The sequence below is a fragment of the Apodemus sylvaticus genome, chromosome 14 (assembly GCF_947179515.1).
Source record: "Apodemus sylvaticus chromosome 14, mApoSyl1.1, whole genome shotgun sequence".
NCBI classification, from domain to species: Eukaryota; Metazoa; Chordata; class Mammalia; order Rodentia; family Muridae; genus Apodemus; species Apodemus sylvaticus.
The window spans coordinates 56,788,537-57,076,894 of NC_067485.1; the positions used below are offsets into that span (position 1 = coordinate 56,788,537).

At 46.6% G+C, this 288,358-nt stretch overlaps 1 protein-coding gene across 8 annotated transcripts; it reads right to left on the bottom strand.

Annotated features, from left to right (window-relative positions):
- Positions 1-26,004: 26,004 nt before the first annotated feature.
- On the bottom strand, positions 26,005-210,630 carry Svil (supervillin). Of its 8 annotated transcripts, none has more exons than XM_052157226.1 (37): positions 210,541-210,630; positions 100,597-100,654; positions 98,129-98,220; positions 91,935-91,992; positions 91,665-91,816; positions 89,079-89,688; positions 84,108-84,191; positions 81,304-82,173; positions 80,094-80,128; positions 79,468-79,529; positions 78,689-78,828; positions 75,620-75,863; positions 73,899-74,478; positions 72,925-73,147; positions 66,966-67,089; positions 63,523-63,570; positions 57,370-57,517; positions 53,492-53,581; positions 53,320-53,406; positions 51,276-51,453; positions 49,541-49,713; positions 47,819-47,974; positions 46,170-46,306; positions 45,401-45,548; positions 45,139-45,284; positions 43,030-43,205; positions 42,411-42,555; positions 41,740-42,016; positions 37,774-37,925; positions 35,599-35,704; positions 34,570-34,777; positions 33,008-33,141; positions 30,611-30,766; positions 29,349-29,492; positions 28,334-28,458; positions 27,072-27,227; positions 26,005-26,982 (listed from the first exon to the last, which is right to left on the bottom strand). In XM_052157226.1, the coding sequence occupies exons 4-37, from the start codon at positions 91,940-91,942 to the stop codon at positions 26,896-26,898; spliced, it is 6,309 nt and encodes a 2,102-aa protein (XP_052013186.1). In that variant the 5' UTR covers positions 91,943-91,992; positions 98,129-98,220; positions 100,597-100,654; positions 210,541-210,630; the 3' UTR covers positions 26,005-26,895. The 8 variants fall into 8 exon arrangements, with proteins under 8 accessions (XP_052013186.1, XP_052013187.1, XP_052013184.1 ...); XM_052157227.1 differs by lacking the exon at positions 210,541-210,630 and adding an exon at positions 142,509-142,580; XM_052157224.1 differs by lacking the exon at positions 210,541-210,630 and adding an exon at positions 109,284-109,323 and having other exon boundaries at positions 84,108-84,188.
- Positions 210,631-288,358: the final 77,728 nt, after the last annotated feature.

Here is a 288,358-nt window from a genome sequence, read left to right on the forward strand (position 1 = left end):
TCCCTGCCACAGTCAGGTTTAATTGTCTGTGACTGTCACATCCCCCATGCTAGCAGCCTCTGGAAGACCTGGAAGCCCCCTCCCCCCACTAAGAATCTTAGCCTCATCCCCCCCACCCCCAGCGCTTTTCAGTGCAGCAAATGCCTCCTGCTCCTGAAGGCTGGCACAGAACTAACTGCCCAAAGAGGCCAGACTAAGGCTGCTTCACCCTATGTAGTCAATATGCCATTTCATTGTGAACTGCCAAGGGGCAGCCTGACAGAAGAAAGGTGGGAGCTTCCTGAGGCTCCACACTATCAACCTTGGCAGGTTGTGGCCTGTCTTCGATGGACTATCAGGGAAAGGCCCACTTGCCAGCCTGCACTGGCTTCTTCCTGTGGCTCTCGGTGGGCATTGCCAGCACGACCCATCAGCTGTTAGCAGGTGGCTCTCCGGGTTGAGAGCAAGTGGGGCTCCGGCCAAAGGGTGTTCTGGTCAACGTGGTCCAGTGTGCTGAGGCCTGACTGTCTGAAACCGGTATCTTTCTTCAGCTGGTGGTGGGCTGGCTCCCTGACTGAGCCTGAAGCCCCCTCTGCTGGTAGCCTGCCTCCACTGTATCCTAAAGAGGTCCCACTCAGCACCTGCACCAGGGAAGGTAGTGTCACTTCCAGTTACTTTTCCTCAGTGCTCTAAGATGACGGGATGGAAATTCAGAAACAGATAACTTACCAATTCACCCTTTCCCATGCTCGCAGATTGTTTCTAGGTAACCCAGGCTGACCTGCCTCTTTAGCTCCAGGATTGTAGGCCTGGCCTGCTTACATGGAATTTAAATCATCTTAGACTTAGATGTCTGAGTTTGGGAGATGCTGTCGGGGTGGGGTGGGGGTGGGTGGGGTGGGGTGGGTGGGGGCTGTTCTACAGTTCAGAAGCCCGTTAGCGTGGCACATCCGCCTGCCTGTGTCTTGCTCAGTTCAGCCCCCTCTGCGGATTTGAGTTAGCGCCCTTCATTCTTATCGTTTTGAGATCCAGCCGGAGTTTAGGGCACAGCTAGTTTAGATCAACGGCTCAGTGCTTCTGGGGGGAAGTCGGAACAACTCAGCAGAGCCATTTGCCACCACTGAACATAAGATCTGTCCTTCGACCTCTTGGAAGACAAAATGCGGTAGATCTCACAGCCCCTGGGGAAAGACAGCGATTTCTTTCTAACTCTGTACAACCTTGTTCCTTATGCGAGGCTACCTGCTTCTGTGTGACTTGCTCACAGCCCACCAGAGTTTCTGAGGTGGAGTCGGGGAGCACACCCTCCTCCACGCAGGTGCAGCGGGTATTCTCACAGGCAGGCGGTGGGGTGGGTGGGTGGGTGGGGGGCATGCGACCAGAGCCACACTATGAGGGACAAGAATAGCCAGTGACTTGCACACTGCAGCTTGTCTCTAGAACCAGGTTTCCTGGGGCGTGGGAGTGTGAAAGCTCCGAGCCTTTCTCCACTTGGCTAGGCGAGAACAACAGCCTGTGTGGTAATTAGCTATCTTTGCCTCGGGGGCGGGGGTCTTCTAAGTCAAGGACCAATTTAGACCCTAGCCTGGGGTCCCTTCATGTAGGGACCCTGTACTCTCAATCCCAACTGGTGTTTTGCCCCCAACACAACTCCTTCGAGATCAGGCCTGACCATTGTGCCAGCTTTTTGAAGGCCAGGTGTCAGAAGGGCTGGTGGGAGGCCAGGAGAGGGCCCACCTTCCTGTCAGGGGACCCTGTTAATTCCGTTGAGCCATATGGGTGTAGGGAATTGAACCCTGGTCCTCTGAGGAGAAACCAATGCTCTTTAATACTAGGCCTTCTCCCCAGTCCTTCTGTCCCACGCCTTAAGCTCATCTTCTTGTCTGTAAGGAGTGTAGAACTCCTAAGTGGGTTGGAAGGTGGGGACTGTGAAGAGAGGCTGCCGATAGAAGCTTATCTGAGCTGTCACACTGTGCCGCAGCACCCCCTGTGCTACCAGTCGCCTGCCTCTGACAGATGTGTGGATAAAGAGGATGGGAAGTCTGATCCTTGATCCTCCAAGAAGCTCAGTGGTGGTGGCCTCAGGGCCACAACTGTTTCCGCCCTGAGGAGGACCTGGCCTCAGTGCTCAGTCAGGGAGGCATGAGTTGGGTGGCCCAGCTCACTGTCAAGCTGCTGGCCCTTGGGACAACGTCTGCAATGAGTTTGAGAATGTTGAAATGCTGTAGGAAGGAATGCAGCTCCCCCTGCATCTCAACTTACACTGTGGTTCTGGGCATGCAGGTGAGGCTCAGTCAGCTCCTGCATACTGAGCACGGATCACTAAGTGGAGCCGAAGGTCGCGTGGTCTGAAACCCTCAGCACCAGAATCTAGTTCTTGGAAAGCAGTAGGAGCTGAGAAGAATCGCAGTGGTTCGCACGAAGCTCAGGACCTAGTGCACAAGGCAGGCTGGATCAAGCCAGTCTCAAGACTCAGAGTGCCAGCGAGTGGTCTACCTTCATGCCGACACGAGCCCTCCCAAACAGCTGGGCAGTGAGTCAGAACCAGTGCCCGGGCCCGCCCTTCCTGGTGGCAGCAAGGCTCATAGCCAAGATGGTAGAGGGGTGAAGCTGTGGGAGAGGGTGTCCCCATTGGAGCCCACTTTTGTAGTAGGGCCATGTCCCTAATGAGAAAGTTGCTTAATTCTAAGAAGTTGCCGAGGATCCTCAAGGGTCCAGGCTCGGCTGTATTCTACATCCCCTGAACCATGTTCACGATCATCTCTTTGTCTCTCTGTACTCAAGACGAAGCCATTGCAGTCTCATTCTCTCTCTCCATCCCCCTTCCCCTCTCCATCCCCCTTCCCCTCCCCTGCTCCCTTCCCCTCCCCCTCCCCATCATATCCCCTCTCCTGCCCCCTCTCCCTCTCTGTCCCCTCCCCTCCCCCTCCCAGCTCTGAAAATCTCATTAGTGTGTGTGTGTGTGTGTGTGTGTATGTGTGTGTGTGTGTGTGTGTATGTGTGTGTATTGTGCTCATGTGCTCACCCACACCACAAGGGCACACACACATACCTGTAGCTTATGTTGGAGGTCATAAGACATTCAAGGTGGGAGGATTCCGTCCGGACAGTCCTTCTACCTCTTCTTGGCCCTATGGCTAGCCACTCTTGGCCTGGCTTGGCATTGGTGAACAAAGCCACTCACAGCCTCACATCCCTTTCCGCATGGAATAAATTAAATTGGACCAGAGAGGAGCTCTTATCGACCTTGTTTCTCAAAGTGCCTCTCACAATCATTCTGGGCCTGGGGCAAGGGGATTCCTCCCCGTGGGATACCAGAAGCTTTGTTGGCACAATTCCCCGAGTGAGCAGTCACAACCAACAGACTCCTGGTAGTACGAGGCTGGTGGGCAAACCAGGCTGCAATAAGAAGGGAACATACTGCGTGTTCCTGTAAGAGAGCAGCTGTCAGTTCGCTTTCTGCCCATGAATGATGACTAGCTCATCAAATCCACAGTGAGTAACGGCTTTGCCTAGGGACAGCCACTCTCTGCTAAAGTGCTGTGGCTCTAGCTACTCTGGCTATATTGTTATAAAGAGCATCTAATTTATAGAGGAAAGAAGCAGATGCCTTTATCGGTAATATGTCACCACAATCTAGGAGGAGATAGACAGTAGGTACTCATGTAATATCTAGCTGCAAAAGTTAGTTACCATGCCTGGAATGAGGTGTTGCTTCTGGGCCCAAATTTGGAATTAGTTGTTCAATATGATGATTAAATTCTAGATCTGGTCCTAGCTAACCAAGTGCTACCAATCCCATGAAACTTTAGAGATGGAAGGGAAAACTGGATGCATGCGGGGTTTGGGGTAAATTTCAAATGAGCTACTTTCCCTGTCTCCCTAGAGATGCACAAATCCCCGGTCTTTCTTGCATCCACAGCCCAGGCTGTCTCAGCCTTGTTACCGGGACAGTAGATTCTTGGTGAGAGACTCTCTCATTTTGAACTTCCACAGATCCACAGCAATGCTCTGCCCTGCAGATCTTCCACTGGTACCTCTCTGCCTGCCCAGCTTGGGAAGGCACACAGAGCATTGACTCTGGGACTTTGGAGACAAGAAACTATGGTGAAGTTTGGGGGAACTATTGAAGACATAATGCTGCAGTATAGAGCTGAAGGCACCAGAATTGTGTAAGTACTGGTGACAGCTTGAATAGGAGCAGGACCCTGATAGACTTTGTCATCCACAGCTGTTGTTAAGTTTGCCAAACCTGCTTCCCCTTTAAGTTGCTGAGGATTAGTCTATGTATTTTAATGCTAAGTCCTGACCCGCAAGACCTGTAGTCTGCACATTTATCCAAGCAACCCTGCTCCAAGTCTTTTCTGATTGACAAAAGATGCTGACAGCTGGGTGGAAGAGACACAGGTGGAGTTTAGGATTCCCAGGCACGGGAGCAGGGAAGAACCAATCACGAAGAGACGAAGGTGAAGGAAGAAGAAGAAGCTGTCATAGGTTATGTAAACTATGAAAACATGGCCCCGAGGGCTGCCCAGTCGGAGTTAAGAGCAGATGAAGCAGGGTAAATCATAAGTCAGGGTTGTGGATAGGGAAGTAGATTCTAACAGCATAGAGGGCACACATCTGCCCAGCTCTTGTGCTGACCAAGGTTGATCACAATTATAAGGATGTGCATGTGTTTTATTGGGGAAACTAAATTGTCAAAGATGGGGGTAGAAACCCTGGATTGGGATTAAAAATGTCTACATCATTCAGTAGATGTAACTGAAATCTGTCCACTTGTCTCTTGGGTCATTTCAAAAACACTGTCTTCGTGTCTCGGTTGGCTTCTCAGAAGGGCAATGGCCTTCACTCTGTGGCCCCTTGCCCAATGGAAGGGCCAAGCTGGATCTGGTAGCACACGCGTGTGATCTCAGTCACTTAGGAATCTGGGGCAGGAAGATTGCCAGTCTGTTTACCAGATACTACCTGCGGAGATCTGAGATTTGTGGAGCTCTGGCCTGGCCCAAATGGCGAAAGAGTTGTGCTTCCGGAAGGGGAGGAGGGTTGGATCTTCTGTGGTGACCACTGCTCTGCCGCAGCAGAGACCATACCCAAGCAGGTAGGAGGGTCAGAGCTAGGCCAACTGCCAGGTCTCTTCCACAGCCACAGCAGCTGCTGCTCCGTAGTTGGTGAAGTGACCTCAGTAGGCTCACATACCTTCCAGCAAGTTTTGAGAGAGAACTCTTTCCCAAAAGTGTTACAGCTCTTACATGACAGACTCTCTCAGACGATTTTTGATGAAATAACGCTCTTGCTTTATTCCTTCTATACAGAATCTTATACACATTTTAGGATGGGTTGGGGTCTAAAAGCAGATGCTTTCTATTGGCTTGGTCTGAGATGTTAGGGGTCTGCATGTGGAGGGCCCCTCCACCCACTCCACCTTACCAATAGGTCAGACATTTAAGGCCTTCTGGGTTACAGAATTAGTTCGAGGCCAGCCTGGGCAACTTAGTGAGACCCTTTTGGTATTAGTCATGGTTCTTTAGAACAGAGCCAGTAGAACAAATATACATGGCAAAGGGAACTTGTGGTATTGGCTACATGAAATGGGCTAAGCAGTCCAACAATGGCTATCTGCATTTTAGAGAGAAGAGCCCAGTAGCTGCTGAGCCCATGAGACCACATGGTTCAGTGGTTCCAATCTGGCACTGAAGACCATGGGGACTTATAGGGAGACATCTTAGAATACCATAGTCCAGTGTCAGCAAATGATGGTAGCAGGAGCAGTAACAGCAGAGTAGACGTATTCACCAGCAAGAAGCAAAGATGGGCAGGCAAAGCAGCACAGCTTTTCTCCAAGACCTTTCATATCCGGCCCCACTGGAAGGGAAGGCCTTTCTCCCTCACTTAATTCTTCCCAGAAATCCCCTCCCAGCCCCACCCAGAAGCAAGTCTCAGTCCATCCAGGATCCAATCAAGTTGACAAACAAGACTGACCACCACACTTATCTTAAAATACAAAGAAAAAAATCATTTTAAAGGGTCTGGACACATACTTCCAGTGGAGTACTTGAAGAATATAGAAGGCTCCAGGCTCAGTCTATACTCCTGCAATTAGCTAATTAGTTAAAGATCCAGGAGAGAAGAGGCTACCATTCATGGTGCTAAGTGTCTCAGGAAGTTGACACTAGTTCATGATGACTGTGAGAGACACTTTTGTGAAACTTTGTCAGTTTGCAGAGGCTTCTGCAAAATAACCAACTCTGGCAATTCACATGATAATGGTACAAGGTTCTTGTCGGGACATTCATGAAATGTAATGAGACACAACAATGAAATATCGCTGTGGGGTATGTTAGACATCTATGACTCCATGAGAAAGCCATGTAGAAATCAAAGTGAATCAACTGATTTAGAAGGAGACCTGCAATCCAGACAGTCAGATATCTAGCTGTAAATGCCAAGCTGTTATTACTTTTGTAAAGTGGGCCTGAGCTCAAGGTTTGAGGTTACTAGCTCAAGATGATGGTTAGAATTCAGGACACATATACATACATGTACACACACACACACACACACACACACACACACTTTGGGACCACTTGCCATAGCATCAACTATGATAATCTTCATATAATGAACAGCAAGTTTCACCTTTTCCCTTTTCTCCTTTATACCTTTTGAAAAAGTGTAACAAGTTTGCACATATTAGTTTTGGTATCAGAAAACAACAACAAAAAAAAAACAAAATAAAAAAAGGCAATGCCATTATTTAAGGATTTACCTAGTAAAGTTAACAGAATTCTTTTAAAAATAATTAATGTCTTTATTTGTGGGGAGAAGGGTTGTGTAAGTGCCTGTGTATATAAAGCCCGAGATCTCTACCATATGGGGCCAAGGATTGAACTCAAGTCATTAGACTCGGTAACAGGTGTCTCTTCTTGCTGAGACATCTTACTGGCCCCAGGATTCTTAAAAAAGACTACAAAAATCCATCCCACATATTCTGCTGTATCATACTCTACGTGTGTATGGTGGGGTGTGGGTGGTGAGCGGTAGTTGGGATACTTGGGTTTGCTTTGGGGTGATGGCAGCCTGGTTCATAATGAGTCACATGACAGAAGAAGACTTAAGCTGGGCTATAAAAGGAAAGGAGGTGCTAGAGTCCCCCAAATCCCCTCAGGTCATGTTCCTAGTGATTAGAAGACCCACCATTAGACCCTACCCCTATGTTGTCCACTACCTCCCAATGGTGCTGACTCCTAAGCCCTGACCATGCAGACCTCAAAGGATACTGTCATGTTTAGTATCCGGAAGAGAGAACCTTTATTGGAGAATTGCTTCCATCGGGATGACCTATAGGAATGTCTGTAAGGAATTTTTTAATTATTAATTGATCTAAAAGGCCCAGCTCACTGTGGGTGGTACCATCCTTGGACAAGTGGGCCTGGGCGTGTAGATCTGTGGCTCTACGGGAAAGGCAGCTGACAGAGAGCCTGGAAGCAAGGCCGTAGGCAGTGTTATTCCATGGTGGCGCTTCAGCTCCCCACTCCAGGCTTTTGCTCTGACTTTCCTCAACAGTTGAGTGTAACCTGTAGGCCAAATAAACCCTTTCATCTCCAAGTCGCTTTTTATGGTTTTTATCACAATGTTTTATTCTCAGTGTGATGGCTTGGATGTGCTTGGCCCAGGGAGTGGTACTATTAGGAGTAGGTGTGTCACTGTGGGCGTGGGTTTTAATGCCCTCGTTCTAGCTGCCTGGCAGCCACTCTTCTGCTAGCTGCCTTAAGAATGAGAGGTCGAACTCTCAGCTCCTCCAGCCTTGAGCTTGCCTGGACGCTGCCATGTTCTTGCCTTGATGATAATGGACTGAACCTGTAAGCCAGCCCCAATTAAATGTTGTCTTTATAAGAATTGCCTTGGTCATGGTTTCTGTTCACAGCAATAAAACCCTAACTAAGACACTCAGCAACCTAGGACTCTCACTCAAACCATAGCATTCCAGGAGAGCCAATCTTATACTTCAGATGGAAGCCATGGCAGGAAGATGTGTGTCTAAGTATGACATGCCTTCTAGCTATGACTTTCCAGTGTGCATATGCATATACTTATGCTTATACATTATCTGTCCACGTGTGAGAGTGGTACAGAGCCATGGTCTATCTGTGTATATATGTACCAATGCATGCCAGTTATGGCATGTCTGAGTGTATGTGGGGTATATGTATATGTGTGTGTGTGTGTGTAGTGTGTGTATACTGATATATACCAGTGCATGCCAGTCATAGTCTGTCTCTGAGTGTGTCTCTGAGTGTGTCTCTGAGAGAGAGAGAGAGAGAGAGAGAGAGAGAGAGAGAGAGAGAGAGAGAGAGTGTGTGTGTGTGTGTGTGGGTGTGGGTGTGGGTGTGGGTGTGGGTGTGTGTGAATTTCAGCCATGGTCTATCTATGTGTATATACCTGTACATACCAGTCATGGTTTGCACATGGATATACCATTTATGCCAACCATTGTCTCGCCTGTGTTATTGATATCCAGACTGTTCAAGGCCCTGCCATGCCTTGCAGCAGTCTGGCCACCTCAGAATAGGACATCTGTTACTACTATTGTTTTGTTTTGTTCCCTGTCTCTTAAACAGCTATGCCCCATCTTCATGGTGCTGATTCCCCAGTTCATTAGGATCCTGACGATAGTTTCTGGCCTCTGCAATGCATTGTGTCTTCCTGGTAGTTTCTGGGCTCTGCAACGCATTGTGTCTTCCTCTCATAAATCCTCACTGGGGGTGAGACTGGCGTTAGAGTCAGAGAGTTCTTGTTGCATGATATATGATTGAATCTGAAGTGTTCCCCACATGTATGTTTTGAATGTTCAATCCTCTATGGATATATCTGGGGACTCTACAGCATTTTGGATGTGTGGGCTCTAAATGGGTTACTAGGAGTGGTCTTTGAAGGTCATAACACCCCACCCTGTCCTGTCACATCTTATCTGGTTCTAATCTGCTGTGATCAGTTCTCTGTCTGCCAACAACAGAGAACTGTGATGTCAACAACCCTGTACGCTTCTTCCACTGTGACCTTTACCACCCCTCCCCTGCCATGATGAATGAAATCACTGAACCTGTAAGTCAAGAGAAACCTTTCCTCCCCTAGCTGCTTCTGTCATTGTAAGAAGAAAAGTAGTTGACACAGACTTGAGTACCTAATGGTAAAGTACGTGGGTTCTTTGAGCCTCCAGAGGATCGTAAGGAGGCTGTGATCCTATGGTAACCACCCCCCACCCTGTTCTTCCAATGCACTCATGGAGCATGAAATCGTCTAAACAGGGCCGGCTCTCAGCCTTTGGACCGGCTTCCCTCCCAGCTTATAGCATCTCCAGGTGCCCTGGCCTGGCTCCTCACATCTGCAGGCGCCGTCTGCAGGCTCACTTTCCTCTGTGTTTTCTTCACCTAATGATACTCCAGCCCCCAGACAGTTTACACTACTGGGTATTTCCAACCCGTGGTCTTTACCAAGCCTGTGATATGAAAAGTCTCAAAATATCAAAAGAGGAATCAAGGCCACAGCATTTTAACTCACCCATTTATTCATTCATGAAATCAATATTTGCTAGGAGAGTTCTACTACGTGGGCGCTGTGTTGGCTGCTGGGGGGGGGGGAATAGGAGCAGAGAAACCACTCAAGCAATCTCATTCATAACGCATCTTTGCAAAATGGGACGCACAGTCCCGGGAAGGAAAGGAATAGGTTAAAGGTTGTTATAAAGGAACGGTCTAGACTGAGCTATCAGAAAAGGCTTTTAGTGACATGACTCTAGAGCCAAGAGCGAGTGCCAAGAATCCTGGCAGATAAAGGCTGATCATCTAGACGGAGGAGCAGCAAGGCCCACTTGGGGGCTTCCAGAGTGAGCAGGACTGAAAGGAGCCAGCATGGCAGCACAGAGAACAAAGGCCACTCCTACAACACCCAAAGGGACCCTGTCTCCCAGGTGCTTTGAAACACACAAATCACAGGATAACAGAGGAAGTCGACTCCCAGGAGAGTCTCTGAAGACAGAAATTGAAGAAGATCTCAGAAGGTGGAAAGATCTCCCATGTTCACGGATTGGCAGGATTAATATAGTAAAAATGGCCATCTTGCCTAAAGCAATCTACAAATTCAATGCAATCCCCATTAAAATTCCAAATCAGTTCTTCATAGAGTTAGAAAGAGAAATTTGCAAATTCATTTGGAATAACAAAAAACCCAGGATAGTGAAAACTATTCTCAACAATAAAAGAACTTCTGGGGGAATCACCATCCCTGACCTCAAGCTGTATTACAGAGCAATAGTGATAAAAATGGTATGGTGTTGGTACAGAGACAGGCAGGTAGGTCAATGGAATAGAACTGGGGACCCAAAAATGAACCCACACACCTATAATCCTTGGTCACTGACAAAGGAGTTAAAACCATCCAGTGAAAAAAAGACAGCATTTTCAATAAATGGTGCTGGTTCAACTGGCAGCTAGCATGTCGAAGAATGCAAATCAACCCATTCTTACCTCCTTGTACAAAACTCAAGTCCAAGTGGATCAAGGACCTCCCCATAAAACCAGATACACTGAAACTTATGGAGGAGAAAGTGGGGAAGAGTCTTGAACACATGGGCACAGGGGAAATTTTCCTGAACAGAACACCAATGGCTTACGCTCTTAGATCAAGAATTGACAAATGGGACCTCATAAAATTGCAAAGCAGTTTTGACAAGCAGCAAGAGAGACACAGTCGCCCCGGCATAGGTAGACCAAGAAGCAGGAAAGGCCCTATTTAAATACAGCTTCAGGGCTAGGGATGCAGCGAGGTTGGAAACATGCTTCCATGGAGTGTGGGACGGCCTGGGTGCAGTACAGGACTGTGCGAAGCTGAGCCAGGCCAAATGCCTGTAACCCCAGTACTCTGGAAAAAGATACAGGAGGATCAGAAGCACAACATTATCTTACAGTACAAAGAGAGATTGAGGCTAGCCTTGGCTATGTGAGAACCCCGTCTCAAAGGTAAACACTTTTAAAAAGACACATTGAAAACTATAGTATCAACATACTCTTTAGAAACCCCATATAATAATACAGCATATAAATAGCTTAGGGTTGTTTAATAAACTGGTTATATTGATGAATCAGGGATTCCATTCTTAAATGGAATAGATAGGTTCACTTGTTCCCAGAGTTTTGAGGTTAGCCTGGGCAACACAGTGAGAACGTCTCTCAAAAATAAACAGAACAAGGCTTCAGAAAAGAGATGTTTAGTGGCACCTGACTTGCTAGGTCTCCCCGAGAGTCCTCATCAGCTGAGAGAAGCTCCTGACTCATTGAGTCTCTGAGGTACTGCATCACCTGGCTGTGGGCTACTGATGAGCCTGAGGTCCTACCTCAGAAGAAGAAGGCCTGGGTGACTTCAGGGAGGTTCTACAGGACCTGTCCCTGTCGCCTTCTGTGCCTGGCCCTCCCATGAGTCAGAATGCAATCTTCCTAGACTGGGGATGTTCCTTTGATCTCAGAGGCAGGGCTCTAATTTATTGTGATCCCTCTTGTGTTCTTGCTGTGCTGGGGATGGAGCCCCGGAGCCTCTGCTCTTGGTGGCCAGTAGTCCCTCCTACTGAGCCACAAGCACCCCTGCCCTCTACTCCTTCCTGAGGTCTCCATCCTGCCCTCAGCAGCATCCACCTCAGTGTCTGTAGTTGAAGAGACTCATGAGACTCATCAGGAGAGGGACCCAAATGATCTTATTGGAACAACTCTGTCCCCTGTATTCAAATCCACAAATGCTTCCGTCATCTGCTCAGACACCACGGTCCCTGCCCTCAGTTCTCCACCCTGCACTCCAATCCCTCCAGGGAACTGATTTCAGGTTGCAACATTAGCTTTTCTAAACACTAGCTGCTGAAGCTGACCGGCGGCCTCTCAGCTCCTCTCAGTCCCCCACTGCCTTTCTCAGACTTTGTAGGCGGTTTGACAGGTGTTTATACATCTTAGGAAATAATGTGCATGTGACACTTTGTGATCGCCCTTTAAAACCGTGTATTTCAGAGGCACGTTTCCATGTATGGCCACGGGCAGCGTGCCTGCCTAGTCCAACGGCTCTGCCGTGGTCTGGCGTGGGAACAGCTCCGGATCTGCTTGGTCATTACTGGGCTGCAGCGTTTGGGTGGCATCCAGCACCTGGGTATCATAAATATCTCCACTGCCTCCTCTCGGTGGCTTTTACGTTCAGCAGCAGCTGCTTTGCTGCTGCGCTGTTTCCAGGAGACAGAGATGGTCTGTCTCTCCACGCCAAGGGTAGGGACAGGATGCGCTTGGGGATTTGGTTTCCCTCTCACTTCCCACAGGGGTGCTGAGCTCAGTAAGGAGTTTTATAATGAAAACAGCCACTGGTGGAGGAAACTCCTCTTTAAGGCAGGTACGGGGGAAGCAGCACTTCATCTCACTGGTTCACTCAGCAGAGCTGTCCTGGGCCAGAGGGGTCACAGGGCCTCTCTCCTCAGGGGAGTCCTCTGCAGGCTGGCAGGCCTGGAGGTGTTCAGGTGCCTTTGTGTTATTGCAACCCCAGGAGCCCACAGCTGGGCTTTCCTGAACTTGGCGTGTCTGGGACAGCCTGTCTGCTGCACTTGCATGACTCTACATTCTCATGCAGGTTTTGGGGCCCTAGATGGAAAATTCAAAGTAGGAGACGGGGTTATCCTCTGATTCATATCCAACAAAGAGAAAGGGGAGGCAGGAAGGATGTGGAAGGCCGCCTAGGCACTTTAAGTATTTTTGTGGAAGGGAACTGCAGATGGGACCCCACTAAAGAAGCTTTGAGGCCCAGCATCAAATGTCTCTATGGTGACAAGAGCTGGCAGTGTGACAGTCGGAAAGAAGAAAGGACAGAGCTGGGCTGGCTTTTTTGCAAACTCCCGCTGCTGAGAGCTGTTTGGGCAGGTCCGCCTGCGCCCGCCCCGGCAGCTGCAGCTCCTGAATGGGTCCTCTGTCATCACCTGCTCAGTCCCAGAGTAGAAGAACACAGCCTGGCTCTCACTTCCCCAACCAGCCAGATGCTCATCTCCAGTTCCCACCCTGCTGGAGAAGTGACCCTGCAGAGGAGACTGGGAGATGAGACGCCAGAGCCGACAAAGCATTTCATGTGGCACCTGGTTTGACCACCTGGCTTCAGATGGGTGCGAACCAGCGTTCCCATTTCATAGATGAGGCCGCTGAGGTCAGAGGAGCCAAAACGCAGCTCGATGGTGAGCTAAAGGCCGCATGCTTCATAAGCTGCCTGCAGGGTTTTCTCAGACAAATAACCTGGGAGAACTCTGCAAGACAACCACCCATTATCAACTAACAGCGTCATTTTTCCTTCTGGGAAAACAGTGCGCTCTCATTTTACACAAGACTAACAGGGCCATAGAAGGAATAAAGATGAAGGAAAATGAAGACATCTGCTATCTCCCCCTGGAAAGAACATAGAGTCAATGCTGGTTTATTAAGATAATCTTCTTATGCACGTGCTTTTTACATAATTATGATCATTTGCATAACATTTTTGTAGCCTGCTTTTCCCACCAAACCCGGCATACATTGCTTCTAGTCATTAAGAGAGCGTGATTACATATAATCACATATATTTTTGTTGATATCATACCTAACTTAGAAAAATTCATCTTTGGGCTGGAGAGGTGGCTCAGTAAAGGGCCAGTAACACAGGCATCAGAACCCTGGCTTCCTAGCACCCCCTAGCACAAAAGCTGGACTCAGTAGCACACACCAACAACCCCAGCAATGGAGAAGCCAGAGGCAGAAGGGTGACTGGACCTCATGGGCAGACCAGACCAGTCAAATCAATGGCCTCCAGTGAGAAAGTCAACCCCTGTTGTGGGTTGGCCTGATGCTGTTTGGATTCTGATGCTAATTCTGCTTCCTCAAGAGGGGTTGAGCAGTCTATCTGCACTCAGGTGATCTCATGTGAACCGGCTCCCCATTTTATCTGGTCAATAAAAGCTAGAGCCTGTGATTGGGCGGTGGAGGGGATAGAAGGGGTGAGAGATCTTTGAGAGTGGGGGCAGGGAGAGAGAGGACAGAAGAAGAGGAGGAAGAAGCAAAGATGTGGCAGAACCACGTGGCCAGGAGACACTGCATGTAGCAAAGGGTCTCACAACTGGGGAGTATGTGTGTATGGTGCTAGATACTGCCGAGCTAGACAGGCAGCTTATAAATATAATAACTGGATTGTGTGTGATTTTACAGGGCTTATTGAGGTTGGAAATTACTGCAACAAACCTCCATACACAAAATAGGAAGTGACCCATTGCTGACCTCTGGCTTTCACACATATGCACACACATGCAACACGTGCACGCATCCACATACACACACACATTTCTAAGCTAGCCAATACAAGTTATTTTGTTATAGTAAATAATGTTGGGGAGGAAAACTTTCTATGTATGTTTTGACTATTGTGCAGATCCTTTGAGGCATGAATGTCTAGGTAAATGGTGTGAGCGTCTCCAAGTTCATGCTAAATATTTCCCAACTGCTCTTTTTTTTTTTCTTCTGCCAATTGAAACAAACTTTATTGCATTTACTTATTTATTTGGGACAGCTTGCAGAAGTCAGTTCAATCCATCTACGATGTAGGTCTCAGGGATAGAACTTGGGTCATTAGGCTTGGCTGCAACCACCGTTATCTGTTGAGCCATCTTGTTTGCCCAGAACTGTCAGTGTTAAAGACTCAGTCATAATGTTTTAGCGAGTCAGTTTTATTCTGCTTAGTACATTTTTTTCAGCTATATCTGTCCTTTAACTGAGCCACATTGAACTTTCAGTAACGGAAGACTTCTTTGCTGGTGTTTTTGCTTATTTTTTCATTCTTGATCAGTGATATTCTTGTCAATGGCCAAGAAGAGTGGCTGAAGCTTCCTTTCTCCGTTATATGCTCTTATTTATATTTTATATCTCCATAGGGTCTACCAGAAGTTTATTTTCAACCAAAACATAACATTTTGTTCTTTCTTTCTTTCTTTCTTTCTCTCTCTCTCTTTCTTTCTCTCTTCTTTCTTTCTTTCTTTCTTTCTTTCTTTCTTTCTTTCTTTCTTTCTTTCTTTCTTTCTTTCTTTCTTTCTTTCTCTTGGATATTTTCATTATTTACATTTCAAATGTTTTCCCCTTTCCCAGTTCCCCTCCAGAAAACCCCCTATCCCATATCCCCTCCCCCTGCTTCTATGAGGGTGCTCCCCTACCCACTCACCCACTCCTGCCTTCCCACCTGGCATTCCCCTACACTGGGGCATCAAGCCTTCACAGGTCCCAGGGTCTCTCCTCTCATTGATGCTCGACAAGACCATCCTCTGCGACATATGCAGCTGGAGCCATGGGTCCCTCCATGTGTACTCTTTGGTTGGTGGCTTAGTCCCTGGGAGCTCTGGGGGTACTGGTTGGTTGATATTGTTGTTCTTCCTATGGGATTACAAACTCTTTCAGCCCCTTCAATTCTCTCTCTAACTCCTCCATTGGGGACCCCACACTCAGTGCAATGACTGGCTGCAAGCATCCGTTCCTGTTTTTGTCAAACTCTGGCAGAACCTCTCAGGAGACAGCATCTTTTGATGTACTTTTTGGCATCCACAATAGTGTCTGGGTTTAGTATCTGAATATGGGATGGATCATCAGGTAGAACAGTCTCTGGATGTCCTTTCCTTCAGTCTCTGCTCCACACTTTGTATTTCCTCCCTTGAGTATTTTGTTCTCCCTTCTAAGAGGGACTGAAGTATCTATGCTTTGGTCTTCCTTCTTGAGCTTCATGTGGTCTGTGAATTGTATCTTGGGTATTCCAAGTTTTGGGGCTAATATCCACTAATCAGCGAGTGCATACCATGTGTGTTCTTTTGTGATTGGGTTACCTCACTCAGGGTGATAATTTCTAGTTCCATCCATTTGCTAAGAATTTCATGAAGCCATTGTTTTAATAGCTGAGCAGTACTCCATTGTTTAAATGTACCACATTTTCTGTATCCATTCCTCTGTTCAGGGGCATGTGGGTTTTTTTCCAACTTCTGGCTATTATAAACAAGGCTGCTATGAACATAGTGGAGCATATGTCCTTGTTATATGTTGAAGCATATTTTGGGTATATGCCCAGGAATGGTATAACTAGGTCCTCAGGTAGTACTATGTCCAATTTTCTGACTGATTTCCAGAGTGGTTGTACCAGCTTGCAATCTCACCAGGAATGGAGGAGTGTTCCTCTTTCTCCACATCCTCACCAGCATCTGCTGTCACCTGAGTTTTTGATCTTAGCCATTCTGACTGTTGTGAGGTGGAATCTTAAGAGAGTTTTGATTTGCATATCCCGGATGACTAAGGATACTGAACATTTCTTTAGGTACTTCTTGGCCATTCAATATTCCTCAGTTGAAAATTCTTTGCTTTGCTCAGTACCCCATTTTTAATGGGGTTATTTGATTCTCTGGAGTCTAACTTCTTGAATTTTTTGTATATATTGGATATCAGCCCTCTAACCAATAATGTAAGGTTGGTAAAGATCTTTTCCCAATCTGTTAGCTGCTGTTTTGTCCTATTGACAGTGTCCTTTGCCTTACAGAAGCTTTGCAATTTTATGAGGTCCCATTTGTCGATTCTTGATCTTAGAGCATAAGCCATTGGTGTTCTGTTCAGGAAAATTTCTCCTGTGCCCATGTGTTCAAGGCTCTTCCCCACTTTCTCCTCCATAAGTTTCAGTGTATCTGGTTTTATGGGGAGGTCCTTGATCCACTTGGACTTGAGTTTTGTACAAGGAGGTAAGAATGGGTTGATTTGCATTCTTCGACATGCTAACTGCCAGTTGAACCAGCACCATGTATTGAAAATGCTGTCTTTTTTTCACTGGATGGTTTTAACTCCTTTGTCAGTGACCAAGTGATTATAGGTGTGTGGGTTCATTTTTGGGTCCCCAGTTCTACTACATTGATCTTCCTGCCTGTCTCTGTACCAACACCATACCATTTTTATCACTATTGCTCTGTAATACAGCTTGAGGTCAGGGATGGTGATTCCCCCAGAAGTTCTTTTATTGTTGAGAATAGTTTTCACTATCCTGGGTTTTTTGTTATTCCAAATGAATTTGCAAATTGCTCTTTCTAACTCTATGAAGAATTGATTTGGAATTTTAATGGGGATTGCATTGAATTTGTAGATTGCTTTAGGCAAGATGGCCGTTTTTACTATATTAATCCTGACAATCTGTGAACATGGGAGATCTTTCCACCTTCTGAGATCTTCTTCAATTTCTGTCTTCAGAGACTCTCCTGGGAGTCGACTTCCTCTGTTATCCTGTGATTTGTGTGTTTCAAAGCACCTGGAAGACAGGGTCTCTTTGGGTGTTATAGGAGTGGCTTTAGAGCCAGCACCCCAGGTCTGCTGTGGGTACAGGTTTAAACTGTAAGGAACCTGTGCCACTGGCCGGGTGAGGGTTCCTGTATCCCTGGATGCCAGGGGAGGGCGTCCCCAGTTACTCCGGGTGTTGGGGCAGATGTGGACTCTTCACCTGTGGTCCTGGGTGTGTTAGTGTACCTGGGAGTCGAGCTTCCTCTGGGTATTATGGGACTGGGTGTGAAGCCAGCGCCCACGGTCTTCTCAGGGCACAGGTTCAGACTGGAAGGATCCCAACTGGTCTTAAAGAAATGGGAATTTTTTTATACAGCTACCAATAGTGACTTCCCTTGGAACTCTCTCTAGTATGATTGACAATTGTCAAAGATTTAAGCACACTTAATAGAATGATCAAATTACCATCTTTGTCTTCAGTCATGATTTTCAGTATGTTTCCCAGTCCTGGTCATTCATGACTCGGTTTCCTGTCCTCCAGGGGTGCCAAACACCTGCAAGCACACCCCATTTATCTCCCAGCACTCCCTGGCCAATGCTATGATTACCTTCACTTTGCAAATGAAAAATCTGAGACACAAGTTCTGGGGATCCGGGACATTAAAGAGGCTGAGCCTGTCCCTGGGGTGCCTTACCTTGCTCCTGGCTACTACCAGTAAACAGGACCAATGGGATTGGGTGGGAAACCCATTAGGAATTTCTCACTCCGCTGGAATAATTTCCCGGTGGGATGATCAAGCTGAGGCTGAAGCTGGAACTCAACAGCCAGAACTTTCTACTCCATGAACACACCCACCTCTGCACACACCTGTGGTGGAGCAAACTCTCTGCAGAGATCAGAAGAACACCATTCTTTGGATAGCTTTCTAACTATGTGGCCATGTCTGACCTCCAGTTTGCTAGCGATTAGGCCTGTACTCTAAAGTTATTTATGTACCCCAGGGTACTGGTTTGAATGAGAATGCCCCTTATTGGCTTATGCATTTGACCATTTGGTTCCTCCTTGGTGACACTATTTCTGGGAGGTTGAGGAGGTGTGGCCTGGACGGAGGAAGCATGTCACCAGGGGGGCTTGGAGAGTCAGAAGGCCTCTGCCATTTCCAGTTCATTCTCTCCGCTCCATGCTCCTGGTGAGCTCTCAGCTTACTGCTCCAGACACCATCTCTGCCTCCTGCCACGTCTTACCACAGTGGTGGTGGTGAACCCTTATTCCTCTGTAAGCCCAAATCAACCCTTCCTTCTATAAGTTGCCTTGGTCTGCAAGCAAATCTGCAGATAGGTTTCACGCGCTATATGGTTCTGTGGCCTTGTCCGATGTTAATCAATGAGTGTAATTTTATAACTTCATTACAATGTTTCTTTTTTCCATTCTCTTTCCCTATATTTATCTGTGTATGTATGTATTCCCTCACCTGGCCTCTTCTGAACTAACATTTACATGCCTACAATTCCATCCTTAGCAATGTAATATCTAAGTTAAATGATCAACAGGCAATTAGCTGCTCACAACCCTGAGGGAAGAACCAGTCTGGGGCCCGAGCCAACCAGCAGCCTCTAGGTGCGATGCTTTCTGGACCTAGAGCAGTTCCTGTCCAGGCCAAGACCTGCAGAGATAGACAACAGCTGGGTACTAGGGCTCAGTCATTCCTGCCGATGCCTTTAGTATGTGACCAGTGCTCTCAGGCACCAAGTGGGAAGAGGCCGGCCTCCTCAGCAGGTCTCCCTTCACTCTAGGCCAGATTCCTGCCTTCTGCAGCATCTTGATGCCTCCTTTAGCTCCCTGGGTCCTCCTAGTACATGCCCCTCTTGGATGTTCTGCAGGCCCAGCCTGTGGTGCTGCTTCCCAGATAATCACAAATGGCACAGTTCTGTCTGTAAAGAGATTTGCCTTTAACTTTTTGAGTATTTTACTTTGCCAGCATCTTAAAGGTAATAGTCTGTACCAGTTTGGCATACACTTCTACCATAGCATTTGTGCCAACCAACCAAGATTCCAGAGCTGATGGATGATGGTGAGCAACACTTCCCTTTTCGCTGTTGAACCCATGCACAGGTATAATGCCCCCTCCTGGGGTGTGCTAGCCCAATGTGACACTTAGGGTCATATTTGGTGACTGTACTTCAGAGCGAATGGAAGGGAGTCACCTCAAACTCTAAGGTGATATGTAAAGTGCTCGTATTTCAGGTTTGGGGGTCACTGGGTATGCTGAGGTAGGTGGCTATTAGGGTAAAAGATTTATTAAAAGAGTATTTATGTCATGGATAGACAGACAAACTGCAGCAGAATGGGGCTCCTTATAACTTTCACAGGGAGGGAGATGGGAAGGAGATCAAAAGTTTCTTTATTTTGGTCTGTGAGTTCTCGGTTAAAGAATATTGGGTGATGGATCAATATCACTCCTGTTCAGCCATTAAGGGCGTCTCTGGGGCAGGAAGACGAGAATCTAGAGATTATGGTAGTTCAACCAGAATGGAGGACTTGTGCAAAATGGCAGGGCTCTGGCCTCACTACCAGGGCAGAAGGAGCCAGAGTGAGGACCACAGGAAGTGGGAGGAGCAGCCCAAGCAGGAGAGAGGAAGGGTCTGTGGGCGGAGAGGAAGCTCAGGCTTCCAGGCCTCTGCCGGTGGCCCCACTTCCCGGAAGCTGCTGCTCTTCCATCTGATCCCCAGGTAAGGCTGGGAGCTTGCGATGAGCAGCAAAGATCAGGAACAACAGCTGTCTGGGAAGGCGGCCTGTTCCGCAGAAATGCGCTAATAGCCGTGACAGAATCAACACTATCTGATTCTGATGAGTAATTTGCTTTGTTACTCCCAAATGAGGATAATTAAATACTTGATAAATAGTATTTGGGGACTTCATGCATAAAGCTTTTTGACATTAACTAACTGAGACTATCACCTTCATCTTATAGATGTATAGTCACCAAAGGGATGACATTTTAGTGTGTGTGTGTGTGTGTGTGTGTGTGTGTGTTTAAATAATGCAGATACTCTGAGAGCCCGATGAGGCAGATCTCCCCTCTCTGTGGGCAGTCAGACCCTTAATCAAGTGAGCTTGGAACAAGGCTTCTGCCAGAGCTTTGTGCCTATGATTTTGGAGGTTTTTCCAGTCCAGCAAGGACAGATAGAAGGGGAGGTTGCAAGATGTTTTTGCCATTGGCAAATCCTTAGTGAGATTCAAGTTCCCCGTGCTAGAAACAAATCAACTAGAGGCATTGATGACAAGGGTCTTAAGAAGGCCTTACCCCACCTATTGCCTGGCATTTCCTTTGGAAGTGGTGACTCTGGTTTGTGCTGGAGTCTGGGCTATTGCCGACCAGCCACAGCGCCACCTGCTGGCTCCGCAGCGATTAGCGCCGTGGACCCCAGGCTGAAACAGTGGTTTTCTCTTGCCTCTTCAGTGTTTCTTTTTCCTTTGCTGGTGCCAGCTGGGACTCCTCGCTTCTCCAGACATACAGCTGATAGGTTATTATTGCTTTTTTAAGAATATAAATCTGTTATATGCCTCTTTCCACAAACACGTCATCTGATTCTTGTCCCCCCTGGATTAAAATTAGAACTATTGAAATCTAATTCTTGACTGGTCCATGGACACAAGAGGTCTACACTGGAATAAGCAGATTAATTTCTATCTCAAGCACTCTGGGGAGCTCTCTTCCTGGGGTGGTGGCAGGGGCATGTCTGTTTGCACAAGCAGGCACTCAGAGCCAGGTCTTATTTGGAGTGGTTAAGGAAAGGAAGAGAAGGTGGACCTCTCAGGGTGGGCACGACCCTTTCCTGGGCCGACAAAATACCAGCGAAAACAAGCTCAGGAAGATTTACTTTGGCTCACGGTTTTAGGGGTCCACAGTCACTTGGCGTTAGTGCTTGTGGCCTCATGGGTAGTGAGGAGAAATGTCACGATCGGAAAGCAGGGCTGAGGAAACCCACTCACTCCACAGCAGGCAGGAAGCAGGCACCGGAGAGGAGGGAGGGACAGGAACAGCCATCTTTCAAAGGTTTGCTCTGGTGACCCAATTTCTGCACCAGACCCCACCTCCTAATTCCCCATTCAGTGTGAACTCCATGGATTAACCGATTGATCTCAGTCTCTTGGTGATGAATCGCGCTGCCAGCTAAGAACAGCCTCGGTATATGAGCCTCTCTGGGGGACACTTCATGCTCAAGCTGTAACAGCTCCAGGGTGAAGTATCATATCAGTATCTTACCAGCATTGCTTCCTCCATCAACAAAAATGGAGGTGTGCCCAGTTCTCTCAAACGATAGAAGTGAGTTCTAAACTACTTCCCTGCTGACAATTTCCAGCCAAGTCCAACTCAGCTTCTCATTTCGTCCCCCTGTCCGCTGAGAAGTTTGGATACTCTTTACATACGACCACTGGGAGTTTAAAGGAAGGCCGAACCCTTCTGCACTGGATGCTAAGGCTGAGGAGGGCTCAGTCTTCCCTTGCTCTACCAGCTTCCAGGGAAGATTCATTCTGCAGTCAGTTGCCTGAGGCTGCTGCAGCTCTGCACAAGGATCCCCCTACTTCCTGCCACCTCACACATGGCCTGGTCATCCTCTAGGCAGAAGCAAGCTGTGGCAATGTGTCAGTGAAGTGTACAGTCCTGAAGGGTGGTGGTGGTGGTAGACATCTGTTGAGAAGCACACAAAATGGGAGATCACCAGCTGAGTTCCTGCCCAGACAACTTTTGCACATTGCCCACGGACTGGCCCAGTCCTGAACCTGAGTCCTTGGGAAAGTTGAACATCTGGGGATACTGGGCCATCAGTGGGCACTCCACCTTCTTCTGTGACCCAAGTCACTAAATGGTCCAGTGTAAGTGGGCAAAGAATTTCCAAAATTGTGCCCTTCTTGCTGTATTCAACAGCTACTGTGTGCCAGCACAATATGTGGTCTTTCATCGTTATGTAGTATAGGGGCTGGGTCTTACCAACCTAGATAACAAAAATGGATTTACTAATTCCTTGAATTTAGTAGTAGACAGTTTATGATAGTTTCCAGATCATACAAGTCAGTTCTAACCCCGTGTTGCAGGAAATATTAAAAAAAGAACTGCAAGTTCCCACACTACCCCAGGCCATGGCGGGCCACACGGCTCCAGCGGGGTGCTCTCATCTTGGCAGACCCTCTGGCCTGGACCTCCTGAGTCGTCTCCACCCAACTCGCTAAGTTCCCTTGGTGGGTCGTTGCCACGCCAGCCCATGCAATGACCGCCCGCCCACCTTGTGGTTAGTTGTCAGAATTCCCAGTAACCTGGTAAAATCAAAACTCTAGAAGCTTATAATTAGTCAGTCAGATTTATATATCAGTAAGTACTCAGTTCACAAGATGCCCACACAATAATTTCAGAGCCCACTGATGATACAAGCTGCCCACCTAGATTAGACAAGTTATCTCAATTATTCTATCCCTATGTGATATTATAGTTGCCTGTGGCTGTTTAAAGCCTCGCAGAATTTGAATAGTCTTGTTCTTGTTGGTCCTCCATTTTTCTCCTCCTCTCCCGGGTTGCTCCCTGTCTCTGCAACTCTTAACTCCACCTCCCTTTTCCCTGTCCAATCACAGGCTTCTTGTATTAATATTTAAATTAATTGGAAAGGAAAATCCTGCTACAACCCCCAGCTACTTCCAGAAGCCTATGGCATAGAATGTCCAGAACATTTTACACAACTCTGATGGGACGGTGAGAGAATATCAAGGCTGGGATGTGTTGGACACTACTTTCTGTGAGTTGATATTGCATTCATTCAGGGTTCCCCAAATCACAGTCTTACCGTATGTCAGGCTGGCCTGGAACTCATGATCCTTCTGCCTCTGCCTCCTGTGTGCTGACACCACAAGCCTGTACTACAAAATCTGGCCTTGGAGATTTTTTTTAAATCCTAGCAGTGTGGCAGAGAGGCTCAAGAGAGTGCCTGCTCATTAGATGTGAGGACACTGTCCGTCTGTCCCCAAGGATGAGGCTTGGGAGAGCAGTGGCTGCTCCCCAGTCTAACAAGCACAGCAGATCTGTAACGTGCTTATAGGAACAGACTTCCCCCACTTCTCCCAATGACTTCCGATCTTATCCTTGGGCATATCTATGGCAGGAGGTGTGACTCACCCTGATAGCCTGTCTATGATGGAGCAAAACCAAGCACGTGTGTGGAGCTGGGGATTTACTTTTTGAAAGCATGAAGGTAGCATGGGGAGATGCCAGTCAGTGAGGTGCTTAAGGCAACAGCACAATGACCTGAGTTTAGATCCCCAGCGCCTATGTAAAAAGAAGTGTTTAGCAGCACATGCCTGTGATCCCAAAACTGGGGAGGAGAAGAGGATCCCCAGAGTTTGCTAGACTGCCAGTCTAGCCTCTTCGGTGAACTCCCAAGCTGAGGGAACCTGTCTCAAAAGTAAGGTGGAGAGTGAGTGAGGAAGGTACCTGATGTCTGCCTTTGACCTCCACGTATGTGCATGCACACACAGACACACATACATAAACATAATATACATATACGATATATACATGTACACATACATACACATATACACATACAAATATACATATACATTATATATATACACATACATACACATATACACATGCATATACACATATACATGCATACATATGCATATACACACATATATATTAAACATACATATTATACACACATATATATTATATATACACATATACATATACACATATACATATATACACATATACATGCACATACACACACACATATATGTGTGTGTATATATATATACATATATATATACACATGTATGTGTATATATATACACACATACATGCACACATATAGGTATCCATATTTTACATCAACAGATCCAACCACCCACCAGTGGAACAGGTGCTGACTTGTTGAACTCAGCATGTACAAGCTTGTTAGGGGAGTTATTCCCTAGACAACCCAGTACTAGGACTGTTTACACAGCTCTTTCTTGGCCTTAGGTATTCTAAGTCATCTTGAGATAAAATCCATGAAGCTATGAGAGGATTTTGAAAATTTTGACACAGAAGGCTCTGACCCTGATAGCAGGAAAGAGATAGTGAGCTGGGGTCCCGAGCTGTGCTCATTCAGAGGCCAACATCAGGATGATGGCTCGTGACTGGTGGATGACGTTTAGTACAGGTGCTGGTACAAGAGTTTAGAACACTTTGGGACAACTTGGCTTTGAGGGATGTGCTGATGACCGAGACCTGGAATTACATTCACTCTAGTCACTGCTGTTACTCTCTGTGACAGTCAAGTCCAGGTGTCAACTTGACCAGACGAAGAGTACTAACCTGGCTGAGTCTGCTTTGTGTCCATGAAGAACTTCCAGAGGAGAAAGTGTATTAGCCTGAGAACTGAAGGGGATGCTCTGGGGAGGGACTGTTGAAATAGACAGAGGAAATCCCACCCCCCTCAAGGAGCTGCTCTTGTGCTATGTAGACACCAGAACTCCAGATTCTGGGCTCTAGGACATACAGGTAATCCTTAGGGTCTCAGGCCTTAGCCTTGAGCTGAGAGGGACACACACTTGTTTGCCAAGTTTTGAAGGCTTAGACACAAACAGCTAAGTACTCGTTTTCCAGGGACTCCAGGTTGCACATGGCCTGTTGGGGAATTCTCAGTCTTTGCTGTCACATGGGTCTAGTCCATTATTTCCCATCCATGTGTGAATCATCCCGGTACCCGCTACAGAGATATTTGGTTCTCTCTGGAGAGCCTCAATTGGAGCCCCATGTCTGAGGTATCCTGTTGACTTCCTGAGCTGGCTGCAGATGCTGGCAGACCCGTCTCTCTGTGACCCTCTCCAGGTTGCTCTAATGGCTGCAAACATCTCCCTGTTGCTGCTATTTGGAAGACACACTTTGAGCCCTTCCCTTTCCATCGTCTCTGGGGGGCATGACCCCATTCTTTTACTTCACCTGTATGCTATCCCATTCCAGCTCCTGTCACAACAGCATCAGCACCAGAAGGTCCTCGGCATCGAACAACTTTCAAAGCCCATCTCCTCCATCCCTGCCCAAAGATCTGTCATGCTGGGGACATAGGTTTTGTCTCCTTTCTTAAGAAAGGACAGCAGGAAAGTTTGGGGTCTGGACAGCATCACACAATTATAAGGCTGTGTGTTCAGGAGCAGCTGACAGGCTCCAGGCTTGGCACGGGAGAGGACTAGGAAGTTAACAGACAAGCTAAACTAGACTAAGCAGTTGGTGATGGGCCGGGTTGTAACAGCTCACAGCGCATCTGGAGCACAGATTCAACTCATGGTTTTGTCTTTTTTTCAGTTTCTAGCAGTGCTGGGCATTGAACCCAAGCCTCACACATGGTAAGTGAGCACTTCCCACCGAGCCCTTTACCCTAACCCCATAGTTTAGATCTTAACACCTTACACATCTATTCATACATGGAGAAAAGGCACTGAGATCTTAAAATGAGTATAGACGCAGCTGTGCTGTTGAGAACATGTGCAGTGTTTAGAGCAAATTTATGGGTCAAATGTCTGCTTAGTCCATTTAGTCTCACACCCTGCCCTGCACTGAAATCCAGAGCCCCAGCAGTTGGTACCCAGCACAGCACACTGGTACTTGACTGACAGCTACAGACGAACAGCTTTGGAATTCAATGTGAACTGATCAATGAATTGTGATTACTGTAAATTTTATTTTGGGATCCTGTGTCACAAAATGACACGTGTAATGTTTACAATGGGTATGAGAAACTGAGATGTTTTTTATTTCTACTGAGAATAAAACTGTTGATAGTGTTCCAAACTGGCATCAAAACAGCAGAGCAAACTTTTCTGTATATAAACTGTACATAAAACAAGGCACTATACATTTCTGGGGGGAGACATTAAGGTAGAAAGGTTGATTCAAATAGATTCTTCAGAGTTCACACCAGGAGTACAAGGTCTTTGTTCGCTTTAGCACCGGAAGCGGAACTCAGCACAAGCCAGACCTAAGGCTGAAGGAGGCACTTCCGAGCACAGGGCAGACTGGTGGAAGGCTTAACTCAACAGAAGCGACATGGCCCTCTACCTATATTACAATGGTAATATTGTTTTGACACCAAAGAAAACAGTTGCAAGTGAATGAATACGTATTGCTTTGTTAAATACATAGTTGATTTATATGTGTTTATATAAATATATATATATATATATATTTAGAATTCACAAACTATCAAAATAACACTTTATAAAGAGAATCGCTTTAAAAAAGGCAACGCTGAGCCGGGACAGGAGGTTGAGGCTGCAGCGGCCGCTGAGGCAGCACTTGGCTGAGGGGAACGGAAGAGACGCTCTTCAGTTCACCTGAACTGTGGAAAAGAACAACCGAAGTGTTCTCCTGTACATTTATAGAATGCTCGACTTCAGGACAAGCTGTAGAGTTAATAAGACCAGGTTTTGAAAAACTCTCATTCAAAAATACTTTCTTCTTTGACAGAAAAAAAAATACTAGTCCAAATATATATCTGCATCCGTGTTCTGGTGTGGTGGCAGCGAGCTCTGCGCAGCTCCGTCACCTCACCCTCAGAACAGGCCCTTCGCCTTCTTCAGGTTGACCTGCTTCCAGGTGGGCAGTGCGTTGAATTCATCTCTCGTCATGTCGAGTGCAAACTAGAAGAGATGGGAGAGACGCCCGGTGAGTGGCTGAGAGAAAGGAGGCTCTCCCAGGGCCGTCACCATCCCACACAAGGGTCACTCACCTCGAAGTCTTCATCTGTGAGATAAATCTCAAGCTTTAGAGGGTCTACCCCCTCTGGGAGTGGCCTGGCGAGCAGATCTGCCAGTGGATAGATGGTTTTACAGAGCTTGGCTAAGACATCTTCCACCAGGGTGATCTGGTTGGAAACTTCGGTGTCCTGAGGTGGAGCACAGAACATTTGAGCAGACAAGTGCTACAAGCACAGGCAGAGTCCCAGCTCCGCTCCATCTACGGCCTGGGGAGGTCTGAGGCGTCACTCCACTGTGTAGTGGGGGCCCTGGATGTCCAGGAATTATCTCCTACCCTTCATAGCTTTTCCCCATGTACTAAGTTTCAAATCAAGCCTGTTTCTGAACTGCTTCCAGAAGTGAAGGAATGAATGAATGAATGAATGTTTAGGGACTCAGATTACCCATGAATGAACAGCAGAGAAAGATTAGTGGACCTGAAATCAAATCACTAAATGCTTACACATAGTGGAATTTGTCTGAACATATTTTAAAGTAATTACGTTCAGAAGAAATCATGCCCTCTCCTCTTGCCCTACGATCCATTTCTTAATCCACAATGAGACACAAAGAAGGTAAGGGTGAGGGTGTAGCTGAGTGGGGGAGTGTGTGGCTAGAATGCATAAGGCCCTGGGTTACACACACACACACACACACACACACACACACACACACACACACACAGAGACAAACAGTCGCAGACACACAGACACAGACACACAGTCACACACAGTCAGACAGACAGACACACGCACACACAGCAGGGGGAGAGACAGTCTGGGAAACCCATCTTCATCTCTTAGACTTGGGTCTGGGAAGCACTGCCTCCCTTGGGCAGTTGGACGGCGCTTGAATGAGTTCAAGATCAAGTTATGGAGATGAGCGTCAGGGAGACGTGGGCATGGTACCCAGCCCACACGCCTGCACCTGTAAATCTCCCCTCGCTTGCCGACTCAGAGCTTCGGGGCAAGTGTTTTATGCCTCGGCTTCTATACTGGTAAAATAAGAGTAAGATGAACATTAATGTCCCGTCCTGGTAATTAAGTGAGGAATCAGATGTGCTGTAGCCTTGCCAGGTCGGTGTGCAGTGAGCCTTAATTACAGCCAGCTCTCCATTATGCACTATCCCCGCATCTCCTGCCACGCCCGCCCAAGGAGCTGCAGTAGAGGCAGAGCTACCAGGGCAACCTCTGCCTTGCGCTCTGACTGAAAGAGGCAGCGGCAATGCCCGTAGTCCTTGGAGCCCCAAGCTCACCATTTCTGTGATTTCGGCAATGTCTTCTCTGTGTTCCCAGCTGGGAAACATGTTGGTGAACGTCAGGGGTTCTAGCCCGGCATGGATAAGGTAAGACTTGGGGGGCGGCCTTTTGAGATTTTTTCCTGTGGAGACACAATGCACTCGTCAGTGGGCCCAAGGAGTCTGTCCTGCTTTTTCTTAGGCTCCTCCCATCTTCTTCCAGAACTCTTGACTTGCATGTTTACAATGTCCATCACTAGTTATTCATAACAACACAGGGGTGTTGCTTATCTGAAAGGTGACTACTCCCCACCTCCTGAAACCCTGCAGGGACAGAATCTCAGGGCACAGAAGGCTCTCTGTAAATTCCCACTGGGTATGTCTGCTTCCCTTTCATTTGCCTGGAGATTTTCCCTGGAGGACAAGCCCCGAGAGCAGGCAACAGGCAATAGAAGCATCTTGCAGGTGCCGTGGGCATTTGGTGCGATGTAAGGTTGTTCACAAAGAACTTTCCATGGCAAGAGTCAACTGCGCACACTCCAGTGCATTAGGAGAGCCAGTAAACTATCAACGTGCAGACAAGGCATTAGTTACAGGTATCCACGTTCTGTCAAAGGCCAGATCCCATGTGGACGCTGGGTGTGAAACTATGTTGCAGTTGTTGTTATCATTGGATAGAATACCCAAAGGAAGGCTGGCATCGGCTTTTAGCCAGTTTGGGCATGGGTATCTTCTTTAATGCTGGCACTGCCTGAAGAGAGAACTGTGCCATGGAGGTCACTTAGCCAGTTACGTCCATATTCAGAGTGGTGACAGTGCAGGTGGCCCCACAATACACCTGTGGGCAGCCCTGTCATTTGAAAGAGATTATGGACTCTCCATTGTTCTAGTAGTAGAGAATGTACTGATCTTAAGATTGACAAGCCTCCATCAGTTTAAGGGAGAGTGCTGGAGCCCTCTCAAGGCTGCAGGCATCTCAGAAGGGACACGGCTAGGCCTGTGGCGGCTCCCCACCCCTCTCTCCTGCCCTTACCTCGGCAGTACTGCAGGACTGTCTCCATGGCACTCTTCCGGTCTGAAGCCCAGCGAATGCGGGCAGAGCCGGTTATCTTGTTTTCGGTGGGCCACCAGCCTTGCCAGAGGTACACCTCGTGATGGTTGTCAACAAGGAAGAGAGCTGTGGGGTTAAGAGCAGAGTGGGGCCATGAGGGTCTCCTTCACTGCCCAGCAGAAGCCCTGATGCTCTGCTAGCGACGACGCCCGTAGCCCTCTAGCCAAGGCTCAGACTGATGGATCTGTGGTCCCTGCACACTCATTCCCGAGTTTAAGCTCTGAAGATCCCTAGCAGTGTGAGGAAGTGACCCAAGAAAGGCCTCATGGCTTCCCTCCCTTTCCCAGTACATTCACAGATTGCTGGTGACCTTTTCAAATGTTCAGCGCTCTGCTGTTAGCCACCTCTGGTCTCCAGAGAGCTCACATCTGGCTGGTCCTCACCCCCACGATGCTCTGAGCAGTGATGGTTCTTTTGCAGGGATGTGAACTTTGAACAGAATCCTCCTGGCTCTTCCTCCTAGTTTTTAAGGCTCTGCCTGACTCTTGCTTTGTGTGGCCAATGCTCTCCAACTTGCTATGTCAGTGGCCCCAAGGTCCTTCTTGATGTGCATTTTGAGATTGCTTTAAAAGCCAGTGGTTGTTAACGAGTCTAGGAATGCAAGGGCAGGGAGAGTCACCTTCTCTTTTAGATACTCGAGGTTGCTGCCCATAGTGTGCCCATAGTATGATACATGAATTTGCCAAGATCTGAGCTAGTGGTAGGGCAACTACTGTAACATAAGGCTCCAGGCTCTGGACAGCTATGAGCTCAAGGGCTTGATTGGCAGGAAGGTGGGAGGGTCTACAGAGCTCATTTCCTTTGCATAGGTTTGAATATTAAGGTATGTCTTGGTGGGAACATGTCTGATCTTGGAATTGGGAGACCAAGTCTGCAACCTTAGCCCTACTGAGAGCTTCCCCATGTCCCTTTCCTTAGCCACGTGCTTTTCCAGGATCCTTTATAGCTGGAGTGGCCACATGACATCTTCTGGCCAATGGGATAATGCAGAAACATTTACTGGCGCTATGGGGATGTTAGAAACTCCCCCTTTCCTGTTTTCTCAGAGTTTCCTGTTTTCTTTTGCAATGGGTGGATAAAAAGATGCTCTGAGCAAGTCTGCTAGTAGTTATACTTGGCAGATAGAAATTGCTTACAAGAAACAACGGCTTCCCGGAAGCGACCACGCCCCCAGCAGTGCTTACCTGGCTGAGGCGCACTGTACAGATCCTCCTGCAGGAAAGGCATGGAGCTGACGGCAGAGGGCGCTCGCGCAGGGTACACGAACTCGGTGGCAGAGAAGTCTCCAGAGGAGCTGCTGAGGATGAACAGGCGGGGCGCGAAGTTAAAACTTCCAGGATCTTCCAAAGAAAAGAGAACAAAGCTAAGAACACCATATGGACTGACTTCCACATGGACTGAAGTAAAACATGAAACAACTCAAAGAACTGGAGGGAAATCAGCAGGATTTGATTTAGAAATTCTCTTTCTGGGAAGTCTGTTTTAGTTATTTTTTGCAGTGTTGGGTATCAGACACAGGCTTCCGGCATGCTAGGCAAACAGAGACTAAACTCTCTCTCTCTCTCTCTCTCTCTCTCTCTCTCTCTCTCTCTCTCTCTCTCTCTCTCTGTGTGTGTGTGTGTGTGTATAGATATGTGCACACCAGACAGACACAGGCAGACACACACACACACACACACACACACACACAGAGAGAGAGAGAGAGAGAGAGAGAGAGAGAGAATAAAACATAAAAGATCACCCCAGCACTACTAAATAGAAACAGTGCTTTCCCCTGGATACTGTGCTCAGATAATGAGAGTTGGGAAATGTTCTCTTTTGATAATTTCTGCTAAGGAAGAAAGTTGGCTCAATGTTCTGGGGGACACTGGTTGACAGAGGAGTCTCACTTCTAGAAATTCACCTCAATTATGGACAAATAATTAACTCTGAGAGTATGCCAACCACACTATTGTACAATAGACAGAACACTGGCCATTGTTCCCAGCTGTGGAGGAAGGATAGGTAGAGTGGAATATATTACAACGTCCTATGGTCATTAACCTCTCGGTGGCAGCAAGGGGGCACCAAGGCCATATAGGGAGAGGGTGGCTTACAGGACAGTCACCCTGACTGCCTTATTGTTGAGTTATGGGTGGAAAGCACGGGAACACGTGGGTTCTGGTTGTCTCTGCGACATGTGAGTGGTCAGAGATGACTAACAGAAGAAAGTTTGTTTTGCGACATTTGTGGTTATAATAACGTATATTTAAGGGAAGACACAGCCCTGCACTTCACTTTAGAGGATGAGGACAGCTATCCTGAAGTCAACGTATGAAACAAAGGAGTTTGGTGTTTAGAACTGGGTTCCACGCCTAAGATAGCTCCATCTTACAAAATTCAGAAAGGCTTCCGGTTTCTGGACAGGGCTCCCCACTTTGCCCTCACATACCCCACCAGCTAGTCTGACCTCGGGTGCACCCCATGTCACTTCCTTTTGGCCTCCTTATCCCTTGGTCTCTATGACGTCCACTATCTAGTTCTGCGCCTTGTAGGCTCTGTCTTTGCCTACCGCCTTGAAAATAGCAACAAATACTTATAAATTAGCTCCCAGGCCATGGACATAAAGTCCCCAAATCACGTCTACACCGTACACACACGTCTTACTCTGTCCTTTGCAAGGACTGTGTCCCGTTTTCTCACAGGGATCTATGAGTCTTGAAAGGTTGAGGTCTGAATGAAGGGGGTCCCACAATTCCTTCTTCTGCCTGCCGCCTTTCCGCAGACAGCCACGCCATTCCACAATGGCCTCTCCTGTGCAGCTTTGCGTTCCAGGTTCCAAGTCCTCAAGCTGAGGGTAACTGTCCCATTCTCATGTCTCGTAAAACATCTCGCAGTAGGCACTGAGCATCAGCCACTGCCTTCGCAGTCTCCCCATCCAGCCCTGAGTGCTGAGAACTGAGTGTCTCTATACGGCTCAGGGCTTGCTGCTCAAACCCTCCTGATCTGCTGGGGACAAACTGTCTCCCTGGGGTTCCCATTGCTGTCCTTTACTGTGGATAATGGCCAAACCCAACAGCTTGTCATGTTGCTGCTTAGCTCAGACTTCCGTCCTTTTTTTGTCAAGTCATACCAGCCTAAAGGCACTATGCAAACCCGCAGCTGCGTCTTCCCACAGCGCTGTGCGTGTGACTGTCCTGCTGGGAATGATCCTCTCTTTTCTATGCTCACACTCTTTTATGACACAGCATTTTTATTCACAAGAAAATAAGTCATATACAGAGTGTGGCTTAGCTTCCTTTTTGGAAGACATCCTCTGGGAGATCTCCCCTTGGCTTTATTCACTGTGTGCTATATGCAGCAGATACTCAGTAAATCTTTACAGATGTGTACAGGAGGCAGGGTGTATATGTGAATGCATGCATGAGGAGCTGGAGCTAACCAGTTAGACTAGAGATAAAGTCCCAGGAATCAACTAGGGTCTTCATGCTTGCACGGCAAGCCCTTTGCTGGCAAAACCATGCCCAGCCCTCAAGAAATGTCTCATGAGCAAATACGTGAGTGGGAAGAGGGTGGACACTGAGGACTGTGGCGTTAGTTACCTTGAAGCATGCAGTCGTAGGCCTTGCGGTCCCTCCTCCCCAGAGCATCCCAGAATCCCAGGGGCTCGGATCCTTCGTCACACTCATGTATTGTCACATTGCTGCTGCTGTGTAAGCCTGCTTCCAGGGGACACCTGCGTGGGGAGACATGGCGGAGGTTTATAGAAGCCTGGAGAGTGTCTGCAGGACAGTTATTCCAGACCAAAGCCACAGATGACTTCACTCTCTAACTGAAGAAAACAGTTCTCATTGATGAACAACCACAACAACAACAAAAGATATTCTGTAAAAGTTCTCCCAGCCTTTGTGCTGGAGGAAGAGAGGCCAGTTTGCTCCAGGGAAGAATGCAGAGCTATATGTGTCATGAAGACAATGCTCACTTTCATATCTAATGCAGTGCATTTCTCCGTGTTGTTCTCTGCTGTGAACATAAACTGCGTGAGGAGAAAGGCAGATGAGTTTGCTCACTGCTGACTCCATGATCCCTTCTTTGGCACCAAGTAGTTGTTCGTTCAGTAAGTGTTTACCAAATGAATAAGTGAATGAATTCATCATTAGTTTGCTTTTTTTTCCTTAATGGCCCAAGTAAAAAGCCCTTTGGGTCATGGATGCTATTGGATCCCTCAAGTGACATCTTTTAAGCTCTGCCCACCTCCACTGTCCACAGAAGGAGGCTCTGTGAGTCCAGTTTCATCTGCCTGCCTGCTGGAAGGTCACTTGTCATCCATTTCAATGCCCACAGAATGGGCTGACCCAAGGGCACTCTGCTGGTATGTGACAGGACGCTCCCTTTTTAGGAAGGAACCCAGCTGTTCTCAAGGAATTGAGGCTGCCTGGGCTGCAGGTAAGAGCAGAGACACAGTGGCAGGTCCCCCTCTGGCTGTGCTGCTCTTCCTAAGGACCCTGCCCATCAGAAAGGCCTCAGGGGAAAGTCCCAGCAGTGTGGTCCCCAGGACTGCTGGCCAGGGGTGTGAGAACTCACTGTTGTCTGCCGACCTGCAGCTGGGCTCCCTGCTTTCTAAAGATGTTGTAGCCCCCAGTTTCTACTTTAGCTTTGTCCTTTCTGCCACTCCAGGATTGCACACACTGAGACTCCTGTAAGACCCCTGCACGGGCCTCTGTAGCACCACAGGCTGCAGGCAGTATGCTCAGAAGCACTCACAGAAAGAAGCCAGAGTGTGACTATGCCGGCTGGGGACATCTGCCTCATTGGTGCTGTCTTCCCCGCTCCCCCCAACCCCCCATGAAATTTTACTATAGAGCCCAGGCTGGCCCTAAACTCTTGAGCTAGCCTGTCCCTTTTCCCTCAGCCTTCTAGGAAGCTGGGGCTGCAAGGATCCACCACAGTGCCCGGCTCAATGATGCCTTTTACAGAGGCAGCCATGTTCTCAGAAAGCCTGCAGATGGGAGGCTTCTGTGGAGCTGCAAATCCTCTGGACTTAGGTCTGCCCTGGCGGTAGTTCCAGAGGTCCCTGGAGTCACTGTAAACATATGGGGAGCCCTGCACTGCCTCTGCCTGCCTCCATCCCTCTGGGACCCCCTTGGAGCAGAGCAACACCCACTCTTCCTTGATCTTGTTTGCCGCAGTCCTTCCAACCTCCTTCGTATGGCCTTGGGCTTTGCATCCGTGCCACAGGTAAATGAGAGCCTTGTTTACGTTCAGAACGACCATGGAAGTCCTGGACCTCAGGCTGCTGCAGTGACAGGCTACTTCCAGCAAGTTCCCTTCCATGGGTACCTCTCCTCGCACACAGTACAGTCTCCATTCACCTGCAGGGACAGCATCCGCACAGAGCTCATTAGGAGCAAGCACCCGAGGCGTGGCCCGTTGGGCTCCCCGTATGCTGTCAGAGGGACTGCAGGACCAGAGGCCCAGCACGGACTGCAGTGTGTGGTCCGGAGTTATAATCAGGTTGCCAAAAGTACACAGGGCAGGAAAAAACCAAATCTTTCCGAGATTTACATTACATAACTAAAACTCTAAAGAGAAAAATGCTAAGGATTTAGTGATAGGGTGGTTGCCAGTGAACAGATTATGATGGAAAATCCACTGTTTTTTTTTTTTTTAATTTCCATGAACAGTGTAGACAGTTATTGCAAATTCATTTCAAGGCTTCCCACACAAAAGGGCAGATCAGGAAAGAAGCAGTCCGCAGGGTGGGAGTCTCCACGATGCTGTAACAGGCCAGCATCAGACAGCTTTCAGTGGGAAAGACACAGCTATCTGAGGTCAGACTTTAAGGTTTTCAACTACATATAAATGTAATTATATAATGTATTTTAGTTTTATATCTATATCTATATCTATATCTATATATATATCTATAGATATAGATATAGATATATATGGGAGTGCACACATGAGTGCAGTGCTTGTGGGTGCCAGAAGGGGGCGTCAGATCCCCCTTGGAACTGGAATTAACATGTGGTTGTGAACTGCCTGATTACTGTGTGTTCTCTATAAGCCCAGCGTGCATTCTTAACCGCCTGAGCCATCTCTGCAGCCCCTAGACTTACTGTAAAGCCCTCCTTCCAAAATACCTCCAGGGAGAAGAGACAAACACGGGCTTGTAGCACGAGACGTCACTTACTTTGCACGTTTTCTTCTTCCTCTTCCCTCCGTCCTGAGTGCACCACCATACCCCCCTGGAAACACTGAAGGAAGCAGGGTGGCTCCTTCCCCTGCAGGACCTGGACCTTCAAATTTAAACACGGACAACCTGGTCAGACGAAGGGGCTGTCAAAGGCATGAGAATAACACACACCTGTTTCAGGGACTCTGGGCACCAGCATCGGGGCACACAGAATATCCCCACTGCCTCCTGAAGCTAAGCAGGACCCAAAGTGTGACGCATGGGGTTTCTTTCAAAGTATTTTCAAGGCTGTATTTTCCCATGATAGGAAGGTAGGATGTTATGCTCTGATACCTCATGCACCTTCTTTCGCCGATCACTGTTTTTTTGTCATGAAGAATGTTCATTCTTCAGAGACACTAACTTTGGCCTTTTCATGGTATTTTATGTATGGCTACGATGTGACAGATTTAACATGTTTAACAAGGTCCACTGCTCAGAAGAGTTGCCGACTTAGTGAGTCTGGAGGGATGCCCTTGCTGTAGCTAGCATCTGTGGTAGGTTAGGTCTTAAATGCCTCTCAGGACCATCCCCTCAAGGCTCAGCTTCCCCAGGCTGTGTGCTAGGAGACTGTGATATCCCAGAGGTGGGTGGGGCCTTGTGGGGAGTCCTTAGGTTACTCAGAGCACATCTTTGAAGGGGGTTATGAGATCCTTGCCTCTTCCTGTCCATCTCTTTTGCTTTCTAGAAATGGGCCAAGCAGTTTCACTCTTGTGAAGCATTTCTGCCATGAATTACTGCCTCCCTACAAGCCTAAAACCAACATGGTCAACCAACTATCCCAGAGAACCAAAAGAAACATTTCTCCTTTTAAGTAGATCACCTAAAAGGTGATGTATATCACAGTGTATATCACAGGGGTGTATATCACAGTGACAGGAACCAACCCCGTATCCTCGCGTGGAGTGACGGGGCTCTCCCTGACTGCTCTGTTTTTCCCTCCTCAGGTGCCAGTGCCCCACTTGCTCTCACTTTGGCAGACTCCATCCCGTACAGAAGGAATGGCATCCAAAAATGTGTAAGCATTTTCCACCATAAGCTACATTACCGAGCCTAGGTCTGCCTCGCATGGGCAAGCATCACGTCGTAGCAGGGCTGGGCGCGTACCGTTTACCGGCAGCAGCATTATGTGTCTACACTGGTTTTCCATGTGTTGGATTGAAATAAGGAATGCTCAGAGTAGAATGATTAACCCCAAACTCCAGGTGTGCTCTGAATCCAGGGTTAAAACATGTCCACTTATGGCTTCTATAAAAAACCGGCAGCTGCAATCGCCCACCGTTTGGAATAAGCTGAAATGCCACTGATGCTAAGGTCTACTTCTAAAATATGATCTGTAGCACAAAACATTCGTTCGGTCTTAAAATTATTTTGAGGGCACATAATCAGTTCTGGGAACGTCAGAAAGCTGAATGAGCGTGGCTCTATTTCTAGAAAGCGGTGCTCTGCTCTCCTCCCCCACATCCCTGCCAACGAATGATTCATCCAGGATGGTAAAAATACCCGCCCATAGTGTCACGTGTCCCAAGAGCTCCAGAGCCGGCTCTCAATCAGCGGCACTCATGGATGGAACATAGGGCACAGATCATCCAAATATTAAAAATCACTCTGGGGGCCATGCCGGGGATGCAGCCTAACAGGACCGTGCTGCCCAGCACGCACAATGCCCTGAACGTGATCCCAGTGCCCATGCCAGCAGCCCCCATAAAACAGCTTATCAAGTCTTTATGCTCCAAGGTTGGACGGAGCCTGAGAGTTGGGCTGTCTCTCTCCTGATCACTGGGAACAGTTGTAAATAAGTAAAGGAAGTGTGATTTTTCACCTATAGAAACAGAAGGTACAAAGGGGGCGGAGGGAAAGGAGGGCGTGACAGGGGAGCAGAAACTTGATTGGTTGCCATGGTCCTCAGGCCCAAACTGTCCTCCAGCATGGCTGCTCCCAGCCAAGAGATGTTGGGCTGCTTTGGGTCTGCTTCCTATGAAAAGGGAGGGAGGCATCTCTCTGTTCAGTGAGAAACCCCTGGTTTGGGGCTAGGAGCGCCTGCAGGCTCATTTCTTCTTAGAGGAGACCTCAGAGGGGTAGGGAGACGTGGAGGAGCAGGGTCTGGGTCTGCAGTGGCTCCCCAGAGCTTACCTGGGCCCCCCTCTCTTCGTCAAGTTCCACTGTCATGAGAGCAGACGTTCCCTTCTCGCTCACAGTCGAGTGCCTGCCTTGCCAGAAGAAATAGACACACTTCTCTTTGCCAGCCACTCTCACCGGATGCTCTCCCTTCTGTCGGCTTCCCACTGCAGACACAACAGCAGAAGGTGAGGAGAGCTGGAACACCAGAGGGGCAGCAGATAAATGACACTGCGCCTCGTCCCCAGAATCTGTGATGGAACCAAAGTGAGGTGCCATCTTTGTCTTAGCTGACGGATGGCTCCTCTGGGAAACCCAAGATAAAATGCACATCATCTCGGGCAGAGGCCCGTTCCCCGTGTGTGTGACCAAGAGCAGGACCAGGCTCGCACGCACTCACTTTCCAACATTCCGCCTCTCTTGTCAGCTGAGGACGAGAGGACGCCAGCCACAGCTGGTGGAGCTTCAAGAGCAAAGGAAGCGAATGATGGAGCCTGACTTCCCCACCTCTTCAGGTCCCAGCCGTGAGGTGTGAGTGTGTTGTACCACCTCATGTTCTCTGCCCTGATGTGCTGTGCACCCATGGGCTCTGAGTAGAGCCTAAAATACACTGCACTTCCTAAAGCAGACATCTTGACTAACGTCCTCGACAGTTTTCCTCAGTACAGCCAGACTTAGTTCTACACAGGAGAACTTATTATTTTCAATGTATTTGTTTCTAACTTTAGTAATGTAAAGGTTTATTAGTAAGTATACCAGACTTTAGTCATTACAACTCAGATCCCTAAATTAGAGTGTTGATAGCTCACACCATCAAAAAACTATCAAGAATAAATCTTTTCTGGGCTATGGAGATAGCTCAGTTGAAGGATCCAAGTTCCACCCCTAGAACCCATGCTAAGTGGGAGAAGAAGCCCTGTATGGTCGTGTGCCATGTTGGGGAGATGGAGACAAGTGGATACTGGGAGCTTGCCTGCCAACCACTCAGCGCATGCGTGAGCCCCAGGCCAGTGAGGGACCCGTGCGGTGGGGGGTGGGGGGGGTGTGGAAACAAAGGTGGCCAATGTGAGGCTACCCTCTAGCCTCCAGTGTTGCTACTAGGGCTTCTGTTTAGCAGTCACAGACAAGAGAAATGAGGGCTGCTCCTGATCAAGTCTTGTGCCAGAATGCAACCTCCTGACCATCTCCAAAGCACCCTGCCTCTGCCTGTAGGGGCTACACCCACAGAGTTTATGACCCCCATGACCCTCCCGGGCACAGATCATGCTGCACTCTGCAAACAGTCACTGGGCAGGACACTGACCTAAGCAGGCTAGTGAAGCTGTCATGTTGCTGTTGCTGGTAGACTATTGATAAGATGCCTCCATGCTCGGAGGAAGACATGCGGTATGGGGAGGGATTGCTCGCCAGCATCATTGTTTCCTGGGGTGGGCGGAGCTCTGGTCTGTGAAGGCTGTGGACACCTCAGATCTTTGGCAGTTTTAACTCACCTCATTCCCTCCCCGCCTCACGAGTACATTTGTCTCATTACTTAGAAGCTAGAATCCCCTTGTCTCCTACTAAGTTTGCAGCTTCCTTCTACATGATGGACATGTTTGTCCCTTCCTCTTGGGAATCGTCTTTATTTTGGGCAATTACAAGTCATTTCAAACTACTCAGTGATTTTGCTGTGTCTGGTGAAAATTTCCAGGGGGGCTTTCCCAGAAACTACAATAAAGACAGGCGCTGGGCACCATGCTAACACGTTAAACCCCTCCCCAAAGCAGCATGCAGAGGGCCAATCAAATGTTCTCTGGGCCAGACACTGCCTTTGTAAGAAGGACCCAAACTGAAGCTCTTTTGAATAAAACTTCCATTTTGAATATAGATCAAATAAAAGTTTAAGTTCCCAAGACCTCCCTTGGTAACTTCATCCCGGTCAGCAAATAAGACACAAATGCTAGGCAAGTCTTCCTGCTACAGCTGAACACCCCAACCAAAGGGAACAAGCTAAATGTACCACAAAGACATGTTCCTAAGGAAGTCCCCTATCACTAAATCTTGATTGGTGGGAAAATGTAACTCTAACTTGGCACAGATGTTTGTGGTTTTCAAGTTTAAAAGCTTAGGTGGGGGAGTATCAAGGTTCAGCTTCTCAGTTTATTCTGTGGCCCAGATCTGTTAGTAGCAGTTCGATTACAATACATTTTTGTCATCTGCATTGGCTTGGTATGCAGAGCCTATAACACCTTCCCCATTTTCTGAGAGAAGCCTCAGAGGCTGAGCAGCCTTACCCAGAATGCCTAACTGGTAAGCAAGGCTCTGAGCTTCCTCCTCCAGCTGTAGATTCAGACACCTGTGGCCTCATTCGCTGAGGTGGCCTCGTTAGGGGAGAGACAGATCTGATGGCTCTTAGGAAGGAAGGAAGGAAGGGACAAGAACCTCCCCTACCACTCACTGACTGGAAGCCCGGAAGGAGAAGCCATTCCCTGGAGACCCGTTTCTGCTGCTGCTTGTTTGGGAGGTCCCAGACATTTAGAGTGCATTAGATCAAACCCCGAGCCAGCCAGCCCTGCTGCTCCCTTCTTCCCATATCAAGGTCAGATCCAACCCCCTCTGCAGGGCGAGGCATGGTGGGGGCTTGTCACAGTTGGCTCTAAAGAGCAAAGGAGCCTGCAGCCTGCTGCTCTGCCCTCTGCTAGCCCGGTGGCTGTCCTGGTCCTCATCTGAGAAGTCGGGACAATGCCAGCCGCTGTGAGGGGCTTGCCCAGACCCCAGCGTCTTGCCTGAGCATCGAGAGATTAGTTGCAGAGTACTTCATCAACACCTGTAACAACCTCAATACCCAGGAAGCCGAGACAGGAAGACTGAGCCAGCCTGGGCTACATATTGAGATCCTGTCTCAAAACCTAATCAAGCCAAGCCAACCCCCAAACCTCATAAATAAAGCAATTTAAAAATTGGTCCACTTAATATGATCCATGAAAAAGAGTTAGTACTCCTATCTTCAGGGGGAGGAGGGGGAGGAGGAGAGAGGAGGAGGAAGAAGGGGGAGGAGGAGGAGGAGAGGAAGAGAAGGAGGAAGAGGAGAGAGGAGAAAGAGATGGAGGATGAGAAGGAGAAGCAGAAAGAGGAGGAGAAAGAGGAGGAGGAGAAAGAGAGGGGGAGGGAGGAGGAGGAAGAGAAAGGGGGAGGAGGAGAGAGAAGGAGGAGGAGGAGGACGAGGAGGAGGAGGACGAGGAGGAGAGAGAATCTGTATGCCAAGAGGCCAGAAGTAGAGTGCAGTGTCCTCTCCACCTTACTGTCAGAGACAGGGTCTCACTGAACCCAGAGCTCACTGACTGTCCAGTGAGTGCCCACTCACAGAGTGCAGGGAGCTCTGGGGACCTGCCGTGCCACCTCTCCCGTGGGGTGGGTACAGCCACCATGTCCACTCAGCTTTAATGAGGATACTGGGGATTGAAACTCAGATCCTCATCCACGCACGGCAGGAACTCGACCCACTGAGTTATCTCCCCAGCCCCAAGACTTTATCCTTATTGAAGATAAAATGCAGAACCTTCAACATGCAAAGGTGAAGTCTCTACCACTGAGCTGCACCCTAGCACCTCTACTTCTTAAAAACAAATATTTAGCTGTCCATTTGGCGCTACGCTGATGCACTGCTGAGCGACTCGCATATGCCCCACTCAATGACGTCTACACAGTGCACAGGCCACAAGTCAGTACCATGTGGAAGCAAATCCTGACTTTCCCGGAAAGCTCTTGAGGGTATCACAAGAGTGTGGAGCAGACACGCACAGTTGGTTTTGTTTTTAATTGGATGTGAGTATTAGCATGCCAGCCATCCAGGCTGCCAGGAATCCCACGGTGCGTCTCTCCTGGGGTCCTTACCTGCACATGACTAGTTTGCCTCTTGGCTCCTGAGGCAATGCAGAGGACCCCGCCCCAGGCGCGGCCTGCCCAGCCTTCTGAAGGGACAGAACACGCATGCCCACTGACCTGCTGTGCTCGCCATGTACTTCCACTTGACCACATAGGCGTCCCCCTCGTGGAACTGCCCGATGCTCTGCCTGGGGAGCCTGCTGTAGTCAAATTCCAGAATATGCCACACATCCACAGAGACGGTGGCAATCTCAATCTGCCTTCTGTCGTCTCCTTCCACCAGGCCATAGCCACGGCCAACGTTCACCCCATCTAAGATGGTGCTGGTTGTCATCTGGGGTGCCGCCACCATCCGTGTCACATCATAGGGCTTGACGTCAGCCCTCGGGTCATCCTACAAGGGAACAGAGATGTTCAGGTTCCCCGAGCTGCAGACAGACAGGTCTGGCTACACCCCGTGCTGTTTGAAGTGCTTTCTTTTCTCTTTGTTGTGGTGCTGGAGGTAGAACCCAGGGCCTGGCTGCCAGCAGGCCATCGTTGTCCCCAGCCCCGTCACAGCTGCTAATGAGACAGTGCAGACGTATAGCTTTCGTGGCATCTTGCGCTATCTTACTGCACTTAGAAGGCTATGCTGGGTTAGCATCTGTGGACCCCGAATAGCCACACAGTGAAACCAAGAATGGAATCCGGACAGCCTTTTGCCTCACCGCTAGTGTACCTCAGAAGCTTTTGGCCACCAGGGCCATTTTTGCTGCTCTTCATCTTGGACCTGCTCTCAGGGACTGTACCTTCTGCTGGACGACTTCCCCAGAATTCTTCTCTGTGGGTCTTTTCAGTTCTGTCCAGTCGAGAAATTTCTCCTTGAAGAGAATAGTCTCATTGTGCTCCGTAACTCTTCCAAATATTGCCCAGTCAGGCCGCCCTTGTCCTTTCCTGCAGTGTGGGAGCGGGTAGGAAAAGGGCCTAGAGTCAGCCATGGCTGCTGCTGGAGCGCCCACGAGGTGCCCACAGCCATCGCCAAGCCTCACGAGTGTACTCTGTGACTTTCCTCTGCGGACTTGCCTAGGGGACGAGAGACGCATGGTGACCACAGTGTCTAGTGCTCAGGGCAGGAAGACACCTTCGGAAACCTGGGAAATACTGACTTACCACAACAGATGTGAGATGTAGGGGTGGCAGGGGTCGGGTGAATGAGTGAGTGGGGTTGAGGGATGTTCCTAAGACTACAGCCTCCAGTCTCACGAGTTAGGTGACAGCTACAGGAGGGTTCTGTTCTGTGACCTTCCTAGGCCACAGCATGTAAGCCTTCCCTAAATCTGTGGCCTCTGTGTGAGAAGCCATGTTGGATGTCTTGGGAAGAGCAGGCATGCACAAGACCCAAGCTGGAGGAGTAGGCAGCAGGGGTACCTGGGAATGAGTGGATTGCACTCTCCGGGGTCCAGGGGGTTGATGTCACAGTTGTCATAGTCAAAGGTTCCGTTCCATAAGTGCTTAGCCAGCTGGAATGCTATTTTCCGTTGTGCCAACGTGACTTCCTTCCCATGCCACACATAAACTTCACTACCAAAGTCAAACACCAGGACCTGGAAACGGCACAAAAGGATGCGTGAACTTCAAGGGCGGACTCCGGGGCTCCAGCTCTGCTGCTGATGTCACGCTTATGAATGTTCAATCCACCCAAAGCCTTAAATCAAGGGTTAGGTAAGGATTTCCTTTCTTCCTTCCTTCCGCTCTACCTAGTTTCTCCCTCCTACACTCACTCTCATATACATTCATTCATTCATTCATTCATCATTCATTCATTCTACACTCACAGCTTATCACATACATAGCAGGTTAAGAGCAGGTTAACACCGTCCCTCCTGTGTGCAGTTCTAAGACCCTTCGGGGCAGACGGCATACCATTCTTACCTTGGGGCTCAGTGCTGAGTGTCTGTAGAATGGGTGTATGAATGGAATGCTGTTTTCTGCCTTATCTCCAGCACTCTGAAGTCTGCTTTAACTCCCAACTAGGTTCCATTTTATCTCTGCTTAAAATTATTTCCTTTTCTATGACTTTTGTTCCCATTTAAATGCTCATATCCATTGTACCCTCAGTATAGCTTTAGATGATACTTTCCTCAGTTTATTATTAAAATATATTATTATATATTTGAATGTAACTATACCGTGTACACAGGATGCTCTGGGATAGACAGGTGGCTGTAGCAGCACGGTGACTGACACTACCATCACCATATTCTGCTGCTCACTCCTGCTTGCTATTGTCTTAGAGGCAGGAGCAGCTACAATCTCTACATTTGGTAGGGGTCACAGCAGCGACAGTTGACCGACTGTAGCCACATGCTGAGTAACAGTTACCTGGACACGCTCTGCTCCCCAACACCTGCTGCCCTCTGCCCCTCCTCCGCGTGCTTTCCCTCCCCAGGCCTAACCTCTGAAGTTTCTATTTTCTTTTCTGATTTTATTTCCTTGGGGCAGGGATTCCACATAGAGATGAGATCACAGAATATTTTTCTCTCCATGTCTGATTTATTTCACTTAGCTGGTAAGCTCTAGGGTTAACATCCCTGGTATTTACTAAAAGTTTTAAAATTAGATTAGTGTTGTGTATGTGTGTGAAATGTAAACGAACAAGCTCGCTAGTCAAAAGACAGAATTGCTAGAAGAGAAAATATGGGGCTGGAGAGGTGGCTCAGTGGTAAACGGCATATACTGCTCTTTCGGAGGACCCAGGTTTGATTCCCAGAACCTACGTGGTGGCTACGTGGTGGCTACGTGGTGGCTACGTGGTGGCTACGTGGTCTGTAATTCCAATGCCAGAGGATCTGATGCCTCTTCTGACCTCTGTGGGCATTATATGCATATAGTATAGAGATATGTACACAAGGAACATACCCATACATATAAAAATAAGAAAAGAAAATCTTGTGACTTTTAGAAAGAAGATCATGAATTTATTTGTGTGTGTTCATGTGCACACACAAGGAAGTTCGAGAATGATTCAAGGGGGTTGGTTCTCTCTGTCTACCATGTGGGACCTGGGACCTGAACCCAGGTCTCCACGGTTGGCGGTACACTGAGCCATTGTGCTGTCCCTGAGTTCTTTCTAATGTGCTTCTACCCAGGAGAGTGTAAGGGCTCTGTATGGCTTCCTTTTTCCTTTAGCAATTATTACACTTAATGACAGCGGAAATACATGGCTACTGGGACGAGTGAAAAAAAAAAATACTTGACCAGTCTTTAGATTATTTGAATTATAAGTAGCTTCATATACTCACATTAATTATTCCTGAAACTTCAGGACTAACTAAAATTTCCTTTGATCTTATATAACTCAAGATGCAGAGATAATAGTTATATTTTGTGTAAAATATAAAATCCTTCAATAATCTATGCCACTTTTGAAAAATATTCTGAACTTCGTTTGTATGGTATAGATAGCGGTAATGGTTTGAAATAGTAACTAGGCATCCTTTAGCACTCTCTGAAGTTTTAGATCCTTGAAGCTGGTACCTCTTTGGACTGCAGAAGGGAACACTTGGGAATCTTCCCCCAGTAGTCGTCATCGGGAACGAGTTTGTCATCTGTCAGGCGGTAGACACAGTTCGTCTCTATGATGGCTGTCTCATACAGCTCATCTTCCTTTGGGTCTCCGGCAGCTTTGGAGTAAGACAGGACATTAGAAAGTAGTTGACTTAAGAGGATCAGTTAAGGGATGGGGCTTGGGACACAGGATGTCCAAACCTTTTCACTGTGAATTATGGTAAATTCTTACATTGGTAACTGGTCTGGCCACCCAAGAGCTTCCAGAAGTCTTTGGCTGCATGAGTATGCGTGTTAATTCCTTCTTCAATGGTCTGGATGTATGTAGCTCTACAACCAAGCTCCCTCTTTGTCTGAATTAACGTTGCAAGTTCAGATGCCTAGAAAAGAACAGGACACAATGACCTGGGAAGAAAAACCAGTGTGGTTTGCATATGCTGCCATCAGAGAAAACTCAACGTATAGGAAAGGTGTGAGACATAGGGCGGCAAACATTGGTTGTCTCAGCCAAGAAAATGTAATTATGGGAGCAGATGTATCAAGTCTTTGGAACGATAACCCTGAGTGTGAAATTCAACAGAGAACTTATGGACTTTGGACACTATACCTTGTCTGGGGCTGAGTATGTGTGTTAATTCCTTCTTCAATGGTCTGGATGTATGCAGTTCTACAACCAAGCTCAGTGTGTCGGATACAACAGATAACTCACAGGCTTTGAACACTTTTGAATCCTGAGGTTTCCCCCATGGGATTCCCACACTGGCTCTTCACCCAGGAGCCAGCTTAGACGCAGGGCTCTCACACTGGAGATGCACATCGCAGACCTTCCCTTCAGCACTTCACGAAAGCTTCTTCAGAGATATTGGCAAAGGAAATGCTACCTGACCCTTTCTGCTTGAATGAAACACGCAGTATCTGAGAGACGCTCGGCATGGACCAGAGCACCTTGCTGTCGTGTAAAGGACACAGCAGTAGAGACATCTTGTCGTTCAGACACTGACCTTTGCTTTCTCGATGACGTTGGAGAACTCTCCCACCCACAGGAAGCAGTACTGAGGAGAGAGCAGAAGGAAGCAGTCTCCACTGTTGAGGGATGAGGCTCGGGGCTCCACCAACCTTGTCTGCACGTGTCTTCTTCCTGTGGACAAGCCCCAAAGTCCTTTTAGCACCACGCAGACTTCCATGATGAACACATCCCAGCTACACACCTCCCATTCTAAAGACTGACTACCATTAGAAGTTCCCAGGACCAGCCACATGTGGACGTTAAGATGGGTCACAATGCACAGTCATCATACGTGCCCTAAGATCTTTGAGCTTCTTCAAAATGGCTTCAAAGCCTTGGATTTTAGCATGTTTATGGATGTATCGAGGGTCTCCTGTCTTGGAAGAGAGGCAAGGACACCCTGACCCCTCTGTCACATTCATGCTACCTTCTCTTCACATAGCCTATGTCCTGTGCTCACACCTAGCCATGCCTTAGAGTAAGGCATGCCTCCTCACAGCATCTCCTTCCACAGACACTAACTCCATAGCAACTGGATGCGACCAGCTTGGAGGGAAGTACTGCCTGGTACCACTCGCTTCTAAGTGATTTGCCGAGGTGGAGCATTCCGTGATTGCATACCTAGTCTGATTTCTGCATCAGAGCTCCTCACTTGTCTTTTGTGAGCGTTGTGTACATAAGTGTGTGCAAGTGTGCGTACCCACACATGGGTATGTGGTGATCAGAGGAGTTCAGTGGTTTTCTTCCCTAGGGACTGAGGCTGAAGGTTGCTATTGTGCCTAGACTGGTTGGCAAGCCAGCTCCGGGGATCGGTCTGTCTCTGCCCTGCAATGCTGGGGTCACAGGCACAGTCGCTAGTGTCTGGTTTTTATGTGGGCATCAGGGATTCAAGTATGGGTTCTCATGCGGATAGAAGTAGTTATACTCACTCAGTTGTCTGTTCCCCCACCCTTCACTAGTCTTTTAAATACACCAAAAAGGAAATGGGTTTGTAGAAAACACCCTAGAATCCTTGGCAGAGGCAGATGCTACCCCATCTATCCTTGACTTGGTGGCCCAAGGGTGATGATGATCTTGGGGATCCAGAGGTGACTCGGTCACCTCTAGGAGTGGAGCTGCCCTTCCTCCTTACAGCCCTGACTTCCTGCTGCTCCTTCAAAAAGGGCAGGGGAGTGGAACCTGGGGATGGGCAAGGCTCACTCCTGCCTTCCCATGATTCCTTCCCCAGGGATGTCTTTCCTTAGTCTGTCTGATATGGGTGATGCCTTATCCCAGTGGGAAGGACTGAGAAGGGTGTGCAGCCCCATGCTGGAGGCTGAGGGCATATCTGGCAAAGTGCACAGCAGAGCTGGGGTGTGGGCTACTGCACCAGAGGAAGCAGGATCAAAAGCTGAGATTCTGAAAGGGTAAAAGACCAAGGCCAACTTTAGGTCTCCTACTCAGCAACTCCCTTGTCCTCATTCATATTCTCAGAAATCCAGTGGGAAGAATATTCCCACCCGATGGAGTCTGTGTTGTCCCAGTGTAGCACCTAGATGGGGGACTCAGAGAGACTGCCTGCCCCGCCCCCCCATAGGCAAAAATGGATGCAGCCAGGAGTCTATTGCCCTACATTGAACAGCCTGAAACCACTCTGAAGAATACCTTTAATCTGCAACAGCATGAGCTTCTTGTAGGGCACGGCACTGTTGTTGGAGTTCTGTTCCATCAGGTTGACGCTCCTCAGGTTGATGCTGCTGAAGTTCTCCCTGCTGGCCAGGCCTGCCAGAGTCACTTCTGAGAAGTTGGAGTTGGATGACACTGTGAAGGGAGGTCGGGAGGATGCGTAGTTGAAAGTCAGTGTTTTTAATCATAGATGACTGCTAACCGACCGGACTCAAGCCTGAGGAGCCGCACTGTTCAATGCTCAATCACTGTGTGCGGAATTAAAAGCAGTACAGGATGCATCAACCGCCACTGATGAGTCTCACAGAACTTGTCAGGCTGTGGGAGGCAGCTCTCCTGGACGGTATTTAGTGAGACAGTCCTGTTGCATTGGACTGTAGGGGTTTTCAGAGAGAGTGTACATTATTGGCTAGGGTTGAGGTGTTAGAAATGTCTCATTTGCATGATGAGGGATCCCAGGTACTTAAACCTGTAATTTGGCCATTAAGGCCAAATTGACTACCTCAGGAAGGACAGAGGTGGGGGTTACACAGGCTACATGCACCAAGGCATGCAGGCCTGGGCAGGGCGGGTGATGAGAGTTTTGAGGTTTTGGATACATCTCAACCTCACTCTTGCTTGAGGCCAGCTCCCCACGTTGTACTCATGTGCTCCACAAGATTCTAGTACTGAAACAGAACACTGATGCTGTTCGGTCCTTTAGATGGCTTCTGTCTTATGGGAAGCGTTTCTCAGCCAACTAGTTAGACTGCAAAGACAATTATTTCCTCTAAATTTCCCCCTTTTTCCTTCTTTCTACTACATGGAGAAAGGTTAGATAGGTTAAGGTGGAAGGACATGGAATCTCCTCTCCTCTCCTCCTTTCTTTTGTCCTCTCCTTACCTCCTTCCTTCCTTCCTTCCTTCCTTCCTTCCTTCCTTCCTTCCTTCCTTCCTTCCTTCCTTCCTTCCTTCCTTCCTTCCCCCTTAGTTTTGGAGATAGGGTCTTACTATGTAGTCCAGACTACCCTGTAACTCGAGGTTCTACCATGTTCAAACACCAAGTACTGGGATAGCAGTCATGAGCCGCCCACTAAATACTCTCAAAACAAAAACCTTTGGCAAATTGATTTATAAATGCTAAGAGGAAAATAAAGACTACAGCAAAAATACTTAAATATCAAGATTATGGATGCTATTACCACCATGGAAATCACTATTTGACATAGTGGAACTGACACTCTGGGCCAGATAAAGCTGAGATGTGTATCTCAGGGTCAGGGTACAGTCAGAGACCAACCTCACTCTCCAGTCCAGTTCATTCCAAGTGCTCCCACCTGAACCCACCTAACCTATCTCCATGAAGTCCCAGGACTTCTCCCAGAACAATCTGAAAGCATGGTTTAAAATGCTGGTGAGGATACACATCTCCTGGTGAGAACATGCATCTACTTGGGTACCCACAGGAGATCTCCTCAAGCACTCTTAGATTCAGTGGAGAATTGCTGTGCTTGGGTTTGCCAGAGCTGAAAACAGGAGGAATTACAAAATCCAGAGACATTTTCATCTCGAGACCCAACTCAGCAAAATGGCATAATTTAAGCAGCAATTTAGTGGGAAATCTTTAAATTCGAGGCAGGCATACATGTGTTTGTGTGTCTCACTTTGTTAAGGAGTGCTCTCCGAACACCTTGGGGGGACAGGCTGTAGCCCCCACACTCACTCTTTTCCACTTTCATCCGCTTGGACTCCATGAAGGCAATGTTTAGCCTTTGCTCCGTGTATTCCTGAAGGAGGTCGTCTCTTGCTGCCAGCAGTTTGAGCGGGTTCTTGGAAGCCTGGACCCGGCGCTTGGGCCTGACTGAGCGCTTATGCTCTGCCACGGAAGATGTCAACCTGCGGGCAAAGCAGATGTGGCCCAGGATGTCACCTTACCTTCTGGTCTTGGACCCAGGGCAATAGAGTCCACTATTTTTACTTCCCAATCTTGTGTGGGTTAGAGAGCCTGGGACACTTTGCATGCGCATGTGTGAACACACACACAGACACACATATACACACATACACACACACACACACACACACACACACACACACACACACGCACACACACACAGGCACACACACCTGCTGCTGCTACCACCAATCATTTCTCGGACTCAGCAGACGGCAATTGCACTTCCATTGAATCTTTTTGCTCCAGACTAAATTTTTTCACACATAGCTTTTCTGTTCACAGTTCTTATTAAGGCAGCCTAACAGGTACTACCAGGAAAGTATATACTGTGACGAATATACTGGAATAAAATAGGCCTTCAGAATCATCTCTGGTCTCTGAGACTGCCTCACCCAAGTCTGGGTCGACCAGCCTGTGGAAGTAGTGTAGGAGTGTCATGACCTCCCAACAGACCCCTGTGGGGATAAAGAATTGCCACGGTCTCTGTGCCCTGAAGCATCCTTTGTGTACCACCAGTATGCATGTGAGCACAAACATGCTTTAGTTTATGTTATTCCATTACACAATTACACATAAGAGCTTCAGCAATGCCGGCTGGATGTGGAGAGAGTGAACTGAACATCCAAAGCAGGACATCGCAGCAGGAGGAGCTGAGGGGACCCTCCCGTGAGTGAACATTCTCCTGGAAGAGACAGGGGCTCTGACAGTTGCACAGGGAAGAGTGTGCCTGTCCATCTGGGGTTGGATGTGGTACTTCTTTCCCCATGATTGTAGTTTGACCAAGAGAGAAGCCAGCATACGGGAAGACAGCCTTAAGAGGGGCTGTGCTGCAGCTGTCTCTCTACACTCAAGGCACACCTGAGTGTAAACGAACTTGTCTCCCAAGTTTGTTTCTTTGTTTTTGTTGATCTCGGTTCAACACATGTATCTTTCTGGAATCCTAACACATAATCACTTTCTATAATGTTTTCCTGGGTACCTTTAGGTGCCTTTGAGAAAGCAAATACTCTAGGCAGAAGTTTCTGGTGACCGGACTATGTGTGTATGTGTGTGTGTGTGGGGGGGGGGCACATGAAGGGAGTCATTCTCAAACTCACTTGGGAGCATAAGGGTCAAAAATGACATGGGCATATCAATTTTATACACTAAGCAAAGAGCTATGGCTCCTGATTTCCTAACTCATTGTGGTACTCTGAGCGCATAGAAATCAAATATCCAGTTTTGTGGTGTCCAGTGGGAGAACTGTGGAAAACGCTAGTAATATTATAAAATACCACAAAGCAATGCTTGGGTGACGTGAGAGGCAGTCACACCCCTCAAGACTGCACACACATCCAGGGCACACGCAGCAGACGTGCAGGTATAGCAGGTTGACCCTGAGGCACCATGCATCTTGCTCTAGAGCAAATACTCTAGGCAGAAGTTTCTGGTGACCGGACTATGTGTGTATGTGTGTGTGTGTGTGGGGGGGGCACATGAAGGGAGTCATTCTCAAACTCACTTGGGAGCATAAGGGTCAAAAATGACATCGAAGTCCTCCTCCAGCTCCACAGGACTTCTGGGTATGTTGTGATCCACGCTGCGGTAGAATTTGGCAAAGGTTTCGTCATCATCCAACTTCATCACCTCCTTGACAGATTTGCCAGTGACCGTGAGAACCGTTTCCTGCATCCCAGCAACTATCAATAATGGAACGGATACACCATGAGCTTTTGATAAACAGTTGCTGTGACCTTTCCCCGAAATGCTTTATGTCCTCTCTCTAAGTTCCTGGAGTGGGTAAAGCACAGCAATGAAATCAGCCCTTCTCCTGCCTACCCTGTGCTCCAGCTCCCAGCTCCCTCCACATCTCACAGAGGGATTATCCTACAAGTGCAGTGATGGTCACGACAGGAAACAAGATGACTTTGCCCTCACGAGCACATGAGCAGTTGTGAACCTGACCGTTTCTACTAGAGGGAGCTAACCTTAGCCTTGTTCCCTATTAGAGTTCCGCAAACGTTTTCTGGAAAGAACTAGGAAGCATTTGGGAATTCTCTGAGGAGAGCACATAGCTTCTGATACAATCTGCCAACCCTACTGTCATGGTGCAAAAGTGGCTATGGACAGACAGCAGGTCAATGAAAGGACATAGCTGTGTTCCAATAAAACTTTATTTCCCAGAGCAGGTAGAACGCTGTAGTGGTCATGGCCGTTGTCGGGTGACCACAGACTAGATCTCTGTTACTCCATTGTATTGGCTAGTTCTATGTCAGCTTGCTACAGGTTAGAGTCATTTGGGAAAAGAGAGTATCAATTGAGAAAATGTCCCCAGGGGATTGGTCTGTGGGCAAACCTGTGTATCATTTTCTTGAGTAGCAATTGATGTGGAAGGCTCGAGCCCATTGTGGGTGGCGCAAACCCCGGGCAGGTAGCCCTTGGCGCTGTGAGAAATCAGGCTGAAGCCACCAGGAGCGTGAGAGCAAGCGCGGTGCTTCTCTATGACCTTGCATTTGTTCCTGCCTCAGCTTCCAGCCCTACCTGCCCTGACTTTCCTGGATGATGAGCTACAAGTTGTAAGACAAATCAATCAGTTGATCAATAAATCCCTTTCCTTTCCAAGTCCTTGCTTTTGGTCCTGGTATTTATCAAAGCCAATAGAAAGTCTAACAAAGACAACTGTGTAACAGATTTCATCGTTAATATATCTTACCCAGCCAGATTAACTATTATATTATGACCTTATAGCTCTGGTTTTCAGTTTGTTTAATTTTCAGCCTGTAGGGACTCCTAGTACCTGGTACTCAATGAATAGATACATTTTATCAAGAGAGAAAAGGCTATTTTTGCATATTGCCTTTTGTGTCACCAACTATTATAATAAAGAGTTTATTGCATCATTTTTTTAAACCAGAGTTTTATTTTAGAAATTATTTGGGATAATTAGAAAACATACCTTTTGCCTTAGCAAAAAGGATGTGTAAAGTTCAAAGCCCATCCAAGAGTAAGCCGATTTTCTATTTGAACACTAATTGCTTTATAGTGAAAAGACAAAATTGCTGAGTCATACTTGGATTGGCATCCCAAGGGTTTGGAGTCCGTAACACATACACTGCTGGGTATCTCAAATATAGGATAGTATTAAGTGGAACTTAACAGAACTCTGGTTAGTACTGACTACAAGTTCATTTTTTGAAGAATAACAAGATTTTAAGCATGTGTGTGTGTATAAATTGCTGAAAAGTAGATAATTAAGGAGATAACTTGGCTGAAGCGAGAATGCAATCAGAAGTGGGTTTGGAGAGCCAGCTATTGTGGTATGTGCTGGTGCTTCAGGGTTATCTTTGGGTTTGAAATAAGTTCAAGGCTAGCCTGGTCTAAGTGATACCTTGTTTCAAGGAAAAAAAAAAAGAAAGAATCAATAGCAATAACAAAAACGATTGTCAAATAAAACAAAACTCTAAAAGTTAAGAAGTTGAAAGCTAGGATTTAGATTCTAAGAGAGCAGAGACCAGGCATGGGGCAGGAAGTCAGGCTGAAGCACCCCTCTGGCTTCTGTCACATACCTTTGTTGTTCAGTCGCCTTAGGAAGGTTTCCAGCCTGTCCAGCTTGAGGTCCGATTCCAGCTGCATGTCTGGTCTGGCTTCAATATCTAAACATGTAGAAGCCATCTGTGAGTCAGCCCCCATGAGCCTCCCTGTTCAGATGCTCATGTCACTGAGGACAGGGACACATACCTTCCGTGGGTTTGGAAACCGGGGTAGTGCCTCTTGATTTACTGCAGAGAGGGGATGAGATGGGAGTTATGGCTGTGGGTGATGCCAGACCTGCAGAAGACACAAGGGGACAGTTTAGCATGCATGCTCAAGATTGAGGAAGTTCACAGAGCCCAGTGAACCCGTGCTTGTCCTTACAGCAATAGTATATGCCCAGTATGCCCAGGCCGGCCACCAGGCACAGCCAATCCTAGGATTTTCCTCTCCCTATGTCGCATGCCGCTGGTAAGCTGACACTCCAAGATAAACAGTAAAGATAAGGGAAATCATATCCGCAGCCTAGAAATGGAGCGAGCGTGTACATGGCTTCTAGAATATGCTGGAAAGAGGAGGGAGTTCCCAAGGCCTTCTGGAGTGGTGGGGGCCACAGGGGAAAAGCAATGTGCACCATCCCCCACAGAGGATGTTCGGAGTAAGCTTTCTTGTCCGAGGCAGCAAAGCCCCAGGCACCAGGGCTCTCTCCAGTCTGTGAGGAGGCAGTGGCAGGGTGAACTTAGGAGCACTGACTGTGTGAAGAGTAACCCAGAGGTCTGAGTGTCAGGCAAACACATCAGAGCCATCTGAGATGGTGGGAGGTGAGCTCGCCCAGCTCAGGTATGCTGAAAATAACCACGTGTTCCCCAAGACAGGGTGAAGGGTTTACTCAAGCAGAGGCTGAAGGACGGATGAAAAAGGCAAAGGGGACTTTCAGCTCAGAGGGCACTCAGAACTGTGTGACGTATGAAAACATCAGATAGGAAGTTTAGAGATACTCACCCCTACCCGAGTAGAGGACACTGGGGAGGGAAGTAAGTGCAGTGTTTGTAAAGAATGAATGAGCTACTGCTGCTCTCTGCACCTTCTGCAGTGTGGGTGCCTGTGTGTGCCTGTGTGTGCCTGTGTGTGTGTGCCTGTGTGTGTGCCTGTGTGTATATACCTGTGTGTGTGTATACCTGTGTGTGTGTATACCTGTGTGTGTATACCTATGTGTGTATACCTGTGTGTGCCTGTGTGTACCTGTGTGTGTGCCTATATGTGTGTCTGTGTGTGTGCCTGTGTGTGTATACCTGTGTGTGCCTGTGTGTCTGTGTGTGCCTGTGTGTGTGCCTATATGTGTGTCTGTGTATGCCTGTGTGTGTGCCTGTGTGTGACTTGTGTGTGTCTGTGTGCCTGTATGTATGTGTGCCTATGTGTGTGCCTGTGTGTACCTGTGTGTGTGTGCCTGTGTGTGTGACTTGTGTGTGTCTGTGTGTGCCTGTATGTGTGTGTGCCTATGTGTGTGTGCCTGTGTGTACCTGTGTGTGTGTGCCTGTGTGTACCTGTGTGTGTGTGCCTGTGTGTATATGTGTGTGCCTGTGTGTGGGTGCACATTTAAGAGGACATAGCCCTGTAAGTGCTGTCCTACAACAGCAGAGAACATGTGTTACTCTCATCTACAGAGAGAGCAGTTCTGCTCCTTCCTCCTAACGGCTAGAGATGCAAATGAAGCATTCAAATTCAGGAAAAAGGCACGACTGGAAGTGGCCCCATACTCAAGTTCTGAGCAACAGGCTGGAAAGACTTCTCAGTGTTCATTTGCATACACACTTGCAAATTCATGTGCATACTTTCTAAAACTCATTTCTGTTACCAGGTCAGCAAAAAGCTCATGTCGATGAGAAAGTAAAATTTCTTGAAATGTAGTAATATAAGTAAAATCGGGTGTCACAAAATAGGACAGACAGCAACTCATTACCTACTAAAGAGTGCCTGAGTTACCAGAGCAGTCCATTGGCTCTAAAGGCAGTAACTAGACTCAGGCAGCTCAACAGGCCTTCTTCTCGGACTCGAGGCAAATCCCACTGCTATAGTGCCCCCTGCTGTCAGTCAGGCCACAATGCACAAAAGGGTTTCTGGACCTCAGGGCCTTGCCTTCTCAGCAGGAGATTTTTCAGTGAACTCTAAAAGCAACAGACAGGGCCTCCTCTCTGGGAACATTCTTTCATTCTTGGCAGTCCTAAGGTTTTCCTCCCATCTCAAGCACTAGTGAGATCTTGTGATGTGGTAATTGTTACACAGAGTAATAGAATATAAAAAGCAGAGAAAGACTAGAGAAAATCAGGAGAGCTCAGGGCTTCCTGGGGAGAAACAGTGAAACCCTGCAACTGTCTGAATGGGCCTCTGGGGCTGTGAGATTAGATTCCTGTGGATGGCTGGTGGGGTAGGGTCTGGGACTGTTGTACCTGTGGTCCACAAAAACCAGATGCTATGTAACTGCAAATCAAAAAGAACTAATAGTTCAAAAAATAGTTCAAAAATAGTTCCAAAAATAGTTCAAAAATGTATCAGATTAAAAGCAAAGAAATTATTACCCCCCAAGAAGACCCATGACTTAGGAACCCTGGGAAAATACACAGCTTGTGCAGGGAAATAGGAGCAGAGCACTCACTGTGAGGTGGACTACTCTGTATCCAAGCCCGCAGTGTGGGCCAGGGCGTACAGGGTACACGGGAGGAGCCCAGTCAGGACTCTTCAGATGAGACGGCGGCAAAATAAAATAAAACAAAAGCCGAGCAAACCACCGTTAGGACACGAGTCGGAGCCAAGCTGCAGACATGAGCTCTGGGTCACTTTTGGATCCAGTGTCTTTAATGGATTTGAGCCCAGACTCCTGCCTCTTGTTAATAAGTGGTTGGTGGGTGGTGGGGTGGAGGGTGGGTGGTGAAGGGTGAGAGGTGTGGGAAGAGGGCTGGGCTCCAGATCACACCTGGCTGAACAGTCGCATAATCCCCCTGAAGAAAAGCCAGGTCCCACTTCATCCTGTGAGGACAAATGGCCTTTAGCTATCCTTCAAGTTTGACAGCTTTGTCACAAAGGCTTCTTCTAGTAAGATTCAAGAAAATTACCCTTCAAGGTTTGCCCTCGCTCCGTCCAGCAAACACCTCTCAAATGCCATGAAAGAGGTTCTGTTCAGAATGGAAGGCCTGAGGTGCACAACTGCTAAACTGATGGTGTAGCTGGCAGAACCCAAAGACTAAGTGATGTGAAGACATTACCAGGAACTAGGAAATCTGCTTTTAGGTAAGAGTTTGAGAAATGAGGGTACACGCATATGGATGATGGGGGGGGGGACCCTAACATTTAACCCCGAATTCAAGCCCTAAACTTCCTCAAACTCCCTGGAGACCACTGATCCAGGTGACGCAGCACTCCTTCCTGCATCTTTGTTTGGGTTTAGCTGCAGAGCATGCCTGGGGTCTGTGGTGCACCAGGTGACCTGCAGGGCATCCCTGTCTCTTCTCTGGAATTCAGAACATCTTTCAGACATTTGTCACATGCCTGCAAATTGCCCTCTGTGAGCCACAGCTTACAAAGCTAGAGTCAAGGGGCTGAGAGCTGACTTGCAAAGGACAAGAGGCACTCCTGATTGCTCAAGCCTTTCCTTGGTGGTGGTGGTGGGGTGGGAAGATGGTCTAGATGTATGTACTTCAGACCCTAAGATGATGGAAACAATTTAAAGGAACTGTGGGAAGTGATTGGTTAAAATTCCTTTTTGGGGGCAGGAGCAGAACTGCAATCGCTTCTCAATCCCACAATTGCACTCGATTTTCAAATAGATGATTCTGAAATAGTGACAGATTGGGTCAGGCTTCCTACCCTGAAGTACTGAAGGGGCAGTGCTATGTTGTCTGCAGCAGAGATACCCTACACAACCATCAAAACCTCATTCACTCAACATCAGTGCAGTGTGAGATGTAAAGACGGGGCTCTCCCCCCTTCCTGCTGAGTTTCCATGCACCATTCTCCCTCCATGACAGGTGTGCCCCGCTGTGTGGGCACACAGACGCGCGGGCGCAGATGCGTGCACACACAGGCCTGACCTTTCTTCACCATTCTTCCTGCCACGGTGAACTGTGTGGAGTCGTTGGCAGCACCTCTGCCCTTCGTCTTCCACGCTTCCTCCCGCACAGTGATGAGGTGCTTCCTCTCCTCAATTGTCATCTGGCTCTCTCGACTTTCTGTGACTCTCTGTGTACAAAATGCACAGAAGGGGAAAAAGGAGAAAGGCGGAGGGGTAAGTTTCAGCCTGGCAGCATTTGCCCAGCGACAAAACAGGTTAAGAGACAAAGCTGCCGTGTTTTACCTGTGTTCTGATCCTGGGAGAGTTTACTCACGTGTGCTCACGAAGAGCACGGTTAGCAGAACATTCAAAAGCCTCGCTCCTCAAGGGTATGGGTTTGATGAGGTAGGAGAGCTGGCTAGGAGGAATGTGAATTACACGATTCCCCAGGCCTGGGTGGGCCTTCCGGTTCTGCAGTGATGTCACCTGGGAAGTTAGGCAGTTAAGGGAGCCCAGGAGGAGGCTTTAGATCATAACAGATCGGACACCCAGGATCTCTTTGTGGTAGACACAACCCACACTGAGAACAAGGGTTCTCAGCATTTGAGTCTCTATTGTGGGTGACTTCAGTGACAAACGCCAGTGTCCTCATCATCTAACCCATGAATCTTCCCTGCACAGGATTTTACAGCACACCTTCATGGCCACAGGGGTTCTGATATCATTAGTAGTTCAGACCAAGACTCTTGTCCCAGACTTTGAAAGCTAAATGCAATGCATGATCCTGGTGTGGGCCCAGGGGTGGGCCTAATAAGAATATTACGGGGGTCGGGGGGCGGGAAACTGACAATTCAAACACAGGTGTGGTTTGGTAAACCCGAGGCTTATGTCAAGTCTCTTGTCTTGATCATCACTGTATCATGGGCGTGAAGGAAAACGCATTTGACTTTAGGCAGTACTCACTGCACGAACACCATGCTCACGGTTTAGGAAGGAAAGATAAAATTAGACACACACAGTCACACACATTCATATACACAGCCACACACATAGATACATACACACACAAACACACACATTAACAGTACACATATACACACAGCCATACACACAAACACAATCACACACATTAACAGTCACACATATACATACTCAGTCAAACGCGTAAGGACAATCACAGGGACACAGACACAGACTCATAGTCACACATGACTTGGGAGAGGGGGACTAGAGAGAGGGAGAAGGAAGTGGTAGGAAGAGTTCAAAGCAGAAATTGGTGTTTCAGGGGAAGGTATAGGAGGGCGCCCTGCCTAGGATGGAACCTACTAGTTCCCTCCCCTACAAGTTTTAGCAGTTGCCAAAGTGAATGGTACTAACAGTTTGAAAAGCCATTTAAAACCTTTCACTCAGGATTCACACCACGACCCTAATTCCAAAGAACACTTTAGCTATGTAAATTTACTAAGTAAACTATGAGGTCATCGTGACAGTAAAATACAATGAAGTTTGAGAGAATACAGCTGCTTGAAAATGAAGAATCTAAAGTAAGGTTTAATTAAAACCAACAGAGCAGTTGGCTAAAAAGATATTTTTCAAAACCATCCAGAATGCCATTAAAATTGGCTCTTTTCTCTATGGTGAGCTCATAGCCTCTCCAAAGTGCAAGGTGTAGTAAAGTCATGTGGCTAGTGCCTGAGGAAAAAAGGCTTTCCTCCAGTCCACAGCATAGCTCTCCTGGAAACACCCAAAACGTTTTCACGGAAGATGAAAGATCTGAGCCCTGGGATGAAGCGACTCCTTCCAGAAGGATTTTTTTTTTTTACTTCCTTTTAAGTGCAAGTATTAAACATATAAGATATTCTTTCTCTGGAAATTTTTAGATAGCTTGGCTATTTGGCATGATTGTCCTGGGGAACCCCAAGTTCATACCCCTTGGCCTTATAAGGCCATAGCAGGAGTAACAGGTAAGCAGTGTGTATTTCCTGAAAATCCAGGAAGAGACACCCTAACGAGTGTAACTCCTCAAAGCATGAAAAAAAAAATCTGTATTGGTCTCTTAAGTTTTACAGTTTGAAACTGAATTATTGTTTGGCTTTTCCTGCACTAGGTTTTTTTCTTGTTTGATAAGTTCTGTCCTGTGGCTTGCAGGTGGGTGCTTGGTAGCCTAGACTAGTGAGAGCAGAGGCGGAATACTGGCAGTACGTCTACTTCATCTATAAGTTACTCTTGCAAATGCAGATACCGTCAATACGGTGGAGAGAAGCAGAGGGAGTGGGAAAGAGGATGGGGCATGAAGGAGAGAGGGAAGAGGCTGGGAAGAAAGGAAGATGAACAGACACGCCGTTGTCAAGACAACCAGTGGAGCATTTCCAGGATGCTGCAGATGGGCTTGACTTTCTCCTAATCTACAGAGAAATCACAACAAATCTCCACTTCTCACCCACACGGATGAGCTACGGCAGGGGAGTGCAGCTCAGGTCTCATTAGGATTAGCAGCAAATTAAAAAGCAAAATTCCTCCACTGTTAGCCATGTTCGCAGGAAGAACTCTTGTGATCTAGCTTTTAAGTTTTTATCTTCTATTGAGCACATGATTGCAGAGATGATAGGAGCATAGGCTAAGAATCTCTAGAGATAAGGCCAAATGCAATGGTAAAGAAGTCAGCATTGCCTTGCCCTGAACGAACAAAGACTCTGATCTATGTCTGCATCAGCGCCTCGGGACCTGAAACTGGAGGCAGTGGTGTAGAAGTCCTGTGCTCAGGATTTTAAGTGATTTCAGGCTGGTCCTGTCACCAGCTGCTGGGATTTGATGGATGTTGGGTAGAACGACACCTCACTCCGCACAGCCGTGGAGTAGACGAGGAAGCAGAGGCTGCACCCTGCCTCACAGAGCCTGTGCGCTGTTCAGACATGCTGTTTTCTTCTCTGTACTCTTGAATTTTGAAACTCCAAGACACCACCACTACTGGGGCAAAGTAGTTAAACATGTTAACATGTATATCTGGGTAAAGGGTTAAAGGTGATGATACATGGTTTAAAATGTTCTAAAATTTGAGGTCAGGATATATAAATTGCTTTTGATAAATGCTGTTTTTTAAACTTAGTGGAAGATATCCAATGTTCATGGATAGATGTTCAACTCAGTTCTCACCAATTTGATATTCTCTATACCCTATGTAGTCCTAATGAAAGTTCCACAAGGTTCTTTTATAAACAGATAAGCTTATCTTGAACTTGAATGTATATGGAGAAGCAGAAACCTTCGACAGCCCACAGGATCTGAAGCAGGATGAAGGTGGAGCTCTTGGCTGGAAGATTCATGAAGGTAGAGGCCTCAGGACAGTACAGCATTGACTACATGATCAGAACAGATTAGAAAGTCTAGCGCCAGACCCGGATACCTACATCTGACTTAACCCCAATGAGTATATAGGAATAATGTAATACTACAGAGAAAAGAGTATTTTTAAGAATTCATATGCTGGAATATTTGCATACTTACTTACATATAAAACAAAAAACGAACCTAGATTAGATCACATGTAATTCACAAAAACTAATACCAAGTGGCTCATAGTCTTATCTGTGAAGTGTAAAACTATAAAACTCCTAAGAGGTAACTGGAGAAATTCTAGTCATGAACTAATCACATACGCACATGCACACACACACGTATACATACATGTACACCACCCTACTAAGATCAAACCTATGGCCTCATGCATGTTGTTTTTCCCAGCCTGGGTATTACCATCTTTTAGGTAGAATACCAAAAGCATGACTCATGAGAGGGTTAGTTACCAAACAGAACTTCACTGAGATTAATAAAATGCTCTGTGAAGGATTCTATCAGAAGAATGAAAAGACAAATCTCAGGATGGAAGGAAATATTTGCAGACCTTATTTAACTGAGGACTGTTACCCAAGATTCACAAAGGACTTTAAAACTCAAAGACTGGAAAATGGATGCACAAAGCATCTGCGTAGATACAAAGAATACACATGGATAGAAAATAACTGCATGACAATACGGTCAACAGTGACACGCTGGGAGAGTCTCACACGTTAATATGTGACCCTATGATATATTTTTTGTTATGGCCAAAATATAAAAAATACTGACATTAAAAACCTTTGCGCTTTCAAAGACTTTGAGCAGCATGACACACCTCACTGGATACTGGAGAAATATGAACCTGATGCAGCCACTGAGAAAGACATCTGGAAGCTTCTTATGAAACTAAGCATGCTCTTATCGTGGACTTTACCGTGGACTTTCTCAATCGTATCCTTTAGCATCTGGATGTTGAAACTCGTGTCTTACCAAAAATAACCGCACGTGGGCTTTTGCTTATAGCTGCCTTACCCTCAATTGCCCAAACTTGAAAACAACCAGGATGCCATTGAGAAGGCGACTGGCTGAATCAGCTGCGTCCATTCAGACACGTGAATTTTGCCCAGCAGTGACAAGAGAGTACAAGAAGGCCCAGGGCCAAGCGAATACTGCCTGTTTCCAGCTCCACAGAGATTAAGACCAAAATCAGGAAGGTCAAGAATGAGGATCAAGGAAGGACAAAGCATATGAGGAGAGGGCCACCATCCTGTGTGCCCACGTAATGGCTGATAACGTGGGTCAGAGCTGAGGGAGGTTTCACCAACAGCAACCTGGGCAGGAACGCACGGTACTCAGCTGGAACCCTGGGCATGCTCTCGCTTCCTGGGCTGCTGCCCCAGGCCTGAAAAGTCAGAGGTAGAAAACGTGGACCTGTTCCCCACACTCAGTTTCCTGACTTCGAGGCAGAATTCATAGTACTGAATCCACCTAAAAATATGGGGTGACGGACAGGGTGTGGGGTGAGCTACCTTGAAAATTAAGAAAACGTCAAAAACATTCTCCACCACCCAGAGATACACACAACCTCCGCCATTCTCTCCACACACACAATGAAACGCCACTAAGGAGCTGCTTATCCCGCCAAATGAAGCCTTCTCTATCACTCAGAAACTGCAATGCGGCCTAACCCAGAGGCTTTTCCTCACCTGATTAACAGATACAAAAGACAGGTGTTTATGGGCAGCAGGCACAGCAGGAGAATAAGCAGAAGCAAAAACAGGTTCCTATAGGGCAGAGCAAGACAATTAGAGGGAAAACTGGAGGGCAGGCCAGGGTGTCAGAGTGGGCAAGTGGGTGGGACAGGAGACACACAAGACGAGTTTCCTAACAGTTAACTTTGTCATGGCAATTTTGGTTCTAAGAGCATCCTTCCTCTGAGAGTCATTGCTGAAGGACATACCTCCCACCCAGCCCCGCCGTGCACCTGAGCCGGGGTGGTGCAGTAACTGGATAAGTGAATGGTAGATTACTGGAACTTATATATAAATGTATATGGATATTTAGTTAAAGGGATGCGACCTGGGCCTCTCACCAACAGCTTAAATACGTTAACATAAACGATCACTTTCCTTGTGGCATTTTCGTTATATTATTACACAGGATCAGCTTCCACCCTCAAAGACATCTGTATGTTGCCCAGGGATACAGAAAACAAATGGGGAAGGCGTGGGAACCCATTGGTGCCATGAAATTAGAAGACATGTTAGCGGCCATAGGACAGTTATGCTTGGCCAGCAGAGGGCCTCGGCCCCTCTGAGGGACTGTGAGGCACCATTCCTTCAAAGCTGTTTGTTTTTTTTTTTTGTTTTTTTGTTTTTTTTCTTCCAGATAAGGTGTCCAGAGAACTTTACCAGGAACCAGAGACAATTATAGCCACTATGACACTGTTCAGATGATCTACACTTGCCTGAGATGGTCCCGTGCTATTAAAAATAAAATAAAATATGCTATGTAGGACTACAAACTGAGTACACTCAGGAAAGTGTAGGCCTCCTTCTATATATGGCAAGTTTATCATATATATGTATATATATAATATGTGTGTATACATATATGTGCATTTATACACACATATATACATGCATACACACATATATACACACAAGATTCCACTAAGAGTCCCAAGCTTTCTTTTTCAGAGGCATGGCTCTGAGGATTCTCTGCAGTGTTTGCAAGGTAGACCCCTCCCTCTTTCTTTGCACCTCTGTCTCCAGGCTGTGTGTCTAAGCTTTGCACCCACCAGTGGAATCCCCTGTGTTCTGTTACAGAAGGACACCTGCATGAGAGCCAGGCTTACCCAAAGCAGATTAGAAATGGCATTATCATCTGTAAGTCCTCCTTCTTCCTACAGGTTAAAACAAATAGGAACATTGTAGAGGATGGGAAGCACAGTCTGCTGTGCTGAGCCCTCTGTGCCTGGGTTCAGGCAGGCAGAAGCATGCACCTGTGCACACCCCAGAGCCGTGAACAGCAAGCAACCAACCGCTCCTCAGGGGCAGGAGGAGTGACAACCCGTGAGCAGACACCACCCCGAAGCACAACACTCCTCAGCCGTGACAGACGATTCCAGCACGAATGTGGCAAGGGTCCCTTCCTTGATTTTTGAGGTCTTTTTGGTGATATCTGAGATCCAAGCCTTAACTGACCTCATTAGTGCAACAGCGGAAAGGGCAGCCTGTTCCCACCAGGACTCACACACAGACACAGACCTGAACTCAGCCAATTCTACAGTGGGATTTTATTCCCTGGAAAAAGTCCCAGACACTGGATGACTGTCTTCGAACGAACCTAGGTCATCTTATTCTATGTCGCAATGTGGACTAGGCCCAAGCAGAGCTGAGTTTTAGTTATAATTTGCTTGGGAGAAAGAAGACACCTGGCTGGAAGACCTTCCTTTGTTTTCCTTCTCTTGATGGACATGAAAACAAATCCTGCTCAAGTACACATGTCCCTCTGAGAGTGGACCTGGTCTGTGTCACTGCTTAGTGGCTTTTGGATCCTACTGCTAAGCGCATGTGTCACATGCAGAAGCCCGGTGTCTGCCTGCTCACCCGGACCTACGCCACCTCAAATCCAGGAGGCAGGAATGGGGGCTGTGAGGGCGAGAAGAGGGGAAGGAGGGAGCTCAGTCATTCCCACGGACGTGAGGCCAGCGGGGGGAGAATCAGTGCTCTTAACAGTCACTTTGTTAATCTTGATTTTGAGGGATATCTTAAAAAGCAAACAACATCCCCTGGGGACAAAGGCTGAAAATAACACGGAAAAGTCTTACTTTCTTCAAAGCTACTCCTGAGCCCAAATAAGACTACAGTATCACACAGGGCTCCAGATGAGACGTGGGTAGAAACATCGTGGTTTCTTTGGGGACAATCCCTTTGACAGGAAATAGCTGCAGATTTCCAAGGCATTTATTTATTTAATTTGTTGTTGTTGCTTTGACACAGGGATCATTCTGTAGCCTTGGCTGACCTGAAGCTTACTAGGCGGCCTAGGGAGGAAAGAACACACAGGACATCTCCTGTCCCAGGCTCCTGAGAGCTGGAATTAGGGGTGTGTGCTCATCCCATCCCCTAATGGTTCTTATGTTTTTTACAAAAATTACAATCACTTCATTTTCTGGTGTACAGGTGTTCGCTTGCATGCATGCCTGTGGACCTAGTACATGCCTGATTTCCACAAAAGCCAGAAGACGGTGTCAGATTCCCTAGAACTGGGGTTACAGACTGTTGTGATCCTCCACGTGTGTGCTGGGAATTGACTCTGAATTCTCTGGAAGAACAGCCATTGCTCTTAACCACTGAGCAGTCTCTCCAGCCTGCTAGTGTCTTTTACTAGGGTCTTACTAGATCCTCAAAGTTTTAAATTATCAGTATGGTATTAGTAGAAATAGGAATTAGGTTTTTTTTTTGGTGTGGTGCATGCGTGCATATGCAGATATACATGTGTGTGCACATACAGAGGCCATAGGTCAGTGTTGGGTCTCTTTTGGGAGTGCTGGATGGTCAGGTGTGTGTCACCATGCTGAGGTATGTTCTTTTCTTAAGGTGGCTGCTGGAACATTTAAGTTCCCCACGTGGCTTTCAGAACGTGCTTTATAGCCGGTGTTGCACAAACTTTCATGGGACGGATGAACATGGCTTACTTGTCTATGTTCCACAGCTGTGACCTGTGTCTGTGTACCAAATACCACGAGCTAGAAAATGTTTGGCAGCCATAGATGCATGCCATTTGAAAGCCTCAGAACTGGGGTGTGAGTGACCCTAAGTCCATCTTCTTTGTGTTTGGCTGCATGACTGACCTCCTGTGGTACCTGCCCTCCTGTTCTTCTGATGGCCACCCACGAGAAAGCCTCATTGGCACCAGGCTCCTGTCTGCATGCATGTGTCGCCAATGTCTTCCCTTCTCCAGGGCGGCATCCAGACAGACACTTGGAATAACTTTTCAAGCAAGCCGAAGTGTCATCTCAAGAAACACCAGATCTAAGGCACCTGGCCTCCCTCCTATAGGTGTAATGAAGTCGTGTGTGCTTAAGCAGACCCCCAGTCCTTGGGAAGAAATGAACCTGCATGCTGTCAGAGGCATCTGAAAACCACTTGACCTTAACAGAACTCAGATTTCCCTATGTGAGGGACAAGAGCCTAAAATAGATCGGCTTATTTTAACTTCAAAGAGCTTATTGTCTAGGCCAAAGTGAACTAGGCCACCGAAGAGTCTAGGAACAGTGAGTTCACCTGGCTGCAGAAGCAGGAGCTGGGCGAGCCCTGGGAGGTGCAGGCCAGGCCTAGAGCCCTGCTCCTTCCAGAACTGGGTTTTCCATCCTAAGAGTGAATGCAGGGGAGCCCAAGTCTCCTGCCTATAAGAGCCTTAGCCAAGTGTCCAGGCACTTCAGACCCATCATCTACCCACAGCCCTCTGGAAACTCATGGACCCTCACTCTCCTAAACAGACCTGTGGGAATCCATCTCAGTTTGAGCTTTGTTTCTGTTTTGACCTGACTGTGGGGATCTGGATCTTTCAAAACAGCTGCATTGGGAAGTGACATCATGTATAGGTGACAGCTCTGCTACTTAGTTGTATGGTCTCTGTCTGAAGACTTTAGAAGATTCCAGAAGTTGGGTAATTGGGTGTGGCTCAAGTGTATCATTGTGTCTCAGCCAGCAAGCATATCTGCATCCAGAGCACCAGTGGGCAAGGACATCATGGCTGAAGCGTGGAGTACCCGGCCAAGGCTGACGATCACTACATTTGTGAGTCAACAATTCATTGATACACCCACATATGAAATGGTCACACATGTGACGTAATTTAATTGATATTCATATCTAGGTACTCAATAAAAGCTATACCTCATCATCATGAAACAGGGTTATGCTTAGGCAGAAAGTCCCTATGGACCGAAATTTAAGTCCATGTTTGCTATGCCACTTATAAACTGTGGTGGTTAGCTGTCTCATTTGAAAGACTTTGATCACGTTCTAACTCCAGACTTTACTTAAGATTTAACAGTGAACACATTTGGAAACTGAGGCACTTGTTTGTTGAGGCAACTGCATAGTGCTGGCATCCATCTCTGCCTCCAGCCTTGACCCAGTGGTTAGTTGGCTTTAGCAGCATAGTGACAAACCATGTCTCCTAAGGGCCAGGAAGCGCCAGTGCTCTGAAGCAGGGGTGGTAAAGCCACACGTGTGCATTGTGAGTCCTGAGACACACAGCGAGGCATTTGTGAGGTGGACACAGTACCTTTTTCTTCAGGGACTGCTCCACTTCCGGTGTGTGCAGGCCGCCCGTGGCTTTGCCGTATTCCTGCTTCCGGATCAGCCTGTTCTTCCAGTCTTCCTCGCCGCTCTTCTTCAACAGCGCCAGCCTGGAAGGAGGACACGCCAACCGAGAAGTCAGCACGACGCCCTCAGAACTTACAAGAGCCTCCTTTCCATGCCGGTCACAAGGATTTTTTTAGTTGTGTGGAAAGAAAAGCTGGAACTGACTTGTCAGATAAAAAAGCACCATTCTTTGTGTCCTGGAGCAATGGGAAAGAGAAAAGTTAACTATCCTCTTTGAAATGCCTTCTAAAGCCCCTTCTGGCCACTTGGGGGAAATAACATTTAAAGAGAGAAGTGGCAGTTAGAAAACACTGCTGAACAGAACTGCCTTTAAAACAGGAAGAATAGGAAAGAGTAAAGGGGGTCTGGGGGTGGGGGGGAGGTGATTTCCAAACATAGTAACTTTACTCCTGTGTGGAAATGTCACAATGAAACAATGCTTTGTGCAATAAGTGTACTAATAAAACCAGAAAGATATGGCATCTCAGTATCTACTTCAAGTAAAGTCAAATGATAACTTATAACTGTTCTCTTCTGATCTCAGCCCCCCTGTCTTTCCCTCTAGATTACCTTTGTCTTTACCTCGTATCCTAACACAAAACTACTTTCTAAAGACACTCTTTGAAAAATTATTAGTTCAAGTTTCTCCAAGGGGAAAAAATACACTAAAAAAAGAATCTCATTAAGGGAAGAGTATTACCAACACACTTTAGGCTAGGCACAGCTGGATTTTGTCTAAAGCGGCTTGCACATTTGGTTCTGTCTGAGAAGCCATCTTGCAGAACAATAGGCTATTTTAGACAGCGTGCTGTCACCAAGGAAAACATCTCAGCCATTTAAGTTCAACAGAGTGGGATTGACAAATGGACAGGGCCTAGGAGACTCACTGAGGCTGGTGTTCAAACAACGTAAAGGCTGGTGGGGGTGGGGGAGGCGTAAAGAATCGAGGTGATGAGACTCCACTCCCTTGTGCTTTCTGACAGGTCGTGCCCGTGACCCAGCGACTGCCAAGCAGCCAAGCAGCTGTAGTCTGGGTTTGGATACGAAATTGAACACGAAATGCCCCCGTAGGTTCACGTGTTTGAACACTTGGCCCCAGGCTGGAACTGCTAAGCCAGAAGCTCCTGTTGCCATAGATGGCGCTTCCCTCTGCTGTGTGTCTCCCCACAGCAGGCCCAGTCTGCCCAGTCTGCCCAGTCCCTTCTTGTCAGGAACCAGTCCCACCAAGGCTGGTTAGTTAACCAAGGTGGTTAGTTTAGCTGTCCGCCCTTTCCACTCAGGCACCTTGTCCTCCTTGCCTTGTTTGTCACGCGTGACTGAACACGGCCTCTTCACGTCCAGGTCACGCATGACAAACAAGGCATTCTCATCATCTGGATAGGAAAGCAGATGCAGACTGGTCCAGGCCCTGCTGCGCGCTGGTGGGAGAGGAGGTGTGATGCCACTCTTGCCTCTCCAAGTCCCAGTCCTTTCCTCCCATGAGAAACTGAGCTGGGCACACGCACAGTGCCCACCTCTGTCAGGAAAAGCAGAGCCTCCCAACTTCCTTGTAGTGGTCTCCCAGCCCTTGAAGGATGGCTTCCACAGAACGAGTCCATTCTAAAGCCCTGAAAATGTTACTGCTCAATATGAAGGTTCCTTCAGTATTAGAAACTTCCAAAGGCACCAGAATAAGCAAAATGATATGGGAGAAATGGCTCCCGTTGAGCCACGTGGTACAAGCCCCAGCCCTCCCTTACAGAGTACACATGACGAGGGACTTCATAACAGCACACGGCGACTGAGTGTATTATCCCGTCCCTTCTGATGTCCTGTTTGGTGTTCAGCAAGCTGTGGAGGGCTGCATATCTTTTGAAGGGCAATCTCACAGCCCTTCATCACCCCTGCAGAGGGCGAGGGTCTGGGTCAACACGTGACAGAACTTGCCACTGTGCAGCGCCAACAATTGCCAGCAGATTTTTAACATCTGCCAAGTGTAAGGGCTATTTGTGGGCCGTGACGTAGAGAGCTGGGGCATCTGCTCAGGCTGAGACTCCACACCCAGTGAGTAGCATAGCATCAGCCTGCTAACACACCGGCCTGGCCCAGGGCCAGTGGGACACGTGCTTACCAGGCTGCCTTGTGCCCTTTGCCACAGCCCCTGATCTTCGGCAGGAATTCTGGCTTGAGAGCTTGCTGGAGGAGGACAAGTTTTTCCAGGCTCATAACAGTCAGGGCTGGGTCAGAGAAGGGGCAGGCAGACCACGTGCCTGTAACTATCAGCTAAGGTGTTTGTGTTTCCCCTTTAGACAGTTCAGAGAAACAGAAGCACCCGTGGATTTAGGCTGAGCAGCACTGGGAAGCGACTGCATGGATTCTGGTCTTGCTAATGAGAAAGTCAGAAGAGTTAATATTGATAATGAGCTTTCTGTCTGCTTTTATTGTTATCTGGTGCTGAAGGCTGAACCTGGGACCTTGTCCATCTAAGCATCAGCTCCATGCTGAGCTCTGACTCTAGCCTCTAGTTACGTTTTCTTTTTCTCCTTTCTCTTTTCTTCTGATGTTATGCTGTGTGTGTGTGTGTGTGTGTGTGTGTGTGTACATGTACCCTGAGATCTGCCTGTCTTGTTTCACTTGCCAACACTGGGGTCACAGATGTCTGTCCTGTGCCAGCTTCTACGTTCATGCCAGGGATTCCAACCCAGTTCCTTAGGCTTGGGCGGCAAGGGCGTCATTCCGAGCAATCTACCGGACCACTTGCTTTGTATCTATTTGAATTTCTCTGGTGCTGAAGCCTGAGGCTGGAGCCTAGTAAATGCTGAGCACGCACTCCGCACTGAGCCAGGCCCCAGCCCTTCCTGCCTATTAAGCGGAAGAGAACCGCAAGCTTCTTCTCATACGCACGTTAGCTGTCATCATGATGCTATCCTGAGCAGAACTTCAGGGATGAAGAGATACTTCAAAAGGATTAATAACTTTTTCTTGAGAAAGAGTTTATACTCTGGACTCTGGATCAGTACTGAAAGAGCCTCTCTGGTTTGCTGTTCTCTGCACAGATGTTCTCCCTGGAGTCAATCCTTGAGAGTTGGTGGGGCCACTAGGGGTCAGCCTCCCTCAGAGGATGAATCAGTCAATCCCCTGGTGGATTCAGGATTTAATGTCATTTTTTGGAGGTAGTAGACATTTCTAGAGGTGGGGCTTATTGAAGAAAGCAATCACTGGAAATTCTCTTGTCTCTAGTCATACCCTGTTGGCTCTCTGATTCCTGGGTTCCCAGAAGCATCGGAGCTAGCCAACTGGGAACTGAAGACTTGAGACAGCTAACATAAATCTCTTCTCCTTCAAACCAGTCTTCCTAGGTAGCTGTCAATGGGAGGAAAGGTATGACTGAGCTGACCTGACCTTCCTCCATGTTCTAAATTGTCAGGAGACCCTCTACCTGAGATGGCATTCCCAAGAACATGGAGTCAAAGTACATTCTTTTGCTTTTCAAATTACTCAATCCCAGATACTCCTTGTAGCACCAGAACTCAAAGGCTGAATCAGGGACAGGTAAATGTGGGACCTCTGTCTGTTCCTACACCAATCTGAGGATCACTGGTAGCTGAAATCTTCTAGCTCAAAGTCAGAGCAGGAGTTTGCTGGGGAAACATGGAGACAGGCTGTATCAGGTGCAGAGGAGCAATGAAAGGGCATGTACACAGCGAGCCCAGTTAACCCCTAAGGCAGATCTCCGCCTCTCTCCTTCCTCTCCATAAGGGGTGGATTCTCCAATATTTACAGGAGCCATCTCAGTCTTCAGAGCCTTCAGGTGAAAGGGTGGATCTTCTTGCCTTTTGGTCATCTTCTCCCCAGTGTGGAAAGGGGCAGATGAGTCAGAGTCAGTGGAGATGGGATCGTGACTAGAAAGGCCCAAGAGATGTCACAGGCTTCCATCTCTAACTTACAGAACTTTAACGCTTTTTCAAAAACATTCCTAAAAGGGGGCCCTGTGTTCTCAAATCTTTTAGACAGTGATAAAATGGCGGCTTTGTAAATCCACTAGAAAAAAGAATCCCAACTTTCATTCTGGTTGAAGGTTCAAACTAGATGCTGTAGATGTTGTAGTAGTTTTTCTCATTGCTGTAACAAAATTATCCAGCAGAAGCAACTTAAAGGAGTTTTAAGAGTTGCTGTGGTCACAGTGTCTCTTCACAGCAACACTTACTAAGACACCTCCTTTGGCAAATGGAGGCCATCAGAATTGCTGGACCTACTATGATTTGAAAGACCTAGGAGTTTATATGTCACCCCAGGAAAGAAGGGCAAAGCCCAAATAAGTGTTTGACTAACACCGCTCTCCTCACTAGGTCAAGCTTTACCTTTAATGATGAGAAGGATTAGAGCCTCCACTCAGGGAACCTTCTCTCTGGTGAATGGTGAAGATAGATACTTAGGTATTTTCAGTTATGTACACATAAAAGTACCATCAAGGCACAGGGAGAGTCATGGGTGACCTATTTCCTACCAACACTTTATGATAGTCAGCATAATGGCTGAACAAAGAGACTGTGACCTTTTTTTTTAAAAAAAAGCCCATTAACAATGAAATGGAGTAGCTGAATATTTTGCAGGCACTCCTGTCAGGATTCTGAGTGGACATGGGTCAGGAATCTCTCTGAGAGGTTTTGGCTACAGATAAGCAACAGGTGCACACTGCCTATATCCCTGTATCTGGCCTCCCTTCCAGGTCGTTCACAGAAGCCTTGAGTCACCTTCTACCTTCCCCACAAAGCCTGGTTAAAAAGCTGTGCTTCACAGCCAGTCCAGCTTTAAACAGATAAGTTTTCCCTCAGGGTCTAATTCACAGAGAGCTACAGATCCACTCGAGTTTACTGAAAACAAGCAACTGAATCAAGAAATCCTGCAGCTACCGTCTAATGAAATTTTCACCTGGAGCTGCAGTTGGGTGGTAAAATGCTTACCTAGCAGGTATAGAACTTAGGTGAACTCACCAGCATTGGAGGGAGGGAGGAAGGGAGGGAGGAGGAAGGGAGGGGGAAATAGGGAGGAGGGAAGGGGAGAAGAAAAAGGGAGGGAAGGGGGGGAGAGAGAGGCAGGAGAGGGAGGGGGAGTGAGGAATTTAGAAAATAATTAAGAGAGGAAGGGGGAGGGAGGAAGGAAAGAAAGGAGGAAGGATGGAAGGAAGGAAAATGGAAGGAAGGGAGGGAGGAAGGGAGGGAGAAAAGGAAGGAGGGGGGGAAAGAAGGAATGGGGGAAGGGAAAAAGAAATTTTCTAAATGTTCAAAACAATCACTCATCTTTGGTTGGTACGACGGCCCAGCGTGCCAAGACCAACAACCTGAGTTCCAGCCCAGGAACCACATACTGGAGGAAAAGGAGTGATTTCTGCAAGTAGTCCATTGACCTCTACACACATTTTATGGCACATGTATTATAAGTACACATGCACACACATTCACACACACACTCACACACACATGCAAATAAATAAATGTAACAAAAATTTAGAAAAAGACAATTCATCTTATTTCCTAGAACACGCAGCAAACAGGTTCTAATCTAAGACACAGATACTCTGTGTGAACTTAACTCTCTTCATCCTATATTTATTTTACCCAGAATATCAGAAGGTGATTGCACCTGCAGTTTGAATCACATGTTTCTGCAGCAGAAAGAGCCTAGATTGCAGCTCCCAGAAAACTAGACAGAGACCAGAGACAAACAAGGTGTCCCTCTTCCTCCTTCCTCCGAGTCTGGATTGGACATCTCAACTTTGCTAACTGAGGTGTAGCTCCTGTTCCTATGCCTCGGCCTCCCAGGGTTATTTTAGCATGACAGCAGAGCAGGGCAAGTTGGTTTCCCTTTACAATGTGTCTGCCAATCCCCAGAGGGCTTACCTTTCTTTGATTGACATGGTTTTGCTGGGTGAATCCAGGATACTGTCGCCCACTGGCACTTTGACCTCTCCAGAAGCAAACATGGCGCAAGGGTTCTTGAAGAGCTTCTCGGCTAGCTGCTCGGAGGACTCCTGCTGCTTCCGGGCCCCTGGGGTTGACATCTGAACAGGGGCTTTCCTGGCAGCCGCCTCCTCCATCTGCTCAGAAGCAGCTTCTCCAAACTCTGAGAATGAGAGCCAGTCAGCATCAGTCCGCAGGCAAACAGCTTTCCAGCTGCATACCCTGAGGTGCGGTGCGGCATCAGAGTCAGGCTGTGGGTCCAAGGTGGGTTACCCAGGCCACTGCAGCACAAGCCACTGCGAGAAGCTAGCCTGAGTCGGCTGTGCAGCCTTACTTCTCTTAAACAGCACATCTTCGTTTCACTTGATCTTAGCCAAAAGGCCGAGAAGCGACACATCTTCATTTCTAGTGAGCTGAACTCAACCCAAGCCTGTCTCAACTGACATACGATAAATGTGTGTTAATGGAAGCAGGTCAGAGTCTAATGCAGACTGTACATGAACTGTATGATCAGAATGCATGATGAGTCTGGAGACCACGTGGGTTCAAGTCCTTATTCTCTGTGCTTACTGGGTGCGGGACTTTTAGGCCATCAGCTTTAGTAAAAGGGGTCAACACCGCTCGGGAACTAAGAGGGCCATTGTGTGAGTTAATGTCACCAGTCACCCGAAACCCTTATCAAGGGGAATTAAGAATTGCAGACACTTTTGCTGTCATATACTCTGATCAGTTCACTGACTGAGTTAGATTCGAGGGGAAGAGAGGTCTGGAGAAAGGGCTATGATTCACTGACCTTCTGATCAGTTCTACTGATAACCTGTCTCTAGATGTAGTTAGCCAGAAACAACACAAACGCAAAGTCTGTCAGGCCGCAGAGCCCTTAGAAAGCCTGGGAGTTAGGTGCAGGGCCTTACCTTTGAGTGAGAACTTCCTCATGACATTCTCCACATCTGTGTTCTCTTCCGAGGCCTGCTTCTCCTTCAGGTCCAGATTCTCTTGCAAACTGCTTTTAGCAGTGGAAAATTCCTTCGGCTCATCACCAAGGTGTGCCGCAGAAGGATTAGCTAGCTCTAAGCTTCCCCTCCTCAGGATGGTGTGCCTGGGCTCCTTCTGTCCATCACCCTCCCTGACTCGGCCAAGGACGCGGTAGGAGGGCCCTGCTTCCTCCTCGAAGGCTCCTGGTGTTTGAATGCCACTGTCTTCTGCAGCCACAGGCAGAGCATTCTTGCTTTCTGTCTCTCCAGACTCCCTCGGCATTCCTTTGCTCCCACTGTGCTCGGCCAGAGGCCGCCAAGCTTGTGGTTTCAGAATGCTTTTGACGGGAGAGTCTGAGGTTTCCACAGGAGAAGGAGACTTATAGTCAGTGGCACTTGTGCTGTTGTCAACAGATGACTTCCGAAGGTCCCCTGCATACGTGGGGGCAACCGCAGAGGCCACGGTAGAAACAGAGGTGTTCACGGTGGGGGAGAAGGAGATGAGCTTCCCACTCTGCACCTGGGGGGGACACAGTTTAGAGGCATCGTCACCTGAGGGACTGGCACAGGCGGGGATAATGCACCTGCAGTTTAGCCTCCTGTCACGTCTTACTGGAAAACCAGCCTGCACGGTTAAAGAGCACACAGAACACACCACACACGAACCTTCTGAGAGGCAGCTTGCTTTTATAGTCAACCACAGTGGACTCATCCCAAGCAAGTTATGAACAACAGAGGAAACAGCAAACGTGGGTCTGGTTCTGCCTTAGGGATGGGAAGATGAAGCCACTTAGAGGCTCACCTGTGGACCCCGTCCTGTGCCACAAATCCAAGAGCAATACTGCACAGGTGTGTTCAAAGACAATACACACACACACCATGCACACACACAAACACACACACACACATACACACAGTACATACCACACACACATATACACCTATACACACCACATAGCACACACCATACACACATACACTACACATACCACACACACACACACACACACACACACCACATACAGCACATACACACACAGGTATACACATAGACCCCCAAACACACATATACACACATACACATACAACAAACAGCACACAGCACACTCACACACTATACACACATACACCATACACACACACACACAAGTATACACACACCCCTAAACACACATACACATACACCACACATCACACACACACCACTCACACCACATACACACACACACACACACACACCCCGCTTACAGCATACACACACATAGGTATACACACAGACCCCAACACACATACACACATATACACATACAAAAACAGCACACAGCACACTCACACACCACACACACATACACCACACACACACAAGTATACACACACCCCTAAACACACATACACATACAACACACATATACATACACCACACACCACACACACACCACTCACACCACACACACACACACACCGCTTACAGCATACACACACATAGGTATACACACAGACCCCAACACACATACACACATATACACATACAACAAACAGCACACAGCACAGTCACACACCACACACACATACACCACACAGTACACACAGCATACACACGTGCACGCACATGCGTATACACACACACACACACACACACCAGTTAGATCTAACACACTCACCTGCTCCACCTCTCCCAGCGTGACCGGCTGAGTCTGATACCTTGCGTTCATTCTCCTCTGCCGCACGCCTAGCCTGTTTCGGGTGGAAACGGCTTTGGAGACTGGCTGGGACAGTCTGTTAAACAAGGCCAGCTTCTCTGCTAAGCTCAGAGTGGAGGAGTCAGGTTCGCCTGGTTCGGCAGACTCTCTGGCCTCGTTTGCCTGGTCCCTGGCTAAAGCCTTCTGGTGAGCGGATGCCTGCAACCTAGAAGCAAGGGAGGAGAAGTCAACCATACGAAGAGAAACCCACGAAGGCCTACCACCAAGTTATAGATTAACTTTCTGAAAAATGCCGCCTATCTTGTAAAGGGCTCATTTTCCCTAGTGGATGTGGGCGAGAAGCAGGCAGCTGTTTAGTTATTAAACAAGACAGTGAGTCGCAGAGTCAGCATAGGACACCAGCACCACCAGAGAGGCAGACGTTTAGCTCTGAATCCTATCTGTAAGGCAATCTCCTGTTGGAGGAGCTGGGACCAGCCTGATCTACCTTCCTGGATGGTTCCTATCACAGGGACTGAAGGCCAAGGCAGAAAGCCATTACCAGCCTCAGCCATCTCTCCAGATGCCGCTAGCTCGCTCAGGAGGTGGTCCTTGGTTTTGAATAGTTAGGAACAATATGCTCTCCTGACAGTGACAAAGTCTGCAAAGCAGCTTTTTCTCTGTCAAAGTGAAGTTTAAACACACTTCTGTCCCGGGTTTCTGCCAATTTCCAAAGTTACTTAGATGTACTGTAACTTGAAAGATGAAGAAATCTCAGGTGATTAAACATCTTCCAACCCCAGTGGGGACTGCAGGGGGTGGGAACCATGGACACATAGCTCTGGGTGAGCATGTGCATAGCACCAGAAAATAATAATAATAATAATAATAATAATAATAATAATAATAATAATAATAATAAATAAAACAGCTTCCACTGTGAGGGAGAGGAGGAGGCTCCAGCCCAGGAGGGCAGCATGATTCTCAAAAGGTCTCCAAGCCAACACTGTCTCTGCCCTGGGCAACCCTGTTGTAGGAAGGATACTCTGCCTTTGTTCTTACTAATGACTGATCCACAGGCAGCCCCAGACAGGCGGTTTCTGTGTCCAGACTCCATGAGGACAGCGACCGAGCCTGGACACTCAAGGATCCGAGCCTTCCAGGGAGGACAAAAAAAAAAAATCTCTCTCAAGACAGACCCACCTGTGGATCAGGCTGGTTTACTCTAGCTCTGTCATGTTTTAGCTCTTGTGTTTTGGCTTATCACAGTTAAGACAAAGTAGGTAAATTTATATAGTTTATGAACATAAATTTTAAAACACTGAATCCTCTAATTTCTACAACCAATCCTAAAATCTAAAGGCATTGTCTCCTCTCTCCAAATTAGCAAACAGAAGTACTTGGTTTTGCTCTAGATTTGTGTGTATACGTATTTTTTTTTTAAGAAAATAGATCTTGCCAACTTTTCAATTTCATGATAATGCTCCATTTTAAAATTTGTCTTTGCCTGTTAGTATTTTAGTCTTTGAGGAATGACCATTTTTTATGTTAAAAGACGATATATACATGAGTTAGTACAATCTTAGTGCCAACACAGGGAGCAGGCAGAGGGACTCTATCTTTCTCACACAGTCATGAAATTAATGGTACCTTGCACTATGACAGGACAAAGCATCACACATCTCAGGAACACTCACTGCACTGACTTGTGTGTCAGACAAAAGAAAGGCATTCATGGGTTCCGGATGCACCTGCTGCCCAGCACCGTGGTGCTGGGTGCTACATGCAGCTATGTGTGTCCAGTACCTGGCAGGCTGCACAGTGCTTCTAGCTACAGTGGGGCTAGGAAGTCTCGCCGTTACAGGGTGGGCGACCCCAGAACACGAAGCAGGGATAGGTTCACTTTAAAAGCAATGGCCAAAGGAGGAGCATTCATGAGGAGAGAGAAGAAAAGAAGCATTAAAGAAGGCATAGCTGCAAAATCCAGAAAGGCAAAAGTCAAATATTTTACCAAAAAAATATTTGCTAAACACTTTGAGGAGAAATGAATTGCAAAAGAACGTTGGAAAGCGACACAGACGGAGAGGCACAGGACGCCCAGAGTAAACGGACCAGCAGAGGAGTGAACTGGAAAAAGATCTGGCTTAGAACAGCCTCGTTCTAAGAAATCATTTAAAAAGCAAGTATCAACCACAGCCGGCCAAGGAGAGTCCAGCCACGGGTCAGAGTGTCTGCTACAGTGTCTACCAGCCAATCCGAGACATTATTTTGTAAACAAATGGCTATGCACATGGTCCTGGGTAAATATACCCATGTACTTCTCTACAAACACATCAAGAAAGCGAGACTAAGACCGGGACTAAGGCTGGGACGTAGCTCAGTGGTAAAGCATCATCCAGCACTCACAGGGTTGAGGAACGCCATAAAGGCTGATGACCTCACAACAGACAGGGTCTTAGGGATGTCACCCCTCCACAGAAATGATTAAAACCCCAGTACACTTTCAGTTGACTTGACTGGCGCTGTTAGCTTTGAATGACCCAGTCAATGCAATCTCAGCATCTACCAGCACACTGCCGCAAGGGAGGCCTCCTGTTGTCTGGAAAGTGTCCAACTGCCAATACATTTTTGGACACTTTGGCAACGGTTTAAAAACAAAATGAATGCTTATCTCTTAGAGGTATGCACTAAAATATTTAAGGATGAAGCAGCCAGGGTGTGGCTGAAGATAATGCATATGGAGAAAGACAGCCAAGGAGCAGACAGCCACTGAAGCTGAGACTCATTATTGTTCATTTACTTTCCTGTTTTATAGTTTCATTGTGAAAGATAAAACACAGGGATAAAAACACTTCAGAGATAAGTCTAGGGCCTATAACGGGTACATCCTATTCCTGATTAGATGGCAGAGAAACCAAAGCAAACCAAAAGTATGAACCATATGCCTCTCTACGGCTTCTAGGTAAACTGCCTCATTCTTATAGAGAATCCTTGAATCTCCCTTTAAAGAGGAGGGCACAGGCCAGGCTAAGAACTCCCCCAGAGACGCACGTGGCTGCAATGGCCACTTCCTCCGTGGTGATGGGCTGTGTGTGTGAACGGTCCTGCAGGCGACGCAGCCTCTGTTCCACGGCTGCATTTCTCGAGTGTCTCTTCGGGACGCTGTGTTCATCAAAGGATTTCTCCATTTCCTGCCGTTAGAAAACATTGTGGGACTACGTGAATTCAAAGGAAAAACCGGGGTAACAAAGTGTCTGCTGCTTTCCTGGAGGATTTATAGGAGGGGACACCAGTGAGAGGCCATCAGAATGGCCTTCAGGCTGGCTTGGCTGGGTGGCCAAACCCAGTCACAACAGACCCTGAAGCACGGTTTGAGAATGCCAATCGATGTTCTGTGGTAAAAGCTTGCTTGGTCCCGGCTTGATACTGGAGGAGTGTACGAGGTGGGGCAAGGTTATTGGCCCCAAGAAGGATTCCAGAACATGTCTCTTCCCCTCGTGTTCACTCCTGTTACCAGTGGTGAGCAGCTTCCTGCGCTACCGGCACCTGTCACGGAGTGCTGCCTCATGCTAGGCCTGAAGCAAGCAAGCCGACTGCTCACACAACAGAACCTCGAAGTAGTGTGCCAGGATAAACTTTTTCATTTTTTAAAAAAGGTGATAACCTCGGGTATTCTGTTACTGTAAAGGGACACTGCCTACCTCAGCTTGGGAAGAGAGCATTGGGCAGTGTAGGTGAGGAAACCCTGAAGCCCAAGTGTGTGAGGTGCCAGAGCCAGGGCCATCTTTCCCAGTAGGAGTCATGGTTTCTAAACCATTGGCACGCCTTACCCTGAAAAGCAGCCTCTTCGCAGCAACGCTCAGCTTGGCCCGTTCATCCACCTTTCCTTCATCTGTAAGAGCCGTGAAATAAAAACTGAACTCCATTCGAAAGCACACACGTCATCTCTGAAATGCTTTTCAAAACTGACCTGGCCATCCCTTGAATCCAAGAGGAAAGGAACTGACATCACAACTGGGATGTCTCCCCTGCTAGGAGCCCATGCCTTCTCTTCAGTGAGTAGTACTAATTCCCACTGCAATTCAAACCAAACCGCGTCCAGACCGTGATGTTTATTGAGTTGTCTGTCTGAGAGAATTTCAGAACGGGTCCTAGGAGCAGACTGCCTTGCTGAGGAACGGCGCATGGTGGTCACCAGTAAAACATACTTTTTTTTTTTTTTTTAGTCTAAACGGGACTCCATGCTGTTCACTGAACAAGCTTCTTAATTTCAATCAAAGCTAAGGGAAACCTTATCTGAGCATTTCAGTTAGGGTTCACAGCAAGGCAATTCTAAAGAAAGCAAGAAACTGATGGGCTCTAGGTATCCTATCCCACAAAGCCCCCCATCTTAGGTCCAGATGAAATCTAATCTGAACAAAATGCAAAAGAATAAAAACGAAAAGGAGATACTCGCCCTCGACCATTGGCATGTCTGAACCAGAAGGGTACCTAGGAAAGACAGGGGCAGAAAATGACAGTGATTAGTGGTGGACATACACGCTACACACGAAACATCAGGCAAGTGAACCATCTTAATGATGTAAAGACACACCGGTGCGAGCTCTGGCTGGCATTACCAAACAACACTTAGCTGACACTGTGTGGCGCGTGTACACACAACCCCAGCCTGGTGCACGCCTTGTGGACAAAAGGTAGTACTGACAAGAGGTTATTACACGGGGACTGTGGGCATACTGCTGGAGAACATTATAATTTCTATACATTTGCATAAGATGATGTCATACAAAAATGGAAATCTAAGAAATAAGCTGTTTCTAAGATGAGCCCAAAATTCCTTATGCTCAGTGGAGGATGCTTGATTTAGACACCAGTTCAGGGGAAGCATAAAGGTCTAAAAGCACTGACTGACTGAAAAGCGTTTCTTCTCACCTCATCTGTGGATGGCTTAAAACCACAAGGGATACTAGATAGGAAAGCAACATTCTTTGGGAATACATTTCATTAGTAAAAGATGTTACCCTTGTAGCTGAGATGGGATAATTGTGGAATCCTGTGCAAACACCATCACGCCCTCCAGGGTAGTGAGAACCCTTGTGTTTGAACTGCTAGAAGTACGCACACACATGCCTACCTATCAGACTCCTTTCGCTCTGCTGAGGTTATAGGTTGAGTTCTAAATCGCTCAGAAGTTTTTCTACTGTCACCAGGAGAAAGATAGCGTCTTGGTTTCCGAGACCCTCTCTCCCGTTCCATGGGCAAGCCAATTCCTTCAGCTGACCTCTCAACCCGGGATTGGCTTTTAGGACCACAGGGCATCGAGTGCAATACAGGGAAAGGGCGGGGTGGGAGAAGAGAAGGGAGGAGAGGGGAGAGAGAGGAGGGGGAAAGATTTATGCATCTCAGTGAGTCAAGACAGAGTGCTAGGTTCTCCATGCTGCTACCATGCACCATCTGCATGTGGAACATTCTAGAGACCCACTCACTCCTCCAGACCCCCATTAGTAGGCAGAAGCAGAATGGTAGTGCGAGAGCCATTTCCTGTACACTCTGCCCTGCACACACTTGTGAGCTAAGCTTACAGGACACACCACAGGTGGATATGTGAATCGTCTGCCAAGGGCGTGCAAGTGACATATCAAAAGGATGCTGGGAACATCACCTACAGTTCAGGTTTCTTGCTGGCTCTGACCGACTCCATAAATACATTTCGGAGCTGGGCGACGGAGACTCTGGTGTCCAGCATGCCGGCTTCGGCACCAGGCCCTTCTGCCCCGGAACTCTGCAGCTCCAGCTCCTGCTTTGGGGCTGCATCCTTGTGTCTGAGGGCCTGGAGCTGAGGGGGACCTGTGTAATCCGACAGTGAGCGGGCCAGAACCTTGCGCTTCTTTGGAGATGCCTCCTTGGCTTGACTGGCCAGTGTGGCATCTTGGGACACAGGACCACTCTGAACATACAGAAGCACTTCACTCCGGCCAGTTTTCTGAGTGGGCGGGTGCTGAACTTGCCACGCCCTCGCAGGTTCTACGTCGACAGAGTGAATGATGGCCTTATCTAAATCTTTATTACCAGAGGGGTCTTTGTGGCCTCTCACAAGCTTGTCATCTTCGGAGGTCAAAAGTGATTTGGGGCTCCTCTCCAGAGGTTCAGGAGAGAGCACATCTTCGGCTTTTGACTCACCAATATGGAGTGCTGGAGCATCCCTTGACCCACCTTCTAGAATCTTCAAGGTGGTAGATTTTATAACTTTTGGGGTGGCTGACCCCACCCAGCTGTATTCAGATGTGCTTTCTGGGGTGTCCATGGTCACCACCTTGATGGCGTGAACAGGTTCAGTTGGCAGGACACCACTCCGGCTTGGCCGTAATGAACTCACTGCTTTGCTGGTGACCCTATCAAAGGCGGAACTTTCTGACTGGATAGGCAGGAAATGTGCTGGTGCTGGCTGCTGTCTCCTCTGAGTTAAGGACTCTGAGGTGAGTTCAGGGCTGCTTCGAGCACTCTCCTCTTTCACCAATTTTTCTCTAACTTTAACTCTTAAGAAAGGAAATGGGATTTATGTTGTGAGTTGTAGTAATCACCGGAGGAAAGGGAGCATGCACTGACCACGGGTGGCATTGGAACCAATGCGGAGAGCACATGTGAAAACACACTCAGGCACAGAACACAGACACCGAGTACTTGCCAGTTAAATGGAACATAATCTCCAAATTTGCATCCATATTCTAGTGTGGTCCAAAAGTTCCATCCCCTAGGAACCTGAGAGTCACATGCTATCCTGAGGGAGAAAGGGCTTATCCCAGTGAAACACCTAGCAACCCCCGGAAGCTTCGTTCATGCGTACCACCGTGAGCATTAGGGCAAAAGACTCCGTGCACACGTTGAGACTCAGGTGTAGGCTGTGGGGTGACTGGTTGCTCCAAAGAATCTTACACTCTTGGAGTAGATGCCCCTATGCCACTGGCCACCGGATATGTAGGTATTTGAGGTCATTTATGCTTTCGGCTGACATCACCTCTCATGAAGCACCGAGCACACAGTGTTTTAGTTGACTACCTAATCTGATCCCATGACGGGACCTGCTTGGATGTCTTTACTCAAAGCCACACCACCGTGGGAGTGTTAGGAAGAAGCATTTGTTAAGAGAATCGTGAGCCCTTATTTCCCCTATACTCCACCCCCTCCCAGTTGTTCCTGCACCCTAATGAAAAAGCAACCTAAGGAGGGACTCTTAGTTGTTGTTTCTAATTTTTAAATATTTGAGGACAAAACTGGAAAGGATGTCAAAAGCTGCAGACCCTTCCTGTCTTCACAGAAGCCTGGAAGCACCGCTGGGGGCCCTACCTGCCCTCCCAGCTCAGGGTGTCATCTTTAGAGGGAACAGTGGCTGTAGGGGCCTGGCATGCGTGAGGCCTTGTATTTGGTCTCCACCATATGGAAAGGACCAGTGCCACAAGGTAACGAGGCTTTTGCAGAGCATATGACTTCCTACATAGCGAAGAAGACAGTCAACACTACTGGCACCCGCGAGTGACTCTTTGAAATGCCACTCTGTGCAGTGCGAAAGGAAAAACCATCTGACCTGAGGTGGTTGCTGACCAGGTACAACTCAAAAAGTACACAGAGCTCTTGGAACAGGTCAAGAGATTTCCCCAGGAAAATGTAAAACTTTCATTTCACTTAGATGAGTGAGCAAAAGTGACTGTTTATAATGTACACACTTTAAATTGTCTTGCTTGGGCCTCCTTTGACCTATTAAATTCATAAAACACATCCTGCATTCACATAGAGCATCGTCAGGAGACTGCCTTGAGGATACACCAAAGACACACATAAATGTAGTTAGTATGAGTGTTTGGGGAAAAAAGCACTCTGGGCTGTAGCTTTCTGAGACTAGGCAGCACTAGAGGGCGCTGTCTGAAGACAGCGCTTCAGTTAAGTGCCCTCCCCAACACAAGGAATGTGTGGTCCTTATCTGAGGGGATCTCAAGAGAAAGTCAGTGTCAGAAACTCAATACATGGGACCTTTGTCTGGCCAGTGACTTGTTTATTCTTAATTCGTCCTCCTTTTTCCATCAAGAAATGATTGGAGTTTTTGTCTGCCATTAGGACACGTGCCCTACTTTTAACTATTGGAACTTAGCTACTGGTTTAGAAACACTAAAGCTGGTGCCAAAAAGGGATCTGGGCAGGGTAGGGCGGTTCCAGAGGGGGTGTTCATTACTGCCCCCTGCTGGCAGTTCTGTAGCAAGTCTGGGACAATGTGAGCAAGAGAGGAAGTGTGTTAAGTTAAAGACAAAGGAACCAGGAAGGAAAAGGCAATCCAGGAACACGATTAAGCAGCTTATTTTGAACACATGACTTTCAGAGGTGTTGCAAAGAGGCGCATGACTGTTAGTTAAGTGTGGTCGGGCAGGGGAGGCTATGGGAAGAGAGGAGCGTCAGCCACACACGTCCAGCCTGGGTGTACCTGGAGGGCCAGTTGATAAGTGACGGTGTATCGCCTTCGGAATCCCTCTGCAGAAACCACTCATGCATGGGCTTTCCTGTGCTACTGTGCACAAGAAACAAGCGTTTAGCACATTTCTATAAAAATGGAGATGCCCATGCCCTCAACTGTTTACTATAAGCAAACCCCAGAGGTTGCTTTTAGGAAAGAGATGCTCAAGTTGGCATTTGGGAAGACAGTAAGTACACGGTGCATTTAGAGTTTGAATTTACTGATTGGAAGGTTTTGGTCATTTGGCTCAGTACAAAAAAACAAGTAGTGAAAATAAATGAATCGAAAGCCACTAGTCACTGAGATAAGAGTGGCTGTAATCACACTCTGTTTACACTTACAGGAAGGTGGAATTAAAATAGAAGGAAACTTAATTTTAAGTTTCATCCAGACACATGAGTAAACACACAAATGTAAAAAGTGTCCATGCAAAAAAGAAAAAAATATATACATCAAAGGAAGGAAGTAAATAAAAGGAAACTTGGCCAGAGTGAATCTTTGTCTGTTACACAGTGCCCTTTTATCTTTTTGCATCAGTTACAAATGTCAATTTGTAACCTGGGTCACTCAGACAAAAGTCCAACTCGCAGAAAGCACAGCATCAAAAACTCTGAGAGGCGACATGGGCAACGGGAGAAAAGGCCTTCACCCTAGTCAGGAACAAGCCTCGCATCTGTGAAGACATCTGCCTCTTAACTCAGACAACGTGCAAAATGGAATGTCTCACAATCATTAGAATCCAGGCTGAGCTACTTTTGATAAAATTTATAGGCAAGGAAAAACCTGGGGCTGGAGAGATGGCTCAGTGGGTAAGAGCACCGACTGCTCTTCCAAAGGTCATGAGTTCAAATCCCAGCACCCACATGGTGGCTCACAACCATCCATAAAGAGATCTGATGCCCTCTTCTGGGGCATCTGAAGACAGCTACAGTGTACTTACATATAATAAATAAATCTTTAAAAAAAAAAAAACCTGTTAAGGTAAAGTAGCTACGGGAGGAATAACCATCTGCTTCCCACACTCTACCCTGGTGTCCTACCCTAGGGCTTGGTAGCTGCTGCCCAGAGCTAGTGGGAGTCAAGGCAGGATGGATGCCAGGCACTACAGTTTGCTGCAAGACATCTCCACAGGGCGTGGACAGATGAGCAGCAACCATGAGGACCTGAGGGTCTGGAGACTGTTTCGGGACTCAAAGCTCCCCTGAGGGAACAGATGAGCAGACAGTGGGGGGAGGTGCCCATGCGCAGTCTGTGCTCTCCCTTCCTAGACCAGTATACGCTGTCCTTTCATCTCCGAATAAGGCAACCAACAGGGCAGATACAAGCTCACACTCAGGCTGCCTGTGTGTGTGTGTGTGTGTGTGTGTGTGTGTATTTGTCTCTCTCTCTCTGTGTCTGTGTGTCTGTGTGTCTGTCTGTCTGTCTCTCTCTCTCTCTCTTTCTCTCTCTCTCTCTCTCTCTCTGTGTGTGTGTGTGTGTGTGTACCTGCAAATGTGTGATCAGGTCTATGATTACTGAGCTCCTGGAAGATACAGAACACAAAGCTGGATTAGTTCTGAGAAGTAACAAAGACCAGTCAGGCTACCAAACTCTGGCTCTGAGGAAGGTAAGAGAGATATGTCCATAAGCCCAGGACTGCAGAGGCAAAGATAGGTAGATTTATACAAGTTCTGCAGGCCAGCCTGGTCTACACAGGGAGTATCAGACCAGCCAGGGCTACATAGTGTTATTGTATCTCAGGGAAGGGGCTATGATTTATTTGTGCGCAGGTGTACAAGACAAGCGCTGATTGGGCCATAACCCACAAAAGTCAGCTCTTCTAAGGTCAAGTCTCAGCTCTGTTCTCCATGATGTCTCTACTGTCCGGTTCAAGCACTGCGGGAGCCGCCATCTTGGAAATGCAGAACTGGAGAGGTGTTGGAGTGCACTGAGAAAGAGCTAACGAACAAGGCTTTTCTAGAGCTAGTCTTCCCAGAACAGGGTGTTAAGTTGAATTTCATTCTCCTCCTTTTAGTCACATGACACACTGAGAATGAGGCGACAGGTGATGTTCAGGCACACAGCAGCTGGGGACCCCAGGGAGAGAGCTTCTGCATTTCCACACATAGAATAAGATTATTTCTCAATAAGGAAATAAAAGTTGCATAAAGCATTGAATGAGAGTTTGGGATTCGGAACCTTGGTAGGAGCAGGGGTTCATATTTTTTAAAGGTTGAATAATCCACTAGATTAGCGACACACTGATAATAATACAGTGTTACTGGTTAAAAAGTATTGGCCTTTTGCTTCCACACTCACCCTTGCTGAATTCACAAGTAACAGCTGAGCTCAGAAACAGTCTGCTCCAGATGATGAAAGGAATGGCTGGCCTGACCTACAGCTCCCTATTTCTTATCTTATCTCCCTATTTCTAAAATGTGCATCAATCTCTATTCCTCATCCACCATGTCATTTACAAACCTTCTCCAAAACAAATGTATCACATGGGCAAATATTGCCCTAAAGCTGTTATTTCACTAGTAATATTTCAGGCTATTCCTGCACGAGGAAGCGATATCAAAGTTGTCACATGAAAACAGAGATTAGATTCTTCATTTTCTTAGTGGATGTACTCTTTCTAAGTAAACATCTGTTGAGTTCTTTGCTCTCTGTACAAAACATCTGGGGGTTGGGGTAGCTGGCAAGTCTGCTCAACAGGTAAAGGCGCTTGCTGTCAAACTTGCTGACCTGAGTCTGATCACCAGGTCCGAGACACGGAAGGAGAGAACAGATTCCTACAAGTTGTCCTTTGACCATCACAAGCACAAGGACATCACGTGTACCATGTGTGCATACATAAAATAAATAAATAAAATGTAATAAGAAAACCCAAGTGAGGATGCTTCAATCCCACTTGAGAGAGAGAAGATGAAAGCAATCACCAGGGGCAGAGGGAGGGAGGAACATGGGTGGGAAAGGGGGGCGGGAAGGGAAAAGGGGAACATGATCAGGTATTGGGGGAACAGAAGTGAAGCCCTGAGGGCCAGCAGAATGAAGGGAAACAGGTAAACTTGGGAAGTAAGAGATGGGGGGACCCTCTAGAATGCACCAGAGACCTGGGAGATAAGAGACTCTCGGGACTCAAAAGGAGGAACCTTAGATGAAATTCCCAACCATAGGGAAGGGGAACTTGTAGCGCCTACTTCCAGTAGCAGGACATCAAATGAGGGATGGGGTTGTCATCCCACAGTCAAAAACTCCAACCTAGACTTGTTCCTGTCCAAAAGAACTGCAGCGAAAGAAGAGACTGAAGGAAAGGAGGTCCAGTGACTGGCCTAAATTAGGAATCCATCTCAAGGGGAGGCTCCAAGGCCTGACACTATTACTGATGCTATGGCGTGCTTCCAGACAGGGGCCTAGCATGGCTGCCCTCTGAGAGGCCCAAGAAGCAGCTGACTGAGACAAATGCAGATATACCCAAATTGCAGAATAGACTGAAGTTGGGGACCTCTGTGGTTGAATTAGAGAAAGGCTGAAAGAAGCTGAGGAAGAGGGTGACCCCATAGGAAAACCTGCAGTATCAATTAACCTGAACCCCTGAGATCTCTTAGACACTGGGCCACCAACCAAGCAGCGTATAGGAGCTGACACAAGGCCTCCTGTCACATACACAGCAGGGGACTGCCTGGTCTGGCCTCAGTGAGAGATGACACACCTAACCTTTGAGAGATCTGAGGCCCAGGAAGTGAGGAGGCATGTCAAGGTGGGGTGGGGACATCTTCTTGGAGACAGGGGAGGAGGAATAGGATGAGGAACTGTCAGAGGGCAGACTGGGAGGCGGATAAAGACTGGATTGTAAAAGAAATGAAAGAAAATTAAAAAATAGTAAAATAAAAATATGTACAAGGTTTCCTTTTATAGAAATAGCTAAATTACAGGTCACACTTTTACGATGAAATGTGTGCTTCTAGGAAAAACAATGCTCGACAAAATATGTGGGAATGGCTCTGTGTTTCTCAGTGTCTAGTCCTTCAAGTCCTAACAGCGAACAAAGGTCCTCAAAACACTTCCTTGGGATTTATAGAATCTAATTATTTCAGAGACTAGCGTCTACGCATCTGAGCCTGGATGACCCAGTACATGATGACAGGCAGCCGTGGGGCTTATAAAACTTCAGCACCTAAAATGCTTGCCCCAGCTTCATCATGGCCATGTAAGATGGAGTAGATGCTTACCATCATGTCCCAGGGAAACCAATACAAAGATGCTCCCAATATATACTTAAAATAAATACAATAAGTGTGTGTTCACATATGTGTGTATACATATGTGCATATATCTGTGTATCACATACAATTATTCCCCCAGAATAAATCTACTTGACTTTAGGTTTTCAGTCCTTCTCACTTTATCCATAACACTGTTGCTTTTTTTGAATTGAAAGGGTTTAGGAGTCTACCCAGACATCTAGCCTGACCCTTTAAGCCTGGTATTTAAGTAAACAGTGCTTTAATATGGATAGCAATTATTTTCAATTTAAATATAGAAACAAACATGCATCCTCTTCTGTCATCTGACTTCTGGGCTTGTGTTTGGCTGGTCCTTTTTTCCAGGGCTTCCTCTCAGTTGTGGCTCTCCTTACTGTAGACATATTTATGCAGCAAGGCCTCACTAAAATGTTTTTATCACTTAGACTCTGCCCCATTAACAGAGAGTGCCCCCCCCATCTCGTGTTGAATTAGAAACACAACAAGAGTCCGGCATGAGGGGTTCTGTGTCAATGTCCCCATGCTCAGTTGAAAAGAAGGCACGGACAGAGCAGGGGAAGGCAGAGGAAGTAGGGACCGCTTCTAGCTCTTACAGAATCTGTCTGGATACTACAGAGACCACAAAGCATCTCTGCAGTGAGGAGACCTAGGGACATCTGTGATCACCAAGGAAGAACAAAGGTTCAATGCTTACCTGGCTCGGGCCTCTGTGGGCATTGGTGGGTCACCGGGGTGGCTTGGGGAGGCTGGCTGTTGCAGCGGTGAGCTGGGTATCTGCTTTGGAGACCTGGGCACTTCAGAGAAAGAGGTTCTTCGCTCAGAAAAGGAGGCAGAGGACCCGTCTTCTCCTAGTGGGGGACCTTGGACTCTTCTCTGGTTCTCCACATTAAGCAGCAGCTCCTGGTCAGACATGTTGCTTCCCAACGGGGTACAGTCCTGGGACAGCACCAAGCTGGTCCTGGGCCCTGACTCTGTCCTGGAGTGCCTGGAACTGGCATCCACGCTCTGTTCTTCTTGCTTGTCACTTTTTCCTCGCCTCTCAGGCACATCTGGGTCCTTCCGAGACTTGGCATATCGAGACGAGTATTCAGAGTCGGCCTCGGGGTCCAGGGTCAGCCCATACTTTTCTGCCAGCTGCCGCCTCCTCTCTGCTTTGTATCTTGCGATCCTTTCCGCTTTGGACTCCAGATTGTGGGTGTCCACGGAGCCCAAACTATGGATGCTCGAGGTTTCGGTGCAGTATTTAGAAGGAGTTTGCTTTTCTAGGGAGGACTCAGGAGTGTCTTCCTCTTCATTGGATCGCCCTGCAAGAAGACCACAAGATAAAACATAGTAGGTCAAGTACAGTCGTGTGCACAAATGCAGAGTCTGCCACACTGCTGAGCAGTCCAGCCTGAAGGCCCCATTCAGGAGGCTGCATCTGCCCCCCACACACTCCCAGGGCCCTCTGCACAGCTTCCGCTTTATTTTCATGTTTTGTTTTTGAGTCTACTATTTCACACGAGGCCAAAGGGCAAGTTCAGATTCTTCTAGAAAGACAGCAGGCGACGGGAACTTGTGTGATTTAAAGAGCTGGGCTGTGGTTTCACGGTGTTCAACATGGTAATTATTCTTATAGATGTGGCCTTGCCCAGGTTCCCACACACACACATGCACACACATCAAAAATGTTTAATTATCTGAAAACATTCGAGACCCTTAAGTCACTTGCTAGGCTGTGAAATCAATTTCTACACTGCTCTAAGAAATACTGGCTTGTTCTACGTTTGGAGATTTCTTCATCTGTTTCTTTTAAGTCCACTTGAATGAAATATGCCTATGTTTATAAGTTTCCAAAGACTTCTTTTGGATCATAACAAGATTAACCAGAATTTACTTTTGAGGTTGGGATGAGACGGAAAGAGGAACCCATCCTTTCCTCGTCTCTTGACTTGCTTAACTCCTAGTGTCAATAATTCTTTCTTGGTTGTGCATCCCTTTAGCACCAGTACATGGCCAAAGCAAGAGGACAGTGAGTTTAAGCCAGCCTGGGCTACATGCCTGAGGTCTAAAAAACAAGCCTTAATTTGTTCACTATATCTGATGGTTAAGTTATATGTTGCATGGATGAAGACCTTATGAACACACAGGGGTTTGCTTCTGGTAGTTTCATCTATTCTTGTCTCTTCGTGTGGTTCTTTTTTTTTTTTAAGATTTATTTATTTATTATATGTAAGTACACTGTCACTGCCCTCAGACACACCAGAAGAGGGCGTCAGATCTCATTATGGATGGTTGTGAGCCACCATGTGGTTGCTGGGGTTTGAACTCAGGACCTTCAGAAGAGCAGTCAGTGCTCTTAACCACTGAGCCATCTCTCCAGCCCCTTCGTGTAGTTCTTTATCAAAAGTCATAAATGCCAGCAAACTGTAGCATCATGCTGTGAGATGGTGAACTCCCTCTGAAGAGGAAACTGGTGAGCAATTGTTAAAGGGAGCACCTCAGAGCCTGAGCCTGGGACAGAGCTGGGGAGCTCAGCCCTGAGCGAGTCCACTGTCGCCTCTGAGGTCAGGTCAGGTAACAAGTGTCCATGACTAGGCATGCCCAAGGAAAAGCCAAGTCACACAGAGCACGTTGAAAATGAATATGCAATACATCTACACACATGACAATAGAAGGCCTCTGTTGCACGAATCCTGAGAGCAATGACTGCAGTGACACACAGTCAGCTTGCAAACAATCGTTGACAGCAGATTCTGTGGTGCAGGATGAGAGTGTGGAGAGATGGACACCATGCCTGCCTCTGGTAGGTCCCTGTCTAGAAAGGTCTGAAGGCCCGAATACTTAAGAACTGTATATACCCACAATGCCCTATTGTTGGATGGGGTGGTTAATATTCCTCATCGACGTGACTAGATTTAGAGTCATTTCCAGAGAGGTTTAACTGAGAAGAAAAAATTTACTCTGGTGTAAGTGGGACCTCCAAAGGGGCTGGAATCCCAGACTGAATAAAAGAGTGGGAAAGAAGAAAGCCAGGGAGCAGCAACAGCATCTTTCCTGACCCCCGACTGTGGGTGCACGTGACCAGCTTCCTCTCCCTCCCCACCCCAACATCATGCCTTCAGTGTCATGATGGACTGTGTCCCCCAAACTGTGAGCCAAGATCAGCGTTTCCTTCCGTTAGCTGCTTTGGTTGGTATTTCTAACTGGATATCAGTTGTCCCCTTCTCCAGAACTGCAGGATCATAAACGTAATGTTCTGACCTGACAAGGGCCCTGCCTGGCACGGTCAGACACTCACCAGTGTGAGGGCTCGAAGGGTCCGTGGCCCGCATGTATCTGGGTGTGTCTTCTTCCAGCAGCCGATGAGTCACTAGCCCTGTGCAGCTCTGCAGCAGGATGGGCTGGGGGTCATTTTCTATTCCTTCTAAGCGCCTAGCAATTCTTTCTTTTCTGCACAGTAGAGCAAAGGAAAGCACAGTGAGAGTGAAAAACCTAGGCCAAGAGACAGACTCCACGCTGCCACAATGAACGTCTCTACCCACCAGTGGCGCGCCACAAAATACTTTACCTTTTCATTTCCAAAAAGTCTTTCCTCTTTGGTTCAAAGATTTTTCTTAATTCTGCAACTACAACAGAGCAGAAAAGAAAAGAAAAACAAAACGTTGTGGTGGTTAGTGGTTAGGTGTGCATTGCACTGGCTCCAGCCACGCACCAGACAGGACTCAAATGCTGGTTCTCAGATCCCTCGTTTGTTTTCAGGTAGGAAGGGAGACACTAAACAGGTCATGTGTGCACGCAGCACCCACCCCACCCTGCTAAGGAGTAAACGCAGACAGGCCGAAACTGCAAGGCTTACTTTTATTTGCAAGACCTCTTTAGTAAGCTGGTTTTTATGTTTGTTTTTCTTGTGAGAAATCCCAGCATCTATTTTAAATTTTTGTTATGTTTACTGATGTATGGAAGTTTTTTTAACTTGAAAAGCATTTGCAAAGTATATGCTGTGAACCCCCTAGGGCCATCTGCAAGCTCCTGGCTTGCACACACAGCCACTCACTCCTACGTCAGCCTGTCATTTCATCTGTAAGCATCGGTCCCACTCACTCCTACGTCAGCCTGTCATTTCATCTGTAAGCATCGGTCGGTACATAACTGCTTTCCTTTAACTACAGTGGAAAGCAAATCCCAAGCCTCAGCAAAGGCTTCCCTGGAAGGAAGTGGTAACATCTGCTTCTACACTATAATCTAGGAGGATGATGTGATTCTTCTAGAACCACTAAGAACCAAGAAAAGAGCTCTGCGTGGCTGAGGGTTCTAGCAGGACACTGACGACGGGGCAGACCAACATGACAAGAAAGAGCTTCTTTGCAGGGATGGCCAAAGTTGGCAGAGGATGGCTTATAACCTCTTCCTGTCTTTGCTACATCAATTCTCAAAATCACCTGGAGGCATGGAGTTAGCAGAAAAAGGAGGGGCTACCCAGTCACAAGGCAGAGCTATCAGGACAAGGGAGGAGCTATGGGAAGATGGAAGAGTTATCCGGACGGGGAGAGGCTAATATGCAAGGAGAGAAATGATAGTTTAGGGTTAACATTTTGATAGGCTGACTCATAGGAGAAATATAATCAAGGGGCAATTAAGACATGGCATATAACTAATTAGTAATTGTTATTGCTCTGCTATAGCAATTAGCATAGCCTCCTGCATGTTGGTCAAAGTCTCTGTCACTGAGCTAATAAAAGTGAGCTAGCCCAAAGTGAGCACTTAAATTTCCATCGCTGCTTTTAAAGTGGACATTCTAACAAGTCAAAACTGCATAGGGATAATGTGCGTCTCACAATGGCCTTTATGCTTAGAGACTGAAGTGTGCCTAGTGTGTATTTTTAAGTGGCATCTGCCTTAAGACGTTTGCTGATGGGGATAGAGATATAGCTCAGCAATTAAGAGCACTGGGGGCCCTGTAGAGGACTCGGGCTCTCTTCCCAGCACCCACACGGAGGCTCACAGCCTTCAGTGACTCCACTTCCTGGAGCTCTGATCCTCTCTTCTGACTTCTGCAGGTATGGTGCCCATACATACATGCAGAAAAATCACTCATGTCACACATGAAAAAGAAAATTAGGCACCCACATAGTATACATACATACATGTAGGTAAAAATAATCCTAACCTAACCCTAAGTCTTTAAATTCTTTAAATGGTTTTTGTGTGATATCAGAAGTCTCGAAGGCCCCCTCCGAGACATGCTAACAGTATCCTGTTTCAGCTTAGCTCTCTTTCGCTTCCTGGGAACTTTAATTGTACTCTCAGACCGCTTAATAAGCTGCAGCATACCTACTTATCCTAAGATTCTTCACTTTGAATTCCTTACAAACACACTATCAAAATGTTTCCCAAAGTTAGAGTCAATATCCAAAACACAATTGACAGAATGCTGTGCTATAGCTGAAGCTCCTGAATTGTAGGGGTTGCATGTAGTAGTCGTCAACATATAGTGCAGATGTTAGTGACCATAGGTGGAGAAGGAAATCTATTTTTTTCAAAACATTGAGATTTTGATGAAACTAAGCTATCCATTTTCCAGCTGCTGCCATGGCTTTCTTGAGCAATTCTGAGTGGTCCTTCTGCCTCCCCGAGTCTTCTGCCATTTCTGGCAAAGCTTTGTGGTTGAGTTTTCAGGTAAGGCCTTCAAGGAAACCGGAGAGTGGGGCTCTCACATTCATGTGTCTATATGTTAAACATTCATTGTAAGAATATTAACACCAGTATTCAGGGTAATTTTGTCTGTCAAGTGTTTTTCTTGGGAAATATGGTTAGCTCTTCAACCGCTTCTGAGAGACTAAGGAATTCTGGTAAAGACAGTATTGGCCTTGGCCTTCCAACTCAAGTAGTCTTCCTTGGAAAGAAGCAAACATCGGTGGTAGGGTACTGCCAAACCTCATTCCTTCCTGTCACATGACAGCTGGAAAGAACAGGCCTGACCTGCTAGAGGTGCTCTCAACATTGGTTTGACTTCCAGTCAATACAAAGACAGGCAGCTGAGGAGTGAACCCCAAGAAATCTCAGGAAAGAATGATGCCCCAAGGGTATGAGGTTCCTTTCAGAAGGAAAACACTTTAGTACTGACTGTGGTTGGTAAACGCGTCAGGAGTCAATGAAGCATATTCTTTATATGAGTGAGCTGTGTGGTGGCCTGCACTACATTTTAATAACAGTGTTAGAGACAACAATGTACTTCTATTTAACTCTAAAATGAGAAATTTAATATTACAATAAGCCAAAAACTTATTTTATTTTAAAAATATATTACATTTGTGTGAGTGTGTGTGGGGGTGTGTATATGTGTATGTATGTGTGTGTTTGCAGGTTCGTGTGTGCCATGGCATCTGTGTAAGGGTTCAGAGGAGAGTTTTGGGGGTCAGTTCTCTCTTCCCACCTTGTAGGTTCTGGGTTGCCAGGTTTGGTGGCAGCGGCCTAGCATCTCAATGGCCCTTTTATAGTAAAGACTTTTATTCCCTTGTCTTGTTGATACATGTCACAGTGAGTCCAAGAGAGAAAGAAAAATGACCATCTTAGCGTTCAGCTTCACAGAAACAGAAACCTCTCACTAGTGAATGAGGTCATGTGACCCTTTGTCACTGAAAGGAAATGACTCTGAGACACAAGCTATTCAGCACTTGCTTGTCTGGGGCCCAGGACAACCCAGCAGCAAGTGGCACAGAAACAAAGCCCATTTGTCAACATTATACTGCAAAGAGAAGAGCTGACAGACAGGATGTTGACAGACCCTCTGAGAGTAGTCCTTCCCCACACACCTGCCCCAAATCAAGGACATCAAAACTAAGTTGTGAAGAAGCCTGGGGCTGAGGTGAGGCTTGGGAACATTTTGGGGTGCTGTATAGAGAGCTAAAGCCTGGTGAATTTTGAACCACGAATCTGATCAGCACATACAAATACCATGTCGACCTGGAGAAACTACTTATTTTTCATAACCAACTGTATTAAATTTTGGTACTGGCCAATATGCCTCTGCTTTTTTATTTTGTTGAAATTACAGTATGAATTTTTAGGAACCAGCAGCACATCCATCTTTTGACCTCATTTGCTCCCTGAGGTAGTCATCCTGAGGAACTGGGCGGAGAAGACAGAAGAGGGAGGGAAGACCCTAGCAATATAGACCTGTTCCAGACAGTTCTTGTCAGCCTCGATGGAACCAAACTCTTCCCCTTTACACTTAGTTTCGATCATAATCCTAGAAGTTAAACACAGCTTTGTCTTGGATGCAAGTGGGTGTCTGTGTCCTCTACGATGACTCCTAACAGCTTTTCATCACATGCCCAACAATACAGACATCTGGGCGCAAATCCACTAGAGCATGGTCCTGCCCACCCCCACCCCCGCAACACAGCTTAGCACCCAGGGCGAGCAGACCATTTCCCCATGACAGACAGCCTGCTTTCTACAGTGTCAGACTCTGGAACTCAGCTGGGTTCTCAAAAATGTAGCCTGTTTATGCTCCATATTCCATGGCTCTCTCGGTGAGGCACACTGACCATCCCTTGTGGTGCCTAACCTATAAATTAAATGTGATCATACATACACAACAGCAAAGGACATGGCACACAGTGTGAGCACTGTCCCAGTTTCAGACACCCCCTGAAATCTTGGGGCACATTCACTCCATACTGGGGAGTGCTATGCTTGTGGTCTTTCGTCCAATGACATCTACAGCCTTTAATTCTGTACTCTGCTCCTCTGCGCAGCGCGTGACAAAGCCTGCATTTCACCTGACAGCTGTATATGTACAGAAACCCTGAAGCATGCCCGTGCCTAGGTTTGCCTCAACGTCCAATCCCTGGAGCCTTTCAAGGGCTCATCCTCAGGAGGTTGTCTGGGCAGATCATCTGTTTAGCTCCCTGGGGTACATTCCAGGTTGTCGGTGCATGCCTTTGAAACTGGATTTGGTTTCTATTAAAAGAAAATGTCTTCTGATCTAATTTTTCTTCAACTTTTCCCCCTTTGAGCAGAAACAAACCAAACAAACAAAAGACAAACAAACAAAACCCTGTCCTTCCCTCACCCAGCCTTCTCTAAAGGAAGGGCTCCCCCCACTGCTCTGTCGAGATGCTGGCATTTTGGATCCTAGTGATCATTCCTCACGCGACTGTTACTGTTGGGGAAAATAATGACCAGGCAATGTTTACATCCTGCTGGAGGCAGAAGCGAAGGGAGCCGGTTTTGGACACACGCAGGCAGCCTGCTTAGTGTGCTCCTGTCGCTGGTGGAACAAACATCTCAAAAAAGGTGACTGTTGAGGCTGCTCAGAAGGCTTAGTGGGGACCCACATGGTGACAGGAAAGAAACAATTCCCATACACGGAGTCGCTCTCTGGAATGTACTCACAGATGTATGCAAACATATACTCTATAATGTATGCAAACAAATAATAATAAAATATCTTATATAATTCAAAAGACGACGGAGGTACTGTGTCCACCAGCTCTGTGTTGCATTACAGGAAAGCCAGACTTGTGATGTGTTCAGTCACAGTACTTGGGAGGCAAAGGCAGGTGGATCTTTGGGGGTTAATGTGCAGCCAGGGCTACATGGTAAGACCCTGTTTCAAGTGTGTGTGTGTGTGTGTGTGTGTGTGAGAGAGAGAGAGAGACAGAGAGACAGAGAGAGAGAGAGAGAGAGTGAGGGAGGGAGAGAGAGAGAGAGAGGAAGGGGGAGGGAGGGAGGGAGAGAGAGAGGAAGGGAGGGAGAGAGAGAGAGAGAGAGAGAGAGAGAGAGAGAGAGAGAGAGAGAGAGAGACTATGAACTATTGAGCATAAATCCTCTATATGGGGAGGAAGCAGAGAAAAAAAAAGAAGCAGCCCTGGTTGGGGGAGGGGCGCAAAGGAAGACAAACTTAGAAGAACAGTTAGCTTCAGAGAAAGGTAATTTGAATATTTCTTTAAAAATTATCTTAATTCTATTTCACATTTTTCATTAATTTTTTTCATATCATACAATCTGATCATGGTTCCCCTCCTCCAACCTTTCCCACACCCCCTTCCCTACCCACCCAACCTTTATGTTCTTCCTCTTTCTTTTTTAAGCCTGTGACTGTTTTGCCTGTATGCACGTATGTGCACTACAGTGATGCTGAGTGCCCCGCAGAGGTCAGAAGAGGGCGCTAGATCCCCAGGAACGGGAGTTAAAGCCGGTGTGAGCCACCACATGGGTTCTGGGGTCCAGTCCCAGGCCCTCTGCCAGGACAGGTGCTCTCAACCCCTGCCCAGACATCTCTCTAGATCCTTGAAAGATTTTATTTCGTGAGGCACAGTTTGATGTTTCCCCTCCTGGCCCTCCTCACAAACCCTGGGATTTATAGGCTTGAGCCACCACACCTGGTTTCTGTGTCGCTGGGGTGAAGCCAGGTATCTGCACACCAGACAAGCCTTCTACCAACTGACCTACATCCCCAGCCCCCAACTGACCTACATCCCCAGCCCCCTTAGGATGGTCAAAGACGAAGAGAGACTATGGCCTCTGGGCTCTCTCCTCTTCATTCAGCCTCCTGCAGCAGCTGGAAGGACGAATAACAGACGGGGGTGGGGGGTGGGGGTGGGGGGGGGCGGGGGGATTTGCAAAATTCAGGAAAGGCCCCTAAACTGAATCTAGTGCTTGGAGGGGGAACAAAGAGACATGGAGGTGACCACAGACAAAAGCGCCAGGGAGGAGCGTGCTCAGGCCCTGCCGAGACACCTGAGAAGCTCTTACCTTTAGGGAGCGCGGCTAAGCGCTTGGCATCAAGGCCTCTCCTGTGGTTGGCAGGTTCTTCTTTATCGTCAAAGGAAAACTCTTTCTGAAAGCTGAAAGATATCCCATTAATGCCGTATGAAATTCAGATGGAGACTGAATACTGAGCAAAAGAAAGCACTAAGCAGAAAATCCGGGCAGCCATCACAGGTAAGCGTGTGTTTCATACTGGTAACTTCCCCCCATTTATTTACATTTCTTTTAATATGATAATTTGTGTATACGTGTTCGACTATGTAATTACACTGCATGAGCAGCAGCTTGGTGTGTGTGGTAGAGAAAACACCACTGAACCTGTGAACTGTCTTCCTTTATTCAGACAGGCAACACCCTCTTGATGCCAGAAGAGCCGGAAATGTTAGGCTAAACCACCTAGCCTTCAGTCTCTGCCTCAGAAGACCAGCAACTTGTGGAGGCAGGCTGGGTGCTTGTTCTGGTGTTAAATCATATTGGTATTATGCGTGCCTTCAAGCCACCACACATCGGAGTGGGCCAATGGGGAAGAACTACCCAGCAAGCCCTGTCAAGCATGCAAGAGGGCGAAATAGAGGATGGAGGAGTGGGCTGTGTCCCGTCACATATGCTGACCCAAACCCTAGCTACAAACCCCACTCTCTCCTTAGGACTCCATGTACACACAATTTGGAGGTTATCTAAATGCATGGTGACTGGCCTGACCGATTTGCAGTTGTTGCTGTGCTGTGAATATTGCCACTAGGACTGGATTCTTGCTAATCACCAAAAGGTAAAATTAGAAGGTAAAAACCCTCTGCCTTGTGATTTGGGCTTTCTCCGCTGCTGCATGTCTTGTGTGCACAGAGACCCTAAGCCAACGATACCTTTTACACTTGGTGCCCTGCCAGGTAGGTTACTATGGTCAGGTCACATGAAATAACAGCCCAGGTTTCTGAAGTTTGGTGTCCCATTCAGCCAAGGTCACCAAATTGTTTGGCTTCCAATTTATACTATCCTTATCCTAGAATAAGTAATCCCTCCCTCTCTCCTTGTCCTTATCTTTCTTTTCCTTACTTATTAGCTTCATTGTCGTTTAGATAATCCGCTAGGGAAAGGTTACGGAATGAGCCCAAGGTGCCATTAATGACGGGCCAGAGACATGAGCCAAATAACACATCTGTACTTTTGTTAACTGCTATCTAATTCACTTTATACTTAGATGTGCATAGAATATACCAGAGATTTCCTGCACGGTATGTTTATAAGATCCACTCTCCAATTTCAAATGCAGTCAGATAACTCGTTATACCAATGTGAAGGAACCAAGTCCTTTGTAGTGAAATGCCAGAGTCACAATACTTTAGGGACAAGAGCATCTGAGGGGCAAGGAGGCTGGCACAGGAAGCTGGCAAGAGGACTCCTCCTCGCACAGTGATGTACAGGTGGAGGCCCATCCCCAAGTGCACTGGGGATGACCCTGTACCTAGGACTGTCTGACTGTGTGGGGGCAGTGGCCTGCAGCAGAGGGCCCTATGCAGCTGACTGGTATGTCACAGTCTTTCACGTTTGCATTGTCTTCTATTAGCAATGTGTGACAGTAGGTAAATTAGATTAACACCCACAATGCCTGAAGCGAAGAAAACTGCAGGCTCAGTTGAAAGAGAGGTGGTTAGACTGGAGAAGAACTCACAAGGACAGGTGAGTAAAACAGACAGTCAGAGAAGGAAGGAAGGAAGAAGGGTGTGGGGAGGAAATGACAGGAGGGGCAAGACTAAGCTCTCCCCCCCAAAAAAAGGCTCCCTAGGGGCAGATTCCAAATCTTAGAGGAAGATGAGAGGGAACCAGAGCAGTAGCAACTGCTAAGATGGCAATCAGTTACAAATGTCACAAGCACACGTTCTGTTTCTCAAGGGTTCCCAGAAACAGTGTGGAGTATTGAAGAATCGATATTGCCTGAGAATACTGTTCAGTCTCTCTCTCTCTCTCTCTCTCTCTCTCTCTCTCTCTCTCTCTCTCTCATACACACACACACACACATATGCACATACTTGGGAACTGAACCTGGTACTTTGCACAGGTTCCTAGGAACTGTACCATTGAGTCATGCTGCCAGTTCATATCAGTTCATGTGTGTGTATGTGTGTGTGTATACACATATGCATGCATACATGTATGCATATGTATATATACATATATGTATATATATACACACATATATATACACATATATATATATATATATATACACATATATATTTCCTTCAGGAAAAACATACTGCCAAGCAAACTCAATGGAATAGAAAGCTAAGAGCCTGAGGACTGCATATATGGCTCATTGGGAAGCATTTGCCTAGCATGTGTGAAGCCCTGAGTTCTATTCCAGGCTGAAAAAGGGAAGAAGGCATTTAAGGGATCACCATAAAAACCACCACACATTTCCAAAATGGACAAGCCTTTGAACACAGCCACATTACCTTGTGGCTTTTCTTTGATGTGGGAATCCCAGGAATCCTAAGTTCTTCTTGTTGAAATCTAAGGGGAAAAAAATAACATAATGTTAAAATAGTCACGCAGTGGCTTAGGACGTTCCAATGGGGAAAAAAAACAGACATTTTTAACCAAATAACAAAACTGACAACTTCTAGGAAACTCCATGCAGAAATCTTGCACACCAAGCTGTCTCTTTTCAAGGGGCCCAGACACAGCTCATGGGTTAAACAAATATCTGACATCCTTCAAAGCGATTTCAATTGTTATGGCAAAAAGAATAACTTGAAGCAATTAAATACCAAATAACCACTATATACCGGGGGGGGGGGGCGTAATTAAACAAGTTGGGTCAAGACAACAAGAGATGATGCTGTAGTCTGCCTGGTGGGTTTGTGATTCCTGTAGAGAAGGGGGGGGGGTAGGAGCAGTACTGAAGAGCAAGGGGTACCTCGGCTGTGACTCTTCTGTTTTGTTAAAACCTAGACAACACATGTGCATGGTGTGCGGGTGTGCTTGTGCCAAGGCACTAGTGTGGAGGTCGGAGGGCATCCTGCAGGAGCCAGTTCCCTCCTTCTACCATATGTGTCCTTGGAATTGAACTTGAGTCACTGAACTGAGCCATACCACTGGGCAGACTCATTTAATTTGAAGATAGGATATATGATGTAAAGACAGCTGGTAACAATTCCATACAGGAAAGTCACACACCCAGGGTGAATGTGTTAATGAAAACCAGGCAGAGACAGGATTTATAACAGGTCTCACGGCCAGCAATCCGCTTTGCAGCTTTAGGCACAGTGACCAAACACAAGCAGACTCGAGACAGAAACTCCTTCCCCCAAGGAAGTGCTTTTATGATTTACTAGTTAGAATCAGAGCCCAAGGGGGTGGGGGGGCGTACAGGCTATAGCAGATGCTAACATTTCTTTATCCATCAAGTCCTAAAAACTGGAAGTTATGGCCAGCAGGGGGGCATTGGAAATGAAGTATATAAAGTCAATTAGACATCCAGGCTTATATTCCAAGCCCACAAGCATCCTGTCAGAACAATCTGAAGAAAGACAATTATGATCAAAGGGTGATCAAATGTTATAAAAGGAAGTGCTTGAATTTGTTCTGGTCCCAACAGAGTACTTGTGCTGTGAAATATTCTGGGTATATAATGACCGGGTCTCACATAGGCATTTGAATACCCAGGCCCCTCACTTTTGTTCTGTCACGCACTAACTACAAGCACTCCAGCAAGCGGATGGGAAATGGTGGTCTTTCTCTGGGCTGGGAAGGAAGCCACAGAAGAGGCAATGTTCTCTCCAAACTGTCTCATACCACACGAAGAGTTAAGAAAAAGAGGCTCACCCACCACTGTCTGCGGATATAAGTTCATAAATAAGACAGGTACTTTCAGACAATATTTTAGGTACAACTTGGCATATTTGGAATTTGATCCAAATTTTGGAATTTAATTATCAACATTTGTCATATAAAAGCTTTCGTGGCTTAGCAATAGAAGGATAACAAGAGATTTCCAGCAATCACATGCTGTAGTCAGGAACTGTGACAGTTAAAGCATCCTTTCAGACAGCTGCAGGACTAGACAGATGCTGGAGAATACTGGATTCCACAGCAAAGATATTAGAAAATGGATGCAGAAATGAAATGTAGGTTCCATATCCCCCACCTCCCCGTCTTACCTTGTTTCTCAGAAAATCTGCAGGCTCCCAGGCAGCTGGAAAGCCCTGGGCTTCTGAGCATGGCTGCACACAGAAGGCTGGGTACTACCAGCCTGATCTGACAGCTAATTCCCAACCAGCAATGGCTTTGAGTCCCTCTAAGCAAAACTGGGTTGCAAATTTCCAGAGTGCGGGGCTAGTGTGAGCGACCAGGCGTGCTCTTGGCTTTGAGCTCAGGGTGAACACCAAGCAAAAGACTACAACAAATCCAGCGCTTCATCAGAGTACAAGCAGAAATTAGACGGGCGACGCTGCTGCAGGCGGCACTCCGGTGAGGGGCATTGAGGAGTATGCCACGGCCGGGCCACAGGGTATCAGAGAATGCTTTGCCCAGGAAGACAAGGCTGAGACCTAACAATCATGCCAATGTCGAGAAGAGTTCTCCCACTTTCCCGAAAAACAAACAGCCCCAGAGGAGCGAACCCCACAGAGGCGATGGGTTGCGGCGAGGTGCCTAAGTGTTCCCAGGCTTTCCCACGCCTGGCTTTGGCTGAGCTAAATAAAATCTTTCACTTAACCGGGAGCCAAAAATCCATACTTAAGAGTTAAGATTTACAAGCAACATATGAGTAAAACTGTGGAGAAGAAAAGGCAGATATTACCAGGAGAGTCAAACATTTTAATTTGAAACAGAAGCCATTGTGCTTTAGCAATCAGCTGCTGCCTGCCCTGCTTCCAGAAGCAGCTTGCGACTGGTGGGCTCAATTCTGGATAATGAGTTTGGAGGAAGAATGGACAATAATTAGAATTGGGTTATTTCCTCCCTACAAAGGGACATTAGAGAAACTTACAGGGAGTAGCCTGCCTTCAGAAGATAATTGGTAAAGATGGCGCCATGACATCAATGGAAGGCAGGTCAAGGCCATCATTGTCCGTCCTTACCCTATGTAGTAGAAGGGACCCTGAGTTTGTCTGCCTTTGAATCTTTGTTCCTGAACATTTATTTGTATCTATGTGGCACACAGTAGGTCAGCAGTAAATATCTGCAGAATGACCATATGAAACAACAATAGAATACTACTCAGCAATTAAAAACAATGAATTCATGAAGTTCTTAGGCAAATGGTTGGAACTGGAAAATATCATCCTAACCCAATCACAAAAGAACACACATGGAATGCAGTCACTTATAAGTGGATATTAGCCTAGAAGCTCTGAATACCCAAGACATAATTTGCATATCAAATATTCCCAAGAAGAAGGAAGGAGAGGACCCTGGTCCTGGAAAGGCTTGATGCAGCATTGTAGGGGATTGCCAGGACAGAGAAGAAGGAGGTGTTTGATTGGAGACCAGGCAGAGGGAAGAGGGCTTATGGGACTTACAGGGAGGGAGGAACCGGGAAAGGGAAAATCATTTAAAATGTAAACAAAGAATATAGAAAATAAAATAAAAAGAAAGAAAGATACTTAAGAACCTACCATCAAACCTGATCAGCTTAGATACAAATACACTCCTGCTGAAAATAAAGAACCCAGCAGTGGATGGACGAATGGAGGGAAGGACGGACAGACGAGTGTCCTACTCTTTGATATTAAAATGTACTCTACACTCTAATGCATAGGAGCACTTGGATGACAATTGGTGGCACTCTTTGGGGAGGTTATAGAATGCTTAAGGAAGGAGGTGTGACTGGCAGAGTCCACCGAGATGTGAGGAGCCTCAGATACACAAGCCACTGTGCTTGCCTGACAAGATGAACTGTATGTCCTTAAGCTGTGATCCAATATAAATCCCCCCTCCTTTAAGTTGCTTCTGTCAGGTATGTTACCCCAGTGACATGAGGAACTAAGACAGTATGTGCTACCATAGAATACCCATGGTCAGGGACCTTGTGATGATTTCTCTACATGTTCAGTTACCTCTTGTGAGCCCAAGAAGAAATGTAGAAGACAAGACTATTAAAAACAAAAGCTTAGAAAATAAAGCCCGTGGGGGAACCGTGTAAGGCTGTGGATACAGCTGACTCTGGCCAGGGGATGGGAGGCACATGAACTCTGCAGAGGGTAGGAAATGATACCTCGGAACAAAACTGGAAGAATTACTAGAATTGTTGGCTTCACCTATTAGCCCCTATACAAAGCAGACAGATTCCTGGAAGGAAGGAAGGAAGGAAGGAAGGAAGGAAGGAAGGAAGGAAGGAAGGAAGGAAGGAAGGAGGGAGAGAGGGAAGGAGGGAGGGAGGGAAGAGGGGAGAGGAAAGGAAGAAGGGAGGGAAGGAGGGAGGGAGGAAGAAGGAAGGAAGGAAGTTCTTTAAGAACCAATGGGTATAGAATTTAATCTACTACTAAGTATTCTATCTGTAGGGAACCAAATGAGATCAAAGAAACCTCCATTTCCTGTCACTAGAAGCATCCACAAGTGACTGGGGACATGGGAGATGGGAGATGGCAAGGACACTTGCTGTGACATATGACAAAGGGCAGCTCAGCACACTACTGTAGCTCTGACTATAGCAGCCCCTGTAATTCGAGAAACAGCTGTCCTTGAGGAGGTCTCTCTTGTGGAGAAGGAAATGGAACAAGCCCAAGCAGGAAGGAGAGTAGCGACTACCTGCTTGTGGATGCCACTCTGTGATGAGGTGAAGCTGTGCATCTGTCATGCCCTCACTTCTGTCCTTGGTGTTTGCCTCCTGGACCTACCGTGCCCTCCTAAAGCCTTCCAGGGAGGCTCTATGCTATGATAGGCAGGCCTAGGACCCCATCTATAGACAAGAGCGCTCGGATGGATAGAGAGTGTGGGGACATTTCCTGGGAAGTCACCACAGTGAGTGAAGACATGGGCAGACCAAAGAGACTTCCCTCTTTATTACGTGCTTAATCTGAGGTAGAAAGGCCTAACTTGGGGGAGTCCCACCAGTGGGAGCCCGCATAGGCTCCCTCATTTCCCTGCTATCACAGTTGAGTTCTTCATGCATTCCAAATTCTAGTCCAACTTCCTCACTGTGTGCTTCCGGAAGTGCTCTGTGGATTCTGTTCCGTAGTAATATTTCACACAAGCTGCAAATAAAATTTTACCTTCCATCATGACGTAAGGTAATTTAAAGCAGGTTGTGCGTGCAGGGATGAAAGGGCAGAAATATTTTCAACAATAAGATATATTACCACTCACAGCTACCTCTTTATCAGATGTGTTGAAAGAAAACCATGACAAACTTCTGATATAGCAGAATACCTTTTTTGAGGCAAAAGCTTACTGAAATCTTCTTAAAGAGTTATTAGTGTCTTTGAAATAAAACTTCAAACAAAAAGTGTTAACAGTTGTCATGAAAATGAATTATATAGATTCCAAGTTGAATTAGGGTCTCTTATTAATGATTGGTGGGAAGAAAAGTTCAGGCCCTTCAGCAAACAGACAAGGGATTTCCAGAGTAAGAGAAGAGGAGCCTCAGGAGGTTCATGTTTAAAAGGTGCCTGGGGATGAGGGTGCAGCTCACCCTGCCCGGAGTGTACAAGGCCCCAGGAGGCATGACTGCCAGTGTCACGGCATGAACAGATGGGTTAAGACATTAAATGAATACTGAAACATGCACACAAAGGCGCATTATCCAGCCTTCGAAAGGAATGGTATTCTGACACAAGCTACATGGGTGAATCCATACTGCATGGTTCCATATATCGTAAGTTCCTACAAGAGTCAAATGCAGAGTCAGAGAAGAAAGAGGCCCAGGAAGAGGAGGTGATAGCTCAGGTGTGTCCAGAGGGTCCAGGGAGCAGTGCTACGAACAAATGTAACTTGTGTGGAGCACGAATGTATAAGGGATCTGAAATAGCACTTGGCCAATAAAGTCCCAGCATTTACTGGGCAGAATATAAAACACTGTAAGTGAGACATGCAGGGGCTTCACTGAGGAAGAACTCTCATGCAGCAAGAGTGCTGACACCATCTCGGTCACCAAGAGAGGTAGAAAAGGTTTCTCCCCACCCCCACCCCTCAACACGCACTGCTTGATGGTTTTTACGTGACCTGATGCAAGGAAACTCCAAACTACCAAGGAGGGTTTTTATGAGTCAGATGGTGAGCATCCTTGACAGGCCGCAGATGTCCCAGAACTAGAGGAGAGTGAGTGGCAGGAGCTTTGACTATCCTTGGGACCCTTAAAAGGCATCTTAACAACACTGGCCTAAGGTTAGATTGTACAGAAAATTGGAACACCCCGTCCTTGTTGTGTTGAAATGGCTAGACATGTTTATACAAACAAGAATGGCCAATGGCCCGCCAAGTCACATACTTATTAAGCATGAAAGCCTTCCCAGCCCAGTGGGATTCCAGGAGGGTCCCAAATGGAGACATGAGTTTAAAAGCCATGAGCTGCTCACAGGACATGGGGTTAGCTGGGAACGCTTCCTGGAGAAGGTGCTGCTGGTGAGCAAGCTCCCCTCCGAGGGAGGTGATAGCAGCAGGTGCCCGAAGTGGAGCTGAGAGTGTGGGCCGCTCCAGCTGGAAGGAGGGCCGAGCAAAGGTGTGAATGGATCTTGTCAGACCACTGGAAGGTGGGAAGGGAGACCGTGGGCAGTCTCTGAAAACACCAGAGGCAGCTCTGAACTTCAGCAGTAGAAAAAAACAACAAAGTCATCATCGGTTGACACGGAGCTAAAACAGATTGTGCTGTGCTTTCAGACAGGAAGAAAACACCTAGGCATGGAGATGTTGTAACCCAGCATTTCTCTCTCCCTCCCCCCTCTCCCCCCCCCACACACTCTATCATTTATCTTTGTATGTCAATCTGTGCTGTCCACGCACTTAGCCATTCATCACCTATCCTCCCTCTCCCTACTTAATTCTCTCTCTCCCTCCCTCCCTTCCTTTCTTTCTCCCCCTGCCTCCCTCCTTCCCTCTCTCTCTTTCTTTCCCCATCAATCATATATTCTCCTCCCCTTCTCTCTTCTAACGGTATTCATGACCCCACCAAGAAATCCTAAGACACTACCTAAATAATACTGTGTAACAGGTGGTCACATCTAGAGATGATATAAAGGAGGGTGCGTTTAAATTACATATGAATGCCATGAAATACTGAGTAAAGTATTTTAGCATCCTTGGGCTTGAGTCTCTTCTGAGAGTCCTGGAAACCAATATCTGAAGGATGCTGGACACCAAGTGATCCAGTGAGCGCCTTCCTTCCTTTAGTGAGTCTGCAGACCAGGAGAGACGAGCTAGAGACACATTTTTAAACGAAGTACCAAGGCCCTCAAAGCCCAGGTTAAGCACTGATTCTTTTGAAGTATTGTTCTTGCTTCCTGTGGGCCAATCATTTATGAACCCCACCCTATCTTTGAGCTTTCTGGATAAGTCCCTGGAACCTTAGCCCCAACCAGGGCCTCGTTGCATGAAAAGCTGCCTTTGCTCTAGGGTTATTGTGAGGCTCTGCATCCTGAAAACAGGAACAAGTTGGGAACAATGCATGTCAGAGTCTGTAAGCTGCACTGTTCTAGACAAATAGATATTTAATATTATTGTTGTTGTTGATATTGCAGTGTAGTTTGCTACTTTGTAGTAGTTAAGATGGTTCAACGCAATTGAACAAAGCAGCCAGTGATTGACTTTCCTCCCTTTGAGAAGGCAAAGCAGGCGCTGGGGGGTGGGGCTCACAGAGCCCTGAGTGTGATCCCCTGCTCCCCAAACAAAAACAAGACAAAAAAGCAAAACGTTGTAAATCTACCCTAAAAAGTGGCTAATCCTTAACATCAAATTCATTTAAATTTTCCTCCATTATTAAAATTCATTATTGTGGTTGTTACTGTCATTCACGTGTGTGTCTGAGCTCAGATGCTGAGACGGACTGTACACAGGTCAGAGGACAGCTTTATGGCATCCATTCTCTCTGTTCACCTTTATGGGAGCACGGCACTGGGAGCACGGCACTGAGCCACCTCCTCACCCTATCAACATCTGTCCTTCCCCGTTGAGACTCTATGCATGAGTGTTTGCCAAGCATCCTTGAGGTTCTAGGTTCTGTAGCTACACCTCCACCCCTGCGCCCAAAAGGAGACAAACCTTTCTGATAAAGTTGGAAGAGTAAATCAGTACAAGCTACACAGCAGAAAGAGCCCCAAGTGAACTACTTGCCCTCAGAGAATCTCCGCTACAGGCTTATTTTCTAACCATACCATAAAGCATGTCTGCCTAGGAGCCCACACGCCCCTGCCATTGCAGGGCGCTATAATTAACTGAACGGTACTAGGCCATGTCTCCAGGGTGTGGGCTCTCCAGCTCCTCACAGAATATGAATCCACCGCAGCTGGCCCTGCCAGCCTATCTTCAGACACCAGCCTCCTGGGGCTGCCTAATAAGGTCATCTGCAAGTTGACTGGCTGGCTTATAGGTCACCCACTGTTTACCCTGCAAACTGGGCTGGCAGGCAAAGCAGGAGCCTACCTTTGGCAGACAAAGGGTTACCCTTTGCCAGAACCTCTAAAAGGGTTGCACTGAGACCCATTATTATAACAAACTCCTCCCAGCAGAGGCCAGACTCTATTGATTGGTCTACTTTAACCATTGAAGGAAAAGGGTTCCTTCTAAGGCAGGCAGGAGTTTTAAACGGAAACTTCCTTTTCTGACTTTCCCCGGCCTTTTGAAAGGTTCCTCTTTAGAACTTATGTAGCATGCATATGTCTCTAGGAAATTCCTGACATTGAAATAGCAAATATACACATGTCCCAGATGCTTCACAATCCCCTGGGTCAGGGGCAGGCAACAAAATACAGCATTGCAGAAAATAAGTTAACACTTGCAAAAGACACATTTCTGTATTTTCGGAGAAGGAAGCTGGGGTGTTGATCAAACTATACTTAGACACAAACATTCATTATGCTGATTCTATTAAGATTCAGCTCAGAGCCTCCCGGACCAGGCTCTTGCACTGCTATATAAGGAGAAGCAGAAGCAGCAGCAGCAGCAGCAGCAGCAGCAACAATGTACAGCTCACCACTGCTTACAGCACCTGAGTCTGTCCGCCCCTTTGTCATTCAGCGGACGAACGTGCCACTCTCGGGCTCCTCAGGACTCATACAGGCCCAAAGCTTCTGACTGTTCAACGGGGTCTCCCAGGAGATTCAATCGGAGGCAAAACTGGGAAGGACAGGCCAAGGAGACAGGAGCACATTCAGGGGCAGAATCACAGGGACTGAAGCTCAGAGTGTCCCTCAGGTCCATTCTGTGAGCAAACCCCAACAGCTCCCTGGCTGTGATCCCCCCTGCCACCCCCCCACCCCCATCACTGCTGTGCCCAGTGACACTAACTCTGAGCAGTTTGGCACTAACCTATCATCTCTATAATTTCTTAGTGACTCAAGAGTTACTGTTTGGTTTCAGAGCCAGGGACAAGAAACTGCTGTGCATAGTTTATATATTGAAGCAGACCTGGCCTCCAGATTCTCCCAGCATCCCTCAGTCCCTACCTGGGAGATTCTGTCCTCAACCCTGAACTTTCCAGCCCAGGGGCTGAGCTGCCCCTCCCCAGAGGCTCTTCCCTATAGAATCCAGGCATTTTGTTCTCTCCTCTCTCTCTCCTCTCCTCTCTCTGCGCACACTCTTTCTTTCTTTCTCTCCCCACCCCCCTCTTACCAAGGCGACTTCCCTGGCCTCATTTCTTGGGGCCAGTGAACTGCCCCTCCAAAAGCAATTATATCTGCATTTAATATAATCGAATCTGGCTTGAATTGGCTCATTTCACTGATGGGGAAATAACTTATCAGTTAGTATGCAGCAGATACGCTTTGTATCTCTAGGAAATAGAGTTTGTGGGACTTGAGACAAAACTATGAAAAACAGAGGTCTATCACATGCTAATGTGTCAGGGGTTAAATGTTAGGTCAGTGTCTAGTTTTCCTTAACCTATGATTTAGTCAAATAGTTCCCCCAGGAGATTCTAGGATGGAAGTGATTGGAAATTCCTGTCCAGGAGTTCTCAACATCACAAGCTCTACCCCCTGCGTAGTGCACGGTGGTGTTGAAAGCAAGGCCGCCAAGAGGTAAGGGATCCCTTGGTCTCAATACTTCTTTTGCTCACAACTTTGACCCTGAAGGAATAATCTGCTTTGGATTTTCTAACTTAGGCAAACCAGGCAATAAACACATCTTCCCGCCTGTGTTCGTCAGTTTCCCTTCAGGCACTAGCAGTCTGGTTAATAAACCCCATTGCTTGCTCAGGTAACACTTAGAAAGTAGATATCGGCTTGGACACTTCTTAGGATTTAAGTTTCCATATAAAAAGATGGAGATATATGGGTTTTGTTGAGGCCTGTTAAGAAAAATGCTACTTCCTCCTGTCAAAAATATAGAAGTGATAGTCTACCTCTCAGTGGAGACCCGGCATTCTAAACCACCCGAAATATTACACACTTCTGTCTCCTCCTCCTAAGAGTAAATCCAGCTGAGTCTGCCAATTACCCAGCCAGGGGTTCACCCCACAGGAAAACCAATTCACTTGCAGCCAGCCAATGAGATGGGAGGAAGAATTATCCCACGAATAAGGCTCCGGACGGAATTGTGTTGGGCTTCTGTCGTGTAGCACTGTGGCCTGCCCATTGGAACATAACGTTTCCTTTCCTTCCAGATAGTAGCCGAGACTTGGGTATGCCTTCCCGACACGCTGTACTGTCTCGTTGGTTCTCTAAAGCTCCCTGCCTGCAGCCCACCTTCCTCCACGTGTCTGTTGACTCATCATGCAACTCCATCACCGAGCCTGCCTGCTTTCCTGGGCTTCTCCTCAAAGGCCCTGGCTCCCCCCCCACACACACACTCTTCATCTCTCTCCTCCCAAGAACTACTGAGGCTGATTATCCAGGGGGGTTTGCTTGTTTGTTTTGGTTTGGTTTTTGTTGTTGGTGTTTTTTTTTCTCTCTCTCTAACTCTAATAAAAGTGTCCTTGGGCTTCCTTCTGAATCTGTTTCTAAATTCTCATTAGTGAGATGAAGAACCCAGATATGGGACTCTATAGTTTCCCAGATGACAATCTGGGGAGGCACATGGAGTGGCTCAAAGGTCCACGTTTCACACCCAGAAACTATTGGCTGGCTTCTGTAATGGCACGAGTTCCAAGCTGTTAATTCTTCAAGGATGCGCAGGCATAAGAGCCTTGAGTGTCCCTTTGTTTTCCTTAGGGGCCAGCTTCGATGGCTTCTTAATCTGCACTTGCACCAGGTGACAGAGAAAGACAGCGAGTTAATCTACTACTTCGTATTGTGTGCTCCAGTGCTGTCAATCAAGATGGCTTCCCTCAGATCAGCTGGGCTTGCAGGAAGATCAGCATCTACCCAACCATCACTCGCGGTCCATCGTCAGAGCTCAGAATCTCTAAACTAACGACAGCAGCAAAGAACACACGGGTGTCTAGCAGGGCCTGGTGGCGCTGTCCTTCAAGTCCAGCCCCTTGGGAGGCTGAGGTGAGATTGCAAGGACTGTTTGGCTATAGAGAAAGTTCAAGGCCAAATGCTGGGAAACCCCATTTCACAATAAGAAGTTTTAAAAAAAAAATGGCAATGGGATATATAGCTCAGTAGTACAGCACTGCCCAGCTCTTCAAGACTCTGGGTTCATCCCCAGTAGCAAATAAACCAAAATAAAATTAGAGCTAATGAACTAGATGGCTCAGTAGATAAGAGTGTCTCAAAAACATGAGAACTGAGTTCCCAGCACCATTGTCAAAGATCATTCATATACAGTAAACCCTGGTGCTGTGAGGGACTCATTCGGGTGGAGCATTTGGATTTTGGGGGCCTCAGCAAACAGTGAGCTCCAGATTCCATGAGAAAATCTGTCTGAACAGAATGAAGTGTAGAGGGACAGAGCGAACACCAGGTTTCCTCTGTGGCCTCCCTGTGTGTATTTACTTGTGCCCACACATATGTATGTACTTGTGCTTTATGTATACAGATATGTACCACATACACACTACACACACTAAGTGAAACCATCAGCAATCGTGCACAAAACCATTACTGATTTTATTCTCACTTACTATTATGACACTGTGAAAGAAAATTCTTGAAGTCCTTAACAATGAAGACATCATTACCCTCTCCTCCCAAAGAGGCATCCCGATAGGCTCCCAGACAGCCTCTAGGCACACACTTGGCCATTCAGGGCTGGGACCTTGTACTGGGGTTAGAGGTGTGGATTTGGCCAGTGTCTATGCAACAGGATGATGCCACCTTGTACCATATTTAAACTACACAGAACAAAGGGGTTTATTAGAACCTTTTCCTGTTCCTAGGAGGTAAGAATGCTTTCTCTATTTTAACATTTAATTTTGTCTATTTTGTCTTTTGACTTTAGGGCAAATATGCTGTTTAATCAGGCCCCGGTGCAGCATCTGCCTAGTGTGTACAGACACAGACACAGGCACAGAAACAGACACACACACACTTGCACAAAAGGCCAACACATTGTTTGCTATCTATTTATAAGACATTATTTTTAAACACATTATCAGGCTATTTTCATGGATGTATTTTTAACTCAGACACATGCTTACCCTGGGCTAAGTTTAAAATACATTGATGCAGTTCTAAGATTTCTCCTGCAGCACTAATTTAACTCAGCCCCCTCAGATACAGCTAAGACAACCAGCTAAAAGCACCACATTCTTTTTTTTGAAAGAATTCCTTTGAAACACCAAACCAAAACAAAAAACCTTAACTGCATTATGTTGACCCCTAGTGGTGAAAAGAATTTGATACTTTCTTTTCTTTTTATTTTCCCAAAGTCAATTTTACAAATCATCACAAATCTGGAGGTGAAGGCATTTCTTTAAAACAGTTTGTATATCTCCAAGATATGTATAAAGCTAACAGCTGGAAAATCATGTACAAAGCTAAAAGTTGGGAATTTTTTTTAGTTACTTACTCAACCACCATTCCCAGGGTATTCTGTTACACATCCTGGGTTGGGACACAGAAACCCTGGATCCAGAAACAGGCTCATAAATCAAATGTTTAGTATGATATCCAGCATACCTGTGAGCCTTGTGTTCACACATATGTGCAATGGATTTTAAAATGTCGTGATTTCATGTTCCTGGCCTCTTCAGCATCCTGACTTCTCCCACGGATCCCAACTTCACCCTCCTCTAGTATCCTGTGTGCTGAGGGAGTCAAGTGCAATCCTAACCAAGAGGTCTCCTTGGCAGCCAAATAAAAGGGTGTTGCCTTACTTAACCATCTATATTATAAACCAAAACATTTACAGTTATAAAAGTGAAACAGTCTCATAAAAAAGTAATAGGTCTCCCTATAAAGACTGACGTATGTAATAAAGGTTTTGTATGTAAACATTACAACGGTGTGAACACTGTATTCAGAATCTCACATCTGACAAAGCATGATGACCGAACTCTAGGACATCAATCTTGCCTCACTGATCAGAACATTAACCTTTTGGATTTCAATGACAATATAAGAATGTCAATAAGCCTACATGTGTGAGTCCTCACAGTGTAAGAGGTGTTTTAGCTGTGACATGGGACAGCAGAAAAGACTGTCACACCAGCTGGGAGCCCTAGGTGAGGTCATGTAAAAGTCTCCAGCATGTTCTGTCTGCTGCGTGAACCCACAGGTTCTGGCAATCGCTGGTGTCCATTCTGAAGAGCAGGTGTGTATCTGGCCTTGATTGTTGCTGCTCTTTTATACTGAACCTAGAACCTACTTGTATGTTTACGGCATGTTAAAAGACGTCTCTAGGGGCTGCAGAGATAGTTTAGCGGTTAAGAGCACTGATTGTTCTTCTGAAGGGCCTGAGTTTAAATCCCAGCAACCACATGGTAGCTCACAACCATCTGTAACGAGATCTGACGCCTTCTTCTGGTATGTCTGAAGACAGCTACAGTGTACTTAGATATAATAATCAATAAATCTTTTTTTTAAAGACGTCTCTGAAACACTATTATGTGTAATGTGCACATTCTATTTGTGCATAGCTATTCATATTACATGCTACTATGAATACGTGTATTCAGATTACATACTAATGTGCATATGTATTCATATTAAAAATTTCAAACAAAGGCACTTTGATATATGACAAGAGGCTAGGGAATCCAATATATCATGAAAACTGAAAATGGCCAGGCATAGCAGCACAAGCCTTTAATCCTAGCCCTTGGAAGACAGAAGCAGTGTGGATCTCTGTGAGCTTGAGGCTAGCCAGGTCTATGCACTCAAAACCAGAACCAATGAGAGCTATGCAGTAAAACAGAGATAAGGAAGGAAGGAAGGAAGGAAGGAAGGAAGGAAGGAAGGAAGGAAGGAAGGAAGGAAGGAAGGAGCCAAATATGTGTAAGTTGACATTTCTGTTCAAAACACCACCTCACCTGGTTGCTAAGACCCTTCGGGAGACAGTGGAGGCCTCATAACAGGTCTTCAACTGACAAAGGGTCCACAGTGAAGAATCCTCATGGCCAAGGAGGAAAGAGAGATTCTTCTGCTAGAACCAATCTGTTACCCTTACCAAGTGTCAGGATAAATGGTCAGCACAAGCAACCCATGTCCAAACACACCAAGGGAGCCTTGTTAGTCAGTCTTCTCAGAGAGGGAGGCGGTGGGCGGCGGGGGGGGGGGGGGGGCAGAAAAGAGGCGGCCTTCAATCAAAATCTGCACGATCATGCTCTATGTCTCAACAGAGTTCAAATTATTCATATAAATATAAGGCCTTGTTCACACTCTATCAATTCCACATGATTTAATTCTTTAGGACTAAAATAAGAGATCGTGAGGGCAGATTCAAATTCAATTCACTTTCTAAATCTAAGGGAAGGGAAGTCTCAGGTTCTAACTTACTGATCCCTTTCATAGTTTTATATAGAAGTAAAGCTCGGGCCACTCAAGGTCACACTTGGAGAGTTATCAGAAATGGTGATCCAGCTGCAAGGCTGCAGCCCTAATCTCAGGACTGTACCAACCACTTCTGATAGCATCCATGCTGGTGTTTATACAATTAGAGGGCACTTGTGAAAAAGACAGCATCTATGATGACATATTAAATTACGTTAAAGTTTTGGCACTATTTAAAAAGAGGCTGCTGAGGGCAGAGTTGAGGCACTCTCAAGACGAGCTTGGCTCTGGGATCCTGGCAGGGACAGTGAGGCTGCCAGATGTCAGCCCCAGACTGTGACAGCCGTGAAAGCTAATAAGCGATCAAGGCTTGAACACACAGGCAATCACTTCGGGTCCACTCAACCCACTACCCAGTCTCAGGATGGAGAAAGCAATGACAATGCAAAATCAAAGTAAAACTGTGTGTGGGATGAAAGTACGCATTGCATAGGGCACCACTGCTCTCTGCAGCCTGCTGCAGGTTGGGCCAGGTAGCCTCTGATGCACGGCAGCTGGCTGCCATCATGCTGTATTAGGGAACACTTGCAGGAGCTCTCCCTGCACTGCACGTCTACTGTTCAGCGTCATCCTTCGCCTCTGACTGAGACGGGTGTTGCAGTGCTCAGAGAGCCTCAGACGGCTTGTGCTCTTGGCTACGGCGCAAGGGCTCTTCCCTCCCAGGATCCCAGAGACTATGTACAGGAGCTGAGCTCCAGACTCCCTTCTCTGTACTGAGAACCATTTTTATGACTGTTGTCACGTGGTAAGGTCAACTGTGTGCATACTGACCTGTGCCACACGTGAGACAAGACAGGCCCCTCCTCTTCTAAGGATGGCTCCCTCAGGGAGCACTCCCCCATGCCCAGTGACCCGCACCTTGGCTTGCTCAAGTTCTTTGCCCGGTGTACACAGATTCCAGGAAAGCATGTTAGAGAAGTTACCTTGCAGGAAAGATGTGAGAGGAAGGGGATGCATCTAGGGGTGCATCGTGCTCCAGGATTCCCAGCCAGAGCTTTTCAGTCCCTTCCCACACTATTCCCATGACGGAAATCAAGTCAGCTTGTGCTGTCTATGCTTGCCAGGTAGGGACTGGACACCACAAAACTGGACACCAGGAAGTATTTCGTAATGTATACAGAGCTTGGTCAACATGGTTCCCTTGACTCCTGCAAGCCAGAAGCTCAGTGCCACCACACCTTCGTCTCACAGATGAGAAAATGAGTCCTCCAGGGAGGGAGGGAGGTTCAAAGCCAGGGCTGGAGACAGGAATGAAAGCGGGGTCCTGAGGAGGAACCTGTGTAGTCCTCTTCATAGCTATGTCAGTCACACAGAGTAGTCAACATCTGGAAGCAACCCGAGAGTTCATCACAGAACAAGTAACAAGTGTAGCTGTCCAAAGAAATAGCATTCAGCCTTGATAAGGAGGGAGGCTGCAGGCTGGGGGTGGAGAAAGCGCCTGCTGTGCAAGCATGAGGACACAAGTTCAAATCCTGAGGACCCATGTAAAGTCAGGTGTGGTAGCATTTATCGATAATCCTGACACCCCTATGGCAAGATGGGAGGCACAAGCGGAGGGCTCTCCCAAAGGTCACTGGCCCGCTAGCCTTGGATACATAGGTGAACAAGAAACTCCATTGCAAACAGAGTGGAGAACAAGGAGAGAAACCCAATGTTTTCTACTGTCTTGTTTTTTCTATGTGTAGCCCTGGTTGTCCTGGAACTCACTCTGTAGACAGGGCTGGCCTCAAACTCACAGAGATCCATCTGCCTCCACCTCCTGAGTGCTGGGATTAAAGGTGTGTGCTACCACTGCCTGTTGCTGCATACACACCTTTTTAAGTGAGGGTAATTCCATTGTACCTCACAGCATACATGAAATTTGACAACCTTATACTAGTCCCCCATCAAGCGAGATATGGGAGACGAAGACATCCTTACACTAGTGACCTCAAAAGGACACAAGCTGAAGTGGTAACTGCTGTAGGTCGGGCAGCGCAACCGAAGCGGTATTGTTTAGCAGGCGCACCAAGAGTTTCTGCTTTTCCAAGATGAACAGTGTCTGTGGTTGGGTGGTGGTGATAGCAGCGCATTACACATACACTTCACATCACGACATGGACGCGTTTCACATGTGTAAGGTGATGAATTACGCGTCACATATATTTTGTTCCCAGTATGAAAAACTGATGGGAAAATAAAAAAAAACACAGAAGTCTCTTGAGAGCTGAAGAAAACACAAAGGGTTACCAGGTGAATGCTGAGCTGAGCTGAGGGTGTGGATGGAGAAAGGCCTCTGTGGTCCCTGACAGCTGCAGGTGATCCTTGGGCCCCGGGGGGGGTGTGTGAATTCAAAATCAGAAGGGGCCCAACATGCCATCAAAACCTGTCTCTACTGTCCCTGTTTCTGTAGGGATGTGGAACGCAGGACAGCATGGACTGATGTTCTGAGCAGCCACGCCGGGCTGAGGGACGGCTCGCTCAGGGAATGGGAGCACTTGCTGCCCTTGCAGAGGACTTCTGTTCAGATCCCAGCACCCATACTGGATAGCAGCTCACAGCTGCCTGTAATTCCAGCTGCATGGAACTGGCCTCTCCTGGTCTCCACAGGCATGTGAACATACACATAATAAAATACACTGGTACACAAAACCAAAAGTAAAATAAATCTTAGAGTTAAAAAAACACCCAAAAAACAAAGGAGTCTGAAAGGGAAGAGACCGTCCCTGCATTCTTCTGGTGATAAATTTGGACCGCAAGCTCATGCGCTCAGGAGCCCAGCCAACACTTAACAGAAACAGTGCTATGCACAGCTGCCTGGGGCATCTTCCTCAGAACAATAGCCTCTCACCACAGCAGCAGCTTCAGCGACCTTTGAGTGGAGGAGAGTGTTTGGGTAATCCTTGCCAGCCAGTATGTCATCTTGTTTAGCATTAGAAATATTTGATCGTGATAACTTGGCAAAGGAAAAAGGTCTTCTATCACAGCAGCTCCTCGTCTCTGCAGAGACTTGCCTGAGCAAGTCAGACAGAGCATGGCAAGGAGGACAGGTCCTCTGCAGATGCCCACACAGCACCCAACTCCTGCTCCATCTACCATGACCTTAGCTGAAGTTCATGGGAAATAGCCAAGGGGGTGGCGGGGTGGGGGTGGGGAGCCCAGGCCATGGCTTTTCCATGTGGCATTGGGCCTGGAACCCTCCAGCATGCTAGGTCAGGGACTCCACGCTGAGCTGCACCCCACCCAAAAGATCTCTGCTGTCCTCAGTGTGCTCTTCCTTGTTCGTTCTTTGGTCTTTTTGTTTCCAAACATGTTGAGATCCTCTGGGCAGAAGGAAGAAAACCAGTTCCTCCAAGCCTACTAGTGAAGATTTGACTGACCAGCAGAGAAGGCAGTGGGGGGGGAGGGCGAATACCCCTGGGGTGAGGGGAGCTTGTCAATCACTCATTAAGTGAGATTTATCATCCTGCAGCTCCGCTCTGGTTGAAATGCTTGGTCATAAGAAGTCCCTGTTGCTTCTAACAGGAGGTGGCGAGTGCTGAACGGCTAGAAATTAGTTCCAAAGAAAAATACTGACAGGGGCCTCCTGAAGGCCCTCTTTTCAATTTTATTTGACTTTATTTTATTTTGGTGTGCACATGTGTGAGTGTGCACGTGAGTGTGTGTGCATGTGTGCACGCGTCAGTCCTAAGGGAAACCTGCAGAAGTCGCCTCCCTTCTTTCACCATGTGGGCCCAGTGGACGGACGGAACTCAGGTGGCCAGGCTCAGCAGCAGGCCGGCCCATTTGTAGAAGCACCTCCCGGCCCATGTGTGTTCTTTCTTTACAATCATTTTCCTGGCCCTATTCCTCCCCATCATCAATGCACATAGCTCATGTGCTAACTTGAAAGGCTCACGGGGTTTTTTGGTTGCAGTTTTCATCCTCTGTCTCTCAGGAACATGTTACAACAATCATAGGCATTTTGTCATCCAAGAAAAACAGCTAACAATAGCATCGTAAACATGTTTTCCCACAAAGGCGGGGGAAACACTGGTCCTACCCACTACAGTTCATTTGTGCACAGCATTTTCCAAATCGCTACATGCCCAGTTTCATCTGAACCAGTGAGCACATCGAGTTTACCAAATCCAAAGGGGAAGCTAAAAGTAAAAAACAAACAAACAACAAATACATAATAAAATAATTAAAAAAAAATGGAAGTATTGCGCCGCCACCACCTGCCAGTGGGGGCGCTGCTGAGCTGTCTGGGAGCTCTGCACTGGAAGGCATCCCACCCCAGGAACCCGGTTAAGCTGAGTCATTCCTTCTCATACCCTTATCTCCTAGGGTCCTAGAGTCAGGGGAGCCTTATGCTTGGGGTGTAGTTGTTCAGGGTGCTTGTGGTGGTTTGAATGTGATTGGCTCAGAGTGGCACCATTAGAAGGCATGGACTTGTTGGAGTAGGTGTGGCCGTGGTTGCTGTAGGGGTGGGCTTTGAAGTTCCTATGATCAGGCTCTGCCCAATGTGGAGTGAGGCCCTTCTCCTGGCTGCCCGAGGGAGACACTGGTCCCTGTCTGGCTCCCTTTAGATCAAGATGTAGAACTCTTAGCTTCTCCAGGACCAAGTCTGCCTGCCCCTGCTCCCCACCATGGTGATAATGGACTGAACCCCTGAACCTGTAAGCCAGGCCCAATTAAATGTTTTCTTTTATAAGAGTTGCCTTGGTCATAGGGTCTCAATGAAACCCAAACTAAGACAGTGAGTGGTTCTTGCCACGGGCCCATTTCAAGATAGAACCGGTTGATATCCCATCCTGATGGAAGCAGTCCATTCCTGACACACTGTAGGTGAACTTAATGAAAGGGGTATGCTGGTGCAGCTCAGGGCAGAGCATTAGGCCCTAGGTTCAGTCCTCAGCAACACGGCAGGGAGAAAAAGCCACAAAACGAATGCACAAGAACCAAACTCAGCTGAGACAAAGCACAGACACCAGGACAAGATGTGAGTCCAACGTCAGGCTCAGAGTGCTCCGGCTGCGTGCCTCTCCAGCCAGTTTGCCCTTCAATGTAAACAGAGTGCTGAGCTTAGCTGAGGACCTGGGCCAGTGGCCTCAGTTGTTGGCTGCTCTGCGTCCATACATACCCCCAACCCCATTCTTCCTTTCCTTTCTCTCTGCTGTCACACCTGGTAGCCACATTCACACACAGCCTTTCTAATTTACCAGGATCCATACACACCTGATTGTTGCCAGTTCTTCCCTTTGCTAGTCCAGTGTTTGTTGGGTTTTACTACAAAATCAAAACTTAGAGATAGCATTTGGGATGTGTGTGATAGGTCATTCAAACCCTGACACCTTGTTTATTTTGTTATATTGTAGTCTGTTTGCCCTTACCAATGTACAGACCAACATATTAACAAACCTAAATGTCATCCAGTAGAGTTTAGATTGTTTTGCAATAACATAAAAACAAGGGGAACTTTTCTGAATGTCTTAGTATGTGTGCTCTGCACAGGGAACTCCTTCCACAATGCCAGGCAGCCACGCTTCCCAACGCAAGACATGCACAGCACTGACTTGTCCACAAAGCACCAGTGGGGGAAACACTCACCCCTGGGGTGCTTTGGGGACAATGGGAGGCAGTTCCAAGGCTTAATAGGTCAGGGCTCCCAAGAAGGAAGGAAGCCTGTTAAAGTTAGCCATCAGTCTGCTTTAAAGGGAGTGTTTAATATGTTAAATATGCAAATAGTCAGAGCTGCAGCAAGACTAGACATTCATATTCATTTTTAAAGAATGGAGTTGGCTCAGTAGGTAAAGTGTCTACTGCACAGGGATGAGAACCTGAGTTCAGAACCTAGCACGTGCATGCATGCAGAAAACGCCCATGAACAAACACCTACACACACACACACACACACACACACACACACACAGCGGGAGAATGGAATGGGAAAATGCAATAATTAAAAACCTTTTCATTTCTATTGAAATCTCCACGCATGATTGTTCATCCTCCGACTGGAATCTGGGTAGCGCTTGAGTGGCTGGTCCTGCCCTCTGCCTTTTAGAAGATACACTGAATGCCAATACAAGGGATATCTCCAATGATTTCTTCCTTACAGAGAAGGGAAAGAGGGCGGATGGGAAGAGAACTTCCTAAGTTTGTTTCTTAAAAGGATAAAAATCTTTGCGTTTCCAGAGGAGAGCTTGGGCCTGGGACAGGGTGTGAGGTAAGAGGGCTCAGAGGAGGTGCTAACGCACATTTTTAAACAAAAATGGAAAAGCATTCAGCATGCAGCTGCTCGAACTTAAGCCGGAGACAGGGAAAGAGCACTGGCCCCAGGCTACAAAACTCTCCTGTGAGCCATGATATAATTTATGGGCAGACAGTTCATCTGATTTCTTCCCCAGTCGGTGAAAGGATGCTTGCTCTTTATACTTAATAGAGCAGCTGGCGGAACCAGGAGGGAGGTGATGATATGTCCCAGGAGTGAGCAGGGTGCTTTCTTTCTCGGCAGTCATAATGTCTGACTTAATCGAAGGGCCCATCCTGGGCTGGCAGGACACACTGTGCACAAAACATACATTGAGGCACACATTTCATGGGTACCTACCCCATATGTTTTCAAATGACTTAACTGTTATTTTTGGAATTTTATTCGGCTTTATATAAAAGTGAGCCACTAATGGACGTCATATAAAGCCGGGCTCAACTTTCAAGGATGTCTTCCTGGACCTGAAGGCTCTCACAGAGCCAGTGCAGTCCTCCCTCACTCCCTCCCTGGCATGCCTCCACCTAGTTTCCTCCAGGTCTCCACACAGTTTCTTTACACAAATTAATGAAGATACTTATTTTCCATTTCATATAAAAGTATGGGAGTGCAAAGTGTCCTCCTCGGTGATGCACTTGAGAGGCCTTCCGGAACAGGGACCCAGGTGGCTTCTTCCCTTCCCAGAGCTGCAGAGTACTCCAGGGTGCGCAGTGTGCTAAGTCACCTCCACAGAGGAGAGATGGGGTTTCCAACCTCGGGTGTCTTCTTCTAACAGAGTTGCAGTGTGTAAAGCTGACTGTGATTGCCTCTGAAAGAATCCTGACAGAAACGGTCAAATTGCTCTTCCCTGGCCTTGAGCCATCTTACATTCCCATCTGCTGAAGTTTCTCCGCAGCCTTACCATCTTTGTGTCTGACCAACAGCTAGAGGCTTGCTGGTCTGAGGCGGCCCAACCACATTTTCCCTCACAAATGAGGCTGAGAGTCTGTTCATGTTTCCGTACTCTCAACTGTCAACCCCCTGTCATGAGCTGTCTGTCCAGGTCCTTTGCCTACCTTAGACATTTCTATGTTAGAACATGGGAGCTGCGAAGAGTCCGATTAGTTTTCTCTTTGGTACATTTTTTTTGACTTGTTGATGGCTTTCATTCTGGAATACATAAAGAAATTAATAAAGTGTGTCTTGGGGGTGCAAATATTTTTGAAGATGAGATTGTGCCTTTGATGTATAAATGTAAAATTCAATTATTATTTGCTGAGAGGTATCTATTTTGTTACTTTCCATTATGAATTCCTGTTCTGACCTGATTTTTAGTTCTATGATGATTTCTTTTTTTTTCTATTTCATCTTTTACATTACATGAAAAAAAAAAACACTTTAAATCATGCTTTTAGCCATCTTTTATGGTTTTTGGATTTGAAATAAACTGGAAAGTTCTGCCAAATCCTGCTGTAGGAATTTCCCATGTTGAATCATGGTAGCTAGTTATAGTTTTAATTTATTTCTTTTCTTTTCTTTTTTTTTTCCTTTTGGTTTTTCAAGACAGGTTTCTCTGTGTAACCCTACTCACTCTGTAGACCAGGATGTCCTCAAATTCAGAAATCCTCCTGCCTCTGCCTCCCAAGTGCTGGGATTAAAGGTGTGCACTGCCACTGCCTGGCTTTAATTTTAAACAAGAGTAAGTCTATATAATGTACGGCAATGCTACGATGAACTCTTATATGCTGGAAACCCAGGCTCAGTGATTACTTAGCATCCTTACAGCCCACCTCCCTAGCTTTTAGGGCAGATCTAAGACATGTTATTTTCAGCCTGTTATTCTTCAACACAGCTTTAAAGATGAACACAACTTTAAAGATTAACAGCATAGCGTTTCCTTCCCAAGTTGTTACTGTGCACACAACATTGAGAGTTTTGTTGGCATCTAAACTTGATTGACATTCCGTTTTCCCCAGCGTTTCGGTTAGGGTTACTATTGTTGTAATAGAACACTATGGCCAAAGGCAAGTTAGAGAGATAAGGGTTTATTTGACTTACACTTCTACACTGATGTTCATCGCTGAAGCATCAACTGTCCCAGTAAAACAAAGGTTTTATTATAGTGGCTCTGGTCTCTTGATAATCACAGCCAATCTTCAGCTCCAGCTGACCAGATGCCACAGATTCTCCACAGAGACCCAGTAGAGACGTTGCTTCCCCCTGAAGCTTCACAGGCCGGGCACTGCTCTCCACATTCTGATCTTCCAAGATCGTACAGAAGAGCCCGCCGAGCTCTCGACACTCGATGGCTCCTGTAGCCCAACGTTCCAAGTGCTTCCACAGTCCTTCTCTCGGTTGATCTCCACTTTATCTTTTGAGACATGGTGTCTCATTGAGCCGTGTGAGCTCACTAACAGGATAGGCTGACAGAGCCAGTGAGCTCTGGGGCTGTCCCTCTCTCCCCACCTACAGACTTATGCGACCATATGTCACATGGGCATCTAAACTCAGGTCCTCATCTGTAGGTGGTGGGCACTTTACTGACTGGGCCATCTCCCCAGCCCCCTCTTTTGTATTCTTTAGGAAAACCCTGTGGATTTTGACTTAAGTACTTCACATCAAGCTTGTTTCTTGGTATACAATCTACTTGTTACTGTAGTACAAAAGAGCTTCTACTCACTATAGTCTTGGAACTAGGTTGTGGCAGTTATTATAGCTTTCAATAGGGTCAAGTTCCTGCTCAGGCAGCACTCCCCTGCACTGTGACAAGCTGGGCATACCTCCAACACAGCCAGGAGCAGATCCAGGCAGACCCAGGCCTTTCAGTCTGACTCCCATCCCATACGTGGTCAGGGCCAAAGAAGCTTGAAATCTAGGGTAACGGGGAGATGACTTGGGCCAACTCTGAGAAAAGCATGTGGCCTACTGTGAGATCCTGTCTAATACATGGCACTTTGTTACGTGGTTAAGCACACGGGGAGACGTCTAAGTATCAGACAGTTCTGTTGAATTGAGTTTTACAAAGGCGAGGGCAGTAACTGTGTGCACAATAGTGGGTGTGATCACCTCTCTGAGCTGTAGACTTGCACCTGAGGCTTCTCTCTTTCTGTCTCCTGTTACTCACAGCCCAACATTGGTCGGATCAGGAAGGCTCTCTCCTCTGTGACAAGAGCATCCTGGCAGTGGAGGCAGGCTGGTGACAAGTTCCCTGCTGCCCTTGACCTGCCACTATCATCCTGGATCACACTGGACCGTGCAGACAAACAAGCAGGTACCTAGCTGTCCCTTTCTTTCTTTCTTTCTTTCTTTCTTTCTTTCTTTCTTTCTTTCTTTCTTTCTTTCTTTCTTTCTTTCTTTCTTTCTTTCTTTCTTTCTTCCTTCCTTCCTTCCTTCCTTCCTTCCTTTCTCTCTCTCTCTCTCTCTCTCTCTCTCTCTCTTTCTCTCTCTCCCTCTCTCCCTCTCCCTCCCTTCCTTCCCTTCTCCTCCTCTTCTTCTTTCTCTTCTTCTTCCTCTTCCTCCTCCTCTTTACCCTCCTCCCTCCTCCTTCTGCTTTTTAGATTTGCTTATTTTATTTTTTATGTGCCTGAACATTTTGAATGCACACAGTATGTCTACTACAATCCTACTTGTAGAAGTCAGAAGAGTGTGTCAAAGGCCCTAGAACTAGAGTTGCAGACGGTTGTGGGCCACCGTGTAGGTGCTGAGAACTGGACCCAGGTCTGCAGGTAGACATCTTTAAATCACCTGAATTCTCAATGGTTCACTGGTTAACCCCTTCCCCACCAATCTCCCCAGCTCCCCTTTCTCATTTCTGACCTGTGTCACTGCTGCTGCCTGTGATCTGCCAGCTCTTGCCTCTTCACTTGCTACAGATCTCTATGACCAGCCCCTCCCTCAGCCTGGGCAGTTCCTCCCTCCACCTTTTCTTGTCCCTTCCTGTCCTGTCTGGCAACCACCATCCTAGTTCAAGACTTGAACAATCATATGGCCTCCCTGCTACTTCCCTCTTGCTCCATGCTACCCTAAACGAGTAGGGCAGTGGCTGCCCTGCCACGCATTGGCACACTTGACCAACAGCAACGTGATGTATCATGTGGTATCATTCCCATTTTACAGATGAGGAAATCAAAGCAGAGGGTGAGCCCTTAGCTCATGCCCAGACAAGCAGTGCCTGAAGAAACTGCAGTTCAAATGATGCATTCCAGACTTCAGGCAAGCCTACAGTTGGGGCAGCACACTATCAAACCTTGTAAAGGAAATGACAGCATGTCAAGATCAGACCCAACAGGGGCCATTTTTGGAAAGCTGTGATGTCTTTGTAGGGACTGAGCACACCTTGTCCTTTTCACCAACAATCAAACAATTTTCTAGACACTGGAAAAGCTCCTTTCTGAATCTGAACATTTGACCCCTGTTTAAATCCCCTGATCTTCACAGCTAGTTCATGGACTTCAGCGCTGCGGTAGTCAGTCCATTTCCCACCAACCAGAGCCCGAGATTCAGCAACAGATTGATTCTGGCTTCATCGTCTGCATCTTCTGTGCTTAATTACTCATTTTGTTAACAGCTTTTCATCTGCACTGTCAGAATGTAACAGTTGAAAACAAAATCATGCCATCTCTTTCCTCCTGGAGAGCTTTGAATGAGTCAGGAGGGTTGTAAAGCAGATTTTTAGTATTTTAGATTTTTAGGGCTTTAGTTGATGTGGAAATCAAACAGGCATTCAGCCTTTCCACTTTCATTTCAGTCACACATTCCCATTCATCAGTTTCTTTATTCTGCAAATATGTGTCGAGTACTTGCTATCACCAAGCACGAGGCAGCAACAGACACTGTCTCTTTGACATATCGAACACATGCAATAGGAAAACTTGTTTGTGGTGCTGGGCCTCAAACTCAGTGCTCCACACATGACTAACACATGCCCTGCCCCTGAGGGATAGATATGTCCAGCCCTAACGACATTAAGCTCTGCTTAAAGGCTTACATCTATTTAGATACCCCACAGGCAGAACATCTGCAAGCCTCAAGCAATGCCCATCCTGAGCACAGCCATCACTGCCCATTTTCTAAGCAACTGGCAATATCATGTGACACCCTGTAGCTAAACACTGTGTTTCTAAACCAGAGTAGATTCATTTTAGAGTAAACAGTTATCAACGTGGCCATTTCAGCCTATGTCAGGTGGCTTATTAAACAAACCTCTACTAATCTGAGAAAACTACATTTATGTCTTAAGGCATAACTATTCTACAAAATCGGGATTAGCCAATTAAATGCTCAAATAGCTTCCAAATCAACTAAAGCAAAAGACTCGCTGTTATACAAGACAGACTGCAGAGAAGTAAAACCTCACATTAAAAACTTCACAATATCATATTATCATTTACTGTACTGAACTTTTTCTTTAAAGTTTGCGAGGTTGTTTCTGTGTGTGTGTGTGTGTGTGTGTGTGTGTGTGTGTGTGTGTGTTACTTTTGCAGTATATGTACTTGTTATTGTGTGTGACACGTCATGTGCAAATGCACACATACATGTGCTGGTGCCTGTGACATCCAGAGGTTGTCATCAAAGAGTCTTTCTTCAGTCATTCCTAACCAGAGACGGAGAACTGGCCCAAAGTTAAGTCACCATGACCAAACTTCTGAGAAGGGATCCTTATTTTTCATTACCTTTTCCCATGTGAACTACCATGAAATCACAGCCTATCATCTCTCAAAGCCCAAACTCTTTTATTAGAGTGTGGATGCTCCTCTAGGAATCCTGTGAGCATAAAATATTTGTAACACTTTCTCTTGTTAATCTGACTCTCATCAGTGATGTTTACACATCCTACACATAATCATGAAGGTAAAAAACTCTTCCTCCCTAGCAAGTGCATGGTGGGTCCTGTTCCCTTCTTAAGAGCAGCAGGTTTTACTTGTCTGTATGGATCGTCTAAAATGTGGCTAAGTCATGAGTCCCAGAACAGTGGCTGTCACTACCAGGCTACATAAACATGTCCTGCTAACTTCAGATCCGTGACAGCATGATCACAGTTGCACTAGGCTGCTTCTGAGGGCTCTCTTTGACACGAGGCAGGGGAGAATGCTCTTGTCCTACTGGCTAATCCAGTCCTCCTCAGGATGGAGGATGTTTAATGTGTTGGACTTTCCTCGATGCTTTATAAGGAGCCAACGCACCCGGCAGCTGCTCACACAGTACAGATGAGGACGCCAGACCTGGACTCAGGGACGGGATTTGCGACAGTTTCTTTCGCTTAAGTTTGACATTGTGTTGTAAAACTTTGGGGCGGAAAACAGTCTCATTCTGAGTACAGCCTGTTTGCAACTCCCTGACAGTTGGAGACCCCACTGAAGAGAAGGCACAGCCCTGCTGCCTCAGGCAGTATTTTTTTTCTGGATTAGACACAGCAAAGAACAATTCAAAGAGAGGTCAAGCCACACTTTGCTCAACACAGCTTCTCACAGACTTACAATGCCCAGCCCAGGCAGGACCCTTTCTAGCAAATCCCGAATGCCTTCTCGCTACTCGAGTCTGATTCATCCAGAGAGACAGATCTGAACTGCTGTGTCTTTCCACAAACACAAGGCCTCTCCTAAATCCCATACAGCCACTCCTCCTGGGCTGCAAATTAGAGTCCATGGCCCTCCAGAGTGCTGGGGATGGAACCCAGGGCTTCATGGATACTGGCTGTCTACTCTGTCACTCACTGCAAGAACTCGCTCTACCACTGTATCCCAATCCACAAGTGAACTTTGACATGGACACTTGCATTCCAAGAACAAGGGCGGTCCCATTGACTCTGAGGTTCCAAAGCACAATATACCAATATACTTTTGGCTTTATACCAAAAATGGCAACACAACACAGGGTGGCTTTGTCACCACCTACGTGGCCTAGAATAGGTCTTTAGGTTTTCATAGCAAGCCATTTCCCAGAGCCCCTTAATATGGAAATACATCTAATTAATAACCCTTAAGGGACTGACAGACAACATCACACATTTTTTCACATGTCTCATGTTTTATCATGTTTATACACTTCACTGGCTTAAGAATACATGTTTCAGGGCATTTTTAACAACACAGAAGAAACGCTTCATAAGTCAGTCGCTGCCTGTGTGAGAACATGCAGGATGTGAAGTGCAAGATTTTGTATAATTTGTAAGTTGTCAAACTTTAACAACTCTTCTGCCAAAATGATTTTGTTCAGTTAAAAGCTAAACTAACCAGATGTATGACAAATATTTACAGTCTGGGTCAAGCGTGTTTACTCTTTGGCAGTTAGCTTTTAAAACAAAAGAGATTTGACCAAAGATGAACAGAAGACGGCCGCAGCTGGTATCCAGTGCTCCTGGGAGCCCTGTGAACTCATAGCCCTTGACTGATAGACTACCTCTGCTGCAATCAGCCAGCAGTACAGGTGATTAAGTCTCTCTCTCTGCCATGAGATCTATTTTTAAAGGCCTGAGCGCACACACATACAACATGATATGGTTTCCCTCAGGAAGTCCGAACTGCCAAGTTATTACCACATTTCTAATTTTGAGTTAATGAATAACCAAAAACCTGAGTCTGATTTTAAATTTTGCTCAACTAAAAATTAAACTAGAATGTTACGTAGTCCTTTCTTCTTAGTACCAAGAACAAACTACATTATTTCAAAAATGTCAGTACAACCATCCCTGGTTGGTATTCAGCAGTATGGACACATGCATAACACACACACACACACACACACACACAGTGATTACCAAATTACTTTAACAATAATCTCTCTCCATAAAACATGATGATGCATAGAAATCAGATTCCACATTTCAGCACCTAAGAATTTCTACATGTTCATTACCATATTATAAAAGCTACCAGACTGGTGAGTGTGTCCAACCTTTTGACACCATAATAAAAACAGCAATGCCATCTACAAAGTCCACACTTGAGCACCACAAAATCAGGTTACAAAGAAAAGGTGGTGTTTGGGGGTGGGGTAGAGATTCATGACATTTCCTATAAGTTTATAGTTTTGTATTGGGCCACATTCATAGTTATCCTGTGGTTCATGAGTGTGCCACAGGGAAGACATGCCTGAAAGGTAGACTTTGATAAATCTGTGTCTTCAAAATTATCTTGGTATCCACGGAAACCAGGAGGACTTACAGATATCCATGGCTGTGTGGTTAAGTCTTGACCTGCTGGCTGCAGATGAGGAAAAGAAGCAGCAGAAGAGAAGAGAATATGAGAAATCAAAGAAGACAGGAAAACATGGGAAGGGAAAGAAACAAAGGAAAGGGAAGGAGAAGAGGAGAGAGAGAGAAAGAGAGAGGAGGAGGGAGAAGAGGGGACAGAAGAGGAGGGAGACAGAGAGGAGGACTCTCCTTACTGTGTCCCTAAATATTCACTACTCTTGACAAACCAAATAAGGCCAAGTGATAACTCAGTCAACTGCGTTGGTTATTTAAAAACTCCATCAGCTCAACAGCTGGGTTGGAGTGTTTGTGATATGCAATCACTAATCCATTTAAACCCCTGTATTCACGGGCTCTGTATGCAAGGGTTAATTTGAGGAGGGGAATTAGCCCTATCTTTTTTACTTAAGAACAGGCCACTGCATTCTTTCTTTTTAAGAAACAGGAAAGCCTTGTATTTGGTGAAATGCCATCTAATCCAGTTTGATTTTAAGGGAAAAGAATGGTGTGAGGAACTTAGTGGAGGCCCTGTGTAACTGTTGTAACTCTCGGTGCTTCTCTGTAGGGGGCTGCTGGAAACTGCTTAGAAAACACTGTGGCAGCCAGACTCACAGGGGAGGAGGCTTCCACCAGAGGGAAATCTCCCATGGAAGGCAACAAGTTCACAGCAAAGCTAAGTGTATTAATGGGAAGGGACCTGTTAGGCTGAGGACTAAAGGTGCTGCCTAGTGGCAGGGACCTTGTCTAGCAGGTATGAGGCCCTGCTTAGATCCCCAGAACTGCAAAGCAAAACACAAGAGTGAGGAGAGAGACAGGCGATAGCACGCAGTCTGGGAGCTGTCATCCAGGTTAAGGGAGCAGCTGCTTGCACGAGAGCATACACAAACTGAGCAGAGAAGAAAAACCTATGGCTTCATCAGTTTAGTCTAATAAGAAATAACAGCTGCTTCCCACAAAAATAGGAGGCCTAGAAATCGGACGTCCATCAGGCTTCCAAAGGACATCAGGATAGCCCCTGAGCCATAGCCTCTGACAGGGTCGAGGGTCAAGTCCTTGGAGTTTGGCTGCACAGCTAGCCCGGACCCTTTTGGATCCTACGAAGCCCTCAGGGGGACATTCCTACACTGCCCAGGAGTAGCTTTGTTCTTCTCAGTGGTGGGCTTATAGTTATAATGAAAGTCACTAAACATCCCCCCCTCCATCTCTCTGTCTCCCTTCTCCTGCAAGGCAGCAATGTTTCTAACACTGATGCGAGTCAAAGCCTCTTTTGCACTTGTGTAAGCTCTGAGCCACATTGTATTCGTCCAGTCTGAACAGTGCAGAGTCCTGTTTTCCCTTCCCCCACCCAGGGACTTCTGACTTGGAATACCTCTGCCAGTTTGGTGAGCTATCAACATTAGCAGGGAAACTACCACCACCACCACCTTTGGTGATAAAGGCCAGAGGCCTCCAGCAGACCAGGCAAGCACATCCACCACAGGATTCCACCATCCCCAGTGTAACACGTAACCACTAGGGACCACCATGGTGCATGGACATGATGCTAGAAGCCAGCCTTTGCTCAGACCCCAGCACCTGAAGCAGCTTCTCTTCACACAGACACCAACAGGCGACCTAAGCAGCTGAGAGACTTCTAGGAGCCACGGTGGGTTTACATCAAAGGGAACACGGTGTGTGTGTGTGTGTGTGTGTGTGTGTGTGTGTGTGTGTGTGTGTGTGTGTATACATACTGTTCCCCACTTTCCTGCCTCCTGTGAGGTAACATGTGAAAACACGTGTGGCTGGATTATGCTGTGAGACTGCCCCATCCTCTGAATGGCATAAAAAAGAGACCCACAGCTGCTGTGTGGGTTCTGATTCCTCTCTTCAGAATTCCCACCACGCTGCCTGTCTCTTGGGCTGGGGCCTGGACAATCCTCAGGACCTTCATACACTGTCGTCTCTCTCTCTGTGCCTGGCATTAATAACTCTTCTAATGACGGACTTTCCCTCACCAACCCATCTCAGTGCCCCACCCCCACCTAAATCAGACTTTTCAAGTCAATCCTCCCAAAGAGCTGGACTGGGTGACTAAGAAGTAAGTATTTTGCAGGGCTGCCTGAGGCTGTCATCAATGTATTTCAACCAACTTCCCCCACAACCCAAACAAGAAATTAGAGGAAGCACGTGATACGGACAAGTGCATGTGGAGACTGCAGGGTCCCTCAGCCCCAGGTCGCCATGCTGCCCTGCTCTGCGAGGCTGCCTGACTTCAAATGCCATTGGTGATGAGGAGGCTAAAGAGCGGCCCTTTGTATGCATAATTCAGAAGCTGGGAATGAGCATTCCATGTGGTCAGGGCCTCAAAGAACTTACTAAACTGTATGCAGCTGCCCGTGTGTGAGGGCATGCACGTGTGGACCTCTCCTCCCTGTGCTGTGCTCCAGTGCATCCCTCCCTGCCTCCCTGAGCTGTGCTCCAGTGCATCCCTCCCTGCCTCCCTGAGCTGTGCTCCAGTGCATCCCTCCCTGCCTCCCTGTGCTGTGCTCCAGTGCATCCCTCCCTGCCTCCCTGTGCTGTGCTCCAGGGCATCCCTCCCTGCCTCCCTGTGCTGTGCTCCAGTGCATCCCTCCCTGCCTCCCTGTGCTGTGCTCCAGTGCATCCCTCCCTGCCTCCCTGTGCTGTGCTCCAGCGAATCCCTCCCTGCCTCCCTGTGCTGTGCTCCACTCTACACCTCCCTTCCTCCCTGTGCTGTGCTCCAGTGCATCCCGCCCTGCCTCCCTATGCTCTGCTCCCCTAAAAACATTCCTCAAATCCAAGCCTCAATTTCTTCTGGAAACACGCCATTTTAGATGCTTCCTCTGCACACCCAGCCTCATACACAGGTCTACATCTTAAGTCTCCAAATGGGCGCCCCTCCCCCAACCCACTGCATGAGCCATTGGAAAGAGGAAAGCTTTGAGGTCTATGGGGTATCCCAAGTTTCCATACTCTGTTCACAGGCCTCACCTTAAAGCACCAACTCAACAAAATCACCACTTCCAGTGGCCATCCGAGACACAGTTCCCCTGCCCCAGGAACCCTCCAGTATCTTCCTGTGTTTAAGAAGATGATCTCTTGAATCTAGGCAGCACATGTGATGAGCTCTCCTGCCAGTCAGTTGCATGCATGGAACTGCGCTCATTAAAATACCAAGGAAATTTGTTCTCAGGTCTTAGAGTCACTAGCTGATTTGTACTTTCATCTGAGTGTCTAAATAATTGTAATTTACTTTTAATGAAATAATTATCTGGTGAAGGACAAATGATGAAATGTTTATAACCCCATGAGCCATAAGCCGAACAGGCCCTTTCAACATGTGCAAAGTTAAGAGTGGTCCTAGTACAGCACAGGCAGGCAGGGAGGGGTGGAGCACAGCACAGGGAGGCAGGCAGGGAGGGGTGGAGCACAGCACAGGGAGGCAGGCAGGGAGGGGTGGAGCACAGCACATGGAGCAGGGAGGGGTGGAGTGGAGCACAGCACAAGGAGCAGGGAGGGTTGGAGTGGAGCACAGCACAGGAAGGCAGGGAAGGATGGGCTGGATCACAGCACAGGGAGGCAGGGAGGATGGATTGGTTCATATAAAACCAGTGCCAGAGGTTACCAGCTTAAAACGAAAGCCTGCAGACCCAGCGTTTCAGATGTAAACTAGACTTGCTGACCCTCCCCTGACACACAGTCATTTATCTCATGGGACTGAACTCATTCTAAAGTCACTTCACAATCCTCAGCATGGTCTTCTAGCAAACCTGTAATCCAATTTCTTGAGAAATCTGAAGCAGGGGGTTCACAAGTTCGAGACTTGCCAGAGCTATGAAGTATGTTCAAGGCCATCCCTGGCAACTGAAAAAATCATTACAGTTATTTTTTGTTCCTGTGTGTGGGGAGGGATGGAGTGAAATGGATGTAATCGGAGGACAACACTGGCAAGTCAGTCCTCTTCTTCCACCATATAGGTCTGGGGGACTGAAGCCAGGTCAGTAAGACCTGAGGGAAGGACCTTACCCTCTGTACCATTTCAACAGCCCCAGCCTATAAATTTAATTTAAAGTAATTTAAATTAAGAAGCCAAGGAGGGAGCTGAGGCTGTGCTCCATGGTAGAGTGCTAGTTTCCCAAACACGATGGACGCAATTCCCACAACTGCAGCAAGTAAATAATAAATTAAAACTTTCAGGTGAAGCTGTTTCCACTTTTAATAAAGCTCTGGAACAAAGTCAGAAAGGTGTAAAGTCAATGACCCTGGTTGGATGAGACTGCTGTCAACCTTTGCTCCGTAGTGAATCAGCACTTATGGATGGAACTTTATGCCAGCAGAGAGAACACAGACTTAAAAAGTCAGGAAGAGGCTTCTGACTTGCTCTTGCTTGCACGAAGCAAATTTAAAAAACAAAAAGCTTATGAACAGAGTCTGCATAAATGGTAAGGATTACAGGAGACAGAAAATGCAAGCCGTGGACGAAGAACGAGCAGACACATGCACTGAGGGTGTGTGATGATGCAATGCTGAGATCAGAGTCACAGAAACAGAGCAGAGGTGTGGCTGGGTGGTGGGGAGAGGCCATGGGGTGCAAACTCCAGCTCCAGATGAGTCAGTTCTACACTGCAGCAGACCTGGCACCCGCAGAAGCCTGGCGGGTGTGCGCGAGCGAGCGAGCGAGCGAGCGAGCATCCCCTAGAACACAGCTCGCTGTTTCCCACTGCTCCAGCCCTCACACTTGTAAGTACCCAGAAAGTAGCCGCTGATGATGAATGTCCCCAGGCCCTGACCTACCCAAGGGGCAGAGGCAGCAGAACCACCATCCACTTGGAGAATAAGAGCATCCTTTCTCCCCTCCCCCTCCCTGCTGTCCCTGCTGGGTTAGCTATGGCCACAGCAGTAATTCACAGAAGAATAAAGAAAAACAAGTCCTGAAGAGAGAGGAAGTCAGATTAGAGGAAAGAAAAGTTGAGTATTTAAATGTATACAAAAGGAGTGGTAAGGGTTTAATCTGAAGAGAGGGAGGTGAACTCCCAACACAAAGGGCTGGGGAGGAAGGGGGTAACCTGCCAACAGACAAGCAATGGGGGTGCCCTGAAGCAGACACAGCCCAGGACAGGAAGACTTAGCAAGAGCCTCCCTCCAGCCATTTCTTCCTTCCCCCTGCATCTCTTCTTGAGCCACTACCTAGGAATGATCAAATATGTTAGTCTCTGAAAGGTCTGTGTTACAGAACAGAAATTCATAGAAAGGACCTCTTCACACGAAAGATACCACCAAGGTCCAGAGGTTGAAGAACACACTAAGTCACAGTGTGACCTCTACCCAGCCATGGCTTGAGGCAGTCCGAAAGGTCAGACACCCCCAATTTCAGGCTTCTCTGCTGGGAGCAGGAAGCAAACCCTTGAACCACCCCAATGAGCTGTCCTTGGTGTCCACATCAGTTCCCAGCACGTTCCCCAATCCATCTTCTCCCAGACACAATAGAAACAAAAGAAGAAAACGCAAACATCACTAAGGCTCTGGTCCTCTGTAGGTAAAACACACCTCACAGCTTTCAGTCATCCTCATCGCCAGCACCACGTCTCAAATCTAATCAAAACATTTAAAAATTTATCACTTTCAATAAAAAAATGTATGAGAGCATAAAGCCAAATGGCTGTGTTTGGTTGGCTAAAATGAACATCTCATAGTAACAGAACAACTGAGTCTTTTGAATTTTACATTTTCTTCCTCCTGTTTTTTTCTTTGTTTCTTTTGCAATGCTGGTATAAATCCCAGGGCATTGTTCATGCAGGCAAGTGCTCTACCACTGAGCTACACCCCATCCTGTTCCCCAAGCCCCCCTTTTGTCTAGCCTCACTCAGATCTATACAATTAGCTGATCGAGAATCAGAAACAATATCTGTGAACAATCAAAATGCCATTTTGTGTTCGTAACAAGCAGCCACTCATGGTGTGAGCCAGACACAACACAGACAAGCACAGCTCAACTTCATGACCACCGGCATTAGCTTACACTCAACAGCACCACAATACCAAGATCGTGTGCGTATAAAACCTTCCAAAGGTGATGTCTTCCCTTAAGCTACTTCTTAATTCAATATATTTGAAGCTGAAAGCCCCCCACTCTCCTTCACTTTGAGCTGGACTGTTTTGCTTTGCAGATTGCATAACACATGTACAAAAATAAACAAACAATAACACGTGAATGTGTTGTATTTCTGCTGAGATGGAGTCGAGTTCCATACCATGTTTCAGAATACAACATTTACTTAAAACAGATGAGTCTCTGAAGTCTTAATGTCTCTGAAGATACACAAGCATTTTTTTGTTAGGTGACTACATAGCAGACCCCAAGTGACCAGACAGGGCCTGTGTGCTCAGAGCAAAAGTAAAATCCATCAGGAGTCAAGAAGCCTGCGATTAACTAAAAGGCTGAAAGCTGGCAGTGTGGGGCTGGGGAAAACAGCTCAGGTAGTAAAGTACTTGATGAACTAGCTTGAAAATCTGAGTCTGGATGCAGAAGCCTGTAACCATGGTATCGGGATGGGGGCGCAGGTATATAGATCCCTGGGGTTCACTGGCCAGGGAGTCTAGGGGCTGAGCTCCAGGATCAGTAAGTCACTGTGCCTCCAAACTTAAGGTGAAGAGCAACCGAGAAGGGGACACCACATTGACCTATGGTAGAGCTACACGCTTGTGCACATAAGTGCACCTGCACACACAAACACAAACCTGTGCATACGTCCCTACACACACACACACTCGTGTGCGGACACACACACACACACAGTGCAGTATGTATAAAGGTTGCTGATGGCCACTCCGAATCTGACTCTGTGTTTTATGCATAATTCTACCAATGCTAGCCATATAGACTACGAATGTTCACACAGCTAACTAGAACACAGTGTTTAATCACAAAGTGAAAAGCTAAGAATCACACATGAACACCTTCCACCCAACATGAACAGGCCCCAGACATTACTGCGTGACAAGCAGTGTAGGCACTGTGTCCTAGGTGGACAGGTAGGCAAATGGAGAAACAGGAGATAATTAAAATACTTTCAAAATATATAAATATATATAAAATATGTATATAAATATGAATATGAGAGACTGGGGAGTGGAAGGGGCAGTGTATGTGTATGTGTGTGTGTGTGTGTGTATTTGTGTGTATGTCTGTGAGTATATGTATGTGTACAGGTTTATGTGGGAGGGTATGTGTATATGTATGTGTGTATATGTGTGCATGTCTGTGTGTGTGTGTGTGCAAGTATGGAAACAGTACACAGAGGCCATTAGCATGCTATGAATTCAAAACTTTAAAAATGGAAACGCAGAGAATAGGAATGCTAAGGCCCATGGTAGAGTTCAAGAGCACAGACTATAGAAAAAGGCATTTACTTCACCGGCCCAGGCCTGAGGCGGGCTCCCCACAGAGTGGTCAGCTGCAGAGGTGCTCACAAGGCTGGACAGGAGCAGCAGGAGGGTTGAGTGGGTTCTAAAAGTCATTGGCAGAAAAGAAGGGAGAGCGGGCTGGAGGTCAGGGGAGCTTTATTTAGAAGAAACCTGAGTATGTTTTCCACACAAAGAGACCCGAGCCAGGAAGAAGACAGAAGTTCAAAGTCAGAGAAATGGGAGATACACCACAGAAGGTACAGAGACAGAAGGGCAGCACTAGAGCTGAGAGGGGCTGGTTGAAGTAGGAAGTAGGCCTCTGGGAAGCCTTCTACCATGCAGCCCACCAGGAACTTCATTTCAGAGAACACAGGAATGGGTCCCAGAGGACAAAGCAGTCTGTAAGGCCTCTCCCTCCTCCCCCCTCCATCTCCCCCTTCCTTCCTTCCTTCCTTCCTTCCTTCCTTCCTTCCTTCCTTCCTTCCTTCCTTCCTTCCTTCCTAACTTTCCCCTCTCTCCTCTTCCCCTTCTTTCTTTGATGCACACATTCTTTGATTGCACACATTCAATCTATCCCTCAAGCTTCACCAGAGCCTGGATCTCCAAACCACGTGGTAATGGTAATTGTAGGTAGGAGCCTTGGGAGGCAATCGGGCCACATCAGCCTCTGTGTGGATGTGTTAATAGGGTAGCCAAGAGACGCTCTGTCCTCGGACATGTTCTGCAACTCCATGATGCCTTGGGCCTTGCCAGAGGTCCCAACAATGTTGTTCCTTACCTGAAACAGCCTTGGATATGAACTGTAAGAAATATGTTCTTTTCTTTATACATTACCCAGAATATGGACTAAGGCAGCTGGCGATTACTATTACAATTGAAGCCACACTGGCATTCAGGAGTTATAAGATGTGAGGTGACACCATATAGGTCTACATTCAAATCCAGTCCCCCCCAATTCCCGGTCATTCCTTGGTGGAGTGGGCACACTGAGGGTAGCGTGCCTCAGGAGTTCTGGATGTGGGAAAGCCCCCATGCAGTGTTCACACTGCAGCCCTGGAAGGCACACGCCAGGGCAGGTTTATTTCACTGTGTGGCACTTGCAGTGTGACAGGCATGGGGGCTTCACTATGTTCTTCTCTGAGTCTCTTCAGGGAATGTAGTCACTGGACCTTCCACCACTGAGTCCAGTGCTCTGCCCGAGCTAGATGCCCAGCAACCAGGAGAAATGAGCAAGCCTACACCAGCGAAGGGAAAAATCACTGATCCTGAGGCAAAGAGCATAGCTGGGCCTACACTGCATTTACAGAAAACCAAGCTCTGTCCAGGTTAGAAACCTGTTTGGGTTTAGAGGGTTGACTTTCAGAGTGAGATACATGCTTTCTTCAGAACCACCCATAATAAGTGTCTCTGAGAGGCAGAGACCTTTCTGAACCACACCAAAGTGCTGCTGTCTCCGAGGAGGAGGGCAACAGTACAAGACCCCTCCCAGGAAGTGCTACTCTGAGACAATGCCTAATAGAGAAAAGTACTCAAGTCAAGGACTCAGGTGAGTTTTTTTTTTTTTTTCATCTCAGGCAAGACTCCAACATTGAACAGACTGTCTTTGCTGAATGCACCTCAATTTCCTGTGTTGGCAAAAGCATGCATCCAGAAATCTTGTCAGACTTGTAACAGGAAGACATCTTTCTATGCATATTTAGATGTGAGGAAAAAGATATCATATAACAGAGAGCACTGGGGCTCACAGTGGATATTCTAAGAAAAATGCCCCGAGCTTCTGACAGAGCATAGCATGGCATCAATTATGACAAAGCCACATGCGACTACAACTCAATCCAATCCAAACAACTTACAGTAGTGGAATGGCCACTGGGTAAGATAAGATTAAGGGTAGTGAGACCCAATGCCTGTTGGGTACCCCACCCCCTTTATAAAGGGAGGACACCAGGATGTTCTACAGTAGAAGCTCGTGTCAAGGTCTTTGGAGCCAGAGACGGATAGTAAGGGGACACTCTGGCCCATGTCATGTGATATCATCTCCCAGGCGGGCACGCAGAGCATTTTGAAGAGGATGCCAGCAAAGGCCTGGTGGTAGGAGCATCCTGAGGGAGAGGCTGACAGGTATGGATAGTAGCACAGGGCAGAGAGGAACATGACGAAAACACTTGCGAGGAAGGGCACGGTAAGAGTTTGTTTACAAAGAACATTCTGATATTCGACTGGACACACCCAGGAGGAGCCGAAAGAAAAGGGAGCCCACTAGCAGCAAAGCGCAGGTGGGAGACAAGGCTGGCCACGAGGTGGCTTGTCACATCACAGACAGACACAGAGGCCTGGGGAACAAGCGAAGATGCCTGGAAATTCCAGGACATTCTAGATGGGAAGATATTTGTCATTCTGGCAAGACATTCCCTACCCTAATGCTATAACACAAGGGTCATCTTAAAGGGTCTAGACAGCTAGACCCTGGGGACATGACTTCCTGTTCATCAAGCCAGGTCCCAACAATGGAGGTGGTTTCCACTGGCTAACTGCCCATGGCCTGTGACCCTGCCTGCTGCAGTTCCCAGGGCATCCTTGCAAAATCTAAAGGCTTTGCCCGTGCCTGTAAGTCTTCTGCTGTAGAGCATTTAAGGTCCCCAGGTATTCTCAAAGGGATGCATTAGGGACTAAAAGTCCCTCTTCCAGATGTCCCAAAAGTGCAACCAAAGATAAGCAAGTGTCTTTCGTATGAAAGGGGGATGGCCATAGAAGGTCAAGATCAAACTGGGAAGATTATGCTCAACTGATCTACTAAAAATATTGATAGTTCAACTGATCTATTAAAAGCCACTCTCTAGAGGTTAGCTGACAAGCATCATCTTGTCCCATAGGAGGAACAATGTCAGTCACAACCCACCTCCCCTCAGCACCTATGTCACAGCTCCTCACCTTCAAAGGGTGACATGAGGCCCTATTTCTAGCAGAACATTCAATTGCTTGGCTTGTCCAACAGCTCTCCTGGCTCATCGAGAGGGGTAGCCCCACCCTGACCCTTGCCACCACTGTGTGTGTGTGTGTGTGTGTTCACAAGTCATATTACAGTTCTTCTCAGCCAGAGATACCACTCTTGGCCATAGAAACCCTCTATGCATCTATATACAGCATGCAAATTGAACGCTGACCCTTTGCAACTGAGTCCCTTGCACATCAGCTGTGGGTATGTATAGTAGAGTCTATTTCGCCTGTGGCACAGCTTCCAGTGGGCTCCCCAGTGATGTTCCTCACTATAAATATTCTATAAATAATAACGGCTGTGCATACTTCTTTGTGTCATACACTACTGAAAAGTCATCTTTTTTATTCTGTCAGGGGGGACGTGTCAAATCCACCTGCTATGTTCGATAACTCACCACTGCTTTCCAGCCCCAAATCACCAAATTAAAGGACAGGCTCCAGGGCTCTCCTCTCTCCAGGGATTAAAAAGGCATGGCAACACCCCTTATTGGAAATTTTTAAATTGAACTACAGTGAGAAACTTAGAGCCTCGTGTGAGAGTTTTTAAGATTCTGGACCTAAGCCAGTGTTCTAGATGTCAGACTTACAGAATCTGAGCAGCATTGGCCTGAAAGCAAAGAGTAGGCACACACAGACTCCGGCGCCTGCAGTTTACATGAATTAATAGCACGAGTTAGGACCGGGGGAGCAGCCCTGTGGAAGAACACGTGGTGAGCATGCTGGGGGCCCTGGGGTTTGTACTCAACACCACAATGAATGACAATAAACAGGTAGACAGATAGACAGATAAACAGACAGACAGATAGACAAATATACAAATAGATTAGACAGATGATAAATAGATGATAGGTAGGTAGGTAGATAGATAGATAGTACATAGATAGATCATAGATAGATGATAGATAAATGATAGATGATAGATAGATGATAGATATAGATGATAGATATAGATGATAGATATAGATGATAGATAGATGATAGATAAGATACATAGATACATAGAAAGAAAGAGAGAGAGAAAGAAAGAAAGCAGACAGACAGACAGAAAGATGTGAAATAAAGTGACATCCTGTATTGAAAAAATCCTTTAATTCCAAATTCAAATGCTAAATGGTAGACAGGACTTACTAAGTTACATTAAGCGAATTGTCAGTAATAAACCTCTCTGTGTTATAAAGTAGGTCCTTTTGTTTGTAAGAAAATCCAATCTTTCCAAACCCCTAAACTACACCCCAGGATAGCCAAGGGGTAATTGCAGTAACTAGCATGTCCTGGCAGGAAACTGCGAAGCTTTGAATCAACAACTCCCCAGGAAGCAAGCCCACAGAGAGCTTCTTCCAGATACACAGCTGCTTTTAGATACATAGAAAGATTTTTCACTTACTTCAAATTTCTGTGTAATCCTTGTTCCTCTAAGTGAGAGAGGCCAGGAACACAGTACAATTCCTTATTGTTGTAATAAGAAAAAAACAAAACAAAACAAAAACAAAAACCAGATATGTCCTCTAATTCAGCCTTGGGTATCCTTGAGTAGAGTCTCTTCGATGAATATTATCTCTAAAGACTAAACAAAAAGCAAAGTTTCCCAAGTTAGATCAGCAGCACTGCACAAGATCAGTGCTCAGCAAACAAGGCAAGGCCTCTATCAGCGGGGTGATTCACAGCAGGGTATATTTAGACCGGTGCTTTCCAGAGGGCTGAGATGCCAGATTCAGGAAATAGGTGAGGGCTACATCCCAAGAGTTTCTCTGAAGGAAGAACACCAAAATACTAATAAAAAGAGTCTTCTTTTTGAAGTCCCCAGGCCCCTGGTGTCTTCGAGGCTGCGCTTGCCCAGTCTGGTCTTGGCGGAGTCATCCATTACTGGGTAAATCCGCATGAAACCTGAGGACACTGCGGTGGAGGACACAGTCAGAGGCAATGTGGCGACTCCACATGGGACCAGCCTTTTATGGCCTGATAGCGGCTAATGGAGCAGAAATAGCTCCTGACACTGAGAGAGCCATCAGCTGTTGCAACAGGCCTGGCCAGCAGCCACTTTGAAAGCAACTCAATTGGTCGCATTGTCTCTTGTTTTATAGAGAAATTAAAAAGGTACAGCGGGCCCTACAGAGTGAAGTGACAGTATAGTGTCAGATGAGAAAACATGCCTCCCACGTTAGGACTTAAACTAACACAAAAACCCGGATCCGAAACACCACACAGAGAGAAGACACGGACAGAGGGTATGCAGTGACACAGCACACATGGTAGCACCTGCCTTTATAAACTGTGCCAGTGTAGCCCTCTCTATACTGGCTAGTATGCCCGCCCCATCAGTAGAAAACAGCAGTCAGAAGTATTTTGTAAAGCTGCGTGAATATTTCCCTTACAGCCCAGGTTTAATCCCCCCTGGTCAGCGAGACTCAACACTGGACAGTCCTTAACCACTAAAAGCAGAGAAGGGAAAAAACCAATTGCAATCACTTCTTAAATGGCCACTTGCACTTTTTAAACACCAAAACTAAATACTGTAACTCCGTTTACAAAAGTACTTACCAGGGCAATCATCCTTGCTGTTACTAGGATAAGGCTGAGTCTTAATGGTCTGAGATCGCTTCCATGTAGATCTCGAGGCTCCTTATGTCGTGGGCTGAGAGCAAAGCTGTGTGCTGTGTGGGCCTCCGGCTGGTATGCCTCTGAGTGTCACGTTCCCAGACCACCAGCTGCAGCAGCGAGGAGTGTGGAGGGCTGACAACAACGGTCAGAATCCCTGTCAGTAATTAACCCTGCAGGACAACATGGATCCCTAAGACACAATCATCGCTCAGGTGAAAAGATGAGGCTGCTGTGCTGTGTGGGTTAAGATACAGAAAGGATGCTACAGCCGTGAGGAAAGGGGACTGTCTGTGGGGATGGAAAAGCTAAATCTCTCGACTCCATCCATGGATCAAAGCACCATAGCCTTACAAATATGTACGTTTTTAATGTGCTGACTTAAAAAACAGACAGCAGATTCCCTGGAGAGGTGTAGCAATTGGACACTGGCTTCGGTCTGTTTTGATCAAGGGTTAAGATAGTTTGTCAAGCCAATTTTTAATCCACTTCCAGATGACTATGACACAAAAGTTTCCAGGACAACTTGGCATCCAATTTGAGTTGCAATTTGCATCTTGTGTTCTCTCTCACATGTTTAGTGGTTCCCTCATCTTTAGGTTTATTTTATCCCATTTAAGTGCCATCTGACGTTGTGTGTGTGTGGTGTGTGCCTGTATATACACAATGTGCATGTCCATGTGCATACATGAGAGGCCAATGGAGGACATCGGGGGCTTTTCTGGCTCTGAGCCTTCTGCCATGAGGCAGGTGGGTTCTCTCCCTAAACCTGAAGCTTCTTATTCTATTTCAGGCTGGTGGCCTGTCTAGTGAACTCCCTGGATCTGCCTGTCTCCATCCCCTTGACATTGAGGCTAGAGGACCCACAAAAGTCACATCATCACATTAAGCTCTGAGGATTCTGGGGTCCTCTGGCTTGCATAGCAAGTGCTCTTCTCCACTGAGCTATCTCCCAACTCTAACTGTTTTGAACCTTGTGTTTGTTTGTTTATTGTGTTTTTAAAACAGGCTCTTGCTAGGTAGCCAAGGCTAGCCTAGAACTCACTATGCAACCCAGGCTGGCTAAAACTCACAAACTTCCTGCCCCAGGCTCCTGAATGCTGGGATTAGAGATGTACACAAATATGTCCGCCTTGCTTGACATATGAATCCAAGCAATGTTAAGCTTGTTCTGCAGCCAAGAGAAGTCAAAATAAATAAAAATTTCTGAAAACAATATGGCAGCTATGAGGAAAATGGGAAAACGGGAAAAGAATGTTGGATCACTGCTGCCACAACAGCTTTGTTTTCCTAACAGATCCGATGTGTCTGGGTAGACACCCAGCCGCCATGAGCCGGAGCAGATGCTCACGGCCCCACACACTCTAGCTGACGGATCTGGAGTCAGGGAGGCTGAGCTCCCAGTCTCTTCTTTATCCTTTATGACTTTGATGATCTAGATCCCAATGAATTTTAATCATATAATCAATTTAAACAAGCTCCTCAAGCTTCAGACTGACTCAGAAGATGCTCACCAGACCCAGAACCCCACAAAACGCTGTAAGAAAATGTAAAACTCAAATGAGCTCAAATCAGTGCTAAGAATTTAGTTTTACTAGACTCAGGTATTGCCAGTGTCTTTGCTAAGGAACCATTTCTCACGTGCTATTCTTGATCACTGCTACTTTAACAGTAATGACTATTACTGAATAACTGTATGTCAAGTTAGGTTTGCTGGCGTGTACCTTCGATCCCAGCACTCAGGACACAGAAGCAGGTGGTTCTCTGAGTTCAAGACCAGCCTGGCCTACAAAGAGAGTTCCAAGACAGCCAGGGCTACACAAAGAAACTCTGTTCAAAATAAGTAGATGAACTGTCTATCCATTTCATTATAAATTCTACTCTGTCATGGAATGACGTAAGGATCACCATTGCTAAGGAAAATTCATTCTATGATACTGCCTTTTATATTAAAAATGAACACTAGAAAAGTAAAATACAACTTACCATCATTCCAAAAAGGTAAACTATTGAGATATAAGCCAGTGATAAAGCAGAGAACACTGATGAAAAGCATCCAAGATGATTTCAACATATCAGTAGACATGGACTATGTTTATGGATTGGGGGACACCAATAGCAAAGATACCAATAGCAAATTGGTCTGTGAGCATCACATAATTCTTATCAAAAAACACGAAAGAATTCTGAGCTTATTCTAAAATTTGCTAAAAATCAAGAAAAGGAAAAATATGGGGAAACTGATTCATGCCATGTTGAGGGAGACTGCATAGGTATAATCACCATGATCTTGAGATATTGATGAAAGACACGCCTCCGTATACACAGATCTGTGGTCGTCCTGGACAGTTCTATGGTCAGCTCAGTACAAGCAAGAGTCACTTGGAAAGAGGGAGTGTCAATTCAGATCAGACTGGCTGTGACCGTGTTGGTGGGGAACTGATCAGTGATTGATAGGCAAGGACCCAGTCCACAGTGGCCAGTGCTACCCTGGGCTACCTGTATGCAAGAAAGCTGGCTGAGCCTGAGCCAGAGGGGGCAGGCCAGCAGGTCACCTGCCCCTATAGTTTCTGCTTCAATTTTTGAAATAACTTCCTCCTCCAGTGTTAAATTGTGACCTGGAAGTGTATGTCAAATAAATCATTTTCTCCCCAAGTTACCTTCAGTCATGATATTTAATACAGCAACAGAAAAGCAAACTAGACATTGGTGCAGAATAAGCAGTTCAATAATAGGCCCACAGCACGTATGCCCAGCCTAGGGCTGCTGGACAGCAATAAACAAAAATCAAAAAATAAAATCTTCATTGTGGCATATCCAGACCATCAAATACCACTACTGAATGGTATAAAATAACCAACTATTGGCACATGTATCAACCTGGAAAAATATTTCAGGAACTAAGCTCAGCAAAAGAAAGCCAATCTTAGACTGTTGATGTGTAATCTCATTTGCATGACTTTCCACAATGATATTGTGTTAACAGACAGCAGGCAGTGAGGACCACAGAGTAAGGTTGCAGTAAGAAGGCAGTGAGGACCACAGGGTAAGGACACAGTAAGCAGGCAGTGAGGACCACAGGGTAAGGATGCGGTAAGCAGGCAGTGAGGACCACAGGGTAAGGATGCGGTAAGCAGGCAGTGAGGACCCCAGGGTAAGGATGCGGTAAGCAGGCAGTGAGGACCACAGGGTAAGGATGCGGTAAGCAGGCAGTGAGGACCACAGGGTAAGGATGCGGTAAGCAGGCAGTGAGGACCACAAGGTAAGGATGCAGTAAGCAGGCAGTGAGGACCACAGGGTAAGGACGCAGTAAGCAGGCAGTGAGGACCACAGCGTAAGGACGCTGTAAACAGGCTACAGAGAAAACTAGGAGGGTCCTCGTTATATGACTCTCCATTCATTTACTGACTGCGCCAACGGCAGTGTCCAGGCTGCAACCCCATTCCATAATTTGCAAGCTGTTCCCACAGGGACACTAGACAATAAGATAACATCTCTTTGAATGGTGTTCCCATTGGAGGGCACTGTCTGAAGAGACATAGTATCTGTATATGACATTCCCGCTGGGAGACACTGTCTGAAGAGACATGACCTCTTTGTATTAATTCTTTTTCGTTTACTCTGTTTATGTACATCTCTCTCTGTATGTATATATATGCGTGTGCTGCTGTCTGCACCCATGAGCACACACAGAGGTCAGAGAAGGATTTCAGGTGGCCTCCCCTATCATTCTCTACTTTATTCCCTTGAGGCAGGGTCTCTCAATGACCCTAAAGCTTACTGTTTTTGTCTGTCTGTCTGTCTAGGCCGGTAGCCAACAAACTCCAGCAATCCTCTTGTCTCCACCCCCAATCCTGGGGTCACAGGTTGGGGATAGTCTGTGCACTGTGTATTCAGAAGCTGAGTTCTGTGCCCTGGTCTTGGAGCACCGCACTAACCTATGTACTGTAAACAATGCTCCCCAGTAATCCCTGAGTGGTCCATAAATGGCTGGGGCTTACGACTGGGCAGAGAGGAGAAGATGAGACTTGGAATCTAGTAAGGGGTCTTGAGAGACCACGAGAAGGAGGGGATGACAATGGAGGGGGGGTGCCAAGAGACCAATGGATGATGGCGCATGGCCGAGAGACACTGGTCCTGAGGTCACACATGGATCAAAACAAGCCAGGCGGGTAACTCAGACTGCAAGTAACACGGGGCCTGCGGTTTGAATATAGGTTAGAGGAGCTCAGAATATGCCCAGTCAAGGCTTACAGCTTGTGTGTAAATGTAGTGTTTCTGTGTCTTTACTTGGGAATTATATGAACAAAAATGGGGCAACTTTTTGCCCCCTACAGCTATTAAGGGGTGTAAGGGGCAAAGCAACCACCAGATAACTAGATAAGCAGATAAGCATTAGTCCCAGGTGAATGTGGCTTGCTCTTCATACAGGTACTGGGGACCAAGCTTGTGTCCTCACGCATGTGCAACAAGCCCTTTAGCCATTGAGCCATCTCTCTAGCCTCCCAGGATGTCACCCAGGAACGGGAAACTCAAGACAAATAATGTGACATACATCTGCTCTGAGTGTGGAAATTAATCCTGTTTTCTCAAGTGACCAGCCCTTAACCTACCTACATCTCAGTCCCTCAAACCAGGAGTCAGGTCTACCCCAACTGCAGAATCTTGCTGTGTGGCCTTGGGCTTCCTGTCTGTTTCCTCTCAGCGTTAAGTCAGGACTGTTACAGGCGCCTCCTAAGCCCTTCTCTTCCTCAAAGGCGCCGCTCAGATCATCCAGTCTGCTGCTTCCTGACTGGCCTTCAAGAGCTACCCTTCAGGCTCTCTGGCTTCCTTTCTAGCTTTGGCTTTCAGAGTGGACCTGTGAGGAACTGCAGCCACTGGACGGGTGGGTAACAGCTATTCTTCACCTTGCTTGCCAAACTTTAACATTAAATTGTTTAAAGAAGAGGTCTAATAATAGTCTTTTATAAATACTTGAGAAATTACACTTAGCCTCGAGGTGATCTCATTACAGACAGAGAACTGGTTTGTCCCTAGAGCACCAGGAGGAATTTCTCAGGTGTCATCCAGCGCAGTCCTATTGGCAGAACACAAAGGTGAGAAAGCATGCTTACCGGGTACGCGCACAACCCTCACACCTCTTTAGTAGCATGCCACATCACTACCACCCCATCAAGTCACATGCACACAACCGTCGGCAGCCACACAGGCTGTATTGCTGTAGTAAGGTGGTCCTGTCTCCAGGGAATGCCTTCCTCTCATACTCTCCCAGAAAAGTCCTCACCACCCTTAAAATTTCACTAAACCCTTCCCTGGTCCTGAAAAGGCAGACAAGGGGCTCATGATCTTTTTTATATGCTCATGATATGAACCTCTTAACACCAGTATCAAAAGCACTCGCGGGAAGACTCGTTGATTGATTGAGTCATTCATTCATTCATTCATTCATTCACTCATCCTCCCCTCCCTCCCTTTCTCCCATCCTCTCTTCCTCTGTTCCTCTGCTTCTTTTCTCTGTTTTCTTTTGTTTAATATGTGTGTGGATGTGGATGTTTGTGTATGCACGTGTGAGGGGTGGGCAGAAGTCAACCTTGGGTATCATCCTTCATGTGGTATCTGTTCTCTAGCTTGTTTTTTTTTAATCAGGATCTAGGACTGCTGATAGACTCAGCAGACTGGCCAGTGACCCCAAGGATGCTCGTGGTTCCCCTTTCCCATCGCTGGCATTTTAGCTGCATGCTACTTAATCCAGCCTCTTTATCTGAGTTCTGGGGCTAGCACATTTCCAAGCCCCTAGATGTCTTAATGCAGCTACAAGATTGTCTGCTTCTTCCCAGGATCAACCACAAATTGCATAATTCAGAAAACCAACTAAGTGGGGCTGCCCAAGTGATTCTGGGTAGCAGCCTTGGTCTCATTATGTCCCTTCTTGTTCTAAAATAATGGTGACGTCAGAGCCTGACCAGGAAAAGGAAAACAAGGCCACAATCCTCTAGGGCTTCTCCTTCACAATCCTCCAAAATCCTGCTTTTTAATAGCAATGAACTTGAGCAGCTACTGGAAATCTTTTTAGGGATGTTCACTTCCAGGAGATGAAAAGCTACATGGCCAGGACTTGTGCAGTATCCTGATTCCTGCTATGTCAGGAAGAGACTTGGATTCAGTCATTTTTTTTTCAAAGAGCTTAGGGTTCTAACAGGGTCATGCATGGTCTCCTAGTATCTACATCCATGCATCAGTGTGGGTCTAATTCTGTGGCTATCTATACCATAGCCACTCAGCTGTATTGACAAGATAAATGTCTTCAGTAATAATGGTTTCCAGTTAGTCCCTTGCTTTGTCAGTCATTCAGGCAGTCTGAGGAGTCTGTCTGTCTATGCTCTCTTTCTGAAAGCTTCTGGCAAACTTAACTGGCAGCAGATGAAGACCTTTTGATCTCCAGGGTCATTTGTAAGTCAGTGGGTTGGACAAATGACGCAGCTGATTCTCCCAAGTGGCCACTGCTACAGAGCAATGGCTGTGACACAAGGCTCGACCCAGACAGTGCTGGCCTCACAATCAAAATGAAAGGGGAGTTTGCCAGGGGTGAGGCTGGCCCAGACTCCAGGGACACAGCCTGGCTTTCAGCTGGACCAACCTCACATTCCTGGACACCAGAGTAAGAGTCCTATGAGTAACCAGAGATGTACGAAGTGTGACAAGCTCCAGTTAGGCTGTTAGATATCTAAAAATAGGGACTTTCTGTCTCTCTGGAGCAGTGGACATGGAATGGCAGAACCCAAGAGCCTCTTCTCAAGTGAGGCAAAGCTGACGGACATATCCAAATGAGTAAGGATTTCCTGCACTAGCAAAGATTTCTCAGACCTTCTCCTTTCTACATAACTACCAGTATCACCAGGCACAGCAGCACCATGATTTCCCTTGCTAGGCCTACACACCAGCCTATCACTGAGTGAAGAGCACAACAAACCTATGTTCCTCCCAGGGACTGTCAGAAAAGGGGGAGTACTTGTGCTATTGCCCAGTGTGATTGTGTATGCTCAGTCCAGGGAGTGACACTATTAGAGGGTGTGGCCCTGCTGGAGTAGGTGTGGCCTTGTTGGAGTAGGTGTGTCACTGTGGGTGTGGGCTTTAAGAGCCTCATCCTAGCTGCCTGGAAGCCAGCATTCTGCTAGCAGACTTCAGATGAAGATAGAGAACTCTCAGCTCCACCTGCACCATGCCTGCCTGGACGCTGCCATGTTCCTACCTTGATGATAATGGACTGAACCTCTGAACCTGAAAGCCATCCCCAGTTAAATGTTGTCCTTATAAGAGTTGCCTTGGTCATGGCGTCTATTCATAGCAGTAAAACCCTAACTAAGACACCCAGAATACCAGAAACTTATGTATACTGGATACAGGGGGACTGATGTGGTCTTTGAGGAGAGCATGCTCTCAGAAAAGTGCACCACTCAGCTAGTAGCACATATTCTGCAACCTGAGAGGATCCTAGCCTTACCCTGCTCAGAACATATAATGGGTGCATCATGGCAACACAAAAAGCCAATAAACCTACAATGAGGGCAACCAATAGTATGGTTAAGTCCATAGAGCTAGACCCTCAGTGGTATAATAATTCAACAGCACTTGACACTTTGTAGTATAGTGATTCTACAGCACTGTTCCCATCACAATAAAGTCATTCTACAGCTGGACCACGCATGGCACAGTCATTCCACATTGTTGGGCTCTTCATAGTACTGTCAGATAGCACTGGACAATCTATGTTACTCTTGTTCTATAGCACTGAACCTTGCTCGGTACATTCATTCTATAACACTTGATCCTGCATGGTAGTCACCCAATAACACCGAACACTCATATCACTGGATCATACATGCTAGAGTCACTCAGTAACACTGGACATTCAATGGTATAATAATTCTATAGCAAGGAACTGTGCACACAAAAGTCATTGTACAACACTTTACATACAGTAATTCTATATCATAGTGCCATCCATAGTACAGTACGCCTACAGCTCCAAATCCTCCACAGTTCAGTCATTCTACAGCACTGGACACTCTAAAGTACAGAAAGTGATAGACACTCCACATTACAAACATTCTATATACACATCAGCACAATAGTTCTGCAGTGCTGAATGCTATATGGTACAAATCATCCTACAGCGCTTGATTCGGAACAGTAAAGATATTCTAGCCCTGAACCATGCACAGTATAGTCATTCTACACTGCTGGACCATTGACAATACAGAGATGGACACTCGAAGGTGCAGTCATTCTAAGGCACTGGACACTGCGCATTACACTTATCCTATAGCAATGGACTCTTCATAATACAGTCATTCTATAGTATAGAGTACAGTGATCTTACAGCAGTGGACTCATCACAGTACTGGACCATACACAGTACAGCCATTATTCACTGCTGGACTTTTGACAGTACAGTCATTTTATAGAAGGAGACCTTCCTCAGTACTGTCATTCTACAGAGATGGACTTACCACAGCCCAGTTATTACAAAGAACTGGACCCTCCATTGCTCAATCATCTATGACACTGTGCACTCTGCAGTACAGTAACACTAGAAGACTGGATCTTGCAAGGTACTATCATGTTGGACCTGTATGGCTTACAGTGCTAAATTCTCCACTATACAGTCATTCTACAGGATTAGACCCTCCACTGGGCAGTCATTCTGCAGAGCAGAACCTGCAGCAATACTGTTATTATATATATTTGGACCTTCCACAGTATCATCATTCTACAAATCTGGACTCTCCACAACATAATCATTCTACAATCCTGAATTCTCAACTCTACAATCATTTTACAAAGAGGAATCCTGCACAATACGTTCATTTTCCTGAGTGGATCCTTCATGATACACTCATTCTAAATTGCTAGATACTCCACAATATAGTTATTCTACATCCCTGGACCGCTGAAGACATAATCATTCTATAATGCTACACCGTCCATTAAACAGTCATCCTACAATCCTGGACACTCCATAGTACACTCATTTTACAGCAGTGGACATTCTGTAATATAGTAATTCTGCAGTGCTCAACTTTCTATGATAGTGTAATCTAAAGTGCTGAATTCTCTATTTCACAGTAATCCTACAGCACTGCACACTCTATAGAACAGTAATTCTATATCACTGGACACTCCACAGTACAATAACCCTATAGTGCTGGATCCTCCCCAGTTCATTCATTCTGCAGAGCTGGACTCTCTACTGTAAAGCCTTGTAGAAATCTGTACTCACTGGTACAGTAATGCCACAGCTTGGGACCTTCCATGGGATAGTCAGTCTACACTGCTGGAGTTTTTGCTGTACAACCATTCTCTACCATAACTGGAGTCACCATTGTGGAGTCATTCTACATCACTGAACTCTCCACAATAATCATACAGTGATTTCATGGCTCAGTAATCCCACAGTGATGGACACCACACACTATGGTCATTCTTTATCACTGGTTCCCTCCATACCACAATAATCCTACTAGACTGTCCACTGTACAGTCTGCTACCGCACTGAACCCTCTGCTTTATAGTATACCATAAAGTACAGACCCACCACTACACAGTGTACTACAGCACTAAACAAACCTGCCACTGTACAGTCCATTACAGCACTGGGCCCTCCACTGTACACTTACTACAGCACAGGACCTTCCACTGTACAGTCTACTGCAGCACTGGACACTCTACTGTACAGTCTACTGCAGCACTGGACACTCTACTGTACAGTCTACTGCAGCACTGGACACTCTACTGTACAGTCTACTGCAGCACTGGACACTCTACTGTACAGTCTACTGCAGCACTGGACACTCTACTGTACAGTCTACTGCAGCACAGGACCTTCCACTGTACAGTCTACTGCAGCACAGGACCTTCCACTGTACAGTCTACTGCAGCACAGGACCTTCCACTGTACAGTCTACTGCAGCACAGGACCTTCCACTGTACAGTCTACTGCAGCACTGGACATTCTACTGTACAGTCTACTACAGCACTGGACACTCTATTGTCACTTACTATACCACTGGACCCTCCACTGTATACTTATTCTATTGCACTAGACCCTCCACTGCAACTCATTCTATAGCACTGGACCCGCCACTGCACACTCACTCTATAGCATTGGACCCTCCACTGCACACTCACTCTATAGCACTGTATCCTCCACTGCACACTCACTCTATAGCACTGGATTCTCCAACGTACACATATTCTATTGTACTGGGCCTTCCAGTGCACAGTCATTCTATAGCACTGGATCCTCCACTGCACACTCACTCTATAGCACTGGACCCTCCACTGCACACTCACTCTATAACACTGGACCCTCCACTGCACACTCACTCTATAGCACTGGATTCTCTACCACACACTCATTCTATTGTACTGGGCCTTTCAGTGCACACTCATTCTATAGCACTGGATTCTCCAACACACACTCATTCTATTGCACTGGACCCTCCAGTGCACACTCATTCTATAGCACTGGATCCTTCACTGCACACTCATTCTATAGCACTGGATCCTCCACTGCACACTCATTCTATAGCACTGGACCCTCCACTGCACACTCACTCTATAGCACTGGACCCTCCATTGCACACTCACTCTATAACACTGGACCCTCCACTGCACACTCACTCTATAGCACTGGATTCTCTACCACACACTCATTCTATTGTACTGGGCCTTTCAGTGCACACTCATTCTATAGCACTGGATTCTCCAACACACACTCATTCTATTGCACTGGACCCTCCAGTGCACACTCATTCTATGGCACTGTACTGTCACACCTCACATGTCCTGTGGCTTCAACTTGGCATTGGTAACATAGGCTCCCAACAGCACAAGATAAGGAAAAATAAGCAATGGGAAGACATAGAAGGCAGCTGAGAAAGTTTGGTTCCTCCAAACACACATTTCAGTTTCTTAGAGTTCTCATTTCCTGGCTGTGAGAAAAGATTGGATTTGTGTCCAGGCACTGAACATCACTGGCCTGGATGAAGTCTCCGTCTGAGGCTGCATTCAGTTCTACAAGAGACAAGGCTCATTCCCAGACAAAGCACCAATCTCCAATTCCCCAAAGCAAAACTACAACAGCTTCCAGGGGAGGGGATGAGGGACAGGAGGTGACCAAGAAAGAAAGGGGGCACAAGAGAGATGGAATCTACGAATCAAGTGGGAAGAAACACTCAATACACAGGGGGAAAAGACAAGAACAAGGCACACTTCAACTCCCCTCTCCCACGGACCTGGTATAGCAGACCATCCCTTCAAAGGTCTGGAGTTACCAGCTGAGGCCTCCTGAGACCAAGTGAATTATTCGTGACTATACACAAAGAGGACTGACTGACAACCACACAGGGTTCATGTTGTGATAGAAGAGAAAGGCCCATTGAGTGTGAGGAAAGTATAAAAGCACTTGCATGACCACAGTTCCTCTTGAGCTCCTCCCCAGGGTGCCTCTCTCACCCATGCATCTGCTCATGACACCACTGAGGCACAGGCTCATAAAGCAAACAAATGTGAGGGCAGACATATCTGTCCACTTTGTATTTGCCTTTAGGACCTAGAACAGTGCCTAGCAGATAAGCCCAATAAATGGCTCCTTAAAGACTACAACAGTACAAGTCCTAGGCCTGGGGAAATGTCATAGTTGGTAAACTGCCTGAGGACTTGTGTTTGATTTCCCGGCACCCACATAAAGCCAGGCATAGCTTGTAACCCCGCAACTAGAGAGGCAGAGACAGAAGGACCACTGGGCTCATTGGCCAGCCGGTTTGGCATAATTGGTAAGCTCCAGTTTTCAAAAACGAAAGTGGAGAGTGACTGAGGAAGATACAGACACACACGTGTACACACACACACACACACACACACAGAGAGAGAGAGAGAGAGAGAGAGAGAGAGAGCGCACCAGATATAGATATGTAACACATAGAAAAACTATCAGTACTTAGGGGCAGATTTGCCCCTCAGGGAACCCTTTCTTACCCTCAGGCTGGCTCTGGGCAGATGATCTGCCTCCTCCCAAAGCACCTGGCTGGGATGACTTCTCTCATTCAACAGTCTGATGTCAACCTGAAGCTCCGCAGCTTTCGCCAAGCATTTTTATCCTACAGGCTTGGCAAAGCTTAAGCAATTCCCCTTCATGGGGACCAGAGCAACCTTCATGAACAGCTATGTGATGTAGGGAGTCCTGAAGGCACGGATCACTTTTCAGGAGTGGGGGAGGGGGGCTGCCTAATGCGTTCAGCCAAGAGGGGAAGTCCACTCTTCTCCCCAGAAACACAAACCTGCTTCCTGTACCAGGGAGTATTAATTGAAATCCCTAGCGGGCCATCCAGGATATGGAAATTACAGTAATCTAATCTTGTAAAGGAAGAAATACAAATCATAGTTACATGGTCTGACAGACAGAGAAGTGACCAATGCTAGGCCACCTCAAGGTTAGGGCCCATGGGGAGCACTCCCTGAGAACCACAGGCCAGACAGAGGGACCCAACAGGCACACTGCACAGCCAACATCCTGGTTTTCACACTTGGACTGGGCGTGAGTCTGGGGGATGTCCTTTTTCTCAGGACCACGCTCAGAAGACTTTTCACACTGGGCAAAGCTCTATGGCCGCAGGAGCATGGGGTACTAACTGTTCAGGCTCCTCTGACCCTGGGTGCTGCCTTTAGGCTCTGAACTTACTTTACTAGGGACTGCAACTTCTGTGGACTCATGTGGTCTAGCAAAGTGACCCAGAAACCCCAATCCTCTGCAGGGAGGACCACAGCCTGTGCAGAGCACAATCAAGAATTGGAGAGCACTCTGTACCCTGCCCAGGAACTGCGCAGCTCTGAGGAAGTGCTGGCTCTTCCCTGAAGCAGCACCCTGTCTCCCAGGAGCCACAGCTCAAGAGCCCTGAGAAAGTTGGTCAGGATGCCTGCAGCCCAGAACCAGTGCTCTGCTTTTTTTTTTTTTTTTTTGCACAGCTGTGTTCAATTTTCTGTCCTTGGGGTTTTAAAGGAACATTTATTCCAGGGCCAGGATTCTCAAGTTTTATGGTTATACAACTCCCTCCCAGGGCCAAAGAATGTTTGAAAAGTCTTAAGCCCAGCGATGAGAATTAGTGAAACAATCCAAAGAAATAGAAATGAGAAACACTAACACCCATTCCAATTTAGAGTCAAACTCTTTCTTCACTGCAGCGCACACCCTGCTTGCCCTGGGAAGCTTGGGCGGCCTATTTCACATGCGGTTATAGGCAGAGTGTGTAAGTGTTCCGAGTGGGTGTGCGTGGAGATGGAGAAACAGAGGCTGCATATGCGGGAGAGCCTTGCAGAAGTACAAACCAGCCTTACAGCCATCCAGGGCTCCTTCTTCCTGTTCCATTATTATATAGTAACACCAGAAGACTTCCCCCCAGACCACGGAGAATCAAGCATTGTTTAAACACAGCTCATGGCCCTGCCTGGGACAGCCCCAGTTCCCTCCCCTGGCCTCTTCAGCTGTCTTCTCATGGTACCAGCTCACCTCACCTCAGCCGTCTGTCCACACAGGTATGAGCACATTCATTTTTTCTCAACCCTGGCGTCTCCCACAGGCTTCAGGCTGGCTTCACACAAGCATCCGAGCCAGGCAAGGCAAGGCTCAGGCTCTGGGGCCTAAGGTTTACAACACAGCACACACCACCCACATTAGAGGCCTGGCTACTGCCCAAGACAAATAAGATGTTTCTGAGAAACAAAGCAATTTGCACAGATCCCCCCCTGGAGCAGATGGAATCGGAACTCCTCCATTAAGGCAGCTGCGTGTTAGCCGCACCTGCTACACACAGCAGCTCTGAGAAGAACCAGACTGTACGACACTGACCTGAGCTGGCCCTGGCCATGTTGAGGCCTGCTGCAGCCGGGATCCAGGGCTTAGTCCCCTAGCAGAGACTTCCAACCCTTCCTCTCTGAGGTAATTTCTAATACATTTTAGAGATCAAGCAATTGAAAGTATTCCTTAGAACACAGCCCCAAACTACCGATCAAAGGTCAAGAACTTCCTCTCAGATAACCACTCCATGCTCCCGTGACTGGAAGTTGATAGATGTTAAAGTCCTAAGGGAGCTGAAAAAAAAAAAATTAAAAGGCAAAAGAACAACAACAGAACACACCCAAGATTTAAAGTCAGAGTTCCTGTGAAGACAGCTGTATAATGGCTCATCGAGTAGTAAACAAAATCAATTATTTTGTAAAACTTGATTTGTGTGGGTGCATGCACATCTGTATGGGTGTCCACCATGTGTGTGTGAGGTCAAAGGGCAGCATGCAGGAGTCAGTTCTCTCCTTCCACCACGTAGGCCAGCAGGCTTGGTGGTAGGCTTCTTTACCTATTGAGCCATCTGGTCAACCCTCATTTTCTCACAATAGTACATGTTAAAGCCCTGAGAACCTGTGTTCTAAAATAAATTAAGATACCTATTCTGGAATAGCCACATTTTAAAGAAAGTACTACTGGAAACATTTTTTTTTCTTAAAACTCCAAATATATATATTGCCAATATGTACAAGAAAACACAGCAAAGCAACTCTCAGATCATGGGTCAAAAAGAAGCAACACACACACACACACACACACACACACACACAGAGCCCCTTAAGCTAGGATATCTTAACTGAGGCTAGTAAAATGAGAGCATTCTCTGTCCCAGGTCAACTCAATCAGAGAAAACAAGAAGTTTTAAATTTTTACTAGACAAGAAAAGAAGAAAAGGAAGAACTTTTAGCTAATGGCATTCTATAACTTTAAAAAATCTGATTACAATTTGATAACAAAGCTATAAAGCAAGTTCCAGGCCAGCTAGGGATAAACAGTGAGAAAACAAAGAGAAAACTCTGACTCAACAAAGAATGTGTCCACATTTGCACGCACACACGCACACACACACACACACACACACATCTTGTAGGAGGAAAAACAAATACTGCTTAGACTCATCCAACTGAGCACCTGCACCCCTTGGCACAACCCACAGTATTTGCTCAAAACTTATTGAAAGAGCTTTCCAGTCTGATGAGCAGCTCCACCCAAGGAACAGCCTCCCAATAGGAGGGAAGACTGGGCTGTCACTTGAAGGACCATGTTCTCAGAAAGCAATTTCCAATCATCTAAATTTTTAAAGAATCCAGGGAGTGATGGGATTTTGCTAATGGAGGTGGTAAGAGCTACAGTCAGCATCTTTGAGGTTTCCAAAATACATACCCTAAGTTAGTCTTTCTCTCTCTCTCTCTCTCTCCCCCTCTTCTCCCTTCCCTCTCCCCCTCCCTCTCCTCTCTCCTTCCCTTCCCCTTTCTCTTTCTCTCTCTCTCTCTCCTCCTGTCTCAGTGAACAGAACACAGCAAGGCATTGCCATCAAGATCCTACTGTACCTAAGAGCACAGCACCCTCTTTCTCTGTCCTCTCAATCACAATAACAAATTGCCTGGTGGTACCCCAGTGGTCAAGCTCATGGTTAGCATGTGCCCAGGATTTGGTCCAATCCCTAGCACACTACAAAAGCAAAACAACAAAGGCAACTAAAACCACTAGAAAACAAAGCACAGTGTGGCAGCCTTGCTGGGCCCAAGCCAGTGCTTGCCCAGGTTCCTCTGTGGCTCTGTAACTGCAGTCAGCCTTATACTAAACCCACTGAGCACCCGCATGTGGCCTGGCCTGTCATTGCAAGTCTCCTTTCTGGACTGTACCTCAGAGTTCCACACTCATCCCCACGTTTCCATGTCTAATGTTTCACGGGCATCCCAGCCTCATGTATTCATACAGACTCCGCAGCATAAGGAAGCCCCCACTCCTCCACGTCACCAATCCCCACCGTGCCTATCCTTATGTGTTTTTCAATGGGGATGATGTGCCTGACTATCCTTGTTCTGCACTTCCTAAGGGAAAATAATGGTATTTTTTTCCTGTGCCTCCTCACTGTTAGCTCATCCTCTCTGCAGATACATCTATCCAGGCTGGTTGCCTGCTGTTCACTGTTTTTTAAGTCAAAAAGCCCTAACATGTTCGAGACAAGCCCCTCAGCACACATATGACTTGAAACTATTTTGTCCATTTTCTTCTCTCGGTTTGTAAAGGCGCATGTCCCAGAGTGTCCACTGTCTTTCTCTACGGCTCTCAGCCTTGTTTCTTTTGAGATGAAAGGTCTCTTGCTAAGCTTGGACCCTGCGTTCCTCAGCTAGGCAGGCAGCCAGCATGCCCCACTGATCCTTTCCCCTCTGTGCCCTCAGTGCTGGGCTTACAAGCATGCATAGAACTGAACGTGGCTTTTTTGTTTTCCCTTTGTGGGTGCTGGGATCCAAGCTCTGGTGCTCGCGACTGCACAGCAGTTCTTGACCTCCGGCCCCTCTCCAGCCCTTTCACTCTCTTGCTCCTTCACTTTGATAGACAGAAGCTTTTAATCTTGGGGAAGGTCGCTTTGTGTTTTTCTCTCTTATCATTTTGCTTTTGATGTTGTATCTTAAAAACCACGCCCCATAGAAAAGAATTAAGCTTACGTTTTCATCTAGTTTCTTCAAAGTTTTCTATCACTTTTAAAGTTGTAGCTCTTACATTATGCTTTTGATTTGTCTTGAATTGACTCTGTCGATATGGTGTGAGGGATGGACTCACGGTCCCCCTTCTGCATGGGGACAGCCAGCTGTCACTAAAGGCACTGTGCTAAAGATACTGTTCTTAGAATTGTTTTACTAAACTGCCAGAAACCAACAAATGTACAGATTTGTTCCTAGACCTTCAATCATACCCTATGTGTCTGCATTTCCAAAGTGATGCCTAGTCCTGATTACTGTGACTCCGTGGTAATTTTAAATCAGGAGGCTGTTTTCTGTTCTGTTCTCTTGCCTGTTGTGGTCATTCTGGCTCCGCTGATTTTCCACATCAGTCATAGGATTAACTGCAAAGGATCCAATTGAAGTTTTAGAGAGACTGGATCAAATTTGTGGATAAAGTTGGCAAGTGTTGAATCTTGGCTATTTTTTTTGTTGTTGTGAGACAAGGATTCAATATGTAGCCCAGCCTGGCTACAAACTCACTGCTCTCTGTCTTCATGGTCTACATGCTGGGTGTACAGCACGTGGCTTTATGCCCAACTAGAAGTATTAAGTGTTTTTATAATACTAACTATATTTATTCATGAATATGGAATATTTTCATGATTGTTTATTTATTTCCATCGTGTCCCATAGTTAGGAGTATTCCCTTGGACATCTTTTGTTAAATTTATTCCTGTTCTTGTCATACTACTATGTGGAAAAGTATAACTGGCTTTTTCTTACATTGGTTTTATGTCCTATACAACCTCATGAGCTTGCTCATTATCTCTCACACTCTGACAGATTCTTAAGGGTTTTCTTTACATAAAATAATGCCATCTGCACACAGAGATAGCTCTGTTTTTTCCTTTCTAACTGGATAGTCTCACATTTCATTTCCTTGCAAAAACTTCCCTGGCTACAACCTCTAGCACATACACAATCAGTCCTCTAATCTCATTAGTTCTGAGAAAGAGTCTCCAGGTTTAGCAGAGAGATGGAACCAAGAAGATGGACAAACCAAATGATGGACAGATGGATGAATGGATGGATGGATGGATGGATGGATGGATGGACAGATGGATGGATAGATGGATGGATGGATTAGAGATGTAATTAGGAATTCTGGGTCTTTTGATAATAACAATTAAACCCACAACAGGCCACTGACTAGCTGGAGAGACCCAAGGATGTCTAATACAGAGCTCAGGCCAAGTTCAAAGTCTTCAGAACAGAGAATGCAGTGCTTGACCTGTCAGTCCAGTTGGGCAGGAAGCCTGAGAACTCCCAGGGCTATGGTCTTAATACTTGAGTCCAAAGTTCCTAGAATGCAGCAAATGTCCAATGGTTGAAAGTAAGGGTATCCCAGCTCCAGAAGAAAGAGGACATTGCCTTTTTCATATAGCTGGGCTCCCAGCTGATTGGATGGTGCTGATCATATGGGGGGCAGATCTTCCTCATGCACTCTGATTCACAAGCAAATCTCCTCTCAAAATACACTCCCCCATACACACACACTGCTTTACCAGCTATTTAGGATCCTTTCATCCAGCCAAGTCTATCTATTTAAATTAACCAGCACAAATACTCAAGAGCAGTGCTAAGGACGGACAGCCTCCTCTCATCTCGTCTCTGCCATTAGGGGAAGAAAGGCTTTCTGCCTGTTCAGAATGAAGCAGGCGTGGGCTTAGTATTGATGTCTTTTTCGGTGAAGAAGTCCACGGCCAATTTCCTGAGTGTCGTCAAACACAGTGAAGCACAGGGGTCAATCCGTGTGTCTGTCTGCTGCCCCACCCTCTTACCCTCTGCCTACCTTCTGTTTAGCTCACTACTTCTCCCATCCGTGAGGCCTCTAGTGCATGGCATTACCTCTCTCCTCAGTTAGTCATCATATCAACCTTCAACCGGGGTCAAAGGATCCAGCTCTTTTCATTGCATGAACAAACCTGATGGCATCTGTATACAGTCAGGTCCTGCCAGGATTCATCATTTCCGTCCTTGTCACAGCTGTTTTTATAAGGCAGATATAATTACCAGTGCTCTATAGGTGAGGAACAGGGAAGACAGAGACTACATCCTACTCAGAATTTAAGCCAGGCCACCTAGGTCTAGGGGCCATTCTCTTAAGCCCTCGTGGCTTAGTAATTACTTGTTTGCCTGTAGTATTTACATTCTGCATATAAGCTCTGCCAATCCAGTTTATAACTATGTCCTTAGTGTTTATCATCACTTGTGGCTGCTGTTCAGAAGATATCTAATTCACACGTGGGATGCTGGTCACAAGTCACAATCTGCACAGGATCACGGCAAGCACTACTGACTACACACAGACGTAGAGATTTGCAGGGTCCGTTAGTTCTGAGAAAGACTAGTTATTCAATACAGTGTTCCCCACTCACCCGGGTACACACCCCACCCCAGCCCAGCCCCCATGCCCACTGCATGAACAGCCTGGAAGCTGTGCTCAAGGAAATACTTGAAGAAAAACCACTCTGAGGTAGGCCATTAACAGCCCCAGCAGTATGCCTCTGCCTCCCTTCTGCACTGGCTCTGTTCCTTTATAAAAAAAAGTCTAAAGTAAGGTGAGCTTGATGGAATGTGCCCATAATCCCAGCATTCACGATACTGAGTGAGGCAGGAGGATCATGAGTTTGGAGCCAGCCTAGGCTATACAACGAGTTTATCTTAAAACCTAAAAAGTTTAAGTTAGAGGGAGTTAGAGCTTTTTGAGGACCACAGTTCCATTCAGAAAGAAGCACTTACAAGTCCTTTGAAGGCCCTTTCCTGGCAGTCCCAACAGGGTACAGGGCTGCCGAGAATTCTGTGGCCCCTGTAAGTTAGAGGTGCACGCTCACCCCAGGAGCAGGTAATGCTTCTCAGGGCTTCACTGTGTGCTTTCATCTGCTCACAGAAAACAGGCCAGGCCTGTCTGTGCTGTTTCCAAAGTGTGTGTGTCCGCCACAAGGACTCACCTTAACTGTTAAATCACGGCTTCGGATGCAAACACCTTCATCCTCACTGCATCAACTTTCTGGTCTTCTAAGGTATCTACCTGAGCTCTCTGGGAAAGAGAGAGAGAGAGAGAGAGAGAGAGAGAGAGAGAGAGAGAGAGAGAGAGAGAGAGAGAGAGAGAGAGAGAGAACATCTTACTCTGAGGTCTCAGAAAGACAACAGCCAATGATATAACACACACTCCCCAATACCCAACCCTTGGCTACAGACCCAGGAGTAAAACCAGACCATCTCACTTGACAGACTTTCTCTTAAACACACAGAGACCTGGAAGCAAAAGGGCAGATGGCCTCCTCTGGGAGTTAGATGTCACATTCAAGAGGCCCTCTGGGTCCCTTAGAGGAATGAGTGTTGGATACACAGAAGTGGGAGCATCCACCTAAGGCATCCATAGAGGGTAATTTATCGAACTGTCTCTGAACACTGAGTCCAGGGTGGAACAATCTCGAACACTTACTTTCCTCAAAGGTGAGTATGACAACAGCGCACCTGCACTACAAGGTTCTAGAGTAGAACGATCACCAACACATATACCTCTGTGCATGTTGTGTAGTATACTGAAGTGTTGAGTATACTGACAGACAGCAGGACCGGGAGAATCACTGCTCACATTTGAAATGCGGGAGTGGCCATGTTGCATTCTGATGGCTCATCTGGGAGAGGTGCTGACACAGCAAGGCTCCTATCCCAAGATGCAGAGCAAAACCAAGGCCAGAGGCCCATGGCGATATCTGGGGGCAATGTTTTCCTGTAGGCTCTGAGCTATTTCTATCTAGCTCATGGCAAGTCTCTTCATCACTTCCGGTATCAGGAAATTGTATTGAAATTGTTAGGAAGGAGCTCACTTGAACACTAAGTGCCCAGTGGTGAGTAGGCAGAAAATGCCCAGCACCATGGAGTTTCCAATTCATGGCAGAAGTGTGCTTGCTCTGACTGGTATCTGGAGAATGGGGGGCTCGTTTCCAGAACCAGAGGGAGATACCCTGAGCTGAGTAGAAGGGGGCTGGTAATCAGTCTATGTGAAGTTTCCACAAGGCAAAATAATTATCACTACCACATGGTGAAATTTAGACAGCCATTACCTCATTACCTGAAGCCACAAAGCTGCAGTGGTGCATATGAAAACAGACCATTCTTTGTATGTGTATATATATGTATAATCATGTTCTCTCTTTCTCCACAAATCTGTTTATTACTAAGCTGCTTTGGAGGTCTTATAAAGTGGGCTAGACCAATTAAAGACTGCCTTCCCGCCTGGGGCTACTCCCCCAGTGCCATAACCCTATGGATGAATGTGACTGCTTCAGAAGTAGTAGAGTGTCAAACATGGAAAAGACAGGGACGTGAAGCAAGCCACAGACAGGAGACAGCAGTCCTCATCTCTGCCCAGAGGGCACGTCTGCCGCTGGCCACCCCCCTCCGGAGCCCAGAGAACAGGGGCCTCTAAACTTGTTGGGCACAAGACAGACACCTTGGGTTGTCCAAGTGTAGGTTGAGGTAGAAGAAATTCTTCAATGGAGATCAGCAGCCCAGGTACCGAGAAGGATTCTGAAAGCTGACAGGCCACTGGGTTGTTGTAGGAGTGTGGTTTGCTCAAAGACAAGTGTGGTAACTAAACAGAGAAACTTCCTCAGCACCTATAGCACCTTCATGGGGCGGCAAGTGTGTGTGCCTGTGAGGGGGGTCTGCTCACTGTAGTCAGGAGTGCAGTGTGGGAGAAAGGAGCAAAGTCAGGTTTAGTGACAGGTTGAAACTGAAAAATCTGATATAAAGAATGGGGGGGGAGGGGAAGAACTAGATAAAGAAAATCAGGCAAAAATGAACCACTGAGAAGAGACTTCCTAGTGTGGTTAGTGTGAGAATGGAGGAGAGGGGCTGGGGAGCCAGCTCTTGAGGTTACGAGCACTTGCTGTCCATGCAGAAGATTCGGGATCCTTTCCCAGCACCATCAGGTGACTCACAAGTGCCCACAACTCCACTGCTGGGCACTGTGGGCACCAGGCACTCAGTGAGACACATACATACATGTAGATACTCATATAAATTTTAAAAAAAAATGAGAAGAGACAGAGTGTAAAGTCGGGGCCAGGCAGAAGCACCTGTCTGCCTCTCGGGGGCCACTCCCTTCTTTTTCAAGATATCCCCCACTTTTTATACTAGGTGTGCCTGTCTGGGAAGAGTAGGAGGCCTAGCTTTAGGGCAAGGCTTCTATCTAAAGGCTCACTGGGTTGACAGAAGCAGTTGCCCATAGCATATGGATGCTTCCAAGGTATTGGTTCATGGACTTCTAAATTACCCCTTCCTAAGCAGGGTCTGGGCACCTTTAGTCAGGCACCTAGTGGCCCCTGCTCTAGAGACTGAGGATACTCCCTGTCATGGGACCTGGCCTCTAAATGCTCGGTATTTCTCAGTCTCCTCCTAGGATATCCAGAAGCAAGGGAAGCAGGTTCTTAGAGAGTTTCACAGGGCCTCAGGCACTTCCTCCAGACTCAATTCCCAAGATGCCTTTCAGGCTTCTTCCCAGGGAGATTTTCCTAGACTGCCTCACTTCCTGCTCAGGGACATCTGTCCTTAATTCTTTCCAAAGAATTAAGGACAGTGGTGGTCAGGTGATCTTTGGGAGATTGGTTCCATGTTCCCTGCGGATATCCAAACGCACAGATGCTGGAGTTCTATAAGCAGTACATTGGAATATTTGAATGACCTACCCACAGCCTCCCCAGAGCTGTCCTTGTCTCCAGATGCCCTGAAATACTGGCAAGCACGACTCAGTGTGATAGCCCAGTGCTACATTATAACGAGGAGAGTCAGTGTATGTTCAGGACAGAGGGTTGCTTGCTTTGAACATGTAGTTTACAGAGGCTGAGGAATCCACGGGCTCAGGGGGCTGACCCTTCATCTTAACCTTTAGGGGTGCCCGTAGCCACAGCAATGATGATCACGAGCAGAACTATAGAATGCTCATCAGTCAATAGTTGGCTGCTTCTAAAAACCAAATATCTCCTTAATAAAATTGTCAATTTCACGTTTTGACAATTGTAAATTGTCAAATTACAAATAAAAACAAGAACAACTCACTACAAAAAGGCCTCCACTGGTAGGAACTCTGTTATGACATCGGGCATTGACATGTGCCTGCTAATAGACTAGGCATAGCCCTGCTCCCTGCACACATACTTAACCGACCGCTACTTTCAGCTTCTCGTTCTGTTAGCATTAAATCTAGGCTGGAACCAGTTGAAAGTAAACCATTAGTGAGAAACTAGATTGTCCAGTGAAAGAGACAAGTATAGAAGCAAAGGACAATGGCAAAGTGAAAAGGTGTCACCCAGACAGCCAGTGGTGACAAGGTGGGGGAAGGGCTCCTGTCACAACTCTCCAGGCCAAAGCAATGCCTTTAGAAAATGGAGAGTGCTCAGGGCATACTGGGGGGTCTGTGTGTGTGTGTGTGTGTCTGTGTGTCTGTGTGTGTATGCGCGTGCCTGTGTGTTTCTAGCACATACAAAGTTCTGCCATTGTGTGTGCCTTTGTGTATCTGTCTATCTGTCTGTCTGTCTCTCTGTGTGTATGTGTGTGTTGTATGTGTGTGCAACCATGAAGGACTGGGACAAAGAATAAGTCACAGACTATCCTGACTGACAGCACCGAGCATTTGCCCGCATTATCTGTCAGGAAGATTATGTTATTTTGTGACTCAAGATTTAGAATATTGCACACCAGAACAATATCTATAGTCCAGTGGATATTTTCCTAAATAATGGATCATTAGTTAAGTAAATGTTGGCGTTTTTCACTAAGTACACATTAAAGTTGACTCCATCAACAATACCCATATTTCATATGTTTCTGCTCCTCTAAACCAGCCTGCTGGTTTTAATAACCCAGATTCCTCCCTGATACCGTGTGCCTCTAAGTCAGTGGACACTGACAGAGAACCAGGGGCAGCCATTGGTCCCAAAGTACTCACAGTTCAAATAGCAACTGACACAGAGGACACATAAAGCAGAGAAAGCTAAAATAAGTACCACAATCCTGTCACTGAGGCCAAACTCTAGCATGCGTCTGTCCTCGGGAGTGGGGTGGGGGTGGGGGGGCAGCTCCTGCATGATAAGCTCCCTACTTTGTGAGCTTGAGCTATTACTGTTTACATACGTCCATACATATTTATATTTGCATGCATAGGCATGCACACACACAGGCACACACACACACACACACACGTTTTCTAATGCCTTTGGTAGAGACAGATAGGGTAGCTCAGTAACAGAGTGTTTCTAGCACATACAAAGTTCTGGGTTCCGCCGGGCAGTGGTGGTGCACGCCTTTAATGCCAGCACTTGGAGGCAGAGGCAGGTGGATTTCTGAGTTTGAGGCCAGCCTGGTCTACAGAGTGAGTTCCAGGACAGCCAGGGCTATACAGAGAAACCCTGTCTCAGAAAAACCAAAAAACCAAAAAAAAAAAAAAAAAAAGTTCTGGGTTCAATCCTCAATCCTCAGCACTGCAAACAAATAAACAAACAAACAACAACATCTGATGACTTCTACTCCTGACCTCAAAATGAACAAATAAGTAGCAACCATTGAAGAAAAAAACCTTCTTGCTACATGACAGCCATGAGCTTACATAAAAAGCTCTACAGCATTAGAATCTAAGATCCAACCCTATAATTTAAAATTAGGATTATAACAATGATGATAATAATTACAATGCTAATTAAACACACACACTGTTTCTATAAGGCGTCTTGTTGAGCACAGCCCTCCAGTCTCTTACCAGAATATCTCAACTCACTCCAAGGACTCGGACCCATCTGTAAGCACGGGAGAATGTGTTACAGACAGGCTACAGTCTCTGGATTAGCCAGCACAGTGAGAAAACCATGACAGAGGCAAAGGGTGGACTCCCCAGCGCGAGGCTCTAGGGCAAGAGTAACGTGTGTTTTGAGTCGTGTTGACCATCCTCTGAGTTCATGGGACCAGAGGTCCACTCCTACCTTCAATCCTGGTGAGAGCAAGTTTTATGTTTCCTAACTTTGAGTGGACATGTTTTCACAAAAACAAGATGACACTAGCCAGATTTTAACCTTTGCTACCTAGATGACACCTTGGCAAATAGCAAATTTAAAAGCTTGCTGTTCTGTATATGGGGTTTGATACAAAAAAATATACACTAAAGGTTTGTGATACACAAGCTCCACAAGTTAGAGTCATCTACAAAGAGGGATCATGAGGGATCGCCTTTATCAGACGGCCTGTGGACTGGTCTGCAGAGGAGGCATTTCCTGATTGATGCAACTGATGCTACCCCTAGGCATGTGGCCTTGGGTTGTACCATGAAATAAGATGAGCGAGTCATGAGGAGCAAACTAGTAAGTAGTCAGCACACCACCATGGCCTCTGCTTCAGTTCCCAGGTTCTTCCAGACCTCCCTTTACGGTAGATGATAACCTGAAGAATAAAATAAACCTTTTCCTCCCCAAGTCGTTTTTGGTTCATGTTTTATAACAGCAACAGAAAAGCAAATCAGGACAGTTCTTTTCTCTCCATCATTTGGGTTGGCTCCCTTACTACCTTCTCACCAGGTAACGCTCCAAAGCGTCAAGGATAAGGAGCCCCATTAGCCAATGGCTGCCCTTTTAGTAAGATGTGCATAATGTCAGAGAGCCTACAGCAGATTCTCTAACTCTCTTATACTTTCTAAGTCTTAATCTTAAGTGAATGTGCATTTGTGAGACTTTACATACAGCCTGCAGACAATGATTAGCACAACATAAATACCTGTGAAACCAGGCTGCATCAACGGTAGTGAATACTCATGTACAGAATCAATACAACCCGGTTCTTAGTGGGTAGGTGCCCAGTTCTTAGTGGGTAGGTGCCCCGTTCTTAGTGGGTAGGTGCCCAGTTCTTAGTGGGTAGGTGCCCAGTTCTTAGTGGGTAGGTGCCCAGTTCTTAGTGGGTAGGTGCCTGGTTCTTAGTGGGTAGGTGCCCCGTTCTTAGTGGGTAGGTGCCCCGTTCTTAGTGGGTAGGTGCCCAGTTCTTAGTGGGTAGGTGCCCTGGACATCCTCAGGTTCATCACTTATGTGTATTCATCCTGGGCCCAGAAGATCAAGCTTAAGTTTAAGCCTCACAACAAGGGCTTCTAAATGTAAAGCCAGGCTGATGAGTTTTCCTCCGGGTCTGTCTGTTTGTTGACAAATGGTCACTCACTACACTATAATCTCTTCTTGACCAAGACTAATGGGTATCCAAACTGCCACCCAGATGCCTACTAACTAACTAATTGACTAACTAACTAGCTAATTAACTAACAGGATGGCAACATACACAGCCTGAATATGCAGGCAAAGGGACGAATCACATAAATACAGCATGCAATTTAAAGTATAACTTCTGCAAATTCCTATTTCACATTGCTGTATCACATTGACCATGGGTTCTTTTAATCATAAAAAATTAAGCTGCTTTATGAGGAAATGTCAAAAATAAAGGGAAACAGTGCTCAAAAAATTAATTTTTAGATGGAAATAGCAATAAAAAGGAAAAACATTTAAAGAATAATACGTACCAAATCTTCCAAGCAGAGAATATAGGAGCCCGGCTTTCAAAGGCAGGGGTAAGAAGATCCGGAGTTCAAGGCCAGCCTTGGCTAGTCAGTATGAGAGCTGGTCAAAAGAGCCACATAAAAAAGAATAAATGAAAACTTCCCAAACATCTAGTTCAAATATAACTGTTCCACTCATAACTCAACTCTTCAAAATGGAGGAAATGATCTGAGAGAGGAAGACAGATCACCCAGAAACCATAGCTTCCTCCTGCACCTCTGTGACTCTAAGAAATGAGTGACACCAGAGACACGATGCCCTTGAAAGCCCTGTGGCCTGAGTCAATGGATGATAACATAAAAACACTGTTCCACAGGCGCTGGCCACTGAAAATCAGAGGAGCTATCAGATGCCTGCTTCCTGTCAAATGAATATGAACCCTTCCTCTTTGAGCAGAGTTCACCCTTGATCTCACCGGGCAGAGAAGGAAATGAGCAGGTGGCCAGCTCCCACACTGCAGACTGACAAACAAGAGAAACAGGTTTTCAGGTGCACTATTAACAATGGCCACAGCAGCTGCTCTCGGCTCTGTCTACATATTAACAGCTGGTCATCCCTAGCGCTGATTAGCAAAGCCTCTTCCTATAGCTGAGGAAAGGGAAGCTTAGGTTAAACAGAAGGAAGGATGAGAAATCTGTAGACAGACAGATATTCATGTGTGGATTATGAGGTAGTCATACAACTATAGGCACTTACGAATGTTACTATATCTAAATTATGTAGTGATGAATCTGACTTTTAAAAGCAACTCAGCAGTTACATCAACAAAACTATTGACAACAAGGTCCTACACACCATGACGCTTGTTTGTTTTGCAGAATCATGTTCCTGTTTTGTTCATACTTATTTACAGGAAGATTACTGGTAGGGAGGATGATTATATGTGTAAGGAATGGAAGCTCTTTTAATCACATGACATTTTCTAAAATGCCCTGGAGTGTAGACAGTCTGGGGGTTGTACCTTGGAGTGTAGACAGTCTTGGGGCTGTACTCCTGAAGTGCAGACAGTCTGGGGGCTGTACCTTGGAGTGTAGACAGTCTTGGGGCTGTACCCCTGAAGTGCAGAGTTTGGGGGCTGTACCTTGGAGTGTAGACAGTCTGGGGTCTGTACCCTGGAGAGTAAACAGTCTGGGGCCTGTACTCTGGAGAGTAAACAGTCTGGGGACTCTTATACATCAGTCCCTCTTATTCTCAGTTATGCTTTCTACAAATACTATTTGAATAATTTCAGAACCAATTTCTTAGGTCATGAAGTCTGGGGTTATACACCATCCTTAGCAGCAATCTCTCCCAATCAGCTCACTCCCTTGCCCAGAGTTTCCACCCTGTGTAGAGCACCACATGCTGGTTACCTTTGAGTCACCTCCACAGTTAAAATGTCAAGGTATCCCCAGTGCTTGTGTTCAAGCAACCCTTATTCCACTTACCTGTGGTCTCAACCACAGTAGTACAGATGCTGGTAACTTGGTAAAAAGTGAAGAAACTACGTACGGCATGGTTTCTTTAAATTAGCACACCACAGTCCAACAAGATAACGTGAAAGAGAAAACAATATTCAAACAAGTTACATTTTGTTATAACTGGTCTATTTTATTACTAGTCACTGTACTCTACAAATGTATACATGAAATGTATCATAAGCATAGGGAAAAAAAAACCTGTTTGTATATAGTTGGTCATGGTTTGATAGCAACCACAATGTCAGACACCCTGCAGTGCACCTCCGAAGCTCCACCCACAGCTAAGTGGGAACCACTGGATTACAAATGTGTAAGTATGAGTCTTTCTCCTTATGCAAATATGTGCCAGGTGGAGGGAGCGAAGTGTGCACGCAGCAGCACTGGCTGTCAGCACAGGCCGTCACTACGGACCTGCTGATTCGCTGCAATCTTCCGATGGTATTGTGTAAATGTTGAGCTGTGCTACAAATCAAAGCAAACTAACTGCTGAAGTCTTTACTGAGAAGAAAAACAAGGTAACTCTTGGCTGTGGAATGGCAAGCCTTGAGTGATATAGAAAATAGCTTTTTAAACAGAACCCACAGCACTGTTGAAAAACTTAACTGTAATATGATTTAGTTAGTAGACTCAGGCTCCAAACAGTGTCAGGATTCTGGCTCTCCCTTGATTCAATACTCAACAGCCTTGGTGGTCTATGTGTACAAAGTATCACAGATCCAGTGATCCATCAAAACCTCTGTCACCAACGACACAAATTCTGAGAGTAATGGGAACTAAGTCGGAGAGATTTGAATGACCTGACTGAACCTCACACAGCAAATGTGTAAGAAAATGACCTGATTGATCACATACATACTAAGTGTGTAAGAAAAAAAAGCACAAGGAAAAATCCATGGTAGGTGTGAGGGCTTCTGTTGTAGATGACACCACACCCAGACGTCTCTGAGAAGGTGATGCTGGAGTGAAGCTCGGGGGAGATCACAGCAAGCCCTGCACGATCAATACTGAGCAGGTTCAGGTGAGGGAAGAATGAGGCCCAACTCCGAGGTCTGGAGATGGGAGTGGGACAAGAGACACATGGTATGGTCAGTCTGGCTGGAATAAAGAGCAGGAAAGGAAGAAGACCCAGGTAGCCTGTCCGCCAGGGTGGCTGGAAACAGCTGAGAGCAGATACCCATCACAGATTTGTAATAGTAAGGACAGACGTGCTGAGCAGATCACTTTGATCCCTTCAAGACTGAGATGCAGTGCCTGGTGGGCTAGCAAGGCCTAGGCTCCACATGATAGCAGGTGGTGCACGGCCCCCCAATCACATGCTACACCTAAGACAACATCTTCATCCAGGACTGGAAAACCAAGACAAGGTTTAAGTGATTCTTGCTTAGAATAACTGCAGTCTCCTACTAAGGCTTCTTCCAGGAAGCCATCAACTGTAACCTTCCGTCTCTTCCTCCATTTCACCCTTGAGAGCAACAGCCTGGAGTTTGATGGGAAGCTAGATCAAATAACCGGATCAGGGTCAGCCCCAGGCTCCCCAGGGAGCACAGGCCTCACCTTTCATCTGACCTAGAGAAAACAGTTCAAGCTACTCTGAACCATCTGACACTTCATCTGCTTCTCATCTTTTAAGTTTTATTTTTTAAAAAAAAGTTTTTCAAGTCATTCACTTCTCCATTATCAGCCAAGAGACAGCTTGTGGGCACATAAGGCTGGCAGGGGCGACTCAGATGGCTTCCCAGTTGTTTCCCTGTAGTGATATTTTTGAAGTTCTTTAATGCCCTACTACACACCATATATTTTAGAATATAATCTTGGAAAGACCCATCCTGTCTGTACTGTTCTGCTCTGAACGATTACTTGAACCGTTGAATGTAGTGACTTTTCCCACAGACTCTGCTATTAAAGACAGATTTTTCCTGGCTTACCGCTTTAAGCTGTCCAGATACATTCTTCTCCCTAATCTGCTCTGGGACCTTGGTTCACACAGCCTTGCTTCTACACTGACCAACTGCTCCTGCCTTCCTCTTAGCTCTAGGCTTCCCTCAGGTCGCCCTCAGATAATCACCACACTTCCTCCCCACAGTTCCAAGCCAATCATCTCTATTCTTATTTTTCAAAAACCTTAGAGTCAAAACACACACACTCAGTCAATGTCAAGCCCTCTGCCGGGAGTGGATTAGTGTGGTTTTCTTGTTGGATTCCTGTGTTATAATGACCTAAAGATGGGTTAGATCTGGAATCTCAGAGGTCTGTTAAATATTAACCATGATGTGAAATGCTGGGAAACTGGGTCAGTTTGAGTCTCCGTCATGAATCCAGACTGCTATCATTTCTTTGTGTGGTTCTAGAAGATTCTCAGAAACTCACAGAACTCCCAGGTATTACTGGTTCACATGAGAAGCTACAGAAATCTACAGCCTCACTCTAGGGAAAACTCCAAACAATGATACTTACACTAGCTGTTCTTGAACAGGATTCAGCAAGCTGTAGCTGCCAGGGTCAGATCCAGATGGCTGCTCTCTTTTGTCAATAAAGTTTTATTGAGACAAAACCATGTTTACTTATTTTCTTATTACCTGTTTTGTTTTTCCCCATGCTATGACAGTGGGAGGAGCTGGATAAGAATGATGGTGCTTTTAAAACATGAAACATTCCCTCTGGTTCTTCATGAAAAAGTATGCCCTTGAGCTTGAAAACCAGTGATGTCTAAGCCATTGCATGTACAAGTTCAGAAGCTATAATATTGGTTTCCATAGGGGAAAAATTAATGGAAAAAAATGACCAAGAAGTGGCTACATAAACAGAATGCCAAGTCCTTGGTATCTGACAGATGATGAAAACGGTCTCCTTTCTTTGTCTCAGGGGCCTCTTTCCTATGTGCCATGCTCCCTGGGAAGCTGACGGGGTAGAGAAGATGCCCTGGTGTGGGTCCTGTTTCTATGTCTGTGCTACCAAAGAGATCATGAGGTCGTTCAATTTCCTGGCATCAGTGTGTGTGTGTGTGTGTGTGTGTGTGTGTGTGTGTGTGTGTTGGTCTGGTTTAATCTCCTAGTGTTGAAGAGTCAAGCCAGAGATTCATTCATGCCACGTATGCTCCATTGCACGATGGGACGCCATCATCACCAAGAATAAAGTCTGGGTAACTTGCTCCACACAGATACTTGGCAACTGCAATGCAGAGAGCACATTCAGGGATCTTTGACCATGAAAACAAAGCAAGGCACATTCTGAAACTATGGACAGGGATCTGCAGCGATTTCCTCTGGTCAAAGGTAAGCGGAAAGATCTGTCAGGCTCTGGCTAGCCCAGCAGGAAGGGCAAGGGAGGTCATTCTGGCCCTGAGGTATTACCTCAAGGGGCCCCCAAACAGCTGGCTTTCAGAGCACTAGGCTGGATTTTGGTTCGGGGAAATCAGAGCCAGGTCTTCTGTTTTTGACAACAGTTTGTGGCCACCAGGGCAGCATTTCAGTTGGCACTGGCCTGGGATGCAACTCCCTCCCATTTGGCCATATGGGAAGGATTTTCCAGCTCTTGGTTCCTGCTAGAATGTTTTCATGACCCCTGGGCTTGGAAGCATTTACTGAGAAAGCCAGCTCCGGCAACAAGAGTTCCTCTCAGGTCACCAGAACCCATCTGCTCATGGGACCGTCTTTACCTTAGAAATACCTCAAAAGGAGAAATATCGATACACTGTGCTCAAGTGTTTACTACTTGGAGATAGCTCAGTGAGGAAGAGTACCTCCTGCAAAGCATGAGAACCCCAGTTTGGATCCCAGCACACCTATAACCCTAGTACTGTAGTGCTATGAGGAGTGGAGACAAGGGGCTTGCTGGGGCTTATTGCCTGGTAGCCTGCTCCAGTTCTAGTAAGAGACTCTGTGGATGGAGTAAGATGGCAAGTGATGGAGCAGGACAGCCGACTCATGATCCATATAAACCTTACCCAGGCTTACACAGGCGTGAGCGCCCACGCACTCATGTGGACATATGCCGCAGATGTGTACACATATGCATGCACACAAATACACATGTGTACATATGCAAACTCGTGTACACACATGTACACATACATCCATACACTCGTGTGAACATACACTGCATACATGCACATACGTGCACACACATGAATATACACACACTCATGCAAACATACACTACGCACGTGTACACACACACACAGACATGTGAAAATACACCACACACATGTGCCCACACTCGTGAAAATACTCCACACATGCACACACATATATATGCACATATGCACACACATATACATATCTGCACATATATACACACAAACACATACATACACATGCACATGTGTGCACACATATACACAGGTGAGGGAGGGGGAGAGAGAGAGAGAACTGTGATCACATTAAAAGTTAGAATTAAAATGGTGTACACTTAAGTAGGGAGAAACCTAAATCTCTCATCTCAGCATCCCAGAGGCCTGACGCTGTTTCTGTTCGATCTCCCAGCTTGGCCTCCACCCTGTATTTGGGAACTCAAATGTCACATAGGAGCCATTTACTCTCCACCCCAGGCAGTGCCTTCAGACAAGCACTTGGGAAGCTTTCCGCCTCCTCTTTCATTAGGCGGGCTTTGCTAAGATCCCCAAGCCAGAGAAAAATGTTATCAGGAGCATCAGGTCTCAGCAAGCCCTCGGGGTTGGCCAGCTCCACCTCAGCTGCCCCCCAGCCTCCCTGTCCTGCAGGGAAAGGGGCAGAGCTCCCTGGAATACTGCTCTTCACCTACTCAGGCAAGCCACTGATGGCTTCATGTTTGATACTGCCTATCCACAGCTAAAATGTCCTACTTTGAGCCTGCAGGCCTGGATGCCTACGTACCCTCATCTAGGGTGAAGACACTGTATAATGCAAGCATTTACCTTCTTAACATAGACACTGTCCACTGAGTTTTATGTCAATTGACACAAGATAGAGACATCTGAAACCAGGGAACCTCAATAGAAAATGTCTCCAAAAGGTCCAGCTGGAGGGCATTTTCTTAATTAGAGATTGATGGGGAGGGCCCTGCCCATTGTGCCAGCCCTAGGCTAGTGGCCCTGGGTTGTATCAAAAAGCAGGCTGAGCAAGTCACTAAGCAGGCCTCCTCCATGAGTTTTGCATCAGTACCTGTCTCCAGGTTCCTGTCCTGTTTGAATTCCTGTCCTGGTTTCATTCGATGATGAACTATAGTGTGGAAGTGTAAGCCAAATAAACCCTTTCCTCCAAACTTTAGTTAGGGCGCATCATCTCAGAACCCTAAGGCAGAGGCCTGCCTGGTCTGGAGGAGGACGGACCTACAATCTCACTGGAATCCTGCATTTGTGAAGAACGGCACCATGAAGCACACAGGTAGAGATGGTCACCTGAAGGAGCTAAGGGCATCACAGTCAGAAATGAATCATGAGTACCCAGAAGACACAGCAGAGGTCAGGCGGTACTGGAGGCCCAGGCTCTCCTGACAGTCTCCCACCATAGCCCCTCATACCCAGGAGCATGATTCCAGCTGCGAGTCCAGCCATCCTCTGTCGCTGGCTTCTTATGGCATCTCATGTATATAATCTTAAACACTCGAGGTAATGTAAAAGCAATGGAGGACTAAGTCCCTCTAGTGAGGCCAAAAGTTCTCAGATGGGATAGGAAATACACCTGCAATGCCCTTGGGGACTAGAAGCAGCAGTTAGTTATTGAAGCCACTGAAACCACAGGCATGGAGCTCATAGAATCCCTGGTCTGCAGGCTCTCATCCCTTCTTCAACAGAAAAGACTGTGTGTTAGTGTCATGCATCCATATTCCCGTGCACGCGTGTATATGTATGCATTTGTGCATGTGTGGTACACAGGCACACGAGTGCCTTTGCATGTGGAGACCAGAAGTTGTCAGTCTCAATAGATCTGTACCTTATGTTTTTAAACAGTTTCTCTCACTGAACTCAGAGATCATTCATTCAGCTAGACTGCCTGACCAATGGGCTCCAGGTATCTGTCTGCCTCTGTCCCTCTAGCCCTGAGGGGTGGTGTTACGGATGTATGCCACCATGCTTAGAGTTCTTTTATGTGAATGTTGGAGATGTGAGCTCAGCTCCTCGTGCTTGGGTAGCAGGTGCTTCCCTCACTGAAGCATCTCCTAGATCTTGCACTTCTGTATGAAGTATTTTGTTAGCCAAGTAACTGCCTAAAACTAAAAGCAGTGAGTGTGGATTTGAAGATCTAAAGATGGTGAAAATGCCAGCCACTCACTAAACACCTAGACACTGACAAGGAGGCTGGAGAGAGACCCAGTCCTATTTTTTATAGAAGTTCTTGGTTGGAAAGAGTCCCTAAAGCAGTGGCTCTTGACCTGTGGATCAGGACCCATTGGGGTGGGGGTCAAGCAACCTTTTCACAGGGGTTGAATATTAGATATCCTGCATGTCAGATATTTAAATTAGGATACATAATGGTAGCAAAATTACAGTGATACCTTAGCAATGAAAATAAATCCACGGTTAAGAGTTGATACAGCATTCGGAACTGTATTAAAGGGTCACAGCATTAGGACGATTGAAAACTACTGCTCTAAAGCATTCATCATGGGGCACTACGTTCTGCCCACTCTCCCCATCCCTGCCATGGGGACACCCTATACAGCTGCCTTTCCAACAGAGGCACGGGCATGGTACCCTGAGTGGTCATCAGACTTAGCAAGTTGAGAAGGAAGAGCACAGACTTCCCAGCTAGAAGGGTTTGTGTGAAGCCATACGGTTGAGGCTGAGCCTGGTACTTGCAGAGCTGGGACCACGCACATGTCCACAAATGAGATGCCTGGGCAAGGTTGGCATCTACAGGCTTGCCCCAGAAAGACCTCTGATGTCACATTGAAGCCCTGCACTGAAGTTCTGGGACCACAAAGGTTTACCTGTGAAAGCACAGAATGGGTAGAAAGGTGGAGTTGGGAGCCATGACGGGGCGGGGATGACGACCAGACTGTGTGGGTGTTACCTGTCGGGTTGGCCTTGGGGACAGAAGAATGTACATCAACACAGGGCACTTGGTGTAGGATAGAATGATGTGGGCCCTCCTACCACAGGCTGCAGAGACATCCCACAGATCCACTGGGAAGCGGTTTCTCTCCATGGGAGGGTGAGACTGGGAGTTGATCAGAAGAGGGCAAGGCACCATAACTGGACACTGATCAAAGCAGGAGTGAGGGAAGACAGGTGGGCGGCCACCAGGAAGAACTAACAAAAGCCCAATGAAGGATTCAAAGCAGACGTGAGGACCTGTAATGCTGGAGTGATGGTGGGGGTAGGGTGGAGAGGAAGGAGAGACAGGAAAGATAAACTTCACAGCTTTGCTAAAGCAACAGCCTCCTGCCTATCTCAATAGTATTTATCAGCCACAAGAAGGTAACCAATAGTCGTGAAGTCCTCTTTCCTGAAATTCCCTTCCTAGTGGAGGCTGTGAGCATGGAGGCTGTGGGCATGGAGGCTGTGGGGAGGTTTGCCTCCCTGCCTCTCTAATCACCTTAAAAGGTAAAGGAAGCCTGAAAGAGAAACCAGCAGCTACTACTAGATCCCCAGACCTACCCTGGCCTCCTCTGTCAGCTGCCGCGTCCTAACTACTGAACACCGGAACCTGTGTCATCCGTGGAACGCAGCCAAGTACTGCTGCTGAGACACACAGAGAAGAAACATGGAAGGTGCCCTCAGCTCTCCACCAGAGACAGACGTTTCTTCCTGTGACTCACTGCAGGCATCAGAAGAGAACCGGCCCAGGGGTGACAACCAGCCCACGCCCTTCCTGCTCTCCCCAGGCTCAACCCCCAGCCCATCAGACCTTTTCCTGGGTGGAGCTTGCAAGCACAGACTCTAAAAGGGACCTGGTGGGCACACGGGCAACAGCTCTCGATTCTGCTTCCCTTCCATCTGATGTCTGCATCAGGAAGACCCCTGATGTTCTGGACTTAAGTTCTGGGGCCACAGGCAGGTTTACACTGTGAAAGCACAGGTTGGCAAGGAAGGGAGGAGTCCAGTGCCAATCCAGAGTAGCCGAGAATGGGGCAGGAGGGGAAGTGATTATAACCAGAATATGTGGGCACTACCTGTAGGGTTGGCCTTGGGGACAGAAGAAGGTACGTCAGCAGGGGGCACTGAATGTAGGACAGAAAGAATTGAGAACACTCAGACACCTCCGAGAAATGCAGATTCATGTTCAGTGACTACTCTGCTGTCCCCACAGACTCGGAAATGAGGAAGGAACCTGGTGGTGGGAATCACACACCCAGAGTTCACAGGGGCAGAGTTGGTAGGTTCAATGACTACGGTAAGATCTTCCCAACTGGCCCATTTATTGGCATTACTCCTAGTGATGGTCTTCTAAGCCAGCACATCCTCTGCAGAGACCGTCATCACTTTCTCCCTTTGGGGAAGTTTCTCATAGTCACCTACCTGGACTCACTCGGACCTTGGGAGCCAGCATAGTATGACCTCTTGCTTGTGCCCAGGGCCCTGCTCCCCAGACACTCCACCCGACTGCCCTGAGGAGAATCAGAGCAGAACTAAGTCTACCTCTAGGAGCTCTGAGCAGCTCTCTGCCAGATGGACCGAAGGGACACAAAGTATCCTCCACCTTCCTGGAAACTAAGGATAAGACACCCACAGAGGGGGATTAGAGAAAATCATTTCTTTTTTTTTTCTTTTTTTCTTTTTTGGTTTTTTTGAGACAGGGTTTCTCTGTATAGCCCTGGCTGTCCTGGAACTCACTCTGTAGACCAGGCTGGCCTCAAACTCAGAAATCCGCCTGCCTCTTCCTCCCAAGTGCTGGGATTACACGCGTGCGCCAACACACCCGGCTTGTGAAAATCATTTCAAAGTACCACCTGGGCCCTGTATCACAAACGGTATCTGGCCAGCATTTTTGTTGATTTTTAAAATGCCTGAAAACAAAACCCCAAAACATTCACTTTCTTTGAACCATCAACCAAGAGATGTTAGAATTCCTTTCTGGCTGGAATGGAGAGTAGGATCGTTTGGTTGACTCTCTCCCAGCTCACCAGGTCCATCTGCTGTGGCATCCTCGTCCGAGCCATGCAGATATCTCCATCACTGCATGGAGCTTCCCATCAGGCCCAGCATCCCTGTCAGCAGACTGCCTGGCATTTCAGAAACTCTAGCACTCAAGAGGCTGAGGCAGGAGGATCACAGCCAGCTTGAGATCTGCCGGGTCTGTATAGCATCTCAAAAACAAAACACAAATCTCCTTAAATTCATTTATTTATTTTCTGTGGGTTCTTGTGTGTGTGTGTGTGGGGGGGGGGGGTTGAGACAGGGTTTCTCTGTGTAGCCCTGGCTGTTCTGGAACTCACTCTGTAGACCAGGTTGGCCTCAAACTCAGAAATCTGCCTGCCTCTGCCTCCCAAGTGCTGGGATTACAGGCGTGAGCTACCACTGCCTGGAACAATGCAGGCTTTTAACCACTGAACCATCTCTCCACTTCCGTTTTTTTATTGATTGTTTGTTTACACACTATCCATGGACTCTTAGGCCAATGTGTCAAATGAATACTAATTTAAACGAGTTCCCATAACTGCATGTCAGTCATAAACAGAGCAATTGGAAGTAGAGCACGGACTGACATGGATATGTGGGACAGGAACTGTGACCGTTCTGAATGATGAAATATTGTGCACATATTAGAAAGACAATCTTTTGGGGCCACATAGTGATCTAATTGCAAGCTTGAGCTTTAGCTCTGGGAAATATGGGACCACAGGGTTCAGGGAAGGCATTCCAACCTGGGAGGTGCTGCCAGCTTCCTGGGAAGAGGGCTGGGAGTGGGGGAGTGGCACCTGGGAGAGATCCAGGATCAATCAGTCACGTGACATTCACACCATCAGCTGCCTTGGGACTTACAGGAGGACTGGAGCGGGTAGAGAGTGGGTAACTATTGAGTTCTATGAAATGTATATGAGATGAAGGGCTTGGGGGTAGGGGGAAGGCTTTCCTAGCATGTAGAATCCAGAGTTTCATCCTTAACATTGAAAAGAAAATTTAAATCTGTGCGATTACAATGAGCCCCTGTGCTTTGCCAGGCTATAGTGTAGACATTCTCCCATGCTCTATAAATGCAAGGTTGGCACACTGAACAGACATGAAGAGGCACATGTAGTAAGGAACATAAAAGGACTCAGGCTGGGGGTGTGACTCAATGGGCAGATGGCTCCCTAGATTCTGTCCCCCAGCCCAAGAGGGTGAGAGATGGCAGACAAACACAGACAGGTGCTTAGGCAGGTAGTACTTTAATCCCCAGGTACCTAGCTGAACAGTCACATTTGAGAAGAGTATGTAAGTTGTTAAAAATCAAATAACTCTTTGTGGGGAGGGGGGGAACCAGGAAAGGGGACAATAATGTAAACAAAGAATATATCTAATAAATATAAATAAATAAATAAATAAATAAATATCAAATAACTCTGACCCTGCCTCTTATAACTACATCATGATGGTGCTGTCAGCGGCACAGTTCACAGTTTTCTGTAAGAGGACAGCCCCAACACTCACTCAGCCGTCTGTTTCTTTGCCACTGTTGCCATGGCACAGAGCACTGGTGGACACCGAGGTGACAATCATCACCTTCACCCTGTCAGTCAAGTCTCAAAGAGAATCCGGCACTCCTGAGTTTCTCCTCCTGTTTTAGGAAGCAGATATCTCCAATGTTAGAATCTAAGAGGAAAGGAGTGAGGAGGGCAGGAGATTCAAAATCCAAAGCTGGCAGACCCGTGCGGTGAGAGGCCGCAATTACAGAGGATCTCCTGCTTCAAGAATGCCCCTCGGTACCTTTGACCTGCCACAGGAGGACTGACACATGATTTCTGCAATTCCCTAGGATTTTTCCTGCTGTGCATTCATTCATTCATTCATTCATGGTACTGGAGATTGAGCAGTGGGCTTTCAGCATACTGAGTATCTGAAGCTAATCTCTCCCACTGAACTATGCCTCCTGCCCCTAGCAGGTAATTTCTATCATGACTGAACTTGCCTTGATGTCAGACTTGCCGTGAGCCAGCCTCATCTGATACAGCTGGGATCTGCTCCTGCGAACAACTAAGCTGCCCCAATTTCTGCCACTATAGTTCCCTTTCTTGCACTGCCAGGCTGTGTGCAACAAGTATGGCCAATAACTCACCCACACATGCCAAGGACGCATGGGGACCCAGAGACTGCAGCAGATGTCACTCAGTAAGAAGGGAAAGTGTCACTAGCTTCCTTCACCTGGGTAAGAGGAAGCAGATCTATTTACATGCAGCTGCAAAAGCCAAAAGTCACCATAGAAGGTAATCAAACTCAAGTTGTAGCACACGGGACAACCAAGCACCCACAATGCCATTCGGGGTCCTTCCTCAGCCTTCTGGTCAGTGGACAATCTAAATCTCCATTGACTGCCTGCCTGGTAACATCACTGATGATTTTCCTTCCTGCCATTTTTTTTTCATTCTTCCTTCTGCTTCACACCACTGGGAGCTTTCCTTGGCTTGTTTTCCAGTTTACACAACAACAAACTGCAACGAAGCACCCACTCGAGCATGGAATTGTGATGCATGTCTGAGAAGTTCTCTGCAAAACATTGCTTCCTCATGAAGAGGTCTGAAGAACGGGACCCCAAGTTCAAACTCTGAAGGTGCACAGATGCCTAGCTGCCCATAGGCAGGTTATAGTTAGGTATTTTCAAACATTCTCATCCTGTGGACCAAAGTGCTAGAGAAGAAACATCTAAAGCAGAGGACGCTGTGGCTGCACCATACAATTAAATACATGCAAGGCAGCAACAACAAAGCAAAAGAACGTGTCTAGATACTGATGGATGTGCCCACGTCCAGATGACAGCATTGCCTGCTCGAGACTCAGGATGCACCTGCTCACGGTAGGGTAGGGAACATGAACCCATCCCTGCGATGGTTCATAGCAATTAGCAGCTTGACAGGATCTAGGGCCACCTGGAGAAAGCCTCTGGCATGTCTTTGGCAGGATAATCTAGATTAAGCTACTCGAGATGGGAAGACACACCCTGCACATGGATGGAGTCTCTCCACAGGCTGGGTCCTAGCCTGCATACAAAAGGAGCTAAGTCTAAGCACTCATCTCTCTGCTTCCGGACTGTGGATGTGACCAGCTGCCTCAGGCCCCTGCCACCATGCCTTCTCCACCCCAAAGGACTGTGCCCTTAAACTGTGAGGCAAAATAACCCCTCCCTTCCTTATGTTGCTTTTGTCAGGAGTTCTTCAGAGCACAAGACAAGTAAGTGATGATGGAAATCATGTCCAAGCTAAGAGACAACGCTGCTTGATATCTTCTAGATACGAGGATTCTTTGACAATACTGCCTTTTCCGGGTCTAAAGTGTTCAACAATCTAGAATCACAGAACGTTCTGACACAAAGGGATTTTTTTTTGCCTCAACCTTTTCAAGTTTTACATCCATAAATGTATGCCCCCAAACCCAAACAACGTGTTCCAGGTGCAAGGGCTCTCCGCTACCTGAACAGAGCCGGGCCAGCTCTGCCTGTTCATGGGCCTCTGAGTTCCTAACACTCTACAATAAAAACTCAGAGCTCCTTGCTCAGTACCCACCACCCAGCTCCTTCTGGTTAGGAGCTGCAGGAAGAAGCCTTCCAAACATTCAGCTATCACCCAACGACCAATCATCTCATGAGTAAGGCTTTATTCAGAACTCTGTCCATCTGTGCCAACCCTGTCTGGTAGCGAGGAGCCTGTCCCTCCACTGCAAACAGGACTGTAACCCTTGCTGCCAGTGAGGAGCTGCAGGATGTTAGCAGACATGCTGGAAGTCTTCCTTGATATCTACACTTTGGTATCTGTTGAGAGCAGACTTCAGTTTCTTCCAGCATCCAGTCCCGAGGCTCAGATCTGCACCCATAACAATGACTGCCTAAGTTTTGTTAAGTATAAACTAAAAGGAAATTATTTTCAAATTTTTCAGTTTAGTTTTTCAAGACAACACCTTAAGGGTTTTTTTCCCCTTCTAGCATATTGTGGAATCTTGGTCCCCGTTTAAGTGGGTCACCAGTGGCCGCTTTCTGGTTTTAATTAGCATCAGATAACAAAGACATGCTGTAGAGGCCCTAAGATGAATTTTTTTAAGTATAACTCAGTACTTTGGGCTGTCTTTATGTCATTTTGAGCCAAGTACATATTTGAAAAAACAGGAGTGCCTTACCCAGAGCATGCAGTAACTGCAAGGAACACCGTGTTTTACCTTTTCCCTGATGTCAGAAATAATGTGTTTTATTTGATACAAAATAAAAATAACAACAAACAACACACCTGACTATCTCAGTTCTTCTACGGAGTGTCAAATTATGAAATGTTTACAGAATGTTTTCTCAGTTCTGACATCTAATTGTATTTGAACAAAGTTCCTCCTTTGACTATTAATAGTCCCTGGTTTAAGAACTTCCCTGCGTGTTAATAATAAGAATTGCTTTGGTTTGGCTTGGTTTTGACTTTTTGAGACACGGGTCTTCTGAGGATCCTTGATTCCTTGTTTGATAATAGTTGTTGATGTAAGCACTAACCCCTTCCTGTGTGTTATGGCCTCTGGTATAAGCTCTGAGACCTTCCTTGTCAGTTAATAGTCTCTTCATGTTTTTTGGTAGTCTCAGATCCCAAGCTTTATCACCTGAGTCTGTCTGATTTCTGGTCTAACCCTCACCTGAGAATAATCAAATTCACTGAGTTTTCCTACGTGCAAAATGTTTATTATATAAAAAATGTGACTATTCAGGGCTATCCAGCAGTCATTTGGATAATGAAAGCTATTCCCGAATCAAAAATTCAAGGCATCAATTGCTCAGGGACATTTTCTTCCCAGAAGGGAAGGAGTAAGAGAATAGCTTTCCCATTAAATAAAACTGTAGCATTCCACAGCGAAGAGGTAACTTCTTGTACATTTCGATCTGCACTAGAATTTGAGTCTCAGCAACTGACCACAATTTACCTTAAAAACCAACAACAAATAATCCCTAAAGAGGCATCTGACACGGATTCCCCAGAGCTTCTGTGACCAAAATAATAAACAAGTTCTGACTGAACTGTTAATATTACTATCTCGGAGATCAAGATCAAAGTGATTCAGTCTTCCTGTCAAATTTACTCCTCTCTTGCTGAGTGGCTCAAGGCTGAGGACCAAAATGTGCCCGGTGGTGCCCCGTCCAGATTTCCGAAGACTGGCAGACTCCCCACTCGCCCAGGGCATGAACTGCCCTCTTCTTCCTCAGGGCCACAGGAGGCTGAACAGCCATTCTGAGATGTCTGCCATATTCTACTGTAGACGTGCACTAACTCCACATTGTGTCTAGGAGAAGCTCTTGGCAAGGACTGGAGGCTTTAGTTAGAGGCGAGGCATCATTCTCAGCTCCCCCCGCCCCCCAACCCCCCTATGATGCCAGCAACAGTCAGGGGTCCCTGCTCAGCTCACTCCCACCAAGCTCAGGCAGCAGGCTAAGCAGTAGCAATGTCCACACATTCCTACAATCAGCTCCTGAGAGGCAGCTTGGGCTACATAAAAGACATTTCCACATGAAGTTAACTTCAGAAACCGTAAGAAACACATGAACCAAACTGTGAATTGTGTTCCTCTTTGGGACAAATTAAACTCACCTATAAATGGCGATCTATCCCTAGGATGTGACTCAGTGGGCTAATTCCCCTGGCTATGCTGGGCAGCGGTCCTGTGCCACAGAGGAAGCGGGGTATACCAGAGACTGCTCTGTTGTTACTCCCTACCTGGGATAAATTTCAAACTCTCTCCAAGTCCCTTTCCTCTTCAACATAACAGGCACAGAAGCAAAGTCATAGATGTCTTTCCTGTGTATTAATCAGCATATATTAATTATACATAACAATTGGTTTCATTGGGACATGTTCATACATGTGTCTGACATATTTCAGCTGATTCCACCTCTATTAGTCTCTCCTACCCCTCCTCCTCCCACAGATCCCCTCCTCTTCCTCATCAGTCCTTCTCTTCCCACTGCCTCTGTGTGTACCTGTGTGACCTGGTGAGTTTCATCAGGACTGCTTATGGGAGCGTGGGTTAGAGTCATTCAGAGGAGTACGGAACTTTACCAGTAGCTACACCACTAAGAACGTTTCTCTCCACGCTCCAACCCATGAACTGCCTATAAGTCCTCAAGGAGAGGAAAGGCACAATCTCCCCCACTACCCTTTAGCTGTCATTAGCTGCCTGCAACTGTCAGGGACAGGAAGGACCCTGTGAGCCTTTCATCTCCATCCCAGAATGGTGACCGGCCTCATGTTGTGAGGGTCTTATAACAAGTAACAGTTGCTGTGGGTCCATATATGCACATATACGCATACAGACACACAGATGTTGACAGACAGAAACACACATACACACACTCAGTGACTACAACACTACTCCTTCCTCCTGCTAATAGTGAGAAGTGAGAGCAGGACCTGTACGTTTCTATAGCAAGAAGGGGGAGAGTGGCCTTCCTTTCTCTGAACCCTGAATGAGCGGCATTATATGTTCCTGCTAATTTAGAATGAATCCTTTTCCCCTCAAAACTATCACTAAGCATTGGTTTTTGTTACAGTAGCAATACAGAGAAGAACTACTTCTAAATACAGTACTGCAAAGCTTTTTTTTCATAATGAGGACTCCCGAAAACAGGCTACTAATCCCTAAGACTGACAGCCACTCAGGAGGCACAGGGCACAGCAAGAGCTGTCCACAGGTTAACCCTGTTGTGCCCTCTAGTATTATGGTGAGGATCACGGGGGTGGGGGAATGGGGGGGGCAGAGCTCTCTGTCTTTAGGAAGTGAGAAGGGGAGATGATACACTAGGGAAGTCACAGGTGAAGAGAAACGAAGATGTGCTACCTCCTAGAGCAGATGCAGCCAGGACTGAGTATGCTTGGTGGATTCATGGCCAAACCTCAGTCACTGCACAGTTAATAGCTTCAAGTTGGGTGAAGATGCTTATGGAAATGAGGAGCTTCTGGCAACACTTAAGTATGGGGTGTCACCAGCCTCAATTTTCATTGATAGAGTGATGTGTAATTCATCCATTGGATAATCCCTTCTAAATCCAACCTCAGGCCACAGTTGTCATTTCAGGAACAACCCAGAGCACACTTAGAGAAACCAAGATGGCCACAGCATCAGTAGGCTCTACCCTATTATGGCCCACCATCACACATGTGACATGTTCTTGTGTATTGTTTAACACAAGATGTATTTCCACATGCATGCTCTAAACTACCAAGTGACTCTGAACCTTCCACCTAGTGTCCTTCCAAGAGAGTCCGAATGCCCTCAGTGCGTCCCGTGGCTTATAAAGCTCTGAGGAAAGGCTTTTGGTCCTACTCTTCATGTGAGGCAGCACGGGGCTGCCTGTCCCCACCTATAAATTACAAGTTCATTCCGCCTGGTTCTCTGGGGACCTAATCCATTTGAGAAGCACAGTGCTTGAGCCTGGAGGTTCAGGGCTCACCAAACTGTGGTTGGAAGGGGTGGAGGACACAAATTGCCAAAGCTGCTGGCTCTGGCCCTTCTCCTCCTTGCTGCAGTCAAGTCCCTCACCCGCTTCACTGAGGCAGGTGCAGTCCACGTGAATTCATAGGTCACCTCTGATTCCAAGGGGGCACACGCGTGTCACTTCTGCTTTATGCCTCTCATCTTTTGGGGACTCTCTCTCTCTTCACCAGCCCGTCCTACCCAACCCTCTCCTCCATCCACAGCAATGTGAGCCAGACAGAAGAAAGAATTTCCTTCCTCAACACTTAAATTCACAGCAGAAAGAAAAGGGATCTTTCTTTTTGTTCTTTCTTCTGCCAAGAGAAGCATAAATACTCCTCCTAGTTCCAACCACTTCCAGTTGCTTTTACTTGCCTTTAAGTCCCTAATTCTGGAGGTCAGGAAGCTGAGCTGTAATTATCAGTCGCCCACCAGCCGAGCACAGGCTCACACTCCTGCCCAGTGGGTCCCAGTGATAATGGTTGCCTAGGTTACTTTTCAGACACTTGAAGGTCTCTTTTGTGGAAGCCACTGATTCTTCATTTAGCTCTCTGCAGGTGCCACAATGAGTGACCTCCTGACACCACAGAGCCCAAATTCTACCCTCATCTCAGGAACAGCACATGAGCATTTCATGAACACTGCACGCCTGAAGCAGAGAGAAATCAGATTACCCAGGCTCCTGACCACTACTACATCTTCAACTACCATTCCCCAGGCCTTAAGCAACCACTTCTCTGTCCCACAAACATGGCCAAACCCTATCCCCCAGGGACACAAAACTCTAAACTTCTGCTTAATGCTCAGCCACCTAGTGGGAAACCCTTGCCCTGGTGAAAAGCCAGCATTCCATGTGGCAGACTAGAAGGAAGCAAACCTGGCCTGGCTGCCCAACAAAAGCTCGTGCAGGCAGGCCGACCATCCCAGCAACTAGGGGAACTAGGATAGGATTACAAACCATTTAAAGCTAACCCGGCAAAATAGTAAGTTGAAGGCCAGCCTTAATCACTCAAGGAGACGTTTTCACGACGTACAAAGCAGGCTGGAGAGGATGCAGAGCTCAGAAGTGGAGAGGTTTTCTAGAGGGGGAGTCCTTCCTGGGCTCAGGCCCTAGTGAAAGTCAGCAAGGAGAAGAGGACAAGGAAGAAGCAGAGGCGGAAAGATATGCTGGTGGCCACCGCCCAGTCATCAAAGAGTGAGTCCAAACCCAGGGGCAACTGGTGCCTGACCAACACTGGGTCTTGCTTGGATTTTCTGTCAGATCTGTCAACCAACTCCATACTCTCATTAAGGTGGAGTGACTGTGGGAGCTGACAGATGGGCAGAGGTCACGCTTTCTCAACAAGGTAAGGCAGACACTTAAAGAAAAGACCCATCTCTCTCTCTCTCTCTCTCTCTCTCTCTCTCTCTCTCTCTCTCACACACACACACACACACACACACACACACACACACGCAACACACACTCACCACACTCACATAATTCCATATACACACATACCACACTCATATACACTCATACACACACACTCAAACATAGACACACTCACATATGAACATATTTACTCATACATCAAAAAAAGTATACAAAATGTGCTTCCTATCAAAAGAAAAATCTGGATTCATACAAGAAATAATTCAGCATAAAGACATTTATGAAACAATTACACTTTCAGGAAATCATTCAAACTTGATACTCATTATTATAAGTACTGTTATTACTATTATTATTAAATATCATTATTAAATATCAAAATTACAAGTCTCCATGTTACTTGCTGACATTCTAAAAAAAATGTGGGAGAAGAAACAAAAAATGTTTCTTTGTTTGAGGCAGAGCCTTCTCCATGGCTTAGCCTTGAACTCATGATCTCCTCTTTGGCCTCCTGAATGACAGCATTATAGGCATGTGCCGACCACACCTGGAAGATCAAATATTGTCTATTGACGGGTGTGATGTCAGGTAAGGTAGAGTAGACTGCTGAGAAAGACAGAGAGCAAAGGTGCTCTTCAGTGGGCAGCCTCGTGCTAACACCTCACATGGATTTCTGCAGAGCACGGACATGGTTTTGGAATAAATGTTCTATCAAAATAAGGAAAACTGCCGGAGTCAACGCTCAGTGATAAAGTCCTTGTTTGCTGTGTGTGAGGCTCCAGGTTACAGTCCCCCAATGCTGCAAACAAAACCCACACACCCCGGAGCACAGTCAGGAGTCTTTTCTTACTGCTTATTTGGTCCACATAATCTAAGGGAACACTGGGGCTGACCTACTGCTGACCTAACAGCAGGTCCACTGCACAGCCCCAGTGCAGGTTCCAGCCCCGGATTCCGACATCTGACAAGACACCTGTGTGACCGAAGCATCAGTTCATACCATGGTTGATGAGACTTTTCAGGTGGGGCGGAAATTCTCAGTAAAACACCCCAGTCAGAACCAAGGCCAGGCTCTGTATCTGGGCTATCTTTGCATCTGGCAAGCATGAGTAAGGTCCTGAGTTCAGATCTCAGCACCCACAGTAAAAACCCAAGCATGATCACGCAGGGTCAGCAACCGAGTCAGCCCGGCCATTAGATAGCCTCTGGGTTCAGTAAGAGACCCCATCTGAAGAACTACGGTGGGAGTGACAGAGAAGACATTCAACAGTAAAGCCAGGCTGGACAGATACACAGACTACACAGAGAGAAAGGCGCACTCTTTATGGTGATGCTGAAATGACCACTAAGCAATGACCCCACAGCCTCCTGCCCTTGGGTGACTCTGGACTCTGCCCCCAGGCAGGTTTGCCCCTCACAGCTGTTCTCTGAGCTACAGATGGCAACACAGGCCCATGGGTGAATGGCGCCTGCGTCTCCACATGTCCATTTTCTGAGAGAGACTATAAATCTCAGAAGGGGGTGGAATTCTGTATCCCTACCTGGTCTAAGCTCAAATAGAACAGGACAGGCTGTTTAGCAAGTAGATGCTCATTAAATAAATGCATCTCATTTCTTTTCACTTTTTCACACAAAACCCACTTATATCTCAGTCAACAGACATTAGCACTTATGATGGTACTCAAGGCTAAAGTGGCATTAGTTGACAGAAAACAGCCCAGGCATTTACTTCTAACAAAGGAAAAAAAGAAATTAGTTTTTGGAAAAGTGAATTTTGAGAGAGAGAGAGAGAGAGAGAGAGAGAGAGAGAGAGAGAGAGAGAGAGAGAAGCTCTCAAGGTTACTCCCCCAGGTGTGGTTGTGCAGTGGCACACAGCTGTAATCCCAGCACTGCAGATACAGGGGCAGGAAAATTTCAAGTTAGAGGCCAGCCAAGGGCTGCAAAGCAAATTCCACGATCTCTAGTAAGACTGTCACACACAATACCTTTTAAAGATTAATCCCCTTTTGTCATAGTTTTCCACCGACATTTACAGTGTCTCTTAATTCAGTCATTCCCTCTTTGCACCAACTTGGAGGGCAGCTTACTCAGCTTTGGGCCAATGCCAAATACTAAGCTGGTGCACGCATGCCCTTCGCCTGGCAAGCAAGCTGGCATCAGCCCGCCATCGCCTATACCTACTGCCAGAAGGCTTTTCCCTAGAGCCTGTGTCTTTCGCCCCCAAGTGCATGTCTCCTCCCTGCTCTATTCATTCACAGCAACCGAAGCATGGAGAACACAGGCCCCTCTGTCAGCCAGTGATGCACTCGGGCAGCCACAGGGGCTCCCTGCCCTGAACAAAGGGCTCAACATGGAGCCAGTGGGACACAGACACATGAAATTAGCCAGCGACCTCAGCTAAGGGTCTAGACATCAATGGCCTCAGCAAGGCGGGGCAGGGAGGAGGAGGAGGGGGTGTTTCAGAAGATCCTGCCTCTGTTTGTAGGAGCAGTACCCTGAAGCTCGGGAAATCTTGCATCCTACATAGAATTCCTAGCTAACCAAATAGCAGAGCAGGGTACAGTGCTGGTGAGAGCAAAGGCCTTCCGTAGAGGCAGCTGTCTGCTGGGGTCTGAACTACCTGTGCACAGATGCTTAAGTACACGATAATTCCTGCAACTACAGGAGAGGCTCCAGGCCTTCAAGCTCATCCTGGGCCCTGTGACAGCCTGTCCTGTGACTTCCGGTCTGAAGAAGTGCACAGCCCCTCCCAGGGACCATAACCTTACAGAGTGGGAGGCGGGGCTTACAGTAGGTTAACCCACAACAAGTCAGAGCATCAGGTGCTATTTGCACAATGAGACAATACATGTGCAAGGTGACGACCGTCGCTGAGCACAATCTGATCGGTATGCATTTGTTGCACGTGTGTATGCAAATATCACGCTGCACCCGCAGAAACAAGTGTGATCGGGTGTCAGTTTAAAAATGTAAAGATGTTTACACAGTTTCACATTAATTCTGAAATGTTTACTCTGTCTTTCCCTAGCAAGGATTCTCTTCCTCCTCTCCTAACCCTTTTGGGGGGAGGGGGGAAAGAACCTAGCCTAAATTGACTTAAATTCTTGTCTGAAGTTCCCCTCCCTTTTATTTACAAAGATGAAAAGGCTTTATTATGGAACACAAGCTCTTCAAATAAGGAACTCATGTTTGAAAAAGCTGCAACCACTTACTAATACTCCTTTGGGGGATTTAATAATCCATCATAAAACATATTACTGTCCTGAAGAGCCTCCAGCAACTGACATGGGACCCTCAACCCAGCTTTTGGGGGGGGTGGAGGCAAGCTTGGGCTCCTATATAACTGGTCATTGCCACCCACCAGGCGTGCCATCTCATCAAACTTTCAATTCCAACTGACAGGAAACCTCTTCTAGGAAGCCCTCAGGGAGCACCAGGCTAGAGACTTCACCACCATTACTCCTGAGTGTCACATGAATGTAACTGTGTTTCCTGGATACATACGGGGTCCCTTTCTAGACTAAAGCTCCCTGGGGACCAGGCCAGCTCGATGCATCCCTTGCACCTCATACACATTATGCTAAACTGTGCACATGAGTAAATCAACACCCACGTGTGTAAACACCTCACACGGCCAGTCTCCCCACCATAGTGAAAGGACAACACCCAAAGAGCTCTCCAAAACCACTGAGGAGCCTCATGGAACAAATGATCACCCACAGGGACAAGGAAGCAGATTTGAGGGGTTCACCTTTCCCTTCTGCAACGATTTACTCAAATAGTTACTGTTCCACTACAGAGTGACTGTCAAAATATCTATCATTGGGCCCGGGATGGAGTGAACTAGAACTATTCTATCCATTCTCCCAGGACTTGTGAATACACACATGTGAGCACATATGTATACACACACACACACACACACACACACACACAGAGAGAGAGAGAGAGAGAGAGAGAGAGAGAGAGAGAGAGAGAGAGAGAGAATATGTAAAGTCCTCTGGAGCACAATCAAATGTTGCCATGCCCCCAGTAAGGATTGGACCAGAATGGAGGCAGAAAGTGTAGATGAAGGAGGTGACATGGGCGGAAGCTGGGCACAGAGAGAGGGGCTGGTCCCGACCCCTGCACTGTATTCCATATTCAACCCTCACGGCAGAATTGCTTAATCTATGTAGAGTGTGTGCCGGCCTTCGGGGAGTTGTCTGCAACAGGACAAAGTCAGAATGAGAGCTTAGTAACAATGTATTGATGAACACAGGCATTCTAAATCACAAGGTGCAAGAACTTCTCCAGTTTTGTATCTGGGTAAGTAAATGAAATTTATCTGCAACTTTCTTAAGGATGGGGCATGGGGTTTAGGGATTGAACCAAGACATGCACATGCTAGGCAAGGACAATACCACTGAGTTAAATCCTCAGACCCTCTAGGAATCTTTTTGTATTGCCAAAATTAAGGTAAGCTATATAAATCTTCATACTCTGACAGAAGGGTCTGTGGAGCAGGACTGTTATGGGGCAGTCTGAACAGCTTTGACTGACAGCCCCATGGCAAAGACACTGCAGGCTGCAGGTATTTATAGGCGTGAGCTGCAAGATAAACCTGGATTATGACAATGGACCACACACAAGCCCCAGTGTCCTTCCCAAGGAGATGACTATACACTCTTCTGTCTGCTTCTCTATAGAAATGTTTAAATATTTTCAAACTTTCAAAAACTGCCAGAAAATCTTCCAAGGGTAGAAATATGAAATGTCTCTGATTTGTGCCTTTAATGTTGCTTTACACTAACCCCCTAGTTCCTACATGTGCTTGTCTGAAGCTCCCTACAGTAAGGGCAGAAATAACAATGAGATCAACAACAGAAGGAAACCTCCAGAATGTACTCCTCATAGATGAGAAGGGCTGTCAAAGGAGTATCTGAATGGGCAGGTGTGGCTTGTGCCTGCAACTCCAACCCTCAGGAAGCTAGGCTAATGCAGGAGAATGATGAGGAGACTGGGCCATACAGATCATATTTCAAAAATAAACAAATAACTAAATGCATTATCATCAATTTTTAAGATTTATTTTTTTGTATGTGCATGTGTGTGCCCATGTGTATACATGTGTATATGTGTGTGCTTGTGTGTGTATGTTTATGTATGTGTGCATATGTGTATGTGTGTAATGTGTGTATTTATGTGCATATGTATATATGTATATATGTCTGTGTGTGTATGAATGTGTGTGTGTGTGTGCGCGTGCACTCCACCTATCACAACAAAGTCAAAAAGAAAACACAAAACTGACATCAAAGTTTTAATGCCCTGCCTCTAGAATGTAATAACTGCCTTCAGGTGGGTGAGTCTTTTTAAAATGTGTTCATGAATCTCACTGAAGACAATAATCAGGAGTCAGTCCACTCTTACCAATTCTTATATGCTAAGTACTTTAGGCATTGTGGGACATATGGGGCCACTGAGGTTTCCCAACTCCATCACTGTAGCTTGAACAGATAAATGAATGTGTGAGACTGTGTGCCAATACAATTTTATTAACATAAACAGGTATCATGCCAGATTTGGCAGGCAAGCTAGTCCCACACACTCCAAACTACTTAGGCCAGGATATTCCAACACCTTTAAGGATTTTCCTTAAAATCTAGCTGTCTTCATCTTCACACAGTAAAAATGCTAGATTTTACAATGGTCTCTTGAAGTACTTAATGTGATTATGAGCTTCCGAATGGCCAAAATGACCGAGGTATAGAGTGCATAACCCTCTAGAGATAGCCTGAGTATATTAGGGAGAAACTCGTTACATTGAAAACTAGTAACATTTTAATTTGGGGAGTTCAATTGAGCAACAGTGTTCATTGGAAAAACCTCAACTAGTAACATTTCAATTATAGAAGTTCAATTGGGGAACAGTGTTACAAGGGAATTCCTACACAGAGGATCAGTAAAGGTCAGAGACAGGGAGTAGCTCACCCAAGGCTACTCAGCAGGTGGTGTCAGGAGGACCTGGAAGTAGAATAGAAGCCAGCCCAGCCCAGCCAGTACTTTCCACACTGCAGCTCTGTGCTCCCTCCCCATACAGTTGTCCTCCACACTGCAGTTCTGTGCTCCCTCCCCACGCAGTGTCCTCCACACTGCAGCTCTGTGCTCCCTCCCCATGCAGTGTCCTCCACACTGCAGCTCTGTGCTCCCTCCCCATGCAGTGTCCTCCACACTGCAGCTCTGTGCTCCCTCCCCATGCAGTTGTCCTCCACACAGCAGCTCTGTGCTCCCTCCCCATGCAGTGTCCTCCACACTGCAGCTCTGTGCTCCTTCCCCATGCAGCTGTCCTCCACACTGCAGCTCTGTGCTCCCTCCCCATGCAGCTGTCCTCAAACCCCTCTCCTGAGGGCTTTCAAAGACAGACATAATGTGAAATAATAAACCGATGAGGGAGTCCATACTTTGTTCTTTTCTTGACAACACAGGTAGCATATGATCAACTAAATATTATCTCTGTGTGTCTCTTCCAGGTCCCTTAAGTGGGTGGAGAAAAAGATATTCCCAAGTCTCTAGGCTGACTAAGATCACTATATAGATGCTTGTTCTGTGTGGAGCAGCAGTTGGGAAACAAACTATGGGGCTGGGGCATGATTCTGTGGGTAAAGGCCTTGTGTTCAGAACCCGGAAACTCACGTAAACCTGGACCTGGCAGCCACAGCTTGGGGTGGGTGATGCGGGCACAGGAGCATCATTGGGCTCACTGACGAGGCAGTCTAGCTGAGTGTGGGGTAACAGACAGTGAAGAATAGCAGAGGAAGACACCTGAAACTGACCTCTGACCCCACACATACACGTATGCACACATGCAAATATATATGTGTATACACACATATCACCACACATACAAACACACTGAGGAGGATAACAGACAAAATAAAAGGTGTAAGAGCTAATAGGCAGCCCCATCTCAGGTAAAATTTATACTGTAGAATATGAAGCAAAGCAACATATTCCCAAATAATAGACTGAATCTTTGATCTGAGAAGAGGGGGGATGGTGTGTGTGTGTGTGTGTGTGTGCTCGCGCGTGCGTGCACGCAGGGTCGGGGGGTGGGGGTGGGGTGAGGGTCCAGATAAGATGCAATGAAACAACCCATTTTCCCATGTTGAATAAAATCTGGTTCATGATTTGTATATTTTAGAATAGCCCGCTACACTAATTTCAACACACTAATAGACTCCCCATTTCCCCCACTTATGGGTGTGGATTCATAGTCGGTAATTATTAATAAAAGTGAAGACCTGAAAACTCCCAGAGCAAGGTTATGGCTCCAAAGCTTTCCCCAACTACACTCATGCTTGGGGGAAAATATGGTGGATAAAGAGAAAGCCTTTGATTGACAGGACTCTAGGTCCTGAAGTGCGGCCGGTCAGTGCAAGAGCAACTGTGACAGGCTGACCCACCCTGAGTGACTTCCACAGATCTGCCTGACGTCCAACTTGAGCTAATGGTTCTGGCAGTGGGCAACTATCCAGCCCTTGAGCCACCATCGGGAGACATGGCAGATACCACCCACTTCCTCTGCTGTCCTTTTAAAGTTCCCAAACTATTTCTTTCTGAACATACAAGAAAGAAACAACTGCAGTGCCAGAGAAGGGAGAGACTGTCTAGGTGCAGGCAAAGGTCCCAGAAGTTGAGATGCAAAAGCTCTGGGCTTATTCTGTATGTCCGATGCCCAGTGTCCACACATGGCTACTGGAAACATGGAGAGCTACACTGGGAGGCGGAATGCTATCCTCCAGAGCCAACAGCAACCATGAATACTGTAGCAAAACAAAGTAGACATGCTGTGTACTACATTATAAGTTCAAAAAGTGGTCAGATGGCTCAGTGGGTAAAGGTATTTGCCACTAAGTCTGATGACTTAAGTTTCATCTCTGCGACTCACTTGATGGAAAGAGGGGGAAATGACGTGATCTGACCATCACACATACCACATGATACATGCATACACCACGCAGACAGTAGCAGTAGCAGCAGCAGCAGCAGCAGCAACAACAACAATAACCTCTGTGAGGCTGGAGACGTGGCTCAGTGGTTGAGGTCGTATAGCTCTTAGGCACTGCTCTTGTAAAGGACCAGAGTTCAGTTCCCAATACCCGTGTCAGTCAGCTCATAACCATCTGTAATTCCAGCTCTAGGACACCTGACTCCCTCTTCGGGATTCTAGACTCATAGGAGTACACACAAAAATAAAAATAAAAATAAAACTCTTTTTCAAAGGAAAAAGATTATTTTTCACCAAAAAGACAAAAAAGAAAAAGAAATAAAAGCTTTAAAATTAAATCATAGAACATGGAGATAGCAGAATAATTAAAAGCCCAAATTTACTCACTGACTGACCTGGAAATAACATCAACCCTTTAACTAGATTAAAACTCATCACTGCTTTCAGGGTATGGTGGTGCACTCCTTTAATCCCGGCCCTTCAAGGCAGAGGCAGAGGCAGAGGCAGAGGCAGGCAGAGGCACAGGCACAGGCAGAGGCAGATCTCTGAGTTTGAGGCCAGTCTGGTCTGTAGAGTGAGTCCCATGACAGTCAGAGTTAAAAAACAAAAACCCTCAAACTCCTCCACTCTCCATGGGAATGCACTGAGAGGCTGTATGAACTAAGGTATGGATGGTGCCTGGCTACAGTGTATCACATGTTCAACAGACGCTGGTGCGCACACACACACATACTCAGTCTACCATCATGAACAGCGCTAAAGCAGCAGGGGTCAGTCAGCTCTCTGTCATACATGCCTGAAAAATCCCAGCAAAGATGAGGAAGACAAGCCTGCCCCAGCACAGCTCTCTGGGTTCGCGATACCTCAGAACCCTGCTCCTGACTCAGCAGCAAGCTGAAGGCTGTCCTCTATTTAGGGTGATAACTAACTGGCTTCTAGCAGTTGTTACCTTAGGACTCATGATGGATTAACAAAGAAAAGGAGGTGGCCGGCTTTGTAGTGAGTCTTAAATGAGAAAAGTAAAAGATTGTGATACTCATAACTACTTTAATTTTTTTCTTTTTTAAATGCAATGGGGAAAAAAAGCCTACCACTTGCTCCAGACTCAGCCAAATCAAGAGAGTAAAGCTGGGCTGGGCTGAGAGTCAGAAGACCTTGTTCTAGGCTGAATACTGATGCCTGCTTGACAATTTTGCATATAGCTCTTTTCTTCTTGGGCCTTAATTTCCTTATCTTTTAAGGTGCAAAAAAATAAATTAAATGAGTTTATTGGAAACCAAAAAACACACCAAAGGGTAAGAGGTTATCCTGAACAACAATGGTCAGTGGTGCTTCTGCTAACGGGCTGTCAGGAGACACCGAGGGCATTACATTATCAACCTAGCACTATTTCTCTTTTTAGATTTATGTTCTTCATATTGGATCAGCAAATATAAAAGGTTTGCAAAATGCTAATATTTCCCAAATTACTGTTGAAGATTTTTTGGTTGATAACTGAAAAAAAAAGTATAGTAGCAAGAAAAAGTAGAAATATTTTATGCAAACTCAATCCATTGACTTGGGAGTTTTAAAAAAAAATCAGATTTAACATTTGGCTTAAACTTTCTACACAAAAAGTTGCCAGAACCCAGATGGTTAAGAAGACAAGGACAGCACTCTACTCCAACGCAATGCTCAAGGGAAGGAAAGAGGAAGGGAAGGTAGATGCGGAGGAGCACACGCAGTGACAGAAGCCATTCCTACACTTCTCTTGCTACCTACTGACCACCCTGATCAGACATTTCACCTCTGAGGGCCTTGATACTGTCTATCTGTGAAACAGGAAATACATGTCTTGATTAATTTTCTGTTGCTGAGATAAAACACTACAACCAAGGCAACTTAGAGAAGGAAAGATTTATTTGTTATTTAGCGTTCCAGGGTGTCTTGGTTTGGGTTTCATTTCTGTAAAGAGACACTATGACCAAGACAACACTTATAAAGGACAACATTTAATTGGGGCTGGCTTATACGTTCAGAGGGTCAGTCCATTATCATCATGGTGGGAAGCATGGATGGCAGCATCCACACAGGCATGGCTCTGGAGGAGCTGAAAGTTCTACATCTTCATCTGAAGGCAAACAGGAGGAGACTGGATTCCACAGGGCTAGGAGGAAGGTCTCAAAGCCTACCCCCACAGTGACACACTTCCATTAACAAGGTCACACCTACTCTAGCAAGGCTCCTCAATAGCGCTACTCCCTGGGCCAAGTATGTTCCAACCACCACATAGGGGATGAGTGTCCAAAGAGCCAAGTGGAGGCAGCAGGCAGGAGACAGGGGAGATGGAGCTGGAAGCTGAGAGCACAGGGCTCACATCTCAAACCACCAACAGGAAGTAGAGAGAGCACATTAGAAATGGCAAAAGTCTCTAAAAACCCACCTCCAGTGACAAATCCCCAAGGCCACACCTATGAACCTCACCAAACAGTACCACCAACTGAGGACCAATTTTCAAATGCCAAAAAGTATGGGGGAGGGGGGCAGTTATCATTCAAAACACTCAACTACTACATATATCACAAGGGGATTGTGTAGAAATGCCAGCAGAGTTCTTTGCACATAGAACTGCTTGGTCACTAGACATAAATTTCAAAAAGCATCTCAGACTTAAACTTGGTTGTTTCAAAAGAGAAGAAGGAGAACAGCGTCTCTACACACAAAACCTAATCGTCTGTTAAGTTGTCTTGAGCCTTCTACCTATGCCAAAATTTTACAAAGCACTGAGTCTGCAGACATGTGCCTATGCTTCTACTTGGTGATGGTAACTGCCTCACCAGACCTAACTGCAATGAGGTGACTGCGCCGGCTGCCACATCTCATTAATTTTCTCGTTTGTCCCCAGAATCTAAAACAATGGGAAGGCCATTCTGAAAAGATGAAACAGAGCAGCCACTGTGGACAAACTATAAGCAATCTGTGTGAATTTGGCAACCAAAGAGGATAAAAATCTTGGGAGGAGAGCCAATGGGATGACTCAGTGGGTAGACACTTGCCTCCAGGCCTGACAACCTGAATTCAATCCCTAGAACCCATATGGTAAAAGGTGAAAACCAATTCCCACAAGCTGTCCTCTGACTTCTATACAGGCTCTGGGGAGAGACCCTGTGTAGCCTCCTCACCCATTCACACAACAAATAAATAAACTGCAAAAAGTCTTCTTCTAGCTCAGTGGTTCTCAACCTTCCTAATGTTGTGGCCCTTTAATACAGTTAGTTCCTCATATGGTGTTGACCCCAACCATAAAATTATCGTTTCTAGTTCATAACTGTAATTTTTCTATTGTTATGAATCATAATGTAAATACGTGAAATATAGGATATCTGATATGCAACCCAAAGGGATCGAGACCCACAAGTTGAAATCCACTGATCTAGCCAAGCTAGAAAGAAGAGGAGAAACTGTGTTGAAATCTACAGATCTGGAGCAAGCAAAATCTGGAAGCATTGCTTCTGGCCTGAGACTAGTGTCTATGCTCAAAAGTCAAAGGGAGTTTTCCACAGGAAATTCAGCAAGCTTGAAGAATGTTTTAAGGTGTGTGTGTGTGTGTGTGTGTGTGTTTGTGTGTGTTTGGGGAGATGGGGAGTAGCTACTCTTCTGTTGCTGTGATAAAATATCATAACTAAACAAGACTTAGAGAGGGAAGAGTTTATTTTGACTCCTGGCTCCGGAAGGATACAGGTCCACAATGGCAGCCAGTGGCAAGCACGCTGGCAGGAGCAGGAAGCTGAGCTATGACATCTTCAACTGTAAAAACAGAAAAGCAAAGAGCTGACCTGATGTGGTGCAAGGCAATGAACTCTAAAAGCCTGTCCTCCGTGACCGACTTCCTCCAGTGAGGCCACGCCTCCTAAACCAAAAGATTAGATTCATGAGCTGGTGGGAAAGTCATTTGAACCACTGCTAGGTAGGGGGTTGTTTTTAGAGGCCTACTTAAGATGGAACCAATTTTCACAAGGAAGAAAATAAAATGCTTCCTCCAGCAGTCGAGGAACCAAGAACAGGAAAAGTGCCATATGATGAAAGCTTTTAGTTCAAAAATAAATAAATAAAGAAGAAGTTTTGCAAGTTGTTTTAATACAGAGATGTTAGGTTTATATACATAATCAACCAAAACATTTACAGGCATACAATTTTCTTGTCAAGCTGATAATATGTTTTTCTTTTTCCTGGAAACTCAGTATCACAAATGTACTGTGATGGCTGATTTAAAAAAGAAAAAAGATTCAACAATTCTAGATCCAGTATGGAGAAAGAGAGAGAGAGAGAGAGAGAGAGAGAGAGAGAGAGAGAGAGAGAGAGAGAGTTAGGAAAAGAGGGAGAGAGAGACAGGAGACAGAGAGGGACAGAGAGAGGAGAAGGAGGGAGAAAAAAACGAGTTCAATTTAAAAGTTTCCTATCAACCTTGTTTTTTGAAATGGAATGGAAACGGCCTCGCACTGTCTGAAGGAAGCTCCCTCTGAACTTGTTTTTGGACTCTTGGGGTCAGATCTCTCACCAAGGAATGTAAGAACTTTTAGACTTGAAACCCGTGGCCTACAAGAACTGTGTAGTCTTTGAAAAATGGCACATTAGCCTCTAAATTTCCAACTGTGTCTTTTCCTTATTAGAACCCACCCCTACCTAGACCCTCACCAAGAGCTATGTTTTAGACAGAACAGGACACTCTATACTGTTCTGGCAGCAAGGACCAGACATGTGCACACGTTCATCAGTGTACACAGTAGGTGCACCCTGTGCTGAACTGCTCACGTGCATCCTGCTCTGTACTGGTGTACAATGTACTCTACACAGATATGTAAGTATGTATGGAATGAACTAGTATGTACATGTGCCTACACTGTTAGACACAGGTGTCCTGTTTTGTATGCACTTGGAAAACCTTACTGGTATGCACACATCTGTCCTAATAAACATGTTCTGTTCATCAATGGGCCCATATAGACAGCAGAGACTCTAAGAGTGGAAGCGCCCAGGCAGAAAGTAGAAGTGACTGGTTGGACCACACAACACCTAGAAAGGAGGCAAAGGGGTGGGAGCTGGTCTCTTTTCTGGAAGACAGGAGAGCTGCAGTGTGCTGTGGTAACACTCAGCCAAGGGCAAGAACATCTCTTTACAAATGCCACAGGCAGAAGACTGAACACAGAGAACACTCTGAGGACATGTGTAATAACAGATCCCCATGCTGTGTCCCATACACAGCAGGGAGGGGCTCATTAAATCACCAACTGAATATCCTTTATATAATGGCTCCAGACTCACATTATCCCTCACCACAAACAGCTGTGGGGGAGGAGCCAAAGTGGGACAACGACACACAAGAGCACACTGATACAGTTTATTACAAAAGGTTTGTGATCATGGATCTGGGTGCAAACCAAGATTGTCTTCTTGTTTTGTTCCATGTCTCCAGAGCCCACCCAGCCATAGAGGCTGGTGCTTGAAGGAGAGAGAGAGAGAGAGAGAGAGAGAGAGAGAGAGAGAGAGAGAGAGAGAGAGAGAGAGCATGCAAGCCCTCTGTCAGGCTGCTGGTCCCAGGAAGTGTTCTCTCTGGCTGTTACTCTTAGAATGAGCCACCCAGCCAGGACCTCCGCTGCCTCGGTACAGGAGCTCTGACCAGAAGCTCCACGAAGACAGGATTCACACTGAGCTGCACTGTCAACACCAGGAAGTACAACAGGACACACACACACACACATGTGCGTGGGGACAGTCAGGCGTATATGCATTTATCACGAGCTGACAGACCCGATCAGTCTGCTTGATTCCTCTCACATCTTCTAAAACAAAGATTCCTTGGTCTAGGTTAGTATACTCTATACTAAAACATGATCTCTTGTTCTGGCATTGTCAATAGAATCCCATACCTAAGGGTGAAAAACTTGTAGTTTAATTAAAATGTTAAGGAATCAAACCCAATCTGGAGTTGAGCAAGGGAGAATTTCCAATTAAGTAGTGTGCACTTAAAATACAACATACATTCACATACTTGCACAGTTTTGGGAAGAAGAGTTTCTGGACAGTGGAAAGTATCAGCAGTATATAACCACAAGGCAGGGCAAGGACATCCAACAGCCAGGGGCTCTGTTCCCAAGACCCCTTCATCAGGATCAGTCTGATAAGGGTAAGATTCACTGCGGCACAGGATCCTGGTCTCACCACCAGAGCTACGAAATAACCAGCAAGCCTACTGAACAGAAAGCCCCAGGACAGCCATATAAGAGCAATCTTCCATGACTTCCACACAACCCACACAGCCAACGAAGCACAAACTGCCCCCAAAGCTTCTCCAGCAAAATACCTTGAAAAGGGGTGGGGGCGGAGGCGCATTAATTGTGCTCTTCCTGTTCAACTTTCATTTGCAAAGAGGAAGGGTTATCCAAAACAAGCATGCATCTCAACTGCTCTCAGGTGGAAGGAAAGCCAAAAAAAAAAGATCAAACAATCTTCCTCGGAGTTCAAGCCTTTAGATGGCCTGACCTGACCAGTTTTTCCATACTTCAATTCCAAAGAACCTTTTCTAAAGGCAAAAGTGACCTGGAAACAAAATCTTTTGGTGGTGTACTCAGAGTAACCACCAGGCTGAAGGGAAGGGACAGCCAAAGGGAGCTAGCTCAGCACAAAGGGACAGGTTTGCAAACCGTCGAAAAGGACAAAAGAGAAAAGAATTAAGAGGCACAGACCACAACAGGGAGGGATGGAGCAAGAGACTGAGGCTCTGTACTAGAAAAGGCAGCGAAGCTGGTGACAAAGGGACAGGGACACCCAGAGGAGGATGCTGGGATTGGGGAGATGGGAACTTACCCCAAGTCAGAGTAGGCTGGACAGAGGGGGGCCCGCAATTAAACACCAGTGACAAGTAGCATAAGGGCATCCGAGGCAAGGCTTCCTAAGACACTTGAAACCCTAAGCTGCCAGGAGGTGGCCAGTCGGGTGACAGCAGCAGATCAGAGCAGGACAGGCAGAACGTCATTGAGAAAACATCAGTCCATCCAAGGATAAGGAAAGCCACCGAGTTTGAAGATGAGAAACAAAGGTTTAAAAGTGTGTGGAGGGAGCCAGGCCCAGGCAGCCGGGAGAAGTATTGAGCTAAATGGGGCACCTCTGTGGTGGCCTCTCAAAGCTTGCTGTCACCTTCTGCCTCCAGGGAAAGAACTGGGTGTTGTTTCCAACCCCTGAGCAGCATGAGGTAGAGGAGAGGGCATTTCAGTCCTAGGGAGAAACAGGGTTACCCTTTTGAAAAGGATTGGCCAGGTGATTCTGTGGTTATTGCTGTTGATTTGGTTTTTAACATTTTTTATTATTTTTAATTATACGTAGAGGGGGGTGTGGGGGTGTGGGGGTGTGTGTGCTGGCGTACCACATGCATGTGGGTATGCGTAAATGAGTACAAGTGCTATCGGAAGCCAGAGGCACTGGCTTCTCAGAAGCTGGAGTAAAAGATGGTGGTGAGCTACCTGATGTGGTGGCTGGAACCCAACTCAGGTCCTCTGGAAGAGCAACAAATGCTCCTGACCACTGCGCCATCTCTCCAGTACAGGCCAGGTTCGGTTTAGCCTTCCACCTATATCTAACACCATCAGCAAATCTGCAGCACGCAAACCAGTGAACAGGAAATAAACCATGTGATGCTATAAATGTGGTGTTGGCTGTTGGACTGGCCAAGAAAGGAAAATGGGTCCAGTAGCCAGTATAGGTCTGCGTGTGCATGCAGGGGCGTGTGCATGTAAGCACACACGCACAAGTAACAGAAAATTATAGTTGTGGATTTGCTGTTGTTGTTAACAGACAAATCTTAGAAAGGTAAGACACGGAGAGGACAACAGAAACGTAGAACCTGTAATAAAAGGATCTACCCCAGGAAGGCGTCTGGGGAAGGGCCGCTGTGCTCAGGATCAGCAGGAGAGGAAGGCTCAGAAGCTGGCCCTTGATTACAGTTCTGAGCAGCTGATCCTTCCAATCCCCAGCCAGGGAGGGGCTGAATTTGGAGTCAGACTCTTGTAGTCCTAGCCTAGGTGGGTTATCAAATGCCGAAACCTCCATCGCTTCTCCTCTCATCAGCTCTGACGACCAGCCTGGGCACCCTCGATAGCTTCAAGAAAAAAATAAGAAAGCAAACTCAAAATGGAAGCAGTGTCAAGAGGTACGGACTCTGGACACGGATGAAGTGCAAGGGATGTGACTCGGTCAGGCCGCGGAGCGATGACTGGAAAAGCTGAAAACATGAAAACTACAGCGTCTAACTCCGTGAGGGTAGACAAGAGACCCTGGGACTGAGACACAGAACAAAGGAGACAGAGGCCAACTGAAGTCTGATGGGCTGCTGTGATTTAAACTGTGGCCACAGCTTGCAGTAGTGAAGATGTACATTTCTGAGCAAGCGCTGGCAGGCATGAGGACAGGTAAAAAGTATCTCCCCAGAAACAGCGGGTCTTCCCATCTTAGGCATTCAACAGGTTTTCTTTTTCAAAATACAATAGGTCTATCAATCCTTTGAGAACCACATACAATGTATCTTAAGCATATTCCCTTCCCACAAGCCTCCCTCTAAGGACAGGTTCTCATCCTGTGGATTTCTACCTCTTGGGGGATCCCCTATCAGAGATCCTGCATATCAGATACTCATATTATGGTTAATATTAATAAATTAATCAAATTAATAAATTAATGAGTAGCAAAGCTATAGATATTAAGTAGCAAAGAAAATAATGTTATGGTTGGTGGTCACCACAACATGAGGAACTGTTGTTTTAAAGGGTTGCAGCGTTAGGAAAGATGAGGACCACTGCCCTGAGCCAATGTTTATAGTTAAGCCAGATATGACAAGTTTTAATGCTACATTTATCACCATCTATCGCTTTATTAATCAATAAAATAGAAGTCAGACTGTTTTAAATATGGAAAACCTATACCAAAAATACATAAAAACATATCTCCTTTAAAATTACTTTGGGAGGCTGGAGAGATGGCTCAGCAGGTAAGAGTGTATACAGCTCCTGAGAGGACTTCAGTTTGGCTCCCAGCAGCCATGTCGGGGAGTTTGGGGAGCTCACCATCCCCTGTAACTCCAGCTTCAGGAGATCTGTTGGCTTCTATTGGCCCCTAGGAGTACCTATATGCCCATATATAAATACACACACACACACAATTAAAAAAATTAAATAAAGTCTTTCAAAAGTTACTTTGCCAGAAAGAAGGAAGGAAGGAAGGAAGGAAGGAAGGAAGGAAGGAAGGAAGGAAGGAAGGAAAGAAAGAAAGAAAGAAAGAAAGAAAGAAAGAAAGAAAGAAAGAAAGAAAGAAAGAAAGAAAGAAGTGATATTTGCTTTTAAGACTTACCCTAACAGATTCCAGGGAACCTAATACCCTCTTCTGGCCTCCTTGGGTTCCTGTGCTTAAGTATACATACCCATACAACCAACACACACACACACAATTTAAAAATAAAATCTTTAAAACAATTGCTTTGGGGATAAAAGGTGTGGCACTATCAAGAATCCCACAGATAGGACAGAAACAGGATCCTCTAAGAGGCGCATGCTAACAACAGTTCCGGACTTTAGCCTCTCCTGGACAAAAGCAGTAAGTGGAACTTTAGGGGCCCAGCAGCTGGCAAGTTCTCTCTTCTGCAAAGCCTTGGTGGAACAGCTGGGGAATGCAGGACGCTTTTGAACAGGCTGCTATGTGATCCAAAATAACACTGCCTGTTCATCTTCCCCACAAAGGAAGCGAAGGCCTGGCGCTTGCCCTCCAGCTGCTTCGGGCTTCTCATGGAGGCACAAGTGGCTGCGAGTGGAGGCACAGAGCGGGGTGGACAGAGAGACCCCGCTCCTAACCTTTACAACTGTTAACTGGTTTCAGGGAGCTCATTTTTCCAGTGTGGGAGAGGGCTATACATTTCATGTCCAAATGTGGAACCCGCACCGTGGCAGGCCCCTGACTTCTCCCGTTTATACCACAGAGAGAAGAAACAGTTTATCAAAACCACACCATCAACTGTGAAGGGCTTGGCAGAGCTTCCAGGGTTTCAACCTCTAAGTGTTTGAAAGATAAAGGCCAGAACACAAGGGAGGGGAGGGGAGGAGAGGGCAGGGGGAAGGATAGGGGGAAGGGGAGGAGAGGGGGAGGGGAGGGCGAAGGGAGGGAAGGGGAGGGGAGAGGAAGGAAAAGAAAGGGGGAAGAAGAAAGGAGGAAGGAGGGGGGAAGGGGAGGGGGAAAGGGGAAGGGGAGGAGAGGGGGAGGGGAGAGGGAAGGAGAGGGGGAAGGGGAGGAGAGGGGGGAAGGGGAGGAGAGGGGAGGGGGAAGGGGAGTGGAGGGGGAAGGGGAGGTGGAGGAGAGGAAAGGGAGAGGGGAGGAGAGAGGGAGAGGAGGAGAAAGGAGAGGGGGAAGGGGAGGGAGAAGGGGAGGGGGAGGAGAGAGAAGGGAGAGGAGGGGGAAGGGGAGGGGAAGAGAGGGGGAAGGGGAGGGGAAAAGGGGGGAAGGGGAGGGGAAGATGGGGGAAGGGGAGGGGAAAAGGGGGGAAGGGGAGGGGAAGATGGGGGAAGGGGAGGGGAAGAGGGGGGAGGGGAAGGGAAGGCAGGACACAGTATTCCTCCACTTAGGTTTATGAAGTTGAGAACTTCCCCAGTGTTTCCCTGTGTGACATGGGCGCCTTGGCTGCTGTTTCTCAGCCTTACCGCAGCACGCCTTCTTCCAGCCGCTTCTCAGAGCACAGCAGTTTTCAGGACACAGAGTGTACCACACTTGAGAAAATATTTCCATTTTCCAAATAAAATGCCCCTCTTTCCAAGATCGGGCAGGCACTTTTTTTTTTAAGTATTGTAGATGGCCCGTTAATTAGACAAAAAAAGAAAAGGAAAGAAAAAGAATACTTCCTTCCTTTTCTCAGTTCAGTTTTAAGTTTGTTTTTTTTTAAGTCTTGTTTTGTTGGTTATTTGGATACTGGCTTTAAGTTTGAAGGAAAGGGAAATGACTGGAAAGCTAGCCACAAAATTACACAGTGGCGGGGCCAGAAGGAAGGCCTCCGGAGTTCTGGAGGCCCTTGCAAATTCCTCCACAAGTGGACAAAGTTTCCATCACCAACGACCTTCCCCTCTCTCAGCTTGCTGACAAAGAGGAGAAATCCTTCTGAGCACAGTCGTGAAGAATGGACAGACATGGGGGTGAGGGTGAGCCACTGGATCCCACCTTCTTTACCTGTCAATGCCACACGGAAATGGAGAAAGCAGAACGCTGTTCTTACACCTCATGGGTTGGTTGAGCAGCTACTATGTCCTGGGCGCTGTGCCAAGTATCTCATATACTGTATCTAATTTTATGCCTATAGCTGGAAATCAAGCTAGACTGCTCCCATCCCCATCTTGGAGGAAGAAAAGGAAGCTCAGAGAGGCTGAGACACTGGCTAAGGCAGCATTAGTGGGAGATGCACCCTGAGGCCAGTCACTGGGACTCCATGTGCTGAGCCTTCACCCATTCCCCCTGGGTGTCCCCAGGACTGGCACAGCACTAAGACATTCTGAGCCCCAGAATGACATTCTAGAGTCACCTCTCTTTGTAAAGCCACGTGTTCTAAGCAGCATGCAGGGTCGTACTAAAGTCCCATGTCGTAAGCATGAGCTCAGTGTTAACAGCGCCATTTGAACCGTGTATCCTTAGGTCTGTAAAGGAGACTCAAGCAGTAGGAAGCCCGTTTAACAAATCAGGAAGATCAACTTCCCAAGTCACTCTCACTTTACTACATACACACTTTCAGGCCTGTGGCCATGTCACTCACATTGGGTGGGGCTGATGGCTCCATGCTCTGGAGAATTCCTGGCCCCAGGTTCACCTGGTTAGACACCACAGGAAACAGGAGACAGTGAATCCTGATCCTCTAATGGGACTGTTCTGGAGTCCTACAGGTTGGTTGGTTGCTTGGTTGAGTTTTGTTTTTTTTTTTTAAATATAATTTTTTCAGCATTTCTTAAACTTTACAAGTTGGTGTCACTGAAGTGGTGTCATTAATGGAAGAAGTTTAATGTCCAACCAGATCACATGTGACCAGAATTATGTAACAGATTGAACAATATATGAAAACTTCATGCCTGTGTGTGCAGTACTCAGGAGACTAAGGCAGGTACGCCATAAGTTCTGTCAGGCCGGGCTACAGAGTGAAACCCTGTCTGAAAACAACAAAACCAGAGGGAGCAGAGCTGCCTCATAAGCAGCCTGGTAGGCAGCAGCAAACACTCCTCATCAGCAGATCTGACTTGCAGAACTTTCAGCCTCCTAACCCTTCCGTTTTCAAACCCACCCTCTGAAGGAGGTGGTGAGGTGCAAGGCCAAATCTCAGGAGCCATCTCAGGCTGGGGGATTTTCCTAAGTCTCAAGCACGTCATCAAAGCCAGCCCCTCCCTTACAACAGCAGACCAGGGTCAGGCTAAGAGATGTGAAGTGTGACTTACTTATGCACTGACCCTGAGGCTGGAGGGCACCTGTCAGCAGAGTGTGCCTGGCTGTCTTTCTCTTAAGGAACACTTCCTCCCCTAAGGTCCAGGATCTGAACACAGGGAAGCCTCTCCTGACATCCATGCCAGGACAAATACTGCGCCTGTGCTAAGGTCTGCAGGGTGACAGCTTGAGCTATAGATGCGATGATGGAAACCAAGTGGCCTCTTCCCTTCCGCAGTACCGCAACTGCAATAAGGTGATTTCAACAGGTCTGCAGGCCCTTAACCCTGCACGGGGCCCACACTATAGCCCGGGATTGGAACCTCTTCTCCTATGGCTCTTAGTAATACAGTTACCACTTTCTGGGGCTCCACTCTCTTGGTACCGGGTATAGGGGGGGGAGGGGAACTGGGGAGGGGGAGGGGCTGCAGGCTGTCACCCGGGCTAAGCCCCGCCCTTGAGGAGCCCAGCACACGCGCAGACGCCAAGGGTAGGGGAGTGGGCAGGAGGAGGCAGGGCTCGCGTCGCGCCTGGTTCAAACCCGAGCTTGTCCTGCCCAGGCGCGGCCCAGGCACAGAAGCCCAGGCAGTTCTGGGCAGCCGGGGAGAGGGAGTTGACCGCGAAGTTGGAATTGTGTTTCCCTTCTGCGCCCCAGCCTGGGAACCCTCTTCCCCGCCCCTCCTCTCACCTAACTTCCCCGAAACTTGGAAATCCAAAATCCAAACTTGGCCGGACTTCCCCGCTGGGCAGCAAGGACGGAAGTGGGTGGACTCGGCAGCCGCACGGTGCTTTTGTTACCAGCCGGGTACTCCACGAGCTGAAACAGCACTCGGCGCTAGCGGCCTGTGGACCCGCCACCCCCTCCCGGCCAGTGCCTCCCGGGCTCCAGCCTCGCCCCCGCAGGCCCGCCGGCAGCCGTGAAACGGACCCCACTTCCCGCCTTGGGAGGCACGCAAAGACATCCTGAGGACTGCAGTCCGTGGCCCAGTACTGCCTCCGAGCTCCTGGCCACTCCTCACCTTGCCAGGCTCTCCCGAACCTCCTAGACAGGATCGTGACTTCCCGCGGGACAGCAGCACCACAGTCCCGACCAGCGGCTCCCAAGCCACTCGCCGCCTCTTGGCCCTGAGTCCTGCTCACCCACTCTACCCCCGCCTCTGGGTGGTTCACTTCGCTCCTTACCTGGAGGCTTGCAAATCCCCTCCCCTCTGCTGGACCGAGCGGTGATCGGGAGCTGGCGCCCTCTGCCGGGACACCAGGGGGAGCCCCGCAGGTCGGGCAGAGGAAGGAGGGGAAAGTGTAGGACGCAACTCAGCAGGGACACCCCTTCCTGAGCAGGAGCCAGGGCGCAGGGACCCGTCTGGGCCAGATCCTAAAAGCTGTGCCTGCTCCCAGAACAGGCACGCGAGGCCAGAGTTGTCCCCCTTGCGGGCCATGAGACCCAGTCCCGTCACTGCTCCCTCGTCCTATAGTGCTCCGAAAAAAACACGATGAATCTACAATACGCACGTGCAATTCTAAGACACTGGAAATGGGGCGTTTACAGTGCTCAAACTAAGTTTGTGTCTGTGTCCCAGTGCCTCTCTGCTTAAAGAGACTGAAGGAAAGAGCGGGAGTCCGTCACACTTTGGGTCTCCCCATAGGAAGACGCTCCCGTAAAGCCCCAGGTGCGGTGGCAGCCGCGGGGCAGGGGACGCCGGGTCCAGTCGCTGCAGAAGCCCAGACTGGGGGGAGTGGCTAGGGGCTGCCTCGCTCTCTCGGCAAAGATAAACACACTTCAGCAGCTTAACTCTCAGCCTTCCGGGGGTTACAGAGAAACTTAGGGGTCCAGTCGAGAGACCATCTCAGAGCAAGGGCCTGTTCCAGACCCGGAAAACGTCCTCCGAGACCCCCCTACTTCCCGACCCTACTCACCTCGCTCTCCTGCGCAGCCGCCTTCGCCCACCTGCCGCCCCGGTGCCTGCGACAAGGTCCCGGCGGCCTGGGGAACGCACGATCGCGCTGGACCTCAGGGTCCGCAGCAGGGTCCTCAGCCCCAGCTCGCTCCCCCGGAGTGCGCGGGGAGGTCGGCTCCGCTCCGGACGGACGCAGCGTTTGGAGTAAAGCGATCTGCGGCCTCAGAGCTGACCTAGCGCCTCCTTCCCGGACAACCGGTACGCGAATCCCGGCGCGGCGGGCGAGCAGGCGCCGGGTATTAATTGTGGGGCCCCGGGTGTCCTCCGCCAGGCGCTCTGAGTGGCTCTGATGGCGCGCCAGGCCAGCGGAGCCGGTGCGACCCACCCCCTCGGCGCGCTCCCGCCCAGGCTGGGCCGGGGACGCGCCCCGCGCACGCGCCCCGCGGCTCCGGGACTCCTCAGCCCTGGGCTCTCGTTACCCGAAGCTTCCGGGAGCCAGAGAAGCTCCTCACCTCTGAGTCCGCGAGCTGCCGGCGTGAGCTTCCAGCGGTCCTAGGGATAAGAACTGGCAACCCGGGCGAACATTGCAGCCTATAGCTCTCCGGGCTGGATGCCGAGGCGACCGAGTAGGCAACTCACGTCTGTACAAAGTCCAGTCCCACCACAGCCACCAGACTCCAGAGGAACTTAGAGAGCGCGTTGGTGGAGCTTCGCAACTGATTACCACAAGACTGCAGCCTGTCACCTCCCCGCCGGTCGGTCGGGTTGTCAGGTTTCTTATTCGTGCTGTCTTTAGGTGGGACCAGGAAATTTGCATTTCTCGCAAGCTCCTAGGTGATGCTGAGTTAAAGTTTGTGAAAGCGCTACGTGAAGAACAGAGCGATAGATAAATTTAAATGTGGAAAATACGTTGCATTTCTGTTTGAGCATAGTGTTAGAAATGAACTTCCTTCCAATCCCTGCTTGCTTCCTCTGGGTGTTAAGTTCTTATTTTTCTCTCCAGAGTTTGTTCCTAGCTTACACCGAGCAGCTCCCATAAAGGGAAAGGAAAGGAAGGGCTGCCTATCGAGAAACCCCAAACTCGAAGCTTCTTCTCCAAGTGTGTATCTCCTTGCAGTTCCCGAGTTCAGGTGTCCAAGATCAAGGTGTGGACAAGTTATGTTCTTCTTCCCCGAGCGTTAGCGGGGACTTCCCTCTGATTCTGTCAGTGTCCAAATCTCTTATGAGAACATCTGACCTGGTTATAGTTTAATGACACCCTTTTAAAGACAGTGTCACAAATGCAATCACATTCTGGGGTGCTTAGGGTTGGCATCTCCGCAGACCAAGTAGACAGGATCATAGTCCATAGCTGTGAACTCCCATGCTAATATACTAGAAAAGACATTAAGGGGTTTCCTTCCAAAGCTCCTGCTCCATCCCTCCTCCCTCCACCTAGGCTGACCTGTGGCCTTGGCACACACATGGGAGTCCTTCACACGAGGAAGGTAGTATAGTTAATTAAATGTAGTTAATAAACAGGCAGTTCAAATCTAGGCTATGCACTCATAGAGTACTTTGAAAAGAACATGTGAATGTTCCCGGGATGGGGCACCTTACCCAAAAAAACAGTTCAGAATGGGCCCTTTCAACCCTTCCTTATATACGCATAGATCCAGATATGCATACGCATAGATATAGATATGCGTAAGTGCAAGTGCATGTGCTCGAGCACACACACACACACACACACAGAGGGGGGGGTGCTGGGGGTAAACTCAGAGCTAGAGCCACCCTTCAACAGCCTGCCTTGATATTGTGTTCTCTGCCTGGAGCCTATGCCACCCGCAGCAAGTGTTGGCTGTGTTGACTAAGCAAAGGGAAGCTTCTTTCCTGCTTGGATCTGAGAGTGCCCATGGAACCTGCTGCTGGGGTAGGCAGGAGGGTGAGGAGTCTTTGAGCCCAGACCAAGCTAAGGAAGGACTGGTCTTCAGCAGAGTCAGTTTCTTCTTTCAGTGTGAGACCTTCTCAAGGCTGAGCCCCGACACTCTGCTGCTCCCTCTAAACATCTTCCTTGGTGGTTTCGTCTTCCTCTTCAAGCCGGGCTTCTCATGTCTCGGGTCTGTGGCGGCTACTCTTATGCCACCTTGACACAAGCTAAAGTTCTCAATTCAGAAACTGCTCCTGGAAGATCAGGCTGCAGGCAAGCCTGTAGGGCACTTTCTTAGTCAGTAGTCGATACAGAAAGGCGTATTGTGAGTAGTTCCACCCCTGGGCTGCTTGTCCTGGTCCTGTAAGGCTGAGCAGGCCCAAGGGAGCAAGCCAGTGAGAACACCTTCCAGGTGTGGCAGCTCTTGTCTCCAGGAGTCTTGTTTGAGTTCCTGTCCTGGCTTCCTTGAATGATAGACTACAATGTGGAAGTGTAAGCCAAATAAATTCTTTCCTCCCTAACTTCCTTTTTGCCCTGGTATTTCATCGGAGCAGTAGAAATCCTAAGACAAGGTCAGGGGAATCTCAGACCACACTGCTGCTCTAAACTCAGTAGGTGAATGAAGTCCACGCGAACCGAGTGTGATACCAGCCCACTCTGACTCTGAGGTGGGCATACAAGCGTAATCCCAGACATAACCTTTGCACTTTGCTGGCTTCAGGCCACCAGCTATCCAATCCTCGACACCTCTCATGGGTCCCTTTTCCTGTGTTCTCTCCACCATTCCTGCCACCCAAGTCATTTGCACTATTCCTCTTCTGGCTTTTAGCACAGCCCCCTAGCAAGACCCTCCCCCCACAGCCTGACTTTCCAGCCAGCACCCACCTTCTGCCTTCAGTAATATTTCAAATAAACCCTGTTGCCCTGCTTGGAGCCCCTGCATGGGTTCCCCCCGGGGCCTCAGGAGGCTAGTCAGTACCCTAGCCTGCTTGGTGACTCTTCTGTCTCCCCTGGCCTCTTTCCACAGAGACCATTGTCATGTGACTCCTACCACATCCATGCTCCCAAGCTCCAAACAGCCACCCTTGCACCTCTCTAGACCATGAAAGAAGATGTCTTTCCCCTTCTTGCCACCTCCTGGAATCAGCATGTGCAGGAGGCCCCCACCCTTTCTGGGCTGACAGTCCCCACCAGCTCCCAAAGGTCTGCACATGAGCCCTAATCATGGCCCTTAGAACATTGGCCTGGTTCACAGGTCCTTCTTCTGTGTCCTCCTCTAATTTTACTGTGAGCACCCAGAGGACAGGGACCTTATCCACTTTGGGAAGTCTAAAATCTAGAGTGGACTTGATGCTCCAAATATATTTAAAATGTATGTGTATATATACATTTTATACTATATATCTACATATATAGTATAAATTTATGCATATAACATATACACATTAAAGAATGAATGAAGTCTTGGACATCTGGAATAGTTGATAAAAACTAGCATTTATTTGCAAATTACCTGTTTGGAACAGTCCCCATTTTTTTAATTTTTGGGGAAAATTCCCCCATAAGTGCCCTCCTGCTTACTGCTGTCTTTTGCCCTCTGTGACTTCTGTGGTCTTGGGGCTTTTGAAGCAGGTGTTTTCAGTCTACCGGGCCCTAAATCTGTTGTGTAATTCCATGCTGCATTCTTTTCCTTTTATTCACTCTTAATTTTTTTCTTTTTAATTTTATTACATTTATTATCTATCTATCTATCTATTTATCTATCTATCTATCTATCTATCTATCTATCTATAGATCTATTTGCAGAAAGGCACATGTGCCACAGTACGCTTGTGGGCCAGAGAACAATTTTCAAGACTCTGTCCTCTCCTTCCACAGAGCAGGTCCTGGAGACTCAAGCTCTCGAGTTTAACAGTGGGTGACGTCACCTGCTGAGCCGCCCCGACCCCCATTTTTAGTTATTTGAGAGTTATTTTTATGTAGCTTAGGTTGGCCTAGAATTCACTACATAACTCAGGATAGCCATGACTACTGATCCTCCTGCCTCGGCCTCCTGAGTGCTGGGAAGACAGGCACGAACCACCACACTTGCTTTATCTCATTTCTTAAAAAGCAAAGTTTGAAATTAAAAAAAAAAGGTACATCCTGAATAAAGTATTTGATTTTATTATATTTTCAAGGGGTGTAAGTGACTGTGTGTGTGTGCGTGTGTGTGTTTCTTTGTCATCAAATGTGCTTCTTCCTGTGGGTCATGATTATAAAGCCTGAGTGTCCCTGCTTTAGGCAGCTAGAGAAAGGACGCAGTTAAGCAGAGAACATTCTCTGGGAGGAGATGGTCTGGGGCAGACTTTTAATGAAGGAAAGAAGAGCAAAGTAGATACTGAAATACAGTGTTTCCTATACAAGCAGTAGGTTGCTCTGTAATGCTTCTGTGGACTGAAGACAGATGCAAGTCTATGAGATTCACGAGACCCTGTTAAGGGGTGAGAAGACATAAGATTCTGAAAAGCAGAGGGAGACCCAGTTCACTGCCAGAAGGAGCCAGAGTTGACTTAGGTTCCCAAAGATGGGTGAGAAGTGACTTGCTTGCTAATCCAGTTTGCATCAGGAACAGCCCAAGGCCGCCAGTGTATTATTGAGCTGTGCTTTGTAGAAGTGAGAGAAGTGCTCAGTCTGTTGGAACAGGTGTAGAAAGCTCAGAGCCATCTGCAGTGTGCAGAGTAATATGTTCAGTGCCCCGGCTCTATGAATGTCTAGTCTGGAAGGCCACGGGCAGAGGCATAATGAGATAGGCTTATATAACAAGGGAACATAACAAGTGGACCTTGGAAACTACAGCCCTGAGAGCTATGCCAAGTATTTCCAACATCTTAGATGCCTTTAAATGGGGAAGCAAGACCCAGCCCACAAGTGTTCAGAAGGCAATGTTCTCCCTCCCCAGCCTGAAGTTTAGAGTCTGTTGAAGACCGTTGCCATGCAAACAAGGTTACATATGATTGCTATCATAGCTTTTCGTTGTGTTGGATATTCTGGTCTGGACAGATTAGGAGAATTGAAACCTGGACTCCAGGATGAATGGGGATTAAAAAAAATTAAAAAGAAGATAAATAAGGTGAATTGAAAACAACCAAAGTTCTAAAAGAAAGTTCTTTAAAAGCTAGCTCCTGTAACCCTGATTCTCAATAGAAATGAACTTGGGCATGGATGTCATTGTGTCTTGTTTTTGTAAGAGAAGTAGAGTCTGAGAAAAATCAGGCTGGGATAAGCATGAGTCTCAACACGTCTTAAAAATGGGTTCTAGACTCTTTTTCTTCTTCAGATTTGAAGGATCTGTAGGAGTTGTGCAAACCAAAACATGGTTGTGAAAACTTCCTATATGCCAGACTACTCTTTGATGTTATTATTCACACTGGGCCTGTCTTAGCCATTGAAATCAAGTAGGTGGATGTTGGCTGGATTTTCTTTTATATCTTTAAATACAAAGAAGAAGATACCTCTGATTTATTTTGTTTTCCACTCTCCATGGTAACTTTACCATTAACAGTACTTAGACAATAAGCAGGAACTCTGATATTAAGAGGGACACACAGCGAAATGAATGTGTGTGTTAGCTGGAAGAGAAGGATCTCCCTCTGCAATCCAGGCTGGCCTAGAACTCCTGGGCTCCCGTGAACTTCTTACTTCAGCCTCTACAGTAGCTGGAGTGCTGCTGCATACGACACTGCTGCTGCATACGACACTGTGCTTGCCTTTAACCACATATTATTAAAGTTAATACAGGCTCTCACATGCTGAGGGTCTGGCTGACTGGATCACCGTCCACAGGATCATGCTATGTTTGGTCACAGGGGTTGTGAAAACCATTTGCATTATGCCCTTCAGGGATTTAGAGAGGCCAATCAGTCCACAATGAGGGTTTTAGATGCTAAAATAAAAAAAAGGTATAGGCAACTCCAAGAAACGACATGCTAAAATACTGCCTCCCCATCACTTCTTCCTTCCAGCCTCCTGTGACCTGATCTCCTTTCTAGTTTGGCCTTATAGTCCGCTGTCTTCTGAAACTGACAGAGACAGATGGCTTATGTCAATCTTGATCAGTGATGTAACCTCTCTGTTGGTCAGCCCCCCACTTGGGGACAGTAGTGCCTACTTCTCAGGGCAGGTGTAGAGAATGAAGGATACTAAGTCAGTTTAACAAAGATAATACATATTGCCAATATTCTTAATCGTTATCACTTAAACTTCAGCCCTTGGTCCCTCAGGATACCATCTATTTGACAATAGCACATGTGGGTTTCATTCGGTGTTGTCATCCATATGTGGAAGCCGGGATGTCACCTATAAAGTTCATCCAACACATAAATGCTGGGAAGAAGGGCTCACTCAGCATCTCTGTGTTTGAGCTAGCAGGGCCTATGGGCTTTTCCCATATTTGCTGGCAAGTAAAGCTTGAAGATGTCCTGGTTTTTGTTTTGTTTTCTGCAACAGAATCTTATTATGTGGACCAGGCTGGCTTGGAACTCAATGGTTCTCTTTCTGCTGAGTTCTGGGGTCACAGTTGTGGCCTATGGGTCTCATTCCTGGCATTGTCTCTGCACTGGGCAGAATCTGCAAGAAGAAAGAAATGTCCCCTCTGCCAGTTCTTTGTGAAGACAGTCATAAATCAGCACTAAGCCCCAGGAACTTCAAGAGCCTTCTGCACATGCCACAGGCCTGTGATCTGTGTGTTTATCTCAGAGCCAGACCAGCAGAGAGGTAGCAGGACCCCTGACCACTCAGGCCTGTGCAAGACCACACAAAGGATGCTGATGCTACCTTCCGTGGACTGGCAATTGTATGTTGGGTAAACCCTGAACAGAATTACGGTTTTGTTACTGGAAAAAGAAGAGAAAGGGGGGAGATGAGGAGAAAGGCAGGAGATCCACTGAAGGAGCAGAAGCAGGGCCTCTGGAAGAGGATGCATTCGTTATAATGTTAACAATCATGATTAAAGGTGCGGCCTCATGCTGGTCCCCAATGTCCCATCTCTCTGTCTTTGGGGAACATGATACCACTGTACTTTTGGCTCCCTAGTGGGGCCATGTGACAGCATCTGCTCATGTTTTTTAGGAGAGAAGACACTTGTGAGTGCTGACAGAGTGTTTATGGCCAGGGCTAGTTTCTACTATATGGTTCTTTGCTTCAGTCATGAAAGTCAGCAGTTCTCCAACAATGTCCACCTGCTAGCCTCAACCATGGATCCTCCAGGCCACCAACACGGACACACAGTGAGGTATGGAGGAAAGAAAAAAAAAATCACACTTGTCTCTAAGAGAGAGTTTGCTATTCCCAGGAAAGTGTGTTTGTTTTGACTGGCCTAATAGTTCACATCGACTGAATGTCTGCAGGGTTCTAGGCGTGTGGTGGCGCATTGTCACTAGTCACTAGGAGAGTGAAAAATCAAAAATGGCACAGACTCCTCCCATCAGCCCACAGGCCACCCCCCTCTTCCCCCACCCCCTCCCCACCCCAAATGACTTCAACCTAGGTATGTACTCCAGTTTGTTTTTCTGGTTCCTGGGATAAAAACACCAAAAGCAACTTGAGAGCGAAAGGGTTTGTTCCAGTTTCCAGCTTCCAGTCCATCCAAGTAAGCCTCTTCAAGCAGAGGCCGTGGGGGAGCCCTGCTCGCTGGCTCATTTTCCCTAGCTTGTTCAGCTACCTTCTTATGCAAATCAGAACCTTCCCACATCAATCATTAACCAAGAAAATGCCCTACAGATATTCCCACAGACAGACTGATGGACGCAACAACTCCCTCAACGAAGTTCCCTTTTTCCAGGTGACTCTAGCGCTTGTATGCCAAATAGACAAAACTGATCACCCAGGATGTGTCGGCATAGGCATCAGCCCACGGATGTGTTTCTGTAGGTTGCCTGGCTGAACACCACCTCAGAGTTCTGTGCAGAGGCCAAGTGAATTGTCTGCCCTTGTCTACCGGAGTCTTCAGAAGCTGTATCTGTATGGCAGTCATCAAGGTCAGGAAGGCCTTGATAAGGAGGAACAGGGAAACATCATGGAGATAACATCCCCCTCCCCTGTCCCTTCTGTTTCTGTCTGTCTTGTGACCAGCTGTCTTTTATCCTAAGCTGTCTGTTCCGAGTACAGTGGGCAGCCTTGGCAGATAGAATGTGATTCCTTTAAAGAAAAGAATACTTTTCTTCCACTTGGTTAAAAGGAGATGAATCCCCCTCTGAACCAAAGCCTGGCATACTTTGTGTCCAGTAGGACAGGTAAGGTCTCTCACAGAGCACAGCAGGCAGCCTGGTGCTCATTACAAAAGATTTGAGTTCCTCACTGAGAACAAGTTTCTGCTCTTGAAGGTCACTGGGTGTGTCCACCTCATCTCTGTGGGAGCAGATGCAAGAGGTGCTAAAACTCAGGCCCTCTGCTTCTGCTGTAACTACAGGGCTCTGACGCCCCTGCCAGCACTCATGGTCCTGGGAGCGCCTTAGCAGTCAAGTAGAGCAAATGCTCAGAGAATCAGGGTGCCTGGCTTCTCGGATTCTTCACGGGCATGTAACATTGCATATCTCTCAATTTTTTTTCCAGAGAGGTCTATCTTTTAAAATCAATATTCCTATATTTCTTACCTCTGGCCAATTCAGCTGATTAAAAGTCCCCAGGCTAGGCATGGCCTTAGCAGTTCTCACATGATGGAGACTGGTCCTCTAAACAGTGACAGACACTTGAGAATTGGAACAAGCAGCCTGAAAAGACCATCTGAGCACGTCACATGCGCAGTTTACCAGTTGCCACACGTACTGACTTTAAAGGCCAGTGTGTTCAAAGGCCCTGGGGCAGATTGCTTTTGCGGCAGCGATAAGCAGCAAGAGCAGAATGAGTAGAGAACATATGCGTTGACAGAGCAGACAACATCTGGGCTCAACGAGCGCTAGTCGACAGCGGTACACATGGCCGAGTAAACACGCAGGAACCAGATCAGTGTCAATCTCAATGAACAACCGAGCCTGAGAGATAGAAATAGAAAACCAGGGTTTGGCAAGAACCACAGTGATGATTATTGCATGTGAGGATTATTAATTGTTGCTAAAATTAGTAGCATGCATAATGAGAAAAAGAATGATTATACAGACCCAAAATATCTCTCTCCCACCAAAAGAGAGGGCAGACCTTGCAGGCTCTTTCTCCAGCAAGGGCTCAATGTAGACTTCACCAGTCCTGGGCAGAGGTTGGTAACTGTTCCTCCTAATAACAATGTACTTTAGCAAATCACTTCTGACCCATCCTTGCCAAAATATAGAACCTGAGTTCCAACATAAGAAAACATCAGCTTAAAGCCAAGCTGCACACTGCTATTAGATAGCTTCCTGCGTTCCTCCAGACTGCCGTGGTCCTGTACAATGTGCAAGGGGTACTCTAGGCTGGAGCAGACTGGGAGGAACTGCACCGCGGGGAATCCAAGCATGCCTGCATATGGCTGAGTAGCAGCACACTTCATGACAAGTTCCTGGTTTTGACTGTTGCACCATGCTTTGTATAAGATGCTCACACTTGAGGAAGTTGGCCAAAAGGCATACAGGAAACCTTTGTGCCATTTTTGCAACTATTTTATACATCTGAAATTATTTCAAAATAAAACTGTTTTGGTTTATTTTTGTTGTTGTTGTTGATGATGTTATTGTTGTTGTTGCTGTTGTTTAAGGGGAAAAAAAGGGGTCAGGGGTCAGTGTGACTGGAATGTAGAAAATAAAGAGAAGAAGATGGTAAGGCCAGCAGCTGAAGACAACACAGGGAGTGCAGATGATGATGGGCACTGGAGTCTTATTTTCACAAGTAAAGGAAGACTTTGTGTGTGTGTGTGTGTATGTGTGTGTATGTGTGTGTGTGTGTGTGTGTGTGTGTGTGCCTGCATGCATGCATGCATGTGCATGTGTGTAAGGCGGGCCACAGTCCCTGCTGTGGCAGAGTAGCAGGTAGGGAAGTCAGCTTCTGTCTGTCATAAGCGTGCTGTAGACAGGGTGTTGCAAGCTTAGCTCTGCGCAATGACAGACAGAAGAGATGAACTGACAGAAGGGAGAACTTCTGGAAATGCAGGAAGTGAAATCACCGAGTGACAACCGGGTAGAAAACGTCGGCGATGTGGGTGTCAGGATGGCTGTGCACATCTGGCGTTTTCAGAAGCAGGGATGGATTCACCTAGATAAAGCAGACACAGAAAACCATGAGAGGCTGTGAGCTCAGCCTGGGGAAGGAACTTTGCTACTGAAGTTCTCCTGGGACTCAGAGAGTGACAGCAGAAAAGGCAGGTTGATTTTTAGAAGCTCAGAGGCAAAGTCAAACAGGAAATTGGAAAATGGTTAAGTGAAGTAAAATTACCCTCAAAGTAGCAGGAGACCCAGGAACATGGGAGACATGTTATGGTTCACCATAAAAAGTACAATTATATACAAGCTCTAAATAAAGTACTTCATAAATAGACAGGGGGATGCTATGAGCACAGGTTACAGTAAAGGCCTCTCAGGAAAATGCTACTGGAGATGAGCTGAGGAGGTGACAGTTTGGTGGACTAGCCCGAACCTGCATGGAGAATTGTGTGAGTGTTGACTAGGTTTTGTCGACATGATACAAACCTAGACATATTTAGGAAGAAGAAATTTCAACTCAGGAATTGCCTCTTTCGCATTGGCCTAAAGGCCAGTCTGTGACACATTTTCTTGATTAATGTTTAATGTGGAAAGGCCTGGCTCACACAGGGTGGGGTCCAGGCAGGTAGCCCTGGGTTGTCTAAGAGAGCAGGCTGGGCAAGCTATGAGGAACAAACAAGTATGCAGTATTCCCTAATGGTCTCTACTTCAGTTCCTGCTCTACTTCTATACTACCAGAAGCTCCCTAAACCAAAAGGCAAACAACTTGAAGTAGATTCAGGAAGTCCCTGAAACTGGCCAGATTCACTAAGCCCCTCCCTACCAGAGTAAGCAATAAAAAGCTGAGGGCCCCGGTCAGATGAGGGGAGTTGAACCAGTAAGAAGCCTCTCAGACCAGACCAGCAGCCTGGGAGAAGCAGAAACTAGCTGAGCTGCTTGGAAGAGGTTTAGACCCACTGAGTCACATGGAAAGGACAGTCTTGGACCTGTTAAGCTACCTACAGGCTGTGCAGAATGTCTAGGTTTCCAGATTTTGTGAGCTGTCATCCATGCTGGGGTGGGCCTTTGTGATGCGTCTGACTGTGAGTCATTTCTGCTACGTAAGCAAGCCCTTGTCCATACTCCTGTAAGTAACCCCAATAAAACTCATTGACTCACCAGGCCGGACTTTGGCTGTATCCTTACTTTGGTTGTCATGAACTCCCTATCTGGGGTATATGTATTGCTTCTGTCTAGGAAAGTTTTGTCACATAATAACATATATATACATGTATGTGTGGAGACCAGAGGTCAACACTGGATGTCTGTTTTATTTATTTCCACCTTATTTTTGATGCAGCCTAGAGCTCACAGGTCATCTATTAGGCTGGTTGGCGAATGTGTCCATGGACCCCTCTGGTACTGGGATTACAGAACACACTGTCACCTGCTCTGACCTAGATACTGGGACTAACGTAGGTACTCAGACTTGTACAGTAAGTACTTTACCCACTGAAATGTCCCTCAGACACTCTTCAAAGACCTTTACCTGCTCTTCCATAAAGCCAGACTAACTGAACTTTGGTCTCTAAATTTGACTAAATTTTATCCCAAGGCCTCCCCTGTCTTAGCTTAGTCTGAGGACTTCCTTTAAAGTAAGCCATTTTTTTTGCATACCATTTCCCTTCCTGAATTTCTGAAGGATGTTTCAAGACAACTTTTGGATAATATGTGCTCTTTGCCCAATGCCTTTGTGAATTAACAAAAGGTGGGGAAAAGTCATGGATAATATAAATAATAATAAACTATCATATATAAAAAGCAGAATATTATTGCTACATTTAACAAGACATGGAAGGAACCCAAATCACCAGGGTTTCCTGGCAGCAGCCTCATGCCAGCTTCAGTGAGAGGCAGAGTGATAGAGGATTTCTGACATCCTACTTGGGCCTCTGCATACTTCTTCATAGGGCCGTGCACCCTCACACACACACACACACACACACACACATCCTCCACACATGCATACATAGCACACACACACACACACACCCCACAGAAATGCATTAATTAAATAAGTAAATAAATATCCTGAGGTTCTAGGTGAACCTAGTTTTGTGGAGACACTAAACTACTATGTATGCATGATGTCATCTAATACTCACTGACATTGTGGGGAGTGATGCTAATATAATCCCCATTTTATATACAAAGAAATGAAATACCCAGGACTTAGATGGCTGCTAAGCTAGCACACCCAGAAGTGCCAGGAATTCAGATGCCTTTTCAGACAATTCACTGTCCTCTACCAACATCCCCTTAAGACTTAAAAAATAAAATTAAAAGCTGTAAGCTCCATCACTCATTGAGGAAAGTTCTGGGGATTAAATTTATGCATAGAGACTATTGAGAACCACCACGGACCTTAAGCAGAGCCCTGCTGTTCTCTCAGACCCACTTTATTCTTCTCCGGCACAGGTGGGGAGCCTATATTGGAACATCTTGCTCATTGTGGTAGAGGTAAAAGGTGAGGACCATAACAGACCCATTCATTCTGAAGAACGCTCTTCTCATAGATGGCTCAATGCAGAGAACTGCCTGGGTACCTCCACCCATCTACAGACAAGGCTCATCTTCTCTAGGGGATGGAGCGACAAGGCAACGTCTTGGAAGCAGGGATGCTGGGCCCTCACCAGGCACCAGGCCTGCTCTTCTCAGCTGACAGAAGAGAGAAGACATAAATCTCTGTTTTTTTTTTTTTTTTTTTTTTTTAATAAACAACCCTGTCTGTGGTGTTTTGTTACATTTGCACTATCTGAGCAAGGCACTTACCCTAAGCTTTAAGGATGCTTATCTCCATATCAATGTTTGCTTTGCTGAGAATCTGGATTTTGATAAACACCAGAAATGTTCTAGAAAGTAGACTTAAAGTGAGATTTTGGAGATGAGATAATACACACGGAGACAACAATATTGCTGGAAGTTAGAGCCCCTCCCCCCAAGAATAATGTGTTGATGGTGGTGATCCTGGGGAAAGCTGGAAAAATTCAGGATACAGTTACTGTGTATAGGATATGTTGGCTTCCTTTCTGTTGCTATGATAAACCACAAAGACCAAAAGCAGCTTGGAGGTGGAAAGGCTTTATTTCATCTTATACTTCCAGGTCAACATCCATCACTGAGGGGGGACTGAAGCAGAAACTGTGGAGGAATGTTCCCTTTTGGCTCACACAAGTTCATGCTGAGATAGATTTCTGGAAGAGCATCCAGCACCACCTGCCCAGGGATGGTGTCACTGACTGTGGGATTGTCCTTCCTATTTTAATTAATAATCAAGACAATCCCCCACAGACATGTCTGCAGGCCACTCTGAGATAGGCACTTCCTCAATTGAAACTTCCTTTCTCAGATGACTCTAGGCTGTGTCAAGTTGACAATTGCTAGTTAATTAGATATTTGTGGTGAGGAAAAGAGTATGGTTATGATGACTAATGCTGAGCACACACGGGCTAATGAATCCACAAGGTTTGGTGGCTTAGCATAGCATAGCATTATTTTCACCTTGTACTGTATTCTGGTATTGTTGATAGGTGGCCTGTGGAGAGGAGCTCTTCTCCATATAATCTCCCAGGGGCCAAGGTAGATGGTTCCTCCTTTTTCTTGTGGTAATCCACACTAAATTCTCTGAGGCTATGTATAGAGCAGGAACATTCTATGATGATGCTACATCAAATAGCCTCTCTTTGACCTCAAGTGAGGCTATCAAAGATATTTGCTGAAAGACAGACTATCATCTCTCATTTGGAAATGAATCTATGTTTTGAGCTTGCTGTATTGCACTATTCCTAAGAAGACATGAGAGTACTCATCCCAGACAGGGAACCCGTGACAAATCAAAGTCCAGCTTGGTGAATCAATGAGTTTTATTGGGGTTACTTACAGGAGGAGTGGAGGTGAGGGAGTTGCTTACAGGAGCAGAGGTGACTCAGAAGGATGCATCACTAGAGCCCTACCTCAGCGAGGGTGACAGCTCCCAGAAGCTGGAAGCCTGCAGTACTGTGCCCCTCACAGGCAGCTTAACAGGTCTCAGAGTGTCTCTCAGAAGATTATATAAAGACTTGATGTAATCTTGGGGAGGGGTATCTTCAGGGTGTTCTTAAATCTTCTGTGTGGTTTCCTTCCTGAGGTTTCAACACCACCCCTTGGAAACATTCTAAGTCTGAAGGAGCTTGCCTGTAGGATGAAACAATTATCTTGGAGGAAATCACTACACAACATGGACTGAGTAGGAAAATGGATGGGGGTGTTGCCTACTGCCCAAAGAACAGTGTACTTTGAGGTCACAGTGGAGTGTGTGTGTGTGTAGGGGTGGTGGCAGCTATTGAACTGAAGTTCTCTGAGAAAACCACATTTCTGATGAACTTAATTGGTGGTTAATGATTGTGGAAGGTGGGAGTCTGCAGCTCAAGAGCTAAGCGTCCTTCTGGACTCTCTTTACTCCCATCAACAGCCACTGCAAACATCTGACTTCTCCTCTTTTTTATTATTAAGTAAAGTTTTTGAAGTGATTACTAATTCTACCAGCTTCCACTGACCCCAGGCCAAGAATATATGAGGAGATCTGAAACCCAGAGAGGAAAGCTGCCACCCTGCTCTGCTGCTGCCTGTCTGCAACTCACAGTGACCGGATCTGAATTCTTGGGCCACGGTGACTCACACTTGGTTCAGAGTAAACACCTTTATCGGCTCTGGAGCAAGGCTGGCATGAGTGTGTGGCAGTGTGTGCGATGGGGGTTTCCACATGGGGTCTGGGGTGCAGAATTGCCTAGCCAAGTCTGGGTTTCCAGAGTGTGGTTAGGATAATGATATGGGTCAGAGAGTGCTCAGAGTTTTAGAGCATGTTGTAAAGAAAGAAAATAAAGGGTGCAGAGCACGCTGGGGGATTAGGCACCCCCGTGCGCCCCCAGCCCTCCTAAGCAGGTGATTTGATGGCCAACTTTTTTCTGTGACTGTCTCCCATCCTCTCACAAACTCCACTGCTGATGAGGGTTTCCAGGAACAGGCCGGACAGGGTCCTAAGGGTTTGGAAACCTCCCCTTTCGGGCACTGTAGAGGTGGGTGATTAGGTATTTCACATAATAGGCTCCAGAATTATCTTTCTCAATTTTCTTGACCCAGAGGTTTAAAAATTACTAGGACCCTGAGTTCCCCTTCAGTCATTTATTTTTGTTGCATTAACTGACTTGCCAACCCCACTGCTATTGTGGAAGCCCCTCCTTTACAGCAGGCCGGTATTTGCCTCTCCAACCATGGTTGGAACCCTCTGGAAAACAGAGAGGGACCTGGGAAATTTGGTCTAAACAGTGAACTTGTGGGGCCTTCCCAGCATGCACCAAGGCAGCCTCTCTGAGAAAGGAGTTCAGGAATTTGAATTTGTCATACAGAGATCTTGAGAGTCTCATGAACTAGAGTCTGAGAACACAAGCAGACTCTGTCACCAGGCCTTTTTCTTTTTCCAGCTCTGTGAATCTTGGAGATGCAGATTGAGCCCTTTGAGTCTCAGAAAAAGATCCTTAATAAGGAAGTAACGTCAGGTCCCAGAGAGGGTGGGTCATTTAATGATTGGATCTCCTCTGAAGTAGGAGGGCTCCTTGGGATCTTGGGGAGCAAAAATAACTGGATAAGGACTTAAGGAGTTTAAAAGCTCACCACCATTCCCTGGGCCTCAGTTCTGACCTTTATCAATTCACTACACTAGGTGGAAAGCAGCAAGCAGGTAGGACCTTACTGGACCTTGTATCAGACAGTGGGTCTTGCTTCTGTGACTGAGGACCACTGGCTTCCTTTGCTTCCTTTATACTGTGACTTTAATCTGAATTGGAGTGTTACTTAGGCAATTGTAACTTTTATACGCAGAACTTTGGAAATGTTTGTATCCAGAACCAGGTAGTTTGAATGCCATAAAAATGCAAACGGTAAACATCAAATAGAATAAAAAAAATGTTGCTAACAAACATTTTTTGAAGTGAGAAGTTAACACAACAATGTTTTCCCCTGCTAAAGTTAATTTTAAAGAGGGCTCAGGAACAAACTATTCCAGTTGTAATCCCAAAGTCACCTGATACGTGAAACCATGCAACAAAGCAATGGTCAACTCTCAAACAGAAAATCAAAAGAGCTACTCCAATCGGCTACATGGCTCTCTACTGTGGGCCTCAAGGAGCACAGTGCCCCCACTGGGGCCTGGCATCTCCAGATGTAAAGGTTCCTTGCCCTTCAGAAGGCAAAGCACCTTCTACCACCATCTACTAATGTTGCCAAGAGCTGAGCCAAGGCCCTGCCAGACCACACTGCAGGTCAGATGCACTTGGCACCTGAGGACGTCGTGGAAATCCAGGCTGACAAATTCACGGTGAAATTTCCATCAAGCAATCCAAGCTGGCAGGACTTTTAAGGACATTCAGAAGCAGCCTTGTGGATGCTGTGCCAGTGTCATCTTATAGTCTCACAGCGCTAGTCAACAGGTTTCTCCAGCCTCAGGAGGCCATCATGATTTGCATGTTTTACAGAAGGGGAGAAGGGAAAGCATGAGGAATTTCAGTGTCCACCTCTCTGTGTGTGTGTGTGTGTGTTTGTGTGTACATACGTACACACATGTGCAAGTACATGAGAGTAGAATCAGAGGTTGACAAAGTGTATCATCTTTAGTCACTCCATCTTATTGAGTCAGGGTCTTTCATTGAACCAGGGCTCACTGACTCAGAGCTCCAAGGATCTTCTCATCTATGTCTCCTCAGGACTGAACTTACGTGGGCACATTGCCATGCCTCGCTTTTTACATGGATGCTGAGGACAAAACTCAGAATGGGAAATTTGTACCATGTACAAGTAAGCACTCTATCCATGATGACATCTTCCCCGCTTTTGTAGTAAATCTCTAACCCCAATAAGTCCGTGCAAAGAACATACAACTCAGTTATGATAGTTATACCTGCCTGCCTAGATTGGGCAGCTTTCCCACTAGACTACTCTGTTCCCCAGCTATGCGGTCCCTTGTTACTTGTGGCTTCTCCAGGTCACGTGCTTCTGTTCTACCTTCTTTCCACCTTCTCTTCCTTCATCTTCCTCTGTCTCCTTGTCTGCCCCTCTTCCTTCCTCTCTTCTCCCTCTCTAAAATTTCCAGCCCCACCATTTTCTTCCACGGCACAATCACAGCTTTTATTTGATCAGTTAAAATGGGAAGAAGGTTCACATGAAATAACATGAGTATGTAATCCACTTCTTGTCAGGGAAGTCCCTCTTGAGGAAGCTGAAGTAACATCAAAATACAAACAGCACCAGGGCAATCGACATTTCCCTCCTTTTGTCCAATTAAAAGGCTTTTCTTCCTCAGATATAAACTAAGCACAACTATTACCATTATGTAATTTATAAAGTATTAGATACACTTAACATTTAGTTTACCAATTTTGTCAGTTTAGATAAAGCACTCCACCATCTATCCCAACTTAAAAGGCTTATAATTCTATACCTGAATTAAGTCCTAGTTTTAGCTTCTATGCCATCTGAAAATGATCCTATTAAATCTATATCATCTCTCTCAATGCTAAACAGCTTGAGTTGGCTATGAGACTACAACCAGTCTTCAACCCCAGCATAAGTCCAGGAACAACTTAAATATTACCTGAAAATATAGGAAGCCCAAAACATAGCTTCCAAAACTTAGCCAGTTTGTAGACACAGCTGACTATCTTGACAGCCCCTCATTCTTCAAAATGTTGGAGCATCAGTCTTCAGTCTTCTGGCCCAGGATCATCTGACAGGCCTTTGTAACACAGAATTTTGAAGGACTGCTTACCCTGTTTTGGCAGAGATTATCAGTAGACTATTCCTCATAGTCCTTTTCCTGGACAGTATTTTTGTCTGTCGATGAATTGAGGCAAATCTTGCCTAGTCTTGCCACAACTAGAGCAACTCCACTTATGCTCAATTTCTTCTTTGAACTAACAAAGGAGTGCTATTGGGAGCAGACATGTCTCTAGCCAAGTGGTCTTTAATAATTAAATGGCCTTAAAGGTTGTATTTTGTGGATTTTTGATGCCTTTGAAAACCATCTATCTATGCAAAGTATATCTGAACTATGAAGCCTTGATTACTCTCAGCCACTTCTAATTGAAATATCTTGAAAACACCCTTTTAGAATAAACTTAGAACGGTGAGTTGTTGAACTTATATTGTTCAATCATCTAAGAACAGTTTGTAACAGCAGATAGAGCCTAGGTCTAGGCTTTGCAATCTTTTTGTGATGTAGATGCACAATGCCTAAGAAAGAGTAACAATATTAATCTCAATTTTTGTATCAATTTAATAAATTCATGCCAATGAAAATCTTAAATCTGTATCAAAATAAATTCTATACCAATGTAAGAATTTACAACTTTAACTTTGAATCAATTACAAAGATTTCTACCAATGTAAGATATGGCTATGTAATGTTTTGTTAAAGAGTAAAATTTTTTTTTCAAGACAGGGTTTCTCTGTGTAGCCCTGACTGTCCTGGAACTCACTCTGTAGACCAGGCTGGCCTCGAACTCAGAAATCCACCTGCCTCTGGGATTAAATGCGTGTGCCACCATCACCCGGCTGAAGAGTAAATTTGATAACCTATCCCTATTTGTCTATTTCTCAGATTTCTATGATATTATCATATCCCCCCTTTTCTCTTATACCCCTTCCCCTTTACCTAAAAAGGAAGGATAGAGAAGAGGAAAGGAAAGGTAGAAATCCCTGAGTCTAAGTGCTCTAGTTTCCTTCTTGTCCAAAGCCACAGTTGTAAGGTATTCCTTAAAATGACAACAAATCTATAATTCATAAAATAATCAGAACCATCCACCCCAACATAAGGGACAGGGATGACGAACTTTTTTTTTTCTACTTCTAGTTGAATTGGGAGCAAAGAATTACCTTCTGAGGTTTTAAACAGAAATAGGAAAATTGGTTCTTTTTTTCCCAAAGGATGGCTAGTTGACATCATTTGCTTTCCAGTCATTATGTGTTGAGAAAGTTCATTGCTTAGCTGACATATTGACTATGACAGTGCCAAAGGCTGGACAGGCGAGGTAGCTGTTCTGGAAAGATTCTGGAAGCAAGTCTTTAGAAGAATCAGCTTCGATGTAGTTGAGGTAGAATCAAACAAGGAGCTGGAATGGAAGGTCCTAGAATCGCAGCATCTCAAAGTGTGAACCTTGTCAGGGCTGTTTTATTCTTCTTCCATCTTATAGTATACAAAACTTATGAGCAACATATACTTCTGCAAAGACATTTATATGGAGCATTAGGATGCACAGATTGGTTGATGAAGATCAATAAAGAAAGACAACTGTCTTTCTTTAGAGGTTAGTTTGATCACATAACCAAACTACAATATAACTTTCCATCCATGTCATCTTAAAGGATGGTATATAGTAACAAGTCACAAGAATTTTGTACCCAATGAGTGTTATTGGCTATGTGTAGACATTTTAATCTCAGTTGGTTCCAGAGCTGTATCCATATAGAGACATAAACATCATCATATACACATTACCTATTTGTTGATCTTGTTACTCTCCCTCTGCTTCTCCATAGTCAAGATCTTCAGGAGGTCTCCCTTTGTCATGTCTGATTTTTATCAACTTGGAAGGAACCCATAATGTTTCTTTTCCTGTGGAAATATAGACATAACCCCTCCCCCAGTGTAACACAATTTTCGTTTTCCATTCTGATGTCAGAATATCCTTAATATAAACAGGCTGGTGTAATTGAGTAGTTTTTTCACAATCAAATGTCTTTCAGACATTATCTTTTGTTCATTAGCGCTTAAAAATTTTAAGGTTAATAAGGCACTATGTAATCTATTTCAGGATTGTTTGGTTGTTGTTGCTGTTGTTACCCCTTTTGGTTTTTTGAATTGTCTGTAGAATTTGTCTCAGCCTCTGGTCTCATAACATTTGTTTTTGGAACAGTGATGTTTAATTGCCCTGAGGAAGAGAACCCTTCCCGCCTGGCATTGGGGCCTGCAAGAGGCCTCCCTGGGAGTTTTTTGGTAAGGTGTCCCATTTGTCTGTTGTTGCTCTACATTTCAAATGCCCCGCCTTTGCCTCATCTCTGACATATTCTAGAAGGCATAGGCCCCCTTTTGGGATTAATTTGTTTTTTCCTGTAGTTTATTTTGTGATGAACCTGTTCACCACAATGAAAATATTTGAAATTTTGGGTCATCTCTAGGTCTCTGGTGGCAGCTTCTCCTACTAAGGTGACATCAGCTGTATCTAATCCACTCATCTATTGATGTTGACCTTGCTCTTGGTGGTCTGATTACTTTCTTGTATTCAGCATTTGCCATTTTAAAAGCTAAAGACTTTATTATTACTGTTTTGTTTTGTTTTGTTTTGTTTTGTTTTGTTTTGTTTTGCTGTTGGATCTGATCCAAAACTGATGTTAGTTAGGTTTTTCAAAGTCAGGGAAGGTTTCCTTTAGACAGTGCATGGCTTGCAGAAATAGTTCAAGTCTTTTCCCTGATTCTGTGATTTTGTCCCAGGCCTTTATGGCTATCAACTGACACAATGTCAAAGTTTCTTCATCATATACAGCCTGAACCTTTACCTCAGCAAAACAAGCTTCACTGGGTAGCTGATCTTTGGAAAGCTCTTTACCCCTGGCTCTATTTTATCTTGGTATCTCCTTCGCCTCTTATCTCCACCATGAGAACCATTATGAATGTGCTTTTGCCATATCCTTCCAGTCTTGGGGATTGTTCTATTTTTAATAGCCCAAGAAGTCAGGATTTGTTTTATCCTCTGTGATAAAGAAATGGAGGCTACTTTAAAAATTTTTTAATGTGGGGGCCTGAAGAAATGGCTCAGCAGTTAAGAAATTATGAGTCTGTGCTGTTCTTACAGAGGATCTGAGTTTGGTTCACAGCAGACATACAGAGTAGCTTACAACTGCCTATAATTTCAGCTCCAGGGAAACTTGATGCCCTCTTAGGAAAACTGCACTCATATGCACATATTCACACAAAGACATACATACACATAATTGAAAAATAACAAAAATAAATCTTTAGAAAGTTACAAATACCAGCCAGCCATGGTTATATATATGTTTAACCTCCACACTTGGGGGAGTTGAAACAAAAGGACCCTGAATTTGAGGCCAGCCTGAGCTATATAAGGCAACCTTGCCTCCATAAAATTGCTAATGTGACACATGACTGCCTAAAACCTTCAAATAAAAGAGAAGATAATAAATAAACATTGATTTGTTTTATCCCACTTGTGATGGCTTGGTTGACCCAATCTAGAATCTCCTGAGGAGAGTTTCAACTGAAGAACTGTCTATAGCATGTTGGCCTGTGGCTATATCTATAAGGTATTATCTATAGGGTATTATTTTGATTGTTATTGATGTAGGGAGACCCATCCACTGAGGGTAGCATCATTCCCTAGGTAGGAGGCCCTGAACTCTATGAAGCAAGAGAAACCTAGATGAGAGCAAGCAAACAAATGTTTTTTTTTTTTCTCTGCTCTTGACTCTCAATGTGGTGGAAATAACCCTTGGAGTTTCTGCCTTGATTTCCCCACTTAAAATTATAAGCCAAAAACCATTTCTTCTCTAAACTGCATTTTATTAATGTATTTTTCATTGCAACAGAAATAATAGTACAACAGGGCTGGTTTTAGTTAGGTTTCTATTGCTCTATACAACACCAGGGGAGAAAATGGTTTAATTCAGCTTACAGATTACAGTCTTTTGTCGAGGAAAGCCAGGATAGGAAGTGAAGGAAGGAACCTAGAGGCAGGAACTGAAGCAGAGATCATAGAACTTGCTCCTTGTGGCTTTCTCAGTGTACTTTCTTATACAACCCAGGCCACCCGCATAGGAGTGGCACCACCCACAGTGGGCTGGGCCGTCTCACAGCAGTCATCAATGGAGAAAATGCCCTTCTGTTTGATGGAGGCAAAGTCTTTCTACCCAGATATGTCTAGATTTGTGTCAAGCTGATAAGACCAACATGCATACCACCCACAAGATAACCACTATGAGTAGTTTCTTACACTTCTTTCCAGATTTTTCCATAATACCAACACTGAAAATCCATTTATGTATGTTATACACTATTATATGAACCCTAAACTTATTCTAAAACATATTATTTATTTAGTAAGAAATTATATTGTATTTTATTTAAACATACATAAGTTTTTTAATAGCTCTTTCCAGCAATATACTTTATATTCCATTCCTTATTAATGGACATTCAAGTTATATCCTAGTTTTTTGAAAAGTACAATGCTGTAACGAAGAGTCTCTTTGGGATATAATTGTACACTTGTACAATTATATCTGTAGGATTTATTACTAGAAGTAAGGTTGCTAAATCAAAGGCTATGCATCATTTTAAAGACATTATTAATTGTTCAAAGTATTTGGAATATTTTGCCACCAACCTATGAGGGGGTCTATTTCTCTCCATCCTCATATGATCTGTGTTTTGCTAATTTTTCCAGTCTTTTAAATTGGTATGTAAAGAAACAAAAAGCTTTGTTTCAATGTGACTTCCTTCCATATTTTATTTTCAAACCTTTAGAAAAATGCAAAGTGCACTGTGTTGGTATAGTCAAATTAACTCGGATTCCATCTTGTCTTGTACAAAGCATGCTTTAACTTCAGTCCCATCCTGAGCCAGGTGGCTGTGGAGTCGATCCAATGATGTAACCTGAGGAGTGCCTCACCTGCGAGTGTGGTGCCAACACCAGGCCTCATTCTGCTCCTGCTCTGGCTCAGCCATCCAGGGAGCTATGGACAGCATCCTGTGGTCCCCACGTAGACCTCACACTGGGCTCTGGTGACACACGGAGAATGGCAGCAGGGCAGCCTTCTGCTTGCTGTCTGTGGAGGGAGCCTGGAGACTTGCTGTTCAGAGGCTCACAGATAGCATGTGGATTCATCTTCATCTCATCTTCTTTATCTCTAGCCTGTCCCTTAAGTGAACTATTGAGTGTCACAGCAGTGTGGAGTTAGCAGATCTAGGATTGCAGGCTGTCAATCTATGCCCAGTGTCCTTGCTGCTCCCTGTCCTCTGGTTCTTGTTGGTGGCTTTATTTACTTCTGCCAACACAACAGAGGATACAGGCAGAAACCTGTTCATCTCAGGCCAGTAGCCATACCTGCTGAATATTTATCTACTTATTTTGAAGTACTAGAGATCAGACTGGAAACTTACACATGCTAGGCAAGCACTCCCTGGACAGTTTAAAGGTAGGATCAGGGGATCTCAGAGAGCATTAAACTAGGCCACCAAGCAGCAGACATACTGGATGCAGGAACAGCTGAATGGCATCCCTTTCCTTTCTCTACATCCACTGGACTTTACAAAAATGATCTCCATGTCAAATAGTGATCAGTGCTAGGCTCATGGATCTGATATGCTAGGGGATGAGTCTCAACTCACATAATTAATTATACCCCACAAAAACCCTGTGCTTTAAGTAACCTAGTCATGATTGCTGCATGCGTGGGTAAGCTTCTAGCTACCCCTCTGAGGAAAATCCACCTTCCACTTCAGTGTCTGTGAACCGGAAGCTCTAGGGTCCTTGAAGCTCCAGAAGTCAGTTCTTACACCACATTTGGCCCAGTTGTCCAACTTGCTGGTACACGTGCCTCATGAGCAGACTCACTCTTTAGTAGCAGGGATCAGAAGGGTCCGGTTAGTGTAGCACATTGTGTGCGGGGTATCCTCAAGGCCAGGGCTAGTGCAGTGGTGCACACACTGCACACTGTTGTTCTTTCTTTGGACTGCCATCAGACATGGCTGAGGAAAGACGGTTACACTCAGGAACAGCCTGGACTTGGTGGTAGCTAGCTGTAAGAACACAGTATGGGAAAAACATGATGCTCACTGGGGAGGGTCAGACTGAAAGGGAGAGTCAGGGAGACTGTTCTCTGGGTTCTAATATTCCAGCTCAGCCAAGCTATAAATGTTCATTTGAATCTGTATAATGGGGGAGACAGGAAGGGTAAACACTGCATTCCAGTGATTCCTGTGGCACTCCTCAGAGGTGCAATGGTTTATATCTAACAGAGGCCTCCCATCTGGGCCATTCGCCTGCTCCAGAGGCAGGTTAAGATAAAGACAATGTGTATGTTGGACAAATAATAGATTATAAATCCCAAAATGCCAAAGAATCCAACAGTGTGGGTTTCTCTGCTGTCGAGATGGGATTACCCACTGAAGAAAGAACAAAGTTCAGGACGGTTGAGGGTAAGGAGTGAGTGTGCCAGACTTGGTGTACAGGAAGCAGAGCAGATGCAGAAGTCCAGTGTCACTGACGTAACTATGGCTGGACATTCCTCTCTGAGGGATGTTCAGCAAGACAGCTAATGTAGGCTCTTCAAAAGGGAGACAACGGGACACAAAGCATTGGGAAAACTTGGACTAGGTCTGTTTTCAAAGGGCAAAGAGATAGAGTCACAAAGGACCCTGGAAGTCTTAAGAGACTTAACACAGACTGGTTCCAGGGTGACACTGGGATTCCTCGTCACTAGCCTTCCTAGACATGGTCCTGCCAATGTGGTCACTGGGAGAACATTCTGTCTCAGGGAGATGTCTGCTAAACGAAGTGGGAAGAAATCTCTCTGTTGTATATGGCTCATTTGGAATTTTGAGAGAGAGAAGGAGAGAGAGAGAGAGACAGAGAGAGAGAGAGACAGAGAGAGACAGAGACAGAGAGACAGAGAGACAGAGAGACAGAGAGACAAAGAGACAGAGAGACAGAGACAGAGACAGAGAGACAGAGACAGACAGACAGACACACACACACACACACACACACACACACACACAGAGAGAGAGAGAGAGAGAGAGAGAGAGAGAGAGAGAGAGAGAGAGCATTTTAGCTCAGTGCAGAAGGCACTGTGGATCAACCACAGAGGAAACCAACACCAAGGCCCCAAGAGATAAACTGTGACTTTCAGTCTTTAATAGCCCATAAAATATTGATTAGAAAGAGGTAATGCCAAGAAAGTGGAACTCTTGTAAGTTGTTGGTGAGTGTATCAGTCACTTTTCTCACTGCTGAGACAAAATACCCGACAAAAACAACTTGAGGAAGCAGGGGTGCATTCTGTTCACAGTGTGAGGGTACAGCCTGTTGTTGTGTGGAATAGTAAGCACCACCACACTCCAGGCTGCCTCACTGGCCCTCTGTTATTCTTGAGTTATGCTAGCCAGTGTGATGAGGACAGTTAATACTTGACTATGCTACGGTTCACTGTCTCAAGGGTGGATCTTAATATTTGCATCATGGATGATGTAAATGTTTTAGGCAATAAGTTGGTTGCCTTGAATTGGTCATTCCACACCATATTAAACAATGTCCAGAGATATGTACAGCTAGAATTTGTCAATTCATAATTCTTAAATGGAGGGGTGGAACATTAGTTGCTTTTCTGTTGCAGCAAGAATACCCAACACAAACAAGTTAAAGAAGGAAGGGTTTATTCTGACTTGGTGTTCAAGGATGCGGTCCATCACTGCGAAGTCGTGTTGATTGGAGCTGGAGGCAGTTAAAGCCACATCGCATTAACCCCCAGGAAGCAGAGAGAGATGGGTTTGGGTGCTCAGCTCCCTGTCTTCTTTTCGTGAAGTTCAGGACCCCAGCACACGGAATGATGCTAGCCACAGCTCGAGTAGCTCTTTCTACGTCAATAGATACAATCTAGACAATCCTTCCTACATATGCCCCAAAGATTTTCTCTTCAGTGATTCTAAATCTTGTTAAATTGACAATCAATATTAACTATCCCAAGTAGGGAAAATAAGTTGGTCCTTATCTGAGCCTTTTAAGTAACACCAGGTTGAGAATGTCCAGACTTCATAAACCAGAGCAAATACACATGAATTTCAAACAGAATGTTCTAGGAAAGAATGATGTACCTGCCTGGTACTGGGAGGAGGGTGCTCTGAGAGGAACCTTAACTCCTGGTTAAGCAGAATTAAGAGGCAACTCCTTACAATAACATCTGCTAAGGAGCTTAACCCCCACATTGTCTGGCAGCTAATCCAGACATCAGGATCTTGGCATTGTGGTGTGTTTTGTCCACATCTGAAAGTAGATCTGGATGATTTAGGATTCAGATTGACTGACTAGCAGCTTTCACCTTGCCTTAGTATAGGTCCTCTAGGAGCTGGCCAGAAGACAGCACCTTGAGAGGGAGAGACGATCTGAGTCAGGCTTCATGCAGAGTTCCCATGAGCTTTCTCAAGTAGAGGACAGACGAAGCCCTCCGTCTCCACGGCTTCTGGCCAGCCGCTGGCTTGGATGGATGCCTCTTATCTATCGCATGCTCACACGGATTCCTGTTCTTTACTTGGGTAAAGCTGCTTCCTGACTCATTGTCGCCTGGCATCACTATACGATGCTCTGTCTGGGATGCCAGCCTGGGTCCTGAGTCTATCCTCTTCTGAGATTTCATGAGAATGTCTCTAAAAGTCCTCATACTCATACTATTTAAATGTGTTTACATTTAAAAGACAATCCTTTAAACCTTTAGGTAAACAAATACTCAAAAACTGTATAAAAGTTGCCTATTAAGTAAGTGAGTGCTTAGAAACAAGTAGGATTCTTGTAAACATTTTTGTGAGCCAAAATTTGAGTAGGAAATAGGTGTATCAATCCCAAGCTTCATTTTAAATAGATGAAGCAAACACAAGATTTGAAATGTACATAATCCTTCTGTAGGATGGCTACCCATATGCAATAATCTGGGAGTTAGTGGGCACTGTGACCCTGGGAATAACAGTATTAAATCTTAGCAGAGCCTTGGTATGCTTTTCATAAATAAAATGAGAACATTACTAGTTTCTCCTCCCTGTGTTTCTTGAAGATGCTGGTGGTAGAGTGTTTAGGGCCCAGTTACCACAGGCTGTTTAGCTATTATTTTAACCAGTTAATTAGTTAATCAGAGATTGGTATGAAACTGTGTTTAGTCCAATACATCAAAGCTAGAATCAAAATTGAAGAGCTCAAGCAAAAAGCAAAAAACCAAGACTGTGACACTACTGAGCCTCCACTGTTTCTGAAGGGGCTGCTGTGACAGATAGGGAGTCATTTCTTGTGATGACATCAAAACAGAGGCCCCAGAGCCTTTGTGGAGCCAGTTAGTGATGTACTACCTGCCCCCTTGCTGTTGCATTAAGCCCATCTCTTCTCAAAAGACCAAGGAAATAGCATACACCCCCTTGATTGATGGTATATTCCAAGTAGATAGTACAGGTTGATTCAGTTTGAGGGCCTCCCCTGAGCTCCTTGCCCTAGGTGGTTGATTGAGATATTTAGGTTCTTTTGGTTAAGCTAGCAACTACCTGAGAGAAGGAGGAAGGATTCACTTTGGTTCAGTTTCTGCCCACGGCCAGCTGGCTCTGTTCTGAGGCAGATCATCAAGGTGGATTAAAGCCATTACCTCATAGTGGCCAGGAAACAGAGCATCAGAAAGACCAGGTACAAAGTCTAGCTTGCTAAGGCATAGTTCTAAGGGCCTACTCCTTCCTGATACTTTCTATTCTTCCCAATAACATATTGAATCCATTATTAGATCCATGTCTAATGGACTCTCATGATGACCAGGTAGGGACCACACTTTCATTCAACATATGATGCATTATTTCACATCCAAACCCTAGAGAAACCAAAAAGGAAAGACCTGCATAGGCACCTTTAAAAGTACCTTTATACTTTATATAAGTTTATAATCAACATTTGCCACCAACGTAGAGAAGAAGTGCAGTGGGCTACATAGTATATTCCTACTCAAATTCATGTTCACCTGGAGCCTCGGGATACGATCTTGCTTGAAAAGAATGTATTTAAAACTGTTTAGGATTCCGTGAAAAAAATTATCCTGGACTTGGCATCATCCCTAAATCTCAGGCCTCGAACCCTACAGAAGGAGAGAGGCCACAGCGAAGCAAAAAGGAAGGAGAGTAATATAAAGATTGAGGTCACAAGTAAAGGGTCCCCTGGGGTTACCAGAAGCTGGAAGTAGCCATTAAATAACTAAATAAATACATAAATAAATGAAATAAAATAGACCTTCGGAGAGAGCAAGGACTTGGTGGTATCTTGATTTTTACATTTGTGGTTTCTAGAATCATGAGAGAAAAATTTTCTGCTTGTTCAAGTCACCTATTTTTTTTTTGTACTTTTTTTCATGACAACCCCAGAATATTAGCAGGAACCTGAAGAATGCAACCTGCTCCCCTCACATTTTTCAAAGGGGAGGCCTAATGTAACTGTTCTGTCTGCTTTATGTTTACATAGCATGAAGAAGAACCCCCATCAAGCACATGACTTATTGACTGCCGTCCATCAGTGTGCACTCCTGAAGCTATGCCGAGTGTACAGGAGATGCCCGCTAAATAGTTTTATAAGTAAATGAAGAACATGAGATAGGATAAAGTTCTTGTCTAGTACAACTTTCCATATCAGTAACAAAAGTGGAAAGGACTCACACATTCCAGGGATGAAATAATGCATGTGTACAAAGTCAAGAATTGAAGGCACACAGCTGCTTGGATAACGGCCTGGAGTTCAGGCTTAGTCAAGGCCTGGGTTGATGTGATGGTTAGTGTTAATTGTCCATTTGACAAAAAGTGCAAAATCACCTAGGAGACCAGTCTCCCAAGCACACCTGTAAGGAGTTATCTAGGTTGATTAGCCTCTGGGCAAACCTGTAGAGAATTGTCTTGATTCACTAGATTCAATGAGGCAAGAAGACCCTCTCTCCCACTGTGGGTGGCACCATTCCTTAACCAGAATCAGGGAGTGTGCACAATGGAGAAAGCTCACTGAGCGGTGGGGTTGCCCTGTTCATTGATCACTGCTTTCCAGCTGTGAACACATTTCCAAGTGTTCCAGTTGCTTCAAGCTTTTTCTACTTTAACTTCCCTGCCACAACAGATGGTACCCTTGAACTATGGACCACAGTTAACCCTTTCCCTTCTAAGCTGCTGCTGTGTTTCATCATAGCAATGGAAGAGGAACTAAGACAGGTGGAAAGAATTGGAGCTGGGGGAGCCGATGGGCCCTGGGTTTAGAGAAGCCTGTAGGTAAAGACTTTCCACTGAGCAGGAAAAAGTCCTTGGGTTTAGTTAAAGCAACAAAATGACTTTTAGAAGATTGTGGAGGAAGCAGTGTCGGTGGTTGATTCCAGAGGTGAGGGACCAGTGGCTGAAGGCACAGATGAGAGGCAGGAGGACCCAGGGGAAAGCCACTGGGTTCTGAAGCACATGAATGTATGTCCAAAAGGCCAATGCATTGCAGGCTCGGTCTCCAGGTGTGCCACCATTGATAGGCACCTTTAGGAAGCCACTGGGGAAACATTCTTGAAGACTGGCTTCCCACTTGTTCCTCTCTAGAAGCTTCCTTTGTTTTTTGTCAGGATGTGTCATTCTACTACAGGCCCAGAGCAGCAGAGTCTGTGAACCCAAAGCAATCTTCTCCTCCTTTTAAGTTGCTTTAGGTCAAGTATTAAGATTTATCACAGTGGCAGAAGATTGGCTGAAGGGTGCTACTGAGGAGAAGCTTGATGTGACACAGCAGTGTCTGGAGTAGAGGAAGAGGGCATAGTTCTGCAAGGCATAAGGATGGTATGGTGGCTTGGATAAGATGCCCCCCATAAGTCTTAGGCATTTGCATGCTTGGTCCTCAGTGAGTGGCTGTTTGGGGAGGGACTAGGAGGTACAGCCTTACTGGAGGAAGTTATGTCACTGGGGTGTGGGCTTTGAGGTTTCCAAAGATTGTTCCCATTTTTGAATATACTCTCTCAGTTTCCTGTTTGTGGAAGATGTGAGCTCTCAGATGCTGGCCCAGCCACCTGCCACTGGCTACCTCTTCTCTGCATTGTGGACTATTCTCCTTCTGGTACCACAAAGCAAACGGACCCTTCAATGAGCTTCTTGGTCATTATCACAGCAACAGGAGAGTAACCAAGATCGATGGAGTTATTTGCAGGTGGAAGAAGCAAGCTGGACCATTTTAGTGGAGTCATTTGATATCAGTCAGACAGGTCAGGAAAGAGGTAAAGACTACAGTGGAGTCTGGATAGAAGTGAACAAATCCATGGACAGAGCTCTGGGAGCAGGAGAGAAGATAGCTATTGTGAGCACTCTAGATGGGGGTAGGGTGTTGAGGGGGGAGGGGGTGCTGGGTTCACAGTGCTTGGACCCTAGGGAAAGGCTGTCTTTCACATTAAATCTCAACACTTCTAATGGATTTGGTTATTAGTCTTTTGTAAAGCTCATATACAACAAACCAAAATTGCTAGTATAAACACCATGGACTCCAGGACACAGTGCAGAGCATTCATCTGAAGAAGCAGCACTCAGTGTTCCAAAATAAACACAGGAAACAGGGTGATGGGCTCCAGATTGGACCTAGGAAACAACAGCACTTCCTGTTAGTGAAGGAACAGCAAAAAGAACTCCTGAGTGTTTGAGCATATCCTCTGTCTTGTCCTGGTCAAGCCCCACAGGTCCAGTGGGAGAGCTCTCCATTTGTTGTTGTGATGATGGTGGGGGAGGGGAGCTTCTTTCTTTCTTATAAATCTGCCCGGGTCCTTTCGTGGTTCTGAAACCAGAGCATAAAACAGCAACCTTACTGTCTGTGAAAAGTGATTTGTGGGTTGCTCTCCAGGACACTGGCGTAGAATCCCTAGGCCTGCAATGGCCTTGTTCTTCAATAGAAGCAAAATCTTCAGCACGGTGAAACCTGAAGACTAAGAGCAGAGCCTCGTGGTCCAGGATTGGACAAGAAGCTGCTGCCAAGAGTGTAGGATGAACCAGGATAACGGTGACACTTCCCAATGACAATATTTCCACAGGTTCCCTGTGGACCTGGGTAGCAGCTTGTATTCTCAGTAGTTCTTCCCGTTCAGCACTGTGCCCAAGGCCCTTAAATCCCTTCATAACTTAAATCCCTTCATTACCAGCTTTGAGAGGGGAAAACCTTGACTACCCCTTGCCTACTTGTCTGTTGACCTACAGTGAAGACTGTCTTTTTATGAAAATCTGTGCCACTGGCCTCTGCACATACTGGATAGCAAATTCTTGCTCCGTATCAGTACTAGGATGATTTATCTCTTGTTAAAGACCTCTGGTTAACGTTCCTTAAAAGGGACTAGCTGAAAAGAAGAAATGGATTGTGGAGGTGGGAGAGGAGACCAGAACAGGGGGAGGGGGTGGAGATGATCAGGGCAAGTCAGATGCAGGTATGAGCATGTCAAAATAAGAACCATTTTTTTTTTTTTTTACAATTAATGTAAGTTGAGTTAAAATTGTCTGGTTGAAGAGACCCCTCTTTCTAAGTGGGGATTTCCTGAAATGACTATTGTGAGATACCACGTGTTTAATGCAGGTGGTCAGTCCATATCTCTTTTCAGATCCAGTACTCGGTACATGTAATCCTAAAACTCAGGGGCAGTGATGATCGCTCACCTGCCGCCTGTCAGTCCCAGCCCAAGGGTCTTGCAGATAGACGACCTTGACCACACTCAGCTGTGGGTGTCCCGCAACTCTTTCTCGTTCACCTCCTTTTCCCTCCCCCCCCTTGCTCCCTCTCTTTGTCTGTCTCCGTCTCTCTGTCTCTATCTCTGTCTGTCTGTCTCTCTCTTGGCAAAGAGACTCCAGGAGAGAGGAAAAGTATGAGAATGTCTTCCTCACGGAGACAAGGCAGAAGGACTAAGGCTATGGAGACAGCTGTAAAGGCAGGGGACCACCCACAGCAGGAAAAGGGGCAGGTATGTAAGACTCAGATGGCGCCGCCTTTCCACTCCAACTATGAGGCGTGAGGCTCTTGATGACTCTTCCCTCTGGAGATGATAAGGTGGTTAGGTGAACTCCATGGGAATTGGCCATAGGACCATCACAGCTCTGACAACCAAATTCAGCCAGGAAGAGAGGCGCACCCCAGGATGCTTAGTTACAGAACCAGTAACAACATCTTCAAAAGCAAGACACTGTTTGCCAAGGGAACGTTTACCCATTGTCATGCTGATCCTTTGGGGATGCAAGACGGACATCGCTTCTTCATCTGTTTATGTTGGGTTACTGGGTTGGAACTCAGGACCATGTGCATGCTGGGTAAGTGATCTACCACTGAGCAACACTCCCAAGCCTTCTTTTCATTCTTAATCACTGAAAATTTCAGACATAAAAACATGAGTAATTGATGGCCTGGGCCTAGCATTCTCCTCCATCAGCCAGAAGCACTGTTCCCAGCCTGCTTTGTCTGCCCATCCTCTCACCCCTGACTTTCTTCTTTCCCTGTGTGTATTCTCTATAACATTCTAATGCATGTCTGGGCAGGATATTATTCCCATGATCTCATTGCCCTATCCAAGAACATTATATGAAAAACTTTTTCACCTGCAGCAAGCTACAGAACAAGATCACAAGCATCAGTTTTTAAATCCATAAGAACACTGAGCCTCAAAGACCAAAGCACTGCTCACCTGGCTTAACTGGATTCCTCTGCACAAAGGCCATCACCCTCAAACGCCAGGAGACGTGGGGTTTAAAGCCACAGGTCCTCGGAGGCAAGATCCAGCTGTTGCTGCTCAGCGTGCATGCTATTGCAGCTGCAGCTCTTTGTTCTTTTCAGGGATGTTTCCATGTTGGGCCAGAATTAACTCAAGTTGTGCATTGTATGTGGAACCCATGGTGCCTGCGGCTTAACTCTGTATAGCCAGACTGCATGCTGGGCCAGTTTGAGATCTTCAGAAGAAATCCATCAAGCTGGCAGTGCTCATGGGACAGGCAATGACTCTATGTGGTGTCTTTGGAGCTTCAAACCCTCTCAGTTCCCAGAAGCCTCTTGGAAGGCTGCCAGAGGAAAGGGGGCATGGGAGAAAATGCGAAGGAAGATTCAGGATCTTCCAAATGCTCCCCCCACCCCTGCAGGGAGCATCAAGATCTGGGGCTGAGCTGGTGACATCCCATGAGGCTCATCAGGTCTGCCTGGCCAAAGTCCCCAGCTCTCTGTGTGTGTGCTCTGCTCTGTGTGTACCTGTGCACATTCTTTTTAAACGAGACAGCTGCAGGGAGGCTTCCTCCAGACAACTGACTTTTGTTAAAATAGCAGAAAATTAGGTAGTGACTAGATCACGCTTCACAAAGAGTGATAAAGCCCTCAGGAGGAACAAAAGGCAGGTACAGGAGCGGGGGTGGGGGTGGGGGTGGGGGTGGGAGTGAGGAGAGGCACTGGGACTGTGGAATGCTCAGCTTGGAAGTGTCTTTATTTTTGATTCTAGAGTCATCAGCTTGCCAGGCTGCTGCTGCAAAGCTGCATCCCTCCTGACGGTGACATGTGCCACTCAGGAAATGTCACAACAGAAGAAAGGTGGTTTTCAAGTAACAGTAATGGCCAATTGGGTTAACTAGATCATGGGGTCAGCATTCAGCTATCCATAGATTCTAGGAAAAAAAATGACACTTCAGGGTCCTATCAGGCCAAACTCAGATTATCAAAGTTTTTGACAGAGAAGACAAGCCAACACATTATTGCCTTTTATTTTAAGTTAAATCCGTATTCATTTATTTTTTACATTCGTTTATTTAATTTATTTCATATGGGGGTATGCACTTATGGCATGAGTGTGGTGGTCAGAGGACAATTTAACGAGTTGGTCCTGGAGACTGACTCAGTTCTTCAGGCTTGGAGCAGATGCCTTTACCCTAATGTTAATTATTTTCAATTAGTGTATAAAACACAATTTTAGAAAGGTACATATTGTATAAGTGGCTATCTCCTCACCTGTGTTCTCTCTCGCTCTGCTCTCTCCCTCCGTCCAGGATCTTACTGTATCACTATGTAGATCAGGCTGGCCTTGAACAGAGATCCATCTAACCCTGCCTCTCCTGGGAGTAAAGGCTTGTGTCACCATGCTCAGTATCTTTAGCATTTTTTATGGTGAAAATAGCCACACTTCCCTCTAGTGTTTTGAAGACATAGTACCCACTGATAGGAAAGCACCACCAACTCATTACTGGATATTGGCCATTTTGCCAGATTTGTGCTGTAGCTCAGCAGTAGAGTGAATATCCAAGGGTCAGGATTCAATCTTCAGCAGAATATCATCAATATAAACAAATAATGGATTAAGCATCATGAACTGTTCTTAACATACCACCATATACATATACATGTAATTATCTGTATTTGTTTATTTGCATAAAATATTGTGCAAAATATTTTGTGTCTTTCCAACATGAAAAGGACATGCTGATTATTTTATACAAATGTAATATGTACACAATGTAATTTAGTGCAACTTCTAAAACAAAACCCCTATAGAACATTAAACATTAAACAGAAATGATTCCAAAAATGTTAAAGTAGCTCATAGGATGAAAAGGAAAGGCAAAAGAACAATAAAATAAGATTGCTGATTTAGTTTCAGTGTGTTTACAACTACACTGAATGTGACTGCTACATATAACAGTTTAAAGGCAGAGATTGGCAGGGTGGGTTTGAATGAAACCTGACCCAACTATAGGCTGTCTACAAGAAAGTCATCTTGGGGACTGGGGAGATGCCTCAGTGGGGACAGTGCAAGCTTGTGGCCTGAGCTCGGGCCCCCAGCAATCATGGAGAAAGCTGGATGCAGTGGTCTGAGTCTCTAAGCTCAGTTCTAGGGAGGTAGGGACAGGTGGATCCTGGGGACTCATTAACCAGTCAGTCTGTCTGGATCCCGGAACTCCAAAGGTCCAGTGACAGACTTTGAGGCAAAGCAAATTAAATAGAAAAGGTGGGTCTGCCAAGAAGCTGTGGTGATCCGGCATGTGCGTGTTCAAAGCAACAGAGCTTCAGAATAAGCAAGAGAAGAGAGAACAGGAGAGAAGGCAGAGACATTCACATCAGCGTCCTCAAGCGCCTCCCTGCGCGACAGACACAGAGGAAATATAAATAAGGTTAACAAGAGCTCAGGTGTCATAACTGACAGTGTCCAGCGGGCATCCAGACAGCCAACAGCAGCACATTACAAGTTCTTTACAAGTGACCAGAGAGTAGCCCCAAAGGGAAGCTGTATTCTGCCATTAAAAACAAACCTGAACATGTTTAAAAGGATTAAAGCCACACAGAATACACTTCGAAAGGAGATAAAATCAGGAATGACTAACAAACAATAGGACCACAGGACACACCCTGAGAACTTGGAATCTAAGCAGGTGCAGTTGTAAATAATGCAGAAGCTAGAGAAGGAATTTGAAGAGTTATTCAAGAAGGCGTTGAACTGAATGAAATGCAAGTTCTTCAGCAATTCTGCTTTATAATCTTTAAAGCAGCACAGGAAGGCAACGTTTTAAAACTAAAATTCACCATTAAAAGAGGGAATGCCTCTGACCACCCATCAAAGTTCTCATGCTTGCAATCTAGAGGAAGAGAGTAATGCCCAACCCAGGCATCCTTCCCTCAACAGTTAAAACGGCTATGCAAGCTCATAAGCCCATATTGTGGAATATTATGTGCTAATTAAAAAGTGTCAAGTTTATGATACTTTACAATAACCTGGAAGAATTTACAGAGAACCTGTGAAAGGTCGCATGCTTTATAATTGCAATTATATAAACATTCTTACAGAAGACAAAATTACAGGGGTGAAGAAACACATTAGTAGTTTCGGGAGCTTAATAGGCAGCAGGGGAAGGGAAGTGGGTGTGGTGAGAAAAGTGCAACAAGAGGTTTTCCTGTGATGATGAAACTGTTCTGTCTCCTCTTTAGCACACATTCATTTTATCATTGTTATTTCTGAAATCTATGTGTGTGTGGGGGGGGGGGGGAAGAGGACATCAGTGCCCCTGGATCTGGAATTCCAGGGGTGGTCGTGTGGTGCCCAACGTGGATGCTGTGGACTGAATTCATGTCCTCTGGAAGCAGCAAGCACTCAGTCCCCAAACCATCTCTCCAGGCCCCCTGTTCTCCCCCTTGACTGTATTGCCATCAGCATCTATCTCAGTGTGGACACTATGAGGTAGTGTGGCAAGATGCTAACCACTGAGCAAAGTGAGGTAATGGTTATAGGCAACCGCTCTGCAATGTCCTTACGAGTACATGTAGACCCAACATTGTATCTTCAAGATACAAGAAGAAAGGCTTCTGAGGGTTCAAAAAATAACTATCCCTTTCACTAGCAATGCTTATAAATGCCCAATGAATGGGTACAGAGATCAGAGTTTATGTTGAATTAATTGCCCCTGTAGATTAATAATATTCCCCCAACAACTCGGTAGATCACAGTCCTAGCTGAAGCATTAGAATCCCCTGGGGGGGGCGGTCTATTCACTCAGAGGAGAAGGGAAGGGAGGATGGGGGAAGGATTGTGGGAGGGCTTGGTTGGAAGTGGGGGCAGTGAACAGGATGTACAGTGAATAAATTAAATAATTTAATTTAATTTAAAAAGAACCCCCGGGCACTTGACAGCATCTGAACATGGAACTCAACTGTCCCCCTGCCATCCAGGACACTTCACTGCTGGGGTGCTCAAGCAACAATCAGTCTCCAGATCACATCAAAGCCTCATAAATGTAGAGAGGAAGAAGCTATGAATCCGCCATGGCTGTGCCCAGGGAACATGAGCTTCCTTTTAGTGGTCCTAAGTCTTATTTGCAAAAGAATTTAAACACACACTCAGCAGGGACCTCTAAGACAATTTTATTAACACTGGGAGAAAAACAGTATAGCCAAAAAGAAAGTCCTGGCAGAGCCTAGGAGGAGGTGAGCCAGGGAAAAGTCTCCAGTTAGTGACAGAGGGCAGAGGAAGGGCAAGGAAGCTCTCAGTGCTGGGAAAGCAGGCAGCAGAGGGATGCAGGATCAGGGTCTAAGTCCAGAGGGCATTAGACCGCTGGCTTTTGTGTTCCTAGACTGCACACACAATTGTGTGTTCTTAGACACACAGGAACAGAAACTGAGATGGCTCACTAAGGAGAAGGGCTCCCAAGAATAGAGGGGGGCTCTTGGGCTCCCCAGAGCACGCAGCCATAGCCACAGGGATTGGACCCTACTGCTCCCCACCCTTGGATTTGTAACCTCCATTCCCCTCCCCCCCACAGCTGTTGGCTGTAGAACCTAGAATGGGGAAGGGCTTCCACACTCCCTCTGCAAACTGACTTCCCCATTTGTTCATCTTTTCCCAGTGTCTGTTCTCTGGCTTTACGCAGCATCAAGATTGGAACATGCCAAGAAAAAAACGTTTTTGGTCATTGTCAAGAACTGTTAGGATTCCCAAGCAAGTGCTGTATTTCTTAAATTCGTTTTTAAGGTCTATTTTACTGTTTTTAGAATTTCATATGTGAGGACTGCATTAACATCATTTCTACTCTCTCTGCTTGTCACCTCTACCTCATCCCAACTCTTCCCCACCCCCTCTCAATTCAATTCCATAATCCCTTCTTTAATTAAAATTATTATTGTGTCACACACACATACATACCTATTGCTAATATGCGTATGTGTTTAGGGCTGACCATTTGGAATAAATTATCCAACCCATCACAGGGGCTTATGCCTGGAGAAGACTCACGTTTGTCTCTTGGAAGCCATTAATAGCCTGTAGCTCTTTAGGAGTGAGACCTTGTGAAATTTTTCCCATCCATGCCAAATGCTAGCTGGTATCTCTGTGTGGTCTCGTTCGGATGACGATATTGTTGAGATTTCACAGTGCAACCCCTTTCAGACCTTAATCTTAGTGTTTCAGTTACTAGTCCCCACTGTTCTGCTGCACGGCCACTACTCAAACCCGGCAATGGTCGTTCCTCAAGTGCATTACCTCTTCTCGCCACAAACATCTCCCAAGCATGATGTCTGTTGACTCTGATACTTTAGTATGTAACTCCAACAGACAAGAGCTCTGCTTTTGTGTGTGTGCCTTGGTGTGTGCTCACGCATACTGCTTACTGCTGTTACACCTGGAAGATAATCCCACTACTGAACAAGTTAGCCTCACCTATCCAGGGTCAGGCTCAAAAGTGTCTATTAAAATTTGGATTGAAGGAGGATTTATAGGGAAGAGGAAGGGTTGATGGGGGTGGGGGAAAGAAGAGAAGGGGGGAGAGAGAGGGTGGAAATCAGGATGCAATATGCAGACATATTACATTGTCAAAAAAAGCAAATTAATAACAGAGAAAAATAATGGATCGTTACGAACTCACCACAGCTGTAATCATTGTTTTCACCAACATTCTGTCATGGAAGGAGTACATTATGAGCCTGTCCCTCCCTGAGAATCTATAGGCAGAGAGAGAGAGAGAGAGAGAGAGAGAGAGAGAGAGAGAGAGAGAGAGAGAGAGAGAGAGAGAGAGAGAGAGAGAGAGAGAGAGAGAGAGAGAGAGAGTTTCTTAGGGGCTGCAGCCCCTGGGAGGGTGCCCTTGTGTCTGAAATATCCCCTGGCTCTAAGAATGCTGAGGAAACTCATCGGGTCAAGTTCACAAAGACAGGAAGTAGCAGAAAGAGACAGCTGAGTAGTGGGAGTGGTCAGAGGACAGGAGGGGGCCACAGCAGGTGACTGGCCCAAATGCGTTTTGTGTGTATGAATGAACATAGGAAACCCACTACTCTGTGTAGATAACGTATGCTAATTAGATCCGTTGTATTTTAAAGGACTTGGTTAGGTGATTCTAAATCACCATCCAGATTAGGTCCATCCAGGCGAGCACCTTCCTTAAGGCTCTTCCTGTCCGGAGGGTCTCTTTCTCTCTCCACTTCCCACTCATTTCTAGAAGGAACTCTCTGGCAGTTTCGCCTCCTCTTCCATCTTCTGAATTTCTCGTCTGCTTTCCTGTGGATGTTTGACGTGCTCCTACCTGGTTACATCTTCAAAACCTCTCAGACTATTCTAATATGCAGCCACCGTTGAGAGCTGGCGGTGTAAGGCCCAGGAAACAGGTTTGAGGAGGTGGAGACTTCCTCCTGTCTCAGAGAGCCTTATTAGTTGGATTCAAGAAGGTCTCCTTGTTTACAAGCCAATGATTTTTCCCACTGAGCTTTGCTGTTAAAGAGATGGGTGTGGCTCATTCACTCATTCAAAAATCGTATGCCAAACCTTGGGAGGAGATGAATGTGGCGCTGCCAATTGATCATGATTTTCCAACATAAATTCCCAGCACCGCTCTCCATACAAATTACTCTGGGTACTTAGACAAATTGGACCATGTTTCTGCTGGGGCCTTGAGGCTCAATAACTCCCAAAGCCCAGAGCTCGCTAAAACAGTGATCGCGGCCGATCCTCTGTCCTACCTCCTGGTCGTGCTAGGCCAGCCATGTTTACCTTGGGAGGTTGTGGACACACAGGCTGCCTCACTCCGCCTTCGTGGTTTTGCGCATGCTCTTTTCCTTCAGAGCCAGTGGCCAGCTCTTGCTTCTAGGAGCGTCAGCTGCATTAGACCAGGCTTCTCTTTGTAGCGCTTCGCGCTTGCTCACGGCTGACTCCTCTTGCCACCCCGGCTGCCGTGTCAGAACAGCGCCTGGTCTCTGTGCCACACTGCACACAGCCATTGCTGGAAGTGCTTCTCTTCCCTCAGGCTGCACATGGAGCGGCCACATTGATTCTTTCAAACAGCAGCACAGGCAGCACGAAGGGACCGAGAGAGATAGAGAGTTCTCTACCCAGACTTAAGGGTCTCCCCTCCACTCGGTTCTGGGCGTGGTCAAGTTGTAGACACACCATTTCCTGATAATGCCACTTGCTTTACAGGCGCTCCATTTAAAAAGCCACTAGTTACCGTAACCAAATAAAGTCATCGTCCCTCAAGAGCAGTGGTTCTCAACCTTCCTGATCTTGCAACCTTTGATATATTTTCTCACATTGTGGTGACCCCCCAACTGTAAAATTATTTCAATGCTACTTCATAGCTCTAAATTTGCTACTCGTATGAACCATAATATAAATATCGGATATGCAAAATATCAAATATACAACCCCCAACGGGGTCAAGCATCGCTGGCCTAGAGGCAAACTGCAGGTAGGTATTATCTCTACTTCCACTGGAGCCCTAGAGTCCAAGACAGAACAAGAAGAGTCTTACTGAAATCCCCTGCGGGAGGGGTATGTTGACTGGCAGATGATAGCTGTCCCCGTCACTGCCATAGCAGACTGTGATCCCTTTAGCAGAAACTGTGCTCCACACTGCGAAACCTGAGACCCAGCCTCTGGCTGGCAGCTGCTGAGTGTGCCCATTTTCCCCATTCTCTGGGGCTGTGTCACTCCCATGATTCACCTCGCTCAGAGTGGCGGCTGGTCCAAGAGATAATGACTCTGAAATGGCTCTGTGCTCCCCCTTGAGACTAAGGTCTGTTTGGTCTTTCTTCCTTACTTAAAAAATTAGTTCTTTCTCTTCTTGCCTTAAATTCCATATATTTTACTTCTGAAATTTACTGGAACTGAGGAGATCCTCTGTTCTTCTATGAACCCTCAGCTTTATTTGGCTTAGTTTTCTGGCACCTATTTTTGAACAGAGCTGCGTTTGTGTGAACCCCTTTCTTCTCCCCCATTCCTAGTGTGATCTGCTCTGGCCCTCTGTTAAGCCTCTGCTCAGTGGGCCTGGTCACAGAAAGGGGCCTAGCCTGGTCATCACCACCATCCTTACTATGTGCTGACCTTACATTTCCTGAGGGTGGAAACTGGAACTCGATTTGGTGGCAACTCCTGCTGTTTGCAATGGTAGCTGCTCCTGAGATGGCTGGACGCCATTAGATCTTGGAGCAATTGTTACTGGAATCTTCCTAGACTCCCTGGGGTGTTTCAGACACACATGTTGCTAGGCCTGGACTCTGTGTATGAGGATTCTGACAATGGCCCAGAGTAGAGAGATAGTGAGGCCCGAGTGTTGTTAAGGTTGTAATTTATTTAAGATATTTTAAAAATTATGAAGACTGATGCTAACATTTCTCAGGACAAATCTCAAGCCTTTCTAAGGATTAACGATAACACAAAGGAAACTCCAGTGCTGACTTTCCAGAGTCTAAGTCAACAGCTAAGGGTTCCTGTGTCAAACTGTTTTCACATGGAAAAGAACTGACAGTATTAGTCAGGCAGTGGTGGCGCACGCCACTTGGGAGGCAGAGGCAGGCAGATTTCTGAGTTTGAGGCCAGCCTGGTCTACAGAATGAATTCTAGGACAGCCAGGGCTACACAGAGAAACGCTGTCTCAAAAATCCAAAAAGAAAAAAAAAAGAAAGAAAAAAATAAAAGAACTGACAGCAATATTAAAATAATTTCTGAGAAGTAAGGTTTTTGTTTCTAAATGCACTACCCTGGATAAGATGGCTCATGATTCATCTACCACATTTTATTGGCTACAGATGTTATATTTCTACAGAGGTAAGTCTTATTCATGGTGGTGATGGATAGAGTCTTGATGCAGCTACAGGGTGCATTAGGTAATAAGTTAGGACTTAAATTCCCAGGGACTGACAGCGTGATGTACAAGGCCTCGGGGACAGAAGGAGGTTTTGTGACTTAGGTTCTGCTGAGCCAGAACCTGTGATTAGTTCTTTCCTAGGGCCTGGGATTCAGGGATCTTCACCTCAGAACTTAACTCTACAGCTGATGGGGGTGTCTTATCTCTGGGTGAAGATAATATGACAATTGTCCTTGTTTAGGATTTCAGATGGCATCCCTGGTTGGCATGCTGGGATTCTCCACTTGGTTGTCCAACGTTTAGAGCAGGGGCTCTCGACCTTCCTAATGCTGTGACACAACCCTTTACTACAGCTCCTCATGTTGTGCTGACCTCCAACCGTAAAATTATTTTGTTGCTACTTCCTAACTGGAATTTTACTACTGTGATGAATCTTTATGTAAATATCTGATATACAAGATATCTGATATACACTCCCTAAAGGGGTCAAGAGCCACAGGTTGAGAATTGGTGATTTAGTGGCCTCTTAATGAGACACATTTTCATGCAAGACTTACTTTTGATATGTGAAGCCAAGAATTTTGTAACCCAATAATCTCAGACATACCCTTGACTTCTTCAAATTCAGCTCCTGGTTTCTGGAAGGTTTTTGTGGTATTTCAGGACAAGGTGAGTTTTTCTTTCCTTATTTTTTTTGGGGGGGAGGGGGTGTTTTTTCAAGGCAGCGTTTCTCTGTATAGTCCTGGCTGTCCTGGAACTTACATTGTAGATCAGGCTATCCTTGAACTCAGAAATCTGCCTGCCTCTGCCTCCCAAGTGCTGGGATTAAAGGCATGCACTACTACTGCTTGGCTCAAGGTGAATTTTAATACACACACACACACACACACACACAAATACCATAACACTGTCCCAGAACATTTCCCTTATTCTGTTAGAAGTCCAGGTAGAAACTAGAGAGGAGAAGGTGACAGAGGTCTACCATGGTCCCCTACAGAAACCTTACATGATTTAAGTCTGCCAGGTTTGAGCCTTTCCTGATGAAACCCCAGCTGGGCCCCTTTTGCAGGGTGTTTGCTGATGGGGCTGGGTGCTTGGGAGAGCTACTCTCCATGCGTTTTCTCTATCTATAACTGTTTTTCCAAAGCCCTGGCTGACCTAAAAGAGACTTTTGTCACACAAATAACTTCTTTACTTCCAAAGTAACTTCTTTTAAACATATTCACTGATCAGGAAGGGTAGACATGACCCGGTGGACATGGCCTTCATCAAATGACCAAAATAAAATAAAAGTAACAGGACAAACTGAAGTCCTGGGGCAGCAGCAGGAGACTATAAAAAGAATCTAGCGGGCTGTGAAGAAGTCTCAGTGGGTCAGTGTGACCTGAACTGAGATCCCCAGAAGCCATGTAAAAGGCCAGGCACAGCTGCACAGTGACCTGTAACCCCAGCACTGTGCTGGCAGACATAGGAGGTGTGGTGGGACTTCCTGATAAGCAGCCTACTCCAGGTTCAGTGAGAGACCCTGTCTCAAGAGGGTCAGGCAGTGTGTGACAGATCAGAGAGCATCAGATGTCCTCCTCCAGCCTCTACACATAGACCTGGGTTACCACGGTTAGACAGCAACTAAACTACTAGTGGAGTGGTTGACTGGTGAAATTCGAACAGCCCTTATGATTAGTACTCAAAATGAATTGCTGCTTATTTCTGAATGGGGTGGCTATAGACTGATTTCTTATTTGTGTGTGTGTGTGTGTATGTGTGTGTGTGTTTAAAGAATGCTTTGTATATTAGGGTGCTAGGCAAAGGTTTTGAATTGTTTTGTTTCTTGAACTCAGTGTGTGTCTGGGGCAGTCTCTTTTGCTAGTAGGTCTTTGTGGAGGTGGCCCTGTGCAGTTCTAAGCCAGACACAGTTTTCAGAAGCTGAATTCAGGATGGAAACTGAGAAGGTAGATGTGAAAACAGCCCCTCATTGTGGGCATTATCAGCTTGTTCAAAAGGAATTTCATGTGGATTCTATTATTTCAAACTGGGGACAGGGTCAGAAATCACAGTGTAGTAGGGGCCCTGGCTTCCACACTGTACACAAGAGACAGCTCACTAACAATGTCTTTTCTGGAGAGAGAGAGTTGCAGGGGTGGGGTGGGGAGTGAGGGTAGTGCCTGTGATCCTTTGAAATCTGTCCTTTCACTTGCTTTTCCTAATAAGGCCGTCCATAGTCGCACAGACAGAATTAGTCACATAATGCCATTTGAGTTCTCCACACATGGCCGGCAGACAGCAAGACAAGCATCTATTTATGTTCGGTGATAATGATGTTTACCTAGTCAACCACTCCATTTACAGAGTACAAGCAAGACTGCCTGGATGAGGATCCTGGCTCCAGCCTTTGCAGCCAACAAGGAAAGCCAGTTCTGAAGTCACAGAATGCCTTCCAAGATTGCCTGCTTTTGCCATGTTCACCATGAATACGTATGGTTAGCTTGTGAACCCAAACCTGGAGATGGGGGTAACAAGAGAACGGGCTGACTTAGGCCAGAGGCCTAGAACCCAAACTCTTTCCTTTGTTGAGGGATTTGTATGATGTGTAAGGTGCATTCTCTCCATGGGCTTGTCCCAAGCTAAATTGAGAATAGAATACCCTCTCGCACAATCAGTACCCAACTAGACAGTCAAACAGGCCAGGCTTGCTGGTAATATACTAGAGGCTGCAGTCTGAGATGTTTCTGGATGGGGAGGGAAGGGCAGAGTCTTCACTAACAAGTCTAAAAGCCTGAGGTTGACCCACAACCGTTCCTTGCCATTCCTCTGTAATGAGGTCCCCTAATCTACAGAAATGGGATGCATGCCCAGGACGTGTGAGCTCTTAGTAGAGGCGGTGCTTAGGAGAGAGAACCCACAGAAGACAAGAGATAAAACAAGGCTGGGGACAAAAAGATGAAAGACAAAGAGACAGATTCCAAGAGGACAGCAGGCAGGGAGTGGTAGATACTGACCAGATAGGTGACGGCTGAAAGAAAGAGGAAGATTTCCAGACAGATGGCTGAAAGAAGGGGGAAGGTTTTGTTGTTGTTGTTGTTGTTGTTGTTGTTGTAGATGATGATGATGATGATGGTGATGGTTTCAGAGAACTCGGTCCAGGATCACTTGGCTCTGTGTTTCTGGGCCTTTGCCTTGAGGGAGTTAGAGCATCACAGAGTCAGAATGTGTGTCAGAAGGCAAAGGGACACAACGAGACCAGGGACTAAATACTCCCTCTGGTCTCCCTGGGACTTATTTCCTCCATCTTGACCCCATCTCTCTTGCTCTCTCTCTCTTTTTTGGGGGGGTGGTGAAACAGGGTTTCTCTGTGTAGCCCTGGCTGTCCTGGAACTCACTCTGTAGACCAGGCTGGCCTAGAACTCAGAAATCCGCCTGCCTCTGCCTCCCAAGTGCTGGGATTAAAGGTGTGTGCCACCACTGCCCAGCTTGACCCCATCTCTTAACGTTTCTAGAACTTAACACAATATTGCTTCTATATAGGAAGATGGGCTTTAACATGAGAGCCGGTGAGGACGGTTCCATATTTAGGCTGTGACAATCAGCAATGCCTTCCATGGGGTTGCCCAGAAGCACCTGAGCCTTCCAAGGGGCTGTCTGGGATTCTTCCTCTTGATTCATTTTGCTTTGCTGAGACAAAGCCTCCCTGTGTGTCCAAGGAGAGCTTTGAACTTCTCATCCTCCTGCCTCAGCCTCTCAAAAGTCGCTCTCCCAAATGAAAACACTTGAGAAAGATAAAGTTGCAGCTTCACCTTGACCAGAGTCACTGCTGCCTTGTCCGGCCCCTGGTTGGCCAAGGACACATTTGGTTTCTCTCTCTTCAGAGAGAAAGATGGGGCTGCAGAGACTCCTCAGTGGTTAAGAACACAAATTTAGTTCCCAGCATGAACAGCCAGCAGCTCACAAAAGCTTGAGATTCCAGCTCTGGGGGAATCCTGCACCCTCTTCTGGACTCCTTGCAAATCTACACACACACACACACACACACACACACACACACACACACACACACACACACACGGATCTAAAAAACAGAATGTAGTTTGTAGCTTAGAAGAGACTTGTCATACAGCATTACCATTTCATTAAGCAATCCATCTGTCTTCCCTTGAAGCTGTAGTGTTTGCTTGGAACCAAGATCACGTTACACACCCATGCATTACCTCACACGCCCGTCATATGCCAGGAAAGACACTGAGCCCAGCGGTCCCTGAAGACAATCGTGTTGCCTTGGTCACTTGTCTTTGTCCAGCAAACAGCTTTGAGATCCCACAGACTGCAAGGCAAGGACATTGTTAACCATGAGAAGGATGTGCTCACAGCATAAAGACAGAAGGTGTGGAAAGTTAGCTGACACTGCAGAAATCAGAGTCCTTTGCTCTTTTTTTTTTTTTTTTTTTTTTTTTTTTTTGGCAAAAGACTTTAAAATAGGATTTTAGTATTCGTTTCTTCCTCCCTGACGTCCTAGGGATCAAACCCATAGTCTCACTAGTGCTAGGCAAGGGCTCAATCCTGAGCTATGTCCCCAGGGTTCCCTTTTCTTAAGATTTGCCCTTGGTCTAATTTGCCCAGGCTGGCCAAGAACTTGCTCTGTAGTCCAGGCCAACTTTGACTTTGTGGTCCTCTGGCCTCAGCCTTGCTAGTTACTGCAATTATAGGTTTGCACCTCCAGGCCCTGATCTCATTCTATTAACTTATTTTACTCGTGATTATGATGGGTGTCTGAGTGCTGAATGTGTATGTAAGTATGTGAGAGTGCATGTGAGAGTGTGTGTGTGAGTGATACATGTGAGTGATGAGTATGTGATATGTGTGTATGAGTGTGTGTGAGTTTGTGTGTGACATATGTGCATATGATATGTGTATGAATGTATGTTAGTGATATGGGTGTGAATGATATGTGTGTGTGATGTGTGTGTTCATGATATGTATATGAATGTGTGTGTGACTGATAAATGTGTGTAAGTGCTGTGTGATATGATATGGTGTGTGTGTGTGTGTGTGTGAGTGATTAGTGTGACCATTTGTGCTCTGTCAGGTGTGTATGTGGAGGATGATGAACAACTTCTGGAGGTCTTTTGGGGGGATTGAACTCAGATCATTAGGCTTTTGCAGAATGCGAGCACTTTGCCTGCTGAGTCTCTCTCTCTCTCTCTCTCTCTCTCTCTCTCTCTCTCACACACACACACACACACACACACACACACACCCCGAATTAACTCTTACAGTCTATTTAGTGCCATTCAGACAGGCCCCGCAGTGATCCACGTTATTCCCTGAACTGCATCTTGAGACTTGAATAGAGGTTTGTTGTCTTTAGGTGGGAAACCCCTGGGCCTCTCTTCTCCTTCGCATGAGAAGATTCACCAGGGGAGTGGATGAGCAGATCCAATGTGTGTAAATAGTCCCCTAATTGTTTCTGCATGTCTTCCTGGAGAGATGGACATTTTCTGAGAAAGAAGCGTCACGAGCATTACTGGCAGATAGAATCCATCTGGAAGAGAAAAAAAGCGGCCCCGTTTCAGTCCTGTTGGAGGCTGATGGTCTCGCTCTCTCAGATGTGGGAAATAGGCCTCTGAGGGATGGTCAGAGCTGATTCCAGATGCCGCCTCAGTGGAGTTCCAGTGTAGGTTGCCCAGTGAGTCTCTCACGGGGTCCACCCACAACCCCATAGCACAACATGGAGGCTCTGTTTGCTAAACAGCAGGACTCTGAAGGAAATTGTCCCTAGAGCAACATTCCTTTTAGCCCAGAATATTATATATATATTTTTTAATTTTATGAGAGTACACACCCTCTGTGACAGAAAATGGAGGGCAAGAGACACAAGTGAGTCTGGTAAGGAAAAGCACTTGAATTATGAGTGAGTTTTACAGAGGCCACTCCATGGGCTTGGATGAGCCTTGGCCATTCCTCGCATACTTGAGGAGGTAGGGAGCTTGGAGTTGGGGAGAGGCTGCTCCTCAGGTTGAGTCAGCTCCCTTTGAAGAGCCTTCCTTTCATCTTCTTACTCTGATGTAATGACATGGCTGTGTGGGGAGGTGGTGAATATAATAAACCTTCCAGAGTTCAGCACCACGACGGTGCACTGTGACATTTTCCTGTTAGGGGCAGTCACAAGTGTCTAAGTGGTGCTTGCAGCCATGGATAATGACATGGTCAGAGTCACAGGCCAGCGTATGTCAGGTGATATGCCTGGAGATAGGCACGCTGAGCCCACGAGCGGGGCTTGGCTTCCTGTTGCTGTCCTTGTTTATTCTTGGGCCTTATGTGTTTGCAGGCCTGGCTTTTCCTCTTCCTTCTGACCCACTCTGCACTGGCCCAACCTTGTTTTGTTCCACTTAGTCTTTTAAGAAGCATGTTGGAGCGAGACTGCACGTGACTGTGTAAACAAATATGACTTGAGATCTGTAGGCACCGCAGCAAAGCAAGATAGGATAAACAGAGAAGGGGGCAGAAGAAGGGCAGAGAAAGGGGCTAATGGAGGAAGAAAATTCAAGATGGGGGCACCCAGGAGGGTTGAGTATGAATGCATACATTATATGACGTGTGACATGTCACATCTGAACATATGGAAGCCCAGATTGAGGCTGATGGCTTCTTTCCAACCAGTGCTTCCTGGGTCTCACTGACTGCCAGGTGGAGTAAGTACTTGGGTATGGCGATGCTTAGGTGGGCACGGGCTGCTTCTGTTGACAAAGGAAACACATCCTGTGACTGGTGGCTGGGGTCCCATGGGAGAACTTCTTACCAGTGAAATTGCAAGTTAGGTCCCATATGTTTTTATATCGAGAACCCTGTGTCTGCTCAGGGGGTGGATGCTGCTGGCTATGTCTGGAGAAGAGGTTCCCAAGATCCGGCTGATGCCTAGAACAACTAGAACAACTCCAGGGATGTAGAGAGATGCTGGAAGCTTCGTGGGAGGTACACTGTGACGTGAAACGTTTGTCTTTGGTGACTGCCCTACTACCAGTTGGGCATCCTAATTGGATCCTATAGTTTGGACAACCGGACCACTTGGTCCAGCTACTCTGGAGTCTAGAGCATTCTCTCAGGCATGAGTTTGTTTCTTCCAGGTCTCTAAAGGAAGGTAGAGAGTGCCTGTACCAAGACAGTGTGAATCTACAGGCACTGTAGGGCAACGGGAGGAAGGTGGGTGTGGTCCCCATGCACAGTTGGCTAATGAGCATCGTCATGCAGACTCCAGTCTCTGTGCTCCTCCAGCCCAGTATCTGTGGCATACTGTGCAAGCCTTCACTCCTGCCTGTGTCATTTGTCTCACCTGTGGTAGGCTGTTACTCTTCTGGAAGCATGTATAAGGTGTATGAGGAATGTATCTGTACTACAGAAGGGGAGGCCCAACTTTCTGACACCCTCCCCCATGTGTGGGGAGTCAGGCTGTAGGGAGTTCCAGCAGTAGCCATGGATAGTCTCTCGGAACGCTGGAGTGAAAATGGTTTTTCAGAGTTGTACCAGGGACAGGCAGGCTGGGGCTGGAGTGGAGCTTAGTAGGAGAGCATGTTCTCAGCACAAATGAGGACTTGTTTTCTGTTCCCAGCAACACACACACACACACACACACACACACATGAATTCACCCCAAGGACCATCCACTTGGTACAGTCTGATTATTGGATACAGGCCTCCTTGGAAAGGAAAGTCCAAGCCAAGTGACCCCTGAAAGGACCAGTGAGCAGGTGTTTGGCCAGCCTTTCCTACAGCAGGGAAATAAGGCTGTTCTCAAAGATGGATCAGGACAAAGGCTCACGACAGTCACTACAAGCCTGGCCTTTAGTAACTTATTGTTTTTCTTCAAGACTGTTCTTCACAGTAGGCTTAATCAAGAGTTCCATGGTAGGAGAGATAGATCAGCAGTTAAAAGCACGGGCTGCTCATACAGAGGATGTAGAATCCAGCACCTTCATAGTGGCTCACAACTATCTGTAACTCCAGTTTCAAGGAATCCTGTGCCCTTTTCTGGCCTCTTTAAGCAACAGGGATACACATAGTACATTGTGTGTCCATTCATGAAAATCACTAAAATGAAAAATAAATGTATCTTTTTAAAAGGAGTTCCACAGTAGTATCAAGAAAAATAATCAGCCTGCTCTCAGTAGTCTTAGCATTTGGAACCTTTCAGGAAGGCCTCGCCATGGTTGTCAGAGGAAGCCCTTTTAGTCCCAACACTTCTTTAAGTGGGATCTCTGAGTGATCTCAGTGGCAGAGATGTGTTTTAGGATTGTGAGAAAGTTCCAGCAAGGACTTGGCCTGCTAGGTACATTGTCTTGCATTGTCTCTCATAAAGGTGTCTTCTGAGGAATCCACCTCAGGGAAGAACACTGCTTGCTGGCGACCCTAGACACACAGCTGGGATCTGGCGGGGGCCTGATGCTGAGGAATGTGTGGTAGGAGCCCAGGCTGCAGCTCATGTGGAAAGCACTAAGCCTCGTCTTCAGTCCTATTGCACATGAGCTCTACACTCATGGTCTATACCACATAGAGATCTACACTCATGGTCTATACCACATAGAGATCTACACTCATGGTCTATACCACATAGAGATCTACACTCATGGTCTATACCACATAGAGATCTACACTCATGGTTTATATCACATAGAGATCTACACTCATGGTCTATACCACATAGAGATCTACACTCATGGTCTATACCACATAGAGATCTACACTCATGGTCTATACCACATATAGATCTACACTCATGGTCTATACCACATAGAGCTCTACACTCATTGTCTATACCACATAGAGATCTACACTCATGGTCTATACCACATAGAGATCTACACTCATGGTCTATACCACATATAGATCTACACTCATGGTCTATACCACATAGAGCTCTACACTCATTGTCTATACCACATATAGATCTACACTCATGGTCTATACCACATAGAGATCTACACTCAAGGTCTATACCACATAGAGATCTACACTCATGGTTTATATCACATAGAGATCTACACTCATGGTCTATACCACATAGAGATCTACACTCATGGTCTATACCACATAGAGATCTACACTCATGGTCTATACTACATAGAGAGCTGAGCCTTACCTGACCCACCTTAGAGAAAGACAGGTAATATTTACCTCACAGGGTAGCCATAGGAGTAACACAGGTGGCCACTAGAAAAGAGGCCACCTGGCCATATGCTCAGGTCTCAGGAAATGTGGCTTCCTGGGAGATTGGGATGGAGAATCCCAGGGAGCTTGTGGGCAATCACCCCAAGCTGTAGGCACTCAGTCACAAACAGAAACTTTGAGAACCTTGCCAAGGCTCTGATGCCATCCTCTATCCAGGAAGAAGTTACCCATAGGCAAGGACTCCTCCCCCTCCCATATAGAAATTTCTGAAGACTGTTCTAGATGCCACAGAAAAGCGAATGGCAACACGAAGCATCCAGGCTTCCAATCTGAAAATCTTGCAGCCGGTCTCAAAGCTATCGCTTCATACAATTACAGAATGGATCTCCACAAAGTTGTTTATTTTAAAATATTTAAAAACTATTTAGCAAATCAGCTTGACTTGGGACAGAACACTTGCATAAATGTAAGAACACGGGCTGCAGAGAATATAGCCCAGTGTATGAGCTATCCCATATACACCACAAAACTCATAAATAAATATGCAACATTTTTTTAATTCATAAAAGAAATACAGAGAACTTGAACAACAATGTCTAACTAAACATTTAGAGCCAAATGTAAGGGTGAATGCATGAGAAATCAGCTCTTGCCAGTATTGTCCCGTTATTACTATGTGCATGTATGTGTAAGTATATGTGTGTCTGCATGCTGGTGGAGGCACACGTGTGGGTGTGCATACACATATGTGCACGTGTATGTGGAGGCCAGAGGTTGCTGCTGGATATCTCTCTTGATTGCCCTCCACGTTACTGGCTATAGCAGAAATGCAGAACTTGCAAATTTGGCCAGTCAGGCTAGTCGGTTTGCCTTGGGGAGACTCCGTCTCTACCTCTCAAGTCCTCAGATCACTGGTGGATGCTACTCCTGCCTTCCCTTTGTTATGTGGATGTTGGGAATCCAAACTATGGTCTGTGCACTTGCTCAGTAAGTGCTTTATCCACCAAGCCAGCTCCATATTTTTACTTTTTAAAAGACCCATCATAAAATCCTTCCAATGTGTATTTTCCTTCTAGGATGAAGATGTTAAACCTCTGGCAGAGATGATGGAACAGACAAACCTTTATCATAAAGATCAGATGTTGTTTTACCAGCACATTCTTTCATATGTATTGCCAAAAGAATAGACCATTTGATCTTAACCATGATACTGTTATCACACAATAATCCCTGGTTGTCAAGGGCTGGGGTAGAGCTCAGTGCTAGAGTGCTTTCCCAGCATGCATTAGACCCTGGCTTCCACCCCCAATCTGCTTCCTCCCAGCCACAGAACACCTACTTGTCTTGTATTGTTTTATTTTCTGCATCTGACATTTGGTTAGCATCAAGTTTTCCATCAAACAGGGTCACAGAAGCCCGCTGGAATCTCCTGGAAGCTCACATGTTCCTATTATATTTTTGAGAAATAGAGTGACTAGATTCTCCTAGATGTTACTCTACCAGGAGCCAAACACATGCAACAGCACCTGCAGGAGAAGCCTTGTCTCATAGGCAATAAATACTTTCACTGTGTCTCAGTGCTCAGACAATAGACCTGACAGCAGCAGTTTAAGAACAGGCTTATTTTTGACTCACAGTTTGAAAGGCTACAGCCCTTTGTAGCAGAGAGTCATGGCAGTGGACGAGGAAGTGGCTGGGCACACGTGTCGTGTCTGCAGTCAGGATGCAGAGGGATGGAGGCTGGTACTCAACTGGCTTTCTATCATTTCCCTTTTCGTTGTACTCAGCCCCCAGCCTGCAGGGCAATGCCATTGACAGTCAGCCTGGGTCTTCTTCTCCGCTCAGTTAGACCTTACCAGAAACACTCTCACAGACACATCCAGCTCTGTGTTTCCTAGGAAGCTCTAAATCTAGCCAAGTTAACAATGAAGACCAACTAATTACCAAGAAGGCCAAAGAGCAGCGAGGCAATGTTAGCTGATGTCTCAATCAGGGCAAAGGGTGTTTGGAATTGGGTGCACACATTCAAGTACACAGGCCTGTTCCAGAAACCATGAGGTCTGAGAAAGCTTTGTTGGGAATCTTGCATCCTACCTCAAAGCCACAGTTGGAAGTAAAGTGGGTGGCATTTCTCAATACAAGCGTTTTAGGACAGCTTCTTCCACTGAAATGCATTCTGGCGGGCTTTACTTAGGCATAACCTTGCTGTGCATCTATTAAAATCAACAGAGATGCTTATTTCCACTCGAAGGTCATGCTGGAAGCTAATTTCTAAAATAGCCTCCCTCCTTTAGTACATCGAAGTCACTCCTCCTCCTGAGGACCAAGCAGAATGATCTAGTCCTTAGAGCAGGCCTGTCGGAGAGGTGCCATTCTTCCTATTCGCAGGCAGGAGAGAGAATGTGGCTTATGCTCGTGTCAGGTGTCTGAGGTTGACGCCCTGCTCCACAGCTTGCTCTTGTGTCCTCCTACATTCATTGTTTTGGGTCTGCTTTCCTCTGTGTCACCTTTAACTGTGTTAAACCTTACCTTTGAATCTCTTTTGTTCTAAGTGGGAGCCAGATGAGTTCTACAAGTGGCTTTTGGGTCCTTGTGTCTCTAAATTCTCTTAAATGAGCGATGTCCCATTTCTCCTGTGGGGCACTGGCTGTTGGAGAAACTGGCTCTTTTTTGCCCTGGGGATGTCTCTGTGCTCTAGATAGGTCTGCTTCCTTACCTGTGACACAATTTCCTCTTTTTACTCTCAGTTCCTGTTCTTGTGGATGGAGCTGATGTCACAAGGAGGCTCGGTCTAGTTTATAGTCAGTTGTTTCAGTGAGGAAGACTTCTGAGTGGTGGGAAGCCCTTCCTCTCCTGTCCCATGAGCAGGTAAATGCTGTCACATGTAGCATGGACACATGTAGCATGAAGTATGCTAGCCCATCAGGAGAGCTGGCCAGAGCTCAAGCCTCTTTTTATAACTCTGATAATTGCCTTTTGTGGATGGAGCTCTTCGTTTTCCACAATCCCTCTCATTAGTGACTTCATAAGTTTCTGCTTAGAAGTGCAGGGTCCTTTCCCACTGATCAGCTAGATTTTCTCCACGGGGTGAATGTTGCCTCACTGATGAAGGCTATTGTGCCAGTTCAATGCACTATGCACAGGGAAGGTCACACAAAGTTATTTAATGCTGTCTTAACTGCTTTCTTTTAAAAGAAGGACAGAGAGCCCTGCTATAGTCAGTTATGGCTGTGCCCAAAGAGGATTTGGGTTGTACCCTGGAGATGGCGATGCTGACAAGGATGATGACAAGGAAGTCCTGGGCCTCAGTGTTACCACCACTTGTATTTCAATCTCGTCCATTCTGTCTGTGACCCACGGCAGTCCTTCTCACGTGGTCCTTGGTCAAAGGATGGCTTTCTCGAATTTGGCCAGAATAGGGTACCTCAGCTCCCCCTTATGTTCCCTGCCCCAGACTTGAAAGATAAGCCATTTTTCCAAGCATCCCTGCTTTGTTCAATGTCATCTACAGATTAAACATTTGAAGCATGACATGCATGTCTCTTTATGTCCATTAGGCAGAACATGATTGACAGTACCTATTTCTGTCCCTCACTCCCAGGGCCACACAAACAGTCCTATTCCAAAGGACAGAATAGACGATGCTCTGCGGTCTCCTCATAAAGATGTAGGCATGCCCAATGCGTGAATAATTTTATCCTTTATTCTCTGATGCAGCTGTGATTCCGAGACCTGATAGACACAGTGAGAAACTAGCCAATGTGTATGCTAAGGAGGGAGGGCACGGAAACACAAGCTGCAGGGTGTAGGGGATCCAAGAAGCTGAAAGACTCTCGGGAAAGGATCGAAATATGGGTGGCAGGAACTCCAGCCCTGATCACATGCAAACCTGGGCAAACCTTTCCACTTCCTCTGGAAATGTCACCTTCTTGGAAAGAGAACACAGCTTGCTGAAGGAGTCCCAAGAATCAGAGAGGGAGGGAGGGGACCCCTAACGAAGATCAGTTGAGGACATCCTAGCCATCAACGAGGGGACAGACACAGGCAAATCCTCTCCTGCCTATGACTTCCAGAGGTCTGTCTACTCCATGATGAGCTCATCCATGAACGAGCAAGGGAATCTTCACACCAAGTTCCCTTGATGTGGGCAAAGGGAAATTTGTACACGTTACAAAAGACGATAAACCCATTGCCAGTTGACACTTTGACTCACTTGGTGCTGAATCTGAAGGAGAGGCCTTCCAAGATGAGGCGCTGACCCCCTGGATATGTGTGTGCTGAATAACAGCCATGGTGACAAGACTGAGTAGAACAGCCAAAGGAGGAGGAATTCGTCTTGGCCCATGGTCTATGGTCTATGGTTTAGCTGCTTCCCACCAGAGTAAGGCAGGGAGGGTGCAGTAAAGCAGGACTGTGTGGTGGCTGAGGAGGAGACTGAAAGGGCCTGGGCACAAGGCTCCCTTCAATGGCATGATCCCAATGACCTACTCCAACTAGACAGGTCTCTCCTTATTTCTTCTATTGCCTCGCAATAGTGTCACCAAAGTTTAAACTCATTAAAGATCAATCCTTCAGTGGCTATTTTAGATGATACAAGCCGTCATGATGGGCAGCACGAGACTGTTTGAGTCCCTGTTTGATTGTTCTCTAGGCTCTGGTCCATCTGCAGAGCACCACTGTTCAATTAGCAACCCTCCTTGGTTAACAGCACACTCTGAGTCCCTGCCATCTGAAGAATTTGTTTCTGGGTAGTCACTGCCCAGAGTTCTGCAAGTCATTTCCTTTGCTTCGGACCATACAAGGTTAGAGTTTACTGTCGACTTCTCTGCAGGATTCAGAGCACTTGGCCCTGCTGCCTTCACATGCAATTCAAAGACGCCCCAGGGGAAGAAACGTGGGGAAATAAAACCCACATTGAGCGTGTTGAGGAGACTGATGGGGGATCTCTGGGTTAGCTCAGGGAGTTTATCCAGGTGGATTTGATGGCATACTCTGTTCCCAAAGCCTGTGTTCAGGCAAAGCCCCAATATATCAAACAGACAGGGAGCTGGCACAGGGCCCTCTGGATGACCCGCTGATGTCAGTCTATGCCTGTCTTGACAATCTTTCCCAGAGGCACAAAAACAAGTGAGAGATGGTTTTGATGATAAGCATGCTCGGGGTGTGCTGGCTTGTGAGCACTCTGTTTGGAGTTGCTCCTGAGAGTCTCAGCACCCCAGAATAAAGTGTGAAGGCTGGGGATGGGGGTGACTCGGGCAGTTCCGTTTCATCCGGGAACTTCTCTCCTCTTCTCAGCTCTTCCTCCCATCAGAATGATCCCTGAAATGACAGGGGCAGGTTAGCAGTTTACTGTTGGCTGTCCGAACTGAAGTGACCACAGAAATGGGGAAGGGCAAAGGTCTTACCTGGGGTGGGGTAGGTGTGAGTGGGGGATGGGTGTCTTCTCATTGAAGGGACCCTATCTCTTTCTTTATCCCACCAGAAGCATTTTGTCTTTTGTCTGTTTGTTTGCCAAAATGGGGGTCTCACAATAATCTTGAACCTACAATCCTCCTGTCTCAGCTTTTCCAGTGTCAGGATTTCAGGTGGGCCACTATCCCTTGCTCTGAAATATATTCCTTTTGTAGATAACTGGGAAAGAGTCTTTACTGTAAAATCATACAGTGCAGCTTACAAAGGCTTCCTCTCCAGAACTGGATATGAGAGTGTGGGGAAGCATCTGGAAAGGGCTTCCTGCACTAGACAGAGAGGCCTTCCTGTGTCTTCTCAAAGGGGTGTGTTCTGTGGCAGCAGGCAACACCAGCCTCCTTTGTAAATACTCATGTGGACATTGAGCTATACATTCAAAGTTGCTGGCTCCATTCAGGGCCCAGGGAAATTCCCAAGGTAGCAGAAGTCAAAGATGTCTTCATATACCCCAACAATTGACTCCTCACCTCTCTGTGCTGGCTCTAATCTCTGAGCTGAATATGTGGTTCTGAATTCCAGGAAGATATCAAGGCTAGAGAGAAATCAGAAGCCATGATGACATAGAGTCTTTCAGATTAGCTAGCTACCCTGACATGTTCCGATGAAAGTGCAAGAGATACAGGAATGAAGCCTGGGACATCTCAGGCTTAGCACCAGGAAGAGGAATGAAAACCCAGAAAGGCCTTCAAGGAGCTCTTGGAAGTATGGGAGGTCACTGCACGAGGAAGAGCCCAGTCTTGAGGCGTACACTCTGCTTCATGGAGTGGAGATGAACCACAGAGAACAGCCAGGACTCTGGGTCCTGTGAAGGTGAGTGAGAGATTTGGCCGGGATGATGGAGGTCGTGGGGTGCAGGAGACTGTCGGTGCAGGAGGGAGGCTGAGCTGAGTGTCTGGAGAGAGAGGGGGAGAGAGGGGGAGGGGAGGTGGAGGGGCAAGGGGAAGAGGGGAAGATGGAGGAGGGAGAGAGAGACAGGGAGAGGGAGAGAGGGAGGGGAGAGAGAGACAGGGAGAGGGATAGAGAGGGAAGGAGAGGGGGAGGGGGAGTAGGGGAAGAGGGAGGGGGAGAGGGGGAGAGAGAGGGAAAGGGAGGGGAGGGGGGGAGGGAGGAAGGGAAGGGAAGCAGAAGAACCCCCAGAAGCTTTTTTGTAGAAGAGTCACAGATGAAGGCAGGTAGACATGGGCAGGTCCTTTAAATGTGGATGTGTCCTAGGTGGGAGTAAAGAGGAAAGAGGGACAAGGAGAGAGGGGACAGGACTTCTGGTGAGAGAGAGGCAAGTGTGCCAAGTGCTGCAAAGCCTGGCAGCCAGTGCAAACGGGGTGGGTGGGCACTGTGGGCACGGTGGGCATGGTGGGCACGGTGGGCACAGTGGGCACTGTGGGCACGGTGGGCACGGTGGGCACGGACTCCCACCACTGCCTCCGGATTAAGACATAGAGTGATTGACACTGGAGGGGGGTGAGTTGCAGAGGAGGAATGGAGAAAACAAGGCAGGAAACAGAAATCTCCGGCGGTGGGGAGGAGAGTGCAATGGCATCATGGGAGCCTCACAGGCTCCATGGGTGTCTTGGTCCCAGACCACCATAGCTGAGTACATGAGAGGTGGAACAGACAGAAGGTTTAACTAGAGAGAGAAAGTAGGGAAGAGAGGAACAAGGAAGAGAGGAAGGCTGTGAGGCACGGAAACAAATCTAGAATGCTGTGGTGATCTTTGGGAGAAAATAAAGGGACAGCTCTCTCTTCTCTGTGTCTGTCTGTGTCTCTCACACACACACGTACACATAAGTGCCTGTAAACCTCTCTCTCTTATACAAATGTGCATGAGTACACACATAGACACACACACACACATTAGTGCCTATAAACCAATAAGAGGAAGAAAAGAAGGAGCTTCAGACAGACTACTCTCAAGAGGACACCACACAGCTAATATCTTCCATTGCTAAGATACTAGAAATGCAAATTATAACAACAATAAAGTCCAATTGGATTAGGAAAGGCTGGAAACTGCTGGGAGTTGCTGTTGGGTAATTCGGCTGTCGTCAGTCCCTGTGCGTGATACAGCTGTCAGTATTGAAATTGGAATAACTTTCTACTGGGTAGTTTGAGGTCATCTTCTGCTACCCATTTTCTTTTTGAAAATGATTTTATGCCAAGCAAACATGCAAAGATATGTATTCTCTATATATCTCTCTGTGTGTCCCTCTTGGTCTCTTTCTGTCTGTCTCTGTGGGGCGGGGTGGGGGGGAGGCATCGGAAGATAACTTTGATATCAATTCTTCCCTCTCACCTGGTTTGAGACAAGGTCTCTTGTTGGCAGTGGTGTGCTCCAGGCTAGCTGGCCTATGAATTTTGGGGGATTCTCTTGTCTCCGCTTCCCATCTCACTGTCGGACCAACGGGATTATAGACGTGTGCAGCTCCATGGAGTTTTATGTGGGTTCCAGAGAGCTGAACTCAGATCCTCACACCTGCTGAACCATTATCTAAGTGTAAAGTGTTTGAATTCCGGTGCCGTGGCTGGTCCTCCACGCTGCTTGCGGTTTTACCTGGCTTGGCTCTCTGGACTGATCAGGGTGCAGGCCTCGAGGCCCCTCCTCAGCCCATCGAGCTGGCTCTACACTTCCTTCACCCTGCACCTGAAACAAGACTGGGTGGCCCTAGGAAACCACTGGGGGAGGGAGTCCATCTGGGACAAAGCTCAGAGCTCAGTGCAGCTGCCAAGGACAAAAAAATAAAAAAATTAAAAAAAAAAAAAAAGAAAGGCAGCCGTCTGGCCCTCTGCTCTGCTGGCCTGCATCTCCAAAGCCCCGTGAAATCAGGCTCTGCCAGCCAGCTCTGCACAGGCAGTCCAGGGCTGCCTCTGCAGGGCTGTCTGGGATTATGATTGAGGGGCTCTGGCAGGGAGCAGTGGAAAACAGGACCTCAATTCCAAGCCCAAGTCACGGTTGGGAGGTTGCAGCAGTGCCGACACAAGTGGTCCTCAGACACCATTCTGACGCTGGCCTTCATCCCTCTGAGCAAGCCCAGGGCAGTATGTGCTTGGGGTTACGGGGAAGCAGGATGCTCTGCTTGCAGGACTGGTCTGTACTGAACCCTGGCTCTGTCATCGGAACACAGGAAAGTGAATAGCTCCTCTTTGCTCCCATATTAGCCTACCCTTAAACTCTTACTCTCAAGATACTTAGTCTAAATCAGATCTAAGCCATGCTATGGTTTCTCTGTCTACAAACAGAAATTAAGGTTAATGACTGGGACAGACAGTGCTGTCAAGATGAGGTTCCAGAGAGGCAGCCTCTCCAGCCTCTTGAACTTGGCCAGTGGACTTCTGCCAGTCTGTCTGGAACAACAGATTAGTGCAAGCCATGTTTATTGTATCCAAGGTTGCTGGATAAAACTGAAATGCAAGGTAGCAGTAAAATACTGTTACACCGTGGAAAAGCTGAGGGTCCAGAAATGCGCTGTAAATTCAGCAGATGCAAATTCTAGTTGCTTCCTAACTCAAATGATTCAGTTCCGGACCAGGATGGGACCACGGGGCCCCGCCACTGCCATGGGAGCTACTGATGGTTCAATCTGTGACCTTTCACTCATTTATCCGCTGGCAGGAATCGGGAGTGGACAAAAGCGCAACTCTACAGAGCCAAGCCGTGGATGGCTGCTGCTCTCCTGGCTGCAGAGGATCCCATTTCCATCAGCAATAACAAAAATTCACTCTCTTTTTACTGAGCAAAAGATGAGAGGAGAAGTATTCCCGGGAAAAGGGAAAGAGGCACATGCCTGCAGGGAGGCCATGGATGGGGGTAGACTCAGGGACAGCGGGCGGAGTATGCGACCTCAACTGCTGACGAGCTGCGAGATCTTGTGCTCAAATTATGCCTTTTGAGTTTTGGCTTCTTTAGCTGTCACATGGGAAGAGCCATGTGGATTGGTCAGTTTTCTATTACTGTGACAAAATGCCCAAAGGACCAAAAGACCCAGATAAGAACAGCTCTGGGTTTGTTCAGCCAAAGACTGAGGACAGTGGGAAGAGAGCAGGGCCTTCAGTGGGTGTGAAATTTAGACTCACAAACATAGCAGCCTTAGCAATGAAAATAACAAAATGACTCAGATATTTTGGACCATGCTTTCAAAAAAATGTTTAATTGCATTTATTAGTGTGTGTGTGTGTGTGTGTGTGCACGCGCACGCGCGCGCACATGGGGGTGTGCATACATGACCTTACCACAGCATACATGTAGAGGTCAAAGGACAACTTGCAGGAAGTAGTCCTTGCTGAGCCAACTCCAGTGCCTGATAATTGGAGTTCACAAAAGCAGGCAATGCTTAGTAAGGCCAGCTCTACTAGGCGACCAAGGAAGGGTTAAATGAACCCAACAGAAACCACAAAATGAAGCTCAGAAGAGCAGGTCGCACGTGGTTTTCCCATCCTTTCGAAAGGAAAGGAATTTCCATAAAGCGATCGTGTTTACTATGCATCTGCTCTCGGACCCACTCACAGTCACTATAAAAAGACTATTTATGACCCCAGAGCTCCCTTGTTTACTACACAGATGACATCATCCTGCCATATTGTTCTACTAAATCACGTTTACCCACTTTATTGCATTTGTTATCAAATCCATAGCCCAGGCAAAAATGTCCTATAAAAAGCAGGCCAGGAGGTAATAAATAATGTGGGACCCCAGCCTCCTCTGGGCTGGAAGGTCTTTTTCCAGCTGGCTCCACCGTTGGCTCAGAGGAGAAGCTCCCCCTACCTGTTGTCTCAGATGTTCTCCATAGAAGTATCTGTCCTGCAGATTGGGGTAATACTGCTGTTGATAGAGTCTTGCAGGAGCACAGAGCCCTTTGGGTTAACTTACTTTCCATTACTATAATGAAACACCTGAGGCTGGGTACTTTATTAAAGAGAAAGGGTTCATTTGGCTCACAGTGCTGGAGGATCAAGACCACCCACAGGCTTCTGTTTGGTTCTGGTGAAGTCCCTGTGGTAGATGACATCTCATTGGTGAGAGTACATGTGAGGCAGAGAGATCACATGATGAGGCAGGAAGTCACAGAGAATGATTTGTAAGACCCAATTATGGTCTGATGACCCTACATTAATTCCTTCTGAAGATAGTATCTCCATTAACAACTTCCTCTAAGGCCCCACTTATATGCCCCACTGCCTCTTGACAGGGCTACACAGGAGCCCAAGTACCTAATACATAAATTTCCAGGGAACAGACCACATCCAAATCAAGCAGAGAGAGTCCGGACTAGATGGAACAAGGTCACTCTTCTTGTGTTTCCCAACATGCATTGCACCTTCTTTAGGAATAGCATTCTGACTAGCAGGCAGTAGGCAGGATCATTGCTCCTGTATGAGACTGCTAGTCATAGCATTGTGTGTCTCCAAGTTAAGGGATATCTGTGACACAGGTAATCAGCGGGCCCTTCAGAACTTAGGCTCATCTCTGGGGTACAAACTCTCCTTGTATCTGGGAAGAACAGTGCTGAAAAGACAGAAGGCCATTGGTGATTTATCCATCTGAATGGCTGTACTTGGATAAACCTTTTCCATTCTCTCAACACCCAAGAATGGTCTGCTTCTAAAATTCCACATGTCGTAGCAATTACTTCCAATTTCTTTCATGGTGAGTGGACTTCATGTTTTGTGCTGCTTGCCATCAAAGCATGATGATTCTGAGCTGCCACTGTTGTTGGGTAACCTTGGGATTCTTGTATCTCTCAATTGGAAACACATAGGGCACATGAGCCAGAACATATGAAATCCTCATTTTGAGGGAAGATATGGATAAGGTTGACCCGTTGCCCACGCCCTTCCAGAGCATCTCCAAAGTTGGCGTCATATGTGGAGTCAATTCCTACTGTAAGAAGCACCCTGGCTTCCATGCCAGCTCTTGTGTGAGTGTCAGTCACTGGGGAAAATATCCATAGTCAGAGATACTGTTGCCTCTTTCCACAAACTTCCTCATATTGTGACTTTCCGTCCCCCTCCCAGCCTGTGCTTAGGCAAGAATGGTGCCTGCCCTGTGATCCATTTAACAGAAGCAGGGCGCCCTTCAATTCCCTGACTCTTTCAATTCCCAATGGCTGCAGGAAGCAGCAAGAAGGGTACTTGTCACACTACCCACTTACCTGGGGAATGGTGTTGTCCGCAGTGGGCTGGGTCTTCTTACCTCAATCAACGATAGGAATAAACCTCCACAGACAAACGTATCAGAGAACCTGAGTCAAGCAATTCCCCGTGTCAGCTCTCTTCCAGTGATTCTGAGTTGTGGCAAATTGGCACTTAAAACAAACCATCACATACCCTACTCTGCCAACATTTCTTAACATTTATTTGATTAACAAAGTAACCAATTAATTGTGATTCAACAGTGGACTCTGAGACGAAGATGTTATTAATGCCATATGAAACGACACCCTGAAGGTCATGAGCATTCGGTTCCTTAACACGGTATTATGATGCTAATTGATACTGGCTGGCATGGGCCCATGCTCCCTGGGTGGCTTGTTCACCATAGGTTGGCTATAACATGTTTAACTAGATTGACACCTGGAGTCCTGAGTCTGTACCCTCAGCTGTGGAGCCCAGGATGGCAGTGGTCAGGGAACGATGCTTACAGCTTGACATTTGCATCCATGCGTCTCCACACCAACTGGTGGATATCGCAGTAAGTGGGTCAAGTTACGGTTCAAAGTATATTTCTCATGGCTACGGTGGGCCTTTGAGCTTTGGGACCCACTTAGAACTGGATTGCCAATGGCTACCTGGAAAAATTCCACATGGAGGGGAGGACAAGAGAAGAAGCTTGAAAAAGCTTAGATTCAGGCGGGCAGCGTGAGCAACCATTCACAGACGCTCCTTTGAACTCTAAACACAACTCTAAACTCAGAATCTTCTCTGCTTCCCTCTGGAAGAAAGGCATTCTCTATCCCGCCATATACTACTTAGCTTGGTCAGGTTTGCAGGCTCCACAGAGGCTCCCATTCTATACATCGTAAGCACAGAGAGAAACCTCAGCGAGAAAAGATGGTGGTGGGAATGAGCCTGGGTCACACGCTCGTGGGAAGACACCAACTTGTGTCACCCTTGTCACTGTGCTCCCTCGATGCTCTCTGACTCACTTGTTTCACGGAAGCCTGAGACGCGAGACCTCGTGGCCTCTTCCTGAGTCCAGAGGCAAGGCCTCCCCTTCTGTGTCTCTCACTCCATCTTGACAGCCTGGACCCATTCTCTGCCATTGGCTGGGCAGCCCCCAAATGAGCGAGCAAGGATAGTGGAAAGTCTGTCCACTATCCCTGAGTGCAGGCAGAGAGTGCACACATGCAGGTGGCGCCTGTTCGTGAGTGGCAGGGCGGGACCCTGTCCTTGTGCAGATAGAAACTGCCTGCGTGCAGTTGGAAGGAGCCTATCTACATGCCGGAGTAACCACAGACACAGCTGCCCAGATGTGTGAGCTCATCAGTGCGTGGGTGCCAGTCCACCTGTAGGAGTCTGTGCACGAGCGCAGTGAGTACTGCATGCCCGTGAAGACTATGCTATCACCTCTCCTGGCCACGGTGTGCACGGTATGCTCATGTTCCACTTTAAACAAAAGAGCTAGGGGAAAATATTGGGAGAAGATTTTAAGGTCTGAGCTTAAAAATACAATCCAGAGCTCTGTTTTTAGGTACAAAATACCAAAAAGCTGGTGGGGCTAGAACATGAGAGGACACCGTTGTGCCAGAAGAGGACTGACCCCTCGGCACACAGAGCCATGTGGTCTGTGTCTGCTCGCCGGGCTCCAGTTGTTGTGCTTCTAGGAGCGTGAGTGGCCAACAGCCTGGTTCTCCTCAGCTTTGATGCCAGTGGCTGGTGGACACGTGCCACAAGCTATGTTTTTCTAGAGAGCCAAAATCCAAGTTGGGACCATCGGCCAGACCAAGATGTCTCCTTGAAGACCTTCCTGCTTAACCCAAGGGAGAAGCATGTGGGCAGAAACCTCTGTATTTCTGTTACCTTCCCAGAGTTGTTTCTAATTGATGGCTCTCAGGCTGCTGGGCTGTTCAGAGTGATGCCAGACTGGCTCAAGTTTATCTTACCCTCAGCCCCTCCCTCACCCTCACTCTCACCCTCTCCCTCTCTCTCTCTTGCCCTCACCCTCTTTCTCGGCTCCTCCCTCATCCTCTTCCTCACCCTCACCCTTTCCTTCACCCCTTCCCTTACCCTCACCCTCTCTCTCGCTCACCCTTACCTTCACTTCTACTGCTCCATGTCTCCAGAGAGACAGCTGAAGAACAAAGCCACTTAGAGGATGACAACCATCCCAGACAGACCCAAGCTGGGAAATATCCCAGCTGAGACCCTAGACACAAGGGCTGGCAAAGCCCTCCCTCTGCACACTGCACACATTTCTAAGCTTCGTTTTCGAGAAATGCCTTGTTCTGCCGCATTAAATTTGGGCCTGTCTCATTATGTAACCTGAAGCAAATGTCTAATGTGTCACCCAGGAATATGAGAATGGGGAGTGTTTACTAATTCTTAGCCCTCAAAATCTCAGGAGAAAATAGCACAAATAACATTCCACTTTGGCAGCCTGTTTTGAGGTAACCTGAGAAAATGGAGTAGCCGTGCTCTGTTAAGCTTTGGCAGCCTGTCCCATTCGACGCGATCATCATTCTAAAAACAAATTCTGACAACTAGCCACAAGCGCACACCTGACATTGCTAGGCCCGAGGCAAGAGCACAGAGGCAGCCCTGCATACCATGTGTCAAGATACAGGCCTAGTCAGGCAAACAACCTGTTAAATTAAATTAAATATGTTCCCTCTTGCTGCTTTGAAAAAAAAAAGCACACCCTAATAGAGACCCTGAGGTTTGGTCTGGGTTCAGATGTGGAATTCTCACCTCTTGGGTTTTCAACAGTGGACGCCACTTGAGAGGCCTGGCCTTGCCTGAGGGCCTCTCCTTTTGTTCATTGCTGGCGCCTGGGACCTTGGCTTTGCGCAGCTTGAGTGTGTGTGCTAGAACATATATCCAAGCTCTGCCCACCTGTGCCCCCGTGAGTGTCGCCAGAAGTATGAGATGTGCACCCTGTTATCACTGGGAACTTGTTTCAAGAAGAGAGCTGAAACTGGACAAGGCAGGCATTTATCTCCTAAACCAAGGGGCCTTGGGCAAGAGCTACAGAACACAAAATTTCTTTAGTTCAGATAGCAAGGGTTCAGAGCTGCTGGCATCACCCTCTCTCTGTGTGGGTAATTCTCTGCAATGACTTCAGAAACTAACCAAGTGAAATCCCTATAATTATAAAACTTTTTGGACAGATGAAGTTTATAAAATAAAATCAATGTCTCTCATACAATTTCTTCCTTCCAGCCATGATTACACACACAGAATCAGGTCACTCTGGGGAAGGCTTTAAAGCTGTGGGTGTTTACAGTTCCTGAGGTTCTGTCACACAGCACCCATGTGAATGACCTTTGTTCTCCAGCCTCTTTCAGAGGAATCACCTAATGCCTCCAGAGTTTGAGACTGACATGGTGTGTCCCAACGCCCAACCACAGATCACACTATTAAATCACAAAGTGACTAAAAGCCCCAGGGAAGCAATGAATTGCTTACTAGGACAGACTGTGACAAAGATCACACTTCTCTGTTGTCAAAGCTAAGTCCCCACTACTTCAGGCTGCTTCCAGCTTGGATCTAGGGTGAGATTGTCCAGCAGAACCTCTGTGAGTGGCGTCATCCCCACGGGGAGCAACTCCTCAAGGAGTGATGTGGCTGTGTGTTAGTCTCCCCATGGAGTCCACATCTGAAGAGGGGAGAGAGGCAGACAAAGGAGGGAGAGGAAAACCAGCAAGGCCCAGCAGGAATTAGCTGGGTGGCTTCAGGTAAGCTGAAGTTTGTGAAAAGCTGAAATGGCTTGCTTGGTCCCATTAGAAAGAAAACCAGGTAGAAAGGGGTTGGGGAAGGTCTGCTTGGGGCGATAGTAAATGGACTCCTATTTTAGAAAGCTCCATGAAGGAACAGAATCTGGTCATCCAGTCAGAAGAGCATCAAAGCTGTGAAGAAGCAACAGCTGGTGGAAAGGCTGGCGAGAGGGAGCTCAGGGTCCGCATCCCATCCAAATCCTACTGAGATTCTGAAAAGGAAGGAAGAGAGAGAGGGAGGGACAGAAGGAGGAAAGGAGGGAGAAAAAGACTGAAGGAAAACCCTCTTATGTATGTTTTGAGAGTAATACAAAGAAACAGGCCAGGAGTGGGTGAGCAGCTGGATGCGTATCTGTGTCTGACTATAGATCTCTGGGATCACTGGATGTAGTCTCTGAGTTCCTTATCTCAAATTTGAGCTGGATTGTGAAATCAAAAGGAACTTATCATTTATAAATAATGTGAATCTTGGAAGGAAATTTTCCACATTTACAAGGACGGTGGCAGAGTATATAATAAAGAATTGAGATTAATTTGGCATAAAATGCATATACAAGTAGTGTTGGTTGCAAGCGACTTGGCTAATTAGGAATCCAAACACTGAAAGTTCAAGGGTGCTTAGTCAACTCTAACATCTATAAAATCTTACAATATAGTTATCTCAAACTGCAAATAGCATCGTGGAAGACATTGGAAGAAAGAAATCAAATAAATCTATAAAGCTCTTGGCATCTGTGCCTTTAGTATGACTTTCTCTGTTTCTATAACAGAATACCTGAAGCTAGATGATGGATAAAGAAAAAAAGGTTCGCTTTGCTTGCAAAGCTGGTGGCTGGCTGGTAAGTACAAGCAGAATGGGGAGGATCTATCAAGGGCCCTTTGGCTTCATCAAAACATGGTTGGCCGGATGCAAGAGAAAGCAAGGAGGGACCAGGCTCTCTATGGTAAGAACGTGTTCTGTGGACACTAACATCCAGTGAGACCTAGGGCATGAGTCACTTCCTAAGGGTAGTCCTAACTTTATAAATCCCCCATACTGGCTTTCACCTCTTAAAACACTTAAAGTTTGGCTTTAAGTGAAAACACTTAAGTTTTCACTACCTAGGAACAAGCATCCTTGTGACTCCTGTGGGACAAGTCAACACATCAGTCTCAGCCTTGACAGACAGACAAGGTCTGGAGCACCAGCCTTAGCATCTGTTTTCCAACTTCAGCCACCCAGTCCAGGGAGAGGTGGCTCAAGCAAAGGCAACTTTGGGAACAGTGTCATTGTGGAATTTTTTTTTTTGAAGAGGTGTAGGGTCTTGAATATGAAATGATGTTTAAAAGAGACTCTGACAGCCATCGTGGGAGAAAGGTAATAGATGACTCTGTGATACTTCACACTGGAGGAATCGTTTTTTAAATTTTATGAAGGGCTTCAACTCAAATTGGGGCAGAATTTTCTGGAATCAATGTCTTGTATAGTAGTTAGCATCCCATTCCTGGGTATGTCTATGTTGGGAGGCTGCAGAGGATGTTTTGGAATCCATGGAGATAGAGCAACTGGATACAATGGAGAATTCCTAACGGTGGAAATTTTAATCACCATGACAGGCTGCAGCTCATGAAATTAGACCTTGAAGGCAGCTGTCTACTGCCCCGACAGTAACGAGGGGATGGCTCTGCTCCCAGAATTAGATTACTTTCCCCTTTTCGTACGGAAAATTTGTAATAAATCAATAGCTTTGTTGTGCCTGGATGAGGATCTGGCTTTTCGCATTGGCAACAACAGGCTCTCATTTGCCTGCGATGTAACTGGAATAAAATTAACTCACTTCCCATATGTTCGGGTGTGCAGAGAGCCCAGGGTCTTACTATTTTCCTGGACTGGGATGTTTCAGATGTTTCAACATCTGCACTGTTCAGCGTCTCCTACTGATAGCTGATGAGATGCTGAGATGGCCCGGGGCCTGACTTCTTATACATACCTCTCCATAAAACCCGTAGCAGCTGTAACAGCTGGCTGCTTTATGGAAATAACACTTCTGTTACTTTTATAGACAACGTGGCACCTGCAAAGGTATGCCTGCGATGACCTTATAAATGCTTGCCTTGGCTTCCCTTTACACACAAGGCACGCATTTGATGAGGATCAGATGAAGCTTGAGGTCATAAGTGGTAGTTTGCCAGCGAATGAGCAAATAACAACGGATGCCCATGTCTTTAGGCAAAGATGCTAACAATTGTGAAATGGACACTCGCTGAGGAAACATGAGAATGTCTACATTTCCATAAACCTGAGAAAACTCTTGAGTATTCGGAGGCCTGCAGGGATGAAGAAGAAATGCCAAGTGCTTACGAGACTGATTTTCCTGAGAAAGTGCCTCCTTTTCCCTGTGTATATTTCTATGTCGCCATGGCTCTGGTCTGCATATGGTACAAGGAATCTTCCAAGATGGTCAGAGGCACCAGCAGATTATGCTAATGCTGACAGCTCTGTGTCCAGAAGACTGAAGAGTGATCCCGCCTTCCTCGGCTCATATCAACACATTGAAATGAAGCTTACAGACTGTGGCAGTAAGACAAATTGTGATTGCCTTTACACTGTGTGTGGGTGCAGGGGGTGCACAAGCATGAGTGTGCGTACATGTAGAGACTCTACATTGTTTTTAGATCATCTCTCACTGAACTTGAAGATCACCAGTTTGCTCAGACGGGTTGACTAGCAAAGCCCTGAGATCTTCCTGTCTCTGCCTTCACAGTGTCAAGATTGGAGGCATATGTCACAACTCCTGGCTTTGTAAATGCGCCTGCGGATCTGAATTCAGGTCGTCATACTTGTGCATCAAGCATTTACCAACTGCATAACATCCCCAGCCCCTGACTGCTTTTACCTTTTACTCTCTGGCTAACTTTCCCCCAGCCCCTATTGAAAATGACTTCTCACTAAGACTTTCTAATAGAGAGAAGAAACAAATCTTATAACTGCCAGATGCAGTGTTTTATGGAATAGATGAGCTATGAGTAGGCCTTGAGCAGAAACTAGATCCAATCTTCTCAGACTAAATCAATAACAGACTCAGGAGTCAGCAAGATGGCTCAGCCAGTAGCAGCAGAGAAACTTGCATGTAGGCCTGGCAGTGTGAATTTGATCCCCAGATCCCATTGACTCCTGAGGGGTATCCTCTGACTGTCACACAAGAACCATGGTGTATGCACTTGTGCACATGCACACACACACACACACACATACACACATACACACACACACATACACACACACACACACACACACACACACACACACACATACACACATTTATGTATAAGGTGGCCTTTGCTCCCATCCTACCTCTTTATTGTTGCTAAACCTGGATGAGAGAACAGACTGACTTTCATTATTATTGAACTCTATGACAAATGTCCAGCTCTCTGTGCAGAACAGCTGTCACATATGTGTGCTCACCTGCATATACCATGAAAGTCAGACATGCTTGAGGATAGACTAGTAGCTACCTTGGCAATGATAATTAACCAAATACAAACTTTCTTGGTTCCAAACCTCTCCAGAGTATGAATTCAGAACTAAAAGGGACTCAGAACAAAACCTTGCTTCAGGCTAAAGTCTGCTGCAGAGTGTTGGGAGCAGGGAGGGACAACTTCTATCACTGCCTGGGCTATAAACTAGACCACTAAAGTAGGGATTTCTGGAGCTAGGGCCCAGACATCAGTATATTCTAAGCTGGAGTGGTAATTACTATGTACATTAAGATCAAAGAACCTCTGACTTTGGTCCAGTCCTGTTATCTTAGAATCTTGGGTCTCACCATTAGCAAGGACCAGAAATGGAGGGAGAGTTCTTAGTATGACCCTTTTTTGTATAGGCTAATTATCCCTTAGCCAAAGTGCTTGAAAGCAGAAGTCTTGGGTTCAAGGTTTCCCCCCAAAATAATGTGATGCCCAGGGAATAGACCTCAGGAGTAAATGCCAGCTCAGGTTTTAGTGTATTTGGTCACAATCACTCACAGGATGTCAGGTGACAAATTTTTCTACTGCAAATTCATGCTAGCACTCAATGAGTTTTAGGTTTTAGGGAACTTGGGATTTCAAATCAGAAATGGGCAGTTCTTAGAAATAACTTGGAAGAGAAAAACCATTACATTGTTTTTCATGTGTGTCTCTCTGCCATATTTACAACTTTGATTAGAACCCCACTTTCAGTTGGATCCCCACTTTTGCCCATATCTGTAACCATAAACTCTCTCTGTTCATATAATTGTGAGCAGCGTGTGCTTGTGATTCCAATTATTTCTCTAACAAATGAACTACATCTTCCTGGGGTTTCTGTTTTCTCCCCTGTAATAGAGGGGGGGTTCCATGATACTGTTTTCATGTTTTGACCTTAGGCAAAGGGCAGAGAAGGCATTCTGAGCAAAGAAAGCCTCTCTGGTACTAGAAGTCCCCCACAGCAGGTGGCACTGCCATCTGGAGTGGGTGGCCTTAAAGTAAATTTGGTCAAAGTAAATTTGGTCAACAGCACCAACTCAGTGTTTCTTTTGGGCCATTGAGGAAGCTACACTCAGGTCCTGTCCTCAGGGACACATGCTGTGCCACCAATGCAAATGCTGTCATGCAATGGAAAGAGTGGATTAACATTTTCTTTTCTAGAGGAGAAAATAAGAACAATGCTAATAATGATTATTCCAAATAGAACAATAAAAATTTATAAAATATATTCAGGATTATCTAGCTTAATGAGCTAACAGTCTTTAAATGGTTTGCTCTCTCTCTCTTCCCTCCTTCTCTCTCCCTCTCTGGTGTGTGTGCATGTGTGTGTGTGCATGTGTGTGTGTGTGTGTGTGTGTGTGTTATGCTACAGGGATTGAACCTTGGGTCTTGTGCATGCTGGACAAATGCTCTTCCCCAGCTCTTTTTTGGTTTCTTTAAAGCATAATTTGAGAGCAGCATTTTCTGGAAGGATGTGTTATTCGATGATAAGAAAATACAAATTAACATTTCGAACAAGTACATCTAGGCTCTTAGACAGAAGATCCAGGCCGTCTGGTTGGCCAGCCCTTAGTGCCCTAGATATAAGCAGGTTTCCAGCAGGTACCCACCGACTCCCTCACCCCACTGGCCTGTAGAAAGTACACCTGCTCCTGGAGGTGATATACATCAAGTACTATTGGACCTCCAGGCCTTAGTCTGGCAGAGGAAACAGTTCTGGGGGTGGGAGGTGACAGGCATGGGCTACTTTAATGTAACTGACATCAATATTCAAACAAATGCAACTTAAAGGAAAACAGATCAGATTTTATGGTTTCAGGAAATTACAGCCTGTTACACCTGAGAAGGTACAGCAGTACGTGGCTGTGGAGCATGTGATGGTGGCTGTTCACCCACTGGCAGACTAGGAAGTAGAAAGGCCAGAACCAGGGACCAAGGTAGAGCCCCCCCCAAATACCCCTAGTCTACCCACCTGCTAAAGAACACACAGACTTCTAAAACCTCCTAAAGAAAGACAGCTGTCTGGGAACAAATATTCAATTCACTAGCCTATGGCAAACATTCTAGATTGAAACCATACGATGATGGCTGGAAGAATCTGCTTTGAAGGTAGGATGTCCTGACTAGAACAGGAGTTCTCAGAGCTACTGTACTGTACAGCTCAGGGCTGATTTGCTGGTGTTTGCTCAGTCTCACAGGTTGTGAGAATCATTTACAGACTTTGGGATCTACCTGCCCATGGCACGAGGAAATCGAGAAGAGGGTTTAGTTCGAGCAGCCCACTTGGCCCATGAGGATGCCAAGAGCAAAGCCAGAGAGGGGTGAGGAATGCCAGGGGTCACATGCTAATCTCTGCATGATGGGATGGTTCTCTGTGTAAACATGGCTAAGAGTAAGAAGCGTGGGCAGAGACTGTGGACTCCAGGGTTATCTTAGTGTGTAAGATAGTCATTCAATAAATATTTACTGAAGCTGTCCTTGAGATATGTATATGAACCAGACAGAGCCAATGCCTGCTCAAGGGCTTTTATGTTAGCAGGGGACACAGACAAACAAGACCGTGATAAGTAGGAAAGCTGTATGGGATGGGGAAATGTTCTGAGTGCTAGGGAGAAGCAAGAGGTCGGGGGTGGGGGTGGGGGTGGTGGAGGTGGGGGGGTGGGGAATCGGGAAGATGGGGATGAACAAATTCACTTGGGGGAGGCAGTGGAGTCATTTCCTGGCCTTCTCTGGGCTTGGAAGAGAATAAGGTGGCTTGATTGGTTGCTGGAGGAGAGTGAATTCCTCCAGAGGGATGATGGGAATCCAGGAGCTAACAGGAGTGGAGGCTAACAGACCAGGAGTTTCACACCCCCACCCCCAGCCTGTGAGCAGCGGGGTGAGCCTGACGCTCTTCTCAGCCTGGATGACCTAATAAGGCTTCTTCCATCTTGCCTGCCCAGAAAGAAGATTCTCCGTTCTCCCTGGCAGGCGCTGCCAAGCCCAGTGTTTAGGATTTCTGAGCACTTCTGAATGTTCTAGCCAAAGTTTCCATGTGACTTCCCTCTCAACAGGGGGAAGATGCCCAGAGCCAGGGTGGAGGAAAGGTGTTGGGGGAGGTAGAGGAGAGACACAGGAGGGAGGCAGGGGTCTCAGTGAGGAGCCAGGAGAGATAGTCCTGTCTGTCCCTGGCATGGGGTTATCAGGACAGATAGGAGAGGTAGCAAGAAAAACTCTGGGGCTCTTGCTGTACATGGCCAGTGTCTCTCAAGTGGCTGAAATTAAAGAGAAAGGTATCTTAGGTGAGGAAGACATATTGTTCCTTGATATGTGGCTATTTGGAGATGGGAGCTCACTGGGCTGTATGTATTCCTTTATCTGTCTTGCACGGGAAAGGGTTGAGGGCCATTTGATTGTTCCCTTTCTTTTAGACTCAAAGTCTGCCAGTGCTGGAAGCTTCTAGGACAGCAAAGACATGTTCTCCACTTCGACTGAGAATTGAGGCCTGGCTGAAGCAGGTGTCTGGCTTGTCATGTCTTTGTGTCTCAAGTCACTTGTAGGCTGCGGTTCTGATCCATAACTCTGATCCGCATTGCATGCACTGAAGCGGAGGGGAGGAGTGTTTGTTTGCTTTGTGCCACTGAAAGGCACAGTTTGAAGTCTAAGGGTCCCTTAGAGAGAGAGAGAGAGAAAGAGAGAGAGAGAGAGAGAGAGAGAGAGAGAGAGAGAGAGAGAGAGAGAGAGAGAGCCAGTCGGTGACAGCTTCATTTTTCTGTCATGCCCTTATGTCTAAGATGGCCCTAGGAGGGGACACTCATCCCGGAGTCCAAGCTCAGACGAAAGCTCTTCCAGCACAAGCTGTATGCACAGTGACATGCAGCTTGACAGCTGTATGAGCAGCACAGGTGTGACCTTCCGGGGACAGTGGCTCACCCAGCAACTGTCCGAGTCCTCCAGCACGCAAGGGGCGTGATCTCCATGTTCCAGTCTGGTCAAGGGTGTTCCTCAGTTCTGTGTTATCAGGTTCACAGAGAGACCATGAGCCCTCATTCAGGAAACATGGTGTGGGCTCAGCTTGGTCCTTAAATTGCTCTGAGAGTTTGGATGCAGCCCTTTGCCTTCTAGGGCCTTTGCTTATGGTCAATACAGTGTATGGGTCAGGCTAGAATCTCATTTCTGAATCTCTGCAGGCGAGGCCCAGATTATCCAAGAGAGGCCAGGTCCTGAGGCAAAAGTGAAGGCAGGCGCAGGCTCGGAGGGAAGAGCCCAGGAACCACCGATTTCATTCCTAGCATAGGAGTTTCCTTAGCTAAGCGCTGTTACAGACTCGTGCGCCATAATCTGTGTGCTGTATTATTCCAGTCCACATGATACTACATTGGACTACACGATCCTAGACCATACAACGCCCGCATCGCACGCTTCCATGCCCTGCTTGCTTCTACTGTGGCCCTGAGCAGTGCCAGCTAAGATGGGCAGTGTTAACTTGGCTTATTTAGGAGCTTGAAAAAAAAAAGTGTCAAGACTTCACAAGCATAAAACCAGCCCTCAGCTCCTGTTTTTTCCAGAGAGCAAAACAAGCTTGCTAGATGCAGCATAGCCTCCTCTGTGCCCAGGAGGGTTTCTCCTCTCTAGCTGAGCCCGTGCTCCTGGCCACTGGGATATATCTGAGCAAGTCTTGACCCAGCCAACCTCGGGTGAGGGAGTGTAGTGTTATACACAACCGCCTCTGTTCTCCCTGGATGCCGTGCTTGAATTTTGTAATGTTTACAAGGAAACTTCAGATCTGGGGCACACAGCAGGATGGAAGTGCCACTGTGCTTCACAGGTTTTATTCTGCCTGGTGAAGGCAAGGGTCGTTCTGCTATGCACGAACCTGATTGCTGGGAGAGCCTGAGACAGAGCTACAGGATGGTGATGGGGGCCAGGCCGTGGGACCTTCCTCCCCTTGCCTTCTGTGTGGAACAGGCAGGGCTGAGATGGATCTCAGTGGCCAAGCACATTGTATTCCAAATGGCACGGAGAGAGCGACTGCTGTGTCTCATAGAGACAATGCTCAGTTTCAAGCTGCAAGGCTGTGCGTGGAGCAGTTGCTCAACCGTCCACTTTGTTCCTGGCCCTCCTGTGGCTTTCTGATGCTTTACTTCACTCCAGAGAATATCCATGACATATTCCCTGCTCGCTGGCACTGATCGAGAAGCTTGGGAAACACTTGTGAACAGCAAGGTTGAAAATCCCCTCCGTGGAGGTATCCCATTCTGTGGACCAGGCGGCATGCACTCACTCTCCTGGGAGGAGTCTTCTTTTCAAGTCTGGAGAAGATGAAGGCATTGAAGTGTAGCTGGGGCATGAGATACCTCGCCATGTCTGAGGTGCTGCTCAAAGATTTCATCTCTCTTCTTACGTCACTTTCTATGTCTGTTTCCTCATCATTAGAGGGGGTAGTGATGGTTCCTTCCTCCTTGGGCTGGATGGTCTCCTGGAAGGCCTGTGCAAGGCTTGGTGTAACTCCTGGGGCACAGCCAGTGGGCAGTCGTGCATTAGTCCTCAGCCTATGCTCTGCACTTTAGCGGCTCCTGCTGTTGGCCCTCAGTTTGGTTGCCATGGTACTGTGCTGGGAGCTTCTGTAAGCTGTGGTATTGCTGGTGCCCTGTGTCTTTCCTTAGTCTGGTACTCCAAAAGGGAAGGAACAGTCTGTTGTCCTCAAGTCTACCACAACCGTCTTGCCTCCTCACCCTCAGGTAGGCCTGGTGAGGGCCCTTTTGCCTTTTCAGACTTGGTTGGAAGCATGCTCCTGGTGAGGAGGTCCATGCTGTGTCTTCCCTCCCAGCATCCCCAGCTTCAGGCTTCCTGAAATCTGACTATTGCACTGACTGTGCAACTTGAGGCTGATTACTTAATCTCCCTGGTCTCAGAGTCTGCATTGGTAGAACAGAAACAGTAATGCTTACTGTGGAGGGATGCCATAGAGTCAGGTGAGATGGAAAGGTGGAGAACTGTAACGTTTAAGTCACCCTAGACTCACAACATAGCTCTAGTGGGCCCAGCATGTCTGAGCATGCCAACTATGTTAATATAGTCAAAGTATTATAACAAAACACCACAAACTGAATAGCTTGTAAAGGCATTTTTTTCCCTCACTATTTCAGAGACCAGGAAACCCCAAACCAAGATGCCAATGCACTCTGTATCCTGTGGGACATTTTCTAGGTACACAGATGATGCCTTCTTGTGTCCTCATGAGAAGGAAAGAACAAGAGACACAGTGTGGCTCTCTTTTGTAAGGACACTGGTCCTGTAATGAAGCTCTGCCCTCAGGACCCAGTTGTGCATCTCTCTGGTGTTTAGACTTTTCTGAAGGAACCAGGGACACGGGTGGAGCTGCCAGTGTCGCCATGAGACTCCCCTCCAGGTGCTCTGGCAACCCTGCAGCCTCCTGTCACATGGGAAGACACCTCTCCCATCTCACTGCCTATTCCTACCGAGGAATACATCTTGACCCCCTGAAGGCCTGGTCATGTCATGCCCTGTAGGGCACTGTTCCTGGAACTGTGACTCAGACACCAAATCCAAGACTTCCTATCTGCTAGGAGTTGTGAAATACACAGCACTCCCTCTTTTTTCTACTGTCTTGCCTTCCAACATTTCAATTTACCCACAGAAAAGAATATTAGATCAAAATATCTAGATGCAATCATAAGTTTTGAATTACATGTGGTTCCCAGTCACTTGGTTCAATCTTAAGCTGTCTAGGATGATCTCACCCAATATCAACTATTGTGAGATATTGTTTGTGTGTCAGAAAGGCATAGGGGTTACTTTGCAAGCAGGGACTCCACTTGGCATAGGTTATCAATGAGTCAACAATACAGGGTCCCATCTGCACTGAGATGCATGCACACTCCACTTTAAAGAGTGAAATAAACCACTCATTCCTCTCTTAACAAAGCCTTGGTAATTCCTGCTTTGTGGTTAGTTTTCATCCAAGATTAATCTGATCTGGAACATATCCAGGATCTAAAGGTAGAAGGATAATCTAGCTGGAACCAGTTTGGGGTATCTCCTAGATTCTTTTCTGTTGCTGTGACAAAAGTCTGTAGAAATGCAAACTGGGAAATGTAAGGGTTACTCCATATTATGGGTTGCATGCAGTTCATCATGAGGGAAGACAGGATAAGGATCTGGAGACAGAAACTAAGGAGGAACCCTGCTACACTAGCTTACATGCACTTAGCAAGCTTTCTCATATCACCCATGACCACCTACCCCAGGAATGATACCCATCAACTATGATACCCAGCATCAATTAACAATGAAGACAACCCCCCCCCCCACACACACACAGATCAGCCCACATGCCAATCAGACAAGGACACTTACTCAATTGTAACTTTTTTCAGGTGATTTTAGACTGCATCAAGTTAAAAGTCAATGCTAACTAGAACAGGATATGAGCACAGTAAGGCAGGTTGTGCCATTTTTGAGTGAACTCTTATGGAAAAAAATCTATTTTTTATTTTGTGCTCATACTTAATTGATTGGGTATATTATTAAAATTAGATGCAACATGGGACATGATATGTACAGCAAAAAAGCTTACATATCTCAAGTCTGTCCATCAAACAAAGAACCAAGCATGCTGGACCCTTTAACATTTAACTGCCCCCATGGGAAAGGAGGCCATTAAAGGAAACACTGAGGAAAAACTAGGGCCCCAGAATATTTTCACTCAAGGAGCCCATTGCTTGTTTGCAGTGCATCTCCTTTGTCCAGTCACTTTGCTTCTGAATAGTTCCTGGTCATGTTGCAATCTCGGTGTGCTTACTCAGTTCTTTGAAAAAGGCCCCAGGAAAGGACCTTGGCATCTATCCGCTTGCATTACTGACAAGGCCCCTGCATATATTCCTCAAGATCCAGCTTTCCTTCCTCATCTCTCAGAGGCAGAAGCTGGCCTAGGTCAGCTTTTGGCCTGGAGTCCTGGGGAAGCTGGGGTTAGCACCTTTCTCTCGCCTTGCTACTTAGGTGTCCAGAGTGTGTGGTCCACTCAGATCCTGTTATCCAGACAGGAACCTCCCTTACTTAGGAGTAACAAGACTGTTGTGAGCCCTCTTGTCTGTCTGGGGTCTCCAGAGGCTCTGGGGGACCTTTCCTGTCTACCTGGGAATTGCAAGGTGCAGGGGATCTGCTGACAAGGCTGGGCAGGAGAGCCAACTGGAGTACTAGAAGCCTTTACTCAATTTTTGCAGTGAAGGAATGAAACTGTTGATGCCCGATAGAAGAAATGGTTGGTAACAGGTCAGGTTAATTATCATCCTCTGCCATCCCTATTTTTAGTGA

Coding starts and splice junctions, on each gene's coding strand:
- Svil (XM_052157223.1), bottom strand. CDS start 109,308: ATGACAAAGGGGCGGACAGACTCAG. Junction 91,993..98,128: donor CTTAGCCGCGCTCCCTAAAG/GTAAGAGCTTCT, acceptor GCTCTGTTGTAG/TTGCAGAATTAAGAAAAATC. Junction 35,705..37,773: donor ACGAAGAGAGGGGGGCCCAG/GTAAGCTCTGGG, acceptor TTAAATTTGAAG/GTCCAGGTCCTGCAGGGGAA.